We start from the raw sequence: 288,358 nt of genomic DNA on the forward strand, positions 1-288,358 counted from the left end.
AGGAGGCTTGGGTCAGTCCCTGGTCTGAGAACTAAGACCCACATGCACTGCAGGGTGGCCAAAAAAAAATAAATAAATAAATAACAATGAAAGTCATCTCTGAGATTGACCAGACTGGCTCCCTTACTCTCCAGGTGATGTCATTGAACCCTGACTGGGGAAATCCCAGCTCCTAAAGTCACATGCTCCTAACTCCACTGGTCTCAGGTGTGTGCAATGCCTGGCAGATATGACCACAGGCCTGAAAGGTCTTTGGGAAACTGACAAAAGGCATGGGAATGCAAATGAGTTCATTGCACAGGCAGCAGTCCTGGTGGTGGGGAAGGGGTAGTCATGATCTGCGTGGTTTTTCCAGGGTAGTACATCTTCATAGCCCCTGCTTTGCAAAATGGTAAACTCTGTAATGATAAACTCTATACCAACAAAGGTCCATATAGTCGAATGTATGGTTTTGCCCATCATCATGTATGGATATGAGAGTTGGAAACCACAAAGAAAGCCAAGCACCAAAGAATTGATGCTTTTGAACTGTGGTGTTGGAGAAGACTCTTGAGAGTTCCTTGGACTGCAAGGAGATCCAACCAGTCCATCCTAAAGGAAATCAGTCCTGAATATTCACTGGAAGAACTGATGCTGAAGCTGAAACTCCAGTACTTTGGCCACCTGATGTGAAGAACTGACTCATTGGAAAAGACCCTGATGTTGGGAAAGAAAGATTGAAGGTGGGAGGAGAAGGGGATGACAGAGGATGAGACGGTTGGGTGGCATCACCAACTTGATGGACATGAGTTTGAGTAAGCTCTGGGAGTGGACAGGGAAGCCTGGCATGCTGCAGTCCATGGGGTCATAAGGAGTTGGACACTGCTGAGTGATTGAACTGAACTGAACGGAAACTCTCTGTAGAGAGGGAAAAAATCTGGAAAAATACCCCCAGATGTTGGGAGTGTATTAATATAGTAGCATTTTTCTTTGCTCTGTTTCTCCTGGTATTCATGATTGCTTGCATTTTAACATCTATGAAAAATAAAAATAAGTGCCAAAATATTAGAAAGCTGAGTTTTCTGTACTGCAAGTTGGGAGATGTTGATGCACTTCTTAGCCTGTAACTATTATCACACTTCCTTTTTTGACTATCACACTTCAGTTTTGAAATTCTCTTCCAGCTCCTAATCATTAGCAATTTCCCCAGTTACATGGGATCATATGTGGTTTGTAACCAATATTGTGTATAAAAACCTGTGATGCCTTTTAGTCCAGTGGTCTCAAGGGATTAATTGTGATCATCATCTTGTTTTGCAGATGGAAAAACTGAGAATCAGAGAGGGCTAGTGATCTCTTGGACACCTGGTCAATAGGTAAGTGACAATGCTGAAAGTGAGCCTGAAATAAGATCTATGTCTAGTCTCCGTGATTCAATCTCTGCAGGCCCGTCTCCCCAATCTGGTGACTTTTCTGATTTGCTCAATTCAAGTTAGGAAATAAGATGAGTTGGTCTGAGGCATTTGGGTATTATTTGCACTTGTGGTTTCTCTTTGTTCCCACTGTTGAGGTGGAATGTTTAGCAAGTAGCTGTATGAAGGCTTCTTAAGCGTCTCCTGGCCCATCCTGGGAATGACAGTGATCTTGGGTGGCCTTGGCCTGCAGTGGCTTGAAGCAGGGTTTCAGTTCCGACCAGAGATTGAGGTCGGGCCATGGCACAGAGAGCTCTGAATCCTAGTCACTAGAGCAGCAGGAACTGTGGCCCATCAACTGGGTAGAAATGAATTTCCACATGGAGATGGAAAGCAGTGAGGCAAGTAAAGTCTTTATTACAAGGAGCAAGAGGACGGTACATGTGGACAGATACACAGGCAGGCTCAGAGAGAGATTTGCTGAGCTGCGCCCTGGCGGTGGTTTGAATCACTTTTATGCGGCATGTCTTCCTGGTTTCCTTTGGCCCATCATTTTGCTTTGCCTGGTTCTGAGTCTGCATTGGGTGCGTCTCAGGGTCCTCCAGTGTGTGCGTGCCCATCTCTTAACCAAGATGGATTCTAGCAAAGAGGCTTATGAGCATTTGATATCACTTACTCTGAGGTGATACCCCCTCTCTTTTGACCTCCAAGGAGCCTTTCTGCACACATGTAGTTGAGAAGGTCTCCTTGATTTCAGGAATGAGGAGTATGTGGTCTTTTATCTGGGCAGGACCCAGCCTCCCCCCATCTTCCTCCTTTTATGGAGTTTCTGCTATTGAGGAGTTTTTGTCCACAGGGGAGAAGCCGTGCAGCCTGGAGCCCACCTGTCTCCTGCCTCAGTAGCGTGGGTTAAAACCTGGCCCCTGCTGTGTGCCTAATGGGACGTCACTGCCCCTTCTTCAACACACCCAAGAGTTTGGTTCATGGAGAACAGAGAGCCTTGCACTAGGGGCGTCAGGAGGTCGGGGTTCCTGTCACACAGCAAGCTGCTCTGTGACCTTGAAAAAACCACTTAACTCAGGGATACATTCTTTTTCAGACTGTTTTTTTCCCCAGAATGTGTGGTGCTGGCCTCTGTGCCAGGCACTGAGGCTAACAAGATAAATACGACACAAGCTTTGCCCGGGAGGCACTCACAGCCCAATTTATGAGCTCCTCCATTTCCTCATTACTGTCTGATCATGAGAATTTCTAACATCTGCTTTGCAGTTTACAATCTCTAGGGCATTTTGTGATCTTCCCCGAAACACCATAAGATGGAAAGAAGTTGTTATTGCCATTTTGCCAAGGAGAAAACTACAGCGAGGCTTAGAGCTGCCTTTGAATCTAGATATACTAGCTCCCAAGTGGGGGCTAAAATGTTGGGGAGATCAGCAACCACAGGGAACCTACCCTGGTGGAGACATACTTTAATGCAAGGAGTACTTTCCTGCATCTAACTGGCTATTCCAGAAAGCAGTGTCTTCTCTGATTGAGAGTGAGTCAGCCTTGGGCTCTAGGTCTGCTGATAATCAGAGGAAGATATGCTGCACTCCCAGAGGCGCCTCCTTCAGCAGACTGAGATTCAGCGTATCAGGGCGAGCCCGCCATGGTCCAGGGGGGTGCAGCACCCACTCTTCCGCAGGACCGTCCTGAGTGCTGTTGCCTCCCACCAAAGCTTAATGATCCCGGGAGCTTCTGCTTTTGCAGAGTTGCCTGGCCTCGGGCAAGACATGGAGACTTGATAGGGATTAGAGGCTGTGCTGTTTGTTTGTGGGCATGACAGCTTCTGGAGCTGGAAGCTCTTGGACTCCCTCACAGTCTGGAATTTCAAAGAGTGCTTGAATCACCTCAGAGACTGGGCCTGGCTTTTCTGTTTGACAGTGTGTGTGTACATTGTGAATTGTGGCCATCTTTGATGAAGACGTACGTGTGTGATGTCTGGGAGGTGCAGAATTTGTAGCGAATGTGTGCGTGCCGGTGTGGGGCATGGGGTTCTGAAGGAACATGTGTGCGCATGTGTGTGTGTGTGCACGTGTGTATGTATTTTAATCTCTAGGAAGCAATTCTCATATGAAAAAAAGAAAACACTTATGGGTGTAATTTTTCAATAGGACTCAGAAATGGGCTTTTAATAAGCATCATTAAACTCTTTGATTACAAGGGGAGGCCAGCCGTGCTTTCATCCTGGCTTAGATCACACAGCTCTCCCTGGCTGTGTTCTTGGGAGTCAGATGAAAAGTCCTACTATTCATACTGGTCTCTCCAAAGCCCTCCCTCCCCTCTCTTGCCCTCCCCGGCCCCTGCCCCTATCCGGGCTTTCTGATCTCTCTGCTTGGACCTCAACGCAGACAGGGCTGGTGTCAGGACTGACAGATGATAGCCGCGGGTACGCCTGGAATCTGAGCGTCCCGTGTCTCGCCCTGTCCCAGCAGGCAACTTTAGAGTCTTTGTTTAGGAGGTGCTCTGAGGCCAGAGATAGGGGGCCCCTTCCTTCCCCCCAGGGTCACTTACAGCCACTGCCACCCAGCAGGACTGTGAGTGCGTACAGATCCTTTCCTGCATGGATTGGGTTTCCCCTTGTCTGACACGGGAGGATGAGAAGCTGTGCTGAAAGACAAGTTTCTCTCTGAACTGAATGCACTCCACCAGGTCTCCAAAGGAAGCTGGTTCCCAGAGCGATTATCTTTCCTGAACTGACAGCAAGGTGCTCCGTTGACAGGAAGCCTGGTAGGTTTAGCAACAGGCTTATCAGGCTGTGCTGCAGGAATGTTCATCCGTGTCAACAGGTCTGGGTTTGTGCAATTCTGTTTTTCTCTGTGCATGGGCTCCGTTCTGGGACTGGTGTGTTCTGATTTGCCTGGGTCCTTCTCAGAGGCAGTACCCCCCGTAGGGCGTGGAGTTCTGCTTCAGTTGTCACCCCAGGGGACCCAGCCTGGGGGTACCTGGCCTGGGGCTGAGTGTGCGGTGTTTGTGGTCTACATAGAAGCCACTGGCTCTAGGCAGCAGACTGGTCCTGGGTGGGGTATTCATGCCTCAATTAATATATCAGGCCCTCCTTAGAGTTCTCTTACTGCACCAACTACTCATTTTCTCTGCCTTGGTTGGTCTTGGAGGGTCTGCCATATCTGAAATGTTCTATCAAGTTCTTAGAGGGTCTTGGGCCTCCCTGGTGGCCGAGATGGTACAGAATCTGCCTGCAATGTGAGTAGACCTGGGTTCAATCCCTGGGTCGGGAAGATCCCCTGAAACAGGGAATGGCTACCCACTCTAGTATTCTGGCCTGAAAAATCCCATGGGCAGTGGAACCTGATGGGCTGCAGTCCATGGGGTGGCAGAATCAGACATGACTGAGCAGCTAAAACCGCACCCACACACACTCATTGAGTTCTTATCAGCAGCTTTTTTTGCAGTGGCCAACCTCTGGTCCCTAAGGCCCCAGTCATTGGCTCAAAACTGGTTTCAAACCAGACAAACCACTGAGCATTAAAGTCCTGCTACACCTCCCAGGTGGGTGTGCTGCCTTGACCTTGAGGCTGACCCAGCCAGGCTTCCAGGGCTGTGGCCACAGCCATTCAGTGTCCGTTCTCCAAATACCCTCAGTCATTGCTTTCAGGGACATCCGTTTCATTAAGAACCTGCTATGTGCAAAGCTCTGTGATAACATATTTGATATCTTTTTCTAATTTTATACCCATTTTCCAGATGGGATAACTAAGTTTCAAAGACATTAACATACCTGTAATGTATAAGTAGTCAGGGATAATGCTAGGACTTGAGCCCAGGTGTTTGGATTAGAACAGAGAAACTCTCTATTTCTATAAAGCATATAGCATGGAGTGGCTAGCAGAAAATGGTTGTCACCTATTAGTGATAGTTCTTTTAAAAGTAATTTTTTTGATAAAGCATTCACCACATTGTACCCTAATTGATGGTTCTTCTGTGGTCCTCTCCCACTGGACTGTGAGTTTCTTGAGAAACTGGAGCCCCAGCCTCTAGCAAAGTACAGAATTTAGAGCACCTGATCAATAAATGTTTGAATGATTAACAATAGTCAGAATATCTCCTTGTGCTGGTTGTTGGCTATGTGCCAGGCGAAGTGCCAAGTGCTCTATATGTATATTATTTTGTTTAATCCTTAAAACAACCCTGTGAGATAGATACTGTTATTATAATATTCATAATAAAGAAAGTAGAGGCTTGAAGAGCTTTGGGTAACCTTTCTAGGTTGCACAGTTGCCAAGTGGCAGAGCTGGGCATGGGACCCCGGCCGACTGCCACCTGTGATGTCGTGTCTCGTCCAGATGCTCTGGCCTTCCCCGGATGCCCCAGCATCCCTCACAGCCGTAGCTGATGACCAGGGCTGCTCCAGTGGCTTCCTGTGAAGCTGTCACTCAAATCCAGTGCCTGTTCATCTGAATCTGTGTGTGCTCTCCATCCAGAAGCAAAGCTGGTGAAGGCTGGGTGGGGGGGGCACAGTTACTTGTGAAAGACAGCGTGAAGAGCCACTGATCAAATAGACAAGAAAAGGGTTTCCTTCCCGGAGAGTAAACCATCTGATTTATAAGACACAAGTAGGGGCGAAGTCAACATCAAAAGGTACAAGCTTCAGAGAACAGTGGTAGAGTGATTCAGCAGCGTTTTCTAGGGGCATCTGTTAGGCTCGGCAAGGAAGCTGCTGCAAACTCCTGGCAGGGGGTGAGGTCAGGCGAGGGGAAAGGCCTTGGTGCCTTGATCCCCAGGGAGGGCTTTCCCTTCTGAGACCTTCCCACAAGACCTCATGAACCGATGATTTATTTCATCATGGGGAGTTCATCTTATGCAAGCCAAAGAAATGGTACTCTGCCTTCATTGCCACAAGATAATTGACCCTTTGTGACTCTGTTCAGAGGGGAGCAGGAGCATGTGCTTTTAGTGACTGTGAAGGAGTGGGGAGAAGGATTTGAGCTGGGAAAGAAAGGGGACTGCAGTAACCCTGGAGGCTGCCTGGGTGGGCCTAGGATTCCGACCTGTCCCGCTCGACTGGGGCCCACTTGGCATGAATCCAGGCATGTTCTGTGTCCTGGGAGTCCAGGGGGGTACACTGGAGGTACACTGGTCGTAGCATCTAAATGCTACGACAGAACAGCTGCCTTGGGAGACCACACGTGAACACTCCCTGGCCAAGAGCAAGGTAAGCAGCGTGATGACATGGTGACACACCAGTTAAAGCCTTCGCGGACATGGCTTTGGGTGGCTGCGGGCTTCGCTCTTCTGAAGCCTGGCCCTGTGCGCTCCGAAAGCAGTGGCGATACCAGCTCTTGCAGCTGGGTCTTGAGGGAACTTGGTCTTTTCCCCACGGCAATGATTTTTAACCATGCTCTGCAGAGCCCGGGGGCTTTAGTGGAATCCTCTCTGAGACTTCCTCAGGAGACAGGCAGACGATTCCCTGTTGGCTTCTGGAAGCCCGCGTTGCTCATCCTCCTCTCTCTGTTTGCTCATTGGACTGCCTTGTTGCCAAGACCAGTGTTCGGCTGGATGCGCTCCATCGCGCCATTTGTTTACAGCCAACATTTGCTCTCATTGGCCATTGTGTCTGTTCGGATTGGTTGCTGTCTGTGCCATATCCATTGTTAAATATTTTGAATGTCATTCCTGCTTGCAAGCGTCCCTTTTGTGCAGAGCCAGAATGCCCCATACCAGCTGCATCCCAACACGGACACATCGTGCCAGCCACCAGCCTGTGAACCATAGGCTTCACAGAACCAAAACAGTTTTGCTGTCCTTGAGAAGTGCTTGGCTGAGCTTCCTCCTAGGGCCACAGAGTCACCTGAATGTCACCAGCCCATGTGGCCATGTGAGGCTTGATGATTCATCTAGCCCTGCGCACGGCCACCAGAGCAGAAGGCCTGGTTTTGCTGCCACTGCAGACCTGGGAGCAGGAGCTGGGCTTTTTCATCCCAGGCCCTGGCAGATAGCAGGCTTTACTACCTGCCTGTGGATATGACTCCCAGATCCACTCAGCTGTGCCTTTCCGAACAGGCTGCTTTCTCAAATGAGCAGGATGTGCCAACTTTTCTGGCAGAATTCCTGATGAACGTTTGTTCTTTCCTTTCCCCTTGTCTTGGGGAAGGAAAAAAAAAAAAGAAAGGGAAAAGAAATGGCAGAATAAATGTTCAATAAAAGTACATGCATTTGAGATGCAGGCAGACCACAGTTTGTATCCAGGCTCTGCTCCTGATTAGCTGTTTGACCTTGGGGAAATGGCTCAATATTCTGGCTTCAGTTTCCCTATATGTAAGGTGAGAATGTTAGGAAAAAATGACAACTACATTACTGTGTGCCTGGCAGAATTGTAAGCATTTACCTGACCCCCGGAGGTAGGGAACCCTATCCTCTCCTCATCTTGCAGATGAGGAAATTGAAGCACATAGTGATGGAGTGCTAAATGGGGAAGCCCATACTCAAACCTAGGAGGTCTGGCTACAGAGTCTACACTCCAGACTTCTCCAGCTCTCTCTCTGGGCTGTGTGAGAACCGAGTAGCTACCAAGTAACGTGACTGGAGTTGAGGATGCTCTTTTTACAAGCTAATTTTCTTCTCTTGTTCTGTGTCCAAGAAAAGTAGAGGAAAAGAAATCTTTCCTTTCACTGAGTACTACTATGTGCTGGGTACTACACGGTGTGCTTTGTATTTGTTACCTTATAATGTACTATTTCCCTTTTTATTAATAATATTGTTCCAGGTGTACAGATGAGGGGACAGTAGAATGAGCAGCCCTGCCAGGTAGTGAGCTCCCCATCAGGGGAATGATACAAATAGGAACAAGATGGCCTTTGTCAGGGCTGTGGTGGGGATTCTAGCCTTGGATATTTGGACTTTTCTTTACAAGGTACTTTTCATTGCTTGGTCCAGGATCTGATCAGTTCCCTGGGTTTTGACAAAGTGAAAAAAGAGTGGATCAGAGGAAGTCCCTTGAGCTGTTTCCAGTGTTTCAGTGTCTTCTAGAAATTATACACCGACCCTAAGCGAGCAGCAGAGGCCAGCGAGGCAGTTTCTGCCTGTGTCTGGAATTTATATGTTTGGGAATTAAGAAACCCATATTCTAGTATAAGCTCTGCATTTCTTTGGAAAATCATTTAACCTCTCTGTACCTTTTGTTCAAAAGAGATATAATAACTTTAAAGAGTTTCTGTGTCTAAAGAGTAACACATGCATGTAAGTTGAAAGTGTCATACCAGTAAGATTTATTAGCATATACTGTCCCTCTTCCTGGTAACACCTTCAATCTTTATTCCAAAAAGTGAGTCAAGGGAAATGCTGTCTCTTCTAGGGCTAGAGGCCAGGAAGAAGAGAGACTGAAAAATGAGAGAAACATAGCCAACTCATCATTTTTAGTTTAGAGAGCCTCCAAGCCTAAATCAGAACGTCTAACATAGGTAAAAGAGGAAAGAATGGAGAACTTACCTTTGCGTTTCCTTGCAAACAAAGGGAAAAGGGAAAGCTGACAGATTATGTGTTCTCAGTGGCTAACACTGAGTCTTTGTTGAGGAGTAAGGAAGCACAGATGACAAGTCATTAGCTAGGCAGAGAGAAGCAGAGCTTGTGGAGGAGTGGCATGTATATAATGTATTAACTTGGCTTCTGGAACCAGACTCTGGGACAGAGATTTGTGTGCAGAAAGTTTACTAGGCTTGCCCTCGGGATCAACACCTGTCCTGGAGTAAGGGAAGTGAGACTGGATCAAGGGAGGAATTGGACGGCTTCCCTGGTGGCTCAGATGGTAAGGAATCCACCTGCAATGCAGGAGACCTGGGTTCGATCCCTGGGTTGGGAAGATCCCCTGGAGAAGGAAAGGCTACCCACTCCAGTATTCTGGCCTGGAGAATTCCATGGACTGTGCAGTCCACAGGGTCACAAAGAGTCAGACACGACTGAGCGACTTTCACTTTCACCTCACAGCGGTGGCATCGGCCGATCCCCCAGGGAGCTCTGGAGTTGGGACAGTCCTTCAGTTCCCTGCACTGAGTCAAGAGGAGTTGGCCTTACTGCCCTCAGCAGCAGCAGCAGCTGGGCAGGGCACCTGGGTGAGGCAGCTCCCTTGGGCAGAGGACTGTTCCTGGAGACGGACTCCGCTGAGAGCTGTCAGCAGGCAGAACCAACGGTGCCCAGGGCTGGGGGACCGAGTGCCTCGTCCCGAGAGCTCCTTTGAGCAGCACATCACAGCATCCTCTGCACATGGCGTGCAGGCAGCCCTTTCCTTAAATCCCACTACACACATCACTCATTCAAACAGTTCAGATGTGGCCTCAGAATTTTTGCAGATACTGTACTCTGGATAAATGTTATCAACCAATTGGAATTGGCTTGTGTGAAGGAACCCGTGGCTCCCTTTGGCCCCTCCATCTGTAGGAGACATTCAGTGATGGTGTAGTAACGTGCCTTGTGTCCTGATTGCTCTTTCAAGATTGGATAGTAGGCAAACCTTAGACAAGTTCCCTGACATGACGAGTGGAGGATGTGATTTTTAAAATATGTTTTCATGTTATTCCCTTTGAACCCATTCCATTTATTTGAGCTCTGCCTTCCCTAGTGGCTCAGACAGTAGAGAATCTGCCTGCCAGTGCGGGAGACCTGGATTTGATCTCTGGGTCAGGAAGATCCCCTAGAGAAGGAAATGGCAACCCACTGCAGTAGTCTTGCCTGGAGAATTCCGTGGACGGAGGAGCCTGGTGGGCTACAGTCCACGGGGTTGCAGAGTCAGACACGACTGAGCGACAAGTATTTTTATTTTGTTTTTCTTTTATTAAATGCAGTTTTCCCCATGATTCTTTTCCTTTTCTTCTCTTTCTCTTTTTAAGTTTGTTTAAAGTATTTTTTACTACATACTCTCTTGTCATCTCATCCTTTTTTATGTTGACTGTCATCCACTTCAGACATCCCTTCTTCACCCAGGTCACTTGCCAAACCTGTCCATCCGACTCGCTTCTCTAGTATTCAGAACAGCAATAAATGATATCCATGCTTAGCCCATGAATAAACAGATGCTTGGAGAGGTTAAGATATTTTTTGAAGATGAGTCATCTTTCAAGAGACTGGGGGTGTGCTTTATCTTAAGTGTGTTAACTCCCAAAGTCTGTGTCCTTTTTCCCCCCCTTTGAGATATTTGTCAAGGTGATCTCTGGATGACTCCAGGTTCTCCTATTTGAGTCTCAACTGGCTGAGAATTCTGCAGACTTCAGTTGTTTATTCTGTTGGTCCTTCCAAACCATTGCAGAGTGAGGAGAGCCACCCTGCCCCACTGGGTGGGGGGTGACCCTTCTGCTTTCCCTGAACAGGGTAACTAGACTGCGAGGGGGCAGCCTGGCCTCTGGGCCCACTAGCTATCCATGTCATTGAATTCCGGAGATGCTCCAATGGTGGGGAGCCTTTGGGATTATAAACTCACTGTCAGGGTCGATCAGATGGGGCCGACACTGAAGCCAACAAATGACTCGTTGTGACTCTTGATAAATGAGACTTCAGTCGGTCCAGCTGGCCACCTGCCGAAAGCCTGGCAGCATCAGTGAGGACCCACCTGGGTTTCTGTGCCGAATGCTTATGCTCTGATCTGTCGTCTGCCTTCACAGAAGATGCATTTGGTAAAGGAAGATTTTTTTGCTTTTAACTGAGAGCTGGTTCCATCAGAACTGAAAGGCTGTGGTTAAAGAGCACCTATTCTGTGCCAAGTATGAAGCTAAGCCCTTGGAGAGACAAAACTGAAAACTGTGTCCCCACCCCCTCACCCTTAATATGTGGGCTGGTGTTTTTAACGACTGTGTGAATGGAATATGTGGGCCCCCTACCACCTCCCGATGCTGGAAGGCCACTGGACTCTTACAGTCTGTCGCTTGATTCTGCCCTCCATCCTAGAGACTGCGACTTCTTTGTGCAGGGAGGACCTTAGCATCCTCAGAGTGAGTGGAAAGAGAGTCTGATTTGAGTCCTCACTCCTCTCTATGATACAGGTTTTCTCTGTGATCTGGACTGGGCCCTTGACCTCTCTGGGCCTCAGTGTTACCTCCATGTCACTGTAGAATGTAGCCACTGTAATGCCTCATGCGTTGGGGAAGCGCCTTGTATAGTGCCCTGTACACAGTAGGCGCTCGGCAATGATATCATGTTTTCCTTCCTCACCCCCACTTCCTTAGCAATATCAGTGGAGAGGTTTCACTGGACACCGATGGCCTCTAGAGCAGGAGAGTTTCCTCTGGCAATGCTTCCAGTCTGCACTGGATGATCCAGGGTTGAAGGGATCTTTGATCTCCATCTGATATCCTTTCTCACTGCACCCCAAGGGAGACAGGGCACACCGTCACTGCCTCCTACCAGCCCTGACTTGCAGAGAACGCCTTCATTTTCCGATTCTTCACCACCACCCCAATATTCCTTCTGAGTGGGATGTCCCCAAGATTGCTCAGAAGAAGAAGCAGTGATGGCAAGAGGAAGGGTTCCCTGTGCCAGGAGCTGGCTCTATGAAAACAGAATACTTTTTTGCCCTCTCTAAGACTTAAGTCTTCTCGTTTATAAAGTAGGGTAATAATACTTCCCTTGCGGGTATTGCCTAAGGATGGCATGTGATAACACACATGAGAGCAGGTTTTGAAACACACGTGATTTGTGGTTATGGATGGCGTCTTTCCTCATGAGTTTCCACCTCTTGCTCTGGCCCTTTCACCAGCAGCTCCCAGTACAAGTTGCCAAATTATCTGGACTATGCAGATAACTCTCCAACAATCTGTTTGTGGAAATCTTTACTATGATCCTTCCCAAAGAATTTGTTGTAGTTATTTATGCCTATCGACATATCTAAACTCCAAGATATTTAAGAGCAAGGTCTGGTCTTAATTCGTCTTTATCTCCAGGAAGTAACAGATCATGTCATCACTGTTTGAAGAAATGAAAGTTGATGAACACTGGATATCTGTTACATATCCGCCCTGGGCACGTGAGGTCTCATGTAATCCTGCAGCAACTCTAGGAGGCTGATACTATTCCACTCTTGAGAAGAGGAAGTTGAGGCCCAGAGAGGTGAAGCCACTTAGTCAAGAGCACACAGCGAGTGACTAGTAGAGTAGGGACACCACCTTCAGAGCCCTAGACTCCAAGGCTAGTCATCTCTATGCTGAGCTTGTGTGTTCACTCTCTCTCTCCTTTTCATGTTTTACTGCACAAACATCATTAAAACAACAATAACAGGAAAAAAATAAAATTACCTTCCATTTCCCCACTGGTAGCAAGTGAGCTCTTTCCATTTTTCCACATCCCTGCTGTCTCTTTTTTGCATATATTCTTTTTTAATAACAGCATTATTAAGATAGAACTCACATGCCATAAAATTCACCCTTTTAAATTGTACAATTCAGTTTTTATGGAATATTTACAGGGTTATGTAACCATCACCACTCTCTCATTTTAAAACGTTTTATTACCCCCCAAAGAAACCTCATCCTCATTAACAGTCACTCCCCATTCTCTGCTCCCCCCACACCTAGCCCCTGGCAACAGTTAATCTACTTTCTCTCTAGCCATTGCCTATTATAGACACTTATATAAGTAGAACCATATAATACGTTGCCGTTGTGTCTGGTTGATTGTACTTAGCATATCATTTCCAAGATTCATCCATGTACTAGTACTTCATACCTTTCTATGGCTAATAATACTCACTCACACACACACACACAAATACACACACACACATACACACACACACCTCATTTTGTTTATTTGTTGGTTGATGGATATTTGGGTTACTTCTACTTTTTTGCTATTATAAGTAATGCTGCTATGAACATTTGTATACAAATTTTTGTGTAAACATATATTTTTAGCTCTTTGGGTTACATGCCTGTAAATCACATTGCTAGGTCATACTCTATGAGAAGTATATTCAGGAACTGCCAGTTCATTTTCAAAAGTAACTACACCATTTTACAATCCCACCAGCAACCAGTATGAAGTTCCCAATTTTTTCACATCCTTCCCAACCCTTTTCATTCTCTCTCTCTTTTTTTAGCCATCCTCCCAGATTTGAAGTGATATGTCATTGTGCTTGATTTATGGACTCTCAATTCTGTTTGGTTAATCTCTGTATCTATTCTGATGCCAATATTAACCTTTGATGCTTTGATTACTGTAACTTCAGAATAAGTTTTGAAATTTTAAAAAGTGTATGTCCTTCAGCTGTGTTCTTTTTAAACACTACTTTGGATGTCCTGTGTCTCTTGCATTTGTATATGCATTTTAGAATCCACTTGCCGATTTTTTTTAAGTTACCTGGGTTTCCAATAGGGAATGCATTGAATCTGTAAATCAATTTGAGAGTATTGCCGTCTAAATGATATTGGTAGCTCAGGCAGTAAAGAATCTACCTTCAATGCAGAAGAACCAGGTTCAAAGACCTGGGGTCAATCCCTAGGTTGGGAAGATCCCCTGGAGGAGGGCATAGTAACCCACTCCAGCATTCCTGCCTGGAGAATTCCATGGACAGAGGAGCCTGGTAGGTTACAGTTCATAGGGTTGCAAAGAGTCAGACACAACTGAAGCTACTTAACACACACACGGCGTCTAAATGATATTAAGTCTTCCAATTCATAAATGTGGTATATCTCCCCTTTTCTGTGGTATTTTGTAATATTCAGTATTATTATGCATATGACATATAAAGAATTCTTATACTTAATAAGAAGTCTTTTAAAAATCTATTCCTATTTTATTCTTTTTGATGTTGTTTCAAATAGAATTATTTTCTTGATTTCATTTTTTGACTGCTCATAGCTAGTATATAGAAAACAAATGATTTTTGTACATTTATCTTATATCCTGCAGAAAGAACTTGTTTATTAGTTCTAACAGTTTTTGTGCAATTATTAGGATTTTCTATATATAATATTTTGTCATCTATAAGTAGAGTTTTATTTTTTCCCTTCCCTAAACTGGATGCTTTTTTTTCTTTCCTTTTTCTTGACTAATTTCCCTGATTAGAGCCTCCAGTACAATATTGAATAGTAGTGGTGAGAACATATTCCTTGTCTTGTTTCTAATCTGAGGGGAAATATTTTCAACCTTTCACCATTAGGTATGATATTAACTGTAAGATCTTCAAAGATAATCTTTGTAAGGTTGAAGATTCCTTGTATTCATTGTCTGTTGAGTATTTTTGTCATGGAAGGCTGCTGGATTTTGCCAAATGCTTTTCTGTGTCTATTGACCAGATTGTGAGATTTTTCTCCTTTATTCTCTGAATGTGGTGTGTTACATTGATTGGTTTTATATGTTAAGCCAACTTTGCATTCTTAGGAAAACCCCACTTGATTATAATGTCTAATTGTTTCATATTTGTTGAGTTCAGTTCAATGGTATTTTATTGAGGGATCTTATGTCTATAATCATAGTTTTTTTTTTTTTTCTTTTTCCTTGTGATATCTTTGACTGATTTTGGTGTCAGAGTCATGCTGACCTCATAAAATGAGTTGAGAAAAGCTGCTCATTCCATGTTTTCCAAGAGTTGATGAAGGATTTGTGTTAATCTTGCCTTTTTTTTTTTTTTAAGAACTTTAAAAAGTCATGATGAGGACAAAACTTATGACAACTCACAGTTATGCCTGCTCATGTGCTTGTGTTGGATGAGTCTATGACCCCAGAAACTTGACGTTAGTTGAAAGCCTGAAAATTTCCCCATGAGTAGGAGAGTAGGTGTCCATCATTATGTCAGCCAAGGCATTCAGTGGGGAACGGGTGGACAGACAGACATGGCTCTTACCTTTTTCTTTTTCTTTACTGTCTTCAACATTTCTGCACAAATGGCTGGATGAATACTCCACTGAAACAAAACCTTTTCCTCTGAAATAGCAGATTGGTCTGTTGACCACATGCTGAACAAGACCTATGCTTGTACCATTATCTTCCCTGGAACCCATCCTTGTCCTCCTAGAAAATCAAAACATGCACACATTATTAATAGCTTGGCATCCAGGTTAACAAAAGAGTTGAGTGTTTATTTCTGTAGCTTTTTAAGATTTGAAGGGGAGGAAAGACTACTCCTGGTTGAAATTGCTTGGGACAAGAAACAAGAGTCTGAGACTTCACTATGTTGTAGGACAGATAATGATGATGTTCAAGCCCTGAGCTTTTCTGAAGATAAAACACTCTGAATGGTGGTCATTCAATCATGTCTTCAGTCACTTCACTAATTCATTCAGCAATTCCATACTGAGCTCCTTTTCAATGCCAGCCCCTGTGCTGAATTATCAGGACACACAGATGGAAATGAATTTCAATTCCAGGGGAATACCCAGTCTGGTGGGAAAGATCAGACTCTAAGCAAACAGTTACTACCATGCATGATCATGATCATAACAGAAGCATAAAAGGTCACAGGAATGTAGAGGGCAAAGATACTAGGGATGTGGAGTGTCAGAGGAGATATGGTCCACAGGGAAGCTGGAAGGATGCGTAGGATTTGGCCTAGAGGAGGCCCAAGAAGAACCAGGAGGTCACTGAGAGCAGTGTCTCCCCTTTCAGTCATTCACCAGGGCTCAAACAAACGGCACTGAAAGATGACTTGGAGAGACCCCAGGAGGCAAATCCCAAATCCAAAATGCGTGTGTGCTTTTTGAAGAAGTTGCACTTTATCCTGGAGTGGGAAAGGTCTCAATAACTCTGGACCTTTTCCACACAGCAGGCACACGAGTACCAGAGAAGTGGAGCTGAAACTGCATCTGATAGTAGCAGTCAGGTCTAGATCTTGGAGAATTGTCCCTGAATGGAAAGAATGCAAGTCTCCTAGAGTCTTTCATCCAGCATCCCCCATCTCCTAGACTTTCTCTTCCCTTCCATGCCCCTAGAAGAACCGTCCCAGCTCACTAGGAGGTCAGACTCAAAATTATTGAATTCTGATCCTGACTCTTAACTCCAAGCTGGAGTGGATAATACTAAATCACATCATGCTTATTGGTCAAATGGGACATTGAGGCCTTCTTCCTATGGTTGTTCTGACAGTGAAATGAAATAAAGGGTTTCTAAACATCCTGAGAAGTCTCCACTGCAGGCTAGACCAAAGATGTGCCAATCTGTTATGAAAGTAAAGAGCAACATTGTTGAGAGCGCACAGGCCTAGGTTCAGATTCCAGGGCACTCTCTGGCTGCTTGGCCCTGGACAAATTATCTGTCTCTGTGAACCTGCACTTCCTCCCTGTGAAATAGAGATAATCACAGTACCTCCCTTTCGGGATTGCACTGGGAAGGATGTAACAGCCCCTGGTGACAACCCCCAGCACATCAAAGGTGCTGAAGAATTGCCTTTTGAATCGGAATGTGAACAGGAAGCTCTGCTCCTCCTGGAGGCTTCTGGAGGGCTGGACACACATCTCCCTATTGGCTCTGTGTGCAGAGCCTAATATATAACCGTGCTCAGCATATAAAGACACTCCAGTGTTTCTGCAGTTGGATTTACTTCCTCCTCTCAATCCAGGTTTCTGTCCAATTGAAAAAAAACTGATTGTGACCTTTAGGAAATACAACTAAATCGATAAAGAAAAAGGATTTTAAAATCATCTCATTTTATACATTTATTTTGGTGAGTGGACTAAGCAGGTATTGGTCAATTGGGGGCTTCCTTAAGGGAGAAGAAAGAGTTCGCTGCCCCTGCTTCCACGGAACCAGTGTGGCTGCCCCAGTTTCTCCAGCCAAACGGCAGAGCAGTATCTCTTGTACATTGAAGAGTTAAGAAGTTTAACCTGAGAGACATCTGTCTTTAATGATGTTTCATACCCAGGGGCCTCTGGAGAAGAAAGCTTTGGGAGTTAAGTGGGACAGGAGGCTGCAGGAGCCACCTGCCAAGGGGCAAGGGTGTGGAGCGATGGGAATTACAGCCTTGACTGTGCCCCGGGGGAAGGCATGTGTGGTTGCAGCATCCCGAGAAGTGGGCTGAGTAGTCTGCACCGTAGACCTGCTCCTATCTCCAGTCTGGTCTCCATACTTGGCATTCCCTGCTTCTTCTGTCCCCCACCCCCAGGTGAGGCAGGGGCTAGCTACAGTTCAGTTCAGTTCAGTTGCTCAGTCGTGACTGACTCTTTGCGATCCCATGAATTGCAGCATGCCAGGCCTCCCTGTCCCATCACCAACTCCTGGAGTTCACTCAAACTCACGTCAATCGAGTCGGTGATGCCATCCAGCCATCTCATCCTCTGTTGTCCCCTTCTCCTGCCCCCAGTCCCTCCCAGCATCAGAGTCTTTTCCTGTAGGGCTAGCTACAGGCCTCAATAAAACCCATAATCAAGCCTGGCAACAATGGTACCCACCCCTCTGAGTCCCCAGCAGTGTCACTGAGTGCCAGGCTCTTGGATGAGGGAGACAAGGCTCCCCCGACTCCACCCAGAATTGCTCACTGTTAGGGGTCAGCCACAAAGGAATGAAGAAATGTCTTCAGGATCCCTGTGCAGGCTGCAATAAATCTGTGTAGAGGAAGGGGGTGGGGGGAAGGACAGTGAAAGCTGTGGAAGAGCAGGGGATATTTGATGTGCATCTTGAAGGATGGGCGTTCACCAGACAGAGGAGGAAGCGGAGGGTATTCCTGGAGGAGGGGAAGTTTGCACAAAGGCTCTGAGACCTGCTGGACCTGGAGAAGTGGAGAGAAGTTCGTTGGAACAGGAGCAGTGAGTGAAGGGCAGACATGCTGTGGAAGACAGTTCTGCTGGGTAGGAAGCATCCTGTGGGCTGGACTGTAATGAATTTGGGCTTGGTTCTGGGGAGTGGGGAGGTGAGGTATATAGACCATGAGAGAACAGCCTGAAATAGCCCTGAAGTTATACACTAATCATCTATGAAGCACTACCAAGCGCTCCCGCCTTGCTGGGCTCAGGGGATCTAAGAGAACAGAAGCAGGCTTGGCTGGGGAGGTTCATTCTCCATCTCCCTGCCTGCCGCTATCTCTTAACACCATCTGATCTTAACCCCTGTCCCGCTCATAAGATGTTCAGCATCCTCAAATCTGTCCTTCATCTTCTGCCTGGAGCACTCACTCCAAGATCTTCTGGCCAGAGGTGATGAGGAAACAGCTTTGAAAATGAGCCTACTGAGACTTTGGAGGGGTGGGGGGTTCCCTCTGGAGCTGAGGCCTAGAAGGGACTCCCTAAGGTGGCAGACTTTAGCCTGGAGGGACCACTCTCCCCGGCTCCAGTAACAAAGTCTCTGGACCCTTGGAGGGCTGAGCTGCAGTTGAATGCCTGTGTGAAGGGAACTCTGCAGGTGGAGATGCGTGTGCACGTGTCTGCTGTGTGGGCGTGTGTGTCTGGGCCCCGTAGGTGCTTGTTGGATGCATCTGTGTTCCTGGATCCTATGCGCTTGTCTGGGTCCATGCATGTTGGCAAGCCTGTGCGATTTCCCTTCAGGCTCTGTTTGTTTCTGTGAGGATGTGGAGCCCCTGTCTCACCTCGGAAACGATCCTGTTGTTTGTGATTTCCCGATGGTGACAGTGTCACCGCGCCCGCCTGTCACTTGTGCACACACACGCGCACACACAGCCGGCAGCGCTCTGGAGGCGCTGGCTCTGGGAATCCCTGAGAGACTGCCACGGACCGCTTGAGTGACTCACTAATGGGCTTCCTTCCTTCCTCAGAGAAGCGGGTCCAGGAAACGTTTCTGGAAATTAAATTTCAGTATTGGTTTAACTTCAGTAAAATACAACGAAGATGAAGTGGCAAGGTTTGGGGAACTTCTTCTGACTCTGCTAGGTGGAAAAGCTTCTCCAGTATTGGAGTCTAGGAATAGAATCCTTCCATGAGGTTCTGGGGAGCTTTCAAGCAGGTCCTGGATTTGGTCCCGAGCCTTCAATCAAAATGCTGACGCTGAGACCAAGTGCCTTAGAGGGTGCATTTCTGCAGATGCCAGAGAGTTATCCAGCAGTTATGAGTCAGTTTATCCCACCATTCTCATTTTACCAGTGGAGACAGGAGCTTATAACTTTGTTTCTAGCCTCAGCCATCTTCACGGACTCCTTTCTCGGTGAATGGCATTTCCATCCTCTCAGGCATCACCAGCTCCTAAATCTCCCTGCTTTAAACCCTCGCTGGAACAAGGTGAGAAACGAAGCAATCAAACAAAATCAATACCCACTGTTCCCCCACCCACGTGTTACAGTCACTCATGCACTCTCTCCAACCTGCCTTCTGTTTCTCTTCTCCAAGTGTGTCTGAGACACCAAGAGGACCGCATTTGTGTTAACGCTGCCTGAGACAGAGTTTGCTTTTCTCGGTCTCTTTTACTTTGTCGAGAGGCATCGCTGGACAGTGAGCTGAAGTCTTGTAGGAAGGTGTTTTTGCGGACCTCCTGGTCAATAACATATTCAGTTTGCCCTTGGACCCCACCTCATCCCCCCACCCCTTGATCTTTTCAGACTGCATTTCTGAGTAGGGTTGGTGATAGTACAGTTCAGTTCAGTCGCTCGGTCATGTACGACTCTTTGCGACCCCATGAACCGCAGCTCACCAGGCCTCTCTGTCCATCACCAACTCCCAAAGTTTACCCAAACTCATGTCCATTGAGTCAGTGATGGCATCCAACCATCTCATCCTCTGTCATCCCCTTCTCATCCTGCCCTCAATCTTTCCCAGCATCAGGGTCTTTTCAAATGAGTCAGCTCTTCACATCAGGTGGCCAAAGTATTAGAGTTACAGCATCAGTCCTTCCAGTGAACACCCAGGACTAATCTCCTTTAGGATGGACTGGTTGGATCTCCTTGCAGTCCAAGGGACTGTCAAGAGTCTTCTCCAACACCACAGTTCAAAACAGTCCCACTCTCACATCCATACATGACTACTGGAAAAACCATAGCTTTGACTAGACGGACTTTGTTAGCAAAGTAATATCTCTGGTTTTTAATATGCTGTCTAAGTTGGTCATAACTTTTCTTCCAAGGAGTAAGCATCTTTTAATTTCATGGCTGCAGTCACCATCTGCAGTGATTTTGGAGCCCCCCAAAATAAAGTCAGCCACTGTTTCCCCATCTATTTCCCATGAAGTGATGGGACCAGATGCCATGATCTTCATTTTCTAAATGTTGAGCTTTAAGCCAACTTTTTCACTCTCCTCTTTCACTTTCATCAAGAGGCTTTTGAGTTCCTCTTCACTTTCTGCCATAAGGGTGGTGTCATCTGCATATCTGAGGTTATTGATATTTCTCCCAGCAATCTTGATTCCAGCTTGTGCTTCTTCCAGCCCAGCATTTCTCATGATGTACTCTGCATAGAAGTTAAATAAAGAGGGTGATGATATACAGCCTTGAGGTATTCCTTTTCCTATTTGGAACCAGTCTGTTGTTCCATGTCCAGTTCAAACCGTTGCTTCCTGACCTGCATATAGGTTTCTCAAGAGGCAGGTCAGGTGGTCTGGTATTCCCATCTCTTTCAGAATTTTCCACAGTTTATTGTGATCCACAGAGTCAAAGGCTTTGTCATAGTCAATAAAGCAGAAATAGATGTTTTTCTGGAACTCTCTTGCTTTTTCAATGATCCAGCAGATGTTGGCAATTTGATCTCTGGTTCCTCTGCCTTTTCTAAAACCATCTGGAAGTTCATGGTTCATGTATTGCTAAAGCCTGGCTTGGAGAATTTTGAGCATTACTTTGCTAATGTGTGAGATGAGTGCAATTGTGCAGTAGTTTGAACATTCTTTGGCATTGCCTTTCTTTGAGATTGAAATGAAAACGGGCCATCAAAATAAAGAAGACCCTCTTCCCTGCCACAAAATGCAACACAGACTCCAAAGGCCAGGACTTAGAGCGCCTTTGGTGTCCCTTTACCTTCACCCCTCTTTTCCAGATGGGAAGCTGTGGTTCAGAGAGGCTTAACCAGTTACCCCTGGTTGGCCTAATGGAGACAGTCCTAGAATTCAAGTCCCTTGACTCCAAAGTCAGCGATTTACTTCTCTGACCCCAATTACAGACCACACAGAGGGAGCCAACCATACTATTTTCAAAAGATTTTCTGCTAGAGTTGAAGCCAGTAGTCCTGACACTGTGATCAAAAGCCCAGGCTTTGCAGTTCCCAAGACCCGGGTTCATGTCTCATCTTTACGTTGACCAGCTGTTAGTCACAGGGCTGGTTACCTCCGCTTCTTTGTGCCTCAATATCCTCATCTGTAAGATCGGGACAACAGCTGTTCTACCCTCTCATAGGGCTGTTGTGAAGATTCAAGGAGATGCCATATTTGCAGTCCTAGCAGTGCCCCTGGCTCAAGGTAAATGATCAACAATTGTTAGTGCCCCCTCCATCTGGAAGCTGACAAATTCAATTAACCAGAACCGCCCCCCACCCCCACTTCCCAAGCCTCCCTGTTCACAGACTCATAAATCTTGTGTTGGAACGGAGCTCCATAAATCATCTGGCGCAGCCCCCAGTTACTGGAGCCCTCGCTGTATTTGGCTCAGAGTGGCCCCCAGTCTTTTGCTGGCTCAGCCTGCCTTACTGTAAGCAGCAAAATTCCCACCAGCACAGCCAAAAAAAAAAAAAAGGAATAATGCTATTAGTGGATTCCACAAACGTGCTAATATTAGCTGGGCAGGAGGAGAGGGGATGTGCCTATATTTAGAATCTGTGTCTTCAGCCCTTTCCCGAAGCAGCAGAAGTTGGGGGGGGCAGATGGAGAGGAGGACCGTTTGCAGCCAGCTGACCCCATGAAGCAGGCAGAGCCACAGGGCTGGTTCTCCCTTCATCTCTCCTTGGGAAGTAGGGGGAGCAGGGCCAGTAGGGAGGGCGGGCGACCCCAGAGGGTGCCCCACAGAGCAGCACGGAGTGTGATACTGAGGTCCCATCAGGATTCCACAGTGACTGGAGCTGGGCAGTGGAGTCAGATGTGCATGGCCTGTGGCCTTCTAGTCTGAGAGGGTGTCCAGGGAGGGATCCTCCTGGCCTGATCCTCTTAGAGATGGGAGGACCCAGGTGTGCCAGGGCATTGGGCATGGGCCAGGGGAGAGCTGCAGAGACTGCAGAATCTGATACAGCCCTTTGCACAGCCTCCTCCCACAGAGGGTCTGCCTTACCCATCTCTGCCTCATCAACTCATCTCAGGGCTTTGCTCCAGTCCTTTCCCTGTAAACACGTCCTCCTCTCCAGAAGCCCTGCCAGGCCCTGGAGCACTTGTGTGAGAATGAGGAAAAGACACATTTTCTCCAGACAGACACAGCCCTGCACCAGGGCACACACCTGGGAGGGCAGAGTGGGAGCCAGGTTTCGGGTCTCATTCACTTTGGGGTGGATGCCCTTGTGCAGGGCACAACCTGCCCAGCCACACATGGCTGCCCTGACACTCCTCTTGCACACGGCGACGTGTCCCCACATGTGCTGTGCACAGCCTGACCTATCTTACCACCATGCACTGTGACCAAATGGAAGCCAAGCAGGGGACTTGAGCCTTGGCAGGTGAATAAAATGGCCAGTGGCCTGAGGTCCGGACTAGCGGGATGATTCCCAGGAAGGAGCTTCTTTACACAGGGCCTCAGTTTTCTCATCCTTCCAATGCAGCAGGTAAGCTAGATGATCTCCAGGCCTCTTTCAGCTTTGCAGTCTGCGTTCCTGCTCATTTTTAGGTGGCACAGTGAAGGTATAATCAGAAAAGCATGTGTGCTCTGCCCTTCCCCCAAATAAAAGCCACATGATTCAGAGAAATAGAAGTTACTTTTGATTTATTCACTGTCTGGCTTCCCTGTCATTTTCTCCCCTCTGCTGGAGTCTTAGGCTGGACCAGAAGGCCTGTCTGTGCAGGGTGCTGAGGATTACCTGTCACCTAGGGAGAACCAGCCTCCAATCATTATTTTCCCTCAGGCTGTTTCTGCAGCTGTGGTGCTGGGATGGGCCCAGGTCTGGAAGGTTCACCCAGTAAGCTCCGGGGAAACTTTTTACGTCTGCAGCCGTTTCTGTGCAGATTTCCCAGTATCACATCACCATCTTGAAATAGTTACCAGCCTGCATTTTCTATCTTCCTTTCTCCATCTTGGAGAGATAAGTAAGAATCGGAGAAGGCCTGGGGGATGGAGGCAGGCCAGCAGGAGAAGAAAGCTCAGAGTGTGAGTTTGTGGCAGAGCTGTGTTTCTGTCGATGGGTTTTGCTTGTTTGTAAGCTGTGGGGCAGCAGCGTCCTCTGCACCTGCAGAGGGCAAAGCAGAGAGCCGGCCTGGCCACAGACGTGCACGTGCCTCATGTCGCCTGTGGGCATTCTGTGCACAGAAATAACTAGAGAGCAGCCAGACTTTCCAGGTGATATGTTTGCATGTGGTTTATGAGCGAGAGGCTGAAGCATTGGGACAAAAAAAAAAAAAAACAAGGAAGGATTGCAAGCACGCACATATACACAGACACGCAAACACATGCTCACCATAACCAGCAGCTTCAGACTTCTTTGGGCATTGTTTGTTCCTGCAAATAGATTGTAACTTGGCGATTTTTAGAATCAGAGAATGTCGAGGCTGGAAGCAAGGTACCAGATTATTCAGTCTGGCAGATTCCACACTTTTATTGGCCCCGTAAGCCTCTCTTCATAGGGTATTTTATAGGAACCCACAATGTATCGGGCTCCCTGGTGGCTCAGACGGTAAAGAATCTGCCTGCAGTGCAGGAGACCTGAGTTCAGTGGCAAACCACTCCAGTATCCTTGCCTGGAAAATCCCATGGACAGAGGACTATAATCCATGGGTCAGAGTGGGACTCAACTGAGCGACTGACACACACACAATATATGGAATAGAGGGAAGCAGGATAAAGTGGGGAGAAAGGAGATGGGCGGGCTCTGGACTCCCTTGAGAATGGTAAGAAAGACACAGAGGGAAGTACGCTGGGCCAAGCTCACATCCACGTGAATGGCGGCACCTAGAATGAACCCACAGCAAAGCAGGGGGAAGGTCATCACAGCTAAACTAAGATGAAAACGCCACTTTCCTCTGTGATCCAAAACCAGCCATCTTTCTACTCCATCAGGCTGCCACTCTCACACGGTTCGGCTTTTTCTCCCGTAATTTATAGCAGAATCATCGAATGCCACAGCTGCAAGTGCCAGCTCAGTGGTTTCTAATCTCTCCTCTGCCAGTTCTGGGGTTTCAGCAGAGGATGGGACGGGAGGGGGATGTGACGGGCAGCCTGGAGAGCCCTGCCCTCCACACTTGGCCAGACTAACTCCCCTGTTACCTGATTTCCAGAGACGGACTCTGGGAAAATATGATGGGGATGGAAGGAGCTTCTTTAAACAAAGAAAAGGCCAGAGAAATTCTCATAAAGTCTCAACTTCTTCAGATGAGGCAATCAGCAACCTGACTTAGTTGACGCCGTGGAAAGAGGCTTAACTTTCAAAGGCAAGGGAATTAGGGAGCAAAACCCCTGTATCTTCAATCTGCAGGAGCAGCGTTTGTCATCCATCTCACCCTCGGCAAGCCTGGGAGAGGAAAAGGCTGATGCCTCCTGCGAAAGACCCTCTCGGGGATTAAAGAGCAAATCCGGTCCCACCTGGCCAAGTGGCAACCTTCTGTTTTTTGTCCTCTGCCCCTGTACCAGTTAGACACTGGCATTTGACCTGTCAGTTTCAAGCACTGATGACCTCAGGTGACCCCCCACTCCTAAACACACACTAGCACCTCCCTCTGACAATACCTCCGATTTACCATACCTGGCCATCTCAGCCCCATGGACCCTTCACCTTTCTCCCTGCCCACAAGAATGCTGAGGCATGCAGAGGCCATGGAGCGGGGAGGCAAGCATTCTTTCTTCTCTTCCACTGGATACTGGAACAAGCAGAGCTGTTCAAACCCCTAGCTCTGCCAGTCGGCAGCCCCTGGAGAACAAAGCTCTGCTCCTGTCTCAGATCTTTGCAGGGGTCTCCTTAACCTGTTGTTTGCATGGTTTGTTCCTGGCATTAAATCTAATAAGCTCAACATATGGTGGTTTGATCCTGAGCTTGTCTGGGAAGCTTAGGCCTTTACAGGATGTTAACAGGATGCTGTTGACAAGGCTTGGGGAGCTCGTCTCAGCCTCAGGAGCCCAGGGCTTTCTCACAAGCTCTGCTGGCTGAAGACAGCAGGGCTCTGCCGACACAGGCCTGGGCTGCAGTACACTAGCTGGGCATACTTGTGGGTAATTTACCCTCTCTGAGCTACCCTTTCTTCCTCTTAAAATTGAGAAGTATACCAAAGAAGACTGTTTTGAGGAGGAATTAAAATAATAGGCACTCAGTAAAAAGTCATTCCTCACCCTCGAGTGAAGCCCAAGTCTCATGACTCCATGTAATTTGACGTAAATCAGAGCTTAGCGTTTTCTGCCTCAGAGTTCTGTCTGCCAGGGGCAGAGGGAAGCTCTGATCGTATGTCCTCGATGTAAAGACACTTGCAGTTTAACATTTTACCATCTCTGAAATTGGGGTGCATGTTACATAGGCACGTCAGAGTTGAATTGGCCTTGTGGTTGAGGTTAGTCTCCCTGTTTTCTTAGTGGCTCATATAGTAATGGTGTGTCTCATGACCAGAGCAGTTGTAATTGATAGCATCTTCAGTGTGATGAAACTGGGTGTTAGGTACTTACCATGTTCCTGGTGCCAGTCTAGACCACTTTACATTAGTTGCTTAACCTATGGAACAACCTTGCAAGGTAGGGTAGGAGAACACTCCAAGCAAGTGTTCTAAAAGCAGTGTGTGACTCTCTCCACTTCGCAGATGGAAAAGCTGAGGCTCCAAGAGGTGAAGGGACTTGTCCAGGACACAGATTTATTATTAATAAGTTGTGGAATCACAATTTGAGCTGAAAACTACCTGACTCTAAGATCTGTGGGTAGGTTGGTAGGTGTACAGAGAGGAAAATCTAGTTTCTTTTGTTGTTAAATTATTTCGTTGAAATACAGGTGATATACAGTGTTGCGTTAATTTCTGCTGTACAGCAGAGAGATTCAGTTATACATATATGTGCACACACATATATATTTCATTTTTCCATTATAGTTTATTATGAGATATTGAGTATAGTTCCCTGTTCTATACAGTAGGATCTTAATATTTATCCATTCTACATATAGTTGTTTACATCTGCTAATCCCAAACTCCCAATCCAGCCCTTCCCTACCCGCTCTTAGTGACCGCAAGTCTGTTCTCTCGTCTGTGAGTCTGTTTCTCTTTCATAGATAAGTTCATTTGTGCCATATTTTAGTTTCCACATATAAGAGATACCATGTAGTATTTGTCTCTCTCTTCCTGACTTACTTCAGTTAGTGTGATCCTCTCCAGGTTCATCCGTGTGGCTGCAAATAGCATTGTTTCATTCTTTTTATGACAGAGTAATATTCCATGTGTATATGTGTATGTATACACACACACACGCACATCTTTATCCATTCATCTCTTGATGGACATTTAGGTTATTTCCACATCTTGGCTATTGTAAATAATGCTACTAGAAACATAGGGATGCATATATTAAAAGCTAGTTTCTTTTTGCTTCTGAGGACCATCCCTGAGTGGACCCATGCCCAGGGTCTGGAGGGTGCTTTATTTTCACAAGCAGAATCACTTACATTTTATTGGATGCCTGTTATGAACACATACAACCTAGGCATCAGAGGTTCGGTGATAAACAAAATATATGTGGAGCTTAAAGTCCAAGAAATCTGAGCAAGTGCAACCCATTTAAGAAGTGTTAATGGGATTCTACAGAATGCTGTGGAAACATATAGAAGGGGCCCTTACCTAGACTAATGAAACCATAGGGAACTTCTCGAAGGAAGTGACCTGATTTGAAAGTTGGCCCAGCAAAGTGAGTTGGGAGTAATGGGGGGCGCGTCCCAGGCAAAGGGAAGAGCATGTGAGATGAGGCCAGAGAGTGCGTGGCCTATTGGAGAAGCTGAAAAGAGATCTAGATCTCCATTATCCAGAAACCACTGAGGCTGTTGAGTACTTGAAATGTGGGTAGTCTAAACTGAGATGAACTGTAAGTGTACAGTACATACTAGACTGTATAAAATACACACTGGATTTCAGAGGCTTAGCATGACAAAAAACATAAAATGACTTATTAATAATTTTCTATTGATATTTATATTGATATAAACATTAAAATTATAATGTTTTAGATAAAATAGCTTTATAAATTAAAGACAACATCTTGTTTAAACTAATGACAGTTATTTTGTATTACTTTTTCTAAAGAGTGGCTTCTGGAACATTGCACATATGTGGCCCAGATTTGTAGCTCACTTATTTTGAGACATAATGCACCAGGAAATGGGAAGTTATTAAAGGATTGTAACCTGGGGAAGATAAAGCTAGGGATATTGTAAGAAGTGTAGGAGTTGCAGAATTCCAGTGCTTTTGCTGGGTTGACTCATGTAATCCCCAAAGCAACTCTAGAAGTACAAATTGTTAAATTCTTGTGTTCAGCTGAAGAGACAGAAGCTGGGAGAGGAGGATGACTAAGCCAGCTGACCCACGTGCCCCGGCTGTGTGCAGGGCCATCTAGAAGCAGTTCAGAACCCACCACCCAATACTGCCAGTGGCACAGCCAGAACCCAGGCCTTCTGAGTCCAGCCTGGCACCTGTCTCACTCTCTATACCCATCTCTGGCTGCCAGCCTGAAAGTAACCATGCAGCTTAGGACACAGACACAGATCATCCAGATCTAAACTTTTCATACCATCCCTATGATTGGGTTCCCTTTTCAGATGCTTTCCTAGGTCCCTTACTCCAAGCAATTAGCGAAGATGTGATACCTGGCAATTACTCTCCTTGTAAATGAGCTCTGATGCCTGGCTATTTCCCCAACTTCATTATTGATTGTTTAGATCATAACTGTTTTCAGGAAATGTACTTCTTGAAAGAACGCAGTGTACTTCTGAACATTCACCACCACGTCTAGAAAGATTGCTCTGTACCCCCCTGCACCCCCTTGGCATGAGCATATACGAAAACCCTCCTCTCCATTAGCTCACATCCTGTTTACCACAACCACGGGGCTGAGAAGTAGCTGAACAGAGGCATAGGAGTGGTTCCAGACTCTTTAAACGACAGCGTCTTCCTGGTGGGCAGCATTTTGTTTTCATTTTCTAAAATCGAAGATACGCTTATGGCTGATTACAAACTAAAATAGTGCAGAAGGTCTTGTAGTGAGAAGCAGAATCCTTCCCTAACCTCATCTGCCCTCCTCTAAGGCAACCACATTGAACTACTTTTGTTTTTAGTTCTTTCGGTGGTTGCTTCCACATCATTAAATAGCATTTGCTTAAACTGCTATTGAGTGAGGTTGCAGCTTTACACGGTATGTATTGCCTCCCTGCTGGGTTAAGTGAAGGCTTAGCTTACTGGCATCCCACCTCTGCCACCTCCTCCCAGGGTGCACTTGCAATCAGGAATCAGTATTATCACATTTTTAGTTCTTCCTCTGGTCACCTTTATAACTCTAAATAATATGTTTAAGACAATGGTTCTGAAGGGTCACTTCTTCCCTTGGACGCATTTCTTCAAAGCTTACCTTCCACCCATGAGATGGCTTTCTGCAGAAAGGCCTCTGTATAGAAAGAATTGTTCTGGAGCACCCTAAGTGTGCTTATTCTTAGTATTTTGAGATAGGTGGTTGTTGTTCAGTCACTCAGTCATGTCCAACTCTGTGACCCCGTGGACTGTAGCACGTCAGGCTTCCCTTCCTTCACTGTCTCCCAGAGTTTGCTCAGATTCATGTCCATTGAGTCAGTGATGCCATCCAACCATTTCATCCTCAGTTGTCCCCTTCTGCTCCTACCCTCAATCTTTTCTAGCATCTGGGTCTTTACCGGTGAATCGGCTCTTTGCATCAGGAGGCCAGAGCATTTGAGCTTCAGCATCAGTCCTTCCAAAGAATATTCAGAATTGATTTCATTTAGGATTGACTGGTTTGATCTCCTTGCAGTCCAAGGGACTCTTGAGAGTCTTCTCCAGCACCTCAGTTGAAATGGGTGTTTCTCATTAATGCTTCACAATTTGAATTTGCGCCTTGCAGGAGGATAGTGGTGATTTTTGTAGGGCTGTTGGGAAACAGCCCTGGAATACATCTTGCCAAATGTGGGACTGTGGTTAAGAATGCTTACTCATCTCCATCACTGAAAGAAAAAAAAAAAAAAAACTTCCCTAGAACCTCACAGGTCCTCTTGCCTGATTTCATAGAACATCAGAGCTTTAGTTAGAACTTGATTGTTCTGTATTTTTCAAGAATTAAGGTATAGAGAGACAAACTAGATAGAATCAGGTTTATAAACCACTTAGGTCTTCCAAATGTAATATAAAAAGTAATTCATTTTGATCACATTACGCTGCTCCAAAAGCCTGGGACTCTAAGTTATCTGTGGGCCACAGAAAAGGCTAAGCACAAAATTCAGAGTAAGTTGAGTTAACTTTCTACCTAGGTCTGGAGTTAACCAGGTTGGTGGCTCAGATGGTAAAGAATCTGCCTGCCATGTGGGAGACCTGGGTTTGACCCCTGGGTGGGGAAGATCCTCTGGAGAAGGGATTGGTTACCCACTCCAGTATTCTTGCCTGGAGAATCCCATGGACAGAGGAGCCTGGTGGGCTACAGTCCATGGGGTCACGAAGAGTCAGACTTGACTGAGCGACTAACACTTATTTTCATAATAAGTAAGTTGAAATAGCAATGAAATGTTACTAGGAAGAGCACTGTCTTATACTCAGTGTATGTGTGTGGGTGGGGGTTAGGGAGTGCAAAATCATCAATGCCAAGCTTAACTGCTGCTGCTGCTAAGTCTCTTCAGTTATGTCCGATTCTGTGCGACCCCATAGACAGCAGCCCACCAGGCTCCCCTGTCCCTGGGATTCTCCAGGCAAGAACACTGGAGTGGGTTGCCATTTCCTTCTCCAATGCATGAAAGTGAAAAATGAAAGTGAAGTCGCTCAGTCATGCCCAACTCTTCGCGACCCCATGGACTGCAGCCTACCAGGCTCCTCCGTCCATGGGATTTTCCAGGCAAGAGTACTGGAGTGGGGTGCCATTGCCTTATCAAAGAAGTATTTTAAATGTTTCTATGTTTTCAGTGTTCATCACAGTACAGCGCCCTACATACTGTAGGTATCTAGTGAAGGATATTTTTTATTTTCTAACAATTCATACAAATAATATGTATACCACCCAACCACCGATGTGAAACTCAAGGATATAGAGGGCCAATATATCCTTGAGTTTATAACTGTATTCATTATACTACACCATATTGTATAACAGACCTGAATATACTTCAATTTTGGTGTTCCCAGGGGTTCCTGGAACCAGTCCCCCAGAGATACAGGGATGACTGGATTGCACCCTTTGAAATTGGAGTTTTGTGGCAACCCTGCCTGGAGCAAGTGTATCAGCACCACTTTTCTAATCGTGCTTCCTCATTTCTTGTCTCTGTGCCACATTTTGATAGTTCTCATGATATTTCAAATATTTTCATGATTATTATACTTGTTAGAGTGATCTGTGATTGTGGCCTTTTTGAATTTATTTATTTTTAATTGGAGGATAATTGCTTTACAGTTGTGTTGGTTTATGAATCAGCCATAGGTATACGTATGTCCCCTCCCTCTTGAAGCTCTTTCCCACCCCCCACCCCATCCCAACCCTCTAGGTTGTCCCAGAGCACCAGGTTTGAGCTCCCTGTATCATACAGCAAGTTCCCATTGACAATCTATTTTACATCCGTTCAGTTCAGTCGCTCAGTCGTGTCCGACTCTTTGCGACCCCACGAATCGCAGCACACCAGGCCTCCCTGTCCATCACCAACTCCTGGAGTTCACTCAAACTCATGTCAGTCGAGTCCGTGATGCCATCCAGCCATCTCATCCTCTGTCGTCCCCTTCTCCTCCTGCCCCCAATCCCTCCCAGCATCAGAGTCTTTTCCAATGAGTCAGCTCTTCGCGTGAGGTGGCCGAAGTACTGGAGTTTCAGCTTTAGCATCACTCCTTTCAAAGTACACCTAGGACTGATCTTTAGAATGGACTGGTTGGATCTCCTTGCAGTCCAAGGGACTCTCAAGAGTCTTCTCCAACACCACAGTTCAAAAGCATCAATTCTTCGGCACTCAGCCTTCTTCACAGTCCAACTCTCACATCCTTACATGACCAATGGAAAAACCATAGCCTTGACTAGATGGACCTTTGTTGGCAAAGTAATGTCTCTGCTTTTGAATATTCTATTTAGGTGGGTCATAACTTTCCCATCCAAGGAGTAAGTGTCTTTTAATTTCATGGCTGCAGTCACCATCTGTAGTGATTTTGGGGACCCCCAAAATAAAGTCTGATACTGTTTCCACTGTTTCCCCATCTATTTCCCATGAAGTGATGGGACCAGATGCCATGATCTTCATTTGCTGAATGTTGAGCTTTAAGCAAACTTTTTCACTCTCCTCTTTCACTTTCATCAAGACGCTTTTTGGTTCTTCTTTACTTTCTGCCATAAGGGTGGTGTCATCTGCATATCTGAGGTTATTGATATTTCTCCCAGCAATCTTGATTCCAGCTTGTGCTTCTTCCAGCCCAGCGTTTCTCATGGTGTACTCTGCATATAAGTTAAATAAGCAGGGTGACAATATACAGCCTTGAGGTACTCCTTTTCCTATTTGGAACCAGTCTGTTGTTCCATGTCCACTTCTAATTGTTGCTTTCTGACCTGCATACAGGTTTCTCAAGAGGCAGGTCAGGTGGTCTGGTATTCCCATCTCTTTCAGAATTTTCCACAGTTTATAGTGATCCACACAGTCAAAGGCTTTGTCATAGTCAATAAAGCAGAAATAGATGTTTTTCTGGAACTCTCTTGCTTTTTCCATGATCCAGCGGATGTTGGCAATTTGATCTCTGGTTCCTCTGCCTTGTCTAAAACCAGCTTGAACATCTGGAAGTTCACGGTTCACGTATTGCTGAAGCCTGGTTTGGAGAATTTTGAGCATTACTTTACTGGCGTGTGAGATCAGTGCAGTTGTGTGGTAGTCTGAGCATTCTTTGGCATTGCCTTTCTTTGGGATTGGAATGAAAACTGACCTTTTCCAGTCCTGTGGCCACTGCTGAGTTTTCCAAATGTACTGGCATATTGAGTGCAGCACTTTCACAGCATCATCTTTCAGGATTTGAAATACATCTACTAGAATTCCATCACCTCCACTAGTTTTGTTCATAGTGATGCTTTCTAAGGCCCACTTGACTTCACATTCCAGGATGTCTGGCTCTAGGTGAGTGATCACACCATTGTGATTATCTTGGTCATGAAGATCTTTTTTATACAGTTCTTCTGTGTATTCTTGCCACCTCTTCTTAATATCTTCTGCTTCTGTTAGGTCCATATCATTTCTGTCCTTCATCGAGCCTATCTTTGCATGAAATATTCCCTGGTGTATCTAATTTTCTTGAAGAGATCTCTAGTCTTTCCCATTCTGTTGTTTTCCTCTATTTCTTTGCATTGATCACTAAGGAAGGCTTTCTTATCTCTCCTTGCTATTCTTTGGAACTCTACATTCAGATGCTTATATCTTTCCTTTTCTTCTTTGTTTTTCACTTTTCTTCTTTTCACAGCTATTTGTAAGCCCTCTCCAGACAGCCATTTTGCTTTTTTGCATTTCTTTTCCATGGGGATAGTCTTGATCCCTGTCTCCTGTACAATGTCACAAACCTCCATCCATAGTTCATCAGGCACTCTATCTATCAGATCTAATCCCCTAAATGTATTTCTCACTTCCACTGTATAATCATAAGGGCCTGAATGTTCTAGCGGTTTCCCCTACTTTCTTCAGTTTAAGTCTGAATTTGGCAATAAGGAGTTCGTGATTTGAGCCACACTCAGCTCCTGGTCTTGTTTTTGTTGACTGTATAGAGCTTTTCCATCTTTGGCTGCAAAGAATATAATCAATCTGATTTCGGTGTTGACCATCTGGTGATGTCCATGTGTAGTCTTTTCTTGTGTTGTTGGAAGAGGGTGTTTGCTATGACCAGTGAATTTTCTTGGCAAAACGCTATTAGTCTTTGCCCTGCTTCATTCTGCATTCCAAGGCCAAATTTGCCTGTTACTCCAGGTGTTTCTTGACTTCCTACTTTTGCATTCCAGTCCCCTATAATGAAAAGGACACCTTTTTGGGGTGTTAGTTCTAAAAGGTCTTGTAGGTCTTCCTAGAACTGTTCAACTTCAGCTTCTTCAGCATTACCGGTTGGGGCATAGACTTGGATTACTTTGATATTGAATGGTTTGCCTTGGAAACAAACAGAGATCATTCTGTCATTTTTAAGATTGCATCCAAGTACTACATTTCGGACTTTTTTGTTGACCATGATGGCTACTCCATTTCTTCTGAGGGATTCCTGCCCACAGTAGTGGATATAATGGTCATCTGAGTTAAATTCACCCATTCCAGTCCATTTTAGTTCGCTGATTCCTAGAATGTCGACATTCACCCTTGCTATCTCTTGTTTGACCACTTCCAATTTGCCTTGATTCATGGACCTGACATTCCAGGTTCCTATGCAATATTGCTCTTTACAGCGTTGGACCTTGCTTCTATCACTAGTCACATCCACAGCTGCGTATTGTTTTTGCTTTGGCTCCATCCCTTCATTCTTTCTGGAGTTATTTCTCCACTGATCTCCAGTAGCGTATTGGGCACCTACTAAGCTGGTGAGTTCTTCTTTCAGTATCCTATCATTTTGCCTTTTCATACTGCTCATGGGGTTCTCAAGGCAGGAATACTGAAATGGTTTTCCATCCCCTTCTCCAGTGGACCACATTCTGTCAGACCTCTCCACCATGACCCGCCCATCTTGGATTGCCCCACAGGCATGGCTTGGTTTCACTGAGTTAGACAAGGCTGTGGTCCTAGTGTGATTAGATTGTGTAGTTTTCTGTCATTATGGTTTCAGTGTGTCTGCCCTCTGATACCCTCTCGCAACACCTACCGTCTTACTTGGGTTTCTCCTACCTTGGACGAGGGGTATGTCCTCACGGCTCTCCAGCAAAGCGCAGCCACCACTCCTCACCTTGGATGGGGGGTATCTCTTTACAGCTGCTCCAGCAAGGCGCCGCCGCCGCTTCTCACCCTGGGCGAGGGGATGTCGATGTTTCTGTGCTGCTCTCTCAATTTGTCCCACCCTCTCCCGCACTGTGTCCACGTTTGCTTTCTATCTCCATTGCTGCCCTGCAAATAGATTTATCAGTACCATCTTTCTAGATTCTATGTATATGTGTTAATATATAATATTTGTTTTTCTCTTTCTGACTTACCTCACTCTATATAATAGGATCTCAGTTCATCCCCCTCATTAGAACTGACTCAAATGCCTTCCTGTTTATGGCTGAGTAATATTCCATTGTGTATATGTACCACAACTTCTTTATCCATTCATCTGCTGATGGACATCTAGGTTGCTTCCGTGTTGTAGCTATTGTAAACAGTGCTGCAGTGAACGCTGGGGTCTCTTTCATTTTTGGTTTTCTCAGAGTATATGCCCAGTAGTGGGATTGCTGAGTCATCTGGTAGTTTTATTCCTATTCCTAGTTTTTTAAGGAGTCTGTGATCATGATCTTTGATGTTCTTATAGCGAAAAGACTATAACTTGCTGAAGGCTCAGATGATAGCATTTTTTCAGCAATAGAGTATTTTTTCATTAAGGTGTGTACATTGATCTTTTAGGTATAATGCTACCGCACACTTAATAGACTACAGTATAGTGTAAATATAATTTTTATATGCACTAGGAAACCAAAAAAAAATTGTGTGGCTCACTTTGTTGCGATATTCAGTTTATTGCTGTGGTCTGGAACCAAACCCACAATATCTCTGAGGTCTGCCTGTAATTCTCACTCTGGTGTTCACGAGTTAAGTGACCTTGTGCAAGTCGTGGCATTTCTCTGTGGCTCGTTTTCTCTTCAGTGTCATGGTAAACACTTGCTTCTTGAAGTAAGATGTGTGGGAGCAAAGTGAAATTATCTTTTAATAATAACATGTGAACCCCTCAGCCCAATGCCTTGTAAATGCTAGACTATTCATTCAGAAGTCGAGTCCCCCTTTTTTACCCAACCCCCAGATCTGAGACTTGCTAGAGGAGTTTAGAGGAGGATGTGATCATTTATATGAGGTGGAGAGGGGAGGATTCCAGAAGGTCTGGGGGTGATCTGGACCTTGCAGGGTAAGGGAGATGGGAAAATCCAGGGAGTAGGTAGGGGCTGGGCCAGGGATTAGGGAGACAGTGCCTATGGCAGGCCACAGGGGAACATTTCTTGGGACCAAAACTAGGGTGCAACTTTTAAAATCTTCAGCAAATTACCTTTGCTTTTGTGAGGAGTCATGGAAGAAAGAGCCTGGGATACTATTGGGGCTAGAAAGCTGCTGCTCCCAAGAATCTTTTCTCCACCCTTGGGCATAATGCAAGGATGAGTCTAGCACAGACTTGGTCTTCAGGCTGACCTGGCCAAGACTTCATCCTCACAACAGCATGCCATGGACAGATGAGAAAATCACTTTGAGTCTCAAATCCCTCTGACTGTAATATGGGGAATAACAAGAGAACATCTCCACCGTGCTGCTATGAAGAATCAATAAAAAGCCTTCAGAACATGTCTAGCATACAATAGGCATGCAGGAGATGCTAGTTTCTTTTGAAAAGTCTTTTCAGAAGTCTTGCCCTCTTCCCTAGGACACACCACTTCCTGCTGAAAGGAAGGCTTCCACTTTGGGAGGGCCTTAATTATCTCTGTCCCCATGGCCCCAGGGTGGGGGTCACATACAGTCAGCTCTCAGGGAGCAGTTACCAAGTGGGACTAAACTTGCACCAGCTGGACCTTATGTTGCTGTGGAGTGAGGCTCAGGATGGAGTGAGTCAGTCCAGAAGGCCAGGGATGTAGGTGGTGTTAAAAGCACCCAGAGTTTGGAGTCATGAAGACTTGAGTCTGAAAACTCCTATTTAGCCATTTACTCTTGGCCTTGGTTTTCTCATCTGGAAAATGGGAACAGAAATCGCTACTTCCTGGAGTTGTTACAAGAACCACATGAGATAACCTGTGTTATGGTACTACTTGGCACTAGGCTGTGGGTGGTGTTGTGTGTGTGTGTGCTCGCACATGTATATGAGACAAGGTCCGTGATGCATAGTCAGTGCTCAGTACACAGTGAATATGTATTTGCCTCCCTGCTCCCCTTTCCTGGGGCAGGGGGCATAGTTCCCAGGTGGTCTTCCCCAAGAGGCAATACCAGGTTGCACACCACGCTCCCTCTGCTCCCAGCCCAGGGGGGTACTTTGTGTGCCAAGGAGCCCATGCTGGTGCCAATCGGCAAGTCCAGGACTTGTGGGTAAGCAGGGGAAGTCTGAAGACCTAGGTTCCACCCAGCTCCACACTGAATGGTGGGCACCTTGGGCAGGGCCCTTGGCAGGCTCGACCTGGGGTCCCTGTGATAAGATGAGGAGGTGGCCCTCAGCAGGCTCAGTGTCCCTCCGGGGATAAATGTGAACACAGTTCATCCTCTCTTCCCCAGACAGAGGCCATGGTCTCTCACAGATAAGGGACCAGTTAGTAGAGCACTCTGGAATGGTGTGGAAGGTACAGATGAACGCACAGGCACACGAGAATCAGGAGCAAGTGACGTCCATCTCTGAAGTCCTTTGGAGAGATACGAGAAAGGTTCTAGAAGCGTAAACATGTCTTCATGGTCAACATTCCTCAGCCTCTTCCAAGCCACGCGTCCTCTTGGGAAGGAATTAACCCTGCGGGTCAGAATAGGCGTTGTTGAGGGCTGTCTGAACCTTCCCCTTCCAGCTTTCTCTCGCTTCAGACCTCAGGGTCCTCTTTGGCCAGTGAGATGTACAGTTACCTGCAGGCCTTTTATCCTCAGACTGACCCAACTCCGTCATGAGATCTCCATGCCTTAGTTTCCACATTAGGTGAACTCAGTGACCTGGGGGATTTCCAAAATATTGGTAACAGTAGAAGTTCTCATCAAATGAACTCACTCATGAAGTCTGAACACATACAACAGGAAGAGGCAGATGGCTTCTGTTTGGGGGGCTGGGGGGATGGTGTAGAGGCAGAACTGCTTCTGTTGGGGGGGTGGGATGCTGTTTTCTCTCCTGATGGGCTGCTTCTGTAAACCTGGCTCTCTGCGGGGCACTGAATCCCACCTGCTTCTGCCTGGGGCTGTCTAGTAAGGTAACTGCCCTGCCAATTATACAGATTATACAAAGCAGGCAGAAAGAGGTAGCCTGAGGCTGGGAGGAGTCGTGGCCAGCTTCCTGTAGCGTGTGATGTCGAAGGACAGCCTTGAAGGATGGGGCGGCATTTGTCAGGGGAGGAGGTGAGCCAGAAGAGAGAGAGACTGGGAACAGCAGGCAGAGCCAGAATCTAAGTGAGGGGGTGCGGGAGTGCGGATGGGGACTGTGATCAGTGGGGAGCAGTGAGAAGAGATAACTGGAGGGGTTAGATGGCCTAGAACTTGAAGTGTTTGCTCTATGTGGCAACACCAAGTCATTTAAGAGTTTTGAGTAGGAACGGGTGGTCATTGGATTTTCAAAATGTATATAGCAGATTTATTTGGATATAATTCATATACTGTGCGAGCTGGTAATTAGACTGTGGGATGAGAAACTAAATCACTTTGGCTATGAAGTGGCAAAGGGAATAGAATCACTGAGGGTCGTTTTGGATGGCACATTCGGGGTCACGCTCGCCTCGAAGCCCTACGCACCAGTTACATTCCCTGACTTGTTGCTTAGAACCCCAAAATGGCCCCTACTGGCTTCTGAAAGCCTCGCAGGGGAAGGAAACTTCTGAATCATGGGCAACTGAGGGAAGTGGACTAGAGAGGCTCTCGCAGGTGGTGCTGGGGAGAGGGGGCGAGGAGGGGATGAGTCCAGGAGCCACGGGGGAGTCCTGGCATGGTGGGCTGTGTGCAGCCCTGACCCTCCCCACGAGGCCTGTGAATGTCTGCAAGGGAACCTGCTGGGCAGAGAGGAGGGAAGGAAAGAGGGGAGAAGGGGCTCCCATGGAGCTGCCGGGAGAAGAGAAAACCCAGAAGCAGCTAATCCTGCTGGCTGAACTGTTTTTATAAACGACACTCTAAAATCAAATAGATGCAATAAAAACACAGTGGCCTTTTCATTAAACATGCCACAGAGGCCCCTTGTTCGGCAGCCGTTGTCAATCAGATGGAGGCCATTGTCTCTTTCCCCAGCCCTCCATAATTGGCATCTGTCTGGGAGCAAACAAATAAATACCAGGCTGGCATTTTAACTAGGGCAGCAAGGAGAGGGGCGCTGCTTTCCAGAGTCTGCTCGGCACTCCCAGCAGGTAAGGTCCTGGAGAAGCCTGTCCTTTCCAGGAGGGCCCAGATGCTAGGCCCCGCCAGGTATAGCTCCCAGCTTTTCTCCTGGACAGACCCATTCTGATCTTTATCCAAAACCGCTGCTCCAGAGAGCCTGATTTCTGTTTTCTGCCTGCAGAAGCCCCTGGAAGACAGTCAGTAGAGTTTCTTTTTGGTGTTTTGCCTGAGGGACATCAAGGGAAAGAGTAGACATGAGCACCTTCTCTGGCTGACTTTGGATACAACCACTTAATAACAGCAATACAGCTCTCATGTTAAATAATACAAATAGAATTAACCTAGCATGGTTAATTAGCAATAACATTGTTGCAGCATAAGAGGATAAGACTTGTGATTCACTAGTAAGAATAGCATAGTGACAGCATTGTTATGAATTTAGAGTTTCATAAAAGCATGATTGTCAGCCACTACTTTGGACAACATGTTTCTCTACAGGCGATCCTCAGTATTCCCAGCAGTCATGTTCTAAGTAGCCATGAACACTGAATGAATGAATGCTGAACCACCTCTCCTAGAGAAATATTCTTACATAGTTAGGGTCCTGTGAGCCTCTGGTCACATTTTCATCATCTGATCAACGCATCATCTTTTTGTTCATGGAAATTTCTGTGTCAAAGTGCCTTTCAAAGTATATATTGTTGATTCATTAACATTGAACTCAGAGCTAACAGTGCTGTAACTCATGGCTGAACGAAGCTTATCTAATGTACATATTTTCTCGGAAGGCACATCAGAGCCTTCTTACTTAGAAACACTAAATAGCACTTCAGCCCCATGCTTGGGGCCACTTTAAACAGCAAAATTCACCAACAAAAATGTAAAAAGTGTGGCGCTGAATAGGCCGCGAAAAGGATACTTGTTTACAGGATGAGAGCAGAAACTAGACCTCAGAGCCTTGCCTGGCTCCTCCTCAGCTGGGAACTCAAGCATCAGGAGACTCAAATTCCCCCATTCTGTTGTGTCCCACAATGACTACAAGAAAGCCATGAGTATTGTTGTGGTGCGACAAATAAATTGTAGGCAAATTTGTAAATACATATTCCACAAATGAGGGTAGGCTAACTCTTACTGCACTTAGTTCTCAATCAAGCCAGCAACTTCCATCTTTTGGTGTTTTGAACTAAGGTTCAAAGAGTGAGACTGATGTGTTCCAAGTCAGATAGCTGGAATGTGGTTCATGATATAGCACCAGAGGTCAATGAACTGCAGCCCAGGGGCCAGCTGCCTGTTTTTGTAAATAAAGTTTTATTGAAACACATAAACACAGCCATACTCTTGTGTTTACATATTGTCTGTGCAGCAGCTTTTATGCCATAACGGCAGAGTTAAGTTGTTGCAACAGAGATCAGATAGCCCACAAAAGCTGGTGTAGTTATGATCCAGTTAGAGGAAAACTGTGTTATCCCACATTCTCTCTTTTTTAGTTCAGAGGGCACATGTTCTCTCTGGTGTTAATACCCGTGCTTTTCCTAAACATTGTGTTTTCTCTCTTGAACAATGGGAAGTTTATAACTAATTATGTTTCCTTCTTTACATTGATGGAAAAAAGCTCAAAAGCCTAAAAGAGCCAGAGATACCTGGCACTCACGTGATAGGAACAGAAAGGATCTTCCATCTCCTTTACACTAGAAGGGAGTTAGATTATTTCCACACGAAAATGTGGTCAATTTAGAGGTTATACAGGCCTCTGGGCCTTTCCAGTAATGAAGGGTTTCATCTGGAGCAGAACCAGGATTCCATAGGAATTGTAGTTTTCACTAAGAAGAAAAAGACATACTGTCTGAAAATAATCTTTATAGCTAACTACCAATTACTGAGAACTTACTATGTGCAAGCACTATGCACAACTTACACCGTTTTTTTTTCTCTGTGGCATGTAGTATTTCGGCCAAGAGAGTCTGTCACACAGCTCAGTGTCATTATCCCTTTTTACAGACTAGGAAACCAAGAACCAAAGATGCTTAACCAAAGATGTTAATGTGTTCTAGGTCACAAAGCAAGGCAGTGAGAAGTTTGAGATTTGAAGCCAGGTGTGTCTGTCTCCAGAACTTACTCCCTACACTCCATCCTGCTTTACCCAGCATCAACCTTCATCCTTCCAGCTCTCAGAATCAGGGCTGCGGGTTGGGCAGTGAGGTGTTTCTGACATTCTCCTCATGCTGGGACATTCATCTTTGGCTTTAAACAGGGTGGGTGTCCTCCATAGAACATTGTGGGTGGGGTGGGAGAGGGGACCATGTCCAGACCGGACTGATGGAGGTTGGTGAGAAGCCCTTGCAGCAGCTCAGGGATGAGATGGTGGTAGCTGGACACTGGTGCTGCCAGTGACTGGCCAGATACGTGTAGGAACCAGAACTGACAAGGCCCAGTGATTGATACTGCACATGTATGGGGAGAAGGTGAAATCAGTGGCTCCCGGTTTTTGGCTGACGTGACTAGGTAGATGGTGGGGTCCTTCTCTGGGGCTAGGGAGGAGATGGAGAACTCATTCTGTGCAAGCTGAGCTTGAGCCCCCATGAGATACTCAGAGGAAATTCCCACTTACAAGTGATGGGAGCCTTTGTCCCACTCTGGTATATGTGACATGTGATATGTATGACATATATATATATATATATATATATGGAGAAGGCAATGGCACCCCACTCCAGTACTCTTGGCTGGAAACTCCCATGGAGGGAGGAGCCTGGTGGGCCGCGGTCCATGGGGTCTCGAAGAGTCGGACACGACTGAGCGACTTTACTTTCACTTTTCACTTTCATGCATTGGAGAAGAAAATGGCAACCCACTCCAGTGTTCTTGCCTGGAGAATCCCAGGGATGATGGAGACTGGTGGGCTGCCGTCTATGGGGTCGCACAGAGTCGGACATGACTGAAGCGACTTAGCAGCGGCAGCAGCAGCATATGTATATATATATATCTCATAATGTATGTCTGTCCCTCAAAACTCTGTGGTATTGAAAGGTAGAGAGCCTTTGTTTAACAAAAGCAATGGCTTCGGTGTTTTATTTTTTTTAATGGCTACTCTTTGTAAATGATTCTGAAAGACTTACCAGTCTTCTTGCTCACTTCTTTGTGCTTGTAAGAAAAGGGAAAGCTGTGCTTTGGTCAATTCAGAACCTCCTCTGTCTCCATCAGAACCAATAAATACCTGCTGTCACCCTGTAACTGCACCTCCTAAACTCTTTAGTACATAGCATAAGTGGAAGGCTGTAAAGACTCTGTTAAGGAAGTCTCTAGTGAGACCAGAAGCCAATATAAGGGCCTGTGCCTTTCAGAAGGATGGGCTCTGGGGCACAGAAATTAAACTCCCTCCCCTCCATTCCTTCTTCTCCAGCAGCAACATTTATGAGTATTTATTGAACATCTGGGCATCAAAGTGATGCAAAGCACTTTGCAGCAGTAGCATGGAAGCTCATGGGAGCAGACGTTTCTGTCTGTTTGATGCATCTCTGTGTTGTCTGGGCCTAGACTGTGCTTGGTATGCTTGCTACATGGTAGGTGATCAGGAAGTTATTTGTTGAGGAGATAAACAAGTGAAAAAAGATACTTCCTGCTGACACAGAAGATCAATTCAGTCATCCAGCATTTATTCACCATGTGTCAGATCTTGAGTCAGGCCGTGGGAACACACAGAAGCGTAGACCAGCCTGGCACTCAAGAAGTATTATGCAGGAGACCAGCTGATCAGAAGGTCATGATCGTTCTTGGGAGAAGTGTTCCTACAGCAGCAGGAACTGCATGCCAAGAGAAGCAAGTGGGGGCTGGCAATCCTGACTCCAGGTGGGAGACCAGGAATGCTTCACAGAGGAGGCAGCATTTGACCTGGGTTTTGAAGGATGAGTAAGAGTTTTCTGAGTGGCAACTGAGAGAGGTATCCAGACAGAGGAAATCTTTTGGGGAGGGAGCTGAGACAGTTGTTCTGGTCATTTGCAAGGGAATACCTTGCCAGTAGGTAGGAGATGGATATAGATGGTCTGTCCTCCCAGTGCTTGAGAAAAACTAGATTGTTATCCAAATCCCCACTCCCTCCCCACTTCTCATGTTAGCATCCTTCTAGGAGATGAGGAAAAGAGGAGAAGAGAGAAGGGTAAAGTTTATTGGTGGGAGAAAAATGTTGGGAAAAAAGCATGTACAGGGAAACATGGATATATACTTGAAAACCATGGTTCTAAGAAGCACTTTCCAACAGAAAGATACTATTTTATAACATGTAAAATATGTTATAACATTTCTAGTAGTCATTTTAGCAAGTGAAATTAACTTTATTAATATATTATTTAACATAAAATGTTAAAATATATCATTTCAACCTGTACTTAATTAAAAATTAACAATGAAACATTTAAATTCTTGTTTTTCATTCTCATTCTTTGAAATGTTAGCTATTTTATACTTATAACACATATCAATTCAGACTAGCCATATTTCAAGCCACATGTGGCCGGTGGCAGCTGTATTGGACAATGCAGGCCTAGACGCCTACACTTTTTAGCTCAGTACACAGTGCAAAACTTAGGAATTAAGGAACATCCGGGGTCCACCCATTCCCATTCATATGCTTTTGTTCACTGGTTCACTTGTGCACACAGCATGTATTGAATGTCCCTTCTGCACCTGGGGCTTCTGATATGAAATCAAACAAGGCATTGTGTGGTCACCAGCAAGCATGCAGTTTTGCGACTCCCAAGCCAGTGAATTGGCCATTTATAGGGACCTGAGATCTGTCCATTTACCAGAGATTTCAAACTGCGGCCTGTGGGCTGTCTGTGGCTTTTTCGCATACCTGGCCTTCATCACTGATCAGGTGACCTGTAGACCCACTGCAGGTATTTGTGTCTCAGAACTCTGAATGAGAAATCTCTAAGAAATTCCAAGCATTGACGATGCTAAAGGCAGGATAGATATAGAGAACCACAGGTCATGGTTGGTCATTCCCACTTGCATTCTAGAATCATCTGGTTCTCTTGTTAAATACACCATTTCCTACCTAGACAGTGTATTAACAAGAGGAGACATCACTTTGGTAACAAAGGCCCGTATAGTCAAAGTTATAGTTTTTCCAGTAGTCATGTACGGATATGAGAGTTGGACCATAAAAAAGGCTGAGCACTGAGGAACAGATGCTTTTGAACTGTGGTGCTAGAGAAGACTCGTGAGAGTGCCTTGGACAGCAAGGAAATCAAACCAGTCAATCCTAAAGGAAATCAACCCTGAATTTTCACTGGAAGGACTGATGCTGAAGCTGAAGCTCCGATACCTTGGCCACCTGATTCAAAGAGCCAACTCATTGGAAAAGACCCTGATGCTGGGAAAGATTGAGGGCAGGAGAAGAAGGGGATAACAGAGAATGAGATGGTTGAATGGCATCACTGACTCAATGAACGTGAGTTTGAGCAAGTTCTAGGAGATGGTGAAGGACAGGGAAGCTTGGTGCGCTGCAGTCTATGGGGTCACAAAGAGTCGGACACGACTGAACGATAACAGCCCTCGGGGATTCTGATTCAGTTGGTCTGACATGGACTGGAGACTGAGTCTTTTTAAAAGCTCTACCAGCTATTTTAGTTCTAACATGCTACTGCTGGAAAACCACAGCCCAGAGAGGCAGTTTGTTTTGGCCAGAGTCACAAAATACACCATCCTCCTAACTTGCAACCCACTGCTGTTTTCCCCAAACAGCACTGAAGGCAGAGGGGCCCTCAGAACCTTCCTGAATATTCAAGAGGCATCCCGCACATCAGCATCTTGGAGCAGGGGAGGCAGGAATCTGTAACTGCTGTGTTGCCTCTTCAGGAACAAAGCCCTTGCCGGTTTACCACTCTGGGAAGATTGCCAGGCTCAAGTATTAATAATAATCTCTTTGTTTTTTAAATGCCTTATAATTGCATAAATAAAGCTTACTTTCTCTTCTTTAATGGTAATGAGGCTTATTTGACTGATTAGTTGATTAATAAGACTCTAATTTCTTTACTGAAAAAACACAAAGGCCAAAAGACGGATGCTGGGCGCTAGTAGCTTGCGATGCGAAGCAACCATTCCACTTTTTAGCTGCTGCTCCTGAATCTCAGAGAGAAGGGTAGCAGTGGCTTCCCTGCAGTCAGATATGGATAAATAAAAGCTGCAGACAGTTTGAGGAAGCAGGTCCCTGCATTTTCCTGAAGGACTATTCCTGAACACCATTTTCTTCATAGTCTACAGTGTCTGTCCTGTGAAGACCTGTGGGAAATATTTCTCTGATTTCAGTGCCCGTCATGCTTGCGCTCGATTCCCAGGTAGCTCAGTGATAAAGAACCCTCCTGCCAATGCTGGAGATGCGAGCTCAATCCCTGGGTCAGGAAGATCTCCTGGAGAAGGAAATGGCAACCTACTCCACTGTTCTTGCCTGGGAAATTCCATGGACAGAGGAGCCTCCTGGGCTAGAGTCCATGGAGTTGCAAAGAGTCAGACACGATTCAGCAACTCGGTCACAGCAATAATGGTTGCACTCATCCTGGTAGTACTCCAGGCACACTTGTAGACACTGGCAATTGTGAAATTGATCATGTTTGCTGTTTTCCATTGGACACCAGGAAACTCAGAGCCAAACTGGTGTCTAGCCAGCAACAGGCATAAAATCCTCAGAAAATATTTGATGTAATAACAGCTCACATTTGTTGAGCATTTACCGTCTGCATGAACCCCCGGTAACTTACTTTCTGCAAACTTAAGGTTCCTGAGAAACGAGAGTGCAGCTCGCCCTTTTATAAATCAAGTAATGTTTTCAATCCCCCAGAGGAATAAAGAACTGGTTCATTTAAATCAGAGATCCCGGTGCTGAGTAATGACCTCCTTACGCCACCATGCTTGCAGTGTCATTTGCTGGTTTTCAGACTCTCTCTTGACCTACAGAGGAGGCCAGCTGGGCCCGGCTGCTGCCTCCGAGTTGGCTGTGAACTTAGCTTTCTTTTCCTGAGCCCAGAAAAACCCCGACCCTAGCAACGAATCACAGACCAGAGCCGAGCCCTGACAGGGGCCCAGGGTTGTAGACGGCTTTGCACTGTCACGCACTGGCCTGGAGACAAAGGGAAACAGGAGGGCTTTTATTGGTCACCTGCCTCCATGCGCGGGGCTCCTGATAGATAACAGATGGAGAGACGAGGGAGTTAATGAGGTCGGCGTTCTGGCCAAATGCTCTCCATCTTCCTCTTGCCACTGAGTCGTTGGAAAAGAATGTTGCTCTGGGCGGGTGGGGCAGGGAGAGCTCAAAAAAAGCTGAGCTTTCACCAGAGGTGTTGGGAGAGGCGGGGTGTGCACTGATGCGATTCATCTCAATTCAGTGAATATTTATTAAGCACTTTGTACCTTACTCACCTTTAGGTATCACCCCACCCCCCACGTATTCTTCCAGAATACCCTTCCATGTAGTTATCTTTATCTGCATTTTACAGCTCAGCAACTTAAAAGGCTCAGAGATGTTAAGTAACTTGGCCAAGATCACCCAGCCAACCTAGAACTCAGCTGGGATTTGAACCTAAACCTCTCCCTGTCTTTAAACCTCATGCATCATGCTGCTTCTCCAAGCTGTAAGACCACTCGTTCCTTTTAAAATTGTTTTCAGGGTTGCATCTTGAGGTCTCATTTCCAAAGTATCTCTTCTCGCTATAGTAAGGAAATAGGGGTGGGAAAGAGTGATTTTCAAAGCATTGGGAGAAATGGATGGAAGGAGCCGTTTACACTTAGAAAATTTGTCTTCGGTTCTAGGCAGGGTGGGGAGAGTTAGTAATTTAATCGTCAGAGCCGATGTCCACTTCCTGAGGGGCTTCTTGTCTTCAGCCAGATGTTTTTTGTTGAATCTAGTAATTTTCAAAGAAAGGTCAGGGCTGGTCTCTGTGAATAGAGCTCATGGAAGACCATGGGAAACCTCCCATAAACAGTGTGTGTCACGGCACTTTACAATTCCTAGCCTCTCCGGGGCTCTCTCACAGCAGCCCTGTAAGGCAGCCTCATTATTGGCCCCATTTTATGGATGAGAAAACTGAGCCCCTAAGACTTTCCCAGATTAAGTGCAGAGCTGGGACACATCCTGTGTAGGAAGATGCAAGCTTGATACTTGGCACATCTGGGTATTGACAGACCATTAGAACTTCAGATTCCTACCTCTGAGGCTTTTTCCTTCCATCACACCATCTCTGCCGCCTCGAGAAAAAAGTAATCTATCCTGAAGGCTGTTTTTTTCCAAATGTAAGGAAACCCTTGCTGGGCTGTGATCTCATGTTCCTCACACCGCCCCCCGCCCCCGCTTTGGAGTCTCCATGGACCATGCACATGACTAACTTTCATCCACCAGAGGTTATAAGAAAGCAAATGCTGGCAGCATAACATCTTTCTTCAGAGACACAGAAGGCTGTCCCAGGATTTGTCTATGGGGGTCGGGGAAGAAATTTGAGAGGCTGTGGAGGAAGAAGGCACTGGCTTTGTTTTGTCAAGATCTGTGCTTTTTAAACAGTTTCATCCCCAAACCCATAACATCCCTCCTCCTAAAGAAAAAAAAAAAAAAAACAATCAAAATGTGTAAGCCACCATATTCTGTGCCCACAGCTCCCTCTCTGCCTGTGTATTTCTAGCCTGGCCCCCAGACCCCGTGGGAATTGGGGAGAGCTCTTCTCAGGGGTCAGTGGTGTGGGGTGCAAGGGGGTGCTGAAGGTGGGCTAAGGGCTCAGACCCAAGCCACACCCAGAGGGAAAAGGCAAGGTAGACTCTGGAGGAACCATCATGTGGTTGAGAGTCCTTGAATCTCAACCATCCAGATAATGGAACCCATCAGAATCAAGAGCAGGGTTGAGGAGCTGGGTGGAGGAGAGGGCCAGAGGAGGGCAGCAATGCTTGTGGAGTGCCCCCTGTGGGCCAGCTAGTTGCCATACACATTCTCCTCTTTTTCACCAACCACATGAAGTTGCAAGATGAGGAAGTTGAGGCTCAGAGTCCCAACAACGTGTCCATAGCTTGTCAGAGGCAGAACTGAGACGAGAGCCCGGGTTTCTGATGCCAGAGCTGGAAATGGGATCAGGGAGGATCCAGGCTCGCTAACACAGCAGGAGTAGTGCTCCTGTGTCCGACCTCATATCTGATGTGAGGTCAGAAGTGTGTGATCATGAAGTCAGGTGTGGGTCTTCTCAGGCATGCTATATGTATTAAAGGTCCAGACCTGTGCTGTCCAGCGTGGTAGCCACTAGCCACCCAGGCTATTTTAAGTTCATTAAATTAAAATAAGAACTTCAATTCCTGGATTGCATGAGCCACACCTCCACTATTTTAGTCTTCATGTTACTAGCACTATATTAGTACAGGTGTGTAAAACATGCTGTCTCTTCAGAAAGGTCTATGGGACAGACCTGTTCTAGTGGGGTCCAGAGCCAGCCAGATACAAAAGCGGACAGATTGAACCACCTCTGGGTCTGAACCCCAACCTAGACCTGGCCAAAGGGGCCTGAACAGCCCGTCCCCTCCACCAGGTGCTGTTGGTGGCTCTGGAGCTCAAATTCCTGTGACCCTTGCGTGTCCAGCACCTTGCTTCCTATGGCCGAGCTGGTCAGCATCAGCTGTATGTGTCTTGCAAATCCCCCAGGGTCAGCTCCAAGGTCTTATCCTGTGTGCCACTGCACTTTTTAGAGCATTTCATCCAATCATTTTATCCTATGTCCAGAACAAGAACCTAGCACAGAAGCCCTAAGTGAGTGAAAGTGAAAGTGAAGTCGTGTCCGACTCTTTGTGACCCCAAGGACTGTAACCTACCAGGTTCCTCTGTCCATGGGATTTTCCAGGCAAGAATCCTGGAGTGGGGTGCCATTTCCTTCTCCAGGAGATCTTCCCAACCCAGGGATTGAACCCAGGTCTCCCGCATTGTAGAAGCCCTAGGTATGGGTCAAATCATAGCTCTTTGAAGAAGACAGATGAGTTAACAGTCATTACAGCCTTGTGATAAGGGTTTATTACAGGCAGGCATTCAGTCATTCACTTATTCACTCTTTCATTCATTTACAGTTTGGCAACTATCAGGAGCATTACACTGGAAACAGAGATAGTGATGTTTAGGAGGGAGTGGCCATCCTGCATGGGCAGGACAAGGGGGGAGAAATTAACAAGGTTCCTGGGGAGCATAACCCCAGCTCTGTGTTGTCAGGGTGCCTCCTTGGATGCTGAGATCAAGGAAGTCACAGTTTGGGCCAGCATGTATCCAGGCCTCACGGCCAGTGAGCAGCCCCAAGACAAACTGAGTGAGAACCAGGCCTGATTCTGGGAAAGATTGAGGGCAAGAGAAGGGGACAACAGAGGATGAGATGTTGGGTGGCATCACCGACTCAATGAATGAATTTGAGCAAGCTCTGGGAGACAGGGAAGGACAGGGAATCCTGGCATGCTCCAGTCCATGGGATTGCAAACAGTCAGGCATAACTTAGTAACTGAACAACAACAAAAGGCCTTAGCCTGAGAATCTTAGGATTTTAGGGCAAAAGGCAACTTAAAGGTCCTCCTCTGACCCCTTCATTTCTCAAAGGGTGAACCCAGGGCCCAAACAGAATCAAGGTGCACTGGGGCTTAGTGACAGAGCTGCGTTCAGATCCCAGGTCCTCGGCTCCCAGGCCAGGGCCCTTCCCTTCCCTGTGCTGTGTCTGAAGGACCGAATTTTGTTCTGAGTCCACATTTCTCACTCCACTGTAACACTCACCCAAGGGTCACTCCCACCCCAGCAGCCTTATAGAATTTTGATCTCAAGGAGAGCACAGAGCAGTCAGAGGTAGGGAGGTGGGGTGTGAGGGACATAGTGGAGAGGTGGTAAGCATCAACCCAAGCTGGCGAACCAGGGCTGGAAACTGCCACTTACTGGCTGTGGGACCTTAGACAAGTTAGATCATTCCTCTGACCTTCAGGCCTAAATGGGGTTATAGTACCTACCTCATTGGATTGTGGTGGGCCTAAGTCAGTTTTATATCTGAAGGCATTGCAAGAGTATCTGGCGTATCAAAAACACCACCACTGTGTAAAGATTGTGCTGTCGTGATTGGTTCCTTGTTCTGGAGCTGGATATGTGATCTGGCGTGTGCGCCAGTGGGGACGCTGGGGCAAGTTTACATCCCTAGGGCAGCTTAGGAAACCTCAAAGTCGTGACCTGTGTGAACTGGTTCTGACAAACTCCTGTGTTCCCGCTTAAACCTTCCATGGAGCACTTACCCTGTTCCATCTTATATTTTTAATAATTTGAGTATTTTCCTTAGACTGCGTTTCCCCTATGTCTCAGTGGGTAAAGAATCTGCCTGAAATGCAGGAGACGCAGGAAACTAGGGTTCAATCCCTGAGTCAGGTAGATCCCCTGGAGGAGGAAATGGAAACCCACTCCAGTGTTCTTGCCTGAAAAATCCCATGCCCAGAGGAGCCTGGTGGGCTACGGTTCCTGGGGTCACAAAGAGTCAGACGCTGAGCAACTGAGCACAGCATAGTCCCTACTAGAAAATAAACCTAACTCATTTCATAATGTGTGTAAATCAAACCATTATGCTGTATGCTGAACTTTAAACTTAGTTCTGTATGTCAGTTATTTCTCAATAAAACTGGAAGAAAAAAAGAGAGAGAAACCTGAGGGCAGGAACTGTATTTTATTTAGAGATTCAAACCTTGAATTAGAAACTATGGATTCAGATAAGCGTTCTCTTAGTGATACATCTTTTCTTTTTCTTTCTTCTTTTTTTCTTGATAACATCTTTATTGAAATATAATTCACAAAGCATATTGTGAATTATGCATATTTTGCATATAATAATGTGCATATTATTCACAAAGCACAATTCAGCAGCCTTTAGTGGGATTCACCAAGTTGTGAAACCATCAGCACCATCAATTTTAGGACATTTTCATCACCCCAAGGAGAGCCCATCCCCCTTTCCTGAAGCACTTCATGGGATGATGATAAACGTTAATAAAGGAATACATAGGCCTTAGCCCAGAGCCAGGTACTCAGGTGGTGCCTAATTACTGCCTCTTCCATGGGCTCCAACATAGGGTTTTGTTCTGGTTTGTGGGGTCAAATTCTACAGTTTTTCCCCACCCCAGGAACATGAAGACGGCTCTGCTAGGTCATGTCACAGAATCCTGGGGGGGCCCAGCTGCACGGCCAGGTATGCTTGACTCGGGGTGAGGAGGTGTTGAGGCGAGGGGTTCAGTAGAGGACAAGGTCTTGCCCCAGGAGTTTCCTGCACATGAGGCCCAGGCTGCACGGCTCACTGCTATGAGTTACCCATGGGCGGCCTCCACCGCCACACCTGTCAGGTCAAGGAAACTCAGACAGAAGCGCCGGCCCCTGTGCCTCACGGCAGACCCACTGTTGAGCCCAGGTGGTTACACACAGTCTGGGCTGCCCTCTCCGAGCACCTGCGTTTTCTCCCTTTTCTTTCTCTCTGCTCCCATGGAGAAGAAAAGCTGGGCTCCACAACCATCATTTCCGTAGCTCAGTTGTCTCTCTGCTCAAAGAGCTTCTGGAGAAAGGAATGGAATCGGCTGGGGGAGGACCAAGCATTGACTGGGCCTGGGGCCCAGGGAGAGCTTCAGGCCCTCTGTGTCAGGAGCTGGGGTCCCGGGAGGGTGGACCATGAAGGGCAGCCTTGGAGAGCTCTGAGCTGGCAGCAGGAAGTGAGCGATCTGGAGAGGAGGTGCGTGCATGCGTGCTCAGTTGTCGATCTGGAGAGGAGGCGTGTGCATGCGTGCTCAGTTGTCGATCTGGAGAGGAGGCGCGATCATGCGTGCTCAGTCGATCTGGAGAGGAGGCGCGTGCGTGCGTGCATACTGCTCAGTCGGTCCGACCCTTTGCACCCCTATGGACTGTAGCCCGCCAGGCTCCTCTGTCCATGGAATTCTCCAGGCAAGAATACTGGAGTGGGTTGCCATTTCCTCCTCCAGGGGATCCTCCTCATCCAGGGATGAAACCCACATCTCAAGTCTCCTGCATTGGCAGGCGAGTTCTTTACCATTAGCACCACTGAGGGAACTGAATTAGGGCAAACTGATTCCATTGATTGACCATTGATTCCACAGGTTTGTGTCTGCTCCAGGAAGCACTCCACTCTGCTGGGTCACAAGGAGGTCAAGTCACATTTCCTGCCATTGAGGGCAACTCTGGCCAGAAAACAGGCAGATCTGGATTCCACTGATTTCCGGATCTCATTGGTTTAGTCACTCAGCTGTGTCTGACTCTTACTAGAGTGGGTTGCCATTTCCTTCTCCAGGGGATCTTCCTGACCCAGGGATCGAACCTGTGTCTCCTGCATTGACAGGTGGATTCTTTACCACTGAGCCACCAGGGAAACCCTCCTGATCCTGTGACCTTCCCCAAATCATATACTTTCTGTAGCCTCAGTCTACTTTCTTGTAAAATGGGGCTAACAAAATCTAGTTTGTAAGGCTACTGTAAAAGCTAAGCACATTGGCAGGTGCAGACCAACATGAAGATGGTTTGCCTGCCTCGACAGGTCGAGCGGCTCACATGAGTGACAGACACATCTTTCTATAGAGCCAAGAAGACATTGGGTGGCACTTCCACACAGTGGCAAGCCACTCTCCCTGGCCTCTCTGGTTGAAATACCTTCATCTGCCTAAGCCCCGGCCACACTGGCAGACAAGGATTACGTGACATGCTCAGAAGCCCAGCCATCTATTAGTATTTAATGGAGTCACTGCTGGTAAAGATTCCTAAAGATTCCCTGGTGCGGGAGGCTGATAGGATTTTGAGACACAAGCAGAAAACATCTCACACTTGGAAAATGGTGCTTTACAAGTCAAGGCCACTTTTACTTACTGCAGACCTCACCCGTGTGAAAGAAAGGCCTGTCCTGGTCCTCGCTAGTGATTGTATGCAGTTGTTGAAGGGGGTTAGCCTCTGGCTTCATGAAGACGTGGGCTCGGGTATGGCCCCACTGCCTGCTAGTCTGGGAAGGCAGGAAGACGAAATAAGTGGTAAATGCTTTCTGGGCATCCTGTCTGTACCAGGTCACTTGGCCCAGTGCTGAGCATGTTAATTCATTTAATCCTTCAGATAGCCCTGTGGTGCAGAGGTGTAGTTGTCTCCACTGGACATTACAAAGAATCCAAGGCTCAGAAAGGTTATATATCTGTCCAGGGTCTCACCATCAGTATCGATAGAGAGGCCTGTTTGTTTGACCTCAGAACCCTCTGGACCTTGGCACAGGACAAGCCACCATGCCTACCCGCCTCTCCTCATTCATGTGAGGCATCCATCGCCTCTGTCTGTACCACAAATGCGGGGACCCCTCACCCTCAAGGTTTGCAGGAAGAAGGCTCAGACTCTTTCACCTGAGCAGACTCACACGATGCAGGCGGCCTGTACCCACAATGCTGGCAGAGCCTCAGATGATGAGCTTTTTGAACACTTGCCAATATCTCAGCCCTTCTAATTAAAACCACATTATCTGTGATGATTCTTAATGATAGCATTTGTGGAATCGGGATCCTCTCAGGTCTCAAGTTCAGTTTGCAGTTCCTGCTTCTGGACAGCATGTGCAGTGGCCTTAATAATGGGTCGGGTGGAGATTCTGTGGGACCCACTCTGGTAGCCTGTATATTTTCTTTCTTCCCAAAGCCTCTATCTGGGGGAGTTGGCAGCCCATGTGCCAAAGACGCAAGTCAGCTCTTTCTCGTTTATAACTCTTATTTCGTTAGCTCTGTGCCCCTCACCCTCCAAAGTGAAGAGAAGCAAGCAGATCAGGGTTTGCTTGGCATCATGGCTGTCAGGATTCAGGGAGCTCCTATTGCTGGGGTCCAGCCTGCTGGCCCTTGATGCCTCCCACTGTCCTGTCCTTGTAGCTGACGACCTTTGCATCTGCAGGCTGGGTGAGCTTCAGGCCCCAGGTCCACTCCTGACCCCAAACTGGAGGAGATTACAGAACAGTGTCCTGAGTCATAGGTCTGCAGGGGTTCATTAAAGTGTCATCTTTACTTCTGACCAGTTTTGAAAGCATTTTAAATGAGTGCTTTGAGAAGGCAGAGCAGCCTTTAGGAAGATGCCTTCCAGTTCCTGGGGCATCTAGGCTGGCCTTGACACTGTGCCCTAGTCTTAGAGTGTAGGCCTAGTTCCTTAGTACCCTGGGCAGGACCAACCAACCCCCTGGATGCAGCCTGTGTTCAGAAATGCTGAGCTTCTGGCACTTCCTTGTGCTCCTCCGTGGCTCAGGCTCCCTCCTCTGCCTGGACTGACTGTCCCTGCCCTCCCTCCCTGCCTGGCCTCCCATCACCCCCACCACACCCCCACCCCAGCTTCTAAAATGCAGCTCAGGGGTTGCTCCTCAGGAGGCCAGGTGAAGCGCCCTCTGTGTGCTCATGCTGTATCCTGGACAGATGTCTGCCACCGTGCTATGACAGTCATCTGATAGTGTCTGGATGTTCTGTCTCGCTCCCCGTAGCAACTTCGCAGAGCGGTCCCTTAGTAATCAGAATGACCAGACGAACGGATGAGTGAAGACACAGGGGACTGATTAGTTACCTAACTGAGCATCTGCCTCACTCCCAAGTCCCATCTCCAGAAAGCTCCATAGCCCAACGGAAGTCACAAAATCTGAAGATGACCAATGTGGGGTTTGGAGTCCAGAAACAAGAGGCTTTAGGAGTTGAAATCCAAGAGGCAAAGTGATTGCTAAAAAGCAGGATTCCTACCAGACCCAGTCACGCTTCTTGTGGACAGTCTAAAGACCCAACATTCTAATATTTTCAGCAACTTTCCAGTGGTTCTCCTGCAGTCAGCGTCACTTTGCAAATTCTCACTGATGGCTTGGGTTTCTCAGCAGTATAATCAAGCTGTGAGATCACTACATTTTAGGGTTAGACGTGTTGGCTAGGACTTCTGGTTCTGCGGATTCCCAGAGGTGTGACCACAGGCAAGTGGGTCCTCCTCCTAGAGGTTCTCTCTCCTCTTAGGAAGGGGGACACTGCATGAGACAATGAGTGATAAGTGCAAGGAGCTGGTGGGGTGGTTGAAGAGAGTTTAATTAAGGTCGAGCTGTCAGGAAAGCAGAAAGAGCTGTGTCCACAGAAGAGGATGCTGGACAGGATCACTGGCCTTCGAAAGACGAAAGCCCCCTTCAGTTCACAGCCTAGCAGGAAGGCTTGTGGGGAGGGAATGTCCCAGCCTCTCTCCTCTTCCCCTCCAAGGCTGGTGCCTCACATTGGCTAAACCCAGCTGGAAGTCAGAGGGAAAGGAACATCGGTGACCGTATGTTCAGAGGTCAGCCTCCTGGAGCCCAGAACAAGGCAAGGAAAAGCAGAAAAAGGAGGTAGAGGGCCACATAGAGACAGCCCAGCCCAGAGGGCCACATAGAGACAGCCCAGCCCGGCTGTGGCCTGACACCCAGCACATCCTCAGTGCACACCACTTCCATCCCTGATCTTATCAACACTTCTACCTCTATAAAAAGTGGGGGAGGCTGAGTAGAAGATTCAACAAATATGAACATTCCTTAAGGTCCTCACAGAAGTGTGTTAGGGGCAATGTTGAAACGGAGAGAAAGAGTAAAGGATTTTTAATTTTGATTATCTGTGGATTTCTTTTATCCACATTATCTCTTTCCGCCAGTAGCCAGGATAATTGAAACCTCATTGCCTTCCCTAACTGCAGCTGTTCAGTCTGCTGAAGGGAAATCAAAGGTGTTTTTGTAAGGTGCTGTCTGCTGTAGTTTTTAATTAATTTTAATTTTATTTTTACATTTGATCTAATAGAGTCAAATGAATCTTTCATTGTTTAGATTTCGCCGAACTGGTGAAATAGGTCAGGCTTTCCAGGAGTTCTCCGAACTTCTTTGCATTGATAAGTAACTTCTGGCAGCAGAGCCTGGTTCTGGAGGCTGCTGCTGCTGCTGCTGCTGTTGCTAAGTCGCTTCAGTTGTGTCCGACTCTGTGCGACCCCACAGACAGCAGCCCACCAGGCTCCCCCATCCCTGGGATTCTCCAGGCAAGAACACTGGAGTGGGTTGCCATTTCCTTCTCCAATGCATGAAAGTGAGAAGTGAAATTGAAATCGCTCAGTCGTGTCTGACTCTTCACGACCCCATGGACTGCAGCCTACCAGGCTCCTCCATCCATGGGATTTTCCAGGCAAGAGTACTGGAGTGGGGTGCCACTGCCTTCTCCGGTTCTGGAGGCTACCTGGCTGCAATCCTGGAGGACAAAGCATCAGGAAAATGAAAGGCCAGACTGAGCAGAGGGTGTCAGCAGCCCATTTGTTCCACAAAGAGGTCCTACTGTGTGCTGAGTGGTAAAGGAGACAGAGGAGCTGCCTATGCTTCTGAGTCCGGGGGGGAAATAAACGTGGACACTTGAGAGAGAATTAATAGCAAGCACCTTTATTTCCCCCTCTCACTCTGTGTAACTAACTGGGAAGATTTGCACCATGCCCACCCCCTCCCCAGGGGCCTCCAGAACTTACCAGTCATTTATGGGGCTACTGCCCATGCTCCTCAACCCAGGGGTTCCCCTCCTGGACTCTGCCCATAGCCCTCCTGGACTCTGCCCATAGCCCTCCTGGGACACCTCCCCTCCCTGTTGTCTGGAAGGCAAGCTGGGCCCTTGCAGTATGGCGAGACTTTCTTCTGTCCCCTTCGTGGCTTTCAAGGTTGCATATGGAAGCAGCTATCTATCTCTGCCAACCGCCGGTTCCTTTCTGTCTCCCAAGCCCCAGTTGGTGATTTTGCCCAGAGAGAACAACTCAGGCTTTCTAAAGAAACCCCTTCAGAGGATTTAGTCTCCCCTACGGGTCCTTTCCTGTACACGAGGCCACTTCCACACACATGGGTGACTCCCAGCCTCAGCTCCTCACTTCCTTCACCCCCACCTGCCTGGCACTTGAGTATGCTCAGATTAACACATCATTTTATAATAAATTGCAACATGTATTAGATTTGTAATGTGTGTGAGGGTGAGAAAAACAAATAAACAGAAAGGCCTTTAATCTCACTGCCTGGATAACTCCTGTTAACTTAAAAAAAAAAAATAGACCTCCATGGAAAGAAAGTGCAGTGTGCAGAAAGATGAAACGAAGCATATAACTCATCTTAGGGTCCTAGTTGTCTCTCTACAAAGGTGCCTACTGAAAAAAGACTTTCCTTTTATTCTTGGAGGAAAAAAGACCCAAGTTTTATTTATACCAAAGAAGTCCCTTTATGCATTACTTTACACCTTGCGTTTTTCCCTTAACATGTCTAGATGTTTCACTTTCAATCCTACAGAACTCACTCTTGTTCACTGCTGTGTATTCATCCACTGTGTCAGTGTACTTGAGATTGTTAACCTCATCCTCTGTCCATAGACACTTAAGTATTTCTAGACTTTTGCTGTTACAATAACTTCTTAGTGGATCCCTTATATGCCTACTGCTGCTGCTGAGTCACGTCAGTCGTGTCCGACTCTGTGTGACCCCATAGACAGCAGCCCACCAGGCTCCTGTCCCTGGGATTCTCCAGGCAAGAACACTGGAGTGGGTTGCCATTTCTTTCTCCAATGCATGAAAGTGAAAAGTGAAAGTGAAGTCACTCAGTCGTGTCCAACTCTTCGAGACCCCATGGAGTACAGCCTACCAGGCTCCTCTGTCCATGGGATTTCCCAGGCAAGAGTACTGGAGTGGATTTCCATTGCCTTCTCCGCTTATATGCCTATCTTGACCCATTTGGGAAGGTGGGTATAACTAGAGAGTAAATTCTCAGTAATTTTTCCTGGGCTGAAAATTATATAGTTAAATTTTGATAAATGTTACCAAGGCATCCCACAAAATGTTCCATCAATAGCATATGAGACCACTCCTTCCCTGGGGGTAGACACTCAGAATTATCAAGCTTTTCCAATTTTGTCAGCCTGATGGGGGAAAAAAATTGGCATTTCATTATTGTTTTGATCTGCAGTTCTTTAATTATTAGTGAGGCCAAACATCTTTTCATATGTTTATTAGCTGTTTGTATTTGTGCTTCTCTGAATAGATTGTTCCTATCCTTTGTCTAATTTTTTTGTTCCCTACTGAACCAGAAATAAATTTTAAACTATTTTGTGAAATCAAAAGCAGGATCCAAATCTCAAGTTTTTAAATGCTATCAATTCTATTTTTGTTTATATGGAGATGGCAGAATCTCAGGGAGGGATGAGGGTCTAAATACATTTATCCTCTGCTACTTCAACAGGGACCCTCTGTCACCCCTCAGAAGGGTCTGCCTGTTCCCACCCCAAGTAGAACAAGGCAGTTAATTATTTACCACCCCAGCAGTTCAGAAGGGGAGCTATTCCAGTCAGACCATGCTTCCGCAGCTGCCAAGTAGCACGCACTAAGACACGGATCAGCTGTGGGCCTCTGTGTCATCCATTTAGATGAGGCCTGTCAGCTGTCTGTTGTGAACCTGCACAGGTCACATCCTTGACACCATCTGCTGGACCATGAAGACCATCAGCTCACCAGGAAGCCTGACAGGCTGTGATTATTTTCCACTCCAGTGCTTTCTCTTCCCCCCTTGGCATGAAGGGGATTCATTTCCCGGGCAAGCTCTTTGTGCAGCAGACACCTTCTAAAAGGAAAATGAGCCTCTTTGGGTATGCTGATGAGTCGATTCTGGCCTTACGGTGGTCAAGCCCTGAGTGTGTTTTTGGGTGAATGCTGTTGATGGTTTTGGCCCAAGTAGATGGAATGGTATTCATCTGTTCCTTCATTCATTCAACCAAATGTCAGTTAAAAAGCAGTTCAATTAGAAGCTTAAAGATTGGGCTGTACAGACAGAATAAGCCTTAGTTCTTAAACCTGCTCTTGTGTGACCCAGGGCATGTCGCATTACTTCTTGATTCTTGGATCCTTTGAGTTTCCTTAAGTATAGAATTGTTGTTGTTCAATTGCTCAGTTATGTTTGACTCTTTGCAACCCCATGGACTGCAGCATATCAGGCTACTGGTCCTTCACCATCTCCCAGTGCTTGCTGGGAGAGCCATCCAACCATCTCATCCTCTGTCATCCCCTTCTCCTCCTGCCTTCAATCTTTCCCAGCATCAGAGTCTTTTCCAATGAGTTGGCTCTTTGTATCAGGTGGCCAAAGTATTGAAGCTTCAGCATCAGTCCTTCCAATGGATATTCAGGACTGATTTCTTTAGAATTGACTGGTTTGATCTCCTTGCTGTCCAAGGGACTCTCAAGAGTAAGTGTAAAATAGATGAGTTAAAAAATGGGAACAGTGGCAGGTTTTATTTTCTTGGGCTCCAAAATCACTGCAGACAGTGACTGCAGCCATGAAATTAAGACACCTGCTCATTGGGAGGAAAGCTATGACAAGCCTAGACAGTGTATTACAAAGCAGAGATATCACTTTGCCAACAAAGGTCCGTATAGTCAAAACTATAGTTTTTCCGATAGTCATGTATGGATGTGAGAGCTGGACCACTGAAGAACTGACGCTTTTGATCTGTGGTGCTGGAGAATACTCTTGAGAGTCCTTTGGATAGCAAGGCTATCAAACCAGTCAATCCTAAAGGAAATCAACCCTGAATATTCATTGGAAGGACTGATGCTAAAACTGAAGCTCCAATACTTTAGCCACATGGTGTGAAGAGCTGGCTCACTGGAAAAGATCCTGATGCTGGGAAAGATTGAAGGCAGGAGGAGAAGGGGACGACAGAGGATGAGATGGTTGGATGGCATCACTGACTAAATGGACATGAGTTTGAGCAAACTCCGAGAGATAGTGAAAGACAGGGAAGCCTGGCATGCTACAACAGTCCTTGGAGTCGTGTTGGATATGATCTAATGTAAAATAGGGGCAATAATGCCTACACCAGAGTTGTGAAGTTATTTGAGATCATATATGCATTGGGCAACAGTTTCCACAGTTGTGTTTCATGGACAAGCCACTGGAAAATTCAGGGGCTTAAAATGATAACTTATTCCTTTCCCACTGTTGTAGCTAGGGCTCAGCGGGTACCAGCTGAACTAAACTGGGCTCAGCTGAGTTTGACTCCAATCTGTAGGCTGGGTCCACATTTGCTGTGTGAGTCTCTGATCTCCCTTGAACTCACAGAGTAGCTAGGGCATGTTTTTTTTTTCCCTCTGCCATTAATGGGAAGTGCTGAAAAGTTCAAGGCCAAGGGCATGAGGTGAGGGGTGAAGAATGAGGACCCATAATGCCGTCTTCCACTCTGTAGAGTCCCTGGTTGGTACATCCTAGTTGCCCTGGTTTTCCGGCTGGTACGGTAGAGAACAGAATTGCTTGTTTGAGCACCATTTTTTCCCAGGGATGATGGCCTAGTCTGGTGCTGCTTTTAATCCATGGTTTTAATGCTTTTAATCTTCTTATTTCTTAATTCCTTAGCTGGCCAAAGATGGATCGTTTTGAGCAAACTCAAAGAAACCAACACTTAAGAGCCTTTATAATTTGTTCTTTGCCTTAACTGTGCCATTGTTTCATATCATTCATCATTTTCAAACATTCTCCTCTCTTATCACTTCAACTACTTCCCTTCCCCCATTCGTCCCTTTTGAAATTTCCATTAGATGTGTGTGGGATCTTCGGATTCTCTCCTTTGTTTTAACAGATCTCTCGTGTTTTCTATCTCCCTGTTCTACAGTGTGGGAAATTTCCACAAACTCGTCTTTGAGTTCACTGTATCTCTTGAGCCATACTTAATCTGTCATTATATTCACCCTGTAAATTTTAATTTTAATGATTTTTTTTCAAGTTTTGTTTCTTCTTCAAACCTGCCTTCATAGTGTCTTGTCCTTTTAATATGGTTTTTATCCCTTCATTTATCTTCCTAGTCACTGAAATACATTTGTGATCACTCAGACTATTTTAGTATTTCAAGGGTGGTAAGGCTCATTATTGCACCTGCTGGTAAAATGTTGTCTTGGGTGATTTGTGACTTTTTTTGGTGAGCTCATCATCAGGTTATGTGGTTTTTGTTCTAGTTTTGTTTTATTTTTTCCAGTGGGATTTTCTTGCATTCAAGGTTATGGAAGTGTCCTTACAAGGCTGATAGAGCTATTTTGTGCTGGATTTAACCAGGCACTATAGAGATCTCATTGGCTCTGGGCCAGTTTTTACATTAATGTCTTGGTTTAGGATTCTCATAACCCATAGGTGGCACAAATTTAGATTTCTTACTTGCATGTGCCACAGATTTGAGTTTTTCTTTATCCTGGGGTATTTTTTTTTCTTTTTCTATCCAAAGACCTGAGTAAAAACGAGCTTCTTGGCCTTCTCCATAACTTAATGGGCAGAAGTCTCATGCGTGGATGTAGGAGATTCTTGCAAGGTCCTGACATTGCACAGGGGTTTCAGGCTCTCTGTTCTAACTCCCTGCCTTATGTGGGCCTGGGCCCACATCTTCTTTCCCCCACATGGATGTTCAAACCCCAGCTCCTAGCTCTTAAGCTTCATGCTCATGTCTTATAAACTTCTGGGCCATCCCAACCTCAGTTCTTTCACTCAGTGCTCTGGTTAAATGTTTCTTACTCAGTTATTTTTCATTTTATTTTGTTCCACATTTCTGTGTGGCTTTTGTTTTGGTACTGAACTCTCTCTGTAAATTCAGTCTACCAAATTGCCAGAACCAGAAGTCCAACACTTAGAGCTTATCCAAAAAAAAAAATTCTGGGTCCTTTTATTTTTAAACTTCTTCCTAGGATATAGTCCCCAAAATGCATGTTCACTAAGTAATTGAATAATCAGACACATACTGAATTTAAAAGTGAATGAGAATTAAAGCTTTTGCCCAGCAAGTTGCTGTCTAGAGTTGCCTTCTATTGACTCTTGTAATAATTAGAGTTTCAATTATTCATTTTCAATTAGAAGCATGGCATGATGACCAGAAACATCATTAAGAAATTGAATTATATCTAATGTTGAATTGATAGAAGGCAATATATCCCCAGGGCCACTCCTTTGTTTAGTGCCTGGAAACCAGACATGCTCAATGAGAAGAGCAAAAGTTGCGGTAGGACTTTGGAAAGATGCAAAAAAGGAGTGCAAGACAGCTGAGTTGGCCTCAGTGACTTGGGAATGTGTGGGAATTTATTTCCCACTGGGGCAAATATCCCCAATCTAATTGCTCCCAGGTGCAGGATTGGAAGCCACCAGATGTGTGTTCAGCTCTAGCTCTGCCACTTCCCACCTTGTGTTCTTAGCTCCAACAAAAACAGTGGCCCCGTCACCAGAGAGGAGCCTGCGGTGGACACTGCTAACCCTGTTTGTGTGCCTGGCGCCCTGCTTGGCCTGTGCGTGGATTATCTCATGAGTCTCACAACTGACCTCCAGAGTATTTTCTGAGATGAAAATTAGCACAGAGCTCAGAGTGCAGGGAATCATCAGTGCATAGCAAGCATCTCTGTAGTGAATTAATAATGCTGCAGCCACTGCTAATAATCACTGGGTTTTCAGCCCCTACTAGGTGTTAATTACTGGAATAATCACCTAACATCCATTTTTTGATTTAATCTTCAAAACTACCTCTGAGCTATTACTCCTGTTTTAAATATTGGAAACGAGCTTGAAAGAGTTAGGTAAATCACCCCAGTGCCCCATAGCTAGGGAGTCATGGACCTGGAATCCAAACCCAGATTTCTAATGTTAGATGACTGGTTTATTTATATTGTGTTACATTATGTATACAGAAAGTAAAGAAGTTGGGGGAATATTCTTGAATAAGTGTAGTGTGTGAATGTTATGTTTGGGTGGCTCAGAGACTTCTGTATAATTCTTTTTTCTTATAAGAGTTGCAGACGGCTGAGTTTACTAGGCAGATGAATAGGAGCCAGTACTGTGCCTGGCATAAATTGAAGTTTAATAACTATTAATGAGTCAATCAATTCATTAATAATTTAGTTACTGACTGAGGGTTATATCGTCATTTTTTTTTTTTTAAGGTAGACTAGAAGCATAGTAGAAAATGCATGGACTAGGTTTGGAATTAGAGGTTGGGTGCTTAATCACTTCAGTCATGTCTGCCTCTTTGTGACCCCATGAACTGTAGCCCACCAGGCTCCCCTCTGTCCATGGGGGTCTCCAGGCAAAAATACTGGAATGGGTTGCCATTTCCTTCTCTGGGGCATCGTCCTGACTCAGAGATCGAACTCCTATCTCCTGCTTTGCAGGCAAATTCCTTACTCACTGAGCCACTTGGGAAGTCCTGGAATTAGAGGGACCCATGTCCAGATCTTGCTTAGAGTGTTCATTAGCTCTGTGCCCTTGGGCAGGTGGATTAATCTCTTTGTGCCTTGGTTTCCTCATCTGTAAAGTGGGGATAATCTCAATAACCACACAGTCCCTGTGAGGCACACACAGTGCCCCTTTACTAGTCCCTAAAGATAGTATGTACTGTATAAAAACTATCATTCTCCTTATAAGCTCTCCAGCAAATAGGATTATTAATCATTGTTACTGCATGCTGCTAGTGTTGTTGTAAATGATACAGAATAAAATTGTCAAAGAGCAAATCATTGCTGAAGACAGGTGAGAACACCTGGATCCCGCAGGTAGCATTCCTCAGAAAGCAGGAATTCTAAGGACATTCTTCCTTTTTCTCAGCTTTCTGGAAACATGGTAACCAGCTTCTGCTCTCACAGAGATGTGGCCTAGAGAAGTAACACATCAAAAGGAATGGAGCGGAGGAGGGGAACCTTGTCTTCGCACAAAAGGAACAAAAACAGCCCATTATTCAAAATCTCTGCAACAAATCCTCTGCTGAAAAAGTTGACCATATTCAGCAGAAGATGCTTTAGTTTCCATGGCAATTAATGGTGTTAAGTGCACTTCATAACTCAGAGGTCTCTGGTGAAGATGGAAGAGGGGAAGGGAGAAAGGGTATGTGGTTTTTTAAAAATAGTATTTGAAGGTTTTTTTTTTAACTGAAAATCCTTTCACAGCCTCTATTGGGCAGGAGTTTTATTTTTGAATACTTGGAAAGATGTGCAAAATGGCTTTAAGGGTGAAATTACACATACAGTTGAGACTCCCAAAATAGGCTCTCTCTCTGAGGCATGGCAGACACTCCTGGAAGAATCTCCATTGCATTTACCCTGAGTGCCAGAAGAATACCTGTCTCTGGTCCTGGTGGGAATTCTCTCACGTGGTGGTCTCTAGCCGCGAAGGGAGAGATTTGCTTGCTCAGATACCCATAGCTGTGTAAATTCCCAGGAAAGGAGAGGTTTGCAGGACCCTTGCTCTAACCTCTGAATCATCTAGGTCAGTGAAGACTCAGTAGTCATTTATTAAATGCCTACTCTGTACCAGGCACCTCACTGGGGGCTTTGCACTGGAGGCCCACCTAATTCTGCATCAGAAGGATGGTACCTTTTCTTTTGGGCCTCAGAGAAGCTCAGTAAAGTTCCACCAGGTCACCACAAAGCTGCAGAAGAGCCATGTAATCTCAGGCTTTTTTTTCTCTCTTTATTTTATTCAGCTTTTTTATCTTGTATTGGAGTACAGCCAATTAACAGTGTCGTAATCATTTCTGGCGGACAGCAAAGGGACTCATCCATACAATATCCATGTATCCATTCTCTCCCAAACTCCCTCCCATGCAGGCTGCCACGTAACACTGAGCAGAGTTCCCTGTGCAATACAGTTGGTCCCTGTTGAATACCCATTTTAAATATAGCAGCTTGTATCTGTATCCTCAGAAAGACAGAAGGCTTGGCCTTGTGCCTTTGTAAAAAAAAGCATGAGCCCTCAGGGCAAACAGGGCTTCCAGACAAAGGTATGGGCCACTCCGCAGCTCATGCCCCTTCCCTGGCTTCCTTTTGTGTAAAACACAGGAGGAAGGAATACATTTTCCATGCCACATACCTGTAGGTTTGGGTCTGAAATTATATTCCCTTCTTTCATTGCTGTCTCTCTCTCTCTCTCTCTCTCAGATTATGGGTCTCCTGTTATGACACCCCACTCCAGTCCTCTTGCCTGGCAAATCCCATGGACGGAGGAGCCTGGTGGGCTGCCGTCCATGGGGTCGCTAGGAGTGGGACACGGCTGAGCGACTTCACTTTCACTTTTCACTTTCATGCATTGGAGAAGGAAATGGCAACCCACGCCAGTGTTCTTGCCTGGAGAATCCCAGGGATGGGGGAGCCTGGTGGGCTGCCGTCTCTGGGGTCGCACAGAGTCGGACACGACTGAAGTGACTTAGCAGCAGCAGTTCTAATAACTAGACCCTTTCCTTTGTCTTTTTTTCTGGACTGTGTGCTCTGTGTTTCTCGTGTGTCATCTGACTTAATCTTCTCAATAATCTTGATGCCAGTTCTGTGATCATCTCCGACTTTCACATGAAGAAACCGCAGCACTGAGCAGGAAATGGCTTTCACTAAGTCTCCCAGCCTGTATGAGGTGGAGCCAGGGTTCTCACCTTCCACCTCCATGGAGGTCACTCAGCCAGGATGCAGCATGGAGGAACAAATTTGGTGACAGTTAACGCCCAGTTGACGTCTGCCCACCGACCCGCTTCCTAGTTTGGGTTTTGTTAGGACAACCTGAGCTCACGTCTGTGTAGGCGGTTTCCTCCTTCAGTGTCTGAAGACAGACGTGGAGCCTGAGGATCTTCACAGAGTCAGCCAGTCAGGCATGCAGGGTCTCGGAGCTCCAGCCGCTCTCTTGGACTGCCTTGTGCAGAGTGGAAGCTCTGGAGAAAACACGTACCTGCCTTCTGCTGTGCAAAAGATTCAGTGCCATTGAAGGGTGAGCATGGCCATAAACAGATGACACAGAAGGAATTAGTCTTCTGTGCTCAGAGGCCATGCAGTTGTGAGCATGTTTGCCTGGAGAAATCAAGGAAGGCTGTCTGGAGGAGGTGACCTCCAAGATCTTCCTTCCTCAACCTACCTCTATTCTTAGTGAGTAGGCCCACCATTAAAGACTTTTTCCTCAGGCAGGCTCTCTGGGCTCTGCCTTCCTCTATCCCAGAAGTCTCTGGTTAATTAAGAAAGGCCTGGGACAAAGAGTTCACCCCTCACTCGAGTCTCCTTCGCTGTCTTCCCTTTCTCTGCCCCCACACCCCACCCCCACTCCCACCGGGAGGCTGCTGCAGATACAGGCTTGTGAAAGAGAGGACTGTTTTAAAACAGGAACTTAACATGATTCATTTCAGATTCCCCAAGGACTTCTGTAAAGTTTGGACTGAGTCATAATATATATTTTTTATTAAACTCCAAGACCCAACAAGCAGGAAGCTCTGTTCCACAACATAATATAACTGATATCCTGCAAAGGGGGCCTTTTTAATGGGTGAGTCTTTAAGCTGCTCCAGAAACACTGTGGCTTTTCCTCTCACTGCCTGGTTCTGGAAGGAGATTATAAGAGCCTTGGAGACTCATCGTACCAATCCCAAGACACACACACACACACACACACACACACACACACACACCCCACCACCACCACCACCACCACCCCCGTCCCCCTGCTTTGCCACCGCCACAACCAAGTGCTGAGGGTCTTAAAACAAAAGCAGCACCTTTTCGCAGTCCCACTTCCGAACCTTTCTAAGCACTAGGGCCTCTGGGGTTCTCCAGAACACAGAAAGGCCCCCAGAGCAGCACTTGAGCAGGCTGAGAACTGCTCCCCACCCCCCACCCCCCACATAGAACTGTAGTGTAAGTCAGGATGCACAGAGGGTGGTATCCAGACCTGCAGCAGCAACATCACACCTGGGACCAGATTCTCAGACCTCATTCCAGACCTACTGCCTCACAGATTCTTGAGGTGAGGTCAAGCAATTTGTATTTTAAGGACTTCTCTAAGTGATCTGATGCTAACTCAAGTTTGGGGACCACAGCAGCAGAGCCTTACCACTCCAAATGTGGTCCCTGGACTGACAGCATCGGCATCACTTGGGTTGTTGTTATTCGGTCACTAAGTCATGTCCAACTCTTCGTGACTCCATGGACTGCAGCATGCCAGGCTTCCCTGTGCATGATCATCTTCCAGAGTTTGCTCAAATTCATGTCCATTGAGTTGGTGATGCCATCCAACCATCTCATCCTCTGTGGCCCCCTTCTTCTCCTGCCCTCAACTTTTCCCAGCATCAGGGTCTTTTACAATGAGTCAGTTCTTCACATCAGGTGATCAAAGTTTTAGAGCTTCAGCTTCAGCATCAGTCCTTCCAGTGAATATTCAGGGTTGATTTCCTTTAGGATTGACTAGTTTGATCCCCTTGCCATCCAAGGGACTCTCAACCGTCTTCTCCAACAGCACAGTTTGAAAGCATCAGTTCTTCGGCACCCAGCCTTCTTTATGGTCCAGCTCTGGCATCTGTACATGACTACTGGAAAAACCATAGCTTTGACTATATGGACCTCTGCGTTTTAATATGCTGTCTAGGTTTGTCATAGGTTTTCTTCCAAAGAGCAAGCGTCTTTTAATTTCATGGCTGCAGTCACCGTCTGTGGTGCAGCCATCACTTATTGGAAATGCAGACTCTTGGGCCCCTCCACAAACCCGCTGAATCAGAATCATCCTTTTAACAAGAGACCCGCAGCTGGACCTCATCCATGTGAACGTTTGAGAAATAGCACTGTAGAACGCTGCTGGATCCAACCTCAGGTGGTCCTGAGTTGAATTCTCGCTCTACCTGTTACTAACTGTGTGACTATGGCCGGACGCGTGAGCCCTCCCAGCCTCAGTGTCCTGATGGGTGAATATGGAAGTCTTAGCTCTACTGGCTGTGCCAGCATTTATGAGAAAGCCTCCCACAGCCCCGCTTCCCCAGGAGTCACGTAGAACCTTTCTTCCTGCCTCTCTCTCCCTGTAAGCACACAGCCCGCTGACACTCGCCCTCGCTGGATTCCAGGGACTCTGTTCCTGCAGCCCTCCCTCCCCTTATATTTCTGTTTTTCTCCTGATTAAATATCCCCCATGGCGTTTGGCTGGAGCTCTCTGATTCTGCTTGCGAAAAGGCTCATGTGGTTTCCTGTTTGAAGTGCCTCATTTTTACCCCCCCCTTTAACTTCAGCAGTGCCCTCCAATCAGGGCATGACTGGTGACCTCTCTAGTACAAATCAGAAAGAGGGTTTCTCCAGGGTTCTCCAAAACAGACCCCAAAACACAATGTGCAAGGGAGGGTTTGAGAACAGCCAATTAGACCTAGGCAGCAAAGTCTTCTCACACACACAGTGGTGATACTTAAAAAAAAAGAGAAACCAGTATACCTGGAGTCTGATAAATCGCTGAGAAGTGCTAAAAAGTGGCAACAGAATCGCAGACGCCTCCCCTTGGCCGATTCCCTGCCTCCCACTGAGTCATGGCTCCGTGCTGGGAACAAGAGGCTCACAGAGGCCTCTCAGTCCCCCAGATGAAAGGCCCTGAAGCCAGACACGAGGGGAGGCGACAGGGAAATAGAAGCCCACTGACCCTTCCTGGGGCCACCAGAGGGGATTCAGAGGAATTAAAGCCCTCCCCAGGCTCCGGGCTGCAGACAGATGGCAGTGTCCCTTCCCAGGGTGTAGGGTTTAAAACATGCATCAGACAGGGCTGCCTGCATGCATGCACAGAGGGGCCCTCACACACTGCCAGGGGGTGTGTGTGGGGGGTGCGTGGCGATTGGGACTGCTGCTCAGAAAAGCAGTCTGGCAGTAAGATTCAAGAGCTGCAAAAAAAGTCTGTATTCTTTGACCCAGTAATTCTACTTCTGGGAATCTGTCCTAAGAAAACAATCTGAAATGCAGACAAAAATGTATACACATGGGTATTCCCTGCAGCTTTATTTATACGAGTGAAAAATTGGAAACCGCTAAATGCTCCACTTTGGGGAATTAGTTAGGTAAATGACGGTTCATTCATAGAATGGAATATTTTGTAACCGTTAAAAATGATGTTTACAGAGCTTTTAACGACATGCGGAAATGCTATGGTGTACCGTGGAGTGCAGGAGGCAAGATGTAAAATCACACCCACAGTGTGATCTCAGCCATGTAAAACAATTAGAGAAAAATTTCAGGACGGAAAAACGCACACATAAACCACTAACCGTGGTTGTTCCTGCATAACGAGACTGTGGATGATTTTTTTTTTTTTCGCCTTTTCTTTCCACCTTTCTGGGTTTTCTCTGCATTTGGAAATGATTGCTCGTCAGCTTTGGGAACTGTATTTATTTAAGCCTCATGGCCGATGAAGGGAAAAATCACCATTAGTTTGAGATCTGGTGAGGGCTACGACAGCTGTTTTTCCCTCCTACCCATATATTGTTGTTAGGATCGAAGAAAAACATTACATAAACATTATTGACCAAATTAAAATCAAATCAAAATAAATAAATAAGGCATCTGAGGAAGGCCTCTGCTCCCCCAAGAAGCAATTGCCCATTTCTAGCTTATCATTTTTGGGGGATCTTATAAAACCAACCACTGTGAAATTGACTTCTAACTGATTTAAATTGAGATGGGACCCAAATACAAGGCTCAGAAATTAAAGTCAGGAGGACTGCCCCATGGGCTAGATCACTGATGGAGCCCTGCAAATCCCAGGTCACAGATGAGCCAGTGGAGGATTATTTCATAAGACCAGGTTTCTCCTACTGTCTTTCACGAATGACTCCAGGGTCTCACCATCCATTGGCTGCTTTGAAATCTGTTTGTTTTTTTTAAATTTAATTAACTAATTAATTTTGGCTGTACTGGGTCTTCCTTGCTACGCACAGTCTTTCTCTAATTGCAGCAAGCAGGGAATACTCCCTGTTTTCTGTGTGTGGGCGTCTCGTGGCAGTGACTTCTCTTGTGAAGCAGGGATTCTTGCGTGCAGGTTCAGTAGCTGTGCACACAGGCTTAGTTGCCCCATGGCATGTGGGGTCTTCCTGGACCAGGAATCAAATCCGTGTCACCTTTTTTGACAGGCAGATTCTTAACCACTGAACCACCAGGAAAGTCCTGCTTTAACTAGCTAAGGACTGAGTGGGTGTTGATGTTAAACTACCTGGGCCTACAAGGATTCTTAGAAGGCTTGTGGTTGAACGTTTCACCCTCAGCCCTACCAACATCCCCCTGCCCCACCACACACTCACCCACTCAAGTCTGCCTGTATCATTCATGTCTGTCCCCCTACAGAGGGTATATAACATTTAGTAATTGGGCTTCCCTCGTAGCTCAGATAGTAAAGAATCTGCCTGCAATGCAGGAAACATTGGGTTCGATCCTTGGGTCAGGAAAATCCCCTGGAGGAGGGAATGACTACCCACTCCAGTATTCTTGCCTGGAGAATTCCATGGACAGAAGAGCCTGGTGGGCTATAGTCCATGGGGTCGCAAAGAGTCGGACACGACTGAGGACTTTCACTTTCACGACCCTGTGCATTCTCATCAAATATAAACAAACTCAATTATAATTTCGTTCTTCCTTCCACCTGATGATGAAATTCCTATGATTTCAGGGGTGAGCCTCGTCTCCAACCTGAGGTCTCCTCCAACTTTAAGGGACCAGTCTTCTTCATGTTAAAAGCAAATAGTCCAGGCCCCAGCTCACGGGCTGCATGGCAGCCAAGCAGCCTCCCTTGTCATCCCGAGTCTCCCTGGCCAGCCTTCCCCTGCTTGCCACCTTGATGCTTACCCCCCCACTCACTGTCCTATTCCCTTTGGGTCTCCCCCAGGACCCCTCCTGCAGCAGTTCATGATCAGATTCATTCACTGCTTTGTTTAAACCCAGAAGGCCTCCCTTTTTGGATCCAAACAGTCTTCTTATGGTTTTTTTCTCACTAAAAGAGTTCCCTCTCAAAGCTACATTCTGCCAGGCAGCTTTCTGTGTGGCCAGCATTTTAAAATAACTGTGTGTGTGTATGTGCTTCTGGTATGCTGCAAAATAGATACAGCACTGCAAAATAATTTATTAAAAAGGAGAACTAAATACATGACAGAAAGCAATGATGTGATTTAAACTGGTCACAATACAGTGCTCCATTGTACTCTAAGTGAAGTGAAGTCACTCAGTCGTGTCCAACTCTTTGTGACCCCGTGGACTGTAGCCTATCAGGCTCCTCCCTCCATGGGATTCTCGAGGCAAGAGTGCTGGAGTGGGGTGCCATTTCCTTCTCCAGGGGATCTTCCCAACCCAGGGACCAAACCCGGCTGTCCCACATTGCAGGCAGACGCTTTAACCTCTGAGCCAGCAAGCTTGCAAATCTCCGTAAGTCAAGCTGTTTTCCTGGGAAGGCATAAACTACTCAAACTGACTCAATAAAAAGTAGAAAAACTTAAAAAGAAAAAAAGGTCCTATTCAAAGGGAACACTGAGAGTAGTTTTAATGAAATGATAGTTTTTTAAAAGGTCCCAGGTTAGGATGATTTCATGCTGAACCCCTCCAAGTATCAGGGCACAAATGCTCAAATGATTCTCATGCTTGCATGGACAAGCTTTGGGATCCAGTGTCCTGAGTTTAAATCCTAGTTAACCATTTATTAGTTGCACAGTCATGGATGAGTTAAAATCTCTGAATCTCAGTTTCCATGGAAATTCAACAAAGGAAGTGGTCATGGTAAGACAGAAAGGTCCAGGTGAGCTTTTTGGAGGAGATAGTCTGTAATGGATTTGATTTACCACCGTAGTTATCAGCAGCCTTTCACATCCTTGCTCAGACTCTCTACACTTAAGGGAAGGACCTATAACTTGCCTGGCCAAAGTTAGGGTAGAGTTCATGTCATGGAAGAGCTGAAGATTCACAAGTCTTATTCTCCTTGGATATCTGTAGTAGAACTTCCAACACCCTGATTAGATGAGTCAGATTCCTGTGTCCAGGAACGATGTTGGATTCCACATGCAGCAGCCCACTTAATCCTCAGAACAACCCTATGAGATAGATGCTATAATTGCCCCCCTTTTAAAGCTGAAGAACACTAGGGAATTCCCTGGTGGTACAGTGGTTAGGACTCTGCAATTCCACTACACGGGGGGTGGGGGTGGGGTGGGGTGGGGTGGGGGCCAGGTTTGATCCCAGGTCAGAAAACTAAGATCCTGCAAGCCACATGGCACACTCCCCCTCACCCCACAAAACGATGAAGAAACCAAGACAAAATGCCTTACCTGAGGTCACGCTTTTAAATAACATATTAAATGGCCAGGATTGGAACTCAGGCCATCAACTCCAGAGCACTTCACCACCACAGTGCTCTTCGTTGATTTTAGTGTCTTCCTTTGTGCAGCCTTTGACCGTCAATGGCATGACATCATAGATCATTAGACCACTGCAACAATCAGATGTTCTCACCTTTACAAAGGAAGAAACAGGCCTGCAGAGCTCTGAAATGACTCACCCAAAGTTACTGCTGAAAAGTGATAGATCCAGGATTCGTAATAAGGCTTCCCGGTGGCTTTTGGAGGCCCCACCACTGTGGGGGACACAGGTTCACGGTAAGATATTCGTGTCCCTAAGTTAACTTGCATTCTACCAACAAGGCAGCAGTGTCCAATACTTGGCCCCCGAAGGACTTGCCTCGTCTCTGCACCCCTCAAGGCCATCACCTTCCAGAAACCTTCCCAACCGCTGCATCCCATGAGAACTTCTCACCTCTCTGATATCCTGTAGCCCTGATGTTCCTTAGCAACCCTTTGGTGTTACCATTTGCACAGCACATGCTCAAGCCCTAACTTGTTTGGGTTCGCTCCGGTATACCATTGCTGCTTTCTAGCAGTGAAAGTAAGCGTCATTGTGAAAGGAGGGTAGTGCCAGCACTCTCCTAAAACTGTCATCGTGGTGTCAATACATGGGATGGTATCTTAGCTCTGGGTGTGAGCCTCCCCATCTTTATCCCGAGCACCCTTTGCTTCAGATTCGTCATTGCTGGGAAGAGGATAACGATGCCTAACATACAGAGCTAATGTGAGCATGAAATAGGCAAAGCACTCAGCAGAGCACCCACGTGTAGTGACTGCTGAGTGAATGTCAATCCTGAGTGTGATTATTATGATTACTATTACACGACTGTTATTCCCGTTGCCGTCCTGGAGCACAGGGGCATGTATTTTGCAGTGCATATCAGTGCATCATAACAGAGTTAGTGATAGAGTTCATAACAGAGGCCAGTGGGCCTGGACACAACACATGATGTCGATTCAATGCCTCTGGGTCTCTGTAGCCTCCTAAGTTGGTCCCACACTCTGAGACTGACCTCCCCGAACCTCAGTTTTTGCATCTGTGAAATGAGCATGACAACATCTGCCTCCCAGGGTACTTGAGAGAATTAACGAGCTGCTGCGTTTTGAAAGGGTCTGGCTCAGAATGTGCCGCGTTTCCCTCCCTTGGTTGTGTTTTTCATGGAACAGAGCCATATTTTGGACAAAAAGAAGACATACTGCAGAGTTTCTGTTGTGTTTTTTTTTTTAGTAGGATAGTATTTCATGGCTAGTCTGATGAGAAAGTGTTAACTGAGCACCTACTATGAGTGCAGAGTTATGTGGATATACGGAAAAAATATAAATGTGCCTCTGCCCTGGGGGTCCTGTGATGTTTTGCCGGTAGCTCCATGGGAATCAGGTTCTGGTGCAATTAGAGCTGGCTCTGCAGAGAACTCATCTGAGAGCACCTAATTTGGGGGTCCCACTCCCTTGAGTCCCTAAGTCAAGGACAGCTTTCAAAGAAATGTTTATTTTCAAGCAGATAGAGGAATACAATCCAGACAGCACTCCCAAACTGTTAGCTGCATATTAATCTGCAGGGACTAATATCATAACATAATTAGTATAGCAGTGCTCCCGGCTTAATTGAAAATGCTGCATATGAGGGGCAGTTAATGAGAAACGCAAGGTTTGATGATTCAGAACTGCTGAGATTTAGCGGTTTAGTGGGTGTAGTGAGGGAAGTGTTGGATTTATTTCCCTTTGCTATTCTCTTCGTACATCTGGACAGGAAGAGGTCTGAAAGGAGTTACTAACAGTATGTATGGTTAGAGAACTTTGATTATCTGGAAGTCCCTCTACAACGTGGAACACGGCAGAGAGCCAGCCAGGCAGGAAGTGGAAAAAAGCCTCTGAGGCAACAAAACACATTTCAATTTGTCTGTGCGCTGCAGTCTTTTCACTTTTCTGATAAGAAATCCTCTCAACCCACATCACAATCTATTTGTTTATTCCTCCCTAGCACAAGATCTTAATAAAGGAGGTGATCTGATTTCCCAAGCATTAGCAGAAGAGCAACAAAGCATCCTGGCAGTCATGGGCGGGGCCTCAGGCGATGCCTGTCTGTCCACCCCTCCTGACTTCAGTCCCACAGTCAATAGAGATCTTAAAGGCCCAGAGTATGTTTTGGCCCCAGGGGAGATAAAGACGCAGGAGAATCCCTGCTCTTAAGGAGCTTACAGTTTGAAGGCAGATAGATGTTGTCTCAAAATTCTTAATTTCAGACACGGGAAGCTACTCTGGATAGTTTAAACAGAAAAGGATTTCAAACAGGATATTAGGTGGCTTGCAAACTTTCCAGGAATGTCAGGGGCCCAGGTTTGGATGACGTAGAACCAGAGAAGTGCCCAAAACACTGCATAGGCCAGTTGGACTGGAGTCCTCTTTATCCCCACCCCCTGAGACTCAAAACTCTAGGAACTAGACTGCAGCTTCCAGATAAATTATCACTTTTACCATTCTTATGGGAAGCCCTGATTCACCAGAGTCCAGCCACCACCTCCCATGCCAGCAACTGCCTATGTGATCCAGGAGAACCTGGGCATAGCTGCAAGGGAGTCTGTGTGATGTTTCCAGCTGTCTAGCCTCTCTGGACAGAAAGCACACTGGGCGGAGGTGGGTGGGGATGGATGAGGGGATTGGGAGAGCCAGTCTGCTGAGATGGGACCAGATAACTACAGCCCAGCGAGCCAGGTCCTGTTGTAGAGTTGTTCTAGGGCTAACTCATGGGCAAGGTGAATGAGAGAGTACCACATGAGATGTCACCTGGGTGCCGACAGGGAGGAGACCCCAGCATGAGAAAGAATAAGCATAGAAACTTCACAAGTATGAAACACCAGGGCCATTTCATTTAGGAGCAAATACCCCCACAGAGGGGGCTTCCCAGTTAGTGCTAGTGATAAAGAACCCACCTACCAATGCAGGAGACATAAGAGATGCAGGTTCAATCCCTGGGTCAGGAAGATCCCCTGGAGGAGGGCATGGCAACTCCCTCCAGAATTCTTGCCTGGAGAATCCCATGGACAGAGGAGCCTGATGGGCTACAGTCCATGGGGTCACAGAGTCAGAAGCGACTGAAACTGCTGAGCAACCACACATCCACCCCTACAGACATAGTTGTCATGAAGGGGTATTGACATTACACCACCAGAAGTAACAGAAAATCAGTAATAGGCGCCATAACTAGAGAGGCAAGCAGGACCCCCTTCACAGGCCCCAACCCCACGTCTCTCATTTCTGCTGTACTGCAGGGCCACTCTGGCTTGTGAAATTCACTAGCATTTGTCAGGGAAATTCTAGTGGAATTTTTAGGCTTCTCCCCTTCATGTGATGACATGGATATGGCTCCGTTGCTTCCCTGACCCCCATGCCAGGGATGGGCCTGGGCATTGGTGTTTTTAAAACTACCAAGACCCCCTTATGTGCAGCCCACCTGAGAACCCCCACTGAGGGTGTTCCAGAGCATCTGGGAGCATATAAAAAGTGTATAATCTCTTGGACCCCACCTCGGACCTAGGAATCAGAACTTTGAGGGTGGCCTTCAAGCATCTTTAGATTTAACAGGCTCCCAGCACTTCTGTCAGCTGCTCAGAGATTTGAGAGCTCCAGGCATGGGTAGTCTGGAAATCTGAATGCTTCAGCAGATACTTGCTTCTTGCCTGACCAGCCATTCAGGCAGATGCCCTGCATCCAGGAAAGAAGTCCAGGGCAGAGATCCCGTGCTCAGGATGTAGGAAAGGCTTCATGGGCTCACTGTTTCTTTTCCTCAAGGAAGAGCCAGAGGTGGGAAATAGAACTGCCTCCCTTCCCACGTAGCAATTATGTGCACAATTACATTTCCAGCAGGTGTCACTTAAGAGAGTGAAGCCCATTAAGTGTTCAAATGAGGAAGCAGAAAGGAGCCTGTGAGGAGGCGAGGAAAGCTGCCAAGGGGACAAAGTAAATGTTGACTTTCCTGAGCAGTCACCGCCCCGCACCCCAGCACTCTTTCCCATAAGTGATCTCATCACAGCCCGGGGACAGCCCTGGTGCAGAGGTTAACAGGCCCTGTTTGAACAAGTGAGGAAACTGAGCTTGGAGCCCTGCAGTGTATTGCCCGAGGTCACTGGTCCAGGAAGGATGAGTCCACAGGGCAGGAGGGGCACATTCTGATACAGGGAATGATGTGTGTGTAGCCATCAATTTTCTCTAAGCCCGGAGAGGGCCAAACCCTCTGTTAGACTCTGCTCTAGCTTTCATGGTGCCCAGTATAAAGCACATGCCCAGTAAGTACTTGAAAAGTGAAAGTCACTTCCACCAGGCTCCTCTGTCCCTGGAATTCTCTAGGCAAGAAAACTGGAGTGGGTAGCCCTTCCCTTCTCCAAGGGATCTTCCCAATCCAGGGATCGAACCCAGGTCTCCTGTGTTGCAAGTGGATTCTTTACCATCTAAGCCACTAGGGAAGCCCAGGAGATACTTCTTGTGCTTCTTTGTGGCAGTTTTATTCCCATTGCTGTAATGACGAATGAGGTTCCCAGAGGGAAAGAAGATCAAAGGGAAGAAAGTGCCAGGGACATGTAGACTTATTTAAATAGACATTTACAATCAAAAATGGGAATTATCATCCTCTCTTATAGATGAGGAATCTGAGGCTAAGAGCAGTGAAGAGATTTTTCCAAGGCTGCTTGGCTAATTAGTAGATAGCATTGGAACCCAGGTCTGTCTGACTCGAGTCTGAGTTCTTGTACTCACTGAATGTCCTTGCATGGAATCCATCACATGGCAGAGGTGACTGCATGCTCCCCCTTGGGGGTGCTGTGAGGGCAGTGAACTCGGGGCTGCCATGCTCTTCTCTGCAGTCATATTGAAAGAGCCCCTCTCTCCCTGCTCATTGGAAGCTCCCCAGATGTTGTGCTGAGTCAGAAGAGCCTTCTGTTTGCTCTAATCATCTAAACCCTGTCTTTGGGCCATTTTAACCAAGGCCTACCAAATGAAAGTTCATGAGGGGCCACCAGAGGCAGGGAAGAATATTTATTGGAGCTCTGCCAGTCCATATGCCTCCTTCCTTGCTGATAAAACCAGGCTCACCATCTCCTTTCCCAGTTTACCACCCCCTAAGCCCAATATGCATTGTTACCACTGGGTCCCTATTTTGCCCGAATGTATCACACTCTGCTCCATCTGGGAGTAGGGATCAGCCTTCCTGCACCATCTCTCTCAACCCTTCCCCTCCATGAGCTTACCAGGTTCTCTTGAGTCCCTCTAGCAAAATCTCTTGAGTCCTCTTCATTCTTCCCATCTCCTGGCCTCTGCCATCGTCTGGAATACTGCACCAGTCACCCCACTGGGGTTTTTCATATCTCTTTTCACCACTACCACCACCCCCATCTTCCATACAGGTGAGCTTTGTTAAAACATTTTATCCATCCAACCAGCCTTCCAACCTTCCATCCATCCAATAGCTATTTGTAGGATATGAGTATTTGCTATGCATCAGGGTTCCTGCTAGACTCGGGATGTAAATTAGAAAAGAAGTGGTCTGGTCTCTAGTGATGGAGAGAAAGAAATTAACAAATTCCATTGCAGGTGAAGGGAACTCAAAGGAGTGATGTCTGAATCAGGTGACATCTTCAGCAGAGGTTTCTGGCAGAACTGACAGGAGATCAGAATTTTTAAGGTGAGAGTGGAGAAAAAGGAGACTGCCCAGGCAGAGCCACTGTACCCTTATAAAGGCTTGACACTGCCTTGTACCTTTGGGAAACCATAAGTGCCTGGTGAGGTTAGAGACACCGGTGGTTGCTGTACCATGAGGTGCCTTGTTCGATGAGTCTGAAATTTCCTCGTGGATGGTTTTCAGGAAAGGAGCAGAGAGCTCTCAGCCACCCACTCTCCATGCCTCACTTGGGCGTCCTGGGGAGTTTTTTGTCCAGGCTCCGACCTCTGACTTCATCACTGAGTAGGTTCCTCTTCTGGCTGGCTGGGGTTCTGCCTGAAGGACACATGTGGTTTCCCAGACACTGCTTATCCGTAAGAGTTCTGAACCTCACTCATGGAAATTCCTTTCCATTCTCTCTGTTCCAGACACGTGTCTTGAATGTATTGCAGTTTCCTGGGCCCGTGGCTGCTGAGTGTGTGGAGAGCGAGCTGTTTGCAGATGTGCTCAGTCACTCCTGCTTCACCGCATCTGCCCATCACTCCAGAGTGTTCAGTAGGAGCAGATAATACACAGGCCAGCTGCCACCTCCTGCTTTTCTAATTATCTATCAGAGAAATGGAAAACCCACTCACTGTCCCTGAATGCTGATTGGATCCACAAGCCCATCTTCAGTTTAGGGACAAGTAAGAGGAAGGGCTTCCCTGGAGGAGGGCATGGCAACCCACTCCAGGATTCTTGCCTGGAGAATCCCCATGGACAGAGGAGCCTGGCGGGCTATAGTCCATGGGGTCACAAAGAGTCAGACACAACTGAGCGACTAGGCACAGCACAAGAGGAAGGGCTCAGGGAGTGGACCAACCCATGCACCATGGCTCCATGCCTGAGGACCTGCCCCCCCTCACAGCCCTGATTCCACCTGGCCTTCTCTCGTAACCTCCCATCAGCCTCTGTGCCACCCAAGGTGATCCCCTCACCAGCCTGTCTTCCGTGCCCCTTACATGTGGAAGCAGGAAGAAATGGGTTGGAGGCCTTGGCTATAGGACTTTGGGTGAGTCAAGTGTGGGTTTCCACACTTAAGTTCAGGGCTAATGCCCTCTGCCAGCCAATTTCAGAGCCCAGTGAATCAAAAGCATCAGTGTCTGTGAATACATTTTATAATTGTCACAACTGCCCTGGGAAGAGTTATCGTTTCTATTGCACAGATAAGGAAATGGAAAGTTCAGAGATGTCAAATAACATGCCCCAGGTCACACAGCTAGAAAGTGGATTCTGGCTGGTTTGTTGTTGTTCTTTAGTGGCTAAGTCATATCCAGCTCTTTTGTGACCCTAGGGACTGTAGCTTTCCAGGCTCTGCCCGTGGGATTTTCCCAGCAAGAATACTGGAATGGGTTGCCATTTCTTTCTTCGGGGGATCTTCTCGACCCAGGGATCGAACCTATTACGTCTCCTGCACTGGCAGGCAGATTCTTTACCACTGAGCTACCCGGGAAGCCCCAGCTGGTATATAGTAGGTGCTAAATAAATACACTTAAATAACTGGCTTCAAAGAATTATGAGGGGGAAAACAAGTCACTAATTTAGGTATAATGGCATTTTATTTTTGGTTCTAATTTGTATTTCTAATTTGTATTTAATTACTAGAGTAACTGAATATTTTTCCCATGCGTATATTCACTTAACATACTTCCTGTAGAACACTCTCACATCTGTTCCCAATCTATTTATTGGTGTCCTTAAATTTGTTCCCACATCAGTTTGGGAACTTGTTTGAATGGACATTAGCCCTCTTCTATCCTTTATGCTACAGATATTTTTCCAGCTTGATGTCCTTTTCACTTTATTTTCTTTCCTTTTCCCTGTGTAAAATTGTAAAGTAAAATTCATTTCCATTCTTCTTAACTTGTATAGTCAGCAGTTAAAACCCCAGCCAAGGTGGGGAAGCAGGTTTCCCCAGGCAGCACATACCGCTTCCCCACCCCAGTGGGTCCAGCGAGTTGAAAAGAACATCAAAGGAAGACTCAGAAGTTCAGCCCTCAGCCCAGGACCCCTTGATAAGCAGCCAGAGGACAAATCTTTTGTACTGTAAACATATGATTGCCTATGTGTATGTTTTACTGTAAACACTTGATTTTGATCTGAGTCAAAAGGTCCAACAACTTGCTTAACCTAGTGTTCCCCTCCCCGCACTTGCTGCCCATCAGCATTATAGATTGGGGGTGGGGAAGCGCTCCTGCAGCGTCGTGGGCTCCAAAAGCTTGACCCTTGAGGCTAGTTGTTAGTGATGTCAGCAAAAGTGCTTTAGACTGGGTTTGACAGATTGTAAAGTGCGTGCGTTCCTACCTGTTTTTCCGTTGATCCTCACAACAGCCCTCTAGTAGTGGTGTGCATGTGTGTGTCCGTGTGTGCTCAGTAGATTCATCTGTGGTCAACTCTTTGAAACCCTATGGACTGTAGCCTGCCAGGCTTCTCTGTCCCTGGGATTCTCCAGGCAAGAATACTGGAGTGGGTTGGCATGCCCTCCTCCAAGGGATCTTCCCAACCCAGGGATCGAACCTGCGTATCTTAACGTCTCTTGCCTTGGCGAGTGGTTCTTTACCACTAGCGCCACCTGGGAAGCCCAGTGGCAGTGTGCTCCTTGCTGTGCTTAGTCACTCAGTCGCGTCCCACTCTTTGTGGCCCCATGAACTGTAGCCCACAACTCTCCTCTGTCCATGGGATTCTCCAGGCAAGAATACTGGAGTGGGTTGCCACGCCCTCCTCCAGGGGATCTTCCCAACCCAGGGATTGAACCTGGATCTCCCACACTGCAGGCAGATTCTTTACCATCTAAGTCACCTGGGAAGCCCAGTAAGTGCTGTAGGTAATAGTATTATTTCCATGAACTGCTGAGGGAACGGGAGCTCAGAGAGGTTGTCCATATCTCCATGCTAATCACCAGCAGAGACTAGAGCCTTCTCCTTAGGTGTCACGGCTCCTGTGGTTTCCGCTTTGCAAAGTGAGCTCCTGGGAGTGGTCCCGACCGTACAGTAATGGAGCAGGGGTGGTGTTCCAGGCCAGCAATCCAGCTCTGGAAACAGAAGGGCCTCATCCCTGCTTAGAAGCTCTTAAATTGTAAATTTCTGGAGAAGATCTTCCATAATATACTGTCTGTCCCTTCTAGCCACATGGAGATGGTACTCCAGAGAGTGTGGGGGAGGTTCTGAAAGAAGGAACAGCAGTTAATGATAAGCAGAGTGTCCTGAAGTGGTCTGTAAGTCACGGCTAAGACACAAGGCTTCCCCTGTTAAATAGGATCTGGTCATTCCCCTGGAAGTTCATAGCAACTGAAAGAGACAGCAACATCCCCAGACAACTATAGAATGTGCCTGCAATGCTCTAGCAATAGCATTCATTCATCCAGAAAATACTAATTGAGCACCTACTATGCGCCAGGTACTGTCCAATCGTAGTAGACACAACAGACCAACATCACGAGTCTTATATTCTGGCAGGGGAGAGAAAGAGTGAATAATAACCATAGAGCATGTCTGATGCTGAAGAGTGCTATGGAAAGAAATAGGGAAGGGGGTGTTACATGTCTGAGCAGGGTGATCAGGAATGCACAGGAACGCAGAGTAGCCCAGAGAAGACGACCTCGAATTCTGTTTGGAGTGGGATCAAAAAGGATGCTTTTTTTGTGTGCTTAGTCCTGACTTCTGAGTGAGGGTTTCCTGGCAGCCAAGGGGAGGGATGCGTTTTTGGCAGAGGGAGCAGCAAATGCATAGGCATGAAGCTGTGAAGGTATGGACACGTTTGCGAAACTGTAAGCACGTCTGGTATGGCTAGAGAAAAAAGAGAAGGAAAATGCAAGACTTGATGCTGGAGAGGTCGGCTGTGGCCAGACTGGAGGGCTCTGTGATGTATACTCTGACTCGGTAGATGCTGGGGTGGCTCCAGGGCATGTCTGCCGTGGCTGCCTTCCTGAGCGAGTGATCAGTGGCTCCAGCCAGACTGGAGGCATGGCCTTTATAACCAAGAAAGAGTTAAAAAACAAAGGGGAAATTTCTTCCCAAAGGCCTGTAACCTGAGTCTTATCAGACAAATTTCCCTAGTGGGGCATCCAAAAAATACTTTCCCAGTACTCCCCAAAGTGTCAAGGTCATCATAAACAAGGAAAGTGTGAGAAACCATCATAGCCAAGAAGCACCAAAGAACCCACGATGACTTGTTTCAGGATCCCATACGGTGTTCTGCATGGGATCCTGAAGCAAAAGAGACATTAGGGAAATGCTACGGAAATTTGAATAAACGATAGACTTCGGTTAATAATGGGGGCTTCCCTGGTGGCTCAGATGGTAAAGAATCTGCCTGCAATGCAGGAGACCCAGGTTCACTCCCTGGATTGGGAAGATCCCTTGGAGAAGGAAAGGGCTACCTACTCCAGTATTCTTGCCTGGAGAATTCCATCAACAAAGGACCCTGGCAGGCTACATTCTATGGGGTCACAAAGACACAATTGAGCGACTAACCATCAGTTAATAATAATGTATCAATATTGGTTCATTAGACGGTAAAGCGTCTGCCTGCAATGTGGGAGACCCGGGTTTGATCCCTGGGTCAGGAAGATCCCCTGGAGAAGGAAATGTTCATTACCTGTGACCAAAAAACATACTGTTAGATGTCAGTCACGGGGAAAATAGAGGCAGGGAACTCTCTGTACTATGTTTGCAATTTTTCTGTAACCCAAAACTCTTCTAAAATATATTTTATTTAAAAAATTAGACTTGATAATATGGATGCAATTAAAGTGGGAAAACCTTTGTAACCCCCAGATTTACTTGGGTTTCCTTATCTCTGGAAAGATTGGTTCTTTTCCAATTCAGTTTCTCCCCCCCCAAATGTTTTCAGCTTCACCAACATGGAAACAAGCATGAGTGTCTGTGTAGGTGGGTACATGAGGTTGGGGAAGCTGGGGATGCTGAGGTTGAGACCACCACTGTACTGAAGTCCCAATACTGTTTTTTTTCCCCTCTAGGACCAACAGAGGTTTCCAGGGAGGTGAGGCATGTGGCAGTTCATTAACAGTCCCGCTGTTCCACACCTGGTGGTCCTTTCAGTTCCTGTGTGGGACGTTGGTCTGGGACACTTGGATCAGACAATAAAAGGCCACCTGTAACAAAGGGCCTGAGCCAAAGCAGAAAGCAAATGCACCAGGGAGCAGACCCCCTGACCCACCTGTGGGAAGGTGCCCTCTACTAGGAAACTTGCCTGCCACTCAGGGGCTGGCTTATGTGGAGGGCTGGCAAAGCGAACCCATTGGCCCTCAATTTCTAGTGCACTTTTCTCCACTGTCTCCTACCCTGTCCGTGCCTGTGTCTGATTGTGTATGTGTATTACAGTCAGTTCAGTTCAGTCGCTCAGTTGTGTCTGACTCTTTGCAACCCCATGGACTACAGCACGCCAGGCTTCTCTGTCCATCACCAACTCCTGGAGCTTACTCAAACTCATGTCCATTGAGTCGGCAATGCCATCCAACCATCTCATATATATACTTTTCTCACATCTGAATTCTTCTTTAGTAACAAAGAATGCTCTGTCTCTCAGCAGTCCCCCAAATATTCTGTTTTATTTCTCTCCCCGTCCTCTCTCAATAAAGCACGGCTTCTCCCCTCTGAGTCTGGAAGGACCAGTGATAACCCTTAACAGCTGTAGATGTCAATAGAGACAAGATCCAGCTACATCACCTTAAGTCTCAAACATCTCATTGAATCTGCTAAGAGATGTCTTTCTTGGTCCGTCTCAGTTTTGTTTAACTCCTAGCTTCCCTACAGAGATGCTGGACACCCTAACCTTCCAAACGATTTTGAAGCTTCACAACTAAGCTCCTTGGCATCCTTTGCATCAGTTTGGCTTTTCTCATATTAGCTTACCAACTGATAAAGGAAGTCACATTAAATCTAGTTAAATTCATGGGGGGAAAAAAACAGAGATCTGACTACCCTTCTTCTTCTAGATGTGTAACAGTTCCCTTATCAATCACTTATTCCCACCTGGGCTTGACTACATGGTCAGTTCTGCAGCAGCTCCCTATCCCAGCCGAAGCACTGAGAGTCTTCATGCATTCATGGTCCCCAAGGCTGCAGAGGGGCACTTCCACCTGCAGATTCTTTCTCAGCACCTCTATCCATCAGAGTCTAGGCGGAGAAATGGAAACCAACATAGGTCTTTCAGCAGAGGGAATTTAATACAGGGAATTGGCTGCACAGTTAATGAAGCAACTGAGAAGATAAACGGTACAAATTGAGTCAGTCCAGAGATCAACAACAAGAAGCAACCACGATTGCTTCTAGACCTGGAGGGGCAATGAGAGAAGGTGATGTTTCTAGGGTCCAAAAGCTGAGACAATCCGGCAGGAGATAGAATCATTGTATAGAGTGCCTGTCAGGACCTGAAGCAACCAATGGTATGTGGCCACTGCCAAGGATGCTGTCTAAGACAAGCAAGAGAGGGAGAGATACCCTCGCTTCTTTACTTCTCACCTCCAGTCTTCTGGCTGTGGTCCTCCATTCACAAGCCCACCTGCCCAGAAGCCAGAGAGCAAAGGATTCTGAGCATTGTGGTTCTCCACGAGATGGAGCAGAGCAGCAAGTGTGGGGAAGGGGCCTGAGAGCAAATGCACAGCCTCCACCCTCCCCAGCCTCTGTTCAAGGCTGAGTTGGCCCTCATCCCTTCCAGATAGCTGCTTTTTCCTCATTTCTCTCATGAAGACAGCTGGCAACTTGATACAGGCATCATATTTTTGTATGCTCTCCTGGATTGAACGGATGAGGGAAGAGAGAAAAAACAGAACCCTCCATTACTTTGGGGTAGGAGCGCTGAGCTCTGTAATATCTGTAGTCATCAAATCTTGCTCGTGTGGATAATTGCTGTCCCTAGTCCTTTATAGGAGAGCAGTGTCTCTCTTTCTCTGTGGGACCATCAAGGTAGACTAGTCCTGCTTATTCTTACAATGGAGCCTGGAGGCTCAAGGACAGCTTGAACAATCATCTTCTATTCTACAAGACCAAACTCAGAGGCCAGACCCCCGGCTTTGCAGCCACATTCTGCCCTGGAGGGCCTGTGTGCACTGGTGATTCCAGAGGGCGGGTGAGTTGCTTCAGGGGACCTCAGCTCTTGTCTGTGTGGTGAATCCGTTCCAGGCTGCCTTCCCTCTGACTGTCTCTCTCCTCTGCTAGCTTGGAGCCCCTGCTGCTGACGTAGGAGCACACGCAGAGGGGAGTGTGGACAGGAAGCGTCCAACGGCAGAGCAGAGGAAACAAAGGGCCCTAAGTTTGTGCAGCCAAGAAAATAACATGAAACAAGATGAGGGACTCGGGCTGGACTTGTTTTGTTTTGGAGCATTTCAAGGGGCCAGGCACGCAGTTGTGTTTGGATTGGGAAGAAAGGGATAACTGTGCAGAAGAAAATCCATTTCAGATTTTAGTCTGGCCATTACTGGATTACAGAAAACACCAAGAGGATTAAACTGTGTGAACGTATGAAAGCAGTTGTACCCAGACAGGAGGGGAACTTGTATCCTCCTGGGACATGTTTGGACAGTGTTTGGAAGCCGTGGCTTGCTTGTCCATTCATCACTGATCTGGCACCACTTGGAGCTGTCTGAATTGTTTTCCTTTTCCTAGCATTAATGATAACTATTAAATATGAATAACAGTGCTGGTTAGGACTCTTGATTCAAAGTGACAGAAACCTCAGAACTCACTCAAAACAGAGGGAATTTTACTACTCCCTCGAGTCCAAGGAGTTGAGCTTGCAGCCAGAGACGACAGGGAGATGCAGTAAAATCGGGTTCACGGTTTTAATTCTGTTAAGATTTGTTCTGTTTCTTTTTGCTCCTCTGGTCATTTCTCTTACTTGTGAGCTTCTTTCTCTCCCTGCAAACGTTAGCTCTCTCTATTTTTTCCATGTTAGTTTGCAGGGTTCTCATAACAAAGCACACCAACTGAGAGGCTAAAACAGCACAAATGCCATGTCTCACTGTTCTGGAGGCTAAAAGTCCCAAATCAAGGGTTCAGAAGGACCGTGTTCTCTCTGAAGGGAAGGCTCTCCCCAGGCCTCTGTCATTGCCGCTGGTATTTCTTGGCTTGTGGCAGCATAACTCCCATCTTCTCTGTGTCCAAATCTCCACCCTCACCCTTTTTTTAGAACACAAGCCACATCGGATGAGAGCCCACCCCAGTGACCTCATTTTCACTTGATTACCTCTGCCAAGAGACTATCTCCAAGCAAGTTTCCACTCTCAGGCACGAGGGATTAGGACACCAACATAACCTCTTGCGGAGGAGGACACAGGTCAGCCCGTAACACTCACACGGCCACCAATAGCTGGTGCATTTTTAAATTTACTAATTTTTATTTTGGCTGCACTGGGTCTTCATTGATAGCTAGTGAGTTTTTACATCTTACAATCATCACAGCTAGAGACCACATTCCTTTTCATTTCCTGTTTTCAGAAATCCCAGGGAAGAATTCCAACTGACTCGGCTTTGATCAGGTTCTGATCTCCCCAACCCCACCCCCCAGAACTGTGGTTAATCTGGCTTTATTAAGGCTCCTAACCCAAGTGGAGAGTGAAAAAGTTGGCTTAAAGCTCAACATTCAGAAAACGAAGATCCTGGCATCCGGTCCCATCACTTCATGGGAAATAGATGGGGAAACAGTGGAAACAGTGTCAGACTTTATTTTTTTGGGCTTCAAAATCACTGCAGATGGTGATTGCAGCCATGAAAGTAAAGACGCTTACTCCTTGGAAAGGAAGTTATGACCAACCTAGATAGTATATTCAAAAGCAGAGACATTACTTTGCCAACTAAGGTCCGTCTAGTCAAGGCTACGGTTTTTCCAGTGATCATGTATGGATGTGAGAGTTGGACTGTGAAGAAAGCTGAGCACCGAAGAATTGATGCTTTTGAACTGTGGTGTTGGAGAAAACTCTTGAGAGTCCCTTGGACTGCAAGGAGATCCAGCCAGTCCATTCTAAAGATCAGCCCTGAGTATTCTTTGGGAGGAATGATGCTAAAGCTGAAACTCCAGTACTTTGGCCACCTGATGTGAAGAGTTGACTCATTGGAAAAGACTCTGATGCTGGGAGGGATTGGGGGCAGGAGGAGAAGGGGACGACAGAGGATGAGATGGCTAGATGGTATCAATGACTCGATGGACGTGAGTCTGAGTGAACTCCGGAAGTTGGTGATGGACAGGGAGGCCTGGCGTGCTGCGATTCATGGGGTCACAAAGAATGGGACACGATTGAGTGACTGAACTGAACTGAACTGAACCCTGAACCAATCAATGATGGCCAGGGAGGCAGGGCCCTTTAAGAATGTGGCAATTCCACCTAAAAAAATACAATACAAATGAACTTATTTACAAGAAAGAAACAGACTCACAGGCATACAAAACAAACTGATGGTTCCCAAAGAGGAAGTTGTGGGGAGAGGAACAAATTGGGAGTTTGGAATTAACAGATGTACACTACCTTATATAAAATAGATAAACAACAGGGATTTACTGTATAGGGAAGGGAACCATATTCAATATCTTGTAATAAACTATAATGGAAAAGAATTTATATAACTGAATCGCTTTGCTGTACACCTGAAACTCTCACAATATTGTAAATCAACCGTACGTAAATTAAAAAAAAAGCATATGACACGTTTTACAGAACCCATGAATCTGTCAGATCAGCTAGTTAATGCCGGGTACACATCATCACCAAATGATAATGGTTTATAGCAAAGGGTTCACTCTCTCACGTTCACCATGGGCCGAAGGAGGGGTGGCGTGGGGAGGGGTATTAGCTCTGAGGTCCCCCAGGGACCCGGGCTGACAAATCACCCCAACTGTGCCGATCTCCGTGGTCTCCGCGCCAGAGTGAAAGAGCCCTGGAGAGTCCTGCGCTGGCAGTTAAATCTTCTACCCGCAAGTGGCGCACCTGTGCTCACACCCACCGGCCTGTTAGTGAACGAGCCTGGCGGTGCGCCACCCACCGGTGCCTGGAAGGCAGCGCACCAGACATGGCTGCGGAACAGCAGCGTCGACGCTCAGGACCCACACGACGGGAGCAGCGGGAAAAGCGGCTCCCAGCAGCAGGGAGACGCTTCCCCAGAATAAGACGGGGCGCTGCACAGTCAGCTCGTGAAGGAGCACTCCGGGGCCTTCCCCGCCAGGGAGCGGCAACCGGAAGACAGCGAGGGTTGTAACACTTGGGTTTGGGCTTCCCTCATAGTTCAGTTGCTGAAGAATCCACCTGAAATGCAGGAGACCCCGGTTCGATCCCTGGGTCAGAAGATCCCCTGGAGAAGGAATAGGCTACCCACTCCAGTATTCTTGGGCTTCCCTTGTGGCTCAGCTGGTAAAGAATGCTACCTCTATACTGGAGACCTGGGTTCGATCCCTGGGTTGGGAAGATCCCCTGGAGAAGGAAACAGCTACCCACTCCAGGATTCTGGCCTGGAGAAGTCCATGGACTGTATAGTCCGTGGCGGCCCAAAGAACTGGACACGACTGAGCGACTTTCACTTCCCTTCACTTGGCTGAAGCACGGCAGGCCTGAGGGGAGAGTGGCAGGGACCAGGCAGGAGAGGTGGCCAGGCTGGGCGGGAAGAGAAGTGCGTCTTCTAGGGAGAGCTTTGGATTTTGTCCCCAAGACAGTGAGGCACCAGCAGGCATTTCAGGCCAGGAATAGCAGGGTCAGACTTGCATCTTAGGAAGAGCAAGTGGCCTTCCGGTCATGTGATGGAAGGGATTGGAGAGCGCTGGAGCTGCACAGAGGTCAGGGCAGGGTTTTGTGGTAGAAACACCAGGTGTGGTGGCTCTTTGGCGTGGGAGTGCAGTTAGTTGTAACACATACAACAGGAGGGTGTGTGTGTGCTCAGTCGTGTCTGACTCTCTGCGACCCCATGGACTGTAGCCTGCCAGGCTCCTCTGTCCATGGGATTCTCCAGGCAAGAATACTGAAGTGGGTTGCCATGCCCTTCTCCAGGGGATCTTCCCAACAGGGACCGAACCCATATCTCTTGCAGTGGCTTTGTGAAAATGCCTCAGAACTGGCTCCTGAAGGAAGCAGAGGCTTTACAGGCTGATGACAAAGCTGACCAGAGGCCTGGGGGTCTGGGAGCACTCAGGTGGTTGAGAACAAGAGTGAGCATTTGTCACACACATTTAAATTGCAGAATTTTTGATGCTGTGCTGGAAGGGCTTAAAGGTGAGCATTGGTGAAGTATTGGGTCGGGCCAAAGAATGGGTCTGGCCAAAAAGCACTCTTTGGCCTGACCCAAGAAAAGGTTCAGAAAACAGAAAAGTTTCCACTGACTCCACTAAGGTCCTCAGGTTGCATCATGGCATCTGAGAACAGTTAACTTCTCCATCCCACCCCTACGCAATGCTTCCTCTGTGCCAAGTCTTCCAGGCAGAGTTCTCGGGTATCCCCAGCAGCACGTGGTCTTTCTCTGGTGAGAGCCCAGTCTCTAGTCTTACTCACCGGCAGGTGAATGCTGATGCCTCACCTGCTGTACCCAGTCTCCTCCCTGACAAACGTCCCTGTGTTAGGACGGCTCCTCCTCAATCCTCTGAAAGATACACCTGCATGTGTTGTGAATTTGGGCTGCTCACCTGGGGAGGATTCACACGCCATTGCCTGCCATGGCTAACCCTGAGAGCCGCTGGGGAGCACACAGGAGACAAACCACACAAGAGAACACTGAGTGGAAACCTGGATACAGCCCGTGAGCCAGAAAATGGCAAATGAGCTCATCCTTGCATGAGAAATCCTCACTGCCACAAGTCTGCGGCTGGCTCTCTGGACACATGGAGGACTTGTTAAAAGGGAAAAAAAAGAAAAAAACTCACGCCTTCCTGAATGAGGATGCCCAGTGAAAAATCCACAGGAAGGCTCCAGAAAACCATCTGCTGCCTTTATTTCCCCCTGTGCATTAAAAGTGCACAGCTGCTGGACACGAAAGATTCCTTTACGCTGCCCTGTGCCTCATGGGCCGGGTGTGGATGCTGGGGGCAGAGAGGAAGCCAGGTGGGAGGGAAGCAGAGGGAAGCACCTCCAGGGATCTCCGCCTGGATCTGAGTGTCTCGAGCAGGACGGCCCAGATTCCTCCACTCACACCCCCGCCTGTGTGCTCTCTGAAGGAGCTGTCCTTCGCGTATGTAGTTGATGCTCTGGGTGAGTTTGTCTGTGGGGATGTGTATGTGTTTTTCTTTTTGATCTGAAAATTGGTCTTTGGGTTCACAAGCAGCAGCTGCAGCTGCCATAATTAAAATGAAATAACCCACTTCCTCCAGTCCTCAGGGAGAAAAGCTTAAGAAAAAAAAAATCCATATTGTAAGTGAACTCAGGAATGTGGTGAATCTTCTCTTCTCTCCCTGTTCACAAGTTTCATGGCTTTGCTTTTCTCTGGAGCCAGAGGAAGAGAAAGGAATGATCCTTTGCTGAGTGTGTATCTTTGTCCCAGGCACCACGCAAGGCTGTCCCAGCTGCACAAGCCAGGGTTTGAACCCAGTTTTAATGCTTCCTCTCCTTCTCCTCTGCCACGTGCCATTCTTGTATCCTATTAGACCCCAGCTCTCTCATACTGATGTGATTCTGTCCGGAGACCTGGGAGGTTTGGTATTATTAAGATGTTATTGAATATGCTGGCACATATAATTGTCTTGGATTAGAAACCAAAGCTCTTAGCAGAGTAACAAAGTGAAGTGTCCCATGCTAAATGATTCCATGCTAATGAGATGGTTTTCAGAGGATTGGATTTGTTCTTGAAGGTGTTGCTTAGAAGTTGCTATTCAAACCAGGCTGGGAAAATAAAACCCCAGAAGAACCATAGACTGTGGTCTGTTTGGATGTCAGTTGAAGGGAACTGAGGTAGAAAGGGACATCTGTGTGCCCAGAATTGAAGCCACTGCGGTCACCCTCTTCAAGAAGGTCTCAGTTTGGTGGAGGAGAAAGACATGCTGACAATTCCAAGATGCTGGTAATAAGCGCTGAAAGTGTTAGTTGCTCAGTTGTGTCTGACTCTTTTCGACCCTATGGACTGTAACCCGCCAGGCCCCTCTGTCCATGGACTTCTCCAGGCAAGAATACTGGAGTGGCTAGCCATTCCTTTCTCCGGGGGATCTTGCCAACCCAGGGATCAAACCTGGGTCTCCCGCATTGCAGACAGATTATTTTTTTCTTTTTTTAACCATCTGAGCCACCAGGGAAGTCCAATAAGCACTAGGTCAAGGGTATTAACAACCTGCTATAGTTGCAGCATTTTTTTTCTCCCAAAATCCATGACTTCAGTTGGTAAATTTGTGAGGAGAACAACCTCACTGGGAGCGCATAGCCAAAATGTTGAAAATAAAAAGACGAGAAGAACTTATTACACATTCTCATGTATGTGCCCAGGGCCTGGCACTTAGTCTCTCTAAGTCATTATTATTATTCCCATTTAGTAATGAGAAAACTTAAAATTCAGTCTCTGGATTGAGAAGATCCCCTGGAGTAGGGCACAGCAACCTATTCCAGTATTCTTGCCAGGAGACTCCCATGGACATAAGAGCCTTTGTGGGTCAGAGTCCCTAGGGTCACAAAGAGTCGGACATGACGGAAGCAACTTAGCATGCACACACAAGGAGCTAAATGGTTTGCCCAAGGCCCCATAGGTATAGCCAGTAACCTGGGGGCAGTTGGAGGGTATAATTAAGACCCAACCTATTTGCTTCCTAAGTCCCTGCTCTTGCCACTGTGCCAGGCTTCCCTGAAGAAAACCTACACCCTAGATTGTCCAGTGTATAGCACAGCCATCACCGTGTCCCATTTTTAGAATGAGGAACTCTTTTTTACCTTGGGGGGAAAAAACAAGTTTTCGCAGCAGGCATCTTGATGGGAGTGATTCATGACCGTTCTCTCCAGGCTGCAGGTGTGCCGATCCAGATGGAGTGCACTGAGTCCTCCGAGCAGTCCTCCCAAACAGTGACATCAGCCCAGAGACTCTGGGTTCCTCACTGACTTTCTCCATGGCCCAGCAGAGGAGGCCTGGGTATACAAGTGTGTTTCCCTGGGCTCCCGGTCCGCTGCCCCTATTAAACTTAGCTGACAGAAGTTAGCATTCCCTATAAGAGAATCAGGTGGTCCCCTGCTACTTTTGGAATTCTCTGCAAGAGACTGTAGTCCATGTTGTTTGGGAGGCAACTCAAGGTATTATCTTCTAGGTTGGGGTCACCTGGGGGAAAGCTGGAGACTTCCCAGGTGGTGCTAGAGGTAAAGAACCCGCCTGCCGTTGCAGGAGACGTAAGAGACACGGGTTCGATCCCTGAGTCAGGAAGCTTCCCCTGGAGAAGGAAATGGCACCCCACTCCAGTATTCTTGCCTGGAGAATCCCACGGACAGAGGAGCCTGGCAGGCTACCATCCATGCGCTCATAAAGAGTCGGACACAACTGAATCAACTTAGCATGGACGCATGCACAGGGGAAAGCTAACAGGAGCAAAGCCACTTGGCACTTCATTCCATCTCAGCCTCTCAAAAGGCAGCCCAGGAAACCATCTTGCTTCCCCTGACCCGCTTCCTAGGGCAGGCGGGAGCAGAAGGTGTACCGGGCTGTCCAGTGTGAAAGTGTCCACACGGGTCACAGCGTGCTTTCAGGCTCACCTGGGAAAGGAAAGAACCGGACCCAGATCTCATCTGCTGCGCTTCCTAGCTGGGGGATTAGGGGCAAGCTGCTGGAATTCCCTGAAGCCTCATTTTCTCATCTGCAAGTCTGGAAGGAATAGGCTTGTTTCCTATGGCTGTTTAGAAGGTTAACTGAGATCAAATATGTACCAACCCTGAACGCTGCCCAGTGCCTGGCACACAGTTTGCTTCCTCCTTTTCCGATCCATACTGTGCAAGCTTGCCAAATCCGTCTTCCTGCAACACATCTCTAATTATGCCCCATCTCTGCTCATAAGCCCTCGGTGGCTCTATTACTCAGTGAATGATGGCCACCTTCTCTGCTTTGACGTTCAGGGCCCTGCTTCTGGGGGCCCGTGTCATCTGTTGGGTGTCTTCTGCTTCCCTCCACGCGGTCCTCACTCATTCTTCATTCATACTTTCCCCTCCCATGCCTTCACTCCCTCACACGAGTGCCCTGCCCTGTCCCCATGCCAACCCCCCCAACTCTGTCCCCAGTGCCCAGCTGGGCATGGATGGCATGCTGTCCAGTCAGTGCTCCCTGGTTTGCTGACGTGGCCCATCTGCTCCTCCCTCCTCTGACTGTCTTGTTTTTCTGTTTCCACCTCCCAAACTGCCAAGCATTTCCCCTACTTACAGCCTTACCACCTGTGAGTGAGTCCCTGAGGGCACAGTTTGCTTCTGAGTCCTCAGTGTGTCCTGTATCACACCTAACACTCCGAATAGGAGTGAGTGAGTGAGCGAGTGAGCAAGTGAAGGAATGAACACCCACATCCAGTCCTAACTGCATTGCCCTTCATAAACTGCTCGTACATGAAAGGGAAAGTTTCAGTCACTCGGTCGTGTCCAACTCCTTGTGACCCCATGGACTGTAGCCCACCAGGCTCCTCCATCCATGGGATTCTCCAGGCAAGAATACTGGAGTGGGTTGCCATTTCCTTCTCCAGGGATTGAACCTAGGTCTCCAGCATTACAGACAAATTGTTTACTGTCTGAGCCACCAGGGAAGCCGTAAAGCCTTTGGTCAATCCTTGTGTATTTTGGTTTCATTAACCATCATGTGGTGCTTATTGGAGGTATAGCCAGCCTTTTATACCCACAGGTTCCATGTCTGTAGATTCAACCAACCACAGATTGAAAATATTCTAGGGGGAAAAAAAAATCTCTAGAAAGTTCCCCAAACCAAACTTGACTTTGCCCCACCAGCGACTATTTATTTATATAGCATTTACATTGAGTCAGACATGACTGACTGAACTGAACATATCATTCACCTTGTGTTAGGTATCATAAGTGATCTAGGGATGATTTCATGTAGATGGGAGGGTATGTGTAGGTTACATGCAAATCCTATACCATTTTCTGTAAGGCACTTGAGCATCCATGGAATTTGGTACCCATGAGGGATCCTGGAACCAGTCATCCTGCATGTACCAAGTGATGACTTTACTTTGAAAAAGGGAATTTGGGGATACAAACTGAAAATAAAAAATGAAGAAAAGGAGTAAAGGTTTTCCCTGGAAGCTTGGCAAAGATGAAGGTAGACTAGAAGTAAAGCTGTACTTCTGCGGCTTCTTCAAGATGGAGGGATCAGATAAAGGTCCCAAGTACTAGCTCTGGCCCAGATCTCTGGAGGCAGAGTGAAATTGTGTGACCTGGACAAAGGAGAGGGGTTTGAGAAAGACACTAAGTGCTTCATCCAAGTCACTGGATACGATTAGGACCGCAGGGTGTCCCTTGCAGGCCAAGCCGACAACACTGGGTCCTAAAATCCACAGGGCACTGGGCATGGGAGAAGAGGGCCACACACAAGTGGAACGGCCTCTAACCACGTCCATCATTACAGCAAAACAATTTCCTGCTCCCCTCTGAAACTTTGGAGGGTAAACTTGTAATGAAGAAGGCATAGTAAATAGAAATTAAGGGCACAGTAACCATTACCGCTCATTTGAGATACATAAAATGATAGACATTTCCTGTGATTACTGCCTATGTTTTGTTTTAGTGAATATAGTATGATTTATAAGGACTTTTCTAGTTTACCTCCAAACTTAATCTTGCTGATTCTACCTGGCGGTGTTTGGGAGCCTGAGCCCTGAGGGAAGGGTACTCCACACTTGGGCAAAGCCTCGTGAATGTTCCCACCTAATCCAGTTACTCTGTTTAAAATAATGAGAATTTACAATAAAGAAACAGGAAATGCTGATGAAGCTAGCAAAATTTCACACTTAGGGGAGTTTTGTCTTAATGAAGATTACCAGTAATTCCTCACCTTCTAATAGGCAATAACGTCTTCTTAGCTAGGCTCCTAGGTATATTTGGCAAATATGTATTCAGGGAATTTCTCAAACAATGACTTTGTACTTCAGATGCCTGAATGTATCCTTCATGCGTTGTCCTTTAGCTTAGTGCGTCTTTCATATAAAAAGGCACTTTGTAGTGCTTCAGTGGGTGAGTACAGTAGTCGGTGCAGGGAAAGTACAGAGGTCTCGAGTGTACTTGAAGTCCTCGAGTCTGTGAGGAGCTGTGTTCAAATCCCAGCTCCTCCTCTTGCAGTGATCTCCCGCAAATGGCTTAAAACCTTTGACTCTCTTGTCACTCTTCCTTGGAGTGAGATGGAATTTTCTTTTATTCATTTTACAGAGCTTTATTGTGGACAGATAGCTCTTTGGGCACTGGATGTGTGGAGATGAATCAACATCGTCATAGAATTCTGGGGGCATAAAGAATCTTACATGTAGCCTAGCTCAGGGTTTTTCTCTTTCAGACAAAGGCTCAAGGAGGGGAAGTGATTTGCTAGAGGTTGCAGAATGATAAGCAAGTGGACCAAAGCCAGACTCTTGGGTGTAAGGAGCTTTGCCCATGTGACTCCCAGATGATATATCGCATGGAGGATGGGGCCATTCTATCGGGCTGGACACTAAGTGGTATATTTATTTGCCCAGTGATAGAACTGCTGCAGAGGCCGGTGCCTTGGCCACGTGCTCTGCCCGCTTCTTGCTCCCTGCTTCCATCACAGCACAGTCAGTCCTTCACAGAACACTCGGTGTCTACTCTACACCAAGCTGCCTTTGCCAGGCTCATAAAGAGGGCTGTTCTATAGCTCTGACCCTCCAGGGGTTTGGTAAGCCTGAGGAAGCATGTGTCAACAGTGGCTGTCACACAAGGCCAGATGAGATGGGAGAAGAAAGAAAGGTTGCAGACAGGGTGTTGTGCAGGATTCCCAGGGTATTTGAGACCCCACTTGCTTTTCTTCATGCCTGGGGAACCAGGAACCAGTCCCCTCTCCCTACTGGTGCACACTGGCTGGTGAGAGATCTGCTAAACAGAGTCAAGGACACCTTGCCACCGCACTCACTTGAATCTCTGTTCTCTGCCTCAATAGGAAGGATCTCATCCTATCCTCCAGGATCTGATGGCCCTGGAGACAGGGCTTCAGGGCCCACGGACACTGCTGACTCTTCAGAACGTGCTGACATGGAGCCAGGTCAGTCCCTTATCCACTCTGATTTTCTGTGTCATCAACTGCAAACCTGTGGTCTTGATGAGAAATGGCATCTTAGAATCTGAAAACAGGTTGAAGGCTTTTGCCAACTAAGCTACCTAGGGAGTGCAGAGGTCAGGCCAGGGTGGAGATGACCTTCTCGGAGAGCAGATGTAGTGGCAAGATTGGTGGCTGCTGGAAGCCAAGCTAGTGCCAGCTTGGTGGGCGGACAGGGCAGGCAAGGGCCAGGCATCCAGCCGAGTGTGAGCGGGGAGCTGGCACCCAGGAAGCACGGTGCATATCCAGGTCCACAGAGAATGCAACAGCCTTGACAGTCCTCCTGGGGCCCAAGGCACCAGGGGCAGGATCCAGAGTTTGGTGGTTACATTTCAAGCTGAGTTGGAGTGGAATTGAAGGTGTAGTTCGGAATGAGGTAGGAGAAAGTGTGTGGGCAGCTGCCCAGAGGACAGGTGGCCCACAGGCCAGGTCCAACCAGCCAGAATGGCTTTCCAGGGGCTTTTCTGATATGGCTGTGCAATGGCAAAACCAGACCACACCGGGGGAGGAGTAAGGAGTAGCAGGATCTTTCAGGCTAGAGAAAGAACATTGCAGAGAGAAAGGGGGAATCATGAATGGAGCCTGGGTCATCACGAAGGCTACAGAATCAGGGAAATGTCAGGACCCAAGGGATGAGCCTGAGGTGGTTGGATGGTATCATCGACTCAAGGGATGTGAGTCTGAGCAAACTCCAGGAGGTGGTGAAGGATAGGGAAGCGTGGCGTGCTGCAGTCCACGGGGTCGCAGAGAGTGAGACACAACTGAGCGACTGAATAACAACAGACTGAACCAAGACTTCTTCCTACCTTGTGGACGGCCATGCTGGGTAGAAGCCTGAGTCTCTCTAGGCTCAGTTGTGCTGCAGTAATAAATGAACTCCGGAATCTCAGGGGGTTAACACAGTGAAGGATTATTTCTTGCTCATGCTGCCTATCCAACCGAAGGGTGGAGGGCTCTGCCCTACCCAGTGACTCAGGGGTCAGGCTCGTGACAGTTTTTCCATGTTTTAGGTGTAGCCCCTGGAACAAGGGGCCACCTTGGTCTCCGCATCAGGGGAAGAGGTGGCGGGAGGTTAAGCACTGGCTCTTAAATGCTTCGGCTCAAAAGTGGCACATCCTGTGGGCCAGAACTAATCATGTGGTCTTACCCAGTTTCTAGGGCTCTGGGAAATATAGATATTTGATGGGCGGTAACTACCTCTATCATAGTAGATATTATGAGTTCCATTTTATAGGTAAGAAAACTGAGACTCAGACATTTTTTTGTTGTTGTTACATTTCTTTAGTTTTTTAATCTGGTGTATGTGCATTCTAAGGCACCTCAGTTGTGTTCATCTCTTTGTGAGGCTATAGACTTGTAGCCCAGCAGCCTACTCTGTCCATGGGGATTCTCTAAGCAAGAATACTGGAGTGGGTTGCCATTTCCTTCTCCAGGGGATCTTCCTGACTCAGGGATCGAGCCCGTATCCCTATGTCTCCTGTATTGATAGATCGGTTCTTTATCACTAGTGCCACCTAAAGTGAAGTCACTCGGTCGTGTCTGACTCTTCTTGACCCCATGGACTATAGCCTACCAGGCTACTCCAACCATGGGATTTTCCAGGCAAGAATACTGGAGTGGGTTGCCATTTCCTTCTCCACCTAGAAAGCCCTTTAATCTGGTGTTCCAACCAAATAACTCATGTTCAGAACTAGTTGCATTGACACATTCTAAAGAGATTATTAGTATTTTTTTAATTTATTTATTTTAATTGGAGGCTAATTACTTAACCCGGAGACATTAATTATCTTATCTAAGGTCTCCCAGCTAAAAAGCACCAGAGCCTAGATCATACATAACCTCAGAGTCAATCATTTATTCACCAATTCAGCAAAAACATATTGTATATTGATGTAGACCCAGCACCACTCTAGGCTCTGGGACTATAACAGGGAACAAAAACAGATATAGCCTCTGCTCTCAGCCTGGTGAATGTCTGTAACTCCAAGCTGGGATAAATGTTTGCCAGTGGAGACACAGTGGTTTTCTGTACGTGCTAAGTCGAATCAGTTGTGTCCAACTCTTGTGACCCTGTGGACTGTAGCCCGCCAGGCTTCTCTGTCTGTGGGATTTCCCAGGCAAGAATACTGGAATGGTTAGCCATTCTCTTCTCCAGGGGATCTTCCTGACCCAGGGATGGAACCCATGTCTCTTATATCTCCTGCACTGGCCAGCAGATTCTTTACCACTGGTACCTGGGAGGCCATAGTTCTCTGAGGATATCTATTAAGATTTTTGCTTTTTATAGAGAGAGACAGGTAAAATGGGGTGATATTTATTGAGGCATTATGCCAAGTACTTGATTGATGCATCTCATCAAACAGCTGCAACCCCAAGAGGTAGTTCTTATAATTCCATCTTGAGAGCCCCTTGTACAGCAAGGAGATCTAACCAGTCCATCCTCAAGGAAATCAGTCCTGAATATTCATTGGAAGGACTGATGCTAAAGCTGAAACTCCAATACTTTGGCCACCTGATGCGAAGAACTGAATCATTTGAAAAGACCCTGATGCTGGAAAAGATTGAAAGCGGGAGGAGAAGGGGATGACAGAGGATGAGATGGCTGGATGGCATCACCAACTCGATGGACATGAGTCTGGGTGAACTCCGGGAGTTGGTGATGGACAGGGAGGCCTGGCGTGCTGCAGTCCATGGGGCCGCAAAGAGTCGGACACGACTGAGCGACTTAACTGAACTGAAGGAGAGAAAACTGAGGTTCATTTGGCAAGGGAAGATAACTGGGCTGCAGGTGAGTTCTTCTGCCCCATCCAGGCTCACTTGTAAGGAGGACATGAATGTTAAAGTTAACAATTGCATCTCATCGCTCACTGCATCTAAACCCAAGAAAGGTGGTCTCCTCTTCCTCCCATAAATCCCCCCAGGGGCCTCTCTCTCACTGGTTCCCCAGACACCCTGCAGTGTTACATGTGAATGCAGCTCTCGGCTCTGACAGCGGGGCCCCCTGGAGCCTAGAGACGGGGTCTCTCATTCCCATGTTGATGCTGCCCGGAGACCTGGGCCCAGAGCAAGGCTTGCTGAACCCACATGCATTGAGAAGAAATTGCAGGAACCTCAGTAGCAGGATCTGAGCCCGGCCGGATGGGGTTGAGTCTCAGCCTTGGCACTGGGGGGGTTCTTCTGTCTAGAATGTTCCTCCTGTTCTGTCCTGCCTCATTCCCCCCCATCCCTCCACTCACACTTGGTGCTGCATTCGCCCTGACTCCATCACCTTTCTCCCCTCCTCAGCACCTGTGGCCAGCTCCTCTATCGCCTCCCTGGTCTGAGCCACCCTCTCGGACCTGGATTCCTGCAGTGGCCTCCTTGGGAGACTCTGCTGCCACCATTCCCTCCCAGGGGAGGGAACAGATCTGATCTGATGGGTTCAGTCAGATCAGATCCCTCTGCTCACAGGTCACTTGCGGCTCCCCAGCTCATGCAGAGGAAAAGTCACAGACCTCACCCTGACCCCCCAGGACTCACCTGAGCCAGCCCCTGTCCCCTCCTACCTCACCTCTGTCTATCCCTCGCTCACACCAGTGGCCCCTCCGCTTTTCCTTGAACCATAAACACATTTCCATCTCAAAGCATAAGGCATCGAATCCCTTTTCCAGCCTTTGGGAGAACTCTTCAGGCAGAGGGAAAAAACCTCCAGGTCACCATCCAAGCGAGCAGAGCATAGATGGGGCTGAATTAGCAAAGCAGTGTGTTTGCTGTTCAAGATGCAGCTGAGGTCCCGTGGTGTGAGCAAGGTGGATGTAGAGGAGGTGAAAAGGGAAGGCAGTCCTCACCCTCCAGGTCTTCCTGTGCCCGTCTTGCCTTTGAACATTCCTAGGTAGCATTTATCTCCACCTGGCACATTGTATATTACTCTGTTTTCTGTTCTTCCCCCATTGGAATGTAAGCTCCGTGAAGGCAGGGGGTTACTCTGTTGCTTCGGCGGGGTTCTGATGTCTAGAACACTGCCTGGAATGTAGCAGGCACTCAGGAAACGCGCACTGGATGACTAAATGGGTAAGCAAACAACTGAACGAAAGATTCCGCAGCACGACTCGTTACGCTCTTCTGTTCTCGGCACTTGCCTTTATATGTGCTGTCGCCTCTTCCAGGAAGGTCCCCACTGCCTTCCTCCCCACCCTTGCCCCCTCATTCTCACTCACTCTGCCAGCCCAGCGGGGCCACTCCCCTGCAGCACATCACCCAGGCACTGTTCCTGCATCCCCCTGAGCCCGGGGTTTCCAGGGCAAGACCAGATCCTCATCTGGGGCCCCCGGAGCCTGGCGCACAGGTAGTGTCCAGTAACAGTTCATTGGGCTGAGCTGAGTTGACCAGAAATGCCGTCCCAGGGGCCTGTCCACCTCCCCCTTCCCTCATCCGCAGTCAGGAGGCAGGAGCCCTTGTTGCCAACTGAGTCTCCCCCTGCTTAATGCCTGCCTCAGAGATCAGGAAGACGAGGCAAATGGGAGACTAATGAAATTCAGAGAGAAAACTAAATTGGGAGGTGTTGCAAACACGGTGGAGGAGGGAGATGTGATTTAAAAGGCTTGCTCTTGCTCCAGGGTGGGAGGGGGTGTGGGGTGTGTGTGTGCGGAGAGCACTGGGCTAGAGGGAGCCTCACACAGGCCCACTTCTGACCCCTCCAGCTGGGGTGGCCTGCCCATCCCTTTAGTTCAGGGGCCTCACTGTTCTGGCTTTAAATTAGGGGCCTTTTCTTTGCTTGACTCATTCATTCATTCATTCATTCATTCATGCCTTCCCACCACCTTGCCTAAAAAGATTCGAGTGGGCTAGCAAAACTGTAGTTGATTAATTGAGATGAAGAACATTTAATGCAAAATTAAGATAGAATGTGGCAACCCACTCCAGTGTTCTTGCCTGGAGAATCCCAGGGACGGGGGAGCCTGGTGGGCTGCCGTCTATGGGGTCGCACAGAGTCGAACACGCCTGAAGCGACTCAGCAGCAGCAGCAAGACAGAATGTGGGGGAGGAAAAAGGGAAATGGAGACGAGAAGGTGATCCGGGCCAGTCAGAAGAGGAGGTTCTTGGGAAGGGGCGTTGGGCACCGCTGTCCTGAGGATGGCACAGACTCTCGTGACAGGTGCGTGGGCTGCAGCCGTGACCAATCTTTAGGGAGCGCCTGTGGTCCAGGAGAAGTGAGGACGACCGCTGTCTCAGTTCCTGCTAACCTGTTCTTCGTGTCTTCAGTTATAGGCATCGGCTGACTGCTGTGTGCCAGGGACCACCCCACTCCCCGCACAGCACACTCTTTTCTCTCTGTCTCCCTGAGTGTTCACAGTAGTGATCTTTTCTCACAGGGTAGTCTTTTTTTAATTAATTATTTTAACTGGAGGATAACTACTTTACAATGCTGTGATGGCTTTTGCCATACATCAGTATGACTCGCCCATAGGTATACATGTGTCCCCTCCATCCTGAACCCCCTCCACCTCCTTCCCCTTCTCATCCATCCAGCTTCTCACAGAGTACCAGCTTCAGGTGCCCTGAGTCATACATCAAACTTGCCCTGGTTACCTGTTTTACATATAGTAATGTGTATGTTTCAATGAGTGACTGTGAGTGATAGTTGCTCAGTCATGCCTGACTCTTTCCATGGACTGTAGCCTGCCAGGCTCCTCTGTTCATGGAATTCTCCAGGCAAGATTACTGGGGTAAGTTGCCATTTCCTTCTCTAGGTTTCAATGTTCTTCTCTCAAATCATCCCACCCTCACCTTCTCCCACCGAGTCCAAAAGACTCTTCTTTACCTCTGTGTCTCCTTTGCTGCCCTGCATGTAGAATTGTTGGTGCATCTTTCTAGATTCCATGTATATGTGTTAGTATGTGGTATTTGTCTTTCTCTTTTTGTCTTACTTCAGTCTGTACAACAGGCCCTAGGTTCATCCACCGAGTTAGACCTGACTCGAATGTGTTCCTTTTTATAGCTGAGTAATATTGCATTCTGTATATATATCACAACTGCCTTATCCATTCATCTACCAATGGACATCTAGGTTGCTGCCATGTCTTAGCTATTGTAAATAGTGCTGCAATGAGCACTGGGGTACATGTGTCTTTTTCAATTCTGGTTTCCTCAGGGTATATGCCCAGCAGTGGAATTACCTTCTCAAGCTCATTTTAAGGATGAGGTGATGGAGGCTCAGAAATAAGAGTCATCTCTTCCGCAAATGGTACTAGGACAACTGGAGATCCACATACAAAACCTTGAGGTTAGACCCCTTCCTCACACCGTATACAAATATTAGCTCAACATGAATCATCCATCCAGCATCCTGGTGGGTACCAGTAGGTGAACACTGCAGTAGAAGAGGGTTGAAAGGTCGAGGCCTCCTGGTGGAAGGCTTGGGATGCCATACAGGGAAGCCGAGATGTCCTGTTATTCTTGTTTAAGAAATGATAAGCCACTGGAAGCTCTTGCACAAGCATTGAATTGATGATAGAACGCTTACATGTGCAGAAGACTGTGGTCACCAATAGGCAGACAGAGGTCTTCTGCTACTCATTCACAGTCAGTCACAAAGAGAATAAGGTCAGTGATCTAGAGGAGAAGGGGAGATGAGAAAGAGGAAGGAAAGTAACAGCTAAGTGAGCACTCTCGGTGTGCCAGGCACTCACCATATCATCTAATCATCACAGCACTTCAGTTCAGTTCAGTCACTCAGTCGTGTCCGACTCTTTGTGACCCTATGAATCGCAGCACGCCAGGCCTCCCTGTCCATCACCATCTCCCGGAGTTCACTCAGACTCACGTCCATCGAGTCGGTGATGCCATCCAGCCATCTCATCCTCTGTCGTCCCCTTCTCCTCCTGCCCCCAAACCTTCCCAGCATCAGAGTCTTTTCCAATGAGTCAACTCTTCACATGAAGGGGAAATGAGAAAGAGGAAGGAAAGTAACAGCTAAGAGAGCACTCTCGGTGTGCCAGGCACTCACCATATCATCTAATCATCAAGGCACTTAGGGAGGACTTTCCCCACTTGGCAGATTTGTAAACTGAGGCATCCATCCCCACCCCCACCCCAGGATTGTTGTTGTTTAGTCACTGAGACATGTCTGACTCTTTTGCAACCCCATGGACTCTAGCCCGTCAGGTACCTCTGTCCACAGGATTTTCCAGGCAAGAATACTGGAGTGGGGTGCCATTTCCTTTTCTTTCCGAACCCAGGGATTGAACCCAGGTCTCCTGCCTTGGCAGGTGGGTTCTTTACCACTGAGCCACCAGGGAAGCCTGCCTGCCCCAGGATGCCTTACTAGTAGATGCAGAATTGGGATTCAGATGCAAATCAGTCTGCTTCTAAAGCCCACGATTACTTTCCCCACCACCCCACCTGGGCTTGGTATTGTTCATTTGGACTAGCGTGTTTACGGCTACAGCCTGCCCTTTTTAAACTGCATGTCTATCTTTCAGGCACACTTTTTAGCTTTGGGAATATTGAACAAGAGCCTCGGGTGCGGTTCTTTGTTCCACCCTTTTGGAGTCTGCCATGGCAGCTCCCCCGCGGGTAGCAGACAGTCGGCGGTCCTCACTTTTGTATCTGTTACTTTTCATAGACAACATGGTCACAGATGAGATGTTAACTATTAACTAGAGTTACTGGTGACTCAAAGACAGCTGAGTGGTCAAGCCTTGTCAGAACCATCTATCCTGGTTAGCACTGGGAACCTGGGGGTTCAGAGAATGGGGGACAGAGCAGTTACTTTGCTTAGGGTCAGCTTGGAGAAATAATCCTAACTGGAACACGCTAATTCTCATAGGCGTGTGTGCTAAGTTGCTTCAGTTGTGTCTGACTCTTTGCAGCCCCATAGACTATAGCCCGCCAGGCTCCTCTGTCCACGGGAGTCTCCAGGCAAGAATACTGAACTGGGTCGCCATGCCCTCCTCCAGGGGCTCTTCCAGCCCAGGGATCGAGCCCGCATCTCTTTCATCTCCTGCGTTGGCAGGCAGATTCTTTACCACTAGCGCCACCTGGGAAGCCCGGGTTCTTGTGTAAATACTGGATAAAGCAAACGTGACTTATGAGGCTAAGCACGTGTTGTCACGTTTGGTGCCAATTATGGCAGTGAGGCGAAGATAAATGAACACGGATTGAACCTTCTGTGGGTTAGTATCTGTGCTGGGCACACAGCAGGTCCTATTCTCATTATGCAGACCTATGTGTTTGGGGCTCTGTGAGCTAGGGACAGTCCCATTTTCCAGCATCAAACTGAGACATGGGGAAGATGCTTGCGGAGGGACACCTATGTCCTAGTTCTGGGTGGAGCTGGGCTTTGAAGCCAGGTCCATGTGCCTCTCCTTGGGGGTCCCCACACCATCCTCCAGCTGGGGAGAAGCTGCCGGGTCTGGTCCTGGTGAGGCGCCCTGCTTCCATTTGTGAGGTACAGCAGTCCAAACAGGGCTGCCGTGGCCGCCATACCCTCATGCTGGTTTCGGGCTCTTTCTGCCCAGACCATCTGCCTGTCCTCCAAGACTCCTTTTCCCTCCCTGAGCTGGCACCTTCATCTTCACTCCAGGCACAGGGATGCCCACCATCCTGCCATGCTACCATCCTTTCTATACCTGCTGCTGCTGCTAAGTCACTTCAGTCGTGTCCAACTCTGTGCAACCCCACAGGCGGCAGCCCACCAGGCTCCTCTGTCCCTGGGATTCTCCAGGCAAGAACACTGGAGTGGGTTGCCATTTTCTTCTCCAATGCGTGAAAGTGAAGTCGCTCAGTCGTGTCCAACCCTCAACGACCCCATGGACTGCAGCCTTCCAGGCTCCTCCATCCATGGGACTTTCCAGGCAAGAGTACTGGAGTGGGGTGCCATTGCCTTCTCCGTTTCTATACCTAGTGTCTGCTTAATCAGTGTCTGGACTCGGTAAACACACAGATGGTCTAAGGAGGAGAAGGAAGGATCTGGTGACCTAACATGAAATCTAAAAGGTGCCCCAGATGGAGCTCGCAACCCAGAAGTTCCCTGTTCATTCAGAAGAGGAATCCTGATGAGGGAACCATTTCTGGATAGCCTCTGCCAGTATTTTGGAAAGTGTAGAAACCAGAGGTGGAGTTCTCTCCTGCCCCCAGGCCTCGCCGGAGCCATGGTTCAGAAAGTTACATGGCCACTGCTGCGGATGCTCCTGCCCTCTGCACCTCCCCTAATGGAGCCCTCATCAGCCTGTCCCCCATGCCTGGGGCAGTGCTACAGAGCAATCCTGGGTGCACAGAAGCATCACAGAATGACTCATAAGCTGAATCCCTGGTTCATTTCCAAATGGGAAGGTCAGTGCCATTTCCCTCAGCAGGTTCAAAGACCAGATCCTCATAAAGGTAGGGATTGCTGCTCATGGCGTCTTTAGCTGCACGTCTCAGGAGCCAGTTTAGCCAAAGCAGCCAAGGTCATGGCCTGCAAGGCCTCTTCTGAAGCTGTGAACCTCTCTCACTATGCTGCCTTGACTTACCTGCTGTGAAATGGATGCGCTTGGACATCTTCCACCCGCTGCTGCTTTGTGAAAGCTCCCTAGGTGGGAGAGAGCAGCCCGTCAACATCTCTCAGCGCAGAATCCTTTGCCTCTTTGGATTCTAACCCTGATGGAGAAGCTGAGTGTGCAGCAAACGCTCCAGGGGTGAGAACAGACATTTGTTGAATACCTATTATATGTCAACCACTGCGCTAGGCATTTCACAGTCCATTTAACCCTCACAACTTCCAGTGAGGTAAGCACTGTTATTTCTGATTCGCAGATGGGGCCATGGAGCCTCAGAGAGGGTCAATGGCTTGAAGTCACACAGCTGGGAAGTGGGGGAGGCTGGAAATGAATCAAGGTCATCTGCTGCCAAGCCCGACTCCTTCCCACTGGGTTGAAATTAATAAGAATGACGGCAGCAAGAGCCACCATCGGCGGCATGCTCACTACACGCCTGACTTGTATTAGCTCACCAAATCACAGCAACAACCCAGTGAGAGCAGGTACTATTACGGTTCAGATTTTACCCACAAGGAAACCAAGTCACAGAGCAGTGCTTTCAGAGTGAAGCATTGTCCAGAAGTGGGTGTTCGGAACGTAAGCCCCAGCAGTCTGTTACAGTTGGCTGCTCTGTCATAAATACCTCTTGTCTAAAGTAAGCACAAACCTTGTTCATAGGATGTACTTATTAATATTAATATTTGGTCACTGGTAATTAACTCCACGATGCTCTTACCACCCACTAGAGTTGGAATTCTTGTTGCTCTTAACAGCCAGAGCTAGCCATTTAGTTGCCCCCTTGCCCTGGGAGACTTCCAATAGGTCAAAGGATCCTAGAGGTGGAATTCCGAATGTGAGGAGTCAAACGAAATAGAAGGGTATATAGTGGAAGAGAGCCGGCTCTGCATTCATACTGATAAGAGTTCAAGCCTGGTTTACCTGCTCTGGATTACTAAGTTACTAACCTCCGCTTCAGTTTCCTAATACATGAAATGGCCATAATAAGAGGCCATATCTCAGTGGACTATTGTAAGGGCTCACAGTCTCCTAAGATGCTTATAATCAGAGGTGACTCAAAACTCAGGTGCCCAGTAACTGAACTGTTGTATTGTAGAATGTTCGTTGACAGAGTTGGACTTAAGAGGTGATCTAGTTCCCCGCTTTAATTTGCTGATGAGGCCAGTGAGGCCCAGAGACAGGCAGTGTTTTGGTTTTCTGATTCCAACGCCACAGTTCTTTCTGACGTTGCAGGTGCACTGGAGTGGGTTGCCATTTCCGACTCTAGGGGCTCTTCCCAACCCAGGGATTGAACCCACATCTCCTGTGTCTCTTGCATTGGCAAGCAGATTATTTACCACTGAGCTGCCTGGGAAGCCCCTCTGACGCCACGCATAGGCTATTCATAGAGCAGCCTCAGGAAGCCAGATGTCAGCCTCACTTCTATAAGTTCTAGTTATCTTTCAACCTGTTTTTTTTTTTTTTGAGAGCCTATTCTTTGTTTATGCTTTGACTACTCTTATCTATCTCTTTAAATATTGTATACATTTCTTTTCTTTTCTGAATCTGATAATTTCAGCACCCATAGGTCTGATTCTTTTGTTCCTTATTTTTGCTGTCTCTTGCTCATGGTGGCTCGTTGCCTTATGTGTTCTGTGAATTTTCAAATCATGTGTTCATAATTGTTTTGTGGGGATCCTTTGAGGCCTGAGCTGAACTTTCATTGGTCCAGAAAGAATTTACATTTGCTTAAGCTAGATGCCTGGAGGAATCACCAACTTGAGGTTACTTTAAATTCAATACTCAACTCAGACTTAGGGTTCTTTTCTGGGCATAAAGTAATATGTAGTCAAGCACCAGATCCATGTGAGGACCACTTTTTTCACTGAAAAAAGCACATGTGTGCTTAATTGTGTCAGACTTTTTGGGACCCTATGGACTGTAGCCTGCCAAGTTCCTCCATCCATGGGATTTTCCAGGCAAGAATACTGGAGGGGGTTGCCATTTCCCTCTCCAGGGGATCTTTCCAACCCAGGGATTGAACACGCATCTCTTGCGTTTATTGTATTGGCAGGTGGCTTCTTTACCACTGTACCACCTGGGAAGCCTCATGAGAAACATTAATTTTTTTTCCTTTCTCTTCACTCATCCCCACAACGAAGTTTCCCTTGCTGTCTTCTTTGGTGGGGTAGATTTTATCTTTTTTTCTGACTCACCTGTTCATTATGGCACACATGTCTCCTTTGGAAATCCTAACCCTAAGTGAGGTGTCAGTCTGACTTCTGCCTTCTCAAGGACTTTGACTTTGCCTCTTTCCTTGACTCTTTAAAACTAAAATCCCCAGACCACCAAGGGCAGGCAGAGACTGTCTCCCAGGACTGTCCCCCACTCCCCACTTGGGAACCTCTAGAGATTCATGCCATCTTGTGGTCATCTTGACGTCTGAAAGTTTGCCTTCTCTTTCTTGACAGGTCAGCTCTCTATATTTTTAAAAAATTGTTTGTATGTTTATTTAATCTAGTATTTTTCTATGTCTTATATTAGGAGAACTTCTTAGGGTGAATAAGCAGACATACTATGGAAATAGAAGTTGAAAGTGGTCACCTCTATCTTTCTTTTGGTGTGAACATGGGGCTTCATTGGCTAAGATTTTCCTGATTATTACGGGTTGGCAGTTTACTGTATTTTTGGTCCAGAGTCCATGGAGGGTGCCAGGAACACTGAGGGGCGGTTTCCATGCCACAGACCAAGCCCCTCTCAGTGCCATTGCCGTCAGGCCTCTGAGATCTCACGCTGTGTGCGTCTCAGCCCCACGGGCGCCTTCACCAGGAACGTGACCTGTCGGCGTTGTCAAAGGAGAACTCTGGTTCTGTGATAAGTGCCCGGGAGGTGCCACATTCTGAAGGTGGGCCTACGTGTCACTGCTGTGATCCAATGGTTCTCAGTGCGGTCCATGGAAAAGCTTTAGCCAAGCATAGCAGAGGCAGCATGGGCAGCCTTAATGTCATTTGCCCATCGATTCATTCAATCCCCAAACATTTACTGAACACCTACTCTGTGCTGTGCCCATGTTAGACCTTGGGATGCAGAGACAGAGAGGGACAAGGACGTTTACATGGACAGTGACTGCTGTCTGACCATGGCTTTGGCAGAATGAAACTGGAGGTGGAAGGGGACTAACCCAGCTTCCGATAGGGTTGTCTAGGCAGGCTCCTCATAGGAAGTGACAAGTGAGTCTATAAAGTATGAGCTGCTACTGCTGCTGCTAAGTCACTTCAGTCGTGTCCAACTCTGTGCGACCCCAGAGATGGCAGCCCACAAGGCTCCCCCGTCCCTGGGATTCTCCAGGCAAGAACGCTGGAGTGGGTTGCCATTTCCTTCTCCAGTGCATGAAAGTGAAAAGTGAAAGTGAAGTTGCTCAGTTGTGTCTGACTCCTAGCGACCCCATGGACTGCAGCCTACCAGGCTCCTCCATCCATGGGATTTGCCAGGCAAGAGTACTGGAGTGGGGTGCCATTGCCTTTTCCAATAAAGTATGAGAACCGATAGCAGATCTAAAAATGAAAAGATCATGACTCACCAGCTCCTTGAAAGAAAGTATGAACACCCCACTTGAGAACTGATGGTCCAGCTGATTTTCCTTTCTGGTCTTTGTTTAGGGGTAGATACTGCTTTCGTCCACCTTGGGGCCAACACTTTGAGAATCACTGGTGTAATTTACATATCCTCTGCAGGGACACTGTCATCCCCCAGAGGGCAAGATTGGTTCTTGGGGGTGAAAAAAATCTTAGTTATTATAGTGACTGTGGTCCTCTGAGGAGCCCAGTTCATAAGCAGAAATACACTATATGTTCAGTATTAATATTTCGCAGGAGGTAGAGTTTGCCAGGGCGGAGGGGGCACGTCTATAAAGTCTCCTTAGCAATGGGTTTGGGGGGGCCGTGCAGAGTGATGTTGGGAAGGATTGTAATGAATAAAAAACTGAGAACCACTGGTGTAACTGGATGAGCAAGAGCACTGGAGTCAGATATGCCTGTTCAAAGCTGCCTCCCTCACAACCTGTGTGTGGCTGTGACTGTGCTCAGTTGCTAAGTCGTGTCCAGTTCTTTGCAGCCCTGTGGACTGTCGATGGGATCTTCGACAGGCTCCTCTGTCCATGGGATTTTCCAGGAAAGAATACTGGAGTGGGTTGCCATTTCCTTCTCCAGGGGATCTTCCCAACCCAGGGATTGAACCCTCATCGCCTGTACTGGCAGGTGGATTCTTTACTGTTGAAACAACTGGGAAGCCCCACAAGATGTATGATCTTGGGCAAAGGTATACCTCTCTCTGTGCCTCAGCTTCCTTATCTCCTAAATGAGAAAGAATGCCTCCCACCACAAGGTTGTTCTAAGGATTCAATGAATCCTATATGTAAATTTCCTGGCACGTAACAGATGCTCAATAAATGTTATCAGGCATGAGTTCCCTGCTTCAATCCAGCCTGACACACATGTTCAAGAGAGGGCCCAGAGGTACAGAGACTTGTTGCAAATGTTATTTTAACTGCAGACCCTGAGCAACCTGTGTAGGAGAATTCCCCTCTGAGACCACGTGACTGTGCGATGTCCTGGGAGCTCTTGGAATGATCCAAGAGAGAGATCGGGTGATCCATGTGAGTTATCAAAGACAACATTTCCTGGTTCTTCTTCTGAGACACAATTAATATTCATCCTGCTTGGAGCAGTTGGTAATCAGGGAAGTTCAGACATCCAGGTAGAGTTAAACCTTTTGAGTGACTATTTTTTTAAGGGAGAGAGTTTGAGATTTTCCCAGGGGTTCCTAATTAATTGAGGATTCCTGGCCTCTGTACCACCAGTAAGGGAAGAAACTATTGATCCAGGAGGAGCAGCCAAGTGGGGTATGAGTGGAAGGGAGTAATATGTGGGAGGGAGGCAGGATTGCAGGAGGAGTCAGGAGAGGAGGCTTGGGTGGCTCTTCTTTGTTGCTCCAAGATTCCATGCTTCCCTCCATCAGCATCCTCCCCAGTGCCCCAGTGAGGGCCTGCAGAGATTAGTTTCCTGCATAAGGCCTGGCACAGAACAGGCCCTCATCACAAACATGTTGAATGAGTCATTAACTTTCTCCCCTTCCCCTAACAATTACAACTAGCATCATTATTAAGTAATGTGTTGGTTTACTACTTTATCTCACTTAACCCTCATAGCAGCTCAATTGTTATTTCCACCACCATCATCATCCCCTTTTACAGATGAGAAAACTGAGGCTGGGAGAAGTTAGAATGTTGCCTCAGATGCCAAGATTGCAGAGCCAGGGCCAGCGGCAGCTCACCCCACTTGACCTCCAACCCTAGGCTCATGTCCACTCTGCCGTTTTCTGGATCTTTCTGAGGGTGAGGTCAGAGGTTGGTGCAATTCTGAGTCCCAGTGTCCGGCACAGGAAAGGGAGAGGGCCCTGCTTCACAGCAGTGAGCTGGCTGCCATCCCCCTGGGGCCCTCTGCAGCCCCGATTCCTGTCTAGGCCTACCCAAGTCGGGTGTGACCGGAGCGCAGCGGCCTCCATATCGCTGACGCATAGACTAGGCCTGCAAGCAGGAAATGCAGCGGTGGTGCTCTGCGGAGCCAGGCAGAGGCGCCTTCTTTCTGACACCTGCTCTGTTTCCCCGGAAGTCCTGTTTTCTGCAGTGATGAACAGTGTCTGAGCGGGTTCATTATCTCTGCTCAGAACATGTCAGGGCTCAGACCAAGCAAATCCAGGCATGGTCTGGGGGACTTCTCTGCAGCTCCCCCGCCTCTTCCAGCCCCAATGGACAACCCCCCCACCCCATCATTCTCCTCCTCGCCACCAAATGAAACGCACACACGCACAAGAAAGACAGGGAGTCGGGAGACCCTGGAGATAAACTAGGACATGAAGTAATTAAATCATCTCTCGCTCTGTAAAGAATGTGGTGGTTCACCAGTATTTGCCTGTATGTTCTCTGGTTCATCTGCACAACAGTTGGGACAGGGGTAGGGGTCTGCTGTTGCTGTCTCAGCCGGGGAGGGGTGGGCATGCTCCGCCCTGGGCACTGTGGGTCCTCCAGGAGGCATCCCAGGCCTGGAGGACATTTGACATCTTCTCACCCAACCTCCTCCCCACCGAGACCGCTGGAGCAGGGACCGTTCAGCCGCTCACACAGGTGGTAAATGGCAGCACCCAGGCTTGTACCTGGACCCCACTGACTGCAAAGGCAGAGTTCTTCCCCTCTGTTGTGTGGGGGATATCTCAGAGATGGGGGAGAGGCCCTGGAGAGCCACTGGCCCAGAGTAGTGGGTAAAATAGAGCGACCTTCACAGAGAACTGCAGAAGGAATGACTAACCACTCCAGTATTCTTGCTTGGGAAATCCTATGGATGGAGCCTGGCAGGCTACAGTCCATGGGGTCGCAAAGAGTTGGACGTGACTGAGAGACTAAACAGCAACAAAGAGGATGGCATCCAGGTTTGGCAAAATACTGGCCAAGAGACTTCCTTGTGCTTATGGCTTGTCTTGGAGGCTCTGGAGTGAGTTCTGGTCCAGCCATGCCCAGCCGTGGCCTAGAGCAGGGAGATGAGCAGAAGTGGGTGGCATGGAGTTTAGTGGGTCTGGAACACTCGAGAGAGATGCTTCCTGTGCTAGTTTAGCAACCTCACCAGGTACCTGCAATTATAGAAGAGGTGTTGCCTTATTCTCCAAAACAAGTGCAATATTAGCACATAATATTAGCACACAAGTTTAACTTGCAAAATAGCAAAGGAAAGCAATGAAACCGAGGAGCTGAGCCTCCAGGGGTGGTGAGGAAAGAGCTCAGAGCAGCCTCCAAGGTAGCATCCCCAAAATAGAGGTCTGCCATGACCCTCTCTGGTTAGGGATTGTCTCTAGCTCCCCTTGGCCTCCAGAGGAAGCCTAGACTACATAGACGACCTGGTAGTATCCCTTTTCACAGAAGAGCTGATCATCAACAGCAAGGAGCTCAGGCTCTGGGTTCAGATCCTGACTCTCCTCCTTCCAAGCTGAGTCACCAGGAGTAGGTTTCTTAACTACCCCATGCCTCTATAAAGTCACATGTAAAATTGACACGACAGTGAATTGTGGTGGTGGTGATTGTTAGGATCAAGTGAGGCGTTACACATAAAGCTGTGGGCACGGTGCCTGGTCCATAGCATTTTCAACCAGTGTGAGTTGTGATATTGTTATTATTAGCAGCAGTGGTTGTAGCTGTAATTGTAGCACCTTGCAGCCCCTGGGCCTTTGCACATGCTCTTCCTTTGACATGAGGAGCCCTTGGGATGTTTTTGCACCTGTCAGAAACTTTCTCATTCTCCCAGACCTGCCTGGAAGGTAAGCTCTGTGGTAGCCCTCTCTGACTTGGGCTGCAGTCTTGCTCCTGCCTCCCTCCCATGGTAGGTCATCATAGAGCCCTGCTGGCTTTTCAGCACACTGGCTGTAGTTCCCTGGGCCACACAGGACATTTCTAGGTGTCCCAGAAGGGGCCTCCTGAGGGCAGGGTGTCTGGGCAGCAGGCAGCCCCCCTGGGGGTGTTTGTTGCACAAGTCTGTCATTACCCCACACTCTGCCCACGACTAAGTGGCTCATAATTGGTGTTTGTGAGGATTTAGGCAAAGCAGGTTACAGCTACCTGTGCGGGGGTGTAGGTAGCACCCAGGAGGCCAGGGCCACACCTGTCTCCCTGCACCTGGCAGTAACAGATAGGATCGGGGCCTCACTATCCACCCACGGGAAAGAAAATCCCCAACAGCTTTGACCTCAGGTTGAAAGGAAGTTCCCGGCGTTTTCTGTTTCCTTTCAACTGGCTCCCTTGACTCCAGCACTGTTCCAGCAGCCAATTTGCTGCACTTCTGGAGTTTTCTCAAGGGTCTCAGGAGTTGCCAGACTTCATCCTCCCTCCCTGAGCGCTACCCCCATTTCTTCTGCTGTCTCTGCAATTTTCCCATTTGGGGGCAGACCACCCACACACACACAGGCTGGAGAAGGACCTCTGTGACCAGGGGCGGGATTCTTCAGACACTTGCCTCAGAGGCTGAAGGTCTTGGACGGGTTTCCTTGAACCCATGTGAGGATTGGGACCTTGATGCTGGCGGGTGCCCGGCTCCTGCTTCCTAAACACCAGACCTGCCTTGGCCTCAGTTGTCAGCCAGAGTCTTGCACTCTTGTGCACAAAGCTGGGCAGGCAGTATCTCTTCCGCCTTCCCTCTCTCCCTTCCTTCCAAATATGAATCTCCTTTGCATCAAAAAATAGGATCAGTAGTACAGTAAAAACTCAAATACCTCCCAGTTGAAGGACTAAAACATTATAGATATTGTAAGGGTCAAACACTGGAATGAGTCCAGATGTCCTTCACAAAATGAATGGTGAAACAAGTTGTGGAAAGGAGTGAAGCACTGATACCCACAACAGCGTGGATGGGTCTCTGGGGAACTGTGCTGTGCCAAAAAATTAAAGCCAATCCTATATCATCACATATGTATGATTCCATGGATAGAACATTTTGAAATGACTGAAATTTTTAGAAGTAGAGGTCAGGGTGGTGGTTGCTAGGATTTAACATCTTGATTGTGATGGTAGATACCAACACTTAGGAGATAAAACTGGGTAGAATTTGACAGGTGTATAGAGGAATACAAGTCACACTGGGGAAATCTGAATAAGATTAGTGGATTGTATCAATATCAGTCTGCTGATTGTGATAGTATAGTATGCTTTTGCAAAATGTTACCAGTGTGGAAACTGGGCATATACATAAGGAATCTCTGTACTGTTCTTACAACTGCCCATGAATCTACCATTATTTCAATAAAAGATTTCACTTAAAAAAATAAAAGATACTGCAAGTCTGTTCTGAAAAGAAATATTATTGATATAATTGAAGACCCTAGGGTGCTCCCCAATCTTAATACTCTGTTTCCTGAGAAGCAACTAGTATCCAGGATTTCATATTGGTCATTTTGACACCTGTTTGTAGACTTTGACTATGTTTGTACCCATGCATAAGTAATGTAGTATTGTTTGGTATGTTTTAAACTCTGTATATATTGTATTTTGTTGGAGTTTACCTGCTGCATATAATCCTTTGTGTGACTATAACAGAGTTTACTTACTCTTTCTCTTATCGATGGGCTTATCTCCAGTCTTGTGGTGTGAATGGGGTAGCCACGGACCTTGTTCACATTCCCTTGTGCAAGAGTTTATCCAAGTGATACCCTAGGAGCACTTGGGATGTCCGGGTCAGAGGGCATGTGCATCCCTAGTTCTGTTTGAATAGCTGGGTCATACAGCATGTGTATCTTTAGTTCCACTAAACACTACCAGAATTATTTCCGAATTATACCTACTTATTCTCCCTTAGACAATATATCAGAATATCTGGGGCTCTGCATCTTTGAGAATGTGGTAATGTCAGACTTTAAATTTTGCGAACCCACTGGATATGAAATAGTATCCTCCTGTTTAAAATCCCTTGGCTTCTTCTCCCATGAATCATGATTATCTGTGCCCACATCCTATCTCCTCTACCCAGACTAGGAGCTCCTAGTCAAAATTTCCCAGATGTATGCTGACTCATAATAGGGGCTTAAGATTTGTTGAATGAGTGAAAAAATAATTCTAGATACTCTTACTTGGAAGGATCATGACTTTCTTTTTCTTTCTTTTTAAATATTTAATCATGGCTTTAAATAAAAAAGCAACATCTTTGTTGAGATGTAATTCACCCATTTAAAGTATATGATTCAATAATTTTTAGTATATTCACAGAGTTGTGCAGCCATCACCATAATCAGTTTTAGAACATTTTTATCACCCCTCCTCCAAAATACCCACATCTATTACTGGTATTAGAAATCTGGTCACTCCAGATTGCTCCCTAACCCTCCAGTCCTAGACAACCATTAATCTACTTCCTGTCCTTCTGAAATTTCCTATTCTAAACATTTCATGTAAATGTAATCATACATTATGTACTCTTTTGTAATAGGCTTCTTGCGCTTAGCATAATGGTTTCAAGGCTACAGAATGTGTAGTATTGAGTTGGTCAAAAAGTTCGTTCAGGTTTCCCATAATGAACTTTTTGGCCAACACAACACTTCATTTCTTTTTTATTGCGAAGTGAATCCCATTGAATGGATATACCACATTTTATTTATCACTTCATCAGTTGACAGACATCTGTGTTCCTTTCACTTTTTTAGTATTATGAGTAATGCTGCTATGAACAATTATATGCAGATTTCTTTATGGATGCATGTTTTCATTTCTCTTGAGAATATATTAATACCTAGGTGAGGAATTAGAGGAGCACGTAGCAAATCTGTTTACCCCTTTGAAGAACTGCCAGGCTGTTTTCAAGTGCCTGTAGCATTCTGTGTTCCCGTCAGCAATGTATGAGTCCTGATTGCTCCACACCCTTGCCAACACTTATTGTTATGTCTTTTTGATTCTATCTCAGTCATGGGTTGTTGCATCAAGTAACCTGGGCTAGAATCCCAGTTTTGCTGTTTATTAGCTGTGAGGTCATCATTAACTCTCCCCTCTGTTTTCTTCCTCTGTAAAATGGGATTAATGATACCCACTTTTCAGGACAGTTGAGAGGATGGATTATTAATAAAACAATAAGCTTGTTTTAGTACAGTCAGGGATGCAGCCAGCTCTCTTATCATTATGAGCCTCCTCTAGTCCACTGTCTGCCTGGGATGCTCTTAAACTCACTTAGAACCTCCGTGAGCACCTCTTTTCCACCGGTTGGGAGCTAAGCTGTGAGTGAGAAGCCCAGAGAGCTGCCTGTCTCTAACACACAGAGCAGATGCCAGAAGAATTCCACTGTAACAGTGATTCTCCAAGCCTCCAGGGGCCATCGCTATGTGCTGTGCCACCCTGGTTGGGTCTCACGAGCAGCTCCCCACCCCAGGCAGGCTAAAAGGGCAGAGAACCTTAGAAGGCCCCAGTTTAAAAAACCTCAAACCAGGTCTGAACCACTTGAGTTTAGTTAAATAGATTTTCCTCCTTCTCTTTGGCAGAAGCCCCACTTTTCGTTCCATTATTTTTGCAACAATCACAAACATTATCTTCACTCCCAGGCATTGTATAAGAAAAAAAAAAAAAGATTGCTTGCTGATTGCTACTGTTTTTCATTTTGGTGATGACTCCAGGGATGGGAAGGACACAGCTGCATGTCAGAGCAGTAGAGAACAGAGCTCAGGAATGCCAGGGCATGGGGAGGGAAGAGAGGGGAACAGTTCCTCACAGTGGGGGAGTCCTGGTGCTGGCAATCCGAGTAGCATTGCTGCACAGGATGAGTTATCCATGGCAGTGACATAGCCAGGATGCATGCCTGCTTAGGCGCTCAATTGTGTCTGACTCTGTGTGGCCCCACGGACTGGAACTCCCCAGGCTCCTCTGTCCACGGGATTTCCCAGGCGAGAATACTGGAGTCGGTTGCCATGCTCTCCTCCAGTGCATCTTCCAGCCCAGGGATCGAACCCACATCTCCCGTATCTCCTGCATTCCAGGCAAATTCTCTACCCTCTGAGCCACTGGGGACATAGCCAGGAAGCAGAGGCTTATTAACTCCATCCTAATCCCCTTGCCCAGTCGCCCCCACCTCACTCAGTGAACCAGAAACCTGAGCACTCTCTTGATTCTACCACCTCTTTGGTCCTGCCCGTCTAATCTCTCCAATGCATCCACTTTCCAGCATCAATCTCTCCATCATCTCTTTCCTGCATCACTGCAGTGGCCTCCTCACTGTCTTCCTGCCCCTCTGCCTCTAGACATGCCCCTCCCAATGGGTGATGCATGCTCCAGCCCACAGTGATCTTCCCATAAAACAAATAAGATGAGGTTGCTTTCCACCTTAAACTCACATGAAGGCTTCCTTTTGCCTTGAGGATAAAGTCAAACTTAAGCCACTTATCCATCTCTTCTCCACGCTTCTACAGCTTACCATGATCTCTGCGATTGCGTCAGCTATGATAGGGATTCATTTAGCTGTCTTCCCCATCCACCCATGGGCTCTCTAAGAGCAGAAATTCTGGTTTACTCATGTCAATATTCTGACATCTAACAGAACTTCTGACTTAAGGTAGGCATGCCCTAAATGTTTGCTTCCTCTTGTGCTTGAATAGTCTTAACAATTTCTGGGACTCTTTTGCCTTATTTGTTTCTCTGTTTGACGTTGACCACTCTGAGCTGCAGATAGTAGCTGTTGTTCCCATTTTACAGATAGGAAACCTGAGGCTCAGAGGTGAGAAGTGATGATCAATGATAAGTTCTGCAGATGGCAGAACTGTACTGGCACACAGAGCCTCCAGTGAGCCAGCACTAGAAGGCCATGAAGAAGGCCAGACAGGTTACTATTGCTGGTGGTTCTCAAAGTGTGGTCCCTTGACCACCAGCATCGGTATTGCTATTAGGAATTCAAATCTGGGGGCCCAGGCACAAGATGATAGAATAGCAACTGGCCCAGCCCAAACTTGCCAGCTGTCTTCCAGCCAAGATTGTGTTTTCTGTGTTGTCTGATGTCCTATTTCTGGAGCTTCTGACATCCTTCAGCCCTAGTTGTGGGCTCTGCTGTACCACTTAGAAGGAAAGCTTCTTCCTACAGGCCCTCTGCAGTATGGCCTTTTCCCATAAAGTCAGAAAGCAATGGCATGCATAGTAGGGCTTGACCTTCAAACATACTTCCTACCAGGATTGATTAAACCTGGTCTGACAAATGACTTTCTGGAATGACTCTGAGTGTCGAGGTGGCCAGACTATGAGTCCCTTGTAATGCCCCCGGTGAAGTGTCTCCAAGGCAAGATAATCCTGCAACGTGAACAGAAACTACGTTGACAGGCACAAAATTCAGAGACTGTACTTGTGCCTAGGGCGACAGCTTTGTCCTCTAGTACACTGCCTTGACTTTGAAGCATCTGTCAAGAATGATCAGCCTGGAATTGAAAGGCATCCGAGTGCCAGCTGAGCAAGAGAGAGGTGGGATGCACACAGACGTTCCCCCAGTGGTTTTGCTGGGGGCTCACATCCCTTGAGGACACCAAGCATGGCCGCGTGATGACAAGGAGTAAGCCTAGAAGGCCTGGCTTGCATCCTCAGGGTGTGGCCAGATCTTCGAAGGTGCTAAATCTCCAAGGCCATTTTCGGCACTGATGTGTATGTCTGGGGCACACTAACTGCAGTGGGTGGCTTTCTCCCAACTTCACGGATGAGCAATAAGCTGATGCTCAAGAACACAAGTCAACCCCAGCTGTTTCCACTGAAACTGTATGGCCGTGGCCTCCGAAAGACAAGGGGCAGGGCAGGGGGGAGGTCGGTGTCCTCCTGAATCTCTGTCTTTCGCTCTGAAGGTCATCTTGTCCTTTCCAGTCTGCCTGTCCATTCCTCAGTGTCCCCAGCTCACTGGTTCTCAGATTTCACTGTGCATTAGAATCGCCTGGAAGGCTGGCAAAACACAAACTGCTGAGCCTCCACCCCAGTCTCTGATTCAGTAGGTCTAGGGTAAAGCCCCGGGCTCCTTTGGTAGCTCAGATGGTAAAGAATCCTCCTGCAACGTGGGAGACATGAGTTCAGTCCCTGGGTTGGGAAGATCCCCTGGAGGAGGCCATGGCAACCCACTCCAGTATTCTTGCCTGGAGAATCACCATGGACAGAGCAGCCTGGCGGGCTACAATCCATGGGGTCACAAAGAGTCGGACACGACCCAGCACAGCACAGCACAGCAGCAGGGTAAAGCCCCAGAATTTGCATTTCCGACAGGCTTCCGGGTGGTGCTGCTGCTCCTCTGGCATCACAGTGAGGACGTCTGCTCTGCAGTGTGGTACCCAGTGGCTTCTGTGGTACTTCTGCTCTCCTGTGGCCTGTGATGGGAGCTCTCCCTCCTCAGGTGGCCCTTCCAGCCCTTGGGCAGACTTTCCCTACATGGAGTTTGTAACACCCGCTCTTGCTAAGTCTCAGAATCCATGGCAAGTACAAATACTTGAGGTGAGAATAATCAGTTACCTCCGCTTGCCAGGCAGTAGGCCAAGCGCTTTACAGACAAAACTTCGTTAATCCCCTCCAACTATACAGGGATTAAAATATTCTTCCTGCCTCCCAGGATCACTGTAAAAATAAAAAGAATCGAAAATGTGGAAGCACTTTGGAACCTTATAAACTGTGAAGAGTTCTGGTTTTGTTTTTAAGCTTCATATTAATTTGCTAGGGCCACTGTAGCAAAATACCACAGACTGGGTGTTTTAAACAACAGAAATTTATTTTTATTTTTTTCAAAACTGTGGAGACTAGAAGTCCAAGATCAAAGTGCCTGCAGGTTTGGTTTCTTCTGAGGCCCCTATCCTTGAGTTACAGGTGGATGCGTTCTCACTGTGTCCTTATTTGATTGTTCCTATGTTTGTGTTGTCCTAATCTCTTCTTCAGAAAAGGCGATGGCACCCCACTCCAGTACTCTCGCCTGGAAAATCCCATGGACAGAGGAGCCTGGTAGGCTGCGGTCCATGGGATCGCGAAGAGTCCGACATGAGTGAGCGGCTTCACTTTCACTTTTCACTTTCATGCATTGGAGAAGGAAATGGCAACCCCAGTGTTCTTGCCTGGAGAATCCCAGGGACGGGGGAGCCTGGTGGGCTGCCGTCTATGGGGTCACACAGAGTTAGACACAACTGAAGGGACTTAGCAGCAATCTCTTCTTATTCCAGTCATATTGGATTAGGATCTACCCACATGACATCCTGGAGGAGGAAATGGCTACCCACTCCAGGATTCTTGCCTGGAGAATCCCATGGACAGAGGAGCCTGGTGGGCTCCAGTCCACGGGGTCGCAAACAATCAAACATGACTGAGCAGTCACATTCTGAGGTGCTGGGGGTTAAAGTGTCAACATGTGAGTTTGGGGCGGACACAGTTCCACCCTTAACAAACTTCTAAATGAAACCTGATTAATGACTAGCTGTGTGACCACAGAGATAACACCAAACCTCTCTGAGCCTTGTTTTCTTCATCAGGGCCCAGCTTATAATACTTCTAGGCACAATGAAAGGATATAAGTGGGGTAAAAAATATCTCAGCTTCCTAGGGAATTGGATACCAGAGAAGAAAGGTGATCAGGATGGAATCTGGCTGAGAATCAGAAGAGGAAGCCCCTTGTCCAGGCATTACTTTGAGGCATAGGGCCCTAACTCACACCAGGAAAGGGAGTCTGCAGAGGGAACCTGGCTTGGCCCCAGCATTCCAGAACTTCTGCAGGGCTTGGTGGTGGAGACGAGAGGCAGGTCTCTTTGGGAGATAACCTGGGTAAATCTTTGCCAGTGTGCCCCTCCCCACTCCAACCTCTACCCCACCGCTATTCACCAGCTAATCTGTTACTCATTTGCAAGGCTTCTAAGCAGGAGGCCACTATCCTAGCCCCCTCTGTGAATTCCAGAGCCTCCCAGAGAAGGGAGGAGTGGCAGGAGAACCTGGGCTTTGGAAACAAGCGAAATGCGTATCAACAGGCGCATCAATGCTAGTTCAGTGGAGTTTGCTGTCAGTGGTGGCATCATTATGATCCGCACTTACTGAGTAGATTTGAGGAAAGTGCTGCACTTTACCTTCCTAGCTATCGCAGAGTGGGTGCTATCACGGACCCCATTTCATAACAGTGAAAGCTGAGGTTTACAGAGTGTAAGCAGTTGCCCATGGCCACAAAACCTGTAAGTGACAGAGTTAGGTCTTGAGCTCAGATCTTTCTGAAGCAAAACATACGTGCTTAACCGCTGTATTATGCTGAAATTGGAGAAGTATATTGAATGACAAAGGAAAATACCTCTGATGTCAGTGGGAAAAAAAAAAGGCAAAATGCAGTATCTCGATTCTATAAATGTATGCATCTGTGAGTGTGTGTTATAGAGAAGAGAGAAATGAGGAGAAACAGACTAATATCAGTGGTTATTTCTAGTTGGTGAGATTACTTTTCAGTGTTTTCCATGATATCTAAAATAAATCTATATTTTTAAATCGAGGGAAAATGGATTTTTTTTTAAAGTGGAAACAGGAGAAGGGATGTGGAAGAAGACAGCCCGGGTGAGCCCCCCAGCTCTGACCCTCTCCTGCATGCGGACCTGCTCTGTTGTGTCTGGTTCTTTCTGAAGGGATCTTTCTGGGACTGGTGGGGGAGGTGAGGAGTTAGGCAGCGTACCTGATTAGGGTTCTATTTTTGAAAGAGCCTTCTTGCACTGGCATCCCCAGAGATGGAGCACGGTGTATTTTCCCCAAATAACCACTGCTATTTTTACTGGGCACCAATGAACTGCACCCAGGGAGAGATGGGGGAGAAGAGAGACTGCATGCTTCTGCAGACCCTGCGGGTCCCAAGCTGGGTCTCAGTCCCCGTCTTCAGAGATGCGTGCCTGGGAAGTTGCCCACCAGCCCCGCTGGACCCTCGGTTGGTGCACAGGCCCCTGGTGTCCCTTCCACTGTGAGGGCAGGCTGGGGAGCCAACCTGAGGGACTTTACACCCTTGAATGACACGCTCTTTGCAAGTGTCATCAGCTCCTGGGGCAGGAGCTGTCTGGATTTGGTGTCTCTTTGCAGAGGCAGGAAAACAGGAAGAGAAGGATTAGTGTCTAGGGTCAAAGCCTCCAGGATGTTGGTGAAAAGTTTTATCAATGGGCTGAAACTGATGGAGATTAGACAGATAGAATCATGGATCTGGAAGAGGGCATGGCAGCCCATTCCAGTATTCTTGCCTGGAGGATCCCAGGAACAGAGGAGCCTGGCGGGCTACAGTCCATGGGGTTGCAAAGAATCAGACAGGACTGAGGACAGCCCAGCACAGCACACAGAATCATAGATTCTTGGCCTGTCAGGGCACTTCATCTGGCTGTCCTGCAGGGGGCGCTGTCCAGCCCTGGCCTTGTACTCCTGCAGAGCAGGGCACTTCCCCAGGGAGAGCTTGTCCCATTTCCTGGAGAGAGTTGGTTGTTTACAGCTTTGCTCCAAGTGGCTTATTCTCTGCCCAGCGCAGGTAATGATTAAACACGAAAATGGTGACAGTGAACTTGAATGGCCTGCTTACCACGATATCAGGTATTGTCACGCTCATTCCAGCTCTACCCTTTCCTTTAACCTTCACAAGGGTGTTCTAGTTAGATACACTGTTATTCTATTTTGTAGATGAGGCTGAACCAATGCCATAATAATAATATCAAATGTTTATGAACTACTTAATGTGCTCCAGGTACTCTTCGGAGTGGTTTGCATGAATTGAGACAAAGTGAAAGTGTTAGTTGCTCAGCTGTATCTGACTCTTTGTGACCCCATGGACTGTAGACCACTCCCCAGGCTCCTCTGTCTACGGCATTCTCCAGACAATACAGGAATGTGTAGCCATTCCCTTCTCCAGGGGATCTTCCCAACCCAGGGATATCGAAACTGGGTCTCCTGCATTGCAGGCAGATTCTATACCATCTGATCCACCAGGGAAGCTCTTGTGTGAATTAACTAATTGAATTGTCACAAAAACTCTTGGAAGTTAGCATCATCTCCAGTTGGGGTTTCCAAGTCACAGAGATACTAAGTACATAACCCAGAGTCACAGAGCTTGTAAGTGGCTAAGGCAGGATTTGAACCCTGGCACTTCAGTTCTAGCAGCAGTGTTCTTTGACCAAGGCCATGGTTCCTTGACCTGCCCCTCCATGGATTTTCGTGTCATGAATGTCATCCTGCCTCCTTTTCTGCTCTCATCCTGACCACTCTTCCCTCTTTTGTCTCTCACACACCATGCTCCATCTTCAAATTCCCACCCTCAGCCCTGCACTCAGAGTGGCAGCTCCCTGAGGGCAGGGTGGTACCACCTCCTGCCTCACTGCAGTGATGGACACAAAGTAGGTGCTCAGTAAATAATCGTCATTAAACGTATGAAGGCGGGGCGAGAAAACCGGGAGGCACGGATGTGAATGAAAACAGATGGGTCAGCTCCCACCTACTCATCTCACTGTACTGAGAGTACATCTGTGTTGCCATGAGTCGGGGGATTGTCTCCAGGTGCCAGTCATCCTTCTGAACGGGGAGAAGACTGAGACAGAAAAGGGAAGAGTGAAGAATTAAGCAGAGGCTTTCAGCCCAGCTAGTCTCTGGAATCCCCTGGGGAGCTTAACAGACACCCTGGCCTGTGCCAACCCCTGGCCAGTGGAGCCAGCACCTCTGACAGCAGGACCTGGGCACCGGCACATTTTAGACTCCATTTCCTCAGCCTGATGCTCACAGATGGCATTTGAAGGCCAGGCTGTCCAGAGAGAAGCGTTTCCTAGAATGGCCAGTGTGGTCCTCCTTGCCCCAGGGGCTCCTCTGAACATCACAGGTCCAGTCAAAGGACCTGAACTTGTGGAAGTCAACGATTAGGGCGGCAGTCACAAAGATTAGGGCAGAGTCACATCTCCAGCATTTAATAATAACAGCTACCAGTTTTGGTTTTGAGTAAACAATGTGTGAGGCCTTTGCCATCATCCTCTTAGGTGGCCGTAGTGAACGCTACGATCGGATGGTGATGGAGGGTTTCTGGAGGAGAATGCCTAGACCACACAGCCGCAACAGGGAAGGGGTGGGGCCCAAGTTTGAACCTGGGTCTCTGCGAGCCCCGAGCATGTGCTCCTGGGGACCTGCATGGTCTACAACGTCCATCTTTGTCTTGCTGCATGGAGCACAGTCCACAGGAAAGGCTTCTGGCCTTATGACTAACAAGACTCTGGGGAAAAAAAATCGTGATGGGAAGCCTGCTACATTTACACTCCGATTTAGGAGCCAAGAAAGTCGGGTTTCCCCTCACAGGCCTCCCCCAGGAAAACAATGCATTTTACGTGGCTCCCAAATTGCTAAGCTATTTCACTTCAGAGCGAAACAGCTTGGGGGAAGCTATGGGCCCTTAATGCCCTGAACATCAAAACTAAATGCCAAATGGGAAAATGAAATCGCAGGAGGTTATAGGACATGGTGGTGGGTGGGGGAGCGGTGGCTGTTACATGGGAATAGTTTGTGGTGGATGGGCCATGGGGAGCTTGCAGAACCTGGATTTCTGGGTGGGTCTGGGAGGCTGTGTAGTACGGGGTCTGCGGTCGGAGAGACCTGGTAGAAACGCAACCCGTGACGAGTGCTCCTGTGGTGACGTGCGTGTGAGGATTAAGTGTAAATAAAGCACCTTGTTGGCAGAAGGTTCTCAGTGGCTGCTGGGAAATGCCGACAGCAGAGCCCAGCCTGGGAAGTTCTGATTCCGATGGCTCCAGGGGGACCGTGGGTGCCGGGTGGTCGCCATGGGGCCCCATTATGTCAACAACCAGAGCCGAGGAGCCCTGCCTGACTCCCTGGTTCCCGTCCCTCCACGCTCTGTCCACTCAAGGTCCCGGGTTCCTCCGCTCTCAGATGCGCGTGACATTTTGTGAGGAAGCAATCCCCCAAACACTCCGGGTGACACAGCCGTGCTCTCACTAAACTGGGGAGCCACTGGGAACAGACCCAGCTGTTTTCAGTCAGAACTTGGCTGCAGAGAGGACCCAGAGCCAGCCCCGTTTTCTAGTTGGCGCAGGAAACAAAGTCCCCGGAAAGGCCCTGCGGTCGGCATGGAACCCCCTGGACCCAGAGCCTTGCTTCTTTTGGCTGAAATCCCATCACCCCTGACATCTATGGACCACACCCCAGACGCAAATGGCTTGGCCCTCGGACGCAGAAAGTTCCTGCATTCCGGGGACCTAGGCTGCTGCCACACGGAGCCTGGTTGGAAGGTTCTAGAAATACGGGTTAGGCAAGCTGTGGGCCAAGCCTGTCACAGCAGAGACAAAGCTGCAGGTCCTGGGGAGAAGGCAGAGCGAGCTCTCTGGCCTCCAGAGCCTTCTGTTTGCTGAGCGCTGTGGTGGGGGAGGAAGCGTGAGAACAAGGAGCCCGAGGGCCCGCACTTTCAGGAGACGTGGGGAGCGATGCCCGACCCCCGCATGTTTCCAGTGATGGTGGCCGCCGCTGGGAGCACCGGACAGGCCTGACCCCTCAGACTTGGCCACTCCCCCGACACACACAGACACACACAGACACACACAGACACACACACACACACACACACACACACACACACCTGACCCCTCAGATGCGGTCACTCCCCGACACACACACCCCTGACCCCTAGACACGGTCACTCCCCCGACACACACACACACATACACCTGACCCCTCAGACGTGGTCACTCCCCTGACACATACACACACACACACACACACACACACACCTGACCCCTCAGACACGGTCACTCTCCCGACACACACACACACACACACACACACACACACATCCACCCACCCACCCACCCATGAGGCTCAAAGGACCACAGAACACAGAACACTCCCCCAACATACACACACACACACACACACACACCCAGACACACACATACACACACACCCGGAGGCTCAAGGGGCCACAGAACCAGTCAGTGGTGGGACTTGTGCTTTTGAGAATTGTGGGCAACTGCTTTCAGACCCTCTTCTCATTTGATCTTTTCAACAAGCCTCTGAGATGGGCGGAGGAGAGGTGGTCATCCCTGCTTTAGAGATGAGGAAGGGACTTCCCTGGTGGTCCGGTGGTTAGGACTCCATGCTTCCACTGCAGGGACACAGGTTCAGTTCCCGGTCAGGAGATCCTGCATGCTGCGCAGCGTGACACACGCACACAATGAGGGCACCTGAGACTCAGACACAGTGATTTCTCCAAGTGTCACCAGGAACATAGAAGCCCCAGGGCCGGGACCTGCCGCCAGGCCTGGGGGTTCAGATCCATGTTCCCTCCCCGGAGCCCAGGCGTGTGGCGTGTTCCCTGCTCTCCACCAGCCGTGTCCCCCTCTGGACAACTCAGTGGCCAAGCTGCCCCCAGCACCAGATGTTGCCATTCTTCATCCTCTCCTGAAACCCACCCTGGTGACCGTGTTCTAGCTGTATGACCCTGGACAGCCTGATTACCCCGGCCTCTCTCAGTTTTTGTTTTCCTGCAAAGGAGAGACAGGAGAGCCCACTTCCCAGGGTCACTAGAGAACAAATGAGGTGATTGTCCAGGTACCTCCGGCAGGGCCCCTGCTTGGGAAATGACCAGGCCTCCTGCTGTGGGCCACTGGATGCTCACTGGATCAGAGAAACTCATCTCACACAGCGTCAGCTGACCCAACCCTTCACTTAGAGGAGGAAACTGGGAGTGAAAGGGGACAGTGCCTTGTCCGGGGTCACATGGCAAGCGGAGGCCAGGCCGAACGGTCCTCAGACTCCTGTGTCCTGATTCCTAGTCCAGCACTCCACACACCACGGCAGATAGCACCCTAGCCCTGGGGAGTGGACGGCACAGGGGACCAGATCTGGGAAAGATCCCACCACCTTAAACCCCTAAAATCAAAACCGTCCTGGTGGGCAGCAGCGTCCTGGTGCTGCTGTTGGTGTTGGCGGGGAGTGGGTAGGAAATTTCCACTGGCTGTGTGTCCAGCCCCCTCACGGCCTGTGCAGGGTCCTGGGAGCTGGGAGGTGTGGAGAACAAGCAGATCCGTGACAGCCTGTGTGGCTTCTTAGTGGCACTAGTGGTAAAGAACCTGCCTGCCAATGCAGGAGATATAAGAAATATGGGTTCGATCCCTGAGTCAGGAGGATCCCCTGGAGGAGGGGGGACGGGCAACCCACTCCGGTGTTCTTGCCTGGAGAATCTCAGGGACAAAGGAGCCTGTTAGGCTACAGTCCATAGGGTCACAAAGAGTTGGACACGACTGAAGCAAAGCAACTTAACATATATGCATGCATGTGTGGCTTCTGGTACCTTCTGCAGCATCCTGGAACCCCCACCCTGACCGCTAGCTTACTGGGAAAGGGCTACAAGCCAGGAACTTGGAGCTGATGACTGAGAGAGGTGGTTGCCACTCTTTCCCTATAGAGAAAGTAAACACCATTCCTGGATTCATCTCCAAAACGTGTTTTTTTTTTTTAAATGCCTGAGATACTCAGATGCAGACTCTGTACTGAAAATCTTTTTTTAAACCATAATTATAATTAAACCTGCTTTGCAACATGAAAAAAATCACGCTCCTTGAATTGTACCACCTATTTGAATTATTTACATTTTTCTGATTCCTTACGCATTTATTCTAGCACAGACTATATCTGTGTTTGAAGGGACAGTCTATAGTCTGTATGAGGGTCTTCTGGATGCTTGGTGGGGAGGCTTAGGGGGAGACTTAGGGGGAGAGTAGTCTAGAGAGTCTGACACTCATTTGTTATAAAAATAAATTCTGAGCATCTACCCTTTATCAGGCTCTGTTTGAGGTCCTTGAGAGTCTTACAGAAAAGTCAGACTTCCAAAGAGGGCAAGGAGAGGAAAGGGAAGCCAGGTTGTATTTATGGGCCGACTACCATGCACAAGGCCTGATGCGAAGTGCGTTATACACCTCATCACATGGAAGCAGGGATTCTTAGCCCATTTTACATATGAGGAAGCTGAGACCCCAAGATAAAGTCAGTGCCTAGGGCAGTGGAACTGGTAGCTGGCAAGAGGCCGGGTCCCAGAAGTGGGAGCTTGTGCCTGTTTCGCAGGAAAATCTGATCATCTTTTTAAAAGCTCTGGTGGCATCTACCAAGTAAGATACACACACAAACAGTGAATATCCTGTGATGGGGATAAAGCTATGAGACTTTTTGCCTCCAGCTATAGCAGGAGCACAGAGAAGGGAGAGACCAATGTTGCCAGGACTGAAGACTCCAGAAGACTGTCCAGAGGGGGCCCCATTTCAGTGAATTAGAAAGTGGAACTGTTAGTCATTCAGTCGAGTCTGACTCTTTGCAACCCCATGGACTGTAGCCCACCAGGCTCCTCTGTCCATGGGATTCTCTAGGCAAGAGAACTGGAATGGGATGCCATTCCCTTCTCCAGGGGATCTTCCTGACCCAGGGATCAAACCCAGCTATCCTGCATTGCAGGCAGATTCTTTACTGTCTGAACCAGCAGGGAGTAGAGTAGAAATCATCTCTAAATCCTGTGAGGTGTGAGTAATCCTGCCTCCATTATAGTAAGTGACTGACTACTTACTGTGGCCTTTCCTCTGAGCACCAGTGGTCTGGACATCCCACCACGCTCTGTGATTGGACACCAAGACCAGGAGCATCTGCCCACACAAGTCTGGACCCAGCCAAGCCCAAGCAATTCCGAGGAATTTCTGATGTTACACTCTTAGGCCTCTTTCTTCTGTTATTTATGCCAACTGTGAAACTGGTCAATATTAGCTTTTGGTTCCATCTCAAATTGGAGTAAAATCCATCTCACAAATATTTGTTGAGGCCCTACCCCTTCTACAGGCACTATGTACCCAGGGTATGAAAAGGTGGGTAAGACCGAAAGTTTGGACTTCACGGGGCTTTCAATCGAGGAGGGAGAAGAGAGCTAATTCCTATTACAAAAGCTGTCACAGGCATCACAGGACCATTTGGAAAAGAGATGTTTGATGGGTTCACCTGCCGCTGCTTCAGGAGCACCTGCTCCCAGCTCAGCCCCGGACGGCCACACTTGCGGCTCCCTGCGCGCTTCTCTGATGCCCCCTCTTCTCCTGCATCCTCCCCTCCTCTCTTCTTTCCTGTCTTCACTCTCTTTCTGCTCCCCTCCCTGCTTCTGTTTTATCTTACCCTCCATCTTCCCCTCGTGGTACCACAGCCTGGAAACCAGAAAGGAAGAGGTTACGGTCCCTTTGAGTTTTGTTCAGTCACTCAGTCATGTCTGACTCTGCGACCATGTGGACTGCAGCACGCCCAGGCTTCCCGGTCCCTACTCTGAAGAAACGCACACCCTACTTCCTAAAAATTAGAAACACAGACATGTAACTGTGGAAAAGGGGTCTTCCCTGGTGACTCACTGGTAAAGAATCTGCCTGCCAATGCAGGAGACACAGGAGATAAGGGTTCAATCCCTGGGTGAGGAAGATCCCCTGGAGAAGGAAATGGCAACCCACGCCAGTATTCTTGCTGGAAGAATCCCATGGACAGGGGAGCCTGGTGGGCTACAGTCCATGGGGTTGCAAAGAGTCAGACATGACTGAGCGACTGAGCATGCATGCAGCTAGGAAAAAATATTTGTGAGCTGAAGGAGAAGGGGAAAACTATGGGAAGTCAGAGGAGGGCTAACTGTCAATGGAAGGAGAGAAAGGACCTAGTATTTGTCAAGAACCTCCTAAATGCTGGGGGTTTACATATATTATGTCACTTCCCAGCTGCTCTTGATAGATTTTTTTGGATGTGGAAATTGAGACTAAGAAAATTAAAGTGACTTGCTCGAGATTACCAATTATGAATACATAAAGTTTTGCATTCCACATAAACAGCCATATTTACATTCATGTAAAGCAGTGTTTTCAATGACTTGCTGATATGTGAAAGTGATAGCCCATTGGGATTTACCTCATGTGTTCCCTGCTTCCTCTTCCACCCCCTTGTAGGAAGTAAATTTGAGAAAGTAGCAGGATTACCAAGGTCAGGAGGAATTATGCAAATATCCTGACAAGTATTTTTACATTCCCTAAAATTCAACAACAAAAAAAGGAATCCCATGTAAGGAACTAGGACAGTTTTATCTGTTTTAATACCTGTGGATTTCACACTAATAATTTCCCTGAGCCCTAGGAGTTCTTTAGGATATCCTGCCTCATAAGGTCAATGAGAGGTTTAAATAATTATTTTGCATGTTTGCAGGAAATATATGTGCTAAATGTCCTCATATCTGAGCCTCCAAGTATTGACCACACTTCTGAGGTTAGGACTTGGATCCGCCAGCCGCTATAGGTTAAACCGGCCTGGATCAGACACAGACAGAGCTCAGCCCCAGGCGGCCCCTCCTCCCTTCTCCCCACCCCCTCCTCTGAGGCCTTTCTCCCTTCTCTCCTCCTGCATTCTCCCCTCCTCTCTCCTATTCTTTTCCATCTCCACTCCCTTTCTGCTATCCTGCTGCTTCTCTCCTACTTTGCCTTCTGTCTTTCCCTCATTCTCCTCTCCTTACTCCTCAACCTCTTTTCTTTCCTCCTTTGTCTTCCTCTCTCCATCCCCATCTCCTCTCCCTCCCTTTCCCCCACCTCTGTTTTCTCTTCTTTCTTCTCCGTCATCTGTTCTCTACCAGGACTCCATTGAAACCCTCCCATCTAGTGGCTTATAAGCTGAGGCTCTTAGTTCCCTGCCAGGTCTGTACATGAGTTTAAAGAGTTTATTGACCCTGGAAATGGAATTCAGCATTGTGCATTCATGGGCAGAGATGTCTTCTCCTGGGGAGAAGTTGCACACCTTTGACTAGGTTCTGAGATTCCTAGACCCGGGCTCATTGCTTCTCTTTTCAGTTCTTAGTCTCCAGGTCACTGTTGCCTGGTCATCCCACAGCAAGTGAGATTCGCCATGTACATATAATTGATTGAAAACTTTGCAACTGCTACGGAAGTATGAGCACCTCCAGCCATTGGGTGGATTAAATAAGATCTCATGGATCAGTATTCTGCATCTATCAGTGCTTAATAACAGTTACTTTCCGTCCCCACCCCCAGTCAGAGAAGGCACTGGCACCCACTCCAGTATCTTGCCTGGAAAATCCCATGGACGGAGAGCCTGGTGGGCTGCAGTGCATGGGGTCACAGGGAGTCAGACATGACTGAACGACTTCACTTTCACTTTTCACTTTCATGCATTGGAGAAGGAAATGGCAACCCACTCCAGTGATCTTGCCTGGAGAATCCCAGGGATTGGGGAGCCTGGTGGGCTGCCGTCTATGAGGTCGCACAGAGTTGGACACAACTGAAGCGACTTGGCGGCGGCAGCAGCAGCACCCCAATCTACACTGAAACGCTGTTCTCTGCAGATGAGCAGAATGGTTTATTGTTTGCTAGAGCTGCTATAACCAAGCAGCACAGACTGAGTCACGGAAACGGCAGAGTTGCATTTTCCCGCAGTTCTGGAGGCTGGAAGTCCAGATCGAGCCTCCGTGTCCTGTCTCCCCTCAGAGTCCTCACATGGTCCTTCTTCCTGTGCGTCTGTGTTCCAGGCTCCTGTTCTCTCCATGTTTTCTTCTGGCGGTACTGTGCAGTACGTGGGACTTAGTTCACTGACCAAGAGTCGAACCCACATCCTCTGCAGTGGAAGCACAGAGTCTTAACCACCACGCCACTGGGGAAGTCCCCCAATCTCCTCTTCTTAAAAGGACACCTGCCATACTGGGTTAGAGCCCGCTCAGATGACCTCATTTTACCTCTTTAAAACCATATCTCCAAATAAAGTCACAGTCTGAGATAATGGGGATTAGAACTTCGATTTCACCTGAATTTGGGGTTGGGTTTTTTAGTTGGTAAGTCATGCCAGACTCTTTGCCATCCCATGGACTGTAGCCCACCAGGCTCCTCTGTCCATGGGATTTTCCAGGCAAGAATACTGGTGCGGGTCACCACTTCCTTCTCCAGATCTGCCTGACCCAGGGATAGAACCCTCATCTCCTGCATTGGCAGGTGGATTATTTACCTCTGGGCCAGTGGGGGAGAGGGCACACCATTTAGCCCGTAGTCAACGAGGTGGAATCCCTCGCTTGTATGGTCTCACCAGAACCCTGATGAGGAGCCAGGCACAGGGAGGGGAGGGGTGGCCAAAGGCGATCAACTGGAAACTCTTGCACTTAGAACTTGGTCTTCATTCAAACCACTATTGACAGAAGGTTATTTAGGAAGCACTTTTTGGCTGAGTAGGCCAGGATTAATTATTAAGGACCCATCCACGGACCTGGCAGGAGTCATGGCAACCACGTGAGCAAGGAGCAGGCTCACGTGGTGGCCTGGTCTTCCTGACAGATAGGAAGAGGCTTGTTTTATTTATATATGCAGCTATTCTTAGTCTTTTACTTCCCTTTATCCCCAGTGGAAAGAATTATTGAAACTGCTCTATCTTGAACCCCTCTCATGGTCAGATTAATAGATAGGGTTCAGGTCATTGCCCTGGAGTTCAGGAGCCTGGGTGTATTAACCCAAATGCATTAGCGGATCATTAGAGCTGTGTGTGTAAAAGTTTAACGTCCAGAACAGGAAGGGGAGGGAGGGTGGGAAGCGACAGGGGCACTGGAGCTAAAAAGCATATTTAAAGATTTCATATGAATACGCCCCTCTCTTGTCAGAATATGATTAACAAAATCCTTCCTGTAACATCACCTGCCATACAACTACATGAGCTAAAGAGACTCTTTTGCCAAAGCCAATAGCTGGAAAATCAGACTCATGGGGCTGTTTCAGATGCAATGAATTAGACCTACGTGCTTAAAAATATACATTGGATGCAGGTGAATCAATAATCTCGGTGCATTCAAGTATAGATTCAAAGTCGTTTATTCCAGGAACCATAACCCATGCTGTATATTTGCATAATTCTATGACCTTAGGTGATTTCTTTTGAAAATTTGAGATAATAAGAGTCTCTCTCCTCTCCTTGTCCCACCCCATGGTCCAGTGTTTAGTTTTCCCAGATTGCCTGCCTCATGGATAGTAAACTAATCGATAACCTCACTACCCTCTGCTTTTCTCTGTCATGCAGACTGGCCCTGGATTCCTGCCATGAGGCATTACAATGTGAAGGGCAAGGTTCACCCCTGACTAGCCGTTTTGCTTTGGTATGTCATTTACTTTTCCCAGCCTCATCTGTGAAATGAAGATAAGATACCTGCTTATGGAATTGCTACAAGGATTAGAGAGAGAGCATGTGAAGCCTTTTCTGTAGTGCCTGGTGTACCAGTTGCTTGACAAATAAATGCAATTACTCTTGCAAGGCTCTGTAGATGGTATAGAGGAGTGGAAGGGGCACTCAAGGCAAGCAGTACCCCAGAGTCCTGTGTCCTCTCTGTTACCCAGAGCCCCTCACTCTGAGCTACAACTGCCAGCCTAGAAACTGAAGCTATTATTAACTTGGCCAACTACAAGAATGAAGCTTGGCAAAATGGCAGTAATGAACTCATCCAAGACATGAGAGCATTATTAACTTTGTGATATAGAAGAAAGAATATGCTTTTGCTGTTAGGAAGATTTGGATTCAGATCCTAGCTTTTGCCACCTTATCTTGGGCACCTCATTTCCATGAGGCTTGGCTTCCTCATCTTTGAAAGGTAGACAGATACTGTTTGCTGGGAAAGATGGTTGGCACAATTAAATCTTCTACACATGTCGAGTACGCCCTTTAGTTCCTGGCACAGAAAAGACACTCAAACCTGGTGACTACATTATCATCATCATCATTGTTCTGAATACTACCTCACTGGCAGTTGTTTCTGGAGATTTTGTGAAATCACATCAGGAAGAATTTTGAAAAAGGAGAATTCTGAAAAAGGAAGGACTCTCTGTTGCCTTGTTGCTGTTTTCTAAGCCAAAGCGCTTTTTCCGAGGACTGCTAAGGTTTGCGATTCCATCAGAACTAAACATTTGGCAATGAGCATGGCCAGTTGTGCCCCAAACCTTGGTTAATTAATTAGTCATTTTTCAAATGGTCCAAACATATGAAAATTAAGTGGTGTAGGCAGTACTCAAGGTGAATAGGCTTTCTGTGGAAAATCCAACATTGATTGGCTCCTTCTGGCACCAGGAGTCAAATGGTACCAAGCCAGCTTCTCCTGATGCAGTATGGAAACTGGCCATTTAACTGGACCCAGTCAACCTGTTAGGACTTCCCTGTAGCTCAAGTGGTAAAGAGTCTGTCTGTGATGCAGGAGACCAGGGTTTAATCCCTGGGTTGGGAAGATCCTCTGGAAAAGGGAATAGCAATCCACTCCAGTATTCTTGCATGGAGAATCCCATGGACAGAGAGGCCTGGCAGGCTATAGTTCATGGGATCACAAACAGTCGGACACAACTGAGTGACTAACACACACACACAGTCAACCTATTAGCCACTGCCTCAGACATGAGGCCATAAGCTTCTGTTTTGTCACTTTTCGAGTCAAGGGCCGAGAGGTAAAGAACTCTTTGATTTTATTCATATATGTTTGAAGTTGTTTTCTTTTTTTTTTCATTTCAAAGAAATATATAGATTGGTTTGGCTAGGATATAAGACATAAGTGTTCCTTTATACCTTAGAATGAGATATTGAGTCTCACTTATTTTTAAAACTTTTATAAATGGGGGTAAAATATACCCTAAGATAAATTTCATCATTTTAACCATTTTAAAGTGCTCAGCTCTGTGATTTTAAGTACATTCACATTGTTGTGCAGCCATCAGTCACTCATGTTTAGAACTCTTTTCACCTTCCAAATGGAAAGTCTACATCCGCTCAACAATTACTCCCCCTTCGGCCCTTTTTCCAGCCCCCTGCAACTGCTGTTCTGCTTTCTATCTCTAATATGGTGAGTCTGGTACTTCCTGTAAGTGGAATCGTGTGTTATCTGTTCCTTGGTGACTGACTCATGCTGAAGCACAATGAAGTCACCACAATGCTCTCAAGGTTCATCCATCTGGTATCGTGTCAGAATTTTCTTCTTTTTGTAAGGCTGGATAATACTTTATTGTATGTACATACTGAATATTATTTACCCAGTCATCTGTTGATGAGCACTCAGGTTGCTTTTCACCTTTTGGCTTCTGTGAATAACGCACCTGTGACCATGGGTCTACAGTTATCTGTTCAAGTCCCTGCTTTTGGTCCTTTGGGTTATAAACACAGAAGTAGAACTGCCAGATCAGATGGTAATTCTCTATTTACATTTTTGAGGAACTGCCTTACCATTTTCCACAATGGCTATGCCGCTTTATATTTACACCAGCAATGCACAGGCGTTTCCAGTTTTTCTACACCCTTGCCAACATTTGCTATATTCTGGTTTTGGTAATAGCCACCCTGATGAGTATAGAGATTTGTTTGTTTGTTCAATTTTTCCTTTTTTAAATTAACAAACTCCATTTTTAGGGTACTTTTAGGTTCACAACAAAATTGAGAAAATTAAGTTCTCGTGTACTGCGTCCCCGCCTCCTGTGCACGCGCACACCCTCGTTCACTATCCTCAGCATCCTCCGCTAGTGAGACATTTGTCACAGTAGATGACCTTACACAGATACATCATCGTCACCCAGCATCCATTTACATCAGGGTCCACTCACGGCGTTGTACATGCTGTGGGTTTCGACAGGTGTATAATGACATCTTCCCACTATTACAGTATCAAACAGAATGAATTCACTGTCCTGTAAATTCTTCATGCCTTACCTATTCATCCCTCTTTCCCCCAACCCCTAGAAACTACTGATCTTCTTACTCTCTCCTTCGTTTTTTGCTCTTTCCAGAATGTCATGTGGTAAGAATCTTACAGTATTTAGCCTTCCCAAATTGGATTCTTTCACTTAGTAATAAGCATTAAGCATAGAAGGAAATAATAAGCATAGAAGGGAATGGCAACCCACTCCAGTATTCTTGCCTGGAGAATCCCATGGACAGAGAAGTCTGGCAGGGATTGCAAAGAGTCAGACATGGCTGAGTGACTTAACACTTTCACTTTCTTTCCATTTCTTTTCATAGCTTCATAGCTCATTTCATTTTAGCATTGAATAACAATCCATTGTCTGCATGAATCAATTTATTTAACCATTTACCTGCTGAAGGATATCTTGGTTGCTTCCAAATTTTGGCAACCATTAATAAGGCTGCTATAAACCTCCCTGTGCAGGTTTTTCTGTGGACATAAGTTTTAATTCATTTGAGTAAATAGCGGAGAACACAACTGCTGAAGTGTCTGATAAGAATATACATAGTTTTGTAAGAAGCCTCCAAACTGTCTTCCAGAATGGCTGTTCTCCTTTGTGTTCCCATCAGCATGAATGAGAGTTCCTGCTGCTCCACGTCTTCACTCACATTTGATGTTATCACTGTTCTGAATATTGGCCATGGTAATAAATGTGTGGTTGTATCTTGCAACTTATTTACAGTTCTCTAATGACATATCGTGTTGCACATCTTTTCATATGTTAACTTCTCATCTGTATATTTTCTTTTTGAGATGGCTGTCCAAGTCTTTGGCCAATGTTTTAATTGGATTATTTATCTTCCTATTGTTGACTTTTTACAACTCTTTGTCTGTTTTGGATAACAGTCCTTTATCAGATGTGTTTTTTGCAATTATTTTCTCCCAGTTTATATCTCCTCTTTCTCTTTGATTGACATTGTATTTCACAAACAGTAGTGTTTCATTTAAATGAAGTCCACCTTATCAGTTTTTCCTTTCACAGATTGTGTGCTTGTAGTTATATCTAAAGAGCCATCGTCATCCCCAAGTTCACCTAGATTTTCTCCTATTATCATCTAGGAGTTGTGTGATTTTGCATTTTACAAGTATGTCTGTATCCATTTTGAGCTAGCTTTTGTGAAGGGTGTAAAAGCTGTGTCTGGATTCATTTTCTGCATGTGTATGTCCAGTTGTTCCAGCACCATTTGAGAAAGGACTATCTTTGCTCCATTGCGTTCCTTTTCTCTTTTGTCAAAGATCAGTGTTTAGGTGGGCCTATTTCTCAGCTCTCTGTTCTGTTCTGTTGATCTGTTTGTCTCTTTTATAGCAATACCACACTGTCTCAATTATTGTGGCTTTAAGGTAAGTCTTGTAGTCAGGCATGTCCGTCCTCCAACTTTGTTACTCTCCTTTAGTATCTAGTAGGCTATCCTGAGACTTATGCCTCTCCACTTTAGAATCAGTTTATGCATATCTGCAAAATAACTTGCTGGTATTTTGATTGGGATTTTGTTGAATCTGTATATCAAGTTGGGAAGAACTGACATCTTGACCATATTGAGTCTTCCAGTGCATGAATATAGAATAGCTCTCCATTTATTTAGTTCTTCTTTAATATTTTTCTTTTTTTTTTTTTGATGGTGTGGAATGTGTTTTTCTTTTTTTTTTTCTTTTTTTTAATCTCTCCTTTTTTTTTATTTTTTTATTTTACTTTACAATTCTCTATTGGTTTTGCCATACATTGACATGGATCCACCACGGGTGTACATGCATTCCCAAACATGAACCCCATCAGAACTTTGTAGTTTTCTTCATGAAGATCTTTTTTTGTTTGTTTGTACTTTACAATACTGTATTGGTTTTGCCATACATTGACATGAATCCACCACGAGTATACATGAGTTCCCAGACATGAACCCCCTTTCCATTTTTTGGCTGTGTTGGGCCTTCATTGCTGTGCAGGCTTTCTCTAGTTGTGCAGTGTGGGGACCACTCTTTGTTGTGATGGGCTTCTCATTGCAGTGGCTTCTCTTGCCTTGAAGCTTGGGATCTAGAACATGGGCTTAGTAGCTATGGCACATGGACTTAGTTGCCCTGTGGCATGTGGAATCTTCCCATACCAGGGATCAAACTGGTGTCCCTTGCATTGGAAGGCAAATTCTTAACCACTAGACCACCAGGGAAGCCCCCTCATATAGATCTTGTACATATTTTGTTAGATTTATACCTATGTATTTCATTTTTCAGATCTGTGACTGTAAATAGCAATGTGGTTTTTAATTTCAAATTTCACTCATTCATTCTTTCAGTATATAGGAAAATGATTGACTTTTGTATATTAGCCTTGTATTTTGAAACCTTGATGTAAGTGATTGTTAGTTTCAGGAGTTTTTGTTTTAATATTTGTTTACTGTTTTTGGCCACACTGGGGTTTTGTTGCTGTGTGCAGGCTTTCTGTAGTTGCAGTGAGCAGGGGTTACTCTCCAGTTGCAGTGCACGGGCTTCTCATTGCAGTGGCTTCTCTTCTTGCAGAGCACAGGCTCTAGGGCCCGTGGGCTTCACTAATTGCACGCGGACTTAGTTGCCCCGTAGGTTGCGGAATCTTCCCAGACCAGGGATCAAAACCACATGCCCTGGATTGACAGGTGGACTCGTAACCACTCGACCACCAGGGAAGTCATTCAGAAGTTTTTTGGTGTGAATTCTTTTGGCTTTTCAAGGGGACAACAGAGGATGAGATGGCTGGATGGCATCACGGACTCAATGGACGCGAGTCTGAGTGAAGTCCGGCGGGAGTTGGTGATGGACAGAGAGGCCTGGCCTGCTGCGATTCATGGGGTCGCAAAGAGTTGGACATGACTGAGCAACCGAACTGAACTGAACTGAACATAGTCAATTGTGTCATCTGCAAACAATGACAATTTCATTTCTTTATTCCCAATCTACATACTTTTGGTTTCCTTTTCTTATTAACATTATTACATTAACTAGAACTTCTGGTACGATGAGAGAGGGTGTCCTCATCTTGTTCCAGATCTTAACAGAAAAGTGTCAAGTTTCTCATCATTAAGTGTGATATTAGTTGTAGAGTTTTTGTAGGTGTTCTTTATCAAGTTCCCTGGTGGCTCAGACGGTAAAGTGTCTGCCTGGAACGCAGGAGACCCAGGTTCAGTCCCTGGGTCAGGAAGATCCCCTGGAGAAGGAAATGGCAACCCACTCCAGTACTCTTGCCTGGAAAATTCCATGGATGGAGGAGCCTGGTGGGCTACAGTCCATGGGGTCGCAAAGAGTTGGACACGACTAAACAATTTCACCTAATTTCACCTTTATCAAATTAAGAAAGTTCCCCTCTATTTCTAGTTTGCTGAGAAATTTTTATCCTGAATTGCTATTGGATTTTGTCAAATTTTTTCACATGTATTGATACTATCATGTGACTTTTCTTCTTCAGCCTGTTGATGTGATAGATTACATCTATCTATTGGTGTTTGAATGTTTGATCAACCTTGCATACGTTGGACAAATTCCATTTAGTTGTGCTGTATAATTCTTTTTATACATTACTAGATTCAATTTACTAATATTCTGGTGGGTATTTTTACATCTATGCTCATAAAAGATATTGAACTGTAGTCCTCTTTTAATGCCTTTGTAGGGTTTTGGCATTAGGGTAGTTCTAGCTTCATAGAGAGAAGGCAGTGGCACCCCACTCCAGTACTCTTGCCTGGAAAATCCCATGGATGGAGGACCCTGGTAGGCTGCAGTCCATGGAGTCGCTAAGAGTCGGGCACGACTGAGTGACTTCACTTTCACTTTTCACTTCCATGCACTGGAGAAAGAAATGGCAACGCACTCCAGTGTTCTTGCCTGGAGAATCCCAGGGACAGGGAGCCTGATGGGCTGCCGTCTCTGGGGTCGCACAGAGTCGGACTCGACTGAAGCAATTTAGCAGCGGCAGCAGCAGCAGCAGCCTCATAGAATGAATTAGAAAGTATTCCTTCTGCTTCTGTCTTCTGGAAAAGATTGTAGAGAACTGGTATAATTTCTTCCTTAAATGTTTGGTAGAGTTTACCAGTGACCCCATCTGGGTCTGGAGCTTTCTGTTTTAGAAAGTTAAGTATTAATTCAGTTTCTTTAATAGATATAAGCGTATTCAGATTTTCTATTAGTCCTGTTTATTTTTAACTGCATTGTCACAAAACTGTTAGGACAATGCAAACTGCTGGAAACAGAAAGAAAGCGAAGCATAGCCGTGACTAAGCACCACGACTACCATTTTTTACGTGCTGTTGCTGCTGCTGCTGCTAAATCGCTTCAGCTGTGTCCGATTCTGTGCGGACCCCGCTCCTACAGGCCTTCATTGTGTAGCGTGCATTGTTATTCTCAGTCAGCAAACAGGAAACCTGATGCTTAGAGAGATGAAAGGACCTAGCCAAGGCAATGCTGCTGGTCCATATCAAGCAACATCTAGTTCTGCCTGATTTCTTCCCTAGTGTTCTAGACACTGCACCATAATGCTTCTTCAGTCTTTAGGATAAACAGTTTTTATGTACCTTGAGGCCCTTGTGAGACCAGGTCTGATTTCAGGCTCCGATTACCTCCCCTATGGCCACATTCCTATTATTTATTCCTATATTCCTATATTATTCCACATTCCTATATTATTCCTATCCTCCACCCTCAGACATGTTTAAGGATACATTCAAGAATACAGGAAAGTTCTGGTAATCCATCCCCCCTTCTCTTTTATTTACCAAAAATGCATTTTTAGAACCATGGTAATGAAGCTTGAACAGCAAAATCACTGTTTACCCTTTGCACATTCCCTTGGTTAATGATCAGTCCGTACCTAAATATATTTATACAAGATGGCACCACTGAATTTGCATGGCAATCCACAAACTCAGACCTTAGCCTTTGGTGTCAGAGATACTGATTCCACTCCCAAAGCTACTGTTTTCTCACTGTTTGCCCATGGGGGAGACCCTTAATCTCTCTAAGCCTCCGTTTCTGTATCTGTAAATTGGGATAGTGTTGTAATACTGAATTCATCAGAGGGTTGTATGAATTAAGTGAGATAATGCATATGAAGCCCTTAGCACTGCACTTAAAACAAGCTAGACATGCAGTGAATGTTAACTCCAAATCATACTGAGTGCTTGTGTATATGTGTGTGTTAGTTGTTCAGTCATGTCTGACTCTTTGTGACCCCACGGACTGTAGCCCATCAAGCTGTTCTGTCCATGGAATTCTTCAGGCAAGAATACGGAGTGGATTGCCATTACCTTCTCCAGGGGATCTTCCCTACCCAGGGATCGAACCCAGGTCTCCTGCATTACACGTAGATTCTTTACTGTCTGAGCCACGAGGAAAGCCCCTTTGAGTGCTTACTATATGCCAAGCCCTCTCTTGTATCCCCTGCTTGATCTTCAGATATGTTCATTGTCTGTCCCTAATAGTAAATGGTTTTTGACTGTACATTCTCAGCATTTTCATCTTTATTTATAAATTATATCCATGATTTGCTCTCAATCCATGTACTAAATACTAAGAAACTTTAATGTTTCTTTTTGTAAAATTGAAAAGAGAAAGAGAGATGTTCAGATATTTTCTTCCCAAATCCCAAAGGGATGGGTGGTCTTGAGCACCCTGTTTTGGGAACCTCTGGTTTAGCTTATTTAAGACAGAGACTAGCCAACTTTTTCTGTAAAGGGCTAGGTAGTAAAGATTTTCATCTTTGCACATTCTCTGATGCAACTACTCAACTCTGCTGTGTAGCCCCAAAACAGCCAGAGACAGTATGCTAACACATGGGCATGGCTTCATTCTAATAAAACTTTATTTAAAAAACAGGTGTTGGCCACAGCTTGCAGGCCTCTTTCTAGGACAGTTTGTCCTGCTGGTTAAAGGACTGCCCAAACCAGAAGTACTTGCAAATGTTGTGAGATAATTGGTAAAGAGGAAATGTTTAGGTGATGGATATGATAGCTCCTTCTAAAGTGTACAAAGTCTATTTTATTCTGATCATCATCATTGTTATTATTAAAATTAAACCTTTTCTCAGACATAAGTGAGCAAAGGCACTGGCTTCCTTTTACTAACCTAATTATGTAGGCATGATATGGAGTCTTGGGTAAACAAGAGCAGCCCTAGCTGAGCCTTTGCAAAGGAGAGAGATTTTTCTGTTTGATTTTCTTTCTCAGCTACTTCTAACCCCTTCACCTGGTCCAGATACACACACATGTGAAAGGACAAGGTCTTTTCTGTGAAAATTAAGGGTCCTGAGCAGAGACATACAAAAGATAAGTGACTTCATGAAGGAAGTGGCTTGTCCATCACTAGATCCTGCTGCCCTCTGCGTGCCAGGCGTTGTGCTGAGTCGGGGAGGGGCACGGGGAGGCAGAAATGACTGAGAGGCGCTGTCTGCCCTTGAGGAATCCACTCAGGAGTTTCTCCCCTCCTCCCATCGAGCATCGCCCCTGTCAAGGTCCCCAGGGATCTCCACGTTGCTAAAACCAGTGGTCGTTGCAAGGTCCTCACATGACTTGACCATTTGACTCAGATGATGACCCTCCTTCTTGAGTTTTTCCTTCACGTGTTCTCAGGGACTCCGGGCTCTCCTGGCCTGTCTCACCTCACCACCTACTGCTTCTTCTGCCTCTTTTATTCCTTCCACTGAATCTCAAATCTCTAAATGCTGGGAGGCCCCAGGGCCCAGTCCATGGGCCTTTTCTCATTCTACTCCCTGCTTCCTTGGAGATTTTATCCAGCCTTAGGGTTTAAAGGGATTTAAATGTAGATGGTTCCCAGATTTCTACCTGCAGCTTGGAGCTGTCCTGAACTCCTAATGCACACATCCACCCAAACAGGCAACAGTGCTTTTCAAGCCCAACACGCCCAAGCCCATCGCCTGGTTTTCTCCCTCCCCACCCCCAACCTGTTCTTCCCATGGCAACTCAACTCTGTCCCTTGCTTTGCTCAGGCTGCTTTCCTGAGAGATTTACCGTCTCCTTTTGCTCTCGTGTGCCGCATCGCACGTCCAGTCCGTCAGCAAGTACTGTCAGCTCCACCTTTAAGAGCAAATGAAGAATCGAGCCACTTCCCATCACCCTCACCTGGTCATGTCTCACCTGGATTCTCGCAGTAGCATCCTACATGGACTTCCTGCTTTCTCTTTGCTCCCCTCCCACCTGTTCTCATCATTCTTCTGCTCAAAACCTTCCAGAGTCCCCATCTCAGAGGAAAAGTCAGAGTCTTACAGTGTCCCGCAGGGCTCTCCACACCTGTCACAGCAGCATCTCACCCTGATGCCCTGGCCTCATCTCGCTCTCTCCCTGGCTCCTCCCTGGCCAGCCATGCCAGACTCCTTGCTGCGCTGCTGACACACCAGGCATTCTTCAGCCATAGCCCCCTGGCCTTTGCTGGACAAGTAGTGCCCCCAGCTACTGCAGAGCTTGCTGCCTCGCTTCCTGCAGGTGTCTGCTCAATGTCATCTGTTCATGGAGGCCTTCCCTGACCTCACTGGATGAAGCAGACCACTGCCACCAGTCTCTCCCCTCTTATTCCCCTCTGTTTCTCTTCATAACATTTACCATCACGTAACCAGCAATATGTCATATATTTGTTGTCTGACTTCCACATTATACTCCAACACACTGAAGCTTTGTTCATTCAATGCTCTAAACCTGAAACAATACCAATAGGTGCTCACCGAAGCTTCACAAAGGCATTGAGGAGGGGAAAAAAAAAAGAGAAAAGAAAAATGGTCTAATATCCACTAGAGCTTAGCACTAAGGCAATTATGTGTAGGACAGTGGATGCGGTAGATCTGAAAACCATGGAAGCCCAAGGGGGCTGCAACCCCTCACTCTTATTTTAATTAGAGCAATCCTTCTTGTATCTGTCTGTATACTGAACACCAATATAAATTCCATTTTAGGGGGAAAATTCCCACTGCTAAAAAAAAAGTATTTAAGCAATTAATTAAAAGCAACCATTCTAGGCTGTGGATGGCCATCTGAGGGCATCGAGGTGGCATGATTATGTCTACTTATCATGAAGATGAACTTGGCATGGGCGTGGGGGTTAGCAACACATGGCTGAGACCCGGAGCAGAGAATTCAGTAGCAGGGTCAAGGTGGAAGATAATGACACTGTGAACTTCTCAAGCAAGGAACCAGCAAACTCCCACTTATTTTTCTAATCTAGTAGAAGGATGCTAGCAGCTTCCTTCAGCCCATGCCTTTCCTTCTTGGATGAATAAAATGGGTGTGAATGTATTTCCTGCACTAATGCTATACCATTACTACTAAATATGTACTATATACTCTATGTTGTTGTTTAGTCGCTAAGTCACGTCCAACTCTTGTGACCCCATGGACTGTAGCCTGCCAGTCTTCTCTGCCCATGAAATTTTCCAAGCAAGAATGCTGGAGTGGGTTGCTATTTCCTCTTCCAGGGGATCTTCTTGACCCAGGAGTCAAATCCATATATCCTACATTGCAGGCAGATTCTTTACCACTGAGCTACCAGGGAAGCCCTTTCCACTATTTATTACTGTATACTAAACCCTACATCTACATGCGTGTATAGAAACTTGTCTGCACTTATACGTGAACGTGCATGCAGCTTCATCTTGGCTAATTAGCTTCCTTGGGTCTTGGAGAAGGAGGCAGAGTAAACATGAAGGAGTAAATAATTAGGTGTCAAATAATTAAAAGTACTGTTGAGAAAGAATGTCTTTTAAATCGTTTTTTTTTTTAATTGGGTTTTTAACATGACTGACTTGGAAACTTTCTCTCAGAAGATGTGTTGATTGACAGACTATATAGTTATTAATAACATGCAGTCAATCTGCTAGGAATATATTAAGTGTTCAGGAGAGAGAATGTCGGAGAATGGCTGCCAAGAATTCAGGCAACAGTCTCGGCTTGGGGCTCGTCGTTCTCTTGGCAGAGAGTCAGTGACTGTTGCGCAGAGCTGGAGGTGGTGGTGTGTAAGACTGCCTAGGAGTCTGCATCTTGCTGTGCTGAAATGTTGAGCACTTCTAGGGAGACCAAAAGCCATCAGTTAAATGATCAGTCCTGAGTCAGACACGACTGAGCGACTTCACTTTCACTTTTCACTTTCATGCATTGGAGAAGGAAATGACAACCCACTCCAGTGTTCTTGCCTGGAGAATCCCAGGGATGGGGGAGCCTGGTGGGCTGCCATCTATGGGGTCGCACAGAGTCGGACACGACTGAAGTGACTTAGCAGCAGCAGCAGCAGCAGCATGGGCAGTACATTCAGCAAACAGTTTAGAATCAGAGACTCCTAACCAATATTTTAGGCTCATCTATAAAACTGGATGGGTGAATTTAAAAAATTTAGTGTCATATTTTATTTAAAAATTATCTGTTCTTAAAAATTTAGAAACTACAGAGGAGCAAATGGAAGCGAAGAAAAAATTAGGTTATCCTACCACATAAAATCACTGCAGATGGTGACTGCAGCCATGAAATTGGAAGGAAAGTTATGACCAACCTAGATAGCATATTGAAAAGCAGAGACATTACTTTGCCAACAAAGGTCTGTCTAGTCAAGGCTATGGTTTTTCCAGTGGTCACGTATGCATGTGAGAGTTGGACTGTGAAAAAAGCTGAGTGCCGAAGAATTGATGCTTTTGAACTGTGGTGTTGGAGAAGACTCTTGAGAGTCCCTTGGACTGCAAGATCGAACCAGTCCATCCTAAAGGAGATCAGTCTTGTGTGTTCATTGGAAAGACTGATGCTGAAGCTGAAACTTCAATACTTTGGCCACCTCATGTGAAGAGTTGACTCATTGGAAAAGACCCTGATGCTGGGAGGGATTGGGGGCAGGAGGAGAAGGGGATGACAGAGGATGAGATGGGTTGGATGGCTTCACTGACTCGATGGACATGGGTTTGGGTGGACTCCGGGAGTCGGTAATGGACAGGGAGGCCTGGCGTGCTGCGATTCATGGGGTCGCAAAGAGTCGGACACGAGTGAGCGACTGAACTGAACTGAACTGACCTGAACCACATCAGAATAAAGACTGTTGCTCTTTCTGCTGAGTAAACACACACACAGAGACACACATCACCTTTCTTTAATTTCTAAAAATAGAACCACACTCTATATTAAATTTTGTGATCTGCTTTTTTCACATAACGATGTGTATAATATATGGGCTTCCCAGGTAACTCAGCTGGTAAAGAATCCGCTATCCGCTTGCAATGCAGGAGACCCCAGTTCTATTCCTGGGTTGAGAAGATCCCATGGCGAAGGGATAGACTACCCACTCCAGTATTCTTGGGCTTCCCTGGTGGCTCAGATGGTCAAGAATCTGCCTGCAATGCGGGAGACCTGGGTTCAGTCCCTGGGTTGGGAAGATCCCCTGGAGGAGGGCATGGCAGTCCACTCTGGTATTCTTGGCTGGAGAGTCCCCATGGACAGAGGGGCCTGGTGGGCTACAGTCATGGGGTCACAAAGTCAGACACGACTGAGGGACTGAGCCCAGCACAGACATCATTAAATATTCATCTTCAGGATCATTTTGAAAGGCTGTGTAGTATTTTATCCTACAGAATACCAGAGCGTATTTACATTTCTCCTGCTGACAGACATTCAGGTTGTTTCCTGCTTTTCTTCAGCTCTGTGTTCACTATTGCAGTGAGTGCCCAGTGCCAATATTCAGCCAGTTGGCACCGATACAGTAATCCAGTCTGCTCTGTTTCCATTAAGGGATGCTCATATCATTATGTACTTTGAATATCACTCTTGGAAACATCTTTATATAAATCCAGGGATTCCTTGGGGCAGTTTTTAGAACTGTGAGAATTTCTGGGTTATTGGAATTCAGGATGTTCACAGATTTTTGCTGTATTTTGAGAAACTGACCTCTAAAAATCAAGTCATAGGTAACAGCAGGTTGGACAGTCTAGGAAGCCCTTTTGAGCTCAAACCTTCTGCGGCATTTGTTCAAGCAGTTTGATGAGGAAGGGGAGCAAGAAATAGAAGTCTTGCCTTGGAGTCAAAGACGACATAGACACTGACATAGAGCTGTTGTGTTATCAGTTGGGGTCCTGGCAAGAAACAATGGCATTTGTTTTAAGGGATAATTAAAGGAGGGGTGTGAGGAAGGGGCTATTCTTATATGTGGCAGGATTGAGGGCAACCACAACGGGTGGCGAAGCCCCCTGGGGTTAGCAACAGCTGGGAGCTGTGGCCTGGCATAGCCTGATGGGTGGAGGGAGGGAGCCGGCCCTGGGACCTGGAGACAGCTGTAGCTGTCTAGCAGCTCTAGCTGCAGCTCTAGCAAGGGGCTGCCCCAAAGAATTGTGCCCACCCCCACAGGAACACAGCCACTGCCAGCCCACAGCCCTGCAGCCAGCTTGCCAGGAGAATAAATACCCCAACCTCCCTTGCTTCCCAGCCTCAGCTTCCTGCCAGGGCTCCCATTGCTTGAACCCAGCTGGCAGCCACTGATGCAGGTGAAAGAGTGGCCTCCCAGGCTGGAAAAGGGCAGGCAGGCTCTGGACAGGTACATTGAAACATCTGACCAGTAGAGCCATGGACAGAAGCAGGGACATCAAGCTTTTATTTCAAATCAGGCTCTGAAGACTGAGGGAAGGCTTGATTGAGGAAAAAGAAATTAAAGATGATGAGGAAATGAGGGACTTCCCTGGCAGTCCAATGGTTAAGACTCCACACTTCTGCTGCAGGGGGCCGTAGGTTCCATCTCTGGTTGGGGAAGTTCTGCATGCCAGATTGTGTTGCAGAGAAATGGGCGGGCGGGCAGGGCGGGGAGGGGAGCTGGTAAGGAAATGAAATCAAAATTCTAACCCTGTCTTTTGCCTGCTCTGGAAATATCCAAGACATAAGAGGGTATGAGTCAGGAAGTCCCTCTCTTGGGAGCATCGTGAACTGGGTTTCACACTTGCCACCTCTGTAAGCCTCTCCCAGCGCAGTTTCTGAAGGTTTTCAGTAGCATCTGGGCAAAGAACAGACACAGGGAGGATGAGGTGGGAGCGGGGGAGGAAGCAAGATAATCTTATGTAACTTACATCCTTAGGAAAACTGTTTTGCTTTTATCTTAAGAAGTGCTATTTATGAATTCTCCAGGGGGTTAAAAAGCCTAAAAGATGGGTTTTTGATGAGATGTCAATAGAAAAATCTCTTGACTCCTGGAATTAAATGATGCTTTTGTTTGGGCTTTCTGTATTTCATAAAGGCCATCTGTTTTCGTAAACACAAACTAGAATCTCTAGCCACCTTTTCCCATATAACCCTCTGTCTCTTTGCACAAATGACGATAGTCCCTTTGTGATTCATTCCTGAAGATGTTTTTCTGGGCTAAATGCTGGTACTAAATTTGTACTTCAGTTTTCACCATGAGCCCCGCATGATCCTTGCTCAGCCGGCGACTGCACTATTACAGCTTTTATTTCTCCAGTCCCAGATTGTAACGCCCTTGGGTTGCCAGGGGCTCTGTACCAGGCTTTATGCAGTCAATTTCTCCGATTTCTCACAGGATACTCAAGGTCTTTGGGGGGGGAGCCAATAAATAGCACCCCTCTTTCCATCTGAGCTCTGAACAAATTGAGAAATAAACAGAGGGTGGCAGATGGAAGCCAAAATATCATGTTCATTACTGGTAATGAATAACTTGGCTTGGTATGAGAGCCAAATTGACTTGATAATTGGATCCAGGATTAGGCAGACTGACCCACCTGGTCACGGGCAGTGCTGGGTGGGGGTAGAGGAAGAGCCAGACCCCTGGAGGGTTTGCAAAGAGCGTTGCAAGCTGCCAAGAGGAGGAAGACTGGCACTCAACTGAGCTTGCCCAGTTCCTTCTGCCTCAGTTTTTACCACCAGTGTAACTCATTCCACTCCCTGTGAGTAGAGGGACAGAGCGGGGCTAGGAGGCTCCTTCATGGGAAAAGAAATATCCAGAATTAGAGTGATGTTTTCTTCCCGACAGTGACATGGGTCACACAGAAGCTATAAGGTGTGCCTTGCATGAGTCTAGCACAACTATCCCTCAATATCTGTGGGGGTGGGGGGGATGGGGAGGTCAGTTCCAAGACCACCTCCCCATTGTGGATTCCAGAATTTCAGGATGCACAAGTCCCTTATCTAAAATGGTGTAGTCTTTGCAGTATAACCTACCGCATCCTCCTCAGTACTTTAAATCATCTCCAGTACTTATAATACCTAATACACTGTAAATGTTATGTTGTTTAGTCGCTAAGTCATGTCCTGCTCTTTTGTGACCCCATGGGCTGTAGCCTGCCAGGCTCCTCTGTCCATGGGATTTCCCAGGCGAGAATACTGGAATGGGTTGCCGTTTCCTTCTCCAGGGAATCTTCCCCACACAGGGGTTGAACCTCTGTCTCCTGCATTAGCAGGTGGATTCTTTACCACTGAGCCAATGGTAAACAATAGTCCCTAGTGGCTTAGTTGGTAAAGAATCTGCCTGTAGTGTGGGAGACCTGGGTTCAGTCCCTGGGTCAGGAAGATCCCCTGGAGAAGGAAATGGCAACCCATTCCAGTATTCTTGCCTGGAGAATTCCATGGACAGAGGACCCAGGCAGGCTACAGTCCATGGGGTCACAAAGAATTGGACACGACTGAGTGACTAACGCACACACACACACACACACACACAATACAATGTTATGTTGTAAATACAGTGTAAATGCTATGTAAATAGTTGTTAGTATAGCAAATTCAAGTCTTATTTGGGGGAACTTTCTGGAATCCACCCCCCAAGTTTTTTATCCACTAACAGGTGTAAAACTTGCCAATTGAGGGCTAACTGTACATAGAAGATACTCAGCAAATACTTCTTGACTGTGTGTTTGTTTATGTATCACATACTTATTGAACAATGACATAGAATCAAGATAAGGAGTTTAGCTTTTTTATTCTATAATAGCTCAGTTGGTAAAGAATCTCCTGCAATGCAGGAGACCCCGGTTCGATTTCTGAGTCAGGAAAATCCCCTGGAGAAGGGATAGGCTACCCACTCCAGTATTCTTGGGCTTCCCTGGTGGCTCAGCTGGTGAAGAATCTGCCTGCAATGCTGGAGACCTGGGTTCAATCCCTGGGTTAGGAAGATCCCTTGGAGAAGGGAAAGGCAATCCACTCCAGTATTCTGGCCTGGAGAATTCCGTGGACTGCAAGGAGTCAGACACAACTGAGCACCTTTCACTTGCACAGTAGAGAGCTGCTAGAAGATTCTGAGAAAGGGAGAAACATATCAGATTTACATTTTTGAAAAATTGCTCTTGTTGCCTTTTGGATAATGGATTGTGAAAAGAACATGTGTGGAAGTAGGGAGATGGATTAGAAAGCTTTTGCTGCTGTCCACGTGAGAAATGATGTTGCTAAAATGAGGGTGAAGTCAGAGGAGAAAGAACAAGTGGGGGATAACTTGTAGTTGGGGTTATCAGGATTTGCTGATGGATTAGAGTTGGGCAGGGGGTGGGGTGCAGAAGGAAGACAAGGGATGAAGGGAGAAGAATTGTGGAGGATTTGGGTTTTTATTTGAGCCACTGAAAAGACAGAGGTAAAGCAGACAGAGGAGGGCAGGTTTGGGGTGAATGAATGAATGATGATGTCCCTGGGTTTCTCAGTCTCTTTTGGAGGCCTGTCATGGACTGACCATACATCCCTGTTTGCCTGGGACAGTTCTGGTTTATACCTGCTGACCCACCATAATTGTTCAGAATGCTTCCTTTCAACCTCAAAGGCGACACGCTTTGGATGATAAAGTACCTGGTCACCTAAACTTAGAATTTTTGAGCTTGTTGAGAATTGTTGGAAAAGTGCTTTGCAATGTGTAAAATAGTACATAAATGTAAAGCATCAATCAACATTAGCTACGTTAATGAAGATTTGTCCCCAAACTGAATCTTCTTTGCTCATTAACTTGCATGATTATTTGAGATTATATTCTTGTGCTGTTTGATTCACCTTCTGTGCTTTGAGGCTCCAGAATGGGACTCTGTTCCCATAATATCCTCCCCCCATTCCCATCCCCCACCCCCATTCCCCCCCCCACCCTTCTCCCCTCCTCCTCTCTCCTCCTCCTCACTCCAACCCTCCCCCAGTCTTCAGTGATTTCTAAATCACCAGACTTCATAGCCCTGTGGGGATTCTCCATTTAGGGAAACCCAGTGGTTAATGCTTTCATAGATCAGAATTTTGTTAGGTATTAAACAGTGGCTCCCTGCTCTACAGGGTTTCCTTGGCTAAGTTCATCTCAAGGGAGACAGTCTTAAAAAACAGTCCTCACTCATCCTGGCTTCCGGGGTGATTTGTGAAAATGAAAATATCTACATTGCAGCCACCTTCCCTTCTTGAGAATGTCTAAATATACAGTGGTGCCCACAGAGGCTTTTGCATTTCACACAAATGCCAGCCTCTGTATGTTGGCTGGATGAGGCATGTCGAGATTTGGAGAAAGACAGCTGTGGATGGATGCCTGGGTTCTGGTCCTCACTCTATCCCTTTGTGGATGCTGACAAAAATACTCCACCATTGAGGTCTTCATCTCCTTACCTGTAAAACAGAGCAAGGGGGTCTCTCTGACCTTTGTAATTCCTTCCAACTCACCACTTATTTTCATAATGTCATATGAAAAAGCGATGCTTTGGAGCCAGGGAGAGTTGTATCACAGCCCTTATTTCTCAAGACAAATTTAAACTGACTTGAGCCTTCACACACAGACTGGTGCAAGTCCTGACTGTTCTCTTACGGTTCCCTCCGCTGTTTGCCTTCCCAGCTTATCACACTTCCACAACCTCCGCCACCCCACCCCGCCCAATGGTCTCACACTGCGCTTCCTGTATTCCTTTGCTGGGTCTACCATAACCGTGTACCACAAACTGGGTGACTTCAACAACAGGAAGTTATTGTCTGGAGGCTTGAAGTCAGAGAGCAAGGAGTGACCAGGGGGCTGTGAAGGAGAATCTACTTGCCTTTCCCCTAGCTTCTGGTGGTTTGCTGGCATCCTTGGTATTCTTTGCCTTGTAGAAGCATCTTTCCAGTCTCTGCCTTTATCTTCACATAGCATTCTTCCTGTGTGAGTGTCTGCCTCCAAATTTCTCCTTTTTATAAAAACATCAGTCATATTGGATGTGGAGCCCACACTGCTCTGATCAGGACTTCCTGGTAGTTCAGGTGGTAAAGAATTCACCTGCAGTGCATGAGACCTGGGTTCGATCCCTGGATTGGGAAGATCCCCTAAAGAAAGGAATGGCAGCCCACTCCAGTATTCATGCCTGGCAAATCCCATGGACAGAGGAACCTGGTAGGCTACAGTCCATGGGGTTGCAAAGAGCTGGACATGACTGAGTGACTAACACAAGCTACTCTGATATAACCTCATCTTGACTATATCTGCAGTGAGCCTATTTCCAAATAAGGTCAGGTTCCGATGCCCTGAGGGTCAGGACTTCAGCATATGAATTTGAAGGGACCCAGTTCAACCTGTAATACCATGCAGGTATTGAAAAGCTCTGTTTTGTTCAATCCACTGCTGTAGTTAGTACCGTTATACCTTATGAATAGGTACTGGCCCATAGGTCTCCCAGTGTAGCAAAGTCTCATTTGCCCAGCTTCCTACCCAAGCCTGCACGACCCTTGAAAGGAGAGGGTCTTCCTGATGCTAAATTTTGCCTCTGCTGTTTCCCACTAGACTTCTGAGACCACTAGGTCCCTTAGCAGCATTCTCCTCCTAGCACTGCCAAAGTCCCACCATCCCAGAGGTGTTTAGAAGTGAACATGAAGTACTCATGGTAATGCAATGTGTGCGTATTTAGTCGCTCAGTTGTGTCCGACTCTGAGACCCCATGGACTGCAGCACACCAGGCTCCTCTGCCTATGGGGATTCTACAGGCAGGAATACTGGAATGGGTTGCCATGCCCTCAAGGCCAGCCAGTTCTCTTTAGGGGCAAACCCCAGGCCCAAGAAGCAAAGTCCTGTCTCATTCTCATTCTTCCTTGGAATGGGGGGGAAGAAACTTACATTTTCTCCAAATTAATGTCAGGGCCTCCTGCCCTCTGCAAGATGGCTTTCTTGCTCTATCAGCAAAAAAAGAAGACATCCTGCTATGACATATACGATCAGTGAGCATTCTTTGAGCAGCTATAGTGCATTGTACTTGGTCCTGGGTTCAAAGGTGTCAACCCCATGTTCTGCCCTCAGTTTACAGTGAATGGTACCAGTTTCAAAGAATCAGTTGGTACCCAGTCTCCCAGAGAAGGGCAGGGACTTGCCCAAGATCATGCAGCAGGTATGTGTTAGAATTAAAACTACAGTCAGTGTCCCCCAGCTCCTCCTCTGTGCGATAAAAAGCCGGTGTGGCTTTCCACCTGCATGTCAGGACATCCTGGACACATGCCTTCTGTTGCCTGACAATGCTGCCTTTGCCCTGCTCTCTGACCATGGTTGGACTGGCTGTGGCTTGCGGTTAAGTGTGAGTCCCATCGTCCTTCATGTGGGAGAGAGCGTATAACGTGGTCTGACACTGGATCTAGTGAAGAAAACCATCACAAGAGCCGGAGCATGACCAGAGATTTGTTAAATTAACAGTCTCTGGGGGGGCTCCGGTGACTGCAGCGCAAATGTGCTGATTACATGGAGAAAGCATGGTGGAAAGGGAAGGTCAGAGGCCTGGGGCTGCGTTCCGTTGCCAGTACCCACTGGCTCTGTGATCCTGAGCAGGTGACTTAACCTGTCTGAGTCTCGGTACCTTCCCTCTCATGACCCACTTGATGCCACACTCCTGGAGAGAAGCTTAATTGGTTCCCAACTGCTACGGAAGCTGAGAACCTGAGCCTCATCCCCAGTGAACCAGCTTATCTGTTATCCATCACTGTATAACAAACTTGGCACTTTAAAACCACAGACTTGGTGCTTTGAAACCGCAGCATTTATGATTGCACCCTCATCTGTGGGTCACAGACAGCTCTGCTGATCTGTGTGAAACTTGACTGGGCTTGTTCATGCATCTAAGGTCAGCTTAGGATGACTCAGTTCAGTTCAGTTCAGTCTCTCAGTCGTGTCCGGCTCTTTGCGACCCCATGAACCGCAGCACACAAGGCCTCCCTGTTCATCACCAACTCCCAGAGTCCACCCAAACCCATGTCCATCGAGTCGGTGAAGCCATCCAACCCATCTCATCCTCTGTCATCCCCTTCTCCTCCTGCCCTCAATCTTTCCCAGCAATTGGGTCTTTTCAAATGAGTCAGCTAGGATGACTAGCCGTCCCTGTTTGCCTGGGACTGAAAGCATTCTTGAATATGGACCATTTCATTTAAAACTAGGAAAGTCCCAGGCAAAAAGGCGTAACTTGGTCACTCTGGGTCAGCTGGTGGAGGGGCTCAGGGCTGACTATCGTCTGGGGCCATGGAGGGGTGGGGGTAAGGTCACTGGGCCATGTGCCTCTCGTCATCCAGTAAAGTAAGCGGGCAGCTGAGCACAACTGCAAGAGAGCGGGAGGGTGCGAGTTCCGAACTCATGCGTCACCAGCTTGCCTCATTCTATTGGCCAAAGCAAGTTACACTGTCAGCCCAGATTTAACAGAGGGGGAAGTAGTCTTCACCTCTTGATAGCAGGATCTGCAGTCACAGTGCAAAGGGGCATGAATATGACAAGGGGAAGACCTGTGACAGTTTTATGATCAAGCTGCCGCAAGCGCTGGGAGCCCTGCTTTCCGCAGCAGGTATTGTGTGTACCAGCCACTGGAATGCACAAAGTGTGGTGTGAAACAGAACAGGCTTGGTTCCTCCTGAAGACTCTTCTCTATGTGCCTTGCTTTCTGTCCATTCGCCTTAGCCATTTGGTTCATATTTAATGGAATACCCTCCCTTCCTCTGTGCCTAGCCAACTCCTATCTTATGGAATGCAGGTTGGTAGTTACTTCCTCCAGAAAGGCCCCCTGGACCTCCCAGCCTGGTCTGCTCACCGCCCTGGACCCCCACTATGACCTCTATGCTTCCCCATATCTCAGCACTGATCACTGGCGCCAGTGCTGTGGAGACTGGCAACTCCCTGATGTCAGGGTGGTGGGATTCGCCTCTGCATCCTGGCAGCTCACCGAGGGCAGGGGAGATGCATGCGGAGAGGCGACTTGAAGTCACCGCTAATGAAAGATCCAGCTGAGATGGGAGCCCAGGGCTTTTTGAGCCCCTGATTTATCATCCTGCCCCTTCCACGTGGGCCCCCGTCAGCTGCAGACATCAGCATCACCCTGCTCCCGTCTGCCAGGCACAAGACAGCGATCTAACTGTCACCCCCACCTCTGCAAACCGCTTCCTGCTTTTTTGGGCCTTGGCACTGTCTGGGGTGAGAGTCTGCACACAAACGACAACAGTGATGTGGGTGTCAGCGTGAAAGTCAGGCCTGTGTCAGGCTCTGCCTGCCACCATGCTGTGACTCTTTTTGCAGAGTCCTTGTGGCTGCCCAGCACTGGTGCCCCTGGCCTCAGTCCTGCAGGGCCTGTGGACACAGAGGAGCCTGGTTTAGGGAGGGGAGTGTCAGACAGTCATAAGGTCCTCGCCTTCCCCTCTTGCCTGCCCCCATTCTTCACCCATGCCACTATCCTTGCAAGGGTCGCATTCTCTCTACCTGGAGAGTTCAGCCTCTGCACTGGACTTGCTGCCTCCACACTTGCACTTAGTACACTTTCTAAAATCCAGGCGAACGTGGTGATTAAGAGCAAGACTCAGAACCAGACCACTCAGTTTCTGCCTCTTCTGCCTGGGCAGCAGGAGGTGATTTTCTTAACCTCTCTGCATTGCCTCATTTTTAAATGGGGATGTACCTGCATCTTCCTTCTCTGATGGCTCAGCAGGTGAAGGATCTACCTGCCATGCTGGAGACATAGGAGACAACAGGTTGGATCCCTGGGTCAGGAACGTCCTCTGGAGGAGGAAATGGCAACCCACTCCAGTATTCTTGCCTGGAAAATCCCCATGGACAGAGGAGCCTGGCGAGCCACAGTCCATTGGGTCACAAAGAGTTGGACACGACTGAGCTCAAGCACAGATAGACACGAACCTGTGTCTTAAGGTTGCTTTGAGGATTAGCTGCAGTGACATATGTAAGGTGACGTGTATAAAGTGGAACATTCCCTGGGGCGGTTATTGCTCAGTACGCGTTAGCCAGCATCGTTATCATCTCTTGCCCTGCCTCGGACTCTTCAGTGGGTTCCCCAATGGACACAAAATGAACGGAGTTTGAGCTCCTATCTCAAAGATCAGACTTTTGCTCTTTACCCTTTCTGCTTCTTCCTGCCTTGAACCCAGATAGACTGCTTGGGGGTGCAGCCACCACCTTGCAACTGGAGGAAAATGTTAAGGATGACAGAACTGTAAGGGAAAAGGAACCTGGGACCTTGATGACGCTGTTAGACTGCTATGCCAGCCTGGAATACTTTCCCCCAAACTTTACTGCATGAAATGAATAAACCCCATGTTTGTTTAATAGGGGGCAAAAAATCTTAGCGTCTATGCCTCACATTCACGATTCTCCAGGAGCTGGTCCCTTTTCCTTCTGCAACCTCATTTCTGAAACTCTATCCCCTCCTGCATTCCTGTTCCTTGATTTTGTGTTCTAGACATACTGAACTACCTGGGATTCCTTCCACACACCGCTCTGTTTTGAACCTCTCTGCCGCTGAGTGTACTTTTCTCTCTTCTGTCTAAAACTTCCTGATGCACTCTCACCTAGTTTCTGCCTGGCAAACTCCTATGCATCCTGCAAAACCCTACTCTGATATTAACTCCTCTGTGAAGACGGAACTGACTTCTCCACACATCCTGGGCAAATTAGTTACTGCCTGCATACAAAATTGAGCTCATTGTCTGAGTTTGCTTCCCCCTCTGCCTCTTTCTAGTAATTCCAATCTCTCCATGCCTCAGTTTCCTCTTGAATAAAATAAATACATAAATAAAGTCTGTTAGCAAGCAGAGCACAGTCTAGTCTCTCAGGCCTGGAAGAGGTTCCTGATCTGGAATCTTTCAGTGAGATCACAGGTGGATCTTGTCTTGACCTGCATCACTTCACAGGAGAGAATCAAGATATAAGTCCTCCATGGAGTATAAAGGGTTTTGTGAAAGTTAAATGAGATGACAAGCATCAGTCATTCAGAACAGCCAATAGTAAATGCTTAGTAAGTGCTAGCACCCATCCGCTTCATCATTCTTATGCTACCAGGCTTCTCATTCCCTCTTGCTCATAAACTCTCAAGGGCAGGGGCTTTTTGATTCCTCTCTCTAGACCCTCTCACTAACATCATGCCGGGCAACACACAGCGGACATCAGGAAGGGTGGCTGAATTTGCAGATGAAAGTCTGTTAGCAAGCAGAGCACACTCTAGTCTCTCAGGCCTGGAAGAGGTTCCTGATCTGGAATCTTTCAGTGAGATCACAGGTGGAGCTTGTCTTGACCTGCATCACTCACGGGAGAGAATCAAGATATAAGTCCTCCATGGAGGGTAAAGGGCCATCCAAACACAGCAGCACCACTGATGCTGGAGATGCATGGCTGCAGTGTGCACGGAGCATGACCCAGGGGAACCTGCTCCGGGGCTCCAGGCCCCGCTGAGTCAGGTCAGACCCTGAAAGACTCTCCCTGCTCAGAGTGAAGAAGGCGTGTCCGATTCTCCTGTGTTGTCAAAGAAAAAGTTAAGGCAAACCTGGGTACCTCCAATGTTTCCTGGCTATATAGCTTAGATAAGTGATTTCAGGTCTTTGAGCCTCAGTTTCCACATCTCTTACAATGGGCTTATGGCAGAGGATTGCTGTGAAGATCAGATGTAACATCAAACATGAAGCACCTCGGACGGCGCCTGGCAGACAACCGATCCTCAGCTAGTTCCCTTCCCCTTATCCCTTTGAGACTTTTCCTCCCCACCATCTGTACACTTGGGCCCAAGGACTTCCATCCTCCCAGTGACAGGGCTTCATTCAGCATGTGGCAAACTGGCTGGTTCTTGAAACTAAACCTGCTGTTCTCACCCAGGATGGGTCTGAGAGCCCCTAGATGGAGGGACACATCTGCAGAGACAACTTGCTTTCCCTGGAGCACAGCTTGCACTGCAGAGATGGCCCCACAGGGCTAAAGAGCAGTCTGGTCTTGTGTGGACACGATCTGTGGGATCCTCATGTGGCCCCATGCTGCGTAGCTCAGCACACTGAGCAGCTGATCAGGACTGCTGGCCCAAGGAGGTCCTACTAGGCTCCAGCCCTGTTACCTTGGGTCCAGGAGAGGGATCTTCCAGGGCCTGCTAACCGGAGCCTAGGACCCCAACAGCCAGACCACAGGGGTGTCTGAGCTGCCAAGGTGGGTGGAGAAGAAGGACCCAGAAGGGGACTGTGGGCTACCATTTCATCTCTCTGAGATTTGGTTTCCTTGTCTGCAGAAGGAGGTTAATGAAGATTCAATACAGTAAAGGTTGAGGTCGAGGGGAGTGAGAAAATAATACCTACATTCCTGGTTTAAGTTAAAAATTAACTGAGACATAGCAGAGTCAGATAATAACATAGCTGACCACCACTAGTTAAATGCTAACACTGACTCAGCACTTTGTGTTTGTCGGTCTGTGTTATGAGCACGCCATGATATAGCTAAGTTCGTCCTCTCAACAGTTCTGTGAAGTAGGTACCATCTTCATCCCCATTTTACGGATGAAGATGCCAATGGAATTTTGGTTAATTTACCTGAAACCACACCACTAATAGATGGGAAAGTAGGACTGGGTCCTGGTGGCCTGGCTTCAGAGGCCATGATCTTGATGACTGCACTGCACCGACGATGGAAAGCTGCAGGTCTGTAGACAGAGAGGCTCGCTAAACCCTGCATTCTAGAGTCAGAGACAGCCCTATGCATTCCCTGCAGGAGAAGAGAGGCTGGCTTTCTGGGGGTTGTTTGGGGGGGCACGGGGCTGCAGGGGAAGGCAGATCCAGTTCTGCCAAACCCACCCATCCAACAGCCATCCCTCCTCTCAGAGCTTGTGTTAGTTTCCTGGGTCTGCTGCAACAAATTGCCACAAACTTGGAGGCAGAACAAGAAGTGTATTCTCTCACAGTTCCAGAGGCTGAAATTCTGAAAGCAGGTGTCAGCGGGGTCGGTCCTTCCTTCTCAAAGGCTCTGCGGGAGAATCCGGGCCTCTCTCGTAGCTTCCTGTGTCCCTTGGTTTATCCGTGCACCATTCCAGTCTCTGCCTCCATCGTCACATGGTATTCTCCACTGCATCTCTGGGTCCTTTTCCATCTTTGCTAAGGACATTCTCTCATTGGATGTAGCGTCTACCCTGATCCCACATGAGCTCATTAGATCTTTACCTTAATTACATCTGCAAAGATTGCAGTTCCAAACAAGATCATATTCTGAGGTTCCCAGCAGACATGAATTTTGAGGGGAAGCTGTTCAGCCACAACAGAGAGGATTAAGTGAGGGAGCCGGAGAAGCCAAGAGTGTTCCTCTAAAGGAAGTTTCTCCATAAAGAAACACAATGCAGGAGATCTCTCTCGTCTTAGTAAATATTAGCTTGGCTGCTTTAATGTAGATCAAAACAACATTGTCCAGAGCATAACAGATGCTTGTTTCTCTTGCATATAAAATCTCAGCTGGGGACATAGACAAGTTCTGCTCATGCAGTTCTGTGGGGACTGAGGTTTCTCTGTCTTGTGATTCTACTGTGCACCAGGATGTGACCTCAATTCCAAAGGCAGAGATGGCTCCCTGGAGAGGGCCATGCTTTAGTTGGCAGGTAGTGAAGTAAGGAGTAGAGGGCAGCCAGTTTCCTCCTAACGACATAGCCAAGAAGTTGCATGTAACACATCTGCTCACACTCATTGGCCAGGTGTTAGCCAGTCATGCCTCACTGCAAGGGGATCTGGGAAATCTAGTCTTTGGCTGTGAGGTTATGTGGACCAGGAGATTCTATTTCTAGAAGATAGGAAGCTGGATTACTAAGGGATGCTAGCATAAAGGATGGGAAGCCCCTGGCGCTGGGAAGCTAGTTCAACAAGTTATAAGTTTGATCTTCTGCCATGGCATTGCTAATAACTTCTCATTGGCCTTGTCGCCAATAAACCTCTACATTGTCCATTGACCGTGTCACCTGTCATCACAGTAACCCGAATGCAGACCGATCGTGAGTCCATAGTCCTAAGACAGTCCGCTCCTTTTCATACTCCTTAACCCGCCTCACAAAGTCCACTGCTCTCCAGGCCCGTCTCCCTCTCCAGCTGGTCCCAGGACCCCAGATCACGGATCCCTAGAGCAGGGAGGCTCTCCAAGTTCCTTGTGTCTCTGACCGCCAGCAATCTCCCATGTCCTAGACTCTGAACCCTGGGTGCTGCAGGCCCTGCCCATGCTGAGCAGATGCCTTCCTGCATGCTGGAGGAGTTTGGAGAATTTTCTGGCATTAGAGGGTGAAAGTCAAAACAGTCGTTCCAAGAACATCTATTCCTGAATGGCAAGTATAGCCTCTGCATACCAGGACACACGCCTGCACAGTTCAGCAAGCTGGATGGTAAAGGGGAGCGATGTTCTAAGAGTGAGGACTGATGGACCCTGCCGTGATGGAGGCTGGCCTTCCTGGAAGGGTGCTGTGCTGGAAAATAGGGAGTAATAAGTGTCGGAGATGAGTGAGGGCCCAAGGGAGTGACCGCATGGAAAGAGGCAGTGAGTACGTGAAGGAAAAAAGTGAATGAAAGGGTGAGCAAATGAATGAGTTAATGACGAGCAAATGAAGAAACAAATAAGTTAGTAAATGAATGAATGAGTAGATGAGTAAATAAGTGAAGAAATTAATGAGCAGGTGAACCAGTGAGTGAATGAATGTGTCTAATTTTGAGTGAATGAATAAGTGTACACTGGAGGAAATAAATATAGTGAATGAGTGAATCATTATGAATGAGTAATTAAGGAAAGAGATGATATGTGATAGAATAAGTGATTGAGTCTGCTTGAGTTGAGCCAGCAATTAGATTACTCTTCTTTTTCTGGGCAGCAAGACTGGAATTGTGGGGCAAGACAGGAGTCTAGTCTAGCTGGAGGCTAGACTAGGTCAGGGCTAGCATGGCAGAGCCAAGGTTCCAACCCTGGCGCCTTGTACCAAGGGGTATCTGTAGCCCCACTATGCTTTAGCTGGTATGGCTGTATTAATACTTTGGAAGGGAAAATAATCCTCTCTTAAAGAACCTTAGCAAAATTCAAGTGCAGCCAGAAAAACTTAAGCTTCTAGAGGGATTTTTTATTTGCGAAAATATGTTAAAGGTAGATTTTCTTTGAATCATGAATGCATGCACATTTCCCAGCAAGCTCACAGAATGTCTTGAGAAGAGATGAGACAGGGCATCAGAGGATATGGTGTAGACTGCCCAGGTGCTGGGAGCAGAGTCCTCGGGTCCCATGGGAGCTGAGAACAGCCTCTGGAAGCAGAGGGAAGCTGCAGAGCATGATCGTGTTCGGTTTGCTGGTAGGACAGATAGGGAGACACTTTCTGCCTTTTCTCCGAGCCTGGGTGAGTTAGAATGTGCTGGTCAAGAAGTTTTGATGGCAGTTCATTTCAGCCAGGCCCTCTCCAGCACTTGTTGGGTCAACACTGCTGTGGATCGGACGATGAAAGTACTGTCCCGGGACAGAGCAGCAGGGCCACCAGATAAACCCATCTGTGCGAGATGGTGGAATCATTGTGGAAAGGAGAGGCTGTGCGACCCTGGCAGAAGGAGGTCAGAGAAGGTGTCACAGGATAGAAGGCATGAGGACTAGACCTCAGAAGGGCGTGAGAAGACTGAGAGAGTCCAGGCAGACATGCAGCCTGAACTGAATCACGGGTTGGGAGCATAGTGAATGTTGGTGACATCCTCAGCTCTGAAAACTGCCTGGCTCAGCACCAGGAAAGGGGCCTGCTGAGGTCACAAGGCAGGTCCTCGGTGAGGTGCTTCATGAGCATTTGTGGGACGCATGAATGAAGTATAAAAGAAGGAGACACAAAGCAGGGAGGAGAAAGGAAGAGAGAGAGGTTCACTCCGAGTTGTAGAGCAGATCCTTGGAGGGCAGCCCAGGACTTCAGAGACCTGTACAAGGGAGCAGGTCCAGGGGAAGGCATTGGTCCCTGGGTGCCCTATGGTTGAGCCCAGGTCAGCACCTGGCACACAGCTGACATTTAGTATATTTGTTTTGAATAAATGAATGAAAGGCTATTCCCTGTGAGTAGGTTCTTGAATTTGTATCAGGATAAGACAGATCAGATGACATCACATGAACATTGACCTCGTTACCCCTCAGCTTCTTTCTTTTTTTTGGTAACCTCAGTCTCAGTGGGGTTTACAAACTGGAAGAGCCTTCAAGAATGACCTCTAAGCATCTGCTTTTGTGGGTGAGAAAACTGAGGCCCAGGAAAGGAAAGTGGCTTGGCCTTCTGCGTTTTCCGCTTCCGATGGGATCTAGAATTACCAAAATTCTAGAGGCCCGGATTGTTTCCTGTGATGCCAAGAACCGGGAGGACTTCCCGTCTCCCCTCTTTTCTCTCCGATCTCAGTCTTTCTCATCGACATGAGAGATCGCTAAGGCCCCTTCAGGTCCTCCCCCCCATTCATCTCATTCACCCCACAAATACTGAGCATCCCCACAAGTCAGGTTCTGTGCTATACCTTGGGCTAGACCAGAGGGAAGAATTCCCCAAACCCACACCAGGCCTCCACCCACATCACATCATCTCAGCTCCTGTCGTATATTTTTTTTATGCTTATGTCTCTGCTATTCTACTCAAAGATTCCCAGGGGTGGTTTTCATTTTTGTGCTGTCTTAAGTTCTTCCTGGAGCAAGGCACAAAGTTGATGCATAGATTAAACAATATATTGATTGTTACTTTTTTGTACCCAAAACTCCTTTCCCTGTAAGCATTCACTGGAGATATTCATTGGAGACAGTCAAATAAGCAGATAATGTTGCCAGGGTGAGAACTGCACCAGCAAGGGAAGCCCAGGGGATGTGGAAGCTCAAAAGATGGGCCCCTGATCTAGATAGAGGGTATCAAAGGCTTCCAGAGGAGATGAACTTCAGCTCGGTGTTCAAGGACAAAAAGGACTTAGGGGAGGAAGAGGTGACGGAGACAAAGGAAACGGTGTGTACAGAGTGCTTGAGCCCTGAGAGAGCCTTGCCCGTTTGAGGATCTGCTGGTCAGTTTTTAAAAAATATTTATTTGGTTGCACCAGGTCTTGGTTGCATCATGCGGCCTCTGAGTTTCAGCATGCAGGATCTAGTTCCCTAACCAGGGATCAAACCCGGACCCCCTGCACTGGGAGCTCAGAGTCTTAACCACTGGACCACCAAGGAAGTTCCATCTGTTGGTAATTTTTGACGATGCTGAAATCACCCTCCTCACCTCACCCCTCCCCAGAATTTCCTGAGGACTGTCGTGTTATGCACAGTAGGAACAATAGTTGGAGGAGAGCTCTGAGTTGTCCACACTGACAAGCAGCTGGGGAAGAAGCCCTTATACATCGGACTTTGAGAATGGGGCTGGGGTGCTGGCTTCTGCTAAATGTACAGCAGTGCAGGGCAGACTTTAAAGTCACTTCCCCAAGCTGCCGGCCAACAGCCAGAGCTGAAGCCCCATTGCCCCAGAGCCTGTGCGTTGACTGAACACCCTTGGCTGGCCTTTCTTCTGCACAGGTGTGTGCCACGAGTCACAGCAGTTTGCACTTTTCTTGGAACTGAATCTCACCTCTTTGTGAGCAATAGCTTAAAACCGTTTTTAAAATATGAACATTTTTGAAGTTGAGTTAGTCCCCTGGTCAACACCGTGTGGGTCGAATGGAATGGCTGGGAGGAGCAGGAGGTGGTGGAGGGAAAGGAGAGATGTGAGTCATTGAGCCCCATCAGGAGGCAAGTTCAGAAACCCAAAAGTGCCCCCAGGCACACATCTGCATGCTCTTGTCCCAGGAAGAAAACTAAGGCCAGGATGTTCTTAGATAGGAAGGAGCAAGGGGAGAAGGGTGGAAGGAGAGAGAGAGGGAGTAGGCAACTTCTTTTGGAAACAAACACCCACTGTTACTTACACATCAGATAGATATTAGGCATAATCAGCAGGTTTCCAAAGTGCTCCAGAGTCAATCTGGTTAGGTTGCTCTTGCTGAGGTTAATATGAGGAAATATCATTCTTAAGCACCCATATTAACCTGTCTGTTGTTTTATGGACTGTGACAGCTGCATTAACCATTTATTTCCCTCCAAAAAAGGGGCATTTTTTTAGCTCATGAAGCAGGCACTCACGGCCGGAAGCTTTGCCCCTCAAAATGAATTTTGAAGCAGAATCTCAAGCAGACGCAAGTAGCTGCCACAAACAGCTCCCACTCCTTCCAGAGGTCCCCAAATTTTGCACCCACACCCTCCAGCAGACTCTCTCCGTCTTTAGTGTCCTCCTTGGTTCGCCCCTCTAGGCCTTTCTCCTGGCTTTCTCGGGGGAGTCAGGTCACTCTCTGGGATAACAGTGCATGGAAGGGTCCTCAATGCAGAGAAAAGGCCCTGGGAGCTAGGAGAAAGAGCAGAAGGACCCAGCTGGACCAGCTTCGGAGAAGAAGAAGGATGTGAGCTGGGTCAGGGGAGAAAGATGAGGAGTGGTCTTGATAAGAAGAATAGCCTCACTTCAGTTCAGTTCAGTTCAGTCGCGTCTTACTCTTTGCGACCCCATGGACGGCAGCACGCCCGGCCTCCCTGTCCATCACCAACTCCCGGAGCTTGCTTAAACTCATGTTCATTGAGTCAGTGATGCCATCCAACCATCTCATCCTCTGTCGTCCCCTTCTCCTCCTGCCTTCAATCTTTCCCAACATCAGGGTCTTTTCAGATGAGTCTGCTCTTCACATCTGATGGCCAAAGTGTTGGAGTTTCAGCTTCAACATCAGTCCTTCCAATGAACACTCAGGACTGATCTCCTTTAGGATGGACTGGTTCGATCTCCTTGCAGTCCAAGCCTCACTTACATAGTGCCAACCCCATGCCTGACCTTGCTCATGAACTTAGAATATATTATTTAATCCTCACAACCACTCTCAGAGGTAGGCATCGCTATGATTCCTTTTTTTCTGAGTAAATGAGGAAACTGTAAATGAGGCCCACAGATGTGAAGTCACTTCCCAGAGTAACACACTTCTGAGTGGAGAAGCCAAGATCACACTGGGTGTTCTGGCTCCAGCGTCCATGGTTTTCACCCCCTGTTGTACATCCTGTGCAACCAACCTTTAAGCTCACATTCCTCCAACAAGTGTTGATTGAGCCCTGACCTGACCATGTGCCACAAACAAAATGCTAATTGAGAGGCTGCTGTGTGCCTGGCCCTCTGAAGACACCACTGCCCCCACCCCAGGCACTGAGGATATCCTGGTGATGAGACAAAAGTGGGCCCTGCCCCCCTCTAATTGGAGAGGCAGACGTTCATCAACTGTCATTCAAAGAAGTACAAGTGCCCTACAGAACAAATGGCAGAGAAAACCTGCCCCCGGAAGTGATTCCCAGTCTAAGCTGAGACTGAAATGGTAAAGACAACTCCTGGAAGGGGAGACAGAATTTGCTGCCTGAGTATAATGGCCTGAAAGATGGCTGGCTTGCACAGAGTCAAGGGAACAAGGGGACAGACAGGAAGATGCAGTCAGTGTATCTTTCTGTGACTTGGGAACAAAAACAATTTAAACTAGGACGCGCTCGGGGGTCTGAATGAGAGCAACAGGTGTTTGGCATAGTTTCCAAAGTGTTTCCAAAGTTTTTCACACTCACCTTCTTTGGTCTGAAAGCAGTCTGGTGAAGTGGGCAAGTGTGGGTGAAGTCCCAACCTAAGTGATCAGAACACTGAAGTTCCCCTGAAATGATCCCTAAGAACTGAGAGCGTGAGAATGAGGGTCCTGGTCTTCCTGCTCAGGGGCCAGTTGGGGAGGCTTCGCAGGCCGTACACGCTGACAGCCTCGGTACCCTGTGACCCTATGGCCCGGGGTCCCCTCGCAGGCTGTGAGTGGAGCTGGGAAGTGTCGGGGAAGAAGAGAGTTTCCTCTTCCCTTCTAGCCAGGTTCTTCTGGTTGGTCTGAGAACCGAACTGATATAAGACAGATAAACAGGAGAAAATGGAAAGTGTAATTACTATATTCATGGGAGAGAAAGAAAATTAACTCACCCAGGAAAACTAACTCACCAAAATGGCTGAAACCTCCACCTTAAATACCATCTTCAGCTAAAGTTGCGAGAGAATATTGGGGATAGTGATTTCAGACTTCAAAGGGAAGGAAGGCAAATGGAGAAGAAAGAGGAAATATTTGGTAAATAAATGTTTGCTGGGCCTGCAGAGACAGTGGGACAGAGTGTGGCCTCTGATCCATAGGTCCTGTTCCCCCCACCATCCCCAGTCCATATTCTGTTGCAGCAAAAAAAACAGAAATGAGACTTTTCTTAAATAGAAATGACTTTTCTGATAAAAAAGAAAAATAAGGAAACAATGAACTGACTGGGGAAACAGCATAAACAGACGTGCAATAGTTAAGCAATCTTGGTTATTCTTTTGCTGTTACTACCAACAAACACTTGTAGCTGGACTTGTCCTTCACAAAGCTAATTACTCTCTGACTCCATATGAATTACACACTGTACCTGGCATTCTTTTCTCCCTACACACCCTCATAGCATTCTGCATATCAGAAAGAAGGTCACAGGCCAGGTAAACTTCAGAAAAGACCAATCGCAGTTGCCAAGTTGCCTGATGCCAACTGTGGCCATTTTGAAGTTTTGCACAAGAAAAATAAAACACAAGACTTTCATTAGGATATTAAAACCTTTCCCTATTCCCCAAGGAGTGGGACACAGTTCTTATGACTCTAGCCTACTATGTTCCCTCTTTGCCTGGCAAAGAATAAAGCTCCTTTTTCTTGTGCCTCCAAAACCCTGTATTTCCTTTTAGCATCAGTGCACAGAGAGCCAAGATTTTGGCATCAGTATCTCTGATGATAGCTTTATTTGGGGAACAGGCCCTCTATCTAAATTTTCTAGGCAACTAGGGGGAAGGTTAAAGTTTCTTCCTGAGTCTTTCGAGCCTCGATTGTTTTCAGTTCAAAATAATTGTCGTAGGAAAGAGACATTGGGGGAGGGAGAAGAGAGCAAGTTTTGCATCCCTGCAGAAGCGAAGCTGTCCAATGCTGTGCCTGGCACTTGGTCACTGCTCAATGAATGCTGATTCCCCTGCCTCTAACAAAAAGGGTGCAAGCATCACTTTGGTTTTGCACACCGCCTGGCCACCATCCTCACCTTCTGTGTCAGTGTGTGTTTTGGCGGTGTTTGGCACAGTGTGTGAGAAAGGAGAAAGTTGTTCTCATTCCTAGCCCACAGCAGGATCCCTGTTCCTTGGCATCACAGTGTTCCGCCAGGAAGATACTGCGAAAGGTAAATGGATCGGCCTTTGCCTGGATTCTGCAGAGGGAAACTCCAGGAGACAACTTTCCGGCTTTTCTGCTGCCCCAGCCCTGGCGCCTTACCACAGCATACTCTAGTGCTTTGGACAGGAGCATCCCTCATCAGAGAGAGCTACTTTGGGAATGTCTTCACTCAAGAAGAATCACTAGCATTCACTCACAAAACCCTTTTGATACATTATTCTCATTTAATCACCATGATAATCTTGTGAGGAAGATACGTATCTGTCAGCATTTTGTAAAAGAGACTTGACATGGTTGTCACTCATGGCACACGTACAACAAAACCCAAACACAGTTCCTCTCTGACCCCCGCCCAGCCTTTTCTTGGCCTTTCCTTGGTCCAGGCTTCCGTAGTCCCTACTCAGAGACATCACAGCAGACGTTCCCTGCCCTAGGGTGTTCTTGCTCATTGGAAGGATGGTTAGAACACCATCCTGGCCCCTGCAAAAATGAGCATGGATCCTTCATGGGGTGGGGGACGGGGGGATGCTGTATTCTAGAAGTCTTGCTTCCCAGGCAGCCTGGAGGCCAGAGTTACAGTCCCCTCTCTGTGGCACATCCATCATATATCAGTAGATGGATGCTGGCCAGCATCAAAATTGTGGCATCAGAAGGGGCTGGAGGAGTGTGGCTGGCTCCCAGCCTCTTAATTTTCCCATTCTGCTGGAAGGTCGTGCTTATTCGAGCTTTCAAACCAGAAATAAATTATTATAATCCATTTGCTAATTACACCACGCTGAAGCTCGAGACGCTGTAAATTGCAGCCGTGATAGAGCTAGATGAAGTTTCGGGGAGTTTATTTTTAGCCTTGCAGAGAGCACTCGGTTTCCTAGAGGCTTCATTTGCAATTCTAGGAGGGACAGGGAAAATTTGTCTGCACGGTCCTTTCTGTCCCATGACTTGGATGGAGACATTGAACCTCCCTTGCCCTCCTCAATAAAGTAGGTGACTGTCATGGTTGATACTAAAGCACTGTCTGTCTCTAAGGTCTAATTCTCATTTCCTGACTATGGAAACTAGAATGTGTTCAGATGTCATCTTTCCCTGCCTAGGTCATCCTGGAGAATATCAGGAGCCATCACCCCAACATGTGAACTATGGGACTCAGGCCTCAGAAACCTCAGGTTAAGTGGATGCATGGTCCCCCTTTCCTGATCCTTTTTTTGGGGGGGTGGTCAGGTGGAAAAAGGCAGAAGGATTTTGTATAGGATGTTATGTGCACGTTACACCAGCTGTGTCCGCAGCTAGGTGCTTGCCTTTGAGCGGCTGTTGAATGGCCTTCTCCATTCAAGGCCAGGGTCACCAGGTCAGCTGGGCAGTCACACTTGAGTGTCTGTGCGCCAGGCACTGGACTTGGTTCTGAAAACATCATGAAGGTGAAGTGGGTGCAATGCTGAGCTCCAAGGAGACCGGCAGGGAAGGTAAAGCAGAAAATGAATATGTTGAACTGCAGTATTAGCCACGGATGATAAAAGTGCTGAGTGCAATCAGCGATGTCACAGACTCACTGTGGTGTGCAGATCCTGGTTCGTTCATGCCTGATGGGAGAGGAGAATCAGGGAAGGCTTGGAGGATGAAGGGGTATTTGAGCTGGGCTTGGTGTATCAATAGGATTTAGAAATATAGGGACTGGGTAAGAGGAATTGCACAGATCTTGGTAACCCTGGAAACCACCCTGACCAGATCCCAGGGATGGCAGTCCCTGACCAGTCAGCATTCCCAGATACCTAGCAGAGCACGTTTCTTCCCTAGACACCATGACCTCCAGCAAATTTTCTTCAATTTTGACCAAAGTATGATATGTTTTTTTTTTTCAAAGGCTGAGCATAAAACATTCTGTGTTTGGATGCTTCTGGGTAAACAATCTTCCACCATATTTGTGTGATTCTTGGGTGGATAGATGGATACGTGGTCAGATGGATGAATGGATGGTTTGGTATCATTATAGAGCTGCCACAGGAAGGAGATGGAAACAATTAAACTGGCTGGGCTTGTGGGAAACGTTATGGGAAGAGGGCCGTGGAGCTGAGCCTTGAACAATGGATAGACTTTTCTCGGCTCACAGTGCAGATAAAGGTCTTCCATTCCAAGAGCAGCAAAATGGAAGCATGAAGTGCATGACACTGTGGGAGAATGGTGAGTTCCAGGGCTTAGGGGGGGAGGATGAGTAAATGTAGTAACTGAGAGCACAAGCTTTGAATTAGACAGATGGTGTTTTGAATCCCAGCTCCGCCGCAGAGTAGCTGAGCGATCTTGGGCAAATTATATTTCTTTTCTTAGCTTCTCCTTTCTCATCCATTGAAAAACAAAAAAAAGGCGGGGGGGGGAGAGTATTAACAAAAACTATGCCCCCCAGGTGGCTATTGTGACGATTAAGTGAAATACTGTTTAGCACAGTGACTGGTATACACTTAGTGTGCACTTAATAAATAGCAGTTTATGCTTCTTATTTTATTGAAACAATTCTAATTAAATTACAGAACTAATAATGTTATATACCAGTTTTGCATCAACAAATAACAAGTTATGAAAATGCCAATTGAAGCCACAGAATTGAAGAAAGAGGGGGCTCTTTACTCTTTGACATATAAGGATGAGACAAAGAAAAAAGAACTAGCAAGAAGCAGGAAACATCCTTGCAGGTAAAGGAGAATCAGAAGAGATTGGTGTTGTAGATGCCAAGGCAGAAGGGTTTCCAGAGGAGCCAGTGACACTGCTGGAGGGTGTCCCAGGGAGGCCCCTGCAGACTGAGAAGTCTTTGGAATTTGCAGTGGCAACATGATTATGATCTTAAAAAGAACTCTCTGGAGGTGGAGCCCCACCGCAGTAATTTGTGGGGTGTGTGGGTGTGGGGGAAGTAGTTTAGATGACTCTTTCAGGAATTCTCTCAAAGGAGAGGAAGAACTTGGAGTGGGATGGAAGCAAGGTCACTGGAAGGGCTGAGTTAGAGGAAGACTATTTGAACTCAGTTGTTTGTCTTTCTAAACCCATGCCTCTGTTTGATCAATGTAACATCACTGTCCCGTTCCCAATTCTGATGCTCTGGTACCCATCCGACAGCACTTACCCCAGCCCTACTGCGGAGCTGTGCCTGCCAAGATTTTGCCTTATTTCTTATAATCGCATTCTAAGAACAGTAGGAATTTAATGGTCTGTTTAAATAAAGCAGATAAGAAATGATGTTGGCATTGAGAAGGAGATAGATTTGAGAGTCAGCAAGTAGATCAAACTGAGAGAATATAAGGAGTGAGCCGAAGGGGAGTCAGCAAAGGGCCCTGTGGTTCTGGTGTGGAGGGCTGAGTGAACGGCCATGCCTGCTGGTAGGTGTGTCCCTGCTTCGCATGGGTCCTTACCTCCACCCGCCTGGGCAGCAACCCACAGGCTTATGGAGAGTAAGAAATCACGTGGTAGGTGTGCTCATTATTTGGAATATTTCAAATGCTTGATAAATCTAGGCTATTCTTATTAATATTGTGATAAGCTAGAAACAGCACATCTGGCTCTCTTTACTTTGTACTCTCTCTATCTGCACAACCTCTTCGTCAGGAAGCATAATTCTAAATGGCAGGAGGGAACTAATGTGTATTGCTCAGGTACCTTTTTACAGATAAGGAAATGGGAGAGGCAGGGGAGGTTTTTAAAAAACTAGCCTGAGATTGTACCTAATAACTAGAAAATACACTTTCTTTCTAAGCACACATGGAACATTCACAACAACTGACTACATCTTGGGCTATAAAATGCATCTCAGTAAATTTCAAGGAATCAGTATCCTGCAAACCACATTCCCCCACCACAGGACAATTAAGCTAGAAATCAATAACAGAAAGATGAGTTTTAAAAGATGCTTTGGGCAGGGGATAAATAGTTTGGGGAAAAAAATGCATTGAGAGAGATTCACAAAAACACTTCTAACTAACTCATAAGTCAAACAAGAAATGATAATATGAATTGTAAAATACTTACAGATGACAAGAGAAATATCAGATATAACATGTACACAGTGCTATATTTAAAATGGATAGCCATCTGTCAGTTCAGTTCAGTTCATTTCAGTTGCTCAGTCGTGTTCAACTCTTTGCGACCCCTGAATCGTAGCACGCCAGGTCTTCCTGTCCATCACCAACTCCCGGAGTTTACCCAAACTCATGTCCATCGAGTCAGTGATGCCATCCAGCCATTTCATCCTCTGCCGTCCCCTTCTCCTCCTGCCCTCAATCCCTCCCAGCATTAGGGTCTTTTCCAACGAGTCAACTCTTCACATGAGGTGGCCAAAGTATTGAAGTTTCAACTTCAGCATCAGTCCTTCCAATGAACACCCAGGGCTGATCTCCTTTAGAATGGACTGGTTGGATCTCCTTGCAGTCCAAGGGACTCTCAAGAGTCTTCTCCAACACCACAGTTCAAAAGCATCAATTCTTTGGTGCTCAGCTTTCTTCACAGTCCAACTCTCACATCCATACATGACCACTGGAAAAACCATAGCCTTGACTAGACAGACCTTTGTTGGCAAACTAATGTCTCTGAGCCAACTGTACAGGACCTACTATATAGCACATGAAGCTCTGCTTAGTGTTACATGGCAGCTTGCATGGGAGTGGAGTTGTGGGAGAATGAATACGTGTATATGTATGGCTGAGTCCCTTCCCTGTTCTCCTGAAACGATCACAAACAACCTTGTTAATCGGCTATACCCCAATACAAAAGAAAAAAAATGTTTAAGTGGAATTATAGCTAAGACAGTGCTTAAAGGTAAAAGTATGAACTTAAATGCTTGTATTCAGAAAGAAGAAGGACTGAAAAATTGAAAAATGGACTAAGTATCGAATTTAATAACAGTAGTTAACATAAATGGACTTCCCAGGTGCCACTAGTGGTAAAGAACCCACCTGCCAGTGTAAGAGATGCTGATTCGATCCCTGGGTCTGGAAGATCCCCTGGAGGAGGCCATGGCAACCCACTCCAGTATTCTTGCCTAGAGAATCCTCATGGACAGAGGAGCCCGGCGGGCTACAGTCCATAGGGTTGCAAAGACTCAGACGTGACTGAAACGACTTAGCACACAGGCATGCACGTAGATAGCCCAGGATTGTGCAGTTACAGGTGGTAGAGCCTGGATTCAAACACACATATGGCTGCTTCTAAAACCCCCACTCTCTCCACTATAGCATGAGGCTTGCTCTGTATCATTCTCCACAGTAGGCCCAGTGCCTGGAAATTAGGTTTCTCCCTAAGAGTCCGAGACCTGAGCCTATAGGGTAACTCCCTGTATCCACAGGTTGATGATCAATCCTGCTCACTTACTCATCCATCCTTTTCTTCATTCATTGATTAAATATTTATTGAGCATTTGCTATGTGCTAGGCACTGGAATCCCTGTCTTAGTCGCTTTTCCTCTGAGTGTTCAAACCCAGTCTTCAGCCTGGGCCAAAGCTGCTGCTGCTGCCCACCCCGAACCCCCTCCCTGCCCCCTGTCCCCAGCTGCCTGAACCTCAGCTGCTGCCTGTCAGAACAGCAGCCTTGTCAGAAATGACTGATTTCTCTCTTGTCTCTTTCAACAGGTAGACTGAAATTACCATGTGTCCAAATTAAAATTGCATACTTCAAGGATTATTTGAAGGACTATTCTTAGACCCTTTTAAGAAGATTTAAAGAAAAGTGAGTTGATTTTTTTTTTTTACACTTCAGAGAGTATTCATGATTTAAGTTAATGATATGGGTGCTTTTTTACTCTACTCCTTAAATATGTGTTAATAGGTAGACTTTATATCCATTTATATTATAAGAGATTTTTTTTTAACCTAAAAACAATGAGCAGGTAGTACAGTATTACTGCGTGGCTTCCCTGAACGATTTTAGTACATTTTAAAGGCTTGAGAAATTTTAGAGATGAAAGGGTCTTAGAGGTGTGGACCTTTGATAGATAGAGAGAGAGATGGATGGATGGATGGAGATAGATAGATAGATTTGGCCTATGCTTGGAAAGCTCCAGGGACTAATGAGGAAGTGGTTATCTCCCCCATTTGGAATTTTTACTCAAAAAAATCTGGCTTTGGTATCCATTATATCCACTGCTCCTCACATCTTGCCAAGCCTGTTTTTCACCAGACAGCCCTAACAATGGATGAGGACACAAATCAGACCCTTCCTTGAGATCTTTTCGTATTCTTTGTCCCTCCAATAATGCCTTATAATTTGGTTTTAAGAGCAGTTTCTTCCCTGGTTACCTTCTTTCCAACACTGTTAATGCCTCCTTGAAAAGAAGGGTCGCCTAGAACAGGGGTCCTCACCTCTGGGCTGTGGACTGGTTCCTTCTGTTGGATCAGTGGCAGCATTAGGTTAGAAATAAAGTGTTCAATAAATGTTATGCACCTGAATCATCCTAAAACCACCCCCTCATCCCCAGTCTGTGGAAATCTGTCATCCACAAAATTGGTCCTTGCTGCCAAAAAGTTGGGGGCCGATGGCCTGGAATACAGACAGTGCTCTACCAGCGTCTTTTATTCCATGAGATCCATGAGAATCAGAGGAAGATAAACTCGAGGAACCACACCTGGGTTCCAGTTCCAGTTCTGCTGCGATGATGCTTTCGAGAAAGTCCCTTCATCTCTCTGAGCTTGAAGAAAATAGGAGGATAGGACAAGATGGTCCTAAGATGCTGTCTCCTTCCACGTGGAAAGTTTTGCTGACTCAGAATAAAGAAGCTGTGGCTTCTCTCTGTCCCAGGCACTGGAATGGGCCAGGACTTGGGGATCAGTAAAAAATACTGTGATAAGCAAGTATTTTATAAGATAGTCCAGGGATGTGGGTACAGTCCCAGTCCAGTCACTTGCTGACCATGGGGTCCTAGACTGTCACTTCTCTCTGAGCATCTGTTTCCTCATTTATGAAGGAAGGTTATTAACACATATGGCAAAGGATTCGTGTGAGGTGTGCTGGGATAATGCACATAAAGTGCCTGGTACCTGGTGCGTAGGAAGTGTTCAGTAAACTCCTAGTAGTCGCATAAGTGGTGATGTTGTGCCTTACCTCCAGCTGGAGGAGAAGACAGCAGGTGGCAAAGATGCTAACAAGAGAGAAGTGTGAATCTGTGGGCGTGCTTGTTAGGGATGGGGGAGGAGTGGCCACATCCCATAAACTCTCCTGCAAACACAAGTCCAACTTTGGAAAGTTCATGAAATTAAAACTCTGTTCAGAATCAGACAAGGAAAGATTGGTTTCTATGGAATATACAGTTAAGTGGGAAACTTGTAGAGAGGATTTGAGGAGCTGCAAAATTCTACCAACCTCTGGCAGCTGACACAGCCCTAGTCATGGATAGTTAGGACTGGTATCTGCAGAAGGAAGGTCCTGGGACCCCCAGTAGACCTGGGGGCTGGAGAATCATCATGTATTTTTATAAGTTCACAAGGCTGGTTGTGAGGTTGAGGTGAAAGATTAGCTGTGAACAAGATATACAAACTGTAAAGCACCCTCCACACCTACATAGGTTTCTGTTATTCGTGCATTATGAGATGGTTCACTACTTTGGACATCAGGAGACGGGGAAAACTCCACATGTAATGAAGCAGTAGGGTCCAGCCCACAGATTCCTGAGCAGGACAGCATGTGTATATATGCATGCACATGTCTGTGTGTGTGTGCTCACATGTGTGTGCACGTGTGCACGTGTGAAAAACCCTTTGGGTATGTCAACACTCTCCATGGTGACTGGCAGCCCAGAAAGAGTATGACATAGTAATGAAAACACAGGCTGTGGGGCTGGTCAGCTTTGCTCTGTAACTGTGTGACCTTGGCCGTGTTTTTCCATGAGTGTCCCAGCCTCTGTCTTCATGGAGCCTAAAGAGTGTATATGCCGGGCTACTCTGAGGGAGGGAACTGCTTAGAAGGTACCCTTCACACGAAGAAGGCACTCGGAATGTGTGTGTGCCCTTCTTGCATGGTTATCGGAATGTGTCAGAGTTTAGGGAAAGTCCTCTTGACCTGTTGGCTGAAAGGAACCTCCAAAGGCATCTTAGATTCCACCAGACCCTCCCCTGAGGGTCTGGTCACCTTGGTGGATGGAAAGCCCACGTGGGTGAGCATGCTCTCCACCCTCTGCAAAGGCTCATTCCAGAGGTGCTCCCACACCACCCTTCTGAGTCCCCTGCCTCAGTCTGGGCTGTGGGGCTGGTGACTCTTAAATTCAGGAGGACTGAGAACTGTGTTGTCATTGAAGGTGTAGAACAAGATTGCTGTTTAAATTGGGAAATTATGATAGCTGATAGCATGGCCTTTGTTCTTCAGACACCTGCCGGCTGTTCATACCAGATCCTGCCCCAGGCTAACACTGCAGTGGCAGCCACTGGCCAAAGGTGTCCCTTTCAGGGTTTCTAGATCCAAGGAAAACTGCATTATCGTGTATTGCAGTGTTTTTCAAATTATGGGTTGTGACCCATTTGTGGGTCATGAATTTAATTTGGTGGTTCAAGATCATTGTGCATTAAAGTGAAGCAAAGTAGTCCAGTAATCCATAGAGTGGGTGAAGATATTTACGTTATGTGTATTCAACACAGGTCTCATGGCCAAAGTATAGACATTTGACCTTGGAACAATGCAGGGGCTGGGGCACTGACCCTCTCTCTGCACAGCTGAAAATTCCGGTATAATTTAGAGTGGCCTCTCCATTTACATGGTTTGTCAATATTCCAAGCTCTGCATCTGCAGAGTCAACCAACCATTGTCTATATAGCACTGTAGCATTTGCTGTGGAAAAAAAATCTGCATCTAAGTGGACCTATGCCATCTAAACCCATGTTGTTCAAGGGTCAGCTGTGTAGTAGAAAAAAAGAGGAAACTCCAACAAATAAGTAAGGGAAACACAAGCGACCTAATGGAAAAATAAACAAAAGATACTTCAAACAGACACTTCACAAAGGAGGTTATCCAAATAGGCAATAAGCATATGAAAGCATTATCAGTTATCAGGAAATTACAGATTAAACTAGCAATGAAGTGCCACTATACACCCATGAGAAGGGCTAAAATGAAAAAGATAGACAATATCTAGCATTGGCAAAGATGTGAAGCAACTAGGCAGTAAAGAATTTGCCTGCAAGGCAGGAGACACAAGTTCAACCCCTGAGTCGAGAAGAGCCCCTGGAGGAGGAAATGTCAATCCACTCTAATATTCTTACCTGGAAAATTCTAGGGGCAGAGGAGCCTGGCAGGCTGCAGCCCATGGGGTCACAAAGAGTCGGACACAACTGAGCGACTGAGCATGTGTGCATGAAGCAACTAGAACCCTCATATATGGCTGATCGGAGAGTAATTTAGAATGATGACTTTGGAAAACAGCCTGGCAGTATCAACTAATGCAGAGTGTATGCAACTAGCCGTTCCGTCCTTAGATACACACATGGGACATGCATACACCTGTCCACCTGAAAACATGACCAGCAGCAGCAGCATAGATAAACGGTGGTACAGCCACACAATGGAATACTGTCCCCGGCTGTATCAACGGCCCTCACAAGTATAACGTTGAAATAAAAAGCCAGGTGCAAAGAAACTTAGTGGCAACATTCATCTTAAGTATGCTGCTGCTGCGGCTAAGTCGCTTCAGTCGTGTCCCACTCTGTGCAACCCCAGAGACGGCAGCCCACCAGGCTCCCCCGTCCCTGGGATTCTCCAGGCAAGAACACTGGAGTGGGTTGCCATTTCCTTCTCCAATGCATGAAAGTGAAAAGTGAAAGTGAAGTCACTCAGTCGTGTCCGACTCTTTGCGACCCTATGGACTGCAGCCTACAAGGCTCCTCCGTCCATGGGATTTTCCAGGCAAGAGGACTGGAATGGGTTGCCATTTCCTTCTCCTCATCTTAAGTATAAAAACAGACAAAATTAATCTATATTGTTAGAAATCAGGATACTTGGGGGGAAGGGCTAGAAAATGGGCCGGGCACAGGGGGTGTTGATAATGCCGTGTCTTTTGATCTGAGAGCTGAGTACATGGGTGTTTTCAATTTGTGAGAGCTTATCCAGCTCTTTATCTATGATACCTACATTGTATATATATATATATGATATATATCATATATATATGTATATACAGTGCTTCAATAACAGTTTATAAAATGAATGTGTAAATTACAATAAATTACAAATGAATAAAGACTAGAGAACACCGCAGGTAGTAAAGGCAAGCACTGCCAAGTGAAACTCAGGTTACATGTGCATCCAGGCTGAGCTGAGATGTACAATAAACTCCTTCCAGTGGAGACCAACAACCAGAGAGCCATTGACGGTGTAGAACCCTCTCCTTTTAAAGACGAAGAGTCTAAGGCCCAGAGAGCTGGGAGGAAAGCGGGGCTGGGAAGAACACTGATTCCGGGACTCCTCCCGACGCCGCGTCTCCCGGTTCCACTGCCAGTCGGTGGGATGGTGCGTTCGGCTCCATCTGGCACCGCAGTCTCCGGGGGCAGCCCCGTGCTTCAGTCCAAGGGAAGCGGCTGTTTTCCCGCCACAGACGGGCAGGGGCCCGGCTCCAGCGCCCCACACGCCCTCCCCGCTCCTTCCTGCCTCTCCTGCCCGAACTGCCCCCCTCAGAGCCCCGGAAACACCACCGCACTCACTGGCGCTTTCATTTGTGTAAAACAACTGCCGTGCCAAAGCTAGCTCACGCCTGTGGAAGTTAGACAACTGTGGAGAGAATACATAGGGAGAACACGATTCAACAAAGCGCTGAGTCAGTCCTGGCTTTGTGCTGTTGTTACAAAATGGTGAGACCATTCTGCAGACCTCTCCTGCTAGGGCCGGGGGCGGCCGGCGTCCTTCCAGGCAGAGCTTCACAGAGGAGGAGAGCGCCGTGCGGGTTTTAAAAGGCTCGGGGTGAGCCTTGCACAGGGCCTAGAACCATCTGCAGTAGGAGGGTCATGTAACATCAAGGGCTTTCCAACTGTGTTGGCTGTGATGCTCAGCACAAAACACCTGCGGCATCTTCGCTCAGCACACAGCCCCGCCCAAACAGGGAAACGGGCACAGTGTAGCCCAGGCCTCCCCAGGACCGGCGTCTAGCTGGAGCCTGGAGATGGGGTGCAACAGGCGGCCTCAGAGATGGTTTCAGGGAAGCCAAGAGGTTTGAGCTAAGGATCAAAGCAAAGGAAACTGCCCAGGCAAGATTTCTCAGGGCTGGCCAGCTGATAAGAACCTCATTTGAGTGAGAGAAGCCATCTTGCATTCTGGAAAGTTCCATAGAGTCAGGCTTGAAGAAATGTGTAGTGAAGATGAGGGTCCAGAAGACGTGGGCAGGGGCCAGCTGAAGGCCTCTGTGCCCTGACCGGGTATGTCTGGGGAGAAAAGGAAATATTGCCTGAAGTTCATACATGGAAGACATGCCTGTAGCCTTGGAGATGGACGCAGAGATGTAGGCAGACACAGGTATGAATGTTGGTGCAGTCCCAGAACTTTGTTTCACAGCATTCCCTTGTGCCATTTGCAAAAAAAAAAAAAAAAAAAAAAACCTTTTCTGAGCAGGCTTCTGATCCAGGCCTGGCTGATGGCAGAAGCTGGAGTGATGAGAAAGACAAGAGTTCCCAGCCTCACCTTCCTGCCAGTGGCTTGATGGGTCAAACCCAAATACAGATTTGACCTGGTATTATTATTCTAGGGCAGAATATCCTAAATAGTGTTTTATGATACGTCAGCCCTGCAAAATGTTGTTTGGGAAAAAAAAAAAAAAGGTTTCCACGCTGAACAATCTGGAAAGTACTGCACCCTGACCCCACTTCTGGGGGTTCTCACGGCCTCTGCTACTCTAAAGGCTCTGAGAAGTCCTGCAGGGCAGACGCCCTTCTAATGTTTCCCAAACTTACTTGCTCCAAAACACCTTTGTGCATGTCTATTCAAATCCCTCTGTGTTTCCAAACTGATTTGGTGAAAGTCTATTCTAGCAAATGGCCTGAAGGCTGGTGGGAAGCTCTGAGGAAGAAGAAATGGGCTCTGCCTGGGTGCAGACACAGAGAGCTCCCTGGAAGAGGTAGATATGTGGTACACTGGAGAAGGCCCAATCTGAACCCAGCCTGGGGTCTGGCCCCAGCAGATGCTGGGTAAATAATTAGTAAATGAAAGAGGACTTCCCTGGTATCCAGTGGTTGGGAATCTTCCCGCCAGTGCAGGAAACTGCATCCAGATCCCACTTGCCACAGAGCACCTAAGCCTGCACACCGCAGCTACCGAAGCGCACATGCCGTAGAGCCTGTACTCCGCAACAAGGGAAGCCTCCACAATGAGCAGCCTTGTGTACCGCAATTAGAGAGTAGCCCCCCGCCCCACTGCAACTGGAGAGAGCCTGTGGTCAGCCGTGAAGACCCAGCACAGCCAGAAAGAAAGAAAGGAATGAATGGCTTTGGTGAAAAGAGTTCAGCTTCCTCCACGATCACTGAAGGCAGAAAGTCCACGCAGCACTGGGGCTGTGCAAATGTGGCGTTGGCAGTTGGATGCACGGTTTCTTTCCTCACACTTGCACCTCTCTCTTGACTGTTTTGGAAAAGGCAACAGGAGGCAGCGAAGGCAAAGGGGCTTAAGGCCACATACTCTGGGGCCAGACTGCCTCGAGTCCCAGCTCCATCACGTCCTCGCTGGTTTCTTAGGCAACCTGACAGAAACTTGCTGTGTCTCATCACCTTCATCTGTAAAATGGGCCTATAAGTTGTGTTCAGCTTCATTGTGTTCCTCTAGGCATGGCCTTTAGACAGGGATATGCAATAAGCACCCCATCACCGCTAGCAGTCCTCCTGTGTTGGCTGCTTTCTATCATTGCCTCCCAGGCCTTTGTCTGAGCTCCCTTCCCCAGCATTTCCCAGCAGCCTGCGGTCTTTATGTTTCTGAGGGAGGCAACCTGCACATTTGTTCTCTTTCCATGAGCATCAGGGAGGGCCAGGCTGAGGCTTCTTCATTTTCAGTAGTCGGGGCTGTTTGAGGGAAGGCTTGAGTTCCACTCCTGGTTATTAGCCTGCAACCATTCCGGCTGGGTAAATATTTCAGAAGGAGTTCAGCTCATCTATTATTAATTTACTGCAAGCAGTTGCTGTACTTTCCAGAATAGCTCTGCCTACAGGTGTTTTGTCAGCCTTGTCGAGTTCTCCTGATCTTAAATGCTTTCCATGGGGTGTGCTGACACTGTCCCTCCAGCCTTTGTCTCCCCAGGGAAGGATGGGCAGTTGTATGAGCAGTGGGCTTGGGGTCCTTCCTGGATCCTGGGTAGTTTGGACAAAGATGCTGGTGGAGTCTTGTGCTTTACGTTGCTAGTTTCAATATCACAGCTGACGTACAGCCCGAAGACCTGGGGGTCATTCTTGAGAGCATGCTCCCTTTCATGGCCTCTTGTCCAGTTGGTCACCAAGTCTTAGTGGTGCCATCTCCAGAACCTCACAGTCCAATCCCTTCTCTCTTGTGCTGCCCCCCATCTGCTAGTCCAAACTGCCATCTTCCCCATCTTCCAGGCCCCAGCTTCCTCGATGGCTACTTCAGAATCCTGCTGTGTGTTCCCAGTGAGACTCCCCCACCCCAATTCTTTTTGAATCACCTTCCAATTTTTAAATTACATGTTCCTGATCTGGCTTCTCTGCTGAACCGTAAGACCAGAGATCCAGTTCATCTTCTTAACAAATATAAATCTCCCAGGTACCAACGGACAAGACTGTCCTTTTCCTTTCTCCTGCCCTTCTATTTTTCTCTTCTTTCCTTTCTTTCACTTAATTACAGTTAAAAGGAGCCTAGTGACCAACTAGTCAAATTCCTAGAGGAATCCCAAGGCCACAGTGGGAGGGAAGGAGGCAAAACAGGCAGGACCCTGAGCTCCCAACCCCTCACCAACCCAGAAGTGACCCTTTATCTCCTTTAGACATGAGTCTTATTTTAGATTTTCTTTAGAGCAAGTAAGGTGGTTCTTCTATGCTGAAAGCTTTTGAAAACGCTGATCTGTTCGTATATTCTTGTTTCCAGAGCAAGAATGTATCAAGTATTTTGAATATGTTCACTCATAAATAGAGTGTCCCTGGCGGCTCAGATGGTAAAGAATCTAGATGCAGTGCCGGAGACCCGGATTCGATCCCTGGATTGGGAAGATCCCCTGGAGAAGGAAATGGCAACCCACTCTAGTATTCTTGCCTAGAGAATCCCACGACAGGGGAGGCTGGCGGGCTACAGTCCATGGCATGGCAAATAGGCACGACTGAGTGACTAATACTTTTACACTTTCACTTATAGACAGGGAAGGTGTTATCCTCATTTCAGAGATGCAGAAACAGGTGCCCAGAGCAGTTAGGAAACTTGTCCGTGATCACACGGCCAGTGTGCTTCATGGGTCCAGAATTCCTATCTAGCATGGTCAGACTCCAAACTCTTTCCACTGCCACCTGCTGCCTCTCCAAGATCCATCATCCAGGAAACAGTGGCTTCCCAAGCCAGCCTCTCCAGCTGGCACAGCATGTGGCCAGAGACAGATTGTTGGGATTTAATTGGGCACCACTTGCTCAGAAGGACAGGACCTGCATTTCTAGGGTTTCCTGGCTGTGTGGGCTGTAGGATGCTAGGCAGAGAGAAATGGATGCTGTGAAAGCCAAGGGAGGGCTGGGCTGCTCCGCCAAATGGTCCTTTGTGCCTGAAATAAAGTGACTTGAGCTGGAATCTCTGAGTCCCTGATACCTTCACCACACCTGGGTCCTGCTTCCCCTGTGTCAGGAGTTTCTCCCAGGGATGTCCAGAACAAAGTGACAACCCAGGAAAATAAAACTGCTCTCGATTCTACAAGAAGACAACATGTGTCTTACCATGAACTTTTAGTGTCTCTTTCCTTTACTTTGTCCTCATGCCCAGGTTATTTTTACTTTAACTTGGAGCTAAAGTCTGACTTATTTAAACAGCAGTGAAACAGAATGGAAGAAGAGAAAGCCGAGATCTTACCCTGGGCTGCCTCCAGAACTCACCACGTGACTCCCTTTGGACTTGTCACGTGACTTCTCTGAGTCTCAGCTTCCTCATCCATCTTCACAATGAGTGTGTTGGGACAAGATGCCCTTGCCCACCGTGGCAAGAAGTGTTCAAAGTACTGAGTTTCCTCGTCTACTTTCCAGATCCGCTGTTATTGCTGTGTGAACTTGGGCGCGTTATGAAGGCTCTCACGGTCAGCTTTATCGCCCGCAAAATGGGGCAGTGATAATGCCTATCTCACAGATTTATCGTGGGGACTTGAAAGTAAGGCACCTAAGAACGATGCCCAGCACGTTGTTCCTAGTTTAGCTTGCTGCTGTGGTGGTGGTCGTGATTGCCTCCCCTCATGGGACGGTACATGACGATTCTGCACTTTTGTTTGCCTAGACCATGTCCAGTGGTTAGTAGTCACACTTTTAGCTTTCATTGGCGGAGAAAACTACAGTGACAGATAGCTGCTTTGGATTCCGTAACGTTCGCACACAATGTATATTCCTCATAACACCCCTACATATATTGAGCAAATCATCAGTGCTGTTACAGACAGTCCTCAGTGAGCCGACATACAGGTTCCTAGATTGTTGCAGGAATAATATGCCCTCAGTTAGAAACTTCTGATCTAGGATCATTGCGGTCTCCTCCAGCATAACTCATGGCACAAAGTTAATGTTTGAATGAACAGGTGACTGAAGGGATGGATGGATGGATGGGTGACTTTGGTTTTCATTTGCCTCTCGATTTACTTTGAGCAGAATAATAAGTGTGTATTTGTGTTCAGGTGGGTATGTGTCTATGAGCATTTTCAGAGAAAGCCCGAGCTATTTCTGTCCCGAGGAAGAAGATACTCATGGTTTGCATATTCCCCTCTTTTTTAGTTTACAGGCTCATTTTTCAGTGGAATCATTTCAGCTCTCCGGTCCTGACAAAAGATAAGCACCCCCTCTGCCTCTCCCAGGCCTTCCTCCTCCAACAATGAGGGCTTTGTGCTGGCAAGACTGCCTCTGGATGTCTCTTTCCCAAGACCCCACAGCCTTCTCTGGCTTCTCTCAGGAGTGTTGATGGGGGAGGGACACAGACAGTTGAATTCAGGGAGCAATGCCTATGGCCTGGTGCCAACTCCACAAATCAGGCCAGGGTAGACAACTCCATATCTGTTCTGGGATACAGGCAGCCCGGTTACCTGAGCTGGTCACCCAGCTATCTGTAGCCAGCACCCTGGGAATCATCAGGCTCTGGTTTCCTGGAGTCTTTTGCTGCATGCCGAGGGGAGGATCAGAGCTGGGAAGGACGGGTGGGAGATGGTAGAGGGATGGGGAGTCAGTCTCAGGGTGTGAAGAATTTCACCCCATCCACACAAGGGGCTGCTGTGGCTGCAGCCGCTTAGGGCTTCAATTCACTAATAAGATTAAAATGCCAACAGCCTGCCTCTACACACACACTTAGGAACACATTGGCCTGAGCTGCTTAATGAGTGTTAGTCAGGAATCGAAGAAAGGCCCGGGCAGGCGCCTGGCTGATGCCTTGTTGATTAGAACACTAAATGTGTTGCCCTTTGAAAGCCAGCACTTGCTGGAGAACAAACACAGGGCTGAGATTTCCTGGTAACCCTTACAGTCCCCACTGTTTCCAGATGTTTACAAGTCGTAAGCTGATCTGGGTAAGGCAGGGTTACAAGGACATCTGGATAATGACAAGGACAACAATAATGACTGTTACCCCAATAGTGGGCTTCCCTCGTGACTCAGTAAAGAATCTGCCTGCAATGCAAGAGACGAGGGTTTGATCGCTGGGTTGGTTAGATCCCCTGGAGAGGGGAATGACAACCCACTCCAGTATTCTCGCCTGGAAAATCCCAAGGACAGAGGAGCCTGGCAGGCTATAGTCCATGAGGTTGCAAGAGTCGGACACCACTTAGTGACTAAACCACCATCCCAAGAGTAAACAGTGGTTATCTAAACCTGGCTGCCTACCAGAAACACAGAGGGTTAGTTTGTTTCTTTGTTGTTTGATTTTTGGTATTTTGAAAATACAGACTCCTGGGTCCAATCCCTGGAGGTTCTATTTCTTGAGGCCTGGAGACCCAGAAATCTCTATGTTTAATTAAGTACACTGGATGATTCTGATACTTCTAGCTGAGCCCTGGCCTCAGGAACTGTTACTCTGTAAAATAAGGCCACCCTGGACCCAGACTGGCATCAGACTCTCCCTTCTGAAGCTGTGGCCTCAGGCCTGTTGCTCAGCTCTAAACCTCAGATACATCATCTCTAAAAAAGGATTAGACAAAATTGTACAGCCACGATAGAGAACAGTATGATGATTCCTCAAAAAATTAAAAATAGGATTGCCATGTAAAAAAGCCATTCCACTTTGGGGTATATGAAAGAATTGAGGGCAGGGACTCCTCTGTTACACGCCCGTGTTCATAGCTGCATCGTTTAGAATAGCCGAGAGATGGAAGCATCCCAAGTGTCTGCAGTGCCCGTCAGTGGGTAAAGGCATAAACAAAATGCGGCATAGATACACAATGGAGTATGAGTCAGCCTTTAAACAGGAATGCCATCCTAACACATATACAACATGGATGAGCCCTGAAAATATTAGGCTAAGTGAAATAATCAGTCACAAAAGGACAAATACTACAGGATTCCACTGTAAGGTACTTTACCAGATTATAGAGATAGTAAAATGCTAGTTGCCAGGGGCTGGCTTGAGGGGTAAAGGAGGTTCATGGGTACAAGGGTTTCAGTTTTGCATGAGATGGAATGAGTTCTATAGTGGGATCTTGGTGATGACTGCACAACGAGATGAATTAATGTATATAATGCCACTGAACTATACACTTACTATGGTAAGAATGGTGAATTTTAGGTTGTATATACTTTACCACAATTAAAAAAGAATATAGCTAATATCTTCCCTCCGGAGTCATTCTGAGAACAGCATACTATAGCATCTGTTAAAAAACCTAACACGATGCCTAACACACGCATAAAAAAAGGTTTCTTTTCTCTTCATCATTTATCTATTCCTTTCATAAACATTTTCTTCCCTAAGAGCTTTTTAATCTTTGTTTCCCTACAAAGATATGTCTGAAGGGAAGGGGAAGAGGGAACTGATGTTTGTTGATAGCTAATTATGAGTTTTTGACCCGTATTTGCCCTTGAGAAGTGGGTCTTCCCACTTTACAGATGAAGAAACAGGCTTAGAAAGGGTAAATGACTTACCTAAGATCACAAAACGGAGACACAGCAGAGCTAAGCTTGCCTCACTGTACCCTTCTGAGCAGCTAGTAACCTACAGATGGCTGAAGAAGTTGGTTGCCACTCTCCAAGGAGAATATGCATAACGTTACTCTTGTTAATGGACTGTAATGTCAGTTAAGGCAGCGCAGAATCTGGTTGGACATCTCCTCCAGAGAAGAAGCGGAGCCTTGACAAAGCCGAGGTTGTGTTTGGCCCCAGCCTGTGCTGGCCCTTTGCTCAGAGCCGAGCTCCTGACAGCCCTACCTGTCCTACTATTAGGCAAGATGCAGTGTTGCTCAGCACTCCTAAAGAACAGCCTCTTCCAGAGATCGGGGCTCTCTGACATCATGTGGAGTCTAAATCAGCCTTGAAGCTAGCCACTTGCCCCCTTAGTCCAAGCAGGAGAGCCGTGTGCCCCTCGGGGCAAAAGGATGCTGATCCCCATGCAGCATATCCAGTGAGAGATGAAGAGAGTGAGAGAGGGCTGATGAAGGAGAGAAGTGTGGGCACCGTGTGCGCGGGGCACCAGGCGTGTGGTTACTGCCAAAGTCAACATTAAGGGTAAAGTTTTATTACAAATGCGTGAGCTGAATTAGACAGCAAGCTGAGTAGCTGCATTTTCAACATCATCATCACAGCAAAGTAAATAACTAAATTGGATGCTCAAATATATATTGAGTATATATAAACATCATGATGATGAGAATGATAGAGGTAAATTGAATAGCTGAACTGGATAGTAAATTGGATCGCCAAAAAAAAAATTAAAAAATAAAAAGTGTATTTATCATACCCGAATCCATGCTAAGCATTTTATACTAATTTCCTCCATCTTCCCCTAAAAAGTCCTTTGAGGTATATACTATCATCACTGTTTTACAGATGAGGAAAACTGAAGCCAGGGGACTTAGGCATTCAAGGCAGTACAGCTAATGCTGCTCTACAATTGGAACCCAAGGTCTACCTGGCCCCAGACAATATCATTTTTACTCCAGCAGATTTAGTATGTAGTAGGTAAATCAGAGTTGATTATTCATTTTCAGAAACAAAATCGTTTACTTGTTTTATAGGAGGAGTCCTTTGAAAGGCAACTCTTACACTGTGCATTTAACATAAAACTCTGATTATAAAGATTCATTTGGGTAGAGTGGTTCCAAGAATAATCCTTCCCATCTGGGTGGCTGTAATACTGTATTGCAGAGCACTGTCGCAGGTATTATGTTAAGCGTCAGTTCGACTTAGACAAAGGCCTGTCACTCTTTCCTCTACAGCCACAGCACATATTTGGTTTTTGTCAGTGGTTAAACAGCACCCCACTCCAGTATTCTTGCCTGGCAAATCCCATGGACGGAGGAGCCTGGTGGGCTGCAGTCCATGGGTTGCACAGAGTAGGACACGACTGACGCGACTTAGCAGCAGCAGTAGCAGCAGCAAACAGCAGGCTCTGGTGTTGAATTTGAATCCCAGCTCTACCATATACTGCCTGTACAAACTGGGGCAAGCTACTTAGCTTCTCTGAGTCTGTTTCTTCATCTATGTGCATTCGTGCGTGCTAAGTTGCTTCAGTCATGGCCAACTCTTTACAACCCCATGGACCATAACCCTCCAGGCTCCTCTGTCCATGGGATTCTTCAGGCAAGAATACTGGAATGGGTTGCCATTTCCTCCCCACCCGCCCCCCCCGCCCCCCGGGGATCTTCCTAACCCAGGGATCAAACCCATGTCTCGTATGTTTCTTGCACTGGCAGGTGGGTTCTTTACCACTAGCACCACCTGGGAAGCCCATGTATAGCCCATCATCTATGAAGTAAGCATAATGACTGAGGATTTTTATATAAGGAATGTTAGGCCCTTGTCCAGAGCATCACAGAACAAGTGAGGGATGTCACTTGTAATCTGCCGTGTTCACCCCATGACCTTCAGGAGATAATTTGGCTCCCTGCATAGAAAGCTTTGATCAGACTAATGCAGATGGGTTCATTTCTCAGGGTCAATCAGTCTACTGACTTTCTGCCTTATTCTTCAGTCTTGTGTATACTTTCCAAGGATCTTCAGATCTCATTAACTGAACTGAGACACTGATGAATTTAAGTTTCTGGAAAAGTCAGGCCAATATCCTGACCCCAGGGGGCAGAAAATTCCCCAGATTCTGCTTCTGTGCCTCGTTTCCTTACCCTGCTCACAGGATTCTGGTACCCTGAGCAAGCACTTTGGAAGGCCCAAGTAGAAACAGCCTCTGAGACCAGGTGGAAAGTTGGAAAGCCTTGCCTTCTTTCAGACACTAGAAATCCTCAGGAAGAAAGGCAGTTGGATACTGAGATCTGGAGTTCAAGAAAGAGGTCAGGGCTAGAGACAGACTCCGGCCGCAGGCCCAAGAGCAGATGCAGTTGCCCAGGTAGCATGAGATGTGAGGGTGCAGCATGAGGTGAAAGATCAAATTTACTGCAGTGATTCAGGGGAAACGAAGACCTGAGCTAGTCCACGGCAGTGGGAATGAAAGGAAAGTTACGAACATAGAGTCAAGAGGATGTGATCTCTGCTGGTGTGAGAGCCAGGCAACAGAGATGGGGATGATTCAAAGTTGAGTAACTCCCAGCCCCTTCCTCGGCCCTCTCCAGGCTGAGCAGGCTGCTCCCCACTGAGCCTCCCACCGTGTCTCTTCACGGCAAACCCCACAGTGTATTGTGACTTTCTCTACGTGTGTGTCAACATCGCCCACATTTCCACCATCCAGGTGCATCTTCACTTACTCTCCAGTCCTGAATCAGATAGAAGTATGCCCCACTCCTCCAGCCCCTTTATGTCTCCCTCATCCTGATTTAGTTTTCTTCACAGCTCTACCCTACAAAGATAATTGATTATTTGTTTATTGTCTGTCTACCCTGACTGGCACTGAAGCTTGATAGAGTGGGGACTTGGCCTAATTTGTTCATGACTTTGTACCTAGAGCCCAGAGACAGCTTAAAGGGCTTGATAAACAGTAGCTAAGTGTCCCCTGGCTCCTTACTTGCCCAAGCTGAATATGTCCCATCCTCATAACCACCCTAGTCATAGCCTGGAGGCCCTTACTTACACAACAGTCCAAAGACTGTCTGCATTATTCTGCCCTGAATAATTAGACTGTGATTTCTCTTGATGAACATACTCTGATGAACAGGTACTGTTACATAATTTGTGGGAGAAAGTGCAAAATTAAAATGTGGATCCCTTGTTTTAAAACTAAGAATTTCGAGATAGCCATAGCAGAGCATTTAACTAGGCATAGACCTTTCTTTGTCTGCCTTGGTGTCTCAGGTGGTAAAAAAAATCCACCTGTGATGCAGGAGACCAGGTTCAATCCCCGGGTCAGGAAGATCCCCTGGAGAAGGGAAGGGCAACCCACTCCAGTATTCTTGCCTGGAGAATTCCATGGACAGAGGAGCCTGGCGGCCTAAAGTCCATGGGTCGCAAAGAACCGAACACGACTGAACAACTAACACTTTCTTTGGCTTCCCTGGTGGCTCAGAGGTAAAGTATCAGCCTGCAATGCAAGAGACCTGGGTTCACACACACACAAGGGTCTTTCCTTAGGGCTGGTCTTTGTGTGAGTACACGAGTCACACACACATCCATGTGGCTGGCCCTACAATGAGGACCAGATCTTAGAAGGTTGTAAACACCAGTCTCAGAGTTTCTATTTTGTCATGTAGAAAATAAGGAACAACAGAAGGATTTTGAACAGAAGTGACATTTAAGTTTTTGTTTTTGGTGAAAATTCGCACAGGTTAAAAAGGTATAAAGCCCTGTTAATCTCTTCCTCCTGCTCCTTCCTTCCCTGAAGGTACCAAACGTAAGAGTAACCAGTGACTGTTTGGTTAATTTCCTTCTTTTTGAGCTTTGGTTTTTGTTCTCTGTGTAATGTAATTAGGATCATAGTTCAGCTACAAACATCTTGTCCGGCTTTGCTCATGTGACAGTGGAGGAAGAGGAGAGGCACTTCTTAAATGCACGCTTAGGGGAGACGGGCCTGGAAGCCAGCTTACAGAGCAGACTAAGGGTACAGAGTTGGCACCAAGGACTGAGAGGGAGGCATTTAAGGGTCCTGGAAGAGAGAACCAAGGAGGCCCTGGATTAAGGAAGGGATTCTGGCCTGGAGAAGTCCATGGACATAGTCCATGATGGGGTCCCAAAGAGTCGGACACGACTGAGCAACTCACTTCACTTCAGTTCACAGAGGTAAGAGTGGAAGGACAGTTTGGGAGCTGGAGTCACTCTGATGGGAGGTGACTACAGCCCCCAGACCTTTTGAATTCTCTTGACCAGTTGGAAAGAGCATCAAAGTCTAGCCCTGTCTTTCAGGGATTATGCACGCTACGACAAGCACTGGGGTCATTTCTCAAACACAAGAAATGTGTTTGGCTCTTGCCCTCTAGAGCTAGACTTGCCCATCGTCCTCCCCTAGGGCTCAGATTCCTAAAGCTGGGCCCACCCGCTGCTGCACCCCCGACACACACCTGACAGCCCATGACAATAGCAAATGGGAATCCAGGGAGAGAGCAGGTGGGGTCCAGGTTCCCAGGGGTCAGGAGACGCCTGGGGGGTTAGATTTGCCCATTTTGTTGGTAATCCCCAGTGCCTGGGCTGGCAAAGGGGAGAGTTAACATTGTCATTGGATCCTTAATTGTGCGTTTCATGAATTTTCATGTTTCCGCTTGCAAGCTTAATGTCTCTTTCTTGGTGAGTTTTTTTGTACTTGAGCATAAGAGCCTTGTAATTACAGAGTGTTGTGGATTGCAGAGGGTGATTAAAATGGATTTCATGAAATTTGAAGCTCCCCACCTTCCCCCACTTTGCTCTGTCTCCCCCTCTCTCTCTTTCTTTGACACACACACACACACACACTCACACACAGAGCCACCACCAGCACACACACACACACACACACACACTCACACACACACACACACACAGAGCCACCACCAGCATACACACATACTCACAGACTCACACACAGCCACCACCAGCAGTCCAATAGGCAGCGGGGAGTAACTCAAGCCACAATCCCATGAAGTTCAGAGACTCAGGATGTGAGGACATGAATTTTCTTCCCAATGCTCTTCTTCCCTGGCTCTTGGCCCTGCTCCCAGACAGCGTGCTCCCTTTTCCTCCTCCTCCCTTTCCTGAGTGAAGTCCAGCTACATCCCTGACCCTCAGCCAACTCTGACCCCCAGGGCTGGCAGCTCTCTCACTCACAGCAATCATAAAACAAGGAGTAGGTTTTCATCATTGCTTCTGTACAGTTGTTAAGTATGTCTCACTTACCTTTGCCATCAGCCTTCGCTCCTGTCTAAAAGGGTGGCTTGCTTTGAATAGGGGCCTGAAGGTTGCTGAAACCACGAGGGTATAAGACTTCCCATCGCAGCCTCTTTTTTCCTAAGACAAGTTGGTTCTCGTTGGCACTGAGATCTGCTCTACCTTACACTGAATCAGGGAGGGCTGGCTGGTGCTCTGAGGACACTTGAAAGAATAAGTGACCTGGGAGTGGAGCGTGGAGATGTGGGAGGGGGTAGCTGGAAGGCTTTCTGGAGGAGCATCGTGGTAGGACCCTGGGGAAGGACAGCAGAGAGGGGCTGCTGCTTGCATGGTTTCCATGGCAGTTTCCCCACTAGAGTTGTGGGGGACTCCGCAGCATGTGTGTGTTAATTGTCCAGTTGTGTCTGACTCTTTGTGATCCCATGGACAGCAGCCTTCCAGGCTCCTCTGTCCCATGGGGATTCTCCAGGCAAGAATACTGGAGTGGGTTGCTGTTTCCTTCTCCAGAGGATCTTCCTGACCCAGGGATCGAACCCCAGTCTCACGCATTGCAGGCAGATTCTTTACCATCTGAGCCATCTGTTGGTTGCAAGGCACCATATCGTATCTGGGTTTCCATGGCCGTTGCCCCACTAAAGAGTGGGCTCCCCAGGATGGCCTGCAGTCTAACCCGTCTCTGTGACCCCTGTGCCCAGTATGCGTCCCAGCACACTGAGGAGGGGCCCACAGTGCTCCTGCTTAGACAGAGCTGACAGCCATGCGCTGGATGAGTCAGCCCTGAAGAGGAAGGGAGGTCCTTCCCCGCACAGGCCCAGGAAAACAGCTGCAGCTTAATCACCTGCGAAGGCTGGGCCAAGCGCTTGACTGGCACAAGGCCTGTCTCAGATAGCCTGCCCTGGAGTCCAATGTTACCCTTCCGAAGTAGACTCATGCCACCCGCCCTCCCAGAGGGGGAGCCTGTGGAGTGCACAACCTGTTTCTTGCCCTGAACTTTTAAACTTACCTGTTCAAGCTGGTTTTAGAAAAGGCAGAAGAACCAGAGATCAAATTGCCAACATCTGCTGGATCATGGAAAAAGCAAGAGAGTTCCAGAAAAACATCTATTTCTGCTTTATTGACTATGCCAAAGCCTTTGACTGTGTGGATCACAATAAACTGTGGAAAATTCTGAAAGAGATGGGAATACCAGATCACCTGACCTGCCTCTTGAGAAACCTATATGCAGGTCAGGAAGCAACAGTTAGAACTGGACATGGAACAACAGACTGGTTCCAAATAGGAAAAGGAGTACGTCAAGGCTGTATATTGTCACCCTGCTTATTTAACTTCTATGCAGAGTACATCATGAGAAACGCTGGACTGGAAGAAACACAAGCTGGAATCAAGATTGCTGGGAGAAATATCAATAACCTCAGATATGCAGATGACACCACCCTTATGGCAGAAAGTGAAGAGGAACTAAAAACCCTCTTGATGAAAGTAAAAGGGGAGAGTGAAAAAGTTGGCTTAAAGCTCAACATTCAGAAAACGAAGATCATGGCATCTGGTCACATCATTTCATGGGAAATAGATGGAGAAACAGTGGAAACAGTGTCAGACTTTATTTTGGGGGGCTCCAAAATCACTGCAGATGGTGATTGCAGCCATGAAATTAAAAGACGCTTACTCCTTGGAAGAAAAGTTATGACCAACCTAGATAGCATATTCAAAAGCAGAGACATTACTTTGCCGACTAAGGTCTGTCTAGTCAAGCCTATGGTTTTTCAAGTAGTTATGTAGGGATGTGAGAGTTGGACTGTGAAGAAGGCTGAACGCTGAAGAATTGATGATTTTGAACTGTGGTGTTGGAGAAGACTCTTGAGAGTCCCTTGGACTGCAAGGAGATCTAACCAGTCCATTCTGAAGGAGATCAGCCCTGGGATTTCTTTGGAAGGAATGATGCTAAAGCTGAAACTTCAGTACTTTGGCCACCTTATGCGAAGAGTTGACTCATTGGAAAAGACTCTGATGCTGGGAGGGATTGGGGGCAGGAGGAGAAGGGGACGACCGAGGATGAGATGGCTGGATGGCATCACGGACTCGATGGACATGAGTCTGAGTGAACTCCGGGAGTTGGTGATGGACAGGGAGGCATGGCGTGCTGCGATTCATGGGGTCGCAAAGAGCCGGACACGACTGAGCGACTGAACTGAACTGAACTGACATGTACGTCGCCATGTACCTTGCTACCTGGGCTTCCCAGGTGGCTCAGTGGTAAAAGAATCCACCTGCCAATGCAGGAGACACAGATGTGGATTCAATCCCTGGGTCGGGAAGATCCCCTAGAAAAGGGAATAACAACCCACTCCAGTATTCTTGCCTGGAGAATCCCATGGACAGAGGAGCCTAGAGGGTCGCAGGCCATGGGGTCCCAAACAGTGGTGCGGGACTGAGCGATGGAGCACGCACGCGCGCGCACACACACACACACACACACACACCCCGTGCTAGGCCTGTGGTTTCCACTTCAACGTGTGGACCCAGGAGCCTCCCACGGACAGTCCTTTCCTCTCCCCAGCCAGCACCATCACATGGCCCTGCTCAGTCCACTGACAGACAGAGATGGAAGCCGCTGAGAAGATCCGCATGACCTCTTTCTCTCCCCAGCACACATTGTCCTAGCAGCTCCTGAGTGCTGGGCCATAGTCTCTAGGCCCCAGGCTGGAACTCCCCACCCTGGGTGCCCACTGTGAGTGAGTGACTTAACAGGGAAGTGCAGCCAGGGGTCTCCTCTGCTCTAGCGTGGTTAGGGAGAGGGCTGCCCAACCAATGCAGACAGCCCTGCTGCCTGTAGCCCTGGGTTCTGTGTCTGCACGTAGGAGGCCTGACTGTGTGCTTTGCTGTGTGCTTAGTCGCTCAGTCAAATCCAACTCTTTGTGACCCTTTGGATTGTAGCCAGGCAAGTTTCTCTGTCCATGGGATTTTTTCAGGCAAGAAGAATACTGGCATAGGTTGCCATTTCCTTCTCCAGGGGATCTTTCCCACCCAGGGGTTGAATCAGGGACCAAAGGACTTGAACATCCATGGATTTTGGTATCTATGGGGATCCTAGAATCAGTCCTTCTTATATGTGAAGCGATAACTTGATAAGAGTTGGGCAGCTGCATATCAGGTTTGCAGCAGTGATAAAACCTGGTCCCACACTGAAGGCGATGCAGGTAAGAGGGTCTCCTATAAAGAGGGTAGGCACTGGGCTCTGAGAGCAATCAGGATGGAGATGTACAAAGTGTCTCAGCTGCAAACAGGGGGATGTTATTATTTCTATGAAAAGGATCAGGAAAGACTTTATGGGAGAGGTGATATTTAAACTAAGCCTCAAAGGATAAGTGGAAATTCACCAGCAGGAAATGTCTTTTGGGCCAGACCTTGGAAGGAGATAAGCAGAAAATAAGTGAAGAAATGAAAACAATAATAAGAGCAGCTGTATTAAGTACTGACAGAGCACCTGCTATAGCTTCTCTCATTTAGTGGCCCTTGCTACAGTGCTATTGGTGCCCCCATTTTGCAGCTGAGCAAACTGAGGCACAGAAAGGCTCAGTAATTGGCCAGAGTCACCCAGCTAGGAAGTGGCAGAGCTGGGATTCAAAACCAGGCTTTGTTCCACAGGCCTTCTTCTTAGGAACATTGCACTTCTGAGTGCTGTATTTGGAAGGCACTGGCTGGCTCTTTCCAGACATGAACTTACTAGATCCTCTCAGTGGCCTTTTGAAACCCTTCATGCCCATTTTATTTGTGGGGAAACAGAGGCTTAGAGGACTTGCCCAGCTTGTCCAGCTTCTGCAGATGGGCTGGGCATTTTTCAATTTTTATTTATTTGGCTGTTCCAGATCTTAGTTGCGGCGTGTGGAATTTTAGTCGTGGCATGCAAAATCTTTAGTTGCAGCGTGTGCAATCTAGTTCCCTGACCAGGGGTGGAACCCCAGCTGCCTGCATTGGAAATGCTGAGTCTTAGCCACCAGACCACCAGGGAAGTCCCTGCTCCGGGCTTGGAACCTCAGCCTCCTGCCTGGCTCCAAAGTGCCCTCCCTCCCTCCACCGCATGGCAGAACCAGCCTCTGGTTCCCTGAGTGTTTTGCACTTCTCACTTCCTGGCTAGAAGGCCTCCTGGGCTCACCCCCTCACCGAGGAGATCACTGCCTCAGATGCCCATAAAAATGAGGCTGGTTCACGGGCAGGCTGGAGGAAGCTCACTTCACATGGCTGCCTCTGCCCTCGTAACAGTGAGGCCCTGTCTCGCCAAGCCTTCTGAGAGGGCTTCATAAATACCTGTGCTCAGCCAAATTTATTGGCCAGCGATATTAATCACATTTTAAAACTAAAAAGTGAAATAAATAGTAAGTGGCAATCTTCTGCTACCATAAAAGCCACCTGCAGCTCCACCAGGGAGCTGGCACTTTGCTCTCCCAAAGTGTCCCACGGCCCTGCTCTCTGCTGTAAATGTTAGCATCCCTCCTTAGACAGACAGCCGGCTCCGACAGAAATCCACACATGTGTGCCCCGCCTCCCTGCTACCCCAGCATCATAAAACAGGCGACGGAGTTTTCCCCGGGCCTGCTGGCGGCAGAGAGGAAATGACTGTGAGTATGTCTGAGTCTGTGTGTGTGTTGGGCAGGAGGAAGGGAAGGCGGCCAGAGAGAAGGGGAGGACAGACAGACAGGAGATCCTCATCTGGACACTGTCATCACATGTGGACCCGTTTCTGGCCCAGGGGCACCATGGTTACCAGGGCAGGTGGCCAGTGCCGTCGCTGGCCAGGGAGCACCTGAGGAAAGAGGGCAGATCTGTTTTACTGTTTGATTCATAGATTGCCATTTTCCAATTACAAACGTATTAGTACCTGAATGATGAGAGGATGAGATGATTGGATGGCATCACCGACTCGCTGGACGTGAGTTTGAGCAAGCTCCGGGAGTTGGTGATGGACAGGGAAGCCTGGCGTGCTGCAGGCCATGGGGTCGCAAAGAGTCAGACACAACTGAGCGACTCAGCTGGCTGACTGACTGGCCTGAATGATGTGTCCTCCTGAGCACCTAACATCTGGAAGCATATGACACCCTTTGGCCCTTTTGGGTGGCATTCATTTGGATCCCTTTGTTCCGAAGGTGTACCAGGGTTCTCCAGAGATGAAGAACAAATAGAATATGTATATAAAGGGACTTATACATATATATTTGGAGAGAGAGAGTGCAAGAGAGATAGACTTTAAGGAGTGGAATTGGCCCACAGTTGTGGGGCTGACCAGCCTGAAATCTGCAGGGTAGGCTGGAAATTCAGGCAGGAGTTGATGCTTTAGCCTTGACATAGCATTTCTTTCTCTGAGAAACCTCAGTGTTTGCTCACAGGGCCTTTCAACTGATTGGATGAGGTCTACCCATATCACTGAGGATAATCTCCTTTATTAAGTCAACTGATGTTTAGATGTTCACCTACATCTACAAGACACATTCACAGCACCACCTAGATTAGCATTTGATCGAATGATGGATGTTATAGCCCAGCCAGGATCCCACATAAAACTAATCGTTACACATGGTCTTCAGAGCCCTTATTGTCATGTTTTCCTTTGTAATATTTTTTAAGGAGATACTTCAGGACTAGGTAAATATCCTGTTTCTCATCAAGTCGTTTCCCCCTCAGTTTGGCACCTATTACTGACTTTTGCTGGAATCTGTTTTTACAATTAGAGTTACATAAAGAGCTTTCCCTGGGGGAGGGGTTGGGAACTTGGTTTCAGGCCCCAGCTCTGCCGCTCAGTGGGTCCTGGGACCTGGGACGTGTTACCCGACCCTCCCAAGCCAGGGTCCTCCCTGCTCAAATAGAGGTGACAGCAGTTACCCTAAAGGCTTGGAGTGCTTACTGAAGGCAGTAACAGATACCAAGAAGGCGCTCCCCGGAGTCTGGCATTGAAGGCATGAGACAGACACGTCTACGCCTCAGTGAAGTAACGGCTGCCTTGTCCCTGAGCCACACTGGTTAGCCAAGGGATCTGAGGCCAGTGGAAAAGTCCCTTCAGCCAAATGGGATGCAGTGTCAAACCCTACTGTTAGCATTGACTCAGCAGCCTTGACCAGCTGTGACAGGAGACGCCATCTGAAAAGCGCTCCCAGAGCTGGCTGCATTCAAGCTGAGTCCCAAAGGACAAAGGGAGAAGTGCTCCTGGTGGAGGGAGTGACCTGGGCAATGGAGGTGGGTGGGGGAGAGGGCGAGGGTCATGGCTGTCCGGGAAACTTGCGTAGGTGTTTGTAGTCGCTCAGTGGTCGGCCTCTTTGTGATCCCATATACTGTAACCTGCCAGGCTCCTCTGTCCATGGAATTCTCCACGCAAGAATGGGACTGGGTAGCCATTCCTTTCTCCAGGGGATCTTCCTGACTTAGGGACGGAATCCGCATCTCCTGCACTGCAGGCAGATTCTTTACCGTCTGAGCCACCAGGCAAGCCAGGTGTTAGTAAGTTCTTCCAAAAAATCACAGAGGATATTGCCTATTTGTATTGTCCTTTCTCCTGTTATTACTATTATGATTAGCATTGCTATTCTTAAGTAATATTTAGCCACACTCTGGTATACACATTAGAAAGCAGCTCAGTCTTCTTGGGGGGAAGCAGCATGGCATAGTGGTTATGATATGGACTTGAGCTGGAATACTTGGGTTCGAATCCCAGCTCTGCATTTTACTAGTTACAGGACCGTGAGCAAAGTTAACTTCTCAGAGCCTCTGCGTCCTCCTCTGTAAGATGGAGGTGACAGTAATAGTCGCTTCCTCCCAGGATTGGAGTGACGGTTAAGTGAGTTCTTGTTTCTTAAGAGCTTAGCACAGTAACTGGCAGGCGCAGAGTAAGCAATGTGCTTACTTGTTGGATAAATAAGGAAGTATATTTTAGATATTTGCTCAGAAAGTTACTGTTTTCCTTCCAGCTATTCAACAACAAGCTATCAATGCTCTCATTTATCACCAGTCTACTTACATTACAGTTTGCTTGGCTGCTCCACAGCAGAGCTGGTCACTGCTGTCATAGAAAATGCAAACGACGGGGATGGGGAGGGTCAGGAGATGTGAGTTCTGGTCCCGTCTCTGCCATTACCCTGCACTGTGACCTTGAACATGTCAGTCTCTGTCTAAGCCTCGATTTTCCTTTCGGTAAAGTGAGAAAGTTGAACAGATGATGTCAAAGAGCTCTTCCAGCCTGAAGCCCCGAGTACTGGTGACCTGAGTGGCTTTCCCTAGGGGGACAGGCAGGGGGCCAGCACCTATACCACACCCCGGCACTGCTGGGCTCTCTCCTCACATGCTATCTGCTTGTGGTCCTCACGGCAACCTGGTAAAGCAGGAATTCTATTCTCACATTACAGTTGGAGGTGCCAGGGCTCTGGGAGATGGGGCCAGCTGGTCACACAGCTGATAAGGATCACAGCCAGAACTCCAACAGGATTGCCTGTCTCCAAGCATTCTCTTCCCATTAGACTGGCTTCCTCTCAGTAGGTGTTCTGCAAGGTTTAATGAAGGAGTGAATGAGTAAGTGAATGAACAAAAGCATCCTTGCTCACTTTTACTTGGGGAAATTTCTCCTCTATCTCATCTTTGAAGTAGCTACACTTTGGAGCTAGACAGATTGGTTAGAGTCCTGCCTTTGCCACGTGCTAGCTGTGTGACTTGGGGCACATTATTTAACCTCTCTGGGACTGTTTCCTAGTCTTTAAAAGAGGGATAGTAATTCCTACTTCATACAGCTATCTTGAGGCTTGAAGGAAGAGCATGTGTGAAACATTAGTACAGTGACTAGAATCTAGGTAATCTCTAAAAATAATATAACTTCTTGATTGTGGTTGTATAAATCAGTGGTTTTCAGATCTCGAAATGTCAAGGAAAAGCCAAATTTCAAAAGAAAAGTTGCCAACTTTGTATTTTGCTAAGTAAGCCAATAAAGAACACAATTAGCATATTGTCACACAGTTAATTGATAACGGTAACTCGAATCTGCCCAGAACTGAGCTGGTTCTCACAACCAACCAACTGCTTGATTACCTAACTCTTGCAGAGAGCTGCCAGGGTCAGCCCTTTACCGGTCTGGTTTAGATACACATTTGCCAAAGTGAAGTTTGGAAACTCCTTTAAGTCAGCACCAAAACGCTGAAACTAGCTGGGGGAGGAGGGCAGGAGATAGGTGCTGACCAGCCTGGCCTACTTGGCAGGGCCCTCCAGCTCTGCCAGATGGAAATGTCTCTGAACTAGGAGTCAGAAGAGGTAGTTTTAGCCTCAACTCTCCTTCCTATTTACTATGTGACCTTGAACATGTCCCTTCTTTGCCGTGAGCCCCAGTTGACTCCTCTCTAAAATAGGGTTGCTGCAATAGCCATGCTGGGCCAACCTCTCAAGGTCACTGTAAAGATGGCACCACAAAGGGTGGATTGCAAATGATAGCCTGTGCTGTGCTGTTTACATATGAAGGATCAGCACCACTCTGCTATCTGACTGCAGTGAAGGCAGCTGAGGCCAGAGCTGGGAGGGGCAAGGGCAGAATCAGATTAAGAGGGTGTGAACCCTAGAGGATGGTGAAGTCCATGTTGTCACACATCTTTTGTTCCCAGGCTTCCAACCTGGAGGGTTTTACCCAATGACAGCCTGGATTTGTGGGGGACACAGGTGACATGAATTGTAGGGAAGCGATGACAGAAATGAGAGTTCCAAATGAAACCAAATTCTATTCATTGATTTTACACTAGTTATTAAATATGCTGAGAGGGAGAAAATAGTGATTTCCCCCTTTTGAACTGAAATTGAGGTTGGTTAGCGGCTCACACCAGAGAAGGTGATGGCACCCCACTCCAGTACTCTTGCCTGGAAAATCCTATGGATGAAGGAGCCTGGTAGGCTGCAGTCCATGTGGTCACAGAGAGTCAGACACAACTGAGCAACTTCACTTTCACTTTTCACTTTCATGCACTGGAGAAAGAAATGGCAACCCACTCTAGTGTTCTTGCCTGGAGAATCCCAGGGATGGGGGAGCCTGGTGGGCTGCTGTCTGTGGGGTCGCACAGAGTTGGACACGACTGAAGCGACTTAGCAGCAGCAGCAGCGACTCACACCTGTGCTGTATTAAGTTGTGGGTTTAGTTGGGTATCATTACAAAATTTAATTATAAATTGCTCTTCACTGGCATGTGCATGTATATTTATTTCAAGAGACAACCTTTTAAGGTGGTTCAACTTTGCAAGATAGTCAATTAAAAAAAAAAAAAGTGTCTACCATAACACTGCTACAACTAAGCCTGAAATGGCTCAACCACTAGCTCTGCGGTGCTATCAAAGTGGGGCTTAGGGCCTTTGCAGGGGTGCTAAAGCCATGAGGGACTTTATAAATCTCTCCAAGTAGACAGGAGTTGCCCAAAGGATGGAGGGAAGCCAGTCTCTTTCTCAACCCTTTCTGAACCTTGCAAAGTTCTTGTGCACAGTGGGACTCCTCACCTGAAAAGGGGTTCCATTCTTACTATCTACCCAAAGTCTGATAGTAAGTTCATACTGCTTGGCCCAATAGTAACACTTGAATGGACATAAGCGAAGATATTTGTACAAAGATGCTCCTTTGCATCACTGCCTGTCATAACCAAAGGATGGGGACAAGCTCAAAGCTACCTGCAAGGCTGGTTAAATCCAGTAGGGTCACTCCATACAGGGAAGTGGCATGGCCCCTTTAGAAACAGAGGTGGCCATCCAGGTATATGGATGTGAAAGGTATCCGTGATATTGTAAGTAGGCGGGGCGGGGTAGGGGGCGGAAAGCAGATTAGAAAGCAATATAAATAGGTTGCATCTTTTTTTTTTTAATAAATGTGAATGCTTTATTTTATTTATTTATTTTTTTTTTTTTTATTTTACTTTACAATTCTGTATTGGTTTTGCCATACATTGACATGAATCTACCACGGGTGTACATGCGTTCCCAAACAAAGAAGTGTGTGACCACACACATGCAGAAAACACCCAGAAAGGTATTAACTGTGATTCTCTGAGTAGTGGGGACACAAGGGTCTTTATGATTTCCTTTAACGCTTCTCTGTGTTTTAGGTTACTCACAAAAATTGCTTAAGTACCTGCTAGAGAAACATCCTCCCTTTGGAATAACTTACAGGGTTGTTGGGAAGAGACAGAATCAACAAGTACACAATTAATTCCTAGTGCTGATGAGTGCTGGGAAGAAAATGAGGTTGTTAATGTGAGAGAAACTGACGGGGGGAGGATGAGACCAAACTTAGCAGGGGTGAAGGCGGCTCTATAGAGAGGCTGTTTAATGAGACCAGAAAAATAAGAAGCCCTGAGATGAAATCTGGGCCAGGGGTGTTCTAGGAAGGGGAGACAACTAATGCACAGCCCCTGAGATGGAAAAGAATTTTGTACAATAACCATGCATTATTTCTATAATCAGAAAAATAATCATTCAGATCCGTTCGATCCATTCAAGGAAACAGAGGACATTTCGGAATCTTCCTGTGGCAGGGGCCCGATCAGAAAGCAGTAGGAGGAAGACTGAGGCACTAAGGAAGGGGCCCTCCAGCTGCCACGGTGAACGATGCCATGAAAAGGAGTCTCCCAAGAGGCCCACTCACATTTGCCTCGCTTTCCTTGAGGCCGTGTTTTCCCTTTACATTTTGACATTTCTGAAAGCAGAAGGTGTCTTATAATCAATGTGTCATTTAGACACATTGTGCTTTTTTTTTCTTTTTCTCAAAAGGGCTACCACTGAATTGATGATGTCCTTACAACTGCTGGTGTCTTTGGACTGATGAAATAACAGTGGTATGCAGGGGATGCCAAGAAGACCAGCCTTGGGAAGTGGAAGGACCTTGGTGGAGGTCGATGTTTCCTCCTAGAGGGGGAGCCCGGTGGGACCACAAGGATGGACTGTGTCTTCTCCATCTCTGTGCCCCGCCTCCAAGCACTAGCCATAGCCACGCCTTGTGCAGGACCCCGGGGTGCAAAAGTGCCTACAGCGTGTCCCTGGTGGACTCTCGGAGCAACTAGAAAGGGAGAGGGGCCTGTAACCAAGCAAGTACAACTGTACCATGTAAATACCGGGATAAGGAGAAGTTCTAGAAGCCGGGGGAGCCAGAGGTGGTACCCTTGACTGCTTGGGTGGGAGGGGAAAGCTTCTGAAGAGATTACTGGGCAGACAAGGCAGGAAGGGCATCCAAAACAAAGGGACGGAGGCACACGCCAGTATCTGCAGGTAATGGTGTGGAATGTTGGTGGCCAGTCAGGGCATACACAGACAGCACCCCTCCTCTGGAGGCTCTGCTGGACCTTGGATGTGTGTCATAGGAATTGGAGACCTGGAGAGATATGAAGCCAAGAAGTGACATGGCGACATGCCATGATGTCCAGTATAGTAGCTATCCATCACAGGAGGCTATTTAAATTAATTAAAATTAAATAGCGTCTTTAAAAAGCCATGAGAATACTTGAGAAAAAAGTTAGATTCAAGCCTCAGTTGCTCAGTCGCACTGGTCACCTTGGCAGATCTCTGCAGCCACGTGTGACTGATTAGACGTATGAACAGTGCAGATACAGAACGTGGGTCTTGACAGGAATTTCTTCTGGACGGCACTGCTTTCAAAGGCTCCCCTGGGGCTGGGTGGGCAGGCAGATGGACAGATGGAAGAAGTAGCAGTGACCGTGGTGCTTACTGTGTGCCAGGGACCACCTACGCGTTTCTCACCTGTTCTGCCTTGAACCCTCACCACGCCCCCCAGAAACATGCACAGGTCCACTCGGCAGGCAACTCCGGGGACCACTGATATCAGCTTTTACTAACCTTTTCCCTGATCAGATTCTGGCCTCTTCTCAATCCTGGCTCCTATTGCTTGTGTTTTCAAAGAGTGTTGGAGCCTTAGCTTTGCTAAAAAAGGTCACCAACTCAGCAACTCATGGTTGGCTAAGAAGGTGCTAGGTAGGCATCCTCCACATTTCATGAGTGCCATGCTTCAAAAGGAAGTATCTCCAAGTATCTACCCCAGGTTTCCAATTAATGACAGCAGCTGTTGGCCTGTTTCTTCTGTTTAATATTTTCCCCCCACAGAAAATGGAGGTTGTAGAATACTAAGTAGAGGTTGTAGCATCTACTTCTGCTTCATTAACGACACTAAAGACTTTGACTGTGTGGATCACAGCAAACTGTGGAAAATTCTTCGAGAGACAGGACTACCAGACCACATTACCTGCATCCTGCAAAATTTCTATGGAGGTCAGGAAGTGACAGTTAGAACTGGGCATGAACAACAGACTGGTTCAAAATTGGAAAAGAAGTACGTCAAGACTGTATATTGTCACCCTGCTTATTTAACTTATATGCAGAGTACAGCATGCAAAATGCCAGGCTGGATGAAGCACAAGATAGAATCAAGATTGATGGGAGAAATATCAATAACCTCAGATATGCAGATGACACCACCCTTATGGCAGAAAGCGAAAAGGAACTAAAGAGCCTCTTGATGAAGGTGAAAGAGGAGAGTGGAAAAGCTGGCTTAAAACTCAACATTCAATAAACTAACATCATGGCATGCATTTCCATCACTTCATGGCAAATGGATGGGGAAACATTGGAAACAGGGAGAGACTATATTCTTGGGCTCCAAAATCACTGCAGATGGTGACTGCAGCCATGAAATTAAAAGACGCTTGCACCTTGGAAGAAAAGCTATGACCAGCCTAGACAGTGTATTAAAAAGCAGAGACATTACTTTGCTGACAAAGGTCAGTATAGTCATCGTGATGGTTTTTTCAGTAGTCATGTATGGATGTGAGTGTTGAACCATAAAGAAGGCTGAGCACTGAAGAATTGATGCATTTGAACTGTGGTGTTGGAGAAGACTCTTGAGAGACCCTTGGACCGCAAGGAGATCCAACCAGTCCCTCCTACAGGAAATCGGTCCTGAATATTCTTTGGAAGGACTGATGCTGAAGCTGAAACTCTAATACTTTGGCCACCTGATGTAAAGAACTGACTCATTGGAAAAGACCTTGATAGTGGGAAAGATTGAAGGCAGGAGGAGAAGGGGATGACAGAAGATGAGATAGTTGGATGATGTCACCGACTCTATGGACATGAGTTTAAGTAGGCTCTGGAAATTGGTGATGGACAGGGCAGCCTGGCATACTGCCGTCCATGGAGTCGCAAAGAGTTGGACACTAATGAGCTACTGAATAACAACAACAACATACTAATATGGGCTTATTCTGTACTAGGCACTGTTTCAAGCACTTTCCAGACTAACTCATTTAATCCTCATAAGAACTTTATGAGTTTTCTATTATTTCCCCCATTTTACACGTAAGAGAAATGACTAAGTCTTGGAAAGGTGCCATAACTTGCCTAAAGTCATCCTTTGTTCAGCTAGTAAGTGGTGGTCCTAGGATTTGAACATACACTGTCTGACCCTGGAGTCCAGTTCATAGCCATGGCGCTCCCATCATCAATCTTATGGAACTAGAAGACAGCTGCTAAGTGTACTTTCCACCTGTTTTGGCTGGGGTGGTATGAGAAGTTGACTCTGTGCCAGAAAACCTTGGCTGAGTGTTATGCCCAGTCATAGCACAAATGCCTCCCATTTGGAGGGCCCTTTATGTCATGTTTTGACTGCTTCTCTGCCAGGAGTAGTTATAGCAATGGTCATCCTACAGTTATACTGTTTTCTGGTTTCAAAAACACCTTCATTTGCATGCTCTCATTTCCTCCTCACATCAACCCTGGAGGAAAGTGAGGTGAGAACTACAGTTTACTCAGTTTAATACAGGGAGACCAGGGAAATGAAGGCACCTGGTTGGGATCCCTGTGTCCCTCTGGGATGTAGCTGTTTCTCAGATTCTGCTACCATTGGTCAAAGTTTCAAAGTCAAGCCAGCATGGGAGTTGGAAAGCCATGACCCTGGGTGCCAGCACTGCAGTATGCCAAGGTCAGGACACAGTCTAATAAGCGGAAATCATTTCAGAAGAACTCAGAACCTCCACTTACATTTCTGAGATGCTGCAAGACACAGCAAGTCCACAGCAAAACTATGTAAAGCCTGCCTTCTCTGTGTTCCCTCCACTGCACTTACAGACAACAGCGTCTCCTATGCCTCTTTTACCATATTTTCTATGAAATTTTTCAATAATAATACTCTTTTATAGTGAAGAGTATTTATAATAAATGTGTGTGGTTTGAAGAATGATGAGAAGTCCTCATGTCCTCACCAGCTAGCTTAAGCAACAGAACGTGACCCTGCCTTCACAGTCCTGGGGGCTCCTTCTCAGCCCCTCCTCCCGAGGAACTGCTGTCGATGTGTGTCCCCTGTTTGGTCTGGCTTGGTCAGCTCCGGCCACTGCAACAACACACCGTAGACTAGGTAGTTTATAAACAGAAATTTTATTTCTCAGAGTTATGGAAGCTGGTATAATTTTCAAAGTCAGAGCGCTGGCAGACCCAGCGTCTGGGGAGAGCCCACTTCCTGGTTCGTAGACAGCCTTCTTTTCACTCTTTTTTTTTTAAATTTATTTTTTATTTTACTTTACAATTCTGTATTGGTTTTGCCATACATTGACATGAATCCAACCTTCCGTGGCAGAAGGGGTGAGGGAGCTGGGATCGCTTTTGTAAGGACACCAACCCCATCCATGACCTGATCACCTCCCAGAGGCCCCATCACCTAATTCCATCACACTGGTTGCAACCTATGAATTCTGAGGGACATAATCTAGTTTATAATGTAGCCCTGTAATTTTTTACAAAAGTAAATATAATATGGTCCTGGACCACTTTCCACCCCTTTCAGAGGGCCCAGGTGGAATCTTTTTTCCGTGAAAAGGAGTAGAAGATTAGGGATGTTAGTGCACACACATTGAGAGGAGGTGGGGAGGAGCTTCCTCATAAATTTTTAAATTACTTTTATTTATTTATTTGGCTGTACCGGGTCCTCGCTGGGGCCTGTGGGGTCTACTTCCCCGACCAGGGACTGAACCCGGGCCCTCTGCATTGAGAACAGTGTCTTAGCCACTGGACCACCAGGGAAGTCCCGATAAGCTTATTCCTGGAGCAGTTTGTCACCGTGTTACCTGAAGCAAAGCCTCTTCACCATGTGGACTTCTGAGCTTGGAAGGGACTGGGGTTTCCTATGGTTGTCATTTATTCTAAATATACTAACTGAGCACTTGCTGTGTTTCAAGCAGTGTCCTAGGTACAAGGATGTGGTGGGAAAATCCCTGACCTGACCTCCGGGAATTTACTGTCTAGGAGGGGTCTTGTCCCTGCTCCTCTACTGTCTCTCCATTCTCCCTTTGTCACTGACTTACTCATCTTCATATCTTGGGGTGGGGATAAAATCTGTTGATAAATATCAAAGTGCTTGGAAGGCCTGAGGCAGATCCTGGCTGACTTGTTTGTAACCAGTGCAACCCCTGAAATGAGGTGTGTGTGTCACAGGAAGGCTGGAACTTTGGGTACTCACACCTGCAGTTACTCTGCTCTGCCACTAGATGTCAGTGCTTTGTCGGAGGGGGTCAAGGAGCTTAGGGTGATACGCTTTTAGACTAAAGTTGTGAAAAGTGCAAAATAACTGCTTACTGTGTCCTAGTTGCTGATCTGTTATATTTTTATGTCATTCAGTGCTCATAAAAACTGTAAGAGTTAAGCATTGCTCACAGAAACTGTCATCCCCATTTTACAGACAAGGAAACTGGGGCTCAGGAAAGGGGTATATAAGTGGCAGTCTTGCTTTTCCGATGATCCAGTGGATGTTGGCAATTTGATCTCTGGTTCCTCTGCTGCTGCTGCTGCCAAATCTCTTCAGTCGTGTCTGACTCTGTGCGACCCCACAGATGGCAGCCCACCAGGCTCCCCCGTCCCTGGGATTCTCCAGGCAAGAACACTGGAGTGGGTTGCCATTTCCTTCTCCCTTTTCTAAATTCAGCTTGAACATCTGGAAGTTCTCGGTTCACGTACTGTTGAAGCCTGGCTTGGAGAATTTTGAGTGTTACTTTACTAGTTTGTGAGATGAGTGCAATTGTGCAGTAGTTTGAGCATTCTTTGGCATTGCCTTTCTTTGGGATTGGAATGCAAACTGAACTTTTCCAGTCCTGCAGCCACTGCTGAGTTTTCCAAATTTGCTGGCATATTGAGTGCAACACTTTCACAGCATCATCTTTTAGGATTTGAAATAGCTCCACTGGAATTCCATCACCTCCACTAGCTTTGTTTGTAGTGATGCTTCCTAAGGCCCACTTGACTTCGAATTCCAGGATGTCTGGCTCTGGGTGAATGACCACACCATCATGGTGATCTGTTTATATTGTACAAATTAAACAGTTTAATAAACCATTTTTATCTATATCATCTAATTCAATCCAAACAGTTATCCTTTGAGGGAGAGTTTTTAATCTCCATTTAAGGATGGGGAAAGTGAAGGTCAGAGAAGTTCACTCATTTCCCAAGTTTTGGAGCTGAGATTAGAAACCAGGTCTTTCTAGCTGCAATACCACATTCTTTTCATGCTGAAATTGCCTGGAGATGATAAGGATGGGCTTCATAATGGTTTTCAATGGCTACGAGATATGACTTGTTAACTGCATTTTGCAGATGGAGCATCTGAGCCCCAGAGGGGACCTGCCTGTCACTTGCCCTTCGCAGCACAGCTGGAACTGGGAGAGATGGGGATGAATGCAGGCAGCAGTCCACAAGCCAGTTAGTGTCTCTTTCTGCTTCTGTCACTAACGGGAGTGAGAGAGCTCCTCATTCCTAGAGGGGTGGGGGCACCTTTGAGATGACTGTCCACCAGCTCACCTGCAGAGTGAGTGCTCCCAGGACACCTGTCTGGAGGTGACAGTAGCCAGGACCCTGCTTCCTACCTGGAGGTTCCCTGGCTGAGTGGAGGGGAGAACAGCACACAGCCAGGTGCCTTGCTTGAAGCAAATTCCTAGGGAGTGATGAGCAGTTGGGGGAGGAGGCTGCCAGGAGTGAGAGGCCAGGTGAAGGGTCCTGGGGGCGGAACCGTGTTTGGCTTTGAGGAGAGGGGGGAGTCATGAGAGATGAGCAGAGCAGGGAGTGACGTGATCAAACAGTATGTGTGAAAGATGACTCTCACTGAACCGGGGAGGGTGGGAGAGATGTGGGAAACCCACACAGAGGCTTTGGAAGGTGCAGACCCAGGGGTCTGGGCAGCCCGGAAGGACGGCGGACGACCCTGAGGACGGTGGATCCTGTGAGTTGAGAATAACCCCTGAGTCTTGGTCATCATGCTTGGTTCTTTGCAGCCTTCATCAGTTACAGGATAAACACCTCCCTTCTTCTCGGGGCTCAGCCTGTAGCTACCAGTTCAGCCTACCTTGGGTCACCATCTTCTTGGTTTCACTAAGTTATCTGCATAAATTGAGGTTTAACTTGCTTGTGGTTGGTCTGCTAACTCATAATTGCAGTCCAGGTGGTGTTCATTCATGAAAGCTTCTTCATGTTTTATATCAGATTTGAAAGGCAAAGGAACTTGTCATGTAAGCCCAGTGAGGAGTTTCTGGGTGAGAAATATCATCTACTGTAAACCTGAAGTTGCCAAACGGTGTTGAGCCAGATCCACACATTCTCTCTCCTATAACATCTTGGAAATGCCACGCGGAGTGTTGATTTTTCTATTCTCAGCTTACAGGGCAAAATGGCGTTCTTTTACTATTTATTTTTGGAGAAAGTTCAGGAGGAAGGAAGGAGAAATTCCTTGGGCATATTTCAAGGAGGACAAAAATACAACCTGACTTTTGTGTGGTGAAAATGTGGAAATTTCAGTTTCTGAGTGTCTATGCTGGAGGAAGCAGGGCAGAACTTTGAGTCTTGGTTCCTCGGGGCCTGGACCCAGAGAAGGGAACAGCTGGTAGGTGCTGAGCTGCGCTGGAAACTCAGCAGGCAGTTTATGTTAGAAAATTCAACTTGGGGCTCCTTTCCGGGCCTCCAGGGTCATGGACTCCAGCGGTGAGAGAGATGCTGTCTTAGTCAACCTGACATGCCCAAAGGAAAGAAAATCTCTCCAACCGGTTAACTCCTTCAGCATGGTTGGAGAAGGCAGCACAAGGTAGTGATGGGGCTCTAGGCCTCTAGACCTGTGCCAGTGACGCAGCCTGCCCTTCACATGTCAGCCCACCTCTGTTCCCTCATCTGTAAAATGGGAATACTTAGAGCCCTGTTTCAAGAATCACTGTGCGCACTCTATGAGATGCTGAGCTACTCTTTGTTTCGTGTTAGTTGCTCAGTCGTGTCTGACTCCTTGCAACCCCATGGACTGTAGCCCGCCAGGCTCCATGGGAATCTCCAGGCAAGAACACTGGAGTAGGCAGCCATTCCCTTCTCCAGGCGATCTTCCCAACCCAAAGATTGAACTCAGGTCTCCTGCTTTACTGGCAGATTTTTTTGCTGCCTGAGCCAATAGGAAAGCCCTTACTCTTTACTTGCTGCTGCTGCTGCTGCTAAGTCACTTAAGTCGTGTCCTGCTCTGTGCGACCCCACAGACGGCAGCCCACCAGGCTCCCCCATCCCTGGGATTCTCCAGGCAAGAACACTGGAGTGGGTTGCCATTTCCTTCTCCAATGCAGGAAAGTGAAAAGTGAAAGTGAAGTTGCTCAGTCGTGTCCGACTTTCGAGACCCCATGGACTGCAGCCCACCAGGCTCCTCCGTCCATGGGAGTTTCCAGGCAAGACTACTGGAGTGGGGTGCCATTGCCTTCTCCAACTCTTTACTTAGCATGTACTAAACAAATACTAATAATTGCTAATATTAGATTTGTAACTGAAATTGTCTTTAAGCATACCCAGGAACAAATTAAAAGTGTATGTGTGTGTGTGCATCTTAGAATTGGTCTTCCAAAAGAAAATAAAACAAATTTAAATGTGTGAGAAAGGAACAAATTGTTCCCTTAGAGACCGGGATACCCTGGGAAATTTCCTATAAGTTGCTGAGACCATGTCTTCTCCTTGCCAAAATATTCCAGGGAACAGAGGAGAAGCCAGCCAGTGGCCCAGCTGTTGGCTTTATAGGGCCCAGGATCCATATGTTTGGCTGGGTTTGTCCTTCTAGCATCCTAGCCTTGGGGGCGGGGGGTTGCACGTCCCCAAGAGCGGCTGCCCTGGGTGCCTTCCAAACAGCTGCTTTGCTGAAAAACGGAACACAAGGGAGGTCTGAGACTCACCAGAGGAAGGGCGGATCCCAAACCCAAAGGCAAGTGATCCCAAAGCCGTGGAGGGAGAGGGGGACTCCCAGGGGCTGGCGCCCACTGCCCTGGAAGTCAGTATCATCGAGCTCTGTCTGGGAACCTCCCCGGCATCAACAGCACCAAAAGTTCTACCCAACACTTTGGTGGTACATCCTCCCAGTTCATCTTCTCGTTGCGTTGGCAGGCCTTTCTTAGTGACTGTGGACTACGGGTCAGCCCTGGGCTGGCCCCCAGGGGAAACAGGCTGGTCACAACAATAAATAACTGGTTTTCTTCCCACAAGCCAGTCTGGTGCTGGGCGCTTCCTGGGGATGGTCCTCGTCACAGTAGGTCTCTGAGTAGGAAGGCCATACCCCCCACTTTGAAGAGTAGAAACAGAGACCCAGAGAGGTCATGTCCCCTGCGGAAAGTCGCACAGCTGGGAAGAAGCAAAGCTGGGATCCAGATCCAGACTCTGACTCTAAATCCACACTTGTAACCTCTAGCATGTGCGTGGTTGCCCTGGCAACATCTGGCAGAGGAGCAGAGATGGCACTCACAGGGCACTTCATATGCCGTCTCTGGGTGAAACCCAAGCTGGCCTGCCTTAGAGGCTAGCTACTGTGATGGGAACACAGCAGGTGACAAGTAAATATCGCCAGCTGGGGCCCCTCTGAGCTTCTGCAAATCAGATAAAGATACTTTGCCAGAATACTGAAATAAATTGTCATAACTGGGTGTTTTCTGGTACCTCCTAGGTAGATGCCTTTAAATAGCGTGAAGGACTAGAATTGCTTGACCTTGGGAAGTTACAGCTTCAGGGAGCAGTGAGGAGCAGTTTGAGCCCCTCCCATCAGGAAGACCAGCCTCAGGCAGGAAGAAAACTCCAGAGGTCGCCAGGCCCATAGCTCTCCTGGCAGATTGCAGCCTGGATGTCGGCCCTGGCAAGGCAACTCGTCTTGTTTTATAAACTTCCCAAGGCTGGATAATAACCGCCTCCTCTCATCACTCATTCTAGTTTATGAAAGCTTGAAAGAGTGTAAAGGAATGTGTACTTCCTCTTAAAGATAGAAGTTGTTAAGTTTTCTTTTTGTTGGTCGAGAAAGACTTACTGAGTGCGGGGTTCTGCCCAGGGAGGCAGGGTGTGACAAGCAGGCATTGCTACTGGAGCTCGGTTCCCATTCTGTCCTGGGCACCTCACCTGACCTCCCTGAGCCTCCACGTCCTCCTGTGAAAAGGGGACAGTCCTGGCTCCCTGGAAGGGCTGCCAGCAGGCCTGAAGGTTGGCTCTAGGGCTGCAGCTGTCGGGAGCTTCTTGACTGCAGCCCGGAGCCCGTTTTTCCAAGAGTGGCCTGGCCCTCTTCCTTACTGCTCTCCCATCCCCCGTCAGACTGGACCAACAGTGCCCTGGCTGATCCAAGATCCTAGAGATGACACGCCTCCCGCCAGGCACGGCTGGCTGTAAGCCCTCCTGCTTCACTGGGGGAGGGAATAGATGTAGCCCCAAGCTGGCTCCAGGCTCAGATCCTCTGACCCACCCATCTCTGGGCTAATGCACAGCTTGGAGCTGGTGCAGGCCCTGCTCTGGGGCAGCCTGGAGCCGCTGGCAGCCTCGTAAATCAGGCCCCAGCCTTTGAAGCTTCCGCAGGCTCCTGGGAGAGCCTGAGAAGCTTGATCTTCTTGCTACAGGATCTCCTCCCCGCTGGTCTGGAGTCTGCAGGGTGACTGGGGGCTGATTTACCGAGGTCTCTGAGAGCATCAGCCCGGCCTGGGAGAAGAGGCCCAGGGAAGAATGAGTCTGCCCTATGACCTGGTCTCCGGTCCAGGGAGACCATGGGAGCTACCCTGAAAGGGCAGTTACCTCCCTCTGGGTCTGTGTGGGTGACAACCCCCCCACCCCTACTGGAATTTGGCCCTCCCTCCTGGAAAGACTCATCTCTTCCCTTTGGCGTCCCTTCAAGATGGGGGAAGGAAGGGGCTCCAGAGCTGACTCCTGGAGGAAAGAAGCCGAGGCAGGGGGTCTGGATTTGGAGTCCGATCCAGGGCCCCGGGGCCCAGCTCCAGCATTTCCTAGGTGTGTGGCCTGGGACAGATCTTCTCACGTTCCTGAGCTTTGGTTTCTTTTTCTGTCACTTGAGGTTAATAAGCGGCACTGGTGTGGAGTTGGTGAGACAGGTAAATGAGCCAGCAGATGTCAGGCCCTCTGCCCCATAACCAGCGTATCCTCCACTCTCCAGCGAAGTTCTCCCAGCTCCTTTCTCCTTCCTCGTGGGCCCGGCTCCACGCTTTGGTCACTGTGCAGGCCTGTGCTCCCCAGGCAGGAATCTGTGTATGACTCTACTGGACCAGTTGCTAGAACTCTCTGTCACTCCCCGTCCAGGAGCCGCTATCGACATGTGGCTGTTGTACTTTTGAAATATGGCCAGGGTGACCAAAGGACTGACTTTTATCTCATTGTGGATTAGAAATTTAAAGGTAACGTGCTGCAGGTGGCTCTCGGCTACCATACTGGACGGCGCAAGTCTGGACCATGAGGAAGACTGGCATGCGTAGCACTGACTTGTATATGTGTGACCTTGGGCAAGCCGTGCCACCTCTCTGAACTTCTAGCTTCCTCATCTGTAGCATATGGGCTGTTGGTACAACTACATGAAGCCATGAACTGTGCCTCATTCATAGACACATGTGTTCTTTATGATTATTTAGTGTTTATTGAGCTGAGAACAGTGAGAGGAGCAGGTGATGTCTTTGGGACATCGTGCAGGTGTGATACAGAGATGAGGGGGTGATTCTAGTCCTTCCCCTAGCTTTTGCTGATGTCTAAGTCCCAGGAGGCACTAGGGGTAAAGAACCTGCCTGCCAATGCAGGAGACGTAAGGGATGTGGGTTTGATTCTTGGGTCTGGAAGATCCCCTGGAGGAGGGCATGGCAACCCACTCCAGGATTCTCGGCTGGAGAATCCCATGGACAGAGGAGCCTGGTGGCTATAGTTGATAGGGTCACAAAGGGCTGGATGCGACTTCATCAACTTAGCATGCAAACTAGTCCCACTCTGGCTGGGCCCTCCCTCTTCTCTGCTCTGAAGACTTTCCCAGTAGGGACCATAACTGTACTCAGGGTCAGCACCTCCCCATGATTTTCCATCTTAGCAGCTTGACTCCCAGAGTTTATCATCAGACAGCATCTTGTTAGAGGCTGTAGCCACCATGCAGGAGAGGATGGGGCCTTGAGTGGGGTGGGTGCCCCAGGTTTGCAGGGTGGGAGAGAGGAAAGTGAGTCCTCTCCACCATCCTTTCAAGGTGATTTTTAGTCCTCATACCTGTCACTTCATGGTCTCAAGATGGCCTCCAGAGCATACATGTTATCACCACATTTAAGATGAGAATTGGGAGATAAGTGGTGTCACTTGCAACCCTCCCCAAACCTCCCTCTGCCAGTGGACTTCCTTTTCTGTCTGATTGGCTAGAAGTGGGTCACATGATTATCATTAGCTGCAAGGGAGGCTGGGAAATGGCAAAGAGAAAACAGGCTTGTCTTGATGGCCTCAGCCACATCATGGTTCGTTGTGCAGGGCTGAGCACGTGGCTTTCCCAAACAAAACTGGACTTGCATTAGCCTGGGGAAAAAAAGGGTCTTGGGGTTGACCACTAATACCATCTGCCTCGGTAACGTTGCACAGTTAGTATAGCACTTAACAGTTTACCAAGACTTTTGATTTGTGAGTTTTCAAGTTTGTGAGAGAGCATAGGGATTGGAACCCCCATATTACAGATGAGGACAACAAAGCTTTGAGAGGTAAGGTGGCTTGGTGGGCCAGTGAGCACTAGATTCCAGTTGTCCAGACCCTCTAGCTGCCTCCTATGGATTGGAAAAATGACCCCCGCTGAGGGCAGGGACTAAAAGTCACTGATCTTTGTACCCCAGACATCTACCTCAACGGCCAGCCACAAGTTAGGTGTTCTGTGTAACTGTCTCATGGATGCATTCATGAATGTATCACTTTAATTTATTAGTCCTCATGCCTGTTACTGAGGATTTTAATTCAGTAACTAGATCCAGAGTGCATGGGATGGGAGAAACGGGAGTTGACCACCTACTTTTCCTTCAAAATAAAGAAGCATCGTACCTTTCCAGACCTGGCTGCATGTCGCTTCCTAGCACCCATGCAAGGCCTGTGAGAAGACTGAGGCCAGGCTGAGGGGACCCCTCTCATGGGGAAATGGTTCACATACGTGACTCAGCCTCCTGATGACTCAGTCCTGAGGCCATGAGTGCCTCAGGGGACAGTGAGAAAGTCTGTTGGGAAAGAGACGGGGAGCAGGAGGCAGTAACCATGTGCCTAAAGAGCAAAGCTGCCTGGCTCCATCGACCTTGATAGTGGTTCAGCTCAGTAAACATCACATCTGTTACCACAAGCCTGTGTTAAGAACTTGAACTCGGTACTTTGAAAGCCAGGCTGGCCCGCCAGACTGGGTGCTCCTCAGAGCAGACTCTGAATCCTGACTGCATTCCCAGCGAGTGGTAGCACAGGGATGGGGTAATAGATTAGTGTTAGTCTCTCGGTTGTGTCTGACTCTTTGCAACCCCATGGACTGTAGCCCTCCAGAATCCTCTGTCCATGAATTCTCCAGGCAGAAATACTGGAGTGGGTTGCCATTCCCTTCTTCAGAGGATCTTCCCAAGGGATCAAACCTGCATCTCCTGCATTGCAGTCAAATTCTTTACCGTCTGAGCCACCAGGGAAGCCAGGATTAGGGTGGTTGGCTATAAAGAAGGAAAAGGACCAGCCTTTGCCTCCAGGATTCATTGTCTTTTGAAGGAGACAGTGAAGTGAAGTGAAATGAAAGTTGCTCAGTCGTGTCTGACTCTTTGTGACCCCATGGACTATATAGTCCATGGAATTCTCTATGTCAGAATACTGTGGTGGGTAGCCTATCCCTTCTCCAGAGGATTTTCCCAACCCAGGAACTCGAACCAGGGTCTCCTGCATTGCAGGCAGATTCTTTACCAGCTGAGCTAGCAGGGAAGCCCTGAAAGAGACAGGCACTCGCCTAAGTGACAAACACAGATCCCAGCACACTGAGCTCTCCAGCAGTCATGCAGGCACTGGGCTGGGGTGGGGGAAGTGATGGGGCCACAGGTAGGAGAGTCAGGCAGCAGGTAAGAGAGGAGAAGGGATCTGAGGATGCTCCCGGAGGATTTAAGTCTAGCCTCCATGAAAGGAGGGCATTGCAGCCGCCAGCCAGCAGGGGAAGGGTAGCCTGGATAGAAGGCCCCATGTGTACCATGTGTACGAAGACCTGGAAGTGGGAGGGGACAGGTGGGCAGGGAAGCCTGGCATTGAGTCCAGTGTGTTTGAGAAAAGGGGGTGGAGATGACGCAGGTATCAGCAGGTATCAGAATGTGAAGGGGCGGTGCTGACATCTTACACTCCTGTACTTCTCAGATCCCAATATCATAGGAATCACCCGGGGACCTAATTGCAGGTTCTCATTGAACAGGTCTGAGGTGGAGCCTGCGATTCTGAATTCTAAACTCCAGATCATGCCGACACCACTACTCTGTGGCTCGAGCTACTTTGAGCAGTAATGCTTTAGGCAATAGAGAGCCCCTGAACGTTTTGAGCTGCAACATGACTGTCATCTGATTTGCTTCTTAGAAAAATCACTCCAAAAGCAGTGAGGAGGCTTCCGCAAGGTAGAAGTATGCAGACAGGGTGACAGATTTATTTTTTCCTATATCTATAACATGTATGGATGTGAGAGTTGGACTGTGAAGAAAGCTGAGCGCCGAAGAATTGAGGCTTTTGAACTGTGGTGTTGGAGAAGACTCTTGAGAGTCCCTTGGACTGCAAGGAGATCCAACCAGTCCATTCTGAAGGAGATCAACCCTGGGATTTCTTTGGAAGGAATGATACTAAAGCTGAAGCTCCAGTACTTTGGCCACCTCATGCGAAGAGTTGACTCATTGGAAAAGACTCTGATGCTGGGAGGGATTGGGGGCAGGAGAAGGGGACGACCGAGGATGAGATGGCTAGATGGCATCATGGACTCAATGGACGTGAGTCTGAGTGAACTCCGGGAGATGGTGATGGACAGGGAGGCCTGGCGTGCTGCGATTCATGGGGTCGCAAAGAGTCGGACACGACTGAGTGACTGAACTGAATTGAACTGATAACACCTAGGATGGTATCTGGCTCATATCAGATAATCAATAGATATATGTAAAGGAGTAGATTAGCCATTTATGATGGAGCTTTTACGTGAGAAGACAGAAAGAATAGATGACTCAAGTTATCCTAGGCCAATAAGCCAATATTATATAAAACACTCCTTCAGGCCAACAGATTGGGAATGTGTCTTAAGGCAGCAGTTTTCTACCTTGTTTCTGGCCAAGGATCTGATTGCTTAAATGAAACCCTAAGTGGAGGCCCAATATGTGTGTCAGATAAAAAATAATTAAGTGCCCTGGTTGGTGCGAGGGACCCTGGACCTCACACCTCACTCCTTGCCCTTTCTTTCCTCTCCCGGTGGCTGCATCATCAGACTCTGGAAAGCATCAGGTGCCCCCACGAAGCCAGCCCAACACCTCCCCTGCCCTCAAGCTGGGAGAGGCAGCCCTTCAGAAAGATTATGGATGGAGGTTATCTGTTTCTGGCTTGGCTTCCCCTACCAGACAGTGTAGACCTGCAGGAAAGGACCATTCAAGAAGACCACCTCAGAATCTTTATTCCTGGCACAGGGACCTGGTCAGACGGGGCACTCAGGGAAGAGTGATGGGCAGAGGTGGACAGGTGACCCAGCAAGTCCCAACGAACGGGCTTAAATTCTCAGAGCCCCAGACACATAACCCTGTCCCTTCCAGGCAGCAAAGATAGTGTGGGCAGCAGAGAGGTGCAGAGGATAGAGCTGAGATTGTAGAGTAAGACAGTTCTGGGTTCAGATCCCACTCAGGCACTCACTCACTGTGCAACCCTGGATAAGTCACAAGCTTCTCTGGGCCTTGGCTTCTCATCAATCAAACAGAAGTAACAGGTCCTCCAGCAGAGGGATGCAGTGGAGAATGAGTGGGTTCGGGTACAAGCAGCGCCTTCTAACCCAGGCAGCCCTCCTACACGCCGCCGCTGTCCCCGCCCACAGCCTGCCTTTCTTGTGCGCAAGTGTCTGTATGTTGCATTTAAGCAGGACGCATCAGTCACGCCGACAAATCTCTGTGCCCCCAGGTGGTGTTCCTAACCAGTTAGAAGTTCGGCATTTATTCTCAACTGCTTGTTGTTATATTTTTCAAATAGCCAAGTATTTAAATATCATCAGTCTGATTGCTCCCAGAGATTTGTAACTCTTGTGCTGTGCCGGCGGGTGTTCCAGACGGCAGCTGCAGCCTCTTGGAAGGGACCAGGGACGGCAAGAACAAGGAGATCGAGTCCCGTCGCTGCTCCTTGCTGGCTGGGCGACCTTGAATACAACCCTTCGCCTCTGGGAGCCTTGGTTCTCTCAATAATGGGAACAAATATTTGTCGAGAGCTACATCCACCTGCTCCTGTGACGCTCCAATGTCTGAATATAACTGATAGCCATCATCTTCATGATATGGTCCAGAAATTGAACCTCTTCGTGTGGGCTTCCAAATCTCAATCTTAAAAAAAAAGAGCTGTGTGACTTAGGGCAAATCCACGCCCCCTCTGAAACTCAGTTCATATAAAATAGCAACACTTTGGCAAGCAAGGATCACCAGGTACATTCTGGGTGCCCAGTAGGTGAGAGCCACTGTTTGTATTCACCCTTTATATATTATTGGCATTTGCTTGGGATGACAAAGCCAGGTCTCAGACTGGGGTTCTGAGACAGAACCCCACATTCCTGCCTACCTGCCACATTTCCCTGCTGAAATGAGGATGTAAAACCTGCTTCTCAGGGCAGCAGAGGGTGGGTGGAGGGCACCTGATTGTCAGGGCTGTGTAGACTCTGAAGTGCCAGTTAGGAAATGCCCCAGCATTCTGTTTTTTCTGTGTGACCCCAGGGCCTCTCCCTCTGGGAAGGTCAATCCACTTGCTTGTCAGAGACTGTAAATTATAAGCCCGGACTTTAGATGGTGTTCAGCATCATTCCACAAGCCCTTCCCATTTGCGTCTCAGTTCAAGGCTCTGATTTAAACACCCTTCTCTTGCACTCAGGCAAAGAAGAAGGGAAAGGGAACAGGCTCCTTCCTCTGGCATCGGGCTGAAGGGCACGCAAGTCAAGAGGGTTAAGGCCAGGGGGCCAGTTTCCAGCCATCTGGCCTCTCAGTGAAGCCTGGCCCTCCTGGGGACTGGTCCCTGCTCTGTGATGCTTCCTCAGGGTGAGCACAGAGTTGAAGCCAACCAAAGCCCTCTCTCTGCAGGGCATTCAGGTTTCCCAAGACCGCTGCTTTAGAGTCCGCTCTCCTCTCCTCTTGGCTCTGCAGAGCCGGAGGAGGGCTGGTGCTCTGCTCTGGAAAGGTTCCAGAACATGCCCCTTCTCCAGGCCCCCAGAGGAGCCTGTGGGTCCTCAGAAGAGGCAGGGTGGCAGTGCTACAGATAACACCCCATCTTACAGATAAGGAAAGAACAGCCAAGGATGCCCTCCCTGCCTGTGGCCTATCCCTTGTAAATGCAGGGCTGAGATCCAAACTGCAACATTGTTCAAAATGGATACCCTTCCTATCTTTTCCAGGACAGCGGGCCTTGCATCCCAGCACAGCTCTGGGCACACAGTAGTACATTTCTAGTAACTATTTGCTCAATGAGTAGGTGAGTGGATAAATAATGCTAAACGGAGATATTGGTATCCTGATGCAATAGTGTGGCTGGGGTGGAGAAATCTAAAACTTCAGGCCAGAATGCAATATTTTTTTTGGATGGTTATTCTTGTTCATTTTTTTAATTTATTATTTTATTGAAGGATAATTGCTTTACAGAATTTGGTTGTTTATTATAGCAGTAGCAGCAATAGTAGTAGTCACCACCATGGCAGCCAAGGGCTAAGTGTATTCTAAGTCCTTTGCACATGTTAACTCATTCAGTTCTCCCAACAACCCCATCTTACAGGTACAGTTATTCTCTCCACTTTAGCTGTCAGGCTTGGAGTTGTTAAATAATGTGCCCTGCTTCCAGAGCTGGGGAGTGACAGAGCTGGGATTTGAACCCTAGCCGTCTGACTGCAGGGTCCATGCTCATAATGACTGTGCACTGCTTTCTCTCTTACCAGAGAGTGTCCTCCTCTGTAAGCTGGAGACGGTGATGACCGACACTCTCCCTGTTACAGCTTTCCAGGTCTTGGTGACTTCTGAGATGTGAAAGGGTGCACAAGGACAGTGGAGAGATCTGAGGAGCTGCCTGGGAGAAGCCAGGCTGGGTCCTAGAGAGCATGACCCGCCCGCCTGAGGAGTAAAAAGCCCCACCCACCCCACGTCCTCTCCAGGCTGGAGTCAACCTTGAAGACTGGCACCATTAACCACTGAGCTTAATTAAATTAAAAATCGCTCAGTAGTGTCCGACTCTGCGACCCCATGGACTGTAACCTACCAGGATCCTCCGTCCACGGGATTCTCCAGGCAAGAGTACGGGAGTGGGCTGCCATTTCCTTCTCCAGGGGATCTTCCTGACCCAGGGATCGAACCCAGCTCTCCTGCATTGTAGGCAGACACTTTACCGTCTGACCCACCAGGGAAGTCCCTAACCACAGAGCTTAACAACCCCTCAAAAAAGGCAGAATTAATGGAGTGGCAGGAAGAGCTTCTTAAAAAAAACAAATTGAGGGCTACCATCAGGAGAACAAAGTGAGGGTCTGACCCCAGGGAGCAGCACAGGCGTAACATAAGCCAGCAGAGGGGCCAGGGGCCAGAGCTCCCCCACAGAGAGGGCTTGGGCCCTCCCGGAAGGCAGGGGCAGCTGCAGCTGCCACAGAGGCCTCTGCTCAGCCCACCTGAGCCCACTGAAGCTCTGAGCAGTCCGGCAGCCCTGTCCGCTGTTCCTGGTGGCAGCTGCGAGGGTCACAGAGCCTTCTCAGCTAGAATCTGGGACAGAGTGGTTAAGGGCATTGTGAGAATGTCACCTTTGTGTACCGAGTGGCGGGGAGAGACTGAGAAGAGAGAAGGGGCACCCGGGGCAGGGGGGATACAGAGCTTAGTGCTCACATCTGGGGGTCCCTTGTGAAAGGCTGAGAGCAGAGTTGTTCAGTGGCCCTGTGTCTGCTGGGTGTTACAAGTTTGACTGGGACGCCCCATGGGGATTTGGGACTGAATGGTACAAACAGCGTGAGACTAGTGCTAACAGGCACCTCTGATCCCAGGCTCTGGGGTTCACACTGCAGCACGTTTCTGTCCAGCTGGAATCTTGGTTTGATCAGAATCCTCTTAGCATGGGGATTGGCATTCCTGAAACATATGGAATTCATCCAACAACATTCCTGCCTAACTGTGGGGTAGTAATTCATTTCCTTGTCTGTCTCACCCTCGAGATGCACAGAGAATTTAAGACAGACCTTTGCACTTAGAGGCAAAGACCTGGGCTGCATCTAAGCACTGCCTCTTGCTAGCTGTGTGACTCTGAAACAAGCACTTCACCTCTCTGAGCATCAGTTTTCTGTCCCATACAGGATCATGATATGGCCTCTCGGAGGCATTTGTTCATTTATCTAGCCAGTCATTATTTATTAAGTGCCTACTCTTCACAAGGCTCAAAGCTGGAGATTCGGTGCTAAACAAGATGGACTTGATCTTCATCTGCTTAGAGCATATAATTAAGCAACCACTCAAATATAAATGTAATTTTGAAAAATTCCCCAAAGAGTAGGTTATAGGATGATGGATTAAATCACCCTAAAATGTGGGAAAATGTATAAACTCTTAAGTATACTCTTTAAACATTAGGTGTTATTCTTACTGTCCTCATAGCATTTCTTCACTTTCTGAAGGTACTTTAATGATATGAGCCTCAGTTTCCTCATCTATAATATAGAAATTATAATAATACCTGTATTAGGTAGCCCTCATGACATATCACTGTAAAATACAGTGGCTTAAAATGATCATTTAAAAAGTTGTTAAAATATAGGTAATTTACAATTTTGCATTAGTTTTAGATGTACAGCAAAGTGATTCTGAAATATATATATATATATATGTAGTATACTGGGGCTTCCCTTGTGGCTTAGCTGGTAAAGGATCCACCTGCAATGCGGGAGAACTGGGTTCAATCCCTGGTTGGGAAGATCCCCTGGAGAAGGGAAAGGTTACCCACTCCAGTATTCTGGCCCGGAGAATTCAGTTCTGGCCCTGTACAGTCCGTGGGGTCGCAAAGAGTCGGTCATGACTGAGTGACTTTCACTTTCACAAATATACATGTATATAATAAATACACATGCATGCTAAGTTGCTTCAGTTGTGTCCAACTCTTTGCAACACTATGGTCTGTAGCCTGCCAGGCTCCTCTGTCTATGGGATTCTCCAGGCAATAATGCTGGAGTGGGTTGCCATGCCCTCCTCCAGGGATCTTCCCAACTCTCGGATCGAACCCATGTCTTTTATGCCTCCTGCACTGGCAGGCAGGTTCTTTACCACTAGCCCCACCTGGGAAGCCCTATGTGTGTGTATATGTGTGTGTGTGAGTGTGTGTATTCTTTTTTTACATTTTCTTCCCTTATAGGTTATTATAAGATATTAGGTATAGTTCCCTGTGCTATACAGTAGGTCCTTGTTGGTTATCTGCTTTGTGTATAGTGGTGTATATGTTTTAATCCTCAATTAATTAGGAGTTTGGATTAAAATGATCACTTATTGGTTCCTGCGTCTGAGGGTCAGAAATTCGGGCTGGGCGGAGCTGGATGGTTTGGCTGCTGCCCTCTGGGCTCACTCCTCTGGCACAGTCTACAGGGGCTGGTTGCCTCAGCCTTGTGTCTCTAGCAACAAGCTGGACAACCCAGGCCTCGTTACATGATATAACAACAGTAGCAAAAGAAATCAAGGCCAGACACTCAAGGGTTTTTCCTGCCTCTGGTTCCTGGTTGATAATGTCCCTCTGGCCCCTTGGTCAGCAATCACATGGCCAACCCTGGAGTCAGCAGGGAGACTCCTCAAGGGTGTGGTACAGAGAGGTGTCCTTACCAGGGCAATGTGCCCCCATTTCTAAACTCCAGAGGTGTCCTGAGGGTTTTGTTGCAGGTACACAGCGCCCCCACTGGTGGGGTTTGTCTTGGCGCTAGCAGGTACTAGATGCTTCAGAGTTGCTTGTTGCTGTTCAGTTGCTAAGTCCAGACCGACTCTTGCGATCCCATGAACTGTGTAGCACGTGTTCTTGCCTGGAGAATCCCAGGGATGGGGGAGCCTGGTGGGCTGCCATCTATGGGGTCACACAGAGTCGGACACGACGGAAGCGACTTAGCAGCAGCAGCAGCAGCAGAACTGTAGCACGACAGGCTGTCCTGTCCGTGGGATTCCCCAGGCAGGAATACTGGAGTGGGTTGCCATTTCCTTCTCCAGGGGACCTTCCCAACCCAGGGATCGAACCCACATCTTCTGCGTTGGCAGGTATGTTCTTTACCACTGAGCCACCAGGGAAGCCCTAAGAATTGGTAGATGAATATGAATCTGAGCAGTTTGCTGCCTTATTGGAGTAAAAAAGACTTCACACAGGAAACAAGTAGCAAGCAGTTAGTCAAAACGACATGTGAAATATGGCATCGTGGCTCGAAATCATAAGATGCCAGAGCCACTTCTGATATTGAGACAGCATCAGGCTTTTGAATTTTCAACTCTAGTGTTTTCATGAATTACAATGACCAAAAAAGAACCTTTCCGAAGGGCAACCAGGATAGAGGCAAGGCGGATGGGAATTGAATTAGGAGAAGGCACAGAGGTACTTATCCTCAAAAATAATGTAACATTTACTCCTGGTGGTTACTGAGGCCTTATATATGTACCATGCATAGAATTAAGCATTGTCATGGATAGCCTCATTTTAGCCTCAAACCCTGGAAGATAGTATATACTATTCCCATTTTACAAGTGAGGAAAGTGAGACTCAGACAGTTTCTTCATCCAAAGTTGTACAGGAAGTACATAGTAGGTCCCAGGTTTAAGTCTAGGTTGGTCTGACTCATAATACCTATTTTTTTTCTCTTCCAGGCTGACCTTTTTTTAAAAAAAAAAAAAATTAAGTTATATTCATCTACAATATTATATAAATTACAGGTGTACAATATAATTTTAAAAGGTATACTGCATTTATAGTTATTATAAAATACTAGCCCTGTTCCTGTGTCATACAATATATCTTTGTAGCTTATTTTATGCATGCTAGTTTGTACCTCTTAATTCCTTACCCTTCTCTGATACTCCTCCCTTCCCTCTCCTCACTAGTTAACTACTAGTCTGTTCCCTATATCTGTGAGTCTGCTTCTTTTTTGTTATATTCCCTAGTTTGTTGGATTTTTTAATTCCACGTATAAAGTGGTACCATGCAATATTTGTCTTTCTCTGTCTGACCTATTTCACTTAGCATAATACCCTACAAGTCCATCTAGGCTGTTGCAAACTGCAAAATCTCAATCTTTTTACAGCTGAGTGGTATTCCATTACATCATCTTTATCTATTCATCTGTCAGTGGACATTTAGGTTACTTCTGTATTTTGACAATTGCAAATAACGCTGCTATGGACATTGGGGTGCATGTATCTTTTAAAATTAGTGTTTTGTTTTTCTGGATATAAAATTGATGGGAGGGGAGAGGAGAGGAATTGCCAGGTCATAGGGTAGTTCTATTTTTAGTTTCTTGGGAAATCTTCGTACTGTTTTCCACAGTGGCTGTACCAATTTTAATTGAAATTTTTGTTAAGATAATTGCAGTTTTCTGTGCAGTTGCAAAAAAAGGTCCAGAGATAGCCAGGGTCCCCTAGTCCCAGTTTCCCCCAGTAGTATAGTAACATGTTCCAAAAATGCAGTAAGACAATAGGTATTACAACCAGGGTATGGACATTGGTGCAACCCACTTGTTTTATTCAGATTTCCTCAATTTTACTTGTACTTATTTGTGGGTGTGTGTGTTTATTTCTACACTATTTTGTCACCTGCATCCAATCAAGACAGTGAACATTTCCGTCACCACAAGCACCCCTCTGCCTGCCCTCTTCACACCGCCTTCTTCCCACCCTTCCGCATCCCTAACCTCTGGCAACTACTAACCTGTTATCCTTTGCTAAAAGGGTGTCATTTCAAAAGTGTTCTATAAATGGAATCATGCAGTGCGTAGCCTCTGTGATGGGTTTTTTTCACTCAGCGTAATTCTCCAGAGATTCATTAGTATCATCAATTCGTTCCTTTTTCTCACCAGGTAGTATTCCCACGGCATTCCATTTACCTGGTCACTCGCCTATGGAAGGACATCTGGGCTGGTTCCCGTTTTTAACCATTATGAGTAGGTCTTCTGTGACATCTCTGTACAGATCCTTGTGTAAACATATGTTTTCATTTCTGAGGGCTAAATGCCCAAGAGGGAAACCACTCATTTGTATAGTAATTGCATTTTTAGCTTCATAAGAAACTGCCCAGCTGGTTTCCAAAGGGGCTCTACTGTTTTGTTTTCCTACCGGAAATGTATGAGTGGGTGACCCAGAGTCTGTGCACCCTCGCCAGCGTTCCGAGTTGTCACTATTTTTCACCTTAGCTCTTCTGATGGGTGTGTGGTGACACTGGGGCTTTCATTTGCATTTCCCTGCTGGCCGGTGATGTTGAACATCTTTTCGTGTGCCATCTGCATATCCTCTGCCGTGAAATATCTGTTCATCTTTTGGCCATTTTCTAATTGGGTAATTTTTTTTTCACTACTGGGTTTTGAGAGTTATTTATGTGCTCTAGATGCTAGGCTTTTGTTGAATATGTGGTTTGCAAATATTTTCTCCCACCCTGTAGCTTGTCCTTTCATCTTTTTGACGAGTCTTTCACAGAGCATGAGCTGGAGTTTCCGTGAGTTCCAACTGTATCGTTTTGGGGAGGGATTGGGCTTTTGACTTACAGCTTGTGTTTTTCACCACTGTGCTCCTCTGGAGCTTGAGGGAGAGAGAGCATGATCTGGAGGGAAGGGGTAGGGCTTCTCTGTGAGATTTTAAGGTAGAGATAAGGTCAGTGGGAAGTCTCCCAAAGGAAGGAAATTTCAGCTCACCATCCACCATCAGAATGAACTAAGGTCAGACTTAAGGTCTGAACTATGTTAGGAGTAAGCAGCGTCATCGGAGATCAAGCAAAGTCTGGCTGGGGTCCATGAGAATGCAGAGGGAAGCAAACATCGATGGGGCTGGCCCACTACATCCTTGATGCTCCCTTCTAACTCTGAGAATAGAGAGAGTGGTATTTGAGTTACCCCTACCCGATGTGATGCATCTAATAAATACATCCCCCAGAGACCATCCAGCTTGCAACAGATAGAAAGGCTTTGGATGGCCATCTGGACCACATTGGGGCAGGTTGAATCAGGCTCCACAGGAGGTAGCCAGTGATGCCATAAGGCTTGCAGTTGTCCTGTCTTAGGGCTGAATGCACCAGCCAGAGGCTTAAAAGGCCCAGCGTCAGGGTCAGGGCTTCTTCCTTGTCCTCTGTCCCCAAGCCTGTGGGCCAGGGGCAAGGCCAACCGCCCTACCTCCACCCCAGCCTCCTCTTCTTCACTCAGACTGCCAAGGAGAATCCCTTTCTTTAAAGCATTTCAGTTCAGTTCAGTTCAGTCACTCAGTCATGTCCAACTCTTTGCAACCCAACGGACTGCAGCACGCTAGGCCTCCCTGTCCATCACCAACTCCCGGAATTTACTCAGACTCACATCTATTGAGTCGGTGATGCCATCCAACCGTCTCATCCTCTGTCATCCCCTTCTCCTCCTGCCTTCAATCTTTTGCAGCATCAGGGTCTTTTCAAGTGAGTCAGTTCTTTGCATCTGATGGCCAAAGTATTGGAGTTTCAGCTTCAGCATCAGTCCTTCCCATGAGTATTCAAGACTGATTCCTTTAGAATGGACTGGTTGGATCTCCTTGCAGTCCAAGGGACTCTCAAGAGTCTTCTCCAACACCATAGTTCAAAAGCATCAATTCTTCGGCGCTCAGCTTTCTTTATTTAGGAGACTTAATTACCACAAGCAAAGTCCTTTGAGGCCTTAGATGAAAGGGATGGGAGCTATGCAAGCTTGATTAGGTGTGTAGAACCCTGGGCACAATTAACTCCATGAGAGACTGGCCCTGCCTTTATCTGTCTCCAGTACTATGTGACTTAACAGCAGCTAATTATTGAAGTAAAAATTGCCTGACCACCCAGCTGCTGGAAAGAGGGCCCTAATTTCTATTAAGTCTGCCTTTAATTATTGGAAATGGCAGCAGCTTCAGGCAGTTGGGGTTTCCCCATTTTTACGAGCCTTTTCCTCCACCTCTTTGAGACTTGAGTACACGGAGATGGAAGCAAAATTCTGCCCAAACCACTTCCGTCTCCCTTGCTTTCCCACCTGGACATCCATTTCTGGGACACCTTAACTGATAAGCTTTGTCTATGGGGAGCACGCCTCCTGGAACCTCCCACAAGGGGCTTTGCACCTTTCTAGAACCCCTGGCCCTTGACAAAGCACTCTGAATTCCACTCTGTCTGTGTGTGTGTTTGTGTGTGTCTGACTGTCTGGGAACATAAAGGCAGACCTCAGGCATGGATTATGTGGGACTTGCCCCCCAACCCCATGTTGCAAAAGAGAAAACAGAGGCCATGGGCGGAAATACAGGGAAGCTGAGAGTGCCTGGCTCTTCACTTGTGGGCTGTCGCAGCCTCTGAGCCCCATCTCCACCTCTCCATGACCACAGGGCCCTGGGCTGCTCTCAGAGGGCACAGCAGTTGCAATCTTTGCACATCTTAGAGTCCAGATTAAATTCTGGGAACAAAGGAATTAGCGGTAAAACCAAGAGTCTCACTGTTTCTGTAAACTAGCCCTGCTTCTCCGTGGGGCTGGTCTTCCCCTCTAGCTCTCCCCACTCAGGGCTCCCCCACTTGCAGAGTGGCGGCCTGACCCAGGAACCCCAGGTCATTACAGGGTAAGCCTTGGATACCACAGAGGATGTGCAATTAATCGGCCTATCTCTCCCCACTCCTGCTTATCTCAAAGTGTGGTTTCAGTACAAACCCATCAAAAATAAGAAATCAGTGCAAGACCCTTGTATACATTTTACAGAGAGTCAGGGTTTCAGCTTTTGCACTGGTTTTCTAGGGAAAAGGAAAGGGGACCCTTTTCAGGGGGAGATGCTCTGCAGAAGAGACTGTTTCTCAAGGTGTTGTTCATGGAAATACTGAGTCTCAGCAGACAGGGTACCTCCCTTTCAAAGAAGCCACACAGGCTTGAGCTGCCCCATGGGAATATGGAATCCAATGCTGAAGAGAGGGTGAGGGACATGCAGACTGTGCCCCGTGAGACAGGCATGAGAGCAATCCTGAGCACTCTCCTCTCCCTGTCCCCCGGGTAACTCCTTTGGGCTTCCCTGGTAAAGATAGTAAAAATCTGTCTGCAGTGCAGGAGACCTGGGTTCGATCCCTGGGCCAGGTAGATCCCCTGGAGGAGGCCATGGCAACCCACTCCAGTATTCTCGCCTGGAGAATCCCAGGGACAGAGGAGCCTGGCGGGCTACAGTCCATGGGGTCTCAAAGAGTCGGATGTGACTGAGCGACTAAGCACAGCACACAGCCTCCCCTCCTCAGCTCAGGTGCCACCCCCTTCAGGACTCCTGAGCTGCTGTCCCTCTGCACCCGAGTATCTGCGTCAGCTGCTCTTTTGTGTTCACTGTGTTGGAATCACCGTAGACACGTCTGTCCTCTGACTGCTTCTGGTCAAACTACTTGTCCTCCAAGTCTCACCCTAGATTGTTTTAGGGGAAGGAGGGTTGTGGAGAAGGAAGGATTAATTACTTGCAGCAAGTAAGGAGGATAATGGGGATCTTTTACCAAAGCAGTTCAACAGTTCAATTGCTCAGTCAGTGTCCGATTCTGCAACCCCACAGACTGCAGCACACCAGGCTTCCCAGTCCATCCCCAGCTCCTGGAGCTTGCTCAAACTCATATCCATCAAGTTGGTGATGCCATCCAACCATCTCATCCTCTGCCATCCCCTTCTCCTCCTTTTGCCAAAGCAGTGCCTCCCCAAAGAGCAAAGTTGGGAAAGTTTTAAACTAAGGGTATGTGCTCTTCGTGAAAGGACTTGAGCAGAGGAGAATTGAAAATAGAATGGGGGCAAAGGTTGACAGAGCCCAAGCTTTATTTGATTGAGGTCAGGAGGATGGATTTCATCCCATCTTCCATCTGAGTGTGTGAGGACCTTAGCTTCTAGAGTCAGGACTTACTGAAGCTCAGGTTTTTTATGTCTCATGGCAGAAAGAATTCAGTGAGAGGCAAAGTGATAGATAAGAAGTGGATTTATTTCGAGAGCTACACATTCCATAGACAGAAAGTGGTCTGTCTCAAAAGGCGAGAGAGACCCTGGAAGAAACCCAGTCCATAGAGCGGGGGGCCATCTCAGAAGGTGAGAAACCTCACCCTAGGTCTGATGAAACTTCATTAGATGGGGAAAGGGAGTGAGATGGATGAACCTGAGGAAAGGTGACTGGGATGGTGAGATGTTCCATCTGACGAGAAGACTCAAGGACACACAGATTGGTCCCTCTTCAGCCCAGAAGGCTGCCAGGGCAAACTGTTAGACTCAGTGCCTGAGACCCCAGGGGGCAGAGCTGAGGCCTGTGGCAGGAAGCTGAAAGGAAGCAGGTGTGGCTGCATGGCAGGAAGCATGATCCCACAGCCACAGCTGTCTCTGGAGGCAGTCAAGGCCCCGGCTTTGGAGGTGGTGCGGCCGCCCAGTGTGCGTGGGACATGAACCTGCTGACCTTTGCTGGTGCTTTCACTCCTAAGACAATAAATGCCACATTTTCTGACTCTGAGATGTCACCATTTGTAAAGGGGAATCATTGGCAGGCAAATAGCTTTGGGAGAGGAGACTGTAGTTGGAGGAATCTGGACACTACAGCCAAGTGATAGCTCCCGTTGGCTCAGGACTGACTTTGTTCCATGTCCTGCATGGGTTCAGCCCTGGGGGTCAGGGCCAGGGCCGCCCTGGTGGGAGCTCCCCCAGCTGAATCAGAGGAGCTGTGCCCATACAGGCCCTTTTGTGCCCGACCTGTGACGAGCCTTCCAACAGAAGGGCGACATGGCTTCTGTGGGCAGCGGAACCGTCTGTCATCTGCCTGCCAGCCGCTGATGAGGGATGTCCCCGCAGCCAGGCTGGGCACAGGGCCACAGTCCACCATGTCCCCAGGGAAGCCCTTTCCCTGGCCCACAGTGCTGGCTTTCTGGGCGGGAACACTTAGAGGTGAAACTGTACAAGTCCAGGTCAGGTGCTACCTTAGTTGATCAAAAGAATTAACATTGCTTAAAACACAAGGTGAAAGAACAAAGAGAACATTTAAGCACATTAGGATAAGGGGTGACGTGAGAAGCAGTACGGGTTCTGATTAAAAGCTTGAGCCTGAGGGTCACAGAGACCCAAGTTTGACTCCTGGCTCTTCCCCTTCCTTGCTGTGGTCCTCTGGGCAAAGCACTTAACCTCTAAACATCCCAGTTTCTTTTGTCTGTTAGAAGAGAATGGTTCTGGGGCGTGGTGAGGGCTAAATGAGGTAATGCACGTAAAGTCCTTGCCTTTCGCTGCCCTTGTCTTAATCACTGTCTCAGCACTTTAAAAGGCAGGGGATTCTCTAATGTGTCAGGTCAGAGAAATGTTCTCTGGGGGCTGCCACAGGGAGCACAGAGCACCTGGATTCCAGTCTTGGCATTTTGTGTGAATGGAGCATCCCTTTGCTACTCTGAGCCTCAGTTTCCAAATCTGTAAAGTGGGGATAATGGTGCCTGCCTCTGTGGCTTGTGCCTAAACCAGCACAGTACCTGGCACAGATGAGGTGCCTCTCTCCCTGGCATTCACCTTCATTCTTCATGCTGGAATTGATAACAAAGGACTCGCCAGAGCAGACTTTGAAGGACTAAGGAAAGTAAAAATTTATGATGACTTTCTGTACGTACACACACACACACACACACACACACACACACACATCCTGCCCAGGACTTACATTTTGCAGAACACATTTTAGCTCTGAAATATTTATGGGCACTTTTTGACACACTAAGAACTGAAAATATCACTGTGTGCTTGTGTTAAGGAAAACTTATAAAACTTTAGTCCAGTAGGAATTCAGTCAATTTCCTGGCTCGTCTCTGGTCGTTTCTGAGGTTGCAGGGAAACCCACGGTGGTAACAGCCCCCGTTTCCCTGAGGCTCTGGCAGGGGCAAAGGGTCCTCGGCAGGGCTGTATGTCTGATGAGGTCTCTGTGTGAATGCTTCAGGCCCCTGCCCCTTGTAAATATTGCTGGAGCCCATGTGCAGGGCCCAGGTTGGCTTCATGAGTTTTTCCCAAACACCAAAAGCTTTGTTTCCCCATCTCCTCTTCTCTTCCTAAATCCCACGTCCTTGCCTTTCTTCGAGGCCTGCTCCTGCTCCCAGAAAACCAGCTAGAGCAAGGCTCTCCAGCCTCCAGGATCTAAGGTCTACTGATCTGAGGTGGAGCTGATGTACTAAAAGCAAACATGAAGTACACCATAAAAGTAGTGTACTTGAATCATCCCGAAACCATTCCCTACCCCAACCCCGGGTCCATGGAAACACTGTCTTCCCTGAAACCGGCTCCTGGTGCCACAGAAGCTGGGGACTGCCAAGCCAGAGGACACGCTCTGCTGGGATTTCCAGGCCCAGGTTTCCTACCACTTGCCTTTTCACTTTTTACTGTCCACTTACGCTATAATCGCTCATGGAAATATCTTTTTATTTCTTCTACCAGACTGCTCACTCCTCACCTCTCAAGCTTGACCTGAAACCTCTTTCCCTCTCTGAAGTCTGAACTCGGTCTGTTCCCAGTCTCCCTCACCAGCCACCACCCACCACCCCCCGCCAACTTTCATCCAGGCTGTGACCTAGAACGGTCTTCCTCAGACTCTAGGTTGGCAACCCGTCCATATTTCTATTTTAGTAGACTAGAATAAGATAGAAAACATCAGATTCCACTCTTGAGGAAAGATTAGGCATGCTTTTTGAAGTTTTTTGTTTTCGTTAGAAATCTGTGGATTCAAGAGAAAATGGGAAAATCGCAGATCGAGACTTCGTTTCTCTCCTTACCTCAAGACCGTCTGGCCTGGCTCGCTTTTACTTGACTTTCTTTGGTCATGGTTTGGATGTCGCTTTCCCTGGGCAGTGGTCCTTGACTCGCCTCTGCACCTTTGGTCCACCCGACCTACATTTGTGGCCATTCTGGTGGGCCTCCCCAGCCTAATTTGTCTAGAAACTCCAAGCTGTAGGAAACTCGTTTGTCTTGTCCACGGAAGCCTCACACAAGGCTCGCAGAGCAGGGTAGGGAGTCAGTGTTGCGGGAGGCAGGGACAGGAGGAGAGGGGAGGAGAGGAGGCAGGAAGGCGGTCTCATGCCTCGCAGCATCTTCCACAGCACTTAGCAGGAAGGGTCCTTAGCAGTCATTTACCAAACAACTTAACCTCTGGCTCTAGGTGTGCAATACCTTTCTTCAGGATTAAACATTTTCTTCTGATTCAAATCTAGACCCTGACATTTGGAAGCCATGTGATTTAAGAGTAAATCACTTAATCTCTTTGAGCTTGTTATCTCATTTGTAAACTAAGAGTAAATAAGAGAAAATATGAAATAAGAGGATAACATCTAACCTGTGGAGTTGTTGCAGGGATTAGAAACAACACATACAAAGCACCCGGCATGAGTAGGTGTTCAATTAACCGCTGTTTTATCGTCGCTGCCTCTTTCGCCGTCATCAGCGTGTGTCTCCACATTCACACACTGTTCAAACCTTCAGATCCATCTGCATCCAGCTCCAAGGAAAAGAAAAAAAAAAAAAAAAAAAATATATATATATATATATGGATTTTAGAATCACTGGCTTACTGGCTGTGCGAACATTATCAAACACCTGGTTCACTGAGTCTACTCTCTAAACTGAGAAGTGATTAGGGGGCTTAACTGGTTAACACTCTGTGCTTCCAGGGCAGTGGTCATGGATTCGATTCCAGGTCGAGGAACTAAGATCCCACATCCTGTGAGGCACTGCCACCAAAATAAGAAGTAACTAGGGTTCACATGGGTCTGTGTCAGACTTGATTCTTCCCGACCTTTGTCCAGAGCCCACGCTCCTTCACCATAGACAGACCAAAAGTGAGGAGAAGGTCATGCCACTGTGGTGGTTTAGTTGCTAAGCTGTGTCCGACTGTTGCAACCCCATGGACTATAGCCGGCCACGCTCCTCTGTTCGTGGGATTCGCCAGGCAAGGACACTCGAGGGGGTTGCCGTTTCCTTCTCCTATACAACTGTGGTTCATGGTTTCTCGAAGCACCGTTCGTTGATGGCACCTATGGCTGACACTCCAGAGTGACAGGGAGCTGCCCCCACAGAACTCATGTCCTGCTCGTTTTTGGACATGAGTTCTAGCACAAGACTGGTCTCTAACAGGCTGTGGAAATGAACTCCTCTGCAAAGGTAACTTTGTGTGCTCAGGGCTCACCTGTAGAAGAGTTTCAGCGGGCAAGAGGGGTGTTTCTGGTAGAGGTGAGTTGGGCTGTGGATTCTTCTGCAGCCAGTGAGAAGAAGCAGAGGAAGGGTCAGGAGGGGTCAGGTGGGGAACTCGGAGGGCAGCAGGGTAAGGAGGGGCTGACTGCATAGGCATGGACGTGTGCGGGCGCTTCTGTTCTCCAGCCCATGGTGGGGGTCGCCGGGCTGAACTGACACCCTTCCCCGGTACTGCCCCCACCCCTCCAGGGTCTCCACATCCCTCTACTGCACACCCTTGCTCCATCAGGAGCTTTTCTCCACTGTCACTTCTTTCATCCCAACCTCTTTTTCTCTCGATTAAATGCCAGCTTCAGTGTGAACCGTGACCAATCTCCCATCTGTTTAAAAGAAGTAAATATTTACTGAATTACTATATTAAGACTAAAATGGAAAAAGGGAAAAGGAAATGAGAGCAAGGCAAATGTTCTCCTTGGCTCTCCTTTGTAACAGGGAAGCCATGAATTTGAGAACTGTATTCTTAATAATTTGTAATTACTGAGCCTTTGCCTCGAAGCCAGTGTCTATAGTCAACAGGTACATGGTGATAAGAGGCATAGTCACCCACCAGTTTAACAGCCAAAACTGCGTCTCCGACTTATTAACATGTGTTTCCGAGGGGCTATTCCCTCTCCAGTTATGATTGACATCTAACTGGAGCCTTTTAAAACTAAAATGTGGGATTTTTCTGATGATAATAATGGCTAGCATGTATTTCTTTTTAAAAATTTTATTGAAGTATAGTTGATTTACAATGTTGTGTTTAATTTCTGCTGTACAGCAAAGTGATTCAGATTTATTTATTTATATTCTTTTCCATTATGGTTTATCACAGGTATTGAATGTAGTCCTCTGTGCTATACAGTAGGACCTTTTTCTTTATGTATTAACTCATTTTATCCTCAGAACAACCTAAGAGGTTGGTACAATTTTAATGAGGAAACTGCAGCACAGAGAGGTTAAATAACTTGACCAAGGTCACACAGCTGGGAAGTGCTAGACATATACTTCAAACCCAGGTTGCCTTTGAAATTTAAAAATGATACATCCAAGCAATGCCTTTAGTTCGGTCTCAGTTGTTCCTAGCACACATGGCCTAAATGTAACTACCCACAGTTTATATCGCTTAAGATTGGTAAGAAGCTGCCAGGTAATTTTATTTATTCATTCACTCAGCAGACATTTCATGAACACTCAGGAGGCCAGGCCTGCCTTCAGCCCACTGCAGTCAAGAGGAGATGGAGACATGAACACAGACCACCTAGTTAGCTGGATGTTCTGTGGTGCAGCAGGCATGCACAGAGGTGTGAAGGCCGCAGAGTTAATGTCCAGGAAAGTGGCTCAACAGTGGGGAAGGAAGGTGGGCCAGATGGAGAAGAGCTTTCCATTTTGACCAAGAAAATGGGATTCATCCGGAAGGCTCCACAGAGTAGCTAGAGGGACAAAGGCAGGCAGTGGCATGAACTGGCACAATCCTTAAAGGCAGTACCATTCAGGGGTTACATCCATGTGCTGAGTTGAGTCGCCTGGGTCCGAACTGTAGCTCCATCACTCAAGAGCTGTGTAACCTTGGGCAGGATACTTAACCTCATTAATTTCTCATCTGTACTTTGCAGAGAACTCTAGTACCTGTAACACTGGATTGAAGTGAGAATTAAAATGTTATCACATATAATTATAGTAAAAGTTATGAAGTAAAACACTCCCTAAGTAATAGCTACTAAATATAACAGTATATTGGATATTAATAATGCCATTATTCATATTATGAACTATTAGTGACCAATTAACATTAAAATTAATTGAGTGCTTATTATCATCACCATTATTATTGTTACTTGATGTAATGGGTTGGAGGATAAGTAGTCAGAGGGAACCAAGTTGAGGTGGCAGTCCCCATAAATCCTTATCCAAATTAGGCTGAGCCATTGTTGTTCAGTTGCTCAGTCATGTCTGACTCTTTGCAACCCCATGGACTTCAGCACGCCAGGCTTCCCTGTCCTTCACCAACTCCCGGAGCTTACTCAAACTCTTGTCCATTGAGTTAGTAATGCCATCAAACCATCTCCCGCTCTGTCATCCCCTTCTCCTCCTGTCTTCAGTCTTTCCAAGCTGAAGGGTCTTTTCCAGTGAGTCCACTTTTAGCATCAGGTGGTCAAAGTATTGGAGCTTCAGCTTCAGCATCCGTTCTTCCAATGAATATTCAGGATTGATTTCCTTTAGGATTGATTGGTTTGATCTCCTTGCAGTCCAAAGAACTCTCAAGAGTCTTCTCTAACACCACATTTCGAAAACATCAATTCTTCAGCACTCAGCCTTCTATATGGTGCAGCTCTCACATCCATACATGACTACTGGAAAAACCATAGCTCTGACTATACAGACCTTTGTTAGCAAAGTAATGTCTCTGCTTTTTAATACTCTATGCCATAGCTTTTCTTCCAAGGAACAAGTGTCTTTTAATTTCATGGCTGCAGTCACCATCAGCAATGATTTTGGAGCCCAAGAAAATAAAGTCTGTCACTTTTTCCATTGTTTCCCCATCAATTTGCCTTGAAGTGATGGGACCAGATGCCATGATCTTCATTTTTTGAATATTGAGTTTTAAGCCAGCTTTTTCATTCTCCTTTTCACTCACCTTCATCAAGAGGCTCTTTAGTACCTCTTTGCTTTCTGCCATAAGAGTGGTGTCATCTGCATATCCAAGGTTGTTGATATTCCTCCTGTCAATCTTGATTCCAGCTTGTGCTTCATCCAGCCTGGTATTTTGTATGCTGTACTCTCCATATGAGTTAAATAAGCAGGGTGACAATATACAGCCTTGATGTACTCCTTTCCCAATTTGGAACCAGTCCATTATTCCATGTCCGGTTCTAACTGTCGCTTCTTTACCTGCATGCAGATTTCTCAGGAGGCAGGTAAGGTGATCTGGTATACCCATCTCTTTAAGAATTTTCCACAATTCATTGTGATCCACACAGTCAAAGTCTTTCAGGTAGCCAATGAAACAGAAGTACATGTTTTTCTGGAAAATTTCTTGCCTTTTCCTATGGATGTTGGCAATTTGATATCTGGTTCCTCTGCCTTTTCTAAATCCAGCTCGAACGTCTGAAAATTCTCAGTTCACATACTATTGAAGTCTAGCTTGGAGGATTTTGAGCATTACTTTGCTAGCATGTGAAATGAGTGCAATTGTACAGTAGTTTGAACATTCTTTGGCATTGCCTTTCTTTGGGATTGGAATGAAAATTGACCTTTTCCAGTCCGGTGGCCAATGCTGAGTTTTCCAAATTTGCTGGAATATTGAGTGCACTTTCACAGCATCATCTTTTAGAATTTGAAATTGCTCAGCTGGAATTCCATCACCTCCACTGCTTTGAGTGAAAAGCCAGTATTGGGCTATGATTTCAGTTTAGAGAATTATAATCAGCCATTTTCAAAAAATGAAAGAGAATGAAATAGGAAATATGAGTGCATTGCCCCTCATGGTAGTAACTTTTGTATCTTTTTTTTTTCCATTTCATACAAACACACTCACATACATATATCTATGTATCAACTCACAACAGAAGATATTTTTCAAATTATGGATTTTAGACAGAAATATTTTGCAGACCCTGGAGTAGAAAGTATCATCCCCTGTCTTCTCTGTGGTCCTGGTCCTCAGGCACTCAGAAGATCATTGCTTGACAGCTTGTGTCAGGAGGCCTAGCATCAAGAGGGCAGGGCTCAGGGCCCTGAGGCCCCAGGAAGATGATTTGATCTCTGTGTATCCTAGATCAAACCCCCTCATCCCAGCACTAATTTCCAGGGCCATGTTGAAAATTGAGCCCCCCAAAATGTCCCTTATTCATTTTAACTAGCTCTAATTATAACCCTAAGGCACTATAGTCTGCCTAGTAATGCTGGCTTTGCCACTAGCTCACCATATGCCCCTGGGTAGGAGATGGTAGGGCTCTGGGTTATTGTGGTCTCATGTATAAAATGGGGGGTGAATATAGTTGTCATATTTACTTCATGGTTATTTTGAGGCACCAGTAAAGTCACAAATACTTGCACTCTTGAAGATCATGGAGAACTATGTAGAGGGAAGTCTGCAGCAGACACTCAGGATCTGTGTGTGATAAATCCCAAAGGCATCTAGTGGTAACCTCAGATGTTTTCTTGCAGAGAAAGTGCTGCAGTTTTCTGGGTTAGGACATATGACCCCATTTGAGTGGGTCCAGAGGGTCCTTTAATAAGACAGACAAAGGTTGCATTGGAACCTAGCTAAGCTCTGCCCTGCGGGACTTGGGAAGAAAGAGTGCATCCTCAGGCCAAAGGGATACTGATACCTCTGATGTCCATGATCAGAGGCAGAACTTGGGTCAGGTTTTCTCTGGCTAGTGGTTTCCATTAGTGTGTTTAGTTTGGCCTACATATCATAGTGGATAGCATTTAAAAATCAGACATTTTACATCCAAGTCTAAATTTCCAGCCTGTCTTAAAAAGTCACAAGACCCCCTAAACTCCCATGCCACAGCCCTGGCAGGCACTGAACACCACTGCCCCGCTGGACAGACCTGCCGCCCTGCGTGCTGCTCACTGAGACTCCCTGATGACAGCTCTTGCTCTGTTGCTTCTCCATTAGCCCCATGACACAACAGCACATTCTGTATGCCCATGTTGCTCTGAAAAGTGGAACGATGAAAGGTCTGAGAAGGTGGTATGTTTCAGAAAAGAGTTCTAATCATACTCTGTGCCAGATATTCTGCTTTCCTCCTGTGTTGACCTCCTGACTCTTGCAAGGGGCTGGCTACAGTTGGACCCCAAAGCCAAAGGAAGACACATGGAAAGAGAAAGAGGGTGACATAACAGCTTTGAAAAATGTCAGTCTAGAGTAAAATAGTCAAGATGTGGAAAAGAGGAGAATGGGAGATGAGGAGCTTCCCATCAATCAGATACCCTGGCAAACCCCAGAAGTATACAGCAGGTGCTATGGTGCCTCCAATGAGATGGACAAGTCTGAGGGAGTTCTCTGATTGGCATGGTTGCCAGGACCAGCCTACCTGTAAGGACACTTTTGTGTGGTGGGAGGGAAGGAACTCACCTAGGAATAATAAAATAGGAAAACTCGGGCTTTAGAGTCAAACAGACCTGGTTTCAGATCTTGGCTTTGATACTCACACCCAATTCATCTTCAAGGAGCTTTGACATCACAGTTTTCTCATCTGTGAGATGGAGATTGGTTGACAGGCCTATTAAATATGTATGAGAGGCACCAGGCTTCACCTTGCTTGCTTGCTAAGTCACTTCAGTCGTGTCCGGTTCTGTGCGACCCCAGAGATGGCAGCCCACCAGGCTCTCCATCCCTGGGATTCTCCAGGCAAGAATGCTGGAGTGGGTTGCCATTTCCTTCTCCAATGTGTGAAAGTGAAAAGTGAAAGTGAAGTCACTCAGTCGTGTCCGACTCTTAGTGACCCCATGGACTGCAGCCTACCAGGCTCCTCTATCCATGAGATTTTCTGGGCAAGAGTACCGGAGTGGGGTGCCATAGCCTTCTCTGAGGTGTAGTAAATCAGGAGTGAGCAAAAGTGTTAAGGCCCCTGCTTTCATGGTGCTTACATATTAGTGCAAGAAGAGAGACAATAAGCAATTGTCTAGTGGTGATAACTGTGGATTGGTTGCTTACACCTTGGCTCATGTCCAGAAAAGTGTGGAGAAATTAACATCTGGGGACATATGACATGTGATAAAATAATATATGTAAAGTACTTATTGCAGTGCCTGGATGTAGTGGTTATTTCACATATTCTTAAGGAGCCCCTGTTCTCTGTGAGGCCCTGTCCCGGGGCCCCTGTACACATGCGATTCCCATCCAGGGGGACTGAAAAACCGGTGCCCTCTGGCCTTCGATGTCAGCTTTCTTGATACCCATCACTGAAGGAGAGGCTCCAGGGATCTTCACAGGTGGAGAGATCACCGAGCAGGACAAGAAGGGGTTCATCATTACCGACTTTGGGTGCAAGTTCCCCCTGTGCCACTTACGGCTGTGAGGCCCTGGAGCCCTCAGTCTGCAGAGCCTGAGGACCCTCATCCACAGCACTGCAGCGTGAAGCGAGGTCTGGGATGGACCCCGGGCTCGCCTTTCCCTCCTGGATCCGCAGCTCATGCCCTTTCTTTGGTTTCTCGGGCTCCAGACCACTCGGCCCTGAGCGAGGCGAGGACCCTGTTCGTGGATGTGGAGGAGCGCGGGCCGGAGGCCATGGACGTGAAGGAGAGGAAGCCATACCGCTCGCTGACCCGGCGCCGCGACGCCGAGCGCCGCTACACCAGCTCGTCGGCCGACAGCGAAGAGGGAAAAGCCCCGCAGAAGTCCTACAGCTCCAGCGAGACCCTCAAGGCCTACGACCAGGACGCGCGCCTCACCTACGGCAGCCGCGTCAAGGACCTGGTACCACAGGAGGCCGAGGAGTTCTGCCGCGCAGGTGAGGGCAGCCGGGTAGCGATTTAGGATGCACCTGCGCACAGGTGTGCCCAGGGGGAGGCGGGGAGGGGCCGTGTGGCCCGGCTGGGGTCGCGCATGCGCACAGGTGTGCCCTGGGCCGGCGGCGCACGTGGTTTACATTGGGGCTGCAGGTGAGCTGATAAGCGAGCCCAGCGGGGTGGAGCGCTCCCCGTCAACGCCAGCTCTCCGCTATTTTGGCCACCTGGCTCTGATCAGAGCCTCGGCTGTAGTCCGCTCTTGGTTCATTCATTTGCCTGCTCACCCCTCTTGTGGGCGTAATAAGACGGTTAGGTGCTGGCTCCGTGTCCGTCCCTGCCTGGGGTTGAGTTCTGAGCAGTTTCTGGCTCTCCTCCAAGCCTCTCCGGTGAGAGGCCGCGAGCACTCTTTACTACCCTGATTTGTCTCGAGGATTCATGAAAGGACGCGTTTACGAGGTAAGCGTGATAGCACCGAGTGCTGAGTAAGTCCTAGTTATTGGTTTTGTTGTTTGTTCTATATGTATTCATTTAGCGAACATATCTTAGCAGCTTCTCTGCATTAAGCACTGTCCTGACCTTGAGGCTATGAGTAGCTCAGTGGGCTTCCCTCAAAGCTCAGTTGGTAAAGAATTCGCCTGCAATGCGGCAGACCTGGCTTCGATCCCTGGGTTCGGAAGATCCTCTGGAGAAGGGAAAGTCTACCCACTCCAGTATTCTGACCTGGAGAATTCCATGGACTGTATAGTCCATGGGGTTGCAAAGAGTCAGACGGGACTGAGCGACTTTCACTGACCTTGAGAGGAAGATGCTGGTGATCTGAGACCTAAGAATTTAGTCATCGGGGGGATATCTTGGTGCCCGACTCCCTCTCCTTCAATCCCTACACACCACAGTCACGAAAGCCTAGCCATCCAACTCCAGAATACCTTTCACATCCACCCCTCTTCTCTATCCCATCAGCCACTGTCCCTCTTCCCGCCACTATCCTCTCTCTTGGGGGGTTGACCACAACCCCTCTTCACTCAGTGCTGCCGCCTTTGGGCCATGCTCAGCCCTGCAGCTAGAGCGAAGTAGAGCCTGACTCCCCATTGTCCTTACTTACCGTGAGTTCCTCAACACCAGAGGGCTTTCCCCAAGTCTTTGTCTTTCTGGGCTGTTTCATCCCCTGCCTTTCCACACCCCACCACCCACATCCAGCCCTGCAGGGCTGCTCGTTATTCCCACCCCAGCTGTGATATAAGTGGCCTAGCCTGGTGCCTCAGTGATTCCTGTTTTTCTGCCTGCAGAGCCTCTTCAATGCTGGGTAGGCCCCTACAAGTCCCTGACAGTTCACACGGCCCTCCCTGATTCTGCCCTGCCCACTCCCCTTCCATGGACAAGGTTAGCAGGGGACTGTGCCATGTGATTTATATGCCTTCTGATGTTGTTAGTTAACCTTTACAACAACCTCAATGATTCATTTGCCCAAGATCACAGAGACAAGAGGAGCTGGTCACACACACACACACACCCATAGAGCCTGACAGCCTAGCTGGCCTCTTCCCCAGGCTTCCATCCATGTGGAAAGCTGACCTGTTAGCAAGACTGCCTCTGGTGTTTTAAAGGCAAAGGGTCTTCAGCTCTTTCCCATTTGTGGTTAACAGCTCAGACTCTGACATCAGACAGACCTGGTTTGAGTTGTGACTCTGCCATTTTTATTATCCTAAGTGTCTTCACCTGGATGGTGCGGTCACAGCGACGCTTCCTAATTATAGAGTGGTGAGGAGGACTGTAGATGGAGCAGGTGACACTTGCGTAAAGCAGACACTTCAGAAACGCTGCCTGCTTCTGGTTGCCATCTCTGGGTCTCAGTGAGGGGAAGCGACCAGTGGTGCCAGAGCTCTCCTCCAACTCTGTGCTGCCATGCTCGGTGGAGCTCAGTGAGCCCCACCAGGACCGGAAGCAGCCGCTCTCGTCTTCATAAATAACAAGCAGAAAGCATTCTCAACTCATAGGCAGGCATGGGCACTGCAGCCTGCAAAGTTCTCTTCCTCCCTTTGCCTCCCTGTGAAAGTCACTCATTCGTGTCCGACTCTTTGTGACCCCGTGGACTATACACTTCATGGAATTCCCCAGGCCAGAATACTGGAATAGGTAGCCTTTCCCTTCTCTAGGGCATCTTCCCATCCCAGGGATCGAAACCAGGTCTTCTGCATTGCAGGCGGATTAGGCTCAAAAATCCTATGATGTTAGCTAAGTTCTCTCCTCCCACCTTTATCCACCCTCCAGAGTGGTTGCTACCAAAGTGTGTCTGTTTGATTATTTAATTAACTTTTGCTGACCTACTCTGTGCCAGACTGGACACAGAAGTGACCAAGACCCTGGGCAGTGGCGGGGGGAAGGCACAGGAACTCTTGGTAAGAGTGATGCCCACGACTGGGAGAGGAGACCATCTCTGCTGGCTCCCCTCCTGCCTCGAAGGCAATTCCTTCTCCCTTCCTTTGCCAGCTTGACCTCTTCAGGACTGCTCCTGGATGTCGTGCCCTTCAAGGCACGTACAACCTCCCCTTGTCTCTTCTTACTCCACTCTTCACATTTACTCTGATCCACAAACCTCTCCTCTGAACTCCCACCCTCTGTGCCCCCAGAACTCTTTCCCTGCATCCTCCCATACTTAGGGCTTTAACCCTTCATATGGTCTGGGTTGTATCTCCCTTACTGACTGTGAGCTCTGCGGAGTCAGGAACCACGCCCTGCTCATTGCTGTACATCAGGAAAGACCCAGGGCTGGCTTGGTTGGGTGAAACGTGGTGCTCCCTGATTGCAAGTCCATTTGCCACATCAGTGGTTTAACTGGAGTATGGTTCTCAGTGCCTGCATCCACCTGTCCTTCCTCATCTCCCAAAACTCTCATGAGAATGTTAGAAATCAGGAAGAAGCCATGCCTGATGGACACTGCAGAATGTGGAGGCTCTTTCCCGTGGAAGCTTGTATCCCATTTGTCCCACAGACACTGATCCCTGAATGAGCTGCCCTCATCCATGTCTTCCTGGCCTCTGTCTTGGGCACCTCCAGGCTTTCCCGGGGCTCAAGAGACCTGCCATCAGCCCCGAGCCTTGGCTTTGTGCTTGGCTCCCTGGGTTGCCCCAGAGCCTGCTAACTCCTGTCGCAGCCCACTGGCCTGACAAAGCAGAGGGCAGAGGCTCCTTCCTTGTGCAAAGCCCACTTTTCTCAGCCTGTCACCATCTTCACTTTCTGGCTTCAGGCCTTCCTGACCTAGCCAGAAAGGAGCGTTGGGTCCTGGGGAGCCATTGGCAGCTCATGGGCTAGGCTTCTGCCTTATTCAGGAGCCCTCCTTGCTGGCAGGCCCTCCCCGGCCTGGACGAGGAGAGCAGAAGCCCTCTGTCAGCTGAGCAGATGTGTATTGAGCCCCATGGGTTGGGTCCCAGGTTGTGCCCTAGGCCCAGGGATTTAGGAATGAATGGGGTACAGTCCCCACCCCAGTGAAGCGATCTCCAGCAGAGGGTCCAGACCCTTAAGCAGCTCTGCTCTGCAAAATGCCCAGGCCTGAGGACTCTCAGAGGGGGCTCAGAAAAAGAAGCAGTGACTTCTGCACAGAATGTAGGATGAGGGGAGACTTCAAGGAGGGGCTGTTTGAGCTGGGCCTTCCATTAAGGTGTGGAGGGTTTGGGCTGGTGGGGAGGACACGGAGGAAAGGCCTGCGCATCGACCACCACCATGAGTCAAAGGACAAGGGTGAGTCCTGGAGCAGGGGTCAGGCCTCTGGCCTGACCATTACCCTAACCCAGCTCCCTTGCCTTCCCTCCTAGGCACCAACTTCGCCCTGCGCGAGCTGGGGCTGGGGGAGGTGACACCCCCGCACGGGACGCTGTACCGCACGGACATTGGCCTGCCCCACTGCGGCTACTCCCTGGGCGCCAGCTCTGACGCTGAGCTGGAGGCGGACACCGCGCTGTCCCCCGAGCACCCCGTGCGGCTGTGGGGCCGCAGCACGCGGTCGGGACGCAGCTCCTGCCTATCCAGCCGGGCCAACTCCAACCTCACGCTCACCGACACGGAGCACGAGAACACGGAGACTGGTGAGTGGCCCGCCCAGCCCGCGCCGTGAGCCGGGGCTTCTAGGCCCTGGGGTTTAATCACAGTGCTGATTTTCTGCTCCATTACCTGGGGGCACTGGTGAAGGCGGTGGAAAATTGCCTTGCTCTCAGTGGTCAGAAGGCAGAACCTCTCGCAGAGTCACATGAAATACCCCCACCCACGGGTGACAGGCCAGAGACGGGTCGCAGCTCTTTTCTTCCAGATGAGGGGGTGCCTAAGGGACAGGATTATGGCTTATAGGCCTGTGGGTGGAGCGGAGGGGCCAGAGGGCAGCGTAACCCACCCCATACCGCCCACCTTCTGTGGCCTCAGCCGTGCCCCTGTCCAGAACTCTGGTCACGAGCCTGCGGCTACCCTGGGCACTCGCCGTGGGCGCTGCTGCACCCCAGGGCCTTCTGCTGATGGGAGGGTGGCTTTCGCAAAAGAGCTGTCGTATTGGAGTAGCTTAAAACTCCCATCTCTCCCCCAGCTTTCCCATGATCTCATCTGCAGATCTTAGGAAGTGCTGGCTCTGGACTCTAGTCCACTCTCATCTCCGCAGCCCTGTTCCAAGGCCAGAGAGATGCTGGGGGAGAAAGAGATGACAGCTTGTTCGCGCGCCTCCTTGGTGCGGGGGAAGGAAAGGGAGCCAGGTTTCAGGCTGCTCTGCCTCTCTCTGGAGCCTTGTTTGGCAGATCTCAGAGGGATTCCGAGCTGAACGCAGGCCTGCAGCGGGCCACCGAGGCGAGCTCTCTTTCTGCGATGCCTCGTGCTCTTGGGTCTCCGGGCGAAAGAGGTCCCCACGGAGGTGGAGGCTCCTGCTGGACCTTTTTTTTTTTTTTTTCTCAGAAGTCCAGGCAGGGGTTCTACTGGCCCCTGCCACACCAAACGTGGGAGAGGGGATGTGGGGAGGGCAAGCTGAGTGAGAACAGGAAGAGCCAAGCTGCAAACCAGCGCCCCCTACTGGTTTCCAGCTCTAAACGCAGCATCCTGTGTGATTTCTGCCCAGGATTTGGGGGGAATTGGGGAACCAGGGTGGACCCCAGGTCAGCGTGAATGCTTCGGCAGGTTTGCCTCTAACAAGGATGCTCCAGTGAGTTATATGCACAACACAGTCCCAGGTTTGGGATCGTGCAGGAGTCTAGGTAAGGATACCGTCCAGTGGAGAGATGTGATCTCCAAAAAGAGTCAAGAGCAGCAAGTTGCAAATCCTTGTTCTACCCCTGCTGCTAGAGAACTCAGGGTGTTTCCTCGGGACCCTGTGCACTGGGTTTAGGGGATGGGGGCAGCAGCAGGTGATGGGCCCCAACTTGGTAGTTTCATCCTCCCTTGACACTCCACCAGCCCTCTCTGCGCTGGGGAGCCTTCCACACCCACTTATCATCCTTCCCACCAAGGCCCAAGCCCAGCCAGAAACCCTCCTCTCTCTTCCTGACTAGGCACTGAATTTGGTGTGTGAGGCCGGTACAGAAAAAGTGGTATCCGACCAGGAGGCAGGCAGCCTCAGGTCCATCACTGACTTGGAGTGCAGCATTGGATAAGTTAGATCCTTTCTCACTATAGATGAGGACCTCAGTTTCCTCATCTGTAAAATAGCAGTTTTAATGAAATCAGCATTCCTGGTGTTCTGAGAATGTTAATATTTCTTAGACTGAAGGTGGGGGTGGGTAGAAGGGAGTGCTCTGTGGTCAAATGTAGGAAACATTAAGTTCAAGGAATTTGAACCAGTTTCCTTACTGCAGGACTTCTCAGAACCTTTAACATGTTATTAATCATGCTGATGGATATATTAGCAAGCAGCATCCCCCAAATTGACCTGAGAATAAAGGACCCTTTATTCTCACAAGATCCAATAAAAGCAGTGTTCCAATGAACACTTGGGGGGAATAAATGAGCCAAATCACTTGCAGACCCTTTTAGATGTAGGATTCTGTGATTGAAGTCCTCTCATTGGAGATGAAGGTGTATAAGAGGAAAATTATAAACATAATAGTTAATACCTGCTGCTGATTATTAGACCCCTGAGCACAGTGCTAAGTGCTTAGCTGTCTGGTCTCATTTACTCATGCTACAGCTTGTTGGAGGAGTGGGCAGCCTGTGGATAAGGTCCACATGGAGGAGGGTCTTGCTAGGGTCTGGCAGCTAAGACTTAGGGAGGGTGGCAGAGACCAGGACAGCCTCTCTGCCCAGGGTAGGTTTTATCATCCCCACTGCACAGAATAAGAAGCACGTAGCCCAGAGAGGTTTAAGAAACCTGTGTAGGTCACCTGGCTAGCACGACTTGAATTCGGGCCTGTGTGACTCTGAAATCTTTACCCTTGTAGCCCTAGTCATAGTGAATTTCCTCTGCAGCAAAGTACTCGGGCTGCTTGTTCATCGGAAGGTTCTCGCCATGGTGACAAATGATCATTTTTTCATAAAGTCATGACAGAATGAAGTGCACACCACCCACATTATTGTGTATTCCCTGAGAGCTGAATTGCAGCTGAATTAAGCCTCTGTTGGGCGATAATGACATAATCAACGAGCCTGGAGAGCCTCGGCCTTTGATAGTGGGGACTGGGGGATGGCTTCTTGCTTCCCTGGCCACACCACGCTCACCTCCCGAACATCCATCTCCACGCTGGGCTGCAACACTCTAACGCTGTGCTCAGGGACGGTGGGCAGGCAGATCCAACACCTCCTCCCTTCCAGGCCTGAACTTCCAAACCCACACATCCCTCGAGTGCCCCCGCCCCTGTCCTCTTGCTCCAGGTTGGAAAATTACGTTAGTGTCTTTGTTATCTGAAGATCTGAATGACACTGTCGGCCAGGTTGACCTAATTAACGTGAGTGCATGCTCAGTCTGTCAATCATGTCTGACTCTTTGGGGTCCCCGTGGACTATAGCTCACCAGGCTCCTCTGTCCGTGGGATTAACCAGGCAAAGATACTGGAGTGGGTTCCGTTTTCTCCTCCAGGGGATCTTCCTGACCCAGGAATCGAACCCACATCTTGTGCGTCTCTGGCATCAGCAGGCTTTGTTGTACTGGAGTTTAAATAATGACAGTGGCTCATGCTGAATGTGAGTGAGCCATAGGAGTGACTCCCCTTTATCCCCCGAAGAGGTTGATGACATTCTCGTCAACCTCAATTACAGCCAAGGACTGGGGTTCAGAGGGGAATGGCGAGCTGCAGGTGTGTGTCTAGCGGAGCTGGAGCCCCCAGGCTCTTCGCAGGAGTCTCTGTTCTTTCGAGGCTGCCCTCCTCTTGTTCCTGACCCTCCTGCTCTCACTTCTTTCCCCAGTGCTCTCCTCCTCTCTCTCTCATCCTCCTGGTCCCAGTTTTCTCCTTTATCTGTGATGAGAAGTCTGATCTTACCATCAGAACAGAGCTTGACTCCACTGGACATGTTGGCCGACGCATCTCAGTGTGGCCAGTTTTCAGGGGCAGAAGGAGGCCAAACTGAGGGCCTACCATGTGCGGAGACACTGCACGTGGGCCATTGCCTTCAACCCTCATGAAACAGCATGGCATTCCCATTTCCCAGATGGGAAAACTGAGGTTCCCAGGAGGTCTACTGACTTGGCTGGAGATTGTTCAGCCAGTAATTCAGCAGGTGGGCCAAGCCTGGGTTTGAACTCAGGTCTCTCTGCTGCTATAGGCTGAACCTTCTGCCCACCTCTACTTGAATCAGCAACTGAGGACACCAAAGCATGACCTCTAGCAACATCTAGCCATGGGAACATTGACTGCCTCCACGCCCAGCCTTGCATTAGTCAATAGTAATTGTCAACAGTATTGATAGTGGTGGAGGCTTTTGCTGAGGCCATGGTGAAGCTGCAGGCAGCTGCCATCAATAATAACTTTTATGGGGTCCATTAAAGCCAGTTTCTGCCCCGAAGGTTAATGTCAGCAGCTTTTATGTCACTGCTTAATATCCAAAATAAATACAGAATTGACTGGGTAATGTAAACACAAATCTGTCCCCTCAGGGCTGTCAGGTGGAACCAGCCCTCAGGCCCCCCCTGCTGAGCTGGGCCACAGCGAGGAGGAGCTGGCATCATGCCAGGGCACACAGTTGGCATTCCATAAATGTTTTTAACCACAGGGTCAGGTGGATGCAGTGCCTCTTTAGCAGTTTCATTCTGTGATTTGTTCTGTAGCTGTGCTGAGCTCCTTCCGTGACCAGGCATCGTTCTAGAATCGAGAATCTTAGTAAATAGCCAAGAGGGGAGGTAGAGCTGTGACAGCTTTTCCGCTCTGTCTGTCGCAGACAGGGTGGAAAAGATGCAATCCCGGCATCTAGTTAGGAGCCTTGGTCCCAGGGCTGAAACCTTGAGCATGTCACCTCACCTCCCTACCCAACAGTTCCCGCATTTCTAAAACTGTGTGCCAATGGCCACATGGGGCCAGAAGAAGGGAAACGGGGAGTTAGGGTTTAGCAAGTACTGAGTTTCAGTTTGGGATGGTGGGATAGTTCTGGTTACACAACAAAATGAGTGCACTCAATGCCGCTGTTACCGTATGCTTAAAAATGGTTGAAAGGGTTACCTGTGTTTTACCCCAGTAATAAAAAGTACAAAAACAGCATGCCATCTTTCTTCCTTGAAGTGTTGCTGTGAGACTGCACCACAGCTTCGGCAAAGCGGCTAGTCTGTGCTGGTCCTTAATGCCTGCTCGCTATTAATGTCCATTGTTGAAAGAGCTGTGGGATGACTGTGGAAGAAGCCGTTCACTCTGCCCTGCAGGTCCAAAGGCTCTTTCCTCCATCCCACCCACACAATGCACCTGGGCTTGCAGGCCTGCCGAGCAGGATTGCGCTGAAGGTGAGGGTTCTGAGCGAGATGTTCCCAGTGGAGGCAATTGCTGGAGCAGGGCTTGGAGGCATAAAGAGGCGTGGTGGGCCTGGGACATAGTGAGAATTTACTCCCAGCTCTAATCCCAGAGGCAAAGTGAGAAATGCAATGGAAAAGAAACAATGAAACAGAACCACAGTTACCCCCCAAATTATCAAGCAGCCTGGGTGTCAAAAGGGAAATTACCGGTTAACCCAATTAGGCGGCCAAATTGCTTATTGAGAGTCAGTAGATTAGGTGAGCATCTTCAAGCTCGATGAGAAAGCTCATTACCAGTTTAACTCCATTTATCCTCTGCCCTCCCTGGCCCGGTGCTCATGAGACTTCGTTTTTAAAATCTTGTAAGAATAGCTATCACTAATTCCCTAGAGTACTGCAGCTACCCAGCCATGATACACAAGGCTCCCTTTACTAGGACAGGAAACTGGGTTCCTTCACTGGGGTAGAGATTACATCTCTATATTTGACTACCCTTCTGCCCACGAGCAGCCTGCACTCCACCCTAGAAAATAGAGGTGCCCAGGAATGAGGGTCTCTTACTGGACAGTTACCCACATAACAAGGACTGCAAGCCCCCAGTTTCCAAACAGGACTGAGAAGGGCCTGCAAGAGTCAAAGCATCTGGGAATCTGGGAGCTAGAAGGGACACGGAGACAACTAGTCCATTGATTCTTACCTTTTTTTCCCCATTTCCTAGCCAAGAAAGCTAAGATTCAGAGAGGTTAGGTGACCTGCTGAAGGTTGCACAGCTGCTGCTGCTGAGGCTAAGTAAGTCACTTCAGTCGTGTCCGACTCTGTGCAACCCCATAGATGGCAGCCCACCAGGCTCCTCCATCCCTGGGATTCTCCAGGCAAGAACACTGAGTGGGTTGCCGTTTCCTTCTCCAATGCATGAAAGTGAAAAGTGAAAGTGAAGTCGCTCAGTTGTGTCCGACTCTTAGCAACCCCATGGACTGCGGCCCACCAGGCTCCTCCGTCCATGGGATTTTCCAGGCAAGAGTGCTGGAGTGGGGTGCCTGGTAAACGGCAAAACCAGGGTTTGAGTCCACGCCTGCCTCACACCACTGCCCATTATCTTTCCTGACCACCATCCTCCCCTACTTGTTCTGTTTTATAGAAACAGAACACCCAGGTCTCCCACATTGAGGTGGATTCTTTACCATCTGAGCCACCAGGAAAGCCCATATTTCCATTAGCTCAATGCTGTTAGTAATAATATACATAATCTGGGAGATGAATCTAGCTGTATCCAGAACATAAACTTCCTTCTTTGTCAGTGTTAGTAACTGCCAAAAATTAAATTGAATCCCTAACCTGTTAGAGCTGATCGGGGCCTAGAGATCATCATACCAGGTCACCCTCTAATTGTGACACGGTGCAGAAAAGACATCATAGAAGTTTAAGAGAAAAATTCCAACCAGCGGGTATCAGAGAACGTTTTGTGGAAGAAGTGCTGGTCCCTGGGCTTGGAGGGCTGCCAGGGACTGTCCCAGGTTAGGAAGGGGGAAGATAGGGTGTTCTATGTGGATGGAGTGTGTGTGTGCTGGTACTTAGTCGCTCAGTCATGTCTGAATCTTTGTGACCCCCACGGACTGCAGCAACCACTCCAGTATGCTTGCCTGGAGAATCCCCAAGGACAGCGGATCAAGGGATGGGCGAGGACACATGTCTGGTGTGTCCCCTGGGGCTGGAGCATGGGGTGTTCGTGGGAATATGGGGGCAGAGTGTGCTGGGGGGGAAAGCTGGAGACTTGGGCGGATGGCCTGTCGCTTAACAATGTTTGTTGAGCACCTACTGATTTAGGTTATTATGTTTCCAGCCTGATCAGGACAGACAGAACTGCCCACTCGTCAGTGGGGAAACTGATCAACAGATTTAAAAACTAAATGATAGAGGATGCTTCAGGATGATAAGTGTTACAGGAGAGGGAGTGGGGAATGCAAGGCTGTTGGGGGGGGGCGGGGGAGGGCTGCGGGGCAGGGGAGGAAGCTGGCGATGAGGCTGTCTGGAGGAAAGGCATCCGGGCAGAAGGCAGGGCAGGTACCAGGGTCCGGAGGCAAGGAGGCCAGTGCGGCCAGGGCGCAGAGGAGGTCAGAGAGGGGAGGTGGGGCGGGGCGCGTGCAGGTCGCTGCGTCACAGGGGCCTCCGAGCCGAGTGGCAGGGTCATTCTGGAAAAAGTGTGGAGCGTCGGAGCAAGAGGCTACTGCAGGAGTTCAGAAGAGAGGATGGGAGCTCGGGTCGGGGCATGGAGGCTGTGGGGAGGGGTTGTGAGGCTGGTCAGGGGGCCCCACTGCCCTGCCCTGGTCCGCCGCAAAGCCTCGTAAGCAGAGAGGAAGACCGCCGTGTTCTTAAGTCCAGTGGCTGAAATGGGGTCCCAGTACTCTCAGTGTGTGGAGGGCTCACACCTGGTTCTCCTGGCCTCACAGCTCCTTCATCCCGGCTGCAGGGTCCCTGAGCGCTGGCCGGCCCCTCGCCGCTCCCCACTTCCTCGCGGCCTCGGTCACCGAGCTCACCCCTTGTCCCAGCCTCACCCCGTACTCCCTGCATCCTGACCGCCCGGATCTCTGAACCTGACTGCCCGACTCCTGCTCCCAGCCTTGCCGCCGTGCCGCCCATGGAAGGCTCTTTGCCTCATCTTTTTTTGTATTATCTTGACTTCAGTGTGTCCCTGATTCCAGCCCTTCCTTCTGCTCAGCTGCCTCAAACTGCCTTGGTCAAGTCAGCCTGGGGCCTCCTCGCCACAGCACCACCTCTGATGGATTTTCTGTGATCTCGGAGCTGGTATCCGACAGACACTAATGTGGCTGGTCTTGTGAGTTCCTTGGGAGAGGACTTGAAATACACCCCAAATTCACTCCCCTCAGTGTACACTGCAGCGCTCCCTGGTGGGCAGTATGTGCTAATACACGTGCACCCTGCTTCTGAACTGGCAGGTGGGGAAAAGAGACAAAGCTACTGTAAATTAAGATAGATTGCGTTCTTGAAACTAGGTTAAGGCTCACTGTGTGTCCAGAGAGGTACAGTGAGCCAGAGTTTTGCTTTTGATTTGAGCCAACGTGACGTTCAATTCCTGTGGAAGCAATGATGTGCACAATGACAAAGTTCTACCAAAAGACATTTATTTGCAAAGCATTATTTCCTATTGTAAGCTCAGCTTTGTCCAAGGAGAGTGGCTCTTGGTCTGTTTCAGCTTCATATAACCCCGGATGACTTCAGGGAGGAAAGGGAGTAACCAATGCTGGGAAAAGAGCTTTCTGCCCACAGGAGCCTAATTCACTGCTGGGGTGTGTGGAATCCAGGGATGAATCTGGTTTCAGTTTTAGACTCTTGTCGCCAGGCCCAGGGTGACCTTGAGAAACTTACTTCTCCTCTCTGGGCGTCAGTTTCTTCACCAGCCCAGGGGAGTCATTGAACTCTCAGGCAGTAAGATAACTGGGAAGGAGAATGGGCTTTGGAGTTGGTCTCAGGATCCCAGCTCAGCCACTCAGGAACTGGATGATGTTGTGCAAGTGATTGAATCTTACTGAGCCTCAGTTACTTCACCTGTAATGTGGGCATGAATACCTCCCAACGTTGTAATGTGCACAAAAGATGCGTGCACGTGAAAGGTGAAGGGCTTCCATTTCCTACCTGTGGACCAAGCCTGACCCTGAAGTCAGTGGTGCATCTCAGCACCGTCATTTAAAATCATGATCATAAATGGATGGGAGAGGAGCGGAACAGAGTACATCAGACACAGTGAAGTCAGTATTATTTTGTGAATTTTTATTTTATACTTTACACACAGCACCTGTACTAGGTCATCATGTATAATGTATTTCTTACTCTGTAATTCAGTAAAAAAAAAAATAATAATCATAAGTTTAAAAGATGATACTTGGCACATACCAGGACCTGATGAATGTTAATTCCTTTCCTTCAAACCCCTCAGCTTGAAGATTCCATGATTCATGATGTCATGTGTGCATGCATGCTAAGTCACCTCAGTTGTGTCTGACTCTTTGTGACCCATAGACTGTAGCCCACCAGGCTCTTCTGTCCATGGCAAGAATACTGGAGTGGGTTGCCATGCCCTCCTGCAGGGGATCCTCCTGACCCAGGGATCAAACCCAGGTCTCCTGCATTGCAGGCAGATTCTTTACAGCTAAGTCACCTGGGAAACCCTCATGATGTCATTGTTGTTTAGTTGCTCAGCCGTGTCCAACTCTTTTCAACCCAATGGACTGAAGGATACCAGACTTCCTTTCCTTCACCATCTCCCGGAGCTTGCTCAAACTCATGTCCACTGAGTCGATGATGCCATTCAACCATCGCATCCTCTGTCCTTCCCTTCTCCTCCTGCCCTCAATCTTTCTCAGCATCAGAGTCTTTTCTAATGAGTTGGCTTTTCACATCAGATGATGTCATAGTCTTACCTAAAAACTATTGGCATAGTACTTCTAGGGCTCCCCTATGGAGAATAAGGGCATATTGGGGCAGGGCCCCGTGATTCAGTTGAAAGAAGCTGGGCTCTGGGATCAGATGGAGTTGGCCATCTCGCCCCCTCCTCCCACAGTTTCCTCTTATGTGAATGGCTGTTGAGGTGACTGATAAGCCATTGGGTAGCTAGGATCAGCAGGAAAAGCACCCCAAACAGGATGAGCTGACTTAGAAGGATATAGGAGCCTGCTGCTGCTAAGTCACTTCAGTCGTGTCCAACTCTGTGTGACCCCATAGACGGCAGCCCACCAGGTTCCCCCATCCCTGGGATTCTCCAGGCAAGAACACTGGAGTGGGTTGCCATTTCCTTGTCCAGTGCATGAAAGTGAAGAGTGAAAGTGAAGTCGCTCAGTCGTGTCCGACTCTGAGCAACCCCATGGACTGCAGCCTACCAGGCTCCTCCATCCATGGGATTTTCCAAGCAAGAGTACTGGAGTGGGGTGCCACTGCCTTCTCCTAGAAGGGTCATAATCTGGGTTCACATAACCAGCTGAATCTCTTCATCAGTGCAAAGGCGACTTCTACTGACTACTTCATTGTGTGGATATACATTAAAATAAGCTTAGAGAGGTTAAGCACCTAGAATAGTGCCTGGTGCATCAGTAGTGATATATAAGCATACAGTGTTGTTATTATCATTCCTACAGCATTTTGTGATTTACAAAGCGTTTTCGCATTTTGTTTAAAATTTGCAACAGCCTTTGAGGTAGATGTGTCTCATCACTGAGTGAAAGTTCTCTGAGATCATACAGCTGAAAAGTGGCAGAGATGAGATTCAACCCTAGGTCTCTCAGACCCTATACCCATGTGCTGCTATTCACAACCACAGGCACACCTCAGAGATACTGTGGGTTTGGTTCCAGACCACTGCAGTAAGATAATATTGGGATAATGCAACTCACCCTTTTTTTTTTTTGGCTTTCCAGTGCATCTAAAAGTTATGTTTATGCTACACTGTAGCCTATTAGGTGTGTAATAGCATTATATTGAAAAAAAAAGTATATACATATTTTAAATTAAAAAAAAAAACTTTGTAGCTAAAAAATGTTAACTATCTTCTGACAGTGCAGGACTGCCACAACCCTGCCACACACAAAAAATAAATATGTCTGGGAAGGGCAATAAAATGAGGAATGCCCAAACATATGGCAGCTGGTCAGCCTATCTTTCTGCCAAAGATAACTCCCCAGTTGCCAAGGTCAAGTGTGAAAAGACTCTAGCAGGCCTGATTTTCCTCAGACCAGTATCTCCCAGTCAGCTCCGTGGGAAGGATCTCAGCCCAGGCTTTCTGTTCTGGAAGAAACTTCCCTTTGAAGGAATATTCAAAACACCAAAGAGGGCTTTTCCTTCCACAACCATTTAGCAGCCGGGCTTCCTAAATGAGTGTGTGGCTCTTTGCTTTGTAGGCTTTTTACTGCAAACAAATCGCTCTCCAGAATGTGCTTCCAAGAAGGAAATAATCATATGGAACAAACCAGATTCAAAGTGTGTTGTCAACAAAGGGCAATTGTGTGCCGGTCCAGCTGCTGGAAGAATGGCCGAGGAGGGAAAGAGCAGCCTTCATGCATGTGAAGTGGGCTGTGAAAAGGCCGAGGAGGCTCTGCAAACGGGATCCAAATGGCTAAGCATTGCAGGCAGATTCTCCACTGACTGAGCCACCGGGGAAGTCCCAAGGCAGAAGTAAGCCTGGGCCAAGCAAGGCTCCTTGAGCATCTCTCTCCCTGTGGCCCCACATGGGAGGAAAAGGAGAGAAGCTGCTTAAGCCTAAAGGATTTACCCTTCCTACCTGCATCCACTGCTTGCGGTCATTTATTACCTCAGCCCTAGAGCTGGTGCTAAAAGATGCATTTTAGTTGGAGAAAATGTCATGTCATTTCCCCCCCCCCCCCCCACCGCTAGATCTAGCAAGCTCTTCAAAGTGTCTGTGCTGGCATTTGGCTGTTCTCCTTCACGCCTAGGAAACGCGTCAGAGCTCACGACGCCATGAATACCTGACATTTCATCAATTATCACGTGGCTTTCTCCGGTCCAGGGCACCTGACCCCACACCCTGTCTTTGAACCCTGATAGTGGACCTTTGAACTTGGAGCCCGTGTCATAGGGTTTAAGGCTCTGTGAGTCACCGGAAGGACTCACGGGGCTCAGCACAAAGTGAGACTTGTGGCTAAGATTTACTGCAAGGAAAGAGTAAACAGCAAACCAGCAAGGGGGAACGATGCACAGGGCGGAATCAGGGGAAACCAGACTCAAGCTTCCAGTGGTCCTCTCCTAGCAGAGTCATTCAGGACATGCTCAATTCCTTCAGTAGGGAGCTGTGCTGTCCCCCAGGGAAGCTCAAGAGGGACCCCTGGTCACAGATTTTTATCAGGGGCTGGGTCACATAGACACCCTCTGCCTAGCATGGGCCAAAATGCCAGTCTCTCAGAGGGAAGCAGGTATTTAGCATAAACCTCATTATTTGTCTGCACAGGCTAGGCACAGTCAGCCACCCTTCTCATTTAGAGATTTTATATCAGGCAAGAATTGTTACAGCCAAGTTCCCAGATGCCGGCCAAGAGCCAGCCCCGCAAGCAGACCTCTCTAAGGAGCTCAGGCTGCTGTGTTGACTCCTCTGCACAAGCCTCTCATCCTCCCCTTCTGTTTCCTAATGAGTAACCCTGGGTGCCCACCCAGTGTATGTATACATACCTCTCAGGTCAGCTGTGTAGACCTTTCTCTACTCTTTATCTTTCAGGTGGTAACCGTGATTATAAACATTCTGGATAAGAAATGGCTTGATAAATAAAGCTCACTATTGGTGCTGGTGATGAAACCAGAGGAAAAAAAATGATGGCTCTTAGGAAAAAGGCAAGCACGTTGAATAACCTGACAGCAGGGCAACGCTGCTTGGTCTGTAGCTCTGTTGATGGTTTGGGGCGGGGGTAGGGAGGTTGTGAAGCTGAGTGACGGGACAGGTGCTGTGGACACGTGTGTCTCCTTTCAGCAGCACGTGGCAGGCAGTGTGTCAGTGCTGCACAAACGCTGAGGTGAAGCAGGCATGCTCTCTGGCTACTGGGGTTTTTGGTGTAGAGAAGAAAGACACACAAGCTTAGGCAGTGTCCTGCAGAATGTCACGTGAGTGCCATCAGTGACCCGAGGTGGCCAGCAGGCAGAGAACCAGCAGAAGAAACCTGGCCCTGCTGAGGCAGCTGAATAAGGTGATTTGTAAGACCTGTGGCTCTGAGCGCCCATCCAGGGAGGGCTGGGCCAGGACCACAGGAAGAACGTCCATCATGACGGCATCTCATGCCAACCAGTCCTAGAATGCACTGCTCAAGAGTTCCAGTGGCAAAAGGCAGCTTGAAGGCTGTGGGTCCAGTGTGCCTGTGTGATACAGAAAGTAGGTGAGGGGAGAAACCTTTACCTGTGGGCAGGTATGAAAAAATCCTTCTGCTAGGGCAGGACAACACCCAAGTCCCTCCTGTGCCTTGCAGCCAGAGATGACCAGGAACTCACCTACAGTTGAACCAAGATGAGTTTGTTGACTCTCTGCCGCAGTGGAGGACAGGCACCCTGGGAGGGGTTCATTGGGTGTCTCAGTAAGGGGTGTCTGAAAGGAAGTACAGGATGTGGCCTTGTACTGGGTGATTTGGGGACAGGTGGGTTCAAGGCAGCAGGGAGCTTTGCTGTGGATACTGTCAGAAAGCAGGGGTGAGTCTGTGCCTGAGTATCTTAGTAAGCCATATGTATACAGAAGGCAGGAAGAATGAAGTGAGGTCACAGTTGCATTTGGAAAAGCAGCAGCGGTTACATTAGCCGGGATTGGGCAGGCTTGACTCTTTGGGTCATTTTGTGGTTTGGACCATTTTTTTGTTTTTGTCTAAGTTCAGACATGATTGCAGAGTGGCCTTGCCTTTGTCCAGGCACAGCTGAGCAGTTGCTTGTCTGAAGCTGGCATGTGAAATTGTCTATATTCATCATTATAAAGTTACTGCCTAGCTCTGAGGGCCAGGCAGTCCTGGCTGTTAGGAACTGTTTCTGTCTTCCTCATCCCAAGACCCACCGTCCCAGGATGCAGCTGGTTCTCAAGGCCCTTCAGTGGGCTGTCCCACGATAAATCTCAGCACCCAGGGAAAATAGTAATGGAAATTACTTATTTAATAAGAAGTACTATTATATTGGGCCTCCCCAGGTGGCTCCATGGTAAAGAATCCACCTGCTAATGAAGAAAATGCAGGTTTGACCCTGGGTTGGGAAGTTCCCCTAGAGGAGAAAATGGCAACCTACTCCAGTATTGCCTGGAAAATCCCACAGACAGAGGAGTCTGGCGGGCTGTAGTCCATGGGGTTGCAAAAGAGTCAAGCACAACTAAACAACAACTATTATATTACCTAATTACTATCAAATAATTCCTTACTTGGTAGTATATGGTACTCAAATAATAAAAATTATTTATTGAATATTTATTATAAGTCAGGAGGTAGGTGATCCTCTTTAAATATATTTAGTCTTGTTTCATCCTCTTGCTATCTTGGCAGGATTGGTATTTTGGCTTTTGGTAGATAAGGTAATCAGAGAAGGCAATGGCACCCCACTCCAATACTCTTGCCTGGAAAATCCCATGGGCGGAGGAGCGTGGTTAGGCTGCAGTCCATGGGGCCGCGAAGAGTCGGACATGACTGAGCGACTTCACTTTCACTTTTCACTTTCATGCATTGGAGAAGGAAATGGCAACCCACTCCAGTGTTCTTGCCTGGAGAATCCCAGGGACGGGGGAGCCTGGTGGTCTGCCATCTATTGGGTTGCACAGAGTCGGACACAACTGAAGTGACTTAGCAGCAGCAGCAAATAAGGAGAGAGGCTCTGATAAGTAAAGTGACTTCTTGAGGGCCATCCATCTAAGAAGTGGTGGAGAAAATTCACACAGATCTGCGCAACTCCAAAACCTGTGTTTTCTCTCTGCCACGGGGTGTCTTTGACACATAGGGACATGTGGGCACTGACAGGGATGGTTTGCCAAGCTGCAGCTGAGACCAGTGTTGGTCCAGAGAGTATGACTGAAAGTATCTGAGAGTATATCTGAAACAGATCCGAAGTGTCCTCACAGACGGGGAGTTTGGGCGACCCCTGAAATGTCCCAGGTCACAGACTCCCAGACCCTGGCAGAGTGTGGTGGTCCCCAGGAGCAGGACTCACAGCATCGGCTCAGGAAACTCATCCTGGCCTCCCCAGAGGGGAAAGGGGGGCTGAAGCTATTTTTCATTCCTGAACAGTTGGCTGATCCATAAGAAAAAGAGCTGCCCATTACTGATTAAGTTTGTCTTCCACCATGACAATGTCTTAATGAAACTTAGCATCTTCAGCTCAAAAACTGGGGGAAAACTTTTAAGTCAGTGATGGCTAACCTTGCCGTCCTCTTCAGAGTTCATCACTGTTTAACAGCTTGGGGACAGGCATGGCAGGAATTGGAAAACCTGTTGACATTGGTCCCTTAGCCAGAAGCATCATTCTTCTTTCAGTGGTCTATTTTGTACTGATCTAAAAACCTTTTCTCAGAACTATGTATCTCTAGGCAAGACCATGGTTTATTTATCTGTCTCAGTGTAATCAGGACCTGGCATTCGTAACAAGCTGGGCTTCCCAGGTGGTGCTAGTGGTAAAGAACCTGCCTGCCAGTGCAGGAGACCTATTAAGAGATGCACGTTCAGTCCCTGGGTTAAGAAGTTTCCCTGGAGGAGGGCATGGCAACCCACTCCAGTATCCTTGCCTGGAAAATCCCACAGACAGAGGAGCCTGGTGGGCTACAGTCCAGGGTGTCCCAGAGAGACTGCAGACCAGAAAGAGCAGGCAGAAGAGTGTAACTAAGGCTTATTGGATTCTGTGTTAGTTTGCTAGGGTTGCTGCAAAAATTACTGCAAGCTGAGTGCCTTAAAGCAATCGGAATGTATTGTCTCACAGTTCTAGAAGGCTCAAAGCTTGTTCCCTCTGAAACCTGCAGGGGAATGCTTCCCTCTCTCTTCCTGGTTTCCAGTGGGCTGCTGTCTGCCACCGGCTTTCCTGACTTGTGCAGCACACTCCAGTCTCTGCCTTCATTGTCCGTGGCATTGTCTGCGTGTGTCTCTGTCTTCAGCGGCCATCTTCACATCAGAGCACCGGTCATACTGAGCTAGCGGCCCATCCTACTCCAATCTGACCTCATCTTAACTAATTACATCAAATACGGCCTTATTCCACACGAGGTCCACGTTCTGAGGCTAAGGTGCTGGTACTGGAGGTTAGGACACTCTCACTCTCCTTGAGCTGCTATAACAAAAACACCATCCACTGGGAGGCTTAAACAGCAAGCATTTATTTCTCACCATTCTAGAAGCTGGAAGTCCAAGATCAAAGTGTCTGCAGATTTGGTGTCGAGGGGGACCCACTCCTGCTGCTTCTCAGTGTTTTCACACGGCAGAAGGGGTGAGGGAGCTCTTTCGGGGTCTCTTTTATAAGGGGGCTCCACTTTCAAGACCTCTTGAAGACCTCACTTCCTAATGCCATCACCCTTGGGGGTTAGAATTTTATCATATAAATTGGAGGTAGAGGGGGCAGAAGCATTGGTCTGTAGCAGACTTCAGCATACCTTTTTTTTTTTAATTAATTGTTTTGGGGGGAAGGATAATTGCTTTACAGAATTTTGCTGTTTTCTGTCAAACGTCAACATGAATCAGCCATATCTTTTCAGGGGAAAACACTTCAGTCCATAAGAGATGCCTGTTAGGTTCCAGGCACCATCTCGGGCCCCACCACCCCTCAGCAGCCTGCTCTTAAGTGAGTCTGCAGCTTCTCAGGGCCCCCAGGAACCATTTTTTTCTGAATGCTATCGCAGTTGTGCCTCTCCCCGCTGGAGCTCAGAGCCCCTGAGTCCTGCTGCAGTGTCCCCTTCCTCTCCCTGGCGTGCACCGCCTCACGGCCAAGGGATCGTCAGATCAGGGCCCTGGGTCTTAGGGCTGCTTCCGAGTGAGTGATGGATGAGCCCATGTGGGGGGACCCTGTGGCCTTGCCTGTAACGACAAGGGGTGAGAGTATACATACATGGCTGTGTGCAAGGACTCAACACGCAAGGCCTCCTGCTTTCAGTGTGTGGGGTTTAAGGCCGTGTGTGTATGTGAGGTTCAAGTGTGAGAGATGCGTACCCATGCCCGTGTCGGAGTGTGGCTGCAAGACAAGGTCTGTGTTGTTATATTGGCAGAGGGTGGGGGCGGGCAGGATAAATGTGTGACAGTGTGGGGATCATGTGAACAAGGGTGTGGGGGTCTGGCTGTCCGCAGGGGTGTGTGTGTGTCTCTGTGCCCAAGTGAGGGAACGGGTGGGGAATTCCAACAAACATCTGTTGTATTTTAGACTCAGACAGCCAGCAGAGGTGAAGTCTTTCTTCCCATGGAAATGGGGAAGAAAGGCTTTGGGGGGGCTTTTATTCGCTTTGGAAAAAAAAAAGCGGCATCATTCAGTTAGTGGTTGTTAATTAGGAGCAGGTCCCAGGAAAGCTGCCATGCAGCAGCACCAATAAATCACTCATTAACTACCCATGGCTGCCCGCCTCCATGCCTGCGTCTCTGCAGCTGGAGCCTCATCTGCAGCTGGGCCAGGGCCCGGCCACTGTAGGCTCATCAGAATTGGGGTGGGGGTGCGTACTGCTCAGTCCCCCCATTCTAGGAGCGTCCCCGGGGTACACTAGAAGATAGGGCTGAGCCTCCGTTCACTGGCCCATGCATGGACTCAAGTACAAGTCTCTACGCATCAAGACCTCCCCATCCCACCCTTTCCGGCCTCATCTCCCACCGTTTGGTGTTGATTTGTGTTCCAGCTTAAGGGCGTCATCATAACAGCCACACACATGCCTGATAGTGGTGTCATTAGGCATCTACCAGGTCGCTTACAGAAGGGAGCAAGCATGCAGTGGGTACACAGGAAATACGTCCTTGCCAGACCAGCCCCCAACAACTTTCTCACCAAAGCAATGGTTTAAAGTATTGAATGCAGCTAAAACCGCCATAGACTTTCCCATAGGAGGTGGGAAAGGGAGTAACTGCTTAGTAGGTACAGAGTTTTGTTTTTTTTTTGTAGGGGGGAGAGGTTGATGAAAATGTTCTAGAATAGATAGTAGTAATGTGGCGCTAGTGGTAAAGAACCCGCCTGCAAACGTGAGATGAAACTTTGATCCTTGGGTCAGGAAGGTCACCTGGGCAAGGAAATGGGAACCCACTCCAGTATCGCTGCCTGGAGAATCCCATGGAGAGCGGAGCCTGGTGGGCTACAGTCCATGGGGTCACAAAGAATCAGACGCGACTGAAGCAGCTTAGCTTGCCTGCATTCAATGATGGCACAGCGTTGGGAATGTACAAGATGCCTCTGAGCCGCACACTTTCAGATGGTTCAAATGATAAACTGTATATTTTTCTATAATAAAAAGCCAGTCTAGAGCACCTTATTCATCCACGCTTTCAGCACAGTCATTGAGGGCACCTGTAGCATCAGGCCCTGGGGACTCAGAAGTGTTTGGGATTAGGGGAAGCAGACAGACACCCAGCAGATTGATGCTTCCGACTGACGCTTCCTGTTTTAACAGCAAACTGTGTACCCTTAAAACACTGGGAGGTTGGTGTGTTTGCCCCTGCTTTGTAGTGAGCAAACTAGGAATCACAAGGGCAGGGACTTGGCCAAAGTCACAGAGCTCCTAGATAGATGTGAACCCAAGTCTAGCTGCTGCAGACCCATCATATTCCCAGTGCCATATGCTTCCTCCTCCTCCCAGTTTCAGGCCTGGTGCTCACTATCTAACTTAAGGACAACACAGCCAGAGGCTGGAGAGCCCGTGTGGATGGCAAGCCAGACATTGCCAAGTTCAATTCTCCCCCTCTGCCATGTTGAGGGCCCTAGCCTCTCTCCTCCTCAGTCCCCCCGGCCCACTCCATCATCAGCACTGCCAGCACGCTGATCTTTCTAATCTGATTAGCTAGCTGCTCCCTGTTAGATGTTTGTATTAGTGCCCCAACCTTCTTCCTAAGCAATAATTTCAGGAACCTGTGACTTTGGAATGACGTTCTTTATGGTTGTGTTTATTTTTGAAAATGTATAGACTCAATCCCCATCTCACAGCCTCTGCTTTTGTGCTTAGCTGAAATGTGTTGAAAGACTTAGAGATAATTACTGAATATTTTCCCCACATGTAAAAAAGATATTTGCTCTAATGAGGCCATTCTTTAGCCTGGTTGGGGTGCAGTGGGGGGAGTGTTAGAATTAGAAGCCTTTGTTTGGTTCAGGAAGCTCAGGAATCCCCATCTCGGAGGCCAAGCCTGGATGTAACCCTGGAAGCATGAAGTTCAAAGACAGCGGAATTATGGACTGGTGCAAAACTGGGTAAAAATATATCACCAATGCCCTTGCTTCAGACACTGGCACATTAGCTAGGATCTGCACGTAGTTTCGGTTGGCCTCAGTGCAGAGGTACTCAGAGGAAGAAAAGGTTAAATCCCTCTTCTGGAACCAAATGGAGATAAAGAACAGTCCATTGGTGTGGAGGGAAGAGGGTTATGGAGGTGGCTGCTGCTGCTGCTAAGTCACATCAGTCGTGTCCGACTCTGTGCGACCCCATAGACGGTGGCCCACCAGGCTCCCATCCCTGGGATTCTCCAGGCAAGAATAATGGGGGTGGTTAGTGTAGGCTATTTTCTTTTGACTCTAGATCTCATATTCTTTTGCCGAGGCTTCTTTGTTCACGCATCCATTCCTGCCTTCATTCATTCATCAAATGTTCATAGAGAACCTGATGCTTCCAGGTCCTATTTCAGTGATTATAGACAGAAATGTGGGCTTCCCTGGTAGCTCAGGTGGTAAAGAGTCTACCTGCAACATGGGAGATCTGGGTTCCATCCCTGGGTCGGGAAGATCCCTTGAAGAAGGAAATGGCTACCCACTCCAGTAGTCTTGCCTGGAAAATCCCATGGACAGAGGAGCTGGCAGGCTATAGTCCATGGGGTCACAGAGAGTCTGGTGTGACTGAGTGGCTAACACTTTCACTTTCACACTTCCATGATTTCTGTAGCAGTCAAATAGGTTAATTATGTCACAAAAACAAGCAGCCCTAATATCTCAGTGGCTTTGCAGAGTTTATTTCTCACATCACGTACTCAGGACATCGGAGGTGTCAAGGAAAAGGGTTTCTCCACAGTCTCTCTCCAGGACCCAGGCATAGGGGCTCTGTGATCTTGTAGCTGCATTGCCTGGAGCAAACAGCTTTTTGCCTGCTTCTCACAGCCCATAGGCCTGACTTAGTCATATAGCTCCTCTTAACTGCAAGGGAGCAGGGAAGTATATACCTCCCTTGTACCCAGAAAAAGAGAACCAGCTTGGTAAGCACCAGGAGCCCCTACACCACCTGGCATAAGAAGGGCTGGGGTATGGGCACAGTGGAATATCTGCCCTTGAGATGTTTCCATTCAGTAGAAGGGATGAGCAAAGAGACGTAACAGCTCAGGGAAGTCAGGAGAGGGGGAAAGGACATGAAATCTGAGAGGCGGGAGACGGGGGTGCTGGCAGGCTGGCCAGGCAGTGCATGGCACATTCATGCATGCAGGTGTCATGTGGCTGCTGAAGTGTATCAGGGTGACTAGTTTGCTGAAAGTGAAAGGGGAGAGTGAAAAAGTTGGCTTAAAGCTCAACATTCAGAAAACAAAGATCATGGCATCCAGTCCCGTCACTTCATGGGAAATAGATGGGGAAACAGTGGAAACAGTGTCAGACTTCATTTTTGGGGGCTCCAAAATCACTGCAGATGGTGATTGCAGCCATGAAATTAAAAGACGCTTACTCCTTGGAAGAAAAGTTATGACCAACCTAGATAGCATATTCAAAAGCAGAGACATTACTTTGCTGACTAAGGTCTGTCTAGTCAAGGGTATGGTTTTTCCAGTGGTCATGTATGGATGTGAGAGTTGGACTGTGAAGAAGGCTGAGTACCAAAGAATTGATGCTTTTGAACTGCAGTGTTGGAGAAGACTCTTGAAAGTCCCTTGGACTGCAAGGAGATGAGCCCTGGGATTTCCTTGGAAGGAATGATGCTAAAGCTGAAACTCCAGTACTTTGGCCACCTCATGCGAAGAGCTGACTCATTGGAAAAGACTGTGATGCTGGGAGGGATTGGGGGCAGGAGGAGAGGGGATGACAGAGGATGAGATGGCTGGATGGCATCACTGACTCGATGGACGTGAATCTGAGTGAACTCCGGGAATTGGTGATGGACAGGGAGGCCTGGCGTGCTGCGATTCATGGGGTCGCAAAGAGTCGGACACGACTGAGTGACTGAAGTGAACTGAACTGAAACATAGAGAGGCAGAGCCTTGGGCATCATCTGTCGGTGTCTGAACCTTACTCCGGGGAGGAGGGAAAGCCAGCGAAGGGTTTTACGCAGGGATGCGAGCCACCCTCTATGTGTTTCTGGAAAGATCACCCTAGGTTCCACCTGAAGGTGGAGAGGAAGAGATGGGTGATGGTCCCCAAAGTCAGCAGTGGTCGTGGGGACAGAATGGAGAGGTACTTAGGTGGAGGGACCAGTAGAATTTGGTGACTAAATGTGGGCTGTGGGAGAGGAAACGGATGCAGGCCTGTATTTAATCGGAGCAGCGCCGTGGATGAGTGTGGGAATGCTGGAGCACGATTGTCATGAATAAGCTGAGTGGTAGACACTGTTGAGTCTGAGGTGCCTGTGAACCTCCAAATCAAAATGTCCATGATACACTTGGATGTTTGGGCCTGAAGTGTAGAGAAGAGTCCACCCACCTCTCAGAGCATCTAAGAAATTACAGGTATGGCGGTAACCTCAGCCAAGAAGAGCTCTTTCCTCCAGGGATCTCACCTTGCACTTCTGTGGGGACCAGAATTGTTTTTCAAATTGTGTTTCAATCTGGGTGCGTGCAAGGGGGAGTCGTTTCTGGCTGGTCGGCTTCCCAAGACCCAGCTCCTTAGGCTGAGAGAAGTCACTGCTCTCTGCGCTTCTGCAGCTCCCATCGGGGTCTCTGTTAAGTTGCTACCATTGTTCAGACATCGAGTCCCCAGAGGGCTAGCTAATGCTTATGCATCTGGCCTGGTACCCAGGTGCTTAATCAGTGTTTCTTGAACAAACAAATGAATTAACCAACTGTGGGGCTTCCCTGGCCACTCAAATGGTAAAGAATGTGCTTGCAATGTGGGAGACTCGGGTTTGATCCTTGAGTTGGGAAGATCCCCTGGAGAAGGGAATGGCTACCCACTCCAGTATTCTTTCCTGGAGAATTCCATGGACAGAGGAGCCTGGCATGGTGGGCTCTGAGCTTTCGTAGCCCTGAGTGTGGTCTCTGTCAAGCTGCTATCATTGTTGAGTCGCCAAGTCCCCAGAGGGCTAACTCTGTTCATCTGGCCTGGCACCCAGGTGCTTAATCAGTGTTTCTTGAAAAAATGAAAGAATTAACCACCAACCATGCAAAACTGTGGGGGTCCCTGGTGGGAACATAAACAGTTCTTCCATTTTCCAAAAGCCTTTAATAAATTATAACTCACCAAAATAAAATAAATATTTGTTTATTTTAATAACCAAGTCTCTGGAGGAGTCTCTGGAGGATTTGACACCTTTTCATCTTCAAAGTGCTTTCAAACCAAGAGGTGGTTTCTCTCAAAGGTCCCTCTTTGAAAGTTTTAGATTGTAAACAGATACAGAAATGTATTAACATTCAGGAGCAAAGATGCCTCAGCCCAGTTTTAAAGAAAATTTTTCCAGGAAATAAAAGCAAATCTTTGCTTTTTTTTTTTTGAGTCCTTCAGGTGTTCCAAGGGTTGCATTAAGCGCTTTCAGTATGTTATCCCCTCCATGTTTTTTATGATGTAGGTACTCTCATTCCTACTGAAGAGATAAGAAAACTGAGGCCAGAAAGATACAGTGATTGGCCCAAGGACACATAGCTGGTAAGAGGGAGAACTAAGAACCTGTCTTAAGTTCTTCTAACTCCAGGACAACTGACCCTTCCTTTGCATCACTATTTCTCAACTTGGGTCTGCAGATTACCTGTAGTAGGTACACACAAGGTATAGATTCTGGGTCCCCATACCACACTTACTGGATGAAACTATGGAGAGAGAGAGGCTTGGAATCTGTATTTTACTTTTATAAACATGAATTTTTTATTAACCTATTTTTGTAACTGAAGTACAGTTTAAAATGTGATGTTAGTTTCAGGTATACAGCAAACTCGGGAATCTGCGTTCTAAATAAACTTCCTAGGTGCTTCCTATGCACACTGAGCTTTGATAACCTACATTTTATACCCATAGTGGGAATCTAAAACTTAGATTTTTTGTCTAAAGGGATGAGCAGGAAAAAAAAAGGAGAAATCTAGGCCCTGAACACCAAGTGCCTTTCTCTGAGCTTGGCAGCACTGGCCTCCTGCACACTAAGTGCGGCAACATCTCTCCCCACCCCACCCCTCCATCCCCGCCTTCCCAGGCTGCACTGGCTGAGATGGAAAGCTTTCTCTGTTCCCTTGCTTTTCATGGCAAGCTTGGGTTGATGTTTTTTCTCTGCTCCATATGGATTTTGCAATTAACTCACTAGAAAAGTAAATCACAGGATGCCTGGAATAATAAGTGCAGTGAATACTAGGTCCCAGCCAAGGAGTCTGGGACCAGATCCAGCGCGTGACTAAGGTTGCTGGGTTGGTGCAGGAAGGAGGCAGGAGGCAAGAGGCGGGCAGGTCCTCAAGGCTGCACAAAGGCAGCAGATGGAGGAGGAGAGGGGACCACTGCTAGTTGAGATCGAGCACCTTTTGTACATGTTCAACATATTGCTCAGAGTTTTACATTCTTCATTTCACCAATTCCACACAGCTCTTTTTGGTCAATATTACTGTTCCTATTTCACAGGAAAAGACCCTGAAGCTCAGAAAGACAAAGACACTTCCCAACTTCCCACTTCTTCCGGCAGCCTTAATGCCTCCTCACTGTAATCCTTCCTTTCTCTGAGCAGCTAGAGTCAGAAGAGCTTCTAACAAGCAGGCAACCCAAAGATAGCTGGAAACAGTGAGAACTGATCTTGAGGAACCTGGCTCCTCACCTGTGAAATGGGACGTTGACTGTGGCCAGGTGGCAGGGCTGCTGTGAGTACTGAATCCGACCTCTTACATGGGAGCACTTCAGACACGGCTTGGGCTTCCCTGGTGGCTCAGACAGTAAAGAATTCACCTGCCATAAGGAGACCTGGGTCCAGTCCCTGGGTTGGGACGATCCCTTTGAGGAGGGCATTGTAACCTACTCCAGTATTCTTGCCATGGAGAATCCCATGGACAGAGGAGCCTGGCAGGCCACAGTCCATGGGGTTGCAAAGAGTCAGGCGTGACTAAGCACAGCACACACACAGCTGGACACAGTAGATGCTTGGAACGTTATTCCCCTTGTACTTCCACATTAGTCACCGAAAACATTTCCTGTCGCAGAAAGAGTGGCACTTTTTCCAGAGGTGAAACACCCACTGGGTTGCTCAAGAAACAGGGATGCTCTCAAGCTATCTCAAGGAATAGAGTTTATAGGAGGGTTATAGGTGGACTGATAAAGTGGTTGGCATGGAAATCAAGAGTAGGTGTCAAAGCAGCCTGGTTTGTACTGGATTGGAGAGCTCATTGGAGGTTCTGAATAGGAGGTGGAGGAAATAAGTCTTTACCTGACACCCTTGTCTGCTCAGGGCACTTGGCTGTGTTTTGGCTTCTTGTTTCTTGGAGAGGTATTTCCTGCTTCTTGTTTCAATTTCTGAGAGAAAGAATCTGATTGGCTGAACCCATCTCTACGTATCAAGCCATAGGTCAAACGTGTGGGTGGAGTCAGACAGGGCAGTCACGTGATAAGCACCTTGGCAACCTAGGCCCGGAAGTAAGCTGCCTGCTTGGGAAGAGGCGGCCATGGGCGGCCAAGCACAAGGTGATCTCTTTGTCCCAGAAGGCCCCTGTCTGGACTTTTCCCTCCAGAAGAAGAAAGACTTTGTCGTCTTAGTCTTTCTGTCCTCTCATGCTGGGCCTGCATGCAGTCCTCAGAAAAGGCAGGTAAAGAGGAAGAACGAACCAAGGGTGTAAAGATGCAGAGAGGTCCTGTTTGTTCTGCTGCCTGTGAACTTTTTACAGAAATGGCCTCACTAAAGATTTGGGTGCCTGCGTCTCCATCTGAGGCATCTGTTGAGATGCATCCTGCCCACCCACTGGTAAACGGAGTTCTTTTCTGTGAAGAAACTCTGCCAGGGACTTATGCACTCCTTCCCTGTAATGTCCACATCCAACAAATCTGTTCAGTTTACAAGTCAAAAGATGTTTTTCTTCTTGCTTCCAGAGCTTAAAAATCATTCTGGCTTCTTTCTGCTTCTCACAGCTTCCTGAGCAGTGAAAGATGCTGGGATGTGAGCCAGGCTGATGGTGCTGGGGAAATGTCAGGCTGGGGTTTGTCCTCTGTTCTGTGGCATTCAGTCTGCTGTCATCACAGCTCCAAAACCCTTCTGGGGCTCTAAGGCAAGTGGGTATGACTCAGCAAAGCAACCAGAGCAGACAGACACAGGGAATCAGGAAAACACTCTGGTTCCTGACAGAGTCTGACCCTTGTTTCTTAGGACAAAGTGGATAGGACTGAAAAAGGAGACACCACTTTTTAGGCTGGAGTCAAGGAGTCACCCACTTCCTCTAGAACTGCACTGTCCAAGGGAGCTTATGAAAATGTCACTGTTCCATACAGTAGCCATTAGCCATGTGTGGTTATCCAGCACTTGAAATGCAGCTGGTGCAGTGGAGGAAAGGACTTCTTTATTTAATTGGTTTAAATTTAAATCTAAATGTAAATAACCATATATAGTTAGTGGCTACCATCTTGGACAGGACAGCTTTTGAATCAGGAGTCTATTTCCAGTTTTCTGAGGGCAAGGATCAAGACTTATACCCAGGTCCTCAATGCCTAGTGCAGTGGCTACCATGGGCTCAATAGTATTCACGTGAGTGAATGGAGTAGATGCTGATAGTGATGAAATGGAGACTGCTTTCATGTATTAATAGAAGGTAAAAATCACAGGCTTTAGAGTTCATTAGACTTGAATTCATGTTCTGGGCTTCCCTTGTAGCTCAGTCGGTAAAGAATCTGCCTGCAGTGCAAGAGACCTGGTTTCGATCCCTGGGTTGGGAAGATGCCGTGGAGAAGGAAATGGCAACCCACTCCAGTATCCTTGCCTGGAAAATCTCATGGACAGAGGAGCCTGGTGGACTGCAGTCCATGGGGTCGCAGAGAGTCATGCATGACTGAACAACTGACACTTATTTAGACTTGAATTCATGTTCTGACTCTGAAATTTACTTATCTCTATGCCTGTGGGAATGTTACCAACATCTTTAAGCCTTTCACATCTGTGAAATGGCTACAACGCCTACCTCTTTCATAAAGATATGTTATGAAGAATAAATGAATTGACATATACAGTGAGTAGAACAGTGCCTGGCATTAAATAAGCCCTGGCATAAAATAAGAAGTAGCTTCATAGAAAAGACAGAGAAAGTAAAAAAGCAGCCCTGCTGGCAACCAGACTGTGACGTTCTCAACAGATGCTCTGAGCAAGACATAGGCAGAACCTCCCTGTGACCATGTTCAAGGCATAAACAATAACAACCTTGGAGATGCCTCATAAGATAAAGGCCTGTTAGTGTTTAGGCTGACTCAGGCACAAGTCCTCTTGCTTTGCTCCACCGTATGAGTCATTTTCTAGCAGCATTGTTCTGCTGTGATTAGGAAAGAACTAAGCTTTTCTGATGATTCTCACACAGGTCAGATTTGTGAAAGGTATATTACAAACACATATTTAGTTCCCTTGCCCCTTGCATTCTTTGCTTTGGATATTCTGATGGATTTGAATGAAAACCATGTACAGAAGTGTCCACTGGCTTTCTTGGGCAGGTTTCAGTTACTTGGGAGGAATGATATTTACATACAAGTCAGGGAGAAAAGTCTCTCGCAACAGCAAAGAAAATGTGAGAGGCATGGTGGTCAATTAAGGAAGGGATTTTCCTTGAGGGTTTGAGCTAAGCTATTCTCTAGGAGCCCACGGCCTTAAAAAACATGAAGCAGAATGAAAAATGGTGTGCTTAACTGTAGAAAGTGATGTGTTTTCCAGGTTCTTATTGTACTGTTACTAACCAAGCAGAAATCCCAGCTCATCTTTTCTAAGAATATAGTGATCAGGGGGAAGTTCTCATCAGACTTCTAAGACTGGTAAGAAGCCTGGCCATCTAATTAATTCCTAAGGCCCTGCCCCACCTCTGAAACCGGTGTTGGGGTCACTAGGACTTGCCAAGGGGCTGTCATTTAAGAACCACACTGGGTGGAACTGTGTAGTGTGTGTGTGTGTGTTAGTCGCTCAGTCATGTCTGACTCTTTGTGACCCCATGGACTGTAGCCCACCAGGCTCGTCTGTCCATGGGATTCTCCAGTCAAGAATACTGGTATGGGTTGCCATGCCCTTCTCCAGGAGAACTTCCCGACCCAGGAATCGAACCCGGGTCTCCTGCGTTGCGGGCAGATTCTTTACCATCCGAGCCACCAGGGCTGTGTTGTTTAGAGCTCCCTATGTGCAGCATCCCAGGTGGCGCTTGTGGTAAAGAAACCACCTGCCAATACAGGAGACATAAGAGATGCAGGTTCGATCCCAGAGTCAAGAAGATCCCCAGGAGAGGGAGGTGGCAACCCTCTCCAGTGTTCTTGCCTGGAGAATCCCACGGACAGTGAGCCTGGCAGGCTACAGTTTCTAGTGACACAGTGAGTCAGACACGACTGACGCAACTTAGCACACAGATGTGCAGCAGCTGATGGCAGGAGAGCCTCCTACTGGGGCCACTCTCGAGGCCAGAGTAACAAGTTGATGAGAGAGCAGAAACAAAATGCTTTCACTGTCTCAGCATTTCCATTCTGCAGCCTCCATCCACCACTTCAGCTCAGTTGCTGGAAAATGCATGACCGCTTTAGCTAAACTGGGATATCTAAATCTTACTGTGCCTCTTTGGGGTTCTCTCCTCCATTGAGGTCAGAACTTCCTCCTCACTTCTGCTCCCCTTGGATGTGTTTTGGTCAAGCATCCGTGTCCCGCCTTTTGGGGGTTCGGCTCTCCAGTTATTGTGTCTTCTGATCCTTTGGCTCTTACTTCCCTGCAGAAAAGACCTAAACCCTGAGTTGCCTTTTTATTGTGAAACCAAGATCCCTAGGAACTCCATACCACCACTTACCCCACCTCTTGAGGGAGATTCGTGCATTAGGCTTAATTCTGGCCAGTCAAGGAAAGCCAGTGGTGCCAGGGCTGTAGGATGCTTGAGAGAAATGGCCGTCTTGGAATTTGTACAAATCAAGGAGAATCATGAAGGATTTGAGTAGTTACACACCCTGAAGCCTTGCTCCTCAAACTGGACCTGCAGCATGAGCTAGATAGAAAGACAGACTCTCGGCCCCGCTCCACACCTGCTCGATCAGAATCCAGTTTTTAACGAGATCCCCAGGTGATTCATCCACATGTTGAAGCTGAGAAGACTACCCTAGAATTTTAAGAAAGTTGATTTCAGAAACTTACGAGAAAATACTAGGTTGCGTTTGAAGGCCAGACACTTTGAAAAGATGATTCAAGAAGGTTGAGAAATAAAACAGCGTAAGACCATCTTTTATGTCTTTAAACATCAAGTGTGGAAATAAATAGGAAAACATCTATATAAATACAACAGTGATTTCCTCAGGAGGCAGGTAGGACAGGGTGGGAAGGAGTGAAGGAAAACCTGCGTTTGTTTTCGGCTTGCTTCCTTGAATTCAAATATGTGAATACACTTTAGTGTTACTTTGGAGATAAAAAGTATGCAAATTAACTTACACAACAAAAGAAGGACGTATGATTTTGGTAAATGTGAGTTTGACAGCACAGCAAAGAATAACCCCAGGAAGCACAGACATTTCCCAGATGAGCCAAAATTGAAAAGGGACACATTAACAGCCTACTTCCCAGTGGTGGAATTACAGGGTGATTTTGTTGTTGTTGTTTTTCTTGTTCTCTTATCTTTTTCTGGTCTGAATTTTTAAACTCTCCTGCATTGACTGTGTATCCCTATATAATAAGAAAATTTGCCCAAAAATGTTTTCAGGAAGAATTACTGAAGCAGTATAAAGAGACATAAGGCTAACGGGGACGCACAGGGAAATGACGGAGATCTGTGCATTTCAGATGACTACAACTAGTGGTGAGCTCAGAGATTTTCAGGGTAAAGGATAAAGGCAACAGAAGAATGTTTCAGATGTTCTGGATGTCATGTCTAGAGCCTCTGCTGTGTGCCGGCTGTGTGCCAGCACGTAGCCTGCAAGGGAGCATCACTGCCATTGCAGAGCTGAGAGGAAAAGTTTGGGGGAGGTCCAGCACCTGCCCTGAGGTCAAGGAAGGAGTGAACTGGTCTTCAGGCAACAGCTGTCACTCTGTGCCCTGGACGCCTTGGTTCAGAACAGGAAAGGCATCATGGTAGTCTGAAGGTTAACACGTAAGTATAAGCTGAACAAAAGACCTCATGTCCTCATCTATTCTAGAGCAGTGGTTCTCCACGTCTTAGGGGAGTTGCTCTTCAAAAACATGGGGGCTGTCTCAATCTGTTTGAGCTGCTGTAACAAAAAACAATCATTTGGGTAGCTTATAAACAACAGGAATGTTTTGCTCACAGTTTTGGAGGCTAGAAGTCAAAGATCAAGGTGCCACAAGATCAGGTTCTTAGGAGAGCCCTCTTCCTGGTTAATTACCAATGCCTTCCTGTGTCCTCATGTGGTAGAAGGAGGGAGGACTCTCTGAGATCTCTCATCCTTTAATAAGAGGGCACTAATCCGATTCACGAGAGCTCCACCCTCATGACCTAATCAACCAAAGAAAATGAAAGTGAAGTCGCTCAGTCGTGCCCCACTCTTTGCGACCCCATGGATAGTAGCCTGCACCAAGCTCCTCCGTCCATGGGATTTTCAAGGCAAGAGTTCTGGAGTAGGTTGCCATTTCCTTCTCCAAGGAATCTTCCCAACCCAAGGACTGAACCCAGGTCTCTCACATTGTAGACAGACGCTTTACCATCTGAGCCACCAGGGAAGTCCAATCAACCCAAAGGCCCATCTTCTAATATCATCAGGTTGGGCATTAGGGATTCAACATGTTTACTGGCAGGAAAGGTGGTGTGAACTGCCACACATTCAGACGGCAGCAGGAGCCTTAGCTCCAGCCCTCAGGAGCTCTTGAGATCTCCTCTAGAAACCTTTGGGATTCTGCTGAACATAGTGTGAAAACCTGTTGCAGAGCAGAGGTTCCGTCTGAAAGTTTGTTCTGTGAAAACTAGTCCCCCACTTGACCTGAGAAATAAAGGTCCCTTAACGTACATGGAAACCTCTGCCGCTGGGTCTCATGCTTGGCGGTGTGCTGACACCCTGCGTTAACCCTGTCAGTGGGCCTTTCCCAGGCCTTTTCTGACCTTAGATGATTTTTTTATGGAAGGCCCCTTAACAGAAATAGTGTTCTGAAAAACAGTTTTTGAGGTTCTTTTTAAACCCTATTAAGACCTAACTTTAAAAAAAAAATTTTTTTTTAATGAAACTTCCACAATATTTGCTACATGGTGGTTTATGATGTCCAGAGAACATTTTGTGCTTTGAAGAAATTTCTAGAGAGCTAAAAATGCCTTTAATTATACCCACGAGGAGAGTGGGGACTCCAGTCTGTGCCTCTCAGGGCTGGGGGTTAACAAGGAGGCACTAGCATAACATGTGGGTCACAGTAACTATGCTGCGAATTATAAGGTTTCCTCGGCCCTCACAGCAGTGGGAGAGGAAAGGCGAACTCAGAAACCTGATATTCATGAGCCGGCTCTACCGCTGGACTCTCTTCAGGGTGGTGGTTTCTACTTTTAACTTATTCAATGCACATAATTAAAGCTACTTTGAGATCAAGTGCTCATGAGTGCATCAAATGCCAAAATTTCCGGAGCAGCTGTAATTGCTAATGCCTTTGCAGTTTACAGAACTGCTTTCAAATCATTGTCCTTAGAACAGACCTGATTGATCTGGGTGTTACTATGCCCATTTTACTGATAAGAAAACGGAACATCCACTAGTGACTGGTGGAGTGTGACCCTACGCTACTCTTCTCTCTCTCCCTCCTGTATTTTTTCCTCTTAATGCTAAGTTGCCTCTATTGTTAATGGTTATAGCAACATCCTAGGTTTCCTGGAGTAGACTTGATTTCAGGGGATGAAAAAACTAAAATCATTCATTAAGTGCTTAGCAGCATGTAGTTTATTTGTATCTTTGTAGGACTTTTCAAATAGCTTCATAAATCAAAAGTCCACAAATCAAATCGGTTGGTTTATTTATTTAGGGTTAGGGATAAGCTTCTAGTGCTCTGATAAGAAAGAGAGCTATTTTTATTAAATGTCTGTTAGATAAATAATATCATGGGCTGAAACTCTGATGTGACAAATTTCTGCCAGTTCACATAGGCATCAGCGGAGTTTTATTGAAGCATAGGAAGTACATTGTGTGGCGAGAGGCAGCTTGATAGACCAGGAAAGCTTGTGCTTTGGTGCCGTATCGTCGTGGCACTCTGATTAGTCTTGCCCTTATCAGAGAACTAGGGAAACAATAATGCTTTACTCACAGGCTTGTCAGGAAGACTAAACCTATAATCGTAGGTGCCTTGTGCTACATTGTAGGGCATCAGAAAGTTGTAGCATCCTTCCTCCCTTTGGTAGAATCTGAACATCAGTATTTAACCCTCCATCCCCAACTCTTACCCCGCATTCCTCCTCTAGGGTACCCCTTCTCCCTATTTTACATCAGTAAATTGAATATTATTGCACACCCACTGTTGTGTCTACCCTTGTGCCAGCCACTTGGGATGGGTCTCATGGTGCAATAGAGGAGATACGCAAGTTCACTAACGCAGCAGGGGGCTGGGATAGATACGTGCAAAGGGTCAGTGGGTCATCACATAGTGCAGGTGTAATTCTTCCTTGAGAGGGGCTTTAGAAACACTTTAGAGGGTAGGTGATGTGAAACAGAGTCTTCAGAGATGTGTAGATGGATAGAAGGTGGAGGGCAAAGGCAGTTACTGCTCCACAACTTGCTAAGCTCTATCCCACTTCTCCCACTGAGGCTGCACTCTGTAATTTTTACTCCAAATGAGCTAATTGCTGGCATGTTCTTCCTGGACAAATGAATAGCAGCTTTTGGTCATCAGAATAAGTCTGGAGGGCCTGCAGTGTGGGGAAGATATATTAATGTCTGGTTTTTGGTGCTAAACTTTTTATTTCCTAGCACCACCTTTCCTTGGGAAAATAAGGGGAAACGGTCTAATTATTTATAAAATCCTCTCAGTCTTTGGTGTGCCTGCATGCTTAGTTACTTCAGTCATGTCTGACTCTTTACGGCCCTATGGACTGTAGCCCACCAGGCTCTTCAGTCCATGGGATTCTCCAGGCGAGAATACTGGAGTGGGTTGCCATGCCCTCCTCCAGGGGATGTTCCCGACCCAGGGAGTGAACCCGCATCTCCTGTGTCTCCTGCACTGCAGGCAGGTTCTTTACTGCTGAGCCACTTCGGGGTCCCTTGCAAATGCTTAAGGACATCTTCAAGCAGTTACCTTTCTCTCCAAGGTGAGTTATTCATCAAAAACACAGACTTCCACCAGAACCTTCTCCTAGGCTCTTGGTCCCTGAACAACAGTGAGCCTCAGCTGAGCAGCACCTGATAACCTGAACATTTGGAAGGCTTTCGAAAAGCCTACGTATACATGTCATGTACTCTGCAGTATTGCAGGAGACCCTTTGGGGAAACTTCAGTCACCAGAGGCTCCTCTCATCGGAAGAGAACTCTACTGGCAGTGTGGGGACCTGGGATCCAGGCGCGGCTCTGCCACTCACATTCCCTGGACCCCTCAGCTGTCATGCGCCTCACAGTACTTCATTTGTGAAAGGAGGCGGTGGGAACAGATGTTCCTATGACCCTTTCCTGCTCTGAGGTCTGGGTCTGTGCATTCCAGGAGGATGACGGGAAGTCCCAGGCGCAGAGCTAGCTCCCCGTGGGTGTGGTGGTGGTGATCCCCAGGTCCCTCGCTGGGTGGTACAGCCGATTGTGTTCCCATTGGGCTTCTCTGAGTAGGTTTTTTAAGGAAAAACAGGATGACAAGTATATCTGTTTTTGTCTGTCGGAGCTCAAAACATCTTTATTGATGGCAGTAGTCTTAATTATGGTGACAAAAATACCTCGAAATGAGAGCTAGGATCCAAGGTGGAGGGTGAGGACCGTGGTACTCCCATAGAGAGCTGTAGCATGTGGGGTTTCTCAGCCATCACATTTGGACCAGATAGTTCATCATTGCAGGGTCTGTCCCACGCGTTACAGGATGTTTACCACAATCCCTGGATCTACCCACTAAGATGTCAGTAGCAACCCTCCTCACTATGACAGAACTGTCTCCAGACGTTGCCAGATGGCCCCTGGGGCTCAAAACTGCCACTGTTGAGAAACTGCAGGCCTAGAATGAAGGCAGAAGCAGCATTCACTCAAGTTGACCTGCAGGCACTGAGTTGTAAGCTGGGGCTCGTCTTGTCCAGCCCAGCATTCCCCTTTGAGCCTCTGTGCCCACCTCACGGATCACATTATCCTTTCACAGGTGCAGCCCTAAACCCCTCACCTTGACCTGCTCAGCCCCAAATCCTGTTCTCATCAGTCCATTCAGCAAACAAAGGCTGTGTGCATTGCAGGCCTGGATTCATGCTGGGTTCTGAGAAAGCGGTGATGACCTCCAGACTCAATCTCTGACTCCCTACCACCACCCCCCATTCCAGAGCTTACTGCCTGCTGCTGCCACGTTCCTGCTGCCCATCAAGAGGCTCCTTTCTCTTCTGATTCCCTACCCTGCCAGCTTTGAGGCCCCAGGCCTAGGCTGTGGTCAGAGGCAGCCCTTGGCCTTCAGCCCCCAATATAGTCTCCATTTGGTGCTTCTACGATGTATCTGTGCTACAGATTGGGTCCCCTCCAACCCCTCTAAAATACTGTCTGTCTGTAAGTAGGCATGTATACAGTCAGTCAACAAGGACGTACTGAGCAACTCATATATGCCAGCACCTGTGTTCTCTACACTGTTTATGTCTCTTTATTTTCAGTCTCGTTCAGTAGAGTCTCAAAGCAGAGACATTACTTTGCCAACAAAGATCCATATAGTCAAAGCTATGGCTTTTCCAGTAGTCATGTATGCATGTAAGAGTTGGACCACAAAGAAGGCTGGGTGCCAAAGAATTGATGCTTTTGAACTGTGATGTTGGAGAAGACTCTTGAGAGTCCCTTGTACTGCAAGGAGATCAAACTGGTCAATCCTAAAGGAAATCAGTCCTGGATATTCATTGGAAGGACTAATGCTAAAAGCTGCAATACTTTGGCCCCCTGGTGTGAAGAGCTGACTCATTGGAAAAGACCCTGATGCAGGGAAAGATTGAAGGCAGGTGGAGAAGGGGCAACAGAAGTTGGAGATGGTTGAACGGCATCATCGACTCAACGTACATGATTTCGAGCACGCTCTGGGAGATGGTGAAGGACTGAGCTGCAGTCCATGGGGTTGCAAAGAGTTGGACACGACTGAGCGGCTGAACAAAATACTCTGACGTCTCTTTATTTTCAGTCTCATTCAGTTAGTACTTAGGAGCATCTCCTGTGTGTCATGCAGTGTGCTGGGTTCCCACGGCTCAGGAGTGAGCAAAACCAGATGTGGTCCGTGCAGTGTGGTGGGAGGTGCAGCCTCTCACTGCAGAAGCATCTCCCACATAAATGTCCTTTTCCCACCTCTCTGCCTCCATCTGTGTCTTCTTCTCACTTTCCCTCTGCCTCTCCCTTCTTAACCCAGTCTCCTTTCTCTGGCTCACTCCATCTTTCATCCCCTTCCATAACCAGGGGTGTTTGCTGGGGCTGGCTAAGCGCCTTCTCAGGGGCACTGAATCTCATTCAGATCCGTGCATGCTGGCTTCATCCTGGTGGGAGAATTACTGTCGTTTAAGGGGTCTGCCAAGGCTGTTTGACAGGAGTCAGCCAGGCCGGATGCTAAGGAGGAAGAATCACTCCTCCTGGGGGGTGGTAGCATATGTGAGGCCCATCATCGCTGAGAACTGTCCCGAGCAGCACACAGCTCCATTCTGCCCACTGTGCCACCGAGGATGTTCCGGACATGGACGTGGATTGAGGGCATCACGCAGAGAAGGATGGCTTCCGACACCTGTGTGGGGTCCTCTCCCCTCCCTGCCAGGTTTTGCTTGGTAGCGTGTCCAACTGAGACGGTTCTTTCACTTACTGAAAGAGGCACAGCCTTCCCATCCTCAGGCCAAGGTGGCTCCAAGGCCAGCCTCTCAGCCAAGGTGAGAGAGGGTCTCTGAGACTTCGTGGTTTACAGTGAGGACTTGGGAACCCAACCATCCCAACCCAGTACTTGGGCTCCACGTACTGGCCCAGGTAAGCCTGAGCAGGGACCTTCACTTCTTGGAAGCTCAGTTTCCACTTGCGCAAAATGGGAGTCACCTTGGAAGCCACAGCACTCAGCAGGAGAGAGGAGTCTGTTAAATCATGCTTATAGGTGGCTTCACCAGTCCCTGGCACCGGAAGTGCTCTGTAAGTGCCAGCTCTGGCCCCTGCATTACTCTCTGGGTTTCCCAGTTTCTTCCTCTGATGACTGCTGATTGCTGAATGCAGAGGAGGCAGGGTGCTTGCTTGGAACCCTGGGTGCGTTCTGATTGGTGGGGCTCTGCCTAGTATCTTTCGCTAACTTCTTCCAAGGCCCTCCACCTCGCTTTCTTTCACTGGAGCAGTGCAGCTGTTTAACAGCTGTTCGCTTAGTTCAGGAGATCAAGTTCACTGTCGGGTGATATGACTTCTCCCCGTAAAGGACTTGGGGATTTCTCAACATGAAAGCTGTTACCAAAGTGCATAGTGTTATTAATAGGGCTTCCTGGAAAGAAGCCATGTGGATGGGGAGGCCTCCCGTCACAAACACCAGCTCACTCGTGTCCCATTTTATGCCCAGACCCCTTCTCCTTCACCCTTCAACTTTGTAAGTCCTTTCTGAACTGAGATCCCAACTGCGAAGGGCCCTCTGGGGATGGGACTGAGAAACATGGATGCCTGGAGGTTTGGAGTTCTGAATCCTTCAGCTCTCTTGGGTCTTCCGCTCCCACCGGGCCTCCTGGGTTTCCAAGACAGCCAAACATCTAAGATGAAATAGATGGCTGCATTTGGACGAGAACAGTTTAATGATCCAGAAAGCAGAGAACATAGGTGGGGGAGAAACTAAATCAGCCGTACCCTGCCTTCAGAGAGAAAGAAATGGATTGTGCATGGGGGAAGGTAGCAGGCCCAGGCAAAACAAGCTTCTGCTGCCGTCAGAAGAGTGTTGTGATCAGTGCCCAGAACACAGATTCGAATGCAGCAGACAGGGGAGGCTGGGGGCAGGGATTGCAGCCCTGGAAGATTCCCTGTGTGGTACCTCTCTGCTAGACTCTGAGCTTCTTGAGGGAAGAGGCTGGGTCTGAATCTGTGTGTATCCCCAGCAGGTGGTGAAGGTACACAGCGAGTCAGCTGGAGTTGCTCAAACCTGGGGTATGAGTATCCTTGGGCTTGAGTGGAGGTTGTCAGGGAAGACAAGGGTGACCTGTATTTCTGAAGATACGAGGGGAAGATATCTGTGTGTGAAAACAGATCATGTGTGTATTGTGAAGGAGGTTGCACAGCTGGAGTGAATTCTTAAGATGAAATGAGAGAGTTTAATGAAATGTCAGGCAGCTGACCCTGTCAGGCCACTCTCTCATACTCTTTAGGGCAGTGGATCTCAGGTTTTAGGGTACACACATACTAGCTGGGATACTTGTTCAACTTGCAGAATCCAGGGCTCCCCACCCAGAGATTATGATTGACAACAGTTTTAAGGTGGACTCAAAAATCCTGGGCACATTTCTTAGTGCCCAGGCAATTTCAGTGCAGTGATACTCACACAGGCCCTGTCGGGCAGGAGGACACTTGCCCTCTGCTCTTCCATGTGGTGGTGGATGCTGTCGGGCCTCACCCAGATACGCCACAAGCCGAGGCACTCATTTTCCCAGATGCCAGGCAGTGCTGCCAGCTCATGGCTAATGCTAATTTTGCAGGGGGGAAAATTGCCTTCTCTGAGGGAGCTCTTCACCCAGCCCAGGTTGACCCTGGAGGCCACCAGCATCCAATTAGTCCTTTAGGGAGAAGGGGGTTGGGAGTGAGGATTGTCAAAGGGTCTAGACTCCTCTGTCCAATTTGAGACGACCCCGAAAGGCAGGCTCAGCTCCAGAGCTCTGAATGAGACTGGCTGAGGCCGGCTTTGCACCTGCATTGCAGCTCCAGGCCTCTGCTCTATCCCACTTCCCTCACTCCCTTCTGGGAGTTGATCTTGAGAACAAGAAACCTCCTGCCAGGAACTTTCCATCCCAGAGCCCGTTTCTCAGGGATCCTTACCCAAGAGGCAGGGAAACGTTAGATGGAGGAGAGTGCATAGTCTCGTGAATTAGACAATCTGATATGTAATAGTAGTTGTAATTGTGGTTCAGTCGCCCAGTCGTGTCTGACCCTTTGTGACCCCATGGACTGCAGCATGCCAGGCCTCTCTGTCCCTCACTATCTCCCGAAGTTTGCCTAGGTTCTTGTTCATTGCATTCGTGATGCCATCCAGCCATCTCATCCTCTGATGCCCCTTTCTCCTTCTGCCCTCAATCTTTCCCAGCATCAGGGGCTTTTCCAATGTGTCAGCTGTTCGCATCAGATGACCAAAATTACTGGAGTTTCAGCTTCAGCATCAGTCCTTCCAACAAATATTCAGGGTTGATTTCCCTTTAGATTGACTTGTTTGATCTCTTTACTGTTCAAGGGACTCTCAGGAATCTTCTCCAACACCGTAGTTCAAAGGCATCAATTTTTCGGCACTCCACCTTCTTTATGGTCCAGCTCTCTCACAACCCTGCATGACTACTGGAAAGACCATAGCCTTGACTGTGTGAACCTTTGTCTGCAGAGTAATGTCTCTGCTTTTCAACACACTTTCTAGGTTTGTAATAGCTTTCCTGCCAAGAAGCAAACATCTTCTGATTTCATGGCTGCAGTCTCCATCCTCAGTGACTTTAGAGCCCAAGAAGGGGAAATCTGTCACTGCCTCCACCTTTTCTTCTTCCTCCTATTTGCCGTGAAGTAATGGGGCCAGATGCCAGGATCTTAGTTATTTTAATATTTAGTTTTAAGCCGACTCTTTCACTCTCCTCCTTCACCCTCATCAAGAGACTCTTTAGTTTCTCCTTGCTTTCTGCCATTACAGTGGTATCATCCGCATATCTGAGGTCATTGTTGTTTCTCCTGCCTGTCTTGATTCCAGCTTGTAACTCATCCAGTCCAGCATTTCTCACGATGTGCTCAGCATATCGATTAAACAAACAGGGTGACAGTAGACAGCCTTGCTGTACTCCTTTCTAGATCTTGAATCAATCCGTTGTTCCATACAGGGTTCTAACTGTTGCTTCTTGACCCGCATACAGGTTTCTCAGGAGACCGGTAACGCAGTCTGGTATTCCCATCTCTTTAAGAGCTTTCCACCATTTATTATGATCCACACAGTCCAAGGCTTTGGTGTAGTCAGTGAAACGGAGGTAGATGTTTGTTTTTGTTTTAATTCGCTAGCTTTCTCTGTGATCTGGTGAATGTTGGCAATTTGAACTCTGGTTCTTCTTCCGTTTCTTTATACTACCCTTATTGGGAATTGGGCTGAGGATTGACTTTGTCCAGTCCTGTGACCAGTGCTGGGTCTTCAGATTTGCTGACATATTAAATGGAACACCTTGATGGCATCCTCCTTTAGGGTTTTGAACAGTTCTATTGAAATTCCGTCACATCTACTAGCTTTATGAACAGCAGTACTTCCTAAGGCCCACTTGACTTCGCGTTCCACAGTATCTGGCTCTGGGTGGCTGACCACACCATTGTCGTCATCTGGTTCAGCTGGACATTTTGTATACAGTTCTTCTGTGTATTCTTTCCATCTCTTCTTGATCTCTTCACCATCTACTAGGTCTCTACAGTCTATGTCCTTCATTGTGCTCATCTTTGGGCAAAATGTTCCCTTGATATCTCAGATTTTCCTGAAGAGATCTCCAGTCTTTCCCCATCTGTTGTTTTCTACACTGTTCATTGAAGGAGGCCCTCTTGTCTCTCCGTGCTGTTCTTTGGAAATCTGCTTTTAGTTGGATGTACCTTTCCCTTTCTCCCTTGCTTTTTGCTTCTCTTCTTTCTTCAGCTATTCGTAAGCCCTCCTCACATAACCACTTTGCCTTCTTGCTTTTCTTTCTCTTTGGGATGGTTTTGTTCGCTGCCTCCTGTACAGTATTGCAGACCTCCATTCATAGTTCTTCAGGCACAGTTTACAATTTCTTATCCCTCGTAGGAGTAGTAATTAACTGGCAACAGAAGCAGTTCCTATGTATTGGGCTCTTACTATGTCCTGAGTACTTTATATTTATTTTTTCCCTAAATCTTTACAACAACCTGATTGCCTCTGTGTGTGTGTGTATGTGTGTGTGTGTGTGTGTGTGAATGCACACTCAGCCATGTCTGACTCTTTGCAACCCCATGGACTCTAGCCAGGCTCCTTTGTCCATGGGATTTTCCAGGCAAGAATACTGGAGTGAATTGCCATTTCCTCCTTCAGGGATCTTCCTGATCCAGAGATCAAACCCTCATCTCTTATGTCTCTTGCATTGGCAGATGGTTTCTTTACCAACTGTGCCACCAGGAAAATCCCAACAACAACGTAATTACTACCCCGTTTCACTAATGAGGAAATAGGGGCGCGGAAGTCAGGCACCTTGCCCAAGGATTGCATAGCTACTAGGTGGTTGTCAAATCCACCAGACTGGATGGTGGTAGAACCTCAGTTCTACCACTTCCCAGGAGTGAAATTGAGACTCTTCCCAGCAATAGCTGGGCTCTTCTGTGCTGGAGAACCCAGCTAAGCTTGGGTGTCCTAATCTGTGAAATGGGGGTTGTGGTACCTACATTGTAGGACTGTTGTGGGCTGAATTGAGGCTCAATCTGTATGAAGTACTAGTATGTCTGGGCCCACAGGTACCAGGTGGACAGGTAGGCCTAGTGATCCTGCAGTCTTGATAGGTACTCAGTAAGTACTTTTCAGAAGATGCATGAAGGAGATGTATACTCCCACAGGAAGTCCTAAGATGGTTGAGGTCAAGAGAATGTTGGAAAAGAATGGCCAGGAAAATAGGAGACATGGATTTAAGGGAAGGTGTGAATGTGGACTAAGATGCAGGAAAAGGAGAAATAAGTCACACAAATCTGTGACTGCTGAGAAGGCAGGAACATCAACTCAGGAGGCTGAAAATGAGGCTGAGAATTCTGGCTTCCAGGTCTTCATAGAAACTGTGACATGGGAGATGAAGGGTATTCTGATGGGATCCAGGCTCTGTGATCATCTAGCCCAAGGAATCATCAACCCCAAACCACTAAACTTTGACTTGATGAGGATCTCATCCTGGCTCTGTCACAAAATAGTTGTGTGTTATCTGGAGCAAGTCACGTGCCCTGTTTGGAAATGGAGGTGGAACTCAGAACTCATGATCTCCAAGACCCTCCTAGCTCAGAAACTTGGCGACTGCATGAATCTCTACATAAAAGTTCTTTAATTTGGTGAGAATTGCTAGCCCTCTGTGGTTTGCTGAAGGAAACCACAAACGTACTGTTAGAAGCATTTTCTGCCCTAACCTCTTCCTCTGAATTGCCCAGAGTTCTATTTTAGAACTTTTATGTCCAGATAATTCTAAGTTCAAGTCTCTTGTTTAGTTCACGTTCACCCCTTCTCCGCCTCCTCACTCGCCACTTAACCTCTTGCGTTATATGTGTCTTTCAGCATCTTTGAGATAAACATCTTTATTCTTCTTCCTATTTCTGTGTCAGATTTTTTTTTAAGCAGTGGGAGGAGGTGATGATTCAGGATGAAACATCCAATCAGAATATGTCGAATTCTGACTTACAGAGTCTCATTGCCACCCCCAGCATCCTCCCCCAAACTCCCATCTCTCACCCTCTCTCTCTCTCTCCAGATACAAAGATACATAGGTCCATAGATTAATGCCTAGATAGATACACATCCATCACACATGCGGAAGGGCACCAGAATCTGTACAGAATGGCCGGCTCTCCACAAGGTTGATTGGAAGGAAGGCTCCCAAGGAATTCCAACTGTATTGTTCTTGACAAGGCCCAAGAAGCTCTGTCCCTTCTCCTACACAATCACGCTGATTAATCCATTCTGTGAAGGAAGCCCACGGCCACTCTGTAGTGTTTGGGGATCAGACCGCCCGGTTTTTTAGTGAGCCTAACAAGTCATTGGATTCCCTTCACTGCAAAGCTGGATAATAATCACCTTTCTAGGCTGTTGGAAAGATTAGGTGTGACTAGCCGTAGAAGAGCCACAGCCTTCCTGACTCACGGTAGGCATTCTAAGAAGCACTGAAGTGTTTCTCCCAATACCATTGCTGGGGTCCCAGGAGGGCCGAACTGTCTGCATTCAGTCTTTGAGGACCTTGTGCTCACATTCAGTTCCTGCTCAGTTCTACCAGATTTCCTTGGCAAAGAATAGTCATATGCACTGTGTCCATGATATTCTTTATAGACCTTCCTTCGGCTCAGCGGATGATGATCATTTGTTCTGTTGCCTGACTACTGTCACATAGGGCTCTGCCTTGAATCCTGTCTGCGAACATTTGTTGTCGTTCCTCCACGAGACAGTGGTGCCTGGTCGGTGGGGCGGCCTCCTTAGGTTGGTTTTACCATGGACCCTGTTACATGTTAACTATCTCTGGCCTCATACCCAGGGTCATGCAGGACTGCCAGAGTACCCTTGGTGAATGTGAAACAAAATAAAGGTCAAGAGAGTAGACTTCACGTGCTCTCCAGGCAAAAATAAGTAAATAAGTTTGTAAGGAGATGATATGTAAACTAGCTTGACCATAGTGATAATTTTATTCAGTATGTGTATATAAAAATCATCATTATGTCCCTGGAATAGATACAGTTTTTGTTTAAGAAAATAAATACACTGCCCAGTTTTTTTTTTTTTTTTTTTTTTTTAGTCAACCTACCTGAGATTCTTCTCAGCACCAAGATACACCTCCCAGTTCACACCTGGTCGGGCCCTGCCCTGAGTCCTGCTCACACACGCCATAATACAGAGTTACTTTCTGCTGCTGTCCCACAGGGACCGGAAGGCTTGCAGCACCCAGGTTATTTAAGAGAGGAGATCTGAATGGGTCCATTCTATTTCTGCCTCAAGGAAGATAACTCACACACACACACACACAAACATGCTCTGCACACATACACTCATAAGCAGTGTGCATGTGACCCAGGGCTAGCCATGATAGTCATATGCAGACTCATTTTCCCTGTAATTTATTAATAGAGTTTGTCGTTGCTCTCCCTATATAATTCTCAATTAGCCTGCATTCAGCCTGACAGCACCTCATTAGGTCATCCACCCCCAGGCCTCAGGAATGTTCATCCCAGCAGCCTGACCCTAGATAGAAAATGCTCAGGTTTGGGAGTCAGATCAGTTTGGCTTTAAATAAAGTTACTTCCCAGGTGACCTTACACAGGTTACCTTCTGAGGCCTCAGTTTTCTCATGGGAAGAATGGAGATAATAATAGTATCTATCCCAATAATGATATTTATCCTGGAAAGTGGTGGTTGAGGGCTATTTACCAGCAAAGGGTTTGACACAAGCCTGGTAAATGGCTGCTACTTATACTGTGTCTGTGGTCTTGGGCAAATCTCCCAAACTGAGGTCAGAATCCTTGCCCTGTGAAAGCATATACGAAACTTCATAGAGCCATGGAGACGTTGATTAGCGTTATTATCCATTAAAAAGCACAGACTGACTTTAGTGACTGTGAGACCATACCTGCTGTTTGAAAGCACCCAGCTGTCCCCCAGTGTGTTGACTAAATTCATTCATCCATTTATTTATTCTGATGTTCTGCCTGGTCTTCCTGGGTGTTGGTCGGAGGGTAGGAGTTGTACACATGCCTGTGACCCAGAGCCCAGGAACTCTCAGACTAACTCAAGGGACAAAGAGCACTTCAATAGCCAAGGCCTCTAGCAGGAAGTGGCAGTTCTGTGAACTAGAGAAAGGAGTCAACCTACCCCTGTTTTTCCCTTCCCCTGGCATTGTCCTAGAGTTCCCGAAGCATCCATGATAATTATCATACTACCACCTATGGCAGGCTTTTCCAGAGGGCGAGGGGGCTTCTGTCTTCAGGTGAGGCAGTTCCTAACATCCTTACCCTTCTCCTTTGAGAAGAATTGGTCCCTCTGGCAAGGGCTGGTGAGGAGCCTTGGCCTAGGAATCAAGAAGCCCAGTACCGCCCCCAGCCCCACTGTTTCTTGGTTGTATGGCCTCTTTTGGCTCCTCTGAGCCCACTTTCCATCCGTAGAAACTGGACAGAGTATTCATCACGTTGTTCAAGATGACCTCTGTTGTAGTAAAAGAAGGTGCTATACACATGTGCCGAGATGTTACTTTTCATGAAAACTCAAGCAACAGTGCTTTGTCTATCCCTGCCCACATGCAGGGCTGTGCTGGGGTCTCGGGGGGGTGTGAAAGCAGCAGATGATGCAGCCCCTGCCCGCCGCCACTCACCTTCTTAATGGAGAGAAAAATGAACCCAGGTGACCTCGGCAGGGAATGAGAGAATGCAGGGAAACGGATCTGGTTTTAGAGTGTCAGCTAGTTTGCTAGATACTGAATCTGGCTTTTCCATTAAGCTACCTCTTTACTCCGGGGCTGTGTTTTCTTGGATGTGAATCATTCTATAGGATCCTATCTCTCTGTTGAAGCTGCATAGACTCCTCCACCCTGCCTGTCTTGTCTCCTGGGGTCCTTGTGATCAGATGAGTTGAAGAATTAGGTGAGCAATCTGTAAACTGGAGACTTAGAAGTTTGGGGAGGCTGGAAAACACTCAAGAGATCCCACAGACCAGCCACTCCTCTTTACAGACCAAGATCCAACAGGACAGAGGTGTTGCCAGCATCCTCACAGCCGAGGTCAGTCCCAGAATGGACCCTAGAACCCAGATTCCCTGGCCACCAACCCTGTTCTGAGCCTTCTCCAATCCTTCCTTACATTAGTCCTTCCCACTATGACATCTCTTACAAACCTCATAGACAGATAGAGGCAAATCTTAATTGCCCCATTTACTAACCAAATGATCTAGAGAAGTCATTTAACTTCCCCAAACTGTAAAGTGGTAATAATAATGCCTCGTGCTTCTTTCATGGTGCCATTGTACAGATGAGGCCTCTGGCAGTGGCAGTCAGTAATAAATGCTAGAGAATCAGGCCAACCCAGGGAACAGAGGGGCAATGAGTGGTGCCCAGATTTCAAGCCTTGCTTGTCTCCCGAGGGTCAGCCCACACTGTCAGCCCTTCAGGAGCTGTTCCTAGGCGCTGGTCCACCCTGGTCCTCTGGACCCCTGCCTGGAGCGCAAGTTTCAGTGAAAGTAAGACAACCTCTCTTCTCACCAGCCAATTAAGGAGTGCTTTTTGCTGCCACATTAATTAACCGTGAAGCAGATTCTTGTCATTAGCTTATAGGAGCTGAAAAATCATTAATGGCCCTTTTCACACTAGTCTTGGGGGCATTCATTGTGATAAATCTTGATTTGAATCCAATTCATCCTCATTTTCATTTATTTTGATCGTGAGAATAGAGGCTTTTTTTTTTTTTTTTTTGGACACATTGGGGATTAGAAGGGCCTAGCAGCTATCTTAGGTATGCTTGGAACTAAATAAATATTTTGAATAGATGAATGGATTTTTTAAATAGTTAGGCAAGTAGAGGAGTACACGAGTGAAGCAGATAGGCGAGTGGTCAGAAGCGCAGGATTTGGAGTTACAGTTCACGCAGCAGTCTCTATCAGTGCCTTTCATGCTGGAGTTCTGAGGCTGGCAGGTTATTTCACTTCTCTGAGCTTCAATTTCTCGTGTGTCAAATGGGGATGCCAGTCCTCATCTCGTGAGGGTACTATGATAAGTAGAGACAATAATACATGAAGTCCTCAGCGTGGTAACTGACTCATGCAGACGCTCAGGAAATGGCAGTGGCTGTCATCCCCATCCTCATCACCACTGGCTTCATTATAATCACCGTCTCAATATGCTCATCATTGTGATCAGCAGCATCTTCATCCATCGTCACCACCATCTTCATTGTCTTCCTCATCCTTATTTCTTGCAGAGCTTTACAGACTTTGATCAGAGTTCATCTTTGTCCTTTCGGGGAATATCAGTTTCAGGAAAACAAAGCGCTATCTTTTCTGCGTGTGTCTTTTAGAAACCTTTGCTTTTGAAATAATTGCATTTCCAGACAGGACCCTTTATTCTGCAGTCTGCAGAGTAATTGCTGCAGCCGCTACGGCGCTGAAAGGTTTCCAGGGCCGTGTGAATGGAGGGATGCGTGGGAGTGAGGACTGCTCTCCCCTGGGGTCCTGGGACTGATTATCTCATTTGCCTTTAATCACAAATCAGCACAAAGATCCTTTGCTGGGTCTGTTTACTGCATAGCTGAGCCCGGTGGCACATCCTTTGAAGGTCTGTGGATAAACAGCTGTAGGGAAGGGCACCCTGGGGTCACGGAACGAGGGGCAGATTCTCATTCCCACCTGGGGTTTGCATTTACTGTTGGGCTGCTCTCATCCTCAGTCTCATCATCTGCAAAATGGTATTTTTATAGCATCTTCCAAGTTTTTGTGTGTGTGACAATTAAATGGTACAGATTAGGGTGGACAAAGAGAGCAGCACAGTGCCTGACTCAGAGCAGGTGGCTGGTGAGTGTTTGATGGTTTGGTGGAGGCCCACAGGGTGA

At 47.6% G+C, this 288,358-nt stretch overlaps 1 protein-coding gene across 1 annotated transcript; it reads left to right on the plus strand.

The window, feature by feature from the left end:
* Positions 1-1,304: 1,304 nt before the first annotated feature.
* On the plus strand, positions 1,305-243,432 carry LOC120874857 (teneurin-4-like). The gene is made up of 5 exons (XM_040256546.1): positions 1,305-1,355; positions 95,639-95,740; positions 238,647-238,934; positions 242,742-243,011; positions 243,359-243,432. Exons 2-5 carry the CDS (start codon positions 95,731-95,733, stop codon positions 243,430-243,432), a joined length of 642 nt encoding a protein of 213 aa, XP_040112480.1. The 5' UTR covers positions 1,305-1,355; positions 95,639-95,730.
* Positions 243,433-288,358: the final 44,926 nt, after the last annotated feature.

This window comes from Oryx dammah, unplaced genomic scaffold (assembly GCF_014754425.2).
Source record: "Oryx dammah isolate SB20612 unplaced genomic scaffold, SCBI_Odam_1.1 HiC_scaffold_15, whole genome shotgun sequence".
In the NCBI taxonomy this organism is placed as follows: Eukaryota; Metazoa; Chordata; class Mammalia; order Artiodactyla; family Bovidae; genus Oryx; species Oryx dammah.

Coding starts and splice junctions, on each gene's coding strand:
- LOC120874857 (XM_040256546.1), top strand. Junction 238,935..242,741: donor CGAGGAGTTCTGCCGCGCAG/GTGAGGGCAGCC, acceptor CTTCCCTCCTAG/GCACCAACTTCGCCCTGCGC. Junction 243,012..243,358: donor GCACGAGAACACGGAGACTG/GTGAGTGGCCCG, acceptor GCCCCTGTCCAG/AACTCTGGTCACGAGCCTGC.